Below are 236147 nucleotides of genomic sequence, written 5' to 3' on the forward strand. Positions count from 1 at the left end.
GAAGATTTTATGAAAGTCCCTTCAACATTGACTTTCCAAAGTTCTTCTGTACTTTTGAATACTCTTTTTTTTTAGGCTAATCAGCACTTGTGCCATGTAATCAAACATGTTCATGACTCATACAATGCTGAAACCAAAGACCCCTGGGTTAAAACACAAACATAATGAGCAACTTCTCTGAAATAATAATTTGAGCACCATGGAATTCTCTCATTAATAAAGCTGTAAAGTTCTTGTATTACATTAAATACTTCTTTCTCCTACAGTATTTACAGTATCAAAGAAAATATAATGGCAATAATTACTGAGATTGGATTCCTGTTTTTGATTATATATGCAATGCCCAGTAATATGAACATATTTGCTAATGTATATACATGTTGCATAACTTAACCAAATGATACATTTTTAGGTGGATCTAAAGATGGCAAGATTATAATGTGGGAGATAGGAATGCCAGATTTTAAAGATTTTTCTATCAAATGGAAGTAAGTTTATGATGTTTTATAGAATTTCAAATTATTATTTTTAGCTCACCTGTGACAGGGTGAGATTTTGTGATCGCTTTTCGTCCTGTGTCCGTCCATTCATCTGTCGTCCGTAAACTTTAATTTTAAATGACATCTCCTCATAAACCACTAAGCCAATTTCACCCAAACTTCACACAGTGTTCCTTTGGTGGTCACCTTTAAAAATTGTTCAAAGAATTTAATTCCATGCAGAACTCTAGTTGCCACAACAACCAAAGGAAAAAACTTTAAATATCTTCTTTTGAAAAACCGAAAGAGCTAGGTCTTAGATATTTGGCATGAAACATCTTCTAGTGAGTGTCTGCCAAGTTTGTTCAAATAAAAGCCCTGGGGTCAAAATTGGCCCCATCCCAGGGGGTCATTGATTTTTCCTATATGCATATAGTAAAAACTTAAAAAAATCTTCTTTTAAAGAATCCAAATAGCTAGAGCTTAGATATTTAGCATGAACCATGTTCTAATGGATGTCTATCAAGTTTGTTCAAATAAGAGCCCTGGAGTCAAAATTTGGCCCTGCCTTGAGGGTCATTGATTTTCTTTATACATGTATGTGTATAGCAAGTACTTAAAACATCTTCTTTTAAAAAAACCCAAATAGATAGAGTTTAGATATTAAGCATGAAACATCTCCTAGTAAGTGCCTACAAAAGTTTGTTCAAATTAAAGCCCTGGGGTCAAAATTGGCCCCGCCCCGGGGGTCATAGATTTTCCTTATATGTGTATAGCAAAAACTTAAAAATCTTCTTTTAAAAAAACCCAAATAGCTAGAGTTTAGATATTAAGCATGAAACATCAAGTGAGTGTCTACAAAGTTTGTTCAAATAACAGACCTGGGGTCAAAATTGACCCTGCCCCAGGGGTGTCATTGTTTTTAACTAAATGTGTAATTATAGTAAAAACCTAAACCGAGTTTGTTTAAAAAAAAACCCTGGGGTGAAAATTGGACCTGGTTGGGGGGGGGGTTCATTGTTTTTCCCCATATGTGTGTAGTAAAAACTTAAAATCTTCTTTTAAAAAAAATCAAAGAGCTAAAGCTTAGATATTTAGCATGAAACATCTTCTACTGGGTGTTTACCCAGTTTGTTGGGGTTTAAATTGGCCCCGCCCCTGAGGGCACTATATACAGGTGAGCGACTTCAGGGCCATCATGGCCCTCTTGTTCATGCAAAGTATTTTCTTTTATGGCATCACCTTGTTGGATTTACTTATAAAGTGATAGCAAAACTTTATACTCACTTGGAAGGACTAACTGATAATGTGTTCTGATTTCCGTTCTGTACTGAACGATAATGCAATAACGCGAAATCTTTGATAAGATGGCTGTAATGACAAAAGGTACTTTGACACCATATATTGTAGCTATAGCAAGAATTTAACTGTAAATTTTAGTTTATGTATAATTTATTTTAGTTTGATTGTGTAGGAGACTAAAAACTTATTGACACATTCTAAAATGTGTTCCTGGAACCAAACAGTACTTAGGAATGAGTGTATTTTCTTGCTCATGGAAACAACAACTTGCCCCTGATGGGATTTGAACCTACATGGATAGTGATCCTTAGAGTACCAGTCCACTATGTTAACTACTCATCCTTGAGGCCACACCACTCTAATGAACCTACATGGATAGTGATCCTTAGAGTACCAGTCCACTATGTTAACTACTCATCCTTGAGGCCACACCACTCTAATTTTGACAAAGAAACATAACTTTCAATGCATAATTTTATGTATATTTATTTTCTGAAATTTGAGGGTTTTAGTTTCAACTGACTGCTATGTGGAAGTAGATAATGTAAATAAACATTGATATTTTCAGACAACGGGCTGTATTGACATTACCTAAGACAGATACAATATGTCTTGTTGTCAACTCAGAGCTGGAAGTCTTGATTGTTGGATGTGAGAATTCTTGTTATGGCTGGAAGCTGGAAAAACTGTACAAAAACGAGAAAAATCTAAATGTGTAAGTTGAACTTGACACAGTGAAAAGGGTTAACTGAAAGTGACAACCTGCATGTATAATTAGATCATTTCAACTTTGGTTGCAACTGAATTATTTCATAGTTCACAATATGACATTGTGGTAATGAATACAATACATATACACATTTTTGACAGTTGTGGATTTTCAATATTAATTAGTGATAAGTAGCAGTACTATTTGTATGGTTGATTGATTCTAACAGAAATATACTATTGTTATAGATCATATAATGTGCATAATGTCATTCTACTTTTTGTTTCCAAGTTAAAAGGGGCTTTTCTGCAGTAAAACACCACAAAAACCTGATTTACTTAGTCTAAACACTACACGAACCTGGCTTAATGTACCAAAAAAAAAAGTCATCAACAAATGAGGTACCCTTCAGACCCCTTGAAAAATGTCATGGCAGACATTTATGTTAAACAGTGCCTTCATGTATCGGACTGAAAACTCAGAATCTAAATAGCAAAAAAACTCAGTTCGTAGCCATGTATTCATACATAATCAGACTGTGGTCTATGGTGATTTGTTGCCACAAAACTAGATTTAAAGTAACATAACACCATAAGCAACTGACTTATTGTAACAAAACACAACAAAAAAAAAACTTAGTTACTCTAAAAGAAACACCACTAAAGCCTAATTTACTTTAACTGAATACAACAAAAAACATAAAAGTTTAATATTTAGAAGAAGCTTTTGTTTTATTGATAATTGTAGAACCTGAGAAGACCTATACTGAATGGGTGCAACTAATTAAACAAAACAAAGTGAAATAAGAAACAATATAAAATAGATTTCAAACGCACATTATGCCTCAAAAATCAATATTACTTTAATATTACTGTATTTCCTGATATTTTGATAATGAATTAACAGCATCTTAGATGTTAAACAAGTCAACTACAAAAAGTCATGTTGAATGTGCAATGATGTGTTATGAAGGTAGAAAAATGTAAACAAAGCAGTATTTTAACTTCCATACATAATACAAGCTCACTTTAATTATACCAATCTCCAAAGAGCAAAAGAAGCAAAGATAGTTCATCTATATGAGCAATGAGTAAATTGTTTTTGGAAAGTGTAATTAGATAACAAAAATAAAATAGTTTTGAAAAAATATAAATGATAGCATTGTGATGGCTTAATGGGCCTTTAAATTATATAAAATAAAATTAGCCGCGTCACTACAAAACAAACGTAATGGGTTTGCGACCAGCATGGATCCAGACCAGCCTGCGCATCTGTGCAGTCTGATCAGGATCTATGCTGTTTGCTATCAGTTTCTCTACTTGTTATAGAGTTTGTAAGTGAACAGCATGGATCCTGATCAGACTGCACAGATGCGCAGGCTGGTCTGGATCCATGCTGGTCGCAAACCCATTACGTTGGTTTTGTCGTGACACGGCTCAAATATATAACACTAGAATAGATAATAAATATGTGCCCAGGAAAATGGTGTCATACAAACATTGAAACAGTACATATTTTAATTGAATTCTTATTGAATATTCCAGGGTTCCAGATTTTGAGTTTGTACATCCCAAGTTGGATGATGATGATGAACCTGTTGTGATAGATGGACTAGCTTTACTCTCAAATAACTGTATAGGTAACTGCTTTTACCATTGATTATTCCTTTACCTAAAGGACTATAAGGTTTGCTCTCTGTAAGTCATGACAGAACAACTTAATTTGGTATAGACGGGGATAAATAAAAAAAGTTGAGAGCCACTGGTCCTGAAGGACAAGTAGCTTCTGAATTCTATGACTAGGTTAGATTTTTCTACTCATTCTGCTACAAATTCTCTCAAGTTCTTCTCATAAATATGAGAGAACATGTGAGATTTAAATCATTTTTGCACGGAAGGGCACCTGAGGTCTTCCTCCACCAGTAAAGCTGGAATGTCGCGATATGACCTATACTGTGTTGTTGTGACGTAAAACCAAAAACAAAACAAATCATTTTAATCCCTGGTCAAGGGGCATTTTAACAGGCAAACAAACAACAGATTCATTCCATTGTAATAGAATAATGAAGATTTAGCTGTTTACTGTGTAAAGCTATATTAATGCTGCAAAAATTATTTGAATTTTTAAAAAAAAGAATGCTTCAAAGTGTATAGCAGAATGATATTTTGTTTAAGAACATTTTTTGTGCATACAATAACCGTGTCTGTTAAATAATAGAGACTAATTTTTCTCTAGAATCAACCAAAAGATCATGGAAACAACATAATTTTACTGTTCAGATATTTTTTGAAAACAAAATTAATCAGATATAGCTTTATTCAGAGACAGAAATAAAGTTTGTATGATACTTCATTAGTGTTTTTCAATTCTTAATAAGATAAGATAAGATAAGATAAGTAAATTTTATTATAGTGACATTGTGTTATGTACATACATAATAACGATACATTTTTATTAGCTCGACTTTTCTATGAAAAGGGGAGCTATCCTACTCGCCCCGGCGTCGGCGTCACACCTTGGTTAAGTTTTTCGTACCACCCCACTTTATTTCAGAAGTATTACAAGTATGGCTTTGAAACTTACCATACTTGTTCACCATCATAACCTCCATCTACAGACAAGAGTACATAACTCTGTCAAGGTTTTTGACAGAATTATGGCCCTTTTTTTGACTTAGAAAGTGTATTGAGCTTGGTTAAGTTTTTTGTACCACCTCACTTTATTTCAAAACCATTGGAGGTATTGCTTTGAAACTGACCATACTTGTTTACCATCACGACCTTCATCAACAGACAAGAGGACATAACTCTGTCAAGGTTTTTGACAGAATTATGCCCCTTTTTGACTTAGAAAATACATTGAATATGGGTAAAATCCACTTATTGCCTTAACCCTTTGAGATATTGCTTTGAAACTTTTAATGCTATTTCACATCATTACCCCATCTGTACGCAAAAGAGAAGGTAACTCTGTCAAGGATTTGTTTTAAAAATTAAGGCCTTTTATCGACTTAGAATCTTGGTTAAGTTTTTAGTACCAGTCCACTTTTTGACTGAACTGTTTGAGATATTAATTTGAAAGTTGGAATACTTGTTTACAATCATGATTCCCAAACATGTCCAGGAGAAGGTAATTCTGTCAAAGATTTTATTTGAATTATGGCCCTTAACTGTCAATGTTTTGTATTATAGGCAAGCACTAAAAAACTTAAAAAATCTTAAAAAAATTCATTCCTATCCACTTGTTTCACTTTACCATAAATTATGTCATATAAACATTGCTGTAATATTCAAGGGTATCAAACAACTAGTTATTTTTCTCTTTTTGTACTTGAAATTATTCTCTCAAAGTGGGTTTAATACTATTAAATTTATTTAAGGCTCAACTCAGTTTTTTTTTCTTTCTTACCAGCCCTCTTTTGACTTAAACATTTCAAACTTTGCTGCAGTGTTCAAGGGTATCACACAATTCAGTAAAATAATTCTTCACTAAATATCTTAATGCTCATGGCCATTGTTCACTTTAAAAATACAGAGATTCTTGTATTGCCTTTTACTGCAAAAACTTTTTTTATTGGCAAGCAATAAAAAAGTCGAGCGCGCTGTCTTACGGACAGCTCTTGTTTTTACAACACCCGGCCACGTTGGGCCTACAAGTCACTTAATTATTTAATCATTTTCAAAAATATACAATTTATAACATAATTTAGATATTAACTAATTATATACATGCACGAACAAATAGTGATTTAAATGTTCTTGGACATAATAACATCTGCATTATAAGAGAAATAGGAAGTATACAAGTTTACTTTTTTCCAATTACTTTCGGTATCAAATCACATATATGATACATATACAGTTGTCATTCATGTACATATCATTAGAGCAAATACATTTACAACATTTTTATACCCCCGCACAACAAAGTTGTAAGGGGGGTATACTGGAATCAGCTTGTCCGTCCGTCCGGCTGTCCGGCTGCACTCACAGGAGAGTAATTATGTGGCTAGAGGGACAATAGGTAACTGTTCTTTCTCTTTGATGTCATTCATTCCGTAATGCTTTTATGTGGCTATTTTCTTTTGTGTGGCTAAAAAGAACAATAGAGTAGCCACATAATTACTCTCCTGTTAGAACTTCCGTCCGGCTGTCCGTCGGTTTTTTCTTGTCCGCCCAATAACTTAAGATTCCTTTGACCAACAGTCTTCATATTTGGCATTGAGGTTAGTCATGATTAGTAGATGACCCCTATTGATTTTGAGGTCACTAGGTCAAAGGTCAAGGTCACAGGGGCCTTGACTTCAAAAAGCTTGTCCGCCCAATAACTTAAGATTCCTTTGACCCACAGTCTTCATATTTGGCATGGAGGTTAGTCATGATTAGTAGATGACCCCTATTGATTTTGAGGTCAAAGGTCAAGGTCACAGGGGCCTTGACTTCAAAAAGCTTGTCCGCCCAATAACTTAAGATTCCTTTGACCCTTAGTCTTCATATTTGGCATGGAGGTTAGTCATGATTAGTAGATGACCCCTATTGATTTTGAGGTCACTAGGTCAAAGGTCAAGGTCACAGGGGCCTTGACTTCAAAAAGCTTGTCCGCCCAATAACTTAAGATTCCTTTGACCTACAGTCTTCATATCTGGCATGGAGGTTAGTCATGAGTAGTAGATGACCCCTATTGATTTTCAGGTCAAAGGTCAAGGTCACAGGGGCCCTGACTTCAAAAAGCTTGTCCGCCCAATAACTTAAGATTCCTTTGACCCATAGTCTTCATATTTGGCATTGAGGTTAGTCATGATTAGTAGATGACCCCTATCGATTTTGAGGTCACCATGTCAAAGGTCAAGGTCACAGGGGCCTTGACTTCAAAAAGCTTGTCCGCCCCAATAACTTAAGATTCTTTTGACCCACAGTCTTCATATTTGGCATGGAGGTTAGTCATGATTAGTAGATGACCCCTATTGATTTTGAGGTCAAAGGTCAAGGTCACAGGGGCCTTGACTTCAAAAAGCTTGTCCGCCCAATAACTTAAGATTCCTTTGACCTACAGTCTTCATATTTGGAATGGAGGTTAGTCATGCTTAGTAGATGACCCCTATTGATTTTGAGGTCACCAGGTCAAAGGTCAAGGTCACAGGGGCCTTGACTTCAAAAAGTTTGTCTGCCCAATAACTTTAGATTCCTTTGACCCACAGTCTTCATATTTGGCATGGATGTTGGTCATGACTATAAGGTAACCCCTATTGATTTTGAGGTCACTGGGTCAAAGGTCAAGGTCACAGGGACCTTGACAAAAAAAAAGCTTTTCTTCTCAATTGCTAGAGTATGTCCTGTCCGCAATGTATTGATTTTGACATTTTCACATTTGAAGCATGTAGAATACATAACTTAGCAATGCACTGGCTTAGTAACCTCAGATTTGGCAGGGAGGTTGTCCTTGAGCTCTAAATGGCCACTGTTGATTCTGACAAAGTGGTATGCGGGGGTATTCACGCCATGATAGTGGCAGTTCTAGTTTAATTAATTTCTGTACAGAGACATCCTTCTTCTGTTCATAGCTTCAACTAAAAATTTAGCCACATGCACATAATGATAATTGACAGCATATACTAACTTATTTACTTCAGACATATGTTCAAAATCAGGATTTCTATCTTTACATTTTGATAAAAGGTTCTGTCGTAAGTCATTATATTTAATGCAGTTTAAAAGAAAATGAGTCTCATCTTCTACAACATTAAACTGGACAAAAATGACAAAATCTTTCGTTTACATTTAAACTGACATATCTTCCTGTTTCTATCTTTAATGGAAGTATACCACATCGGAATTGGGCTAAATGAGACCGTTCAATCTTAGTTAATGACCAAAGCAAATACTTTTCAGTATTATAATGTTGTTTTAATTCAATATATGTTCTAAGTTTGGCAACATTTCTAACATTATTACACCAATCCATTTTATATTTAACAAACAATGCATCTTCAACATCTTTTAGATTTACAGGTAACTTGTTTTTCATAAGTAATGTGATATTTGAATTTGTTTGCAATATAGTCTTTACATCATAGCACCAATGTTTTTCCAAAACAATTGTAGTCATAGGAGAACATTTTTTTTGGAAGCCTATCGTCCGGCATATTTACAAGTCGATTCCAAAATCGTAAAATGTTAACCCAACGTCTATGTTGAGTGGAAATCCAACCCATATCACCATTTATTGCTAATAATGGTGCAAATTTATGCACACCCATAAAATATCTTATTGCTCTGTTTTGCGTCATATCTATTTTGTTTTAATATTTAAAACCCCATATTGAGGAACAGTAATCTGTTACAGGAACAACACATGAATAGGACATTTTAGTAAATGTTTTAAAGCCAACATCTTTATAATTATGTACTTTAGAAAAAATTGCACCAAGTGCTCGGCCACCAGATTTAGACAACAATTCGGCAGTTTGAGTAAAATCTAAGTGCTCATGTAAATTAACACCCAAATATTTATACATATCCGTAAACAATACAAAACAATCGCCTATTCTAAATTGAAAATTACTTCTATTTTTACCCTTATTTCTGAAATGCACAACCTTTGACTTTTCATTATTGATAATAAGTCGCCATTTCCGACACCATTCATGAACATAATCTAACATGTCTTGCATATCTTGTTCATTCTCAGACAACAATAAAATGTCATCAGCATAAAACAAACAACAAAGTATATCATTATTAAACTGTACACCCTTGTTAAGAGTCTTTAAACCTTCAGCTAGATCGTTTATGAAGTAAGCAAAGATTGTTGGCGATCCGCTGTCTCCTTGCTTCACGCCAGACAGAGTCGGGAACCAGTCAGTTAACATACCGTTTAACTTAACACAAGACGATGTATCCGTCAAAATGGCCTTAATCGAGTTATAAAATTTTCCATTTATACTATTAGACAAAAGTTTATACAAAAGAATATCCCTATTGACAAAGTCAAATGCCTTTTTTATATCAATAAAAGTTCCAAATGTATCAAGTTTACTTAAAAGTCTATTTCTAATAATAGTACATGAGGTATAAACATGGTCCTCACACGACCGTTTTGAACGAAATCCGTTCTGCTCATCAACAAGTAACTCTTGATCTTCTAAATGTTTCCATAGTCTATTATTTAACACAGCTGAATATAATTTGCTAACCACCGAGAGTAAACTTATTCCTCTGTAATTCAAGGGTATACGTTTATCTTTAGTAATATCTTTTGATATAGGGGCAATCATTGCTTTTCGCCATATACTTGGTATAATACCAGTATCAAAACACAAGCAAAAATGTGAATGGAGTACATCTATTATGATTGGTAAATTTAACACTTCACATGGAATTTTATCAATAATAAAGGGTCGAGCATCTGATTTTCCATAAAACGTTTTTCTCTGAGAACTTCCTCATAAAACTGGTTATAAAAATGATCACAATTTTCATTTACATTATATAGGTCTTCCCAAGACCATTTTTTAAACACAAATACACTATCGTGAATGATATCTTCGTTATCATCATGCACTTCAAGAGGTGTCGAAGGTTTCCGTTTCGGACCAAGATTTTTAATATGATCCCAGAATGCTCTAGGGTCATTTGTGCAAGTACTCTCAATGTCGATCGAAAGATTTCGTTTGTAGGCTCGTTCAGCGCGTCGTAACTGTTTATCGAACAGACGTCTTGTCTCGGTGAATTCACTTTGCAATAAGCAGGTCTCCTTGTCAAAATTGAGTTAGTTTAACAAATTTATTTTAGTTTGTGTTGGAAGCTATACGCTTATTGAAACACTCTCAAATCTGTTCCTGGAACCAACCAGTACTAAGCAATGAATGTAAAGTTTCTTGCTCAAGGAAACAACGGCTTGCCCCTGACAGGGTTTGAACCCACGCGGTCAGCAATCCTTAGATTACTAGTTCTATGTGTTAACCACTCGGCCACGCCGCCACTTGTTATATTTAAATAGTTTAAGCTATCATTCTATAATTTCAGTAACTAAGTGTGTGGACGAGAATAGATTATACCTTTGGGACCTTGAGCCCCATACAGATGGTGGATTTAAAGGACCTAAACCTTACAGAATTCTAGTCTCACCAATGGCAGAACTACAGTATATAAACACTGCTGTAGATTACCTGTATCTTCACACATGTAAAGGTTTGTATGTTAATATATACAGTAAACTCTGCTTATAAACTTTATATAAACTTAATTTAACCCCTTTTTTGAACTTAGAGAATTTATATACATGTATATTTAAATAAAACAAAAACTTTTGATTGCAAAGAGTTACCTCCCATTATATACTCTTCAAAAAGGATGCATGCGAAAGCGAAAGTAGAAAAAATGATGCTCGACAGTTTTAGATTTCTCAATTTGTTCTGTCCCGGTTACAACGAGACCCGGTTATAACGAGGAATCATGCGAAGTCCCGACGATCTTGTTGTATCCGGAGTGCACTGTATATGCAAAAAAAGCTGTCGGTTAGCTCAATAGGTAGAGTGCTGGGCTGTGAATCGGGCGATCCAAGTTCGATTCCCAAACAGTACAGGTCACTTTCATTGTGATTGATCATGAAATACTTCCTATGTTCATTTGCACTATACTTCTGCACTGGCATGCACAGAAATAATTAGTTCATTACAAAGGTGAAGGCAACTAAAACTGGTAAACTACTTGAGTCTGCCTAGGAACAATGTGGTGGCTGAACTGTTCTCTGATAAATTCAGTGTGGCTTACTGCCATAATCCGGAGTGAAAACTACAATTCTAACACTATCGGAATTTTTTCTATATAAACAGAGAAGGCCCGAAGCGTGCATTATTCTACAACAATGCACTCCCCATTCTTTTTATCTCCCTGTGTATTTTCACATTGAGGGCGCCATTTTGTTTGAAAAATCTGATAAATAAAAACAATTTTTTGTCGAATTTTGTTGTGAAAGAAAATGGTCTAACTAAGAAAATGAATCCAAACACCAATATCTTTAATTCAGTTGTTAACGCTGTACAGACGTTTAAAGTGTTGTTTACGTGACGTCACAATGTAGCGCCAAACATCACAAGCAAAACAATCAAATCAAGTACTCAATTTTAATGAGTTTTAAATTTATTTCACTTTTAATGATTTGTATTTCGCTGTGAAATGAAATAAACAAACAAAGTTTTATCAACGTTTTCAAAATTCGTTATTCAGAAAATGTTTCTACACACAGTAGATTTAACGACAGTTTTGTTTCAACCCACTGGAACAGCCTTTATTTAACCACCCAAAATAAAGTCCAACTTGATAATGATAATTTTATTTTTTCTTGACGTGTTAGAATGGAAATAGATATTAATTATTTGTGCATTATTGTATAATAATGCACGTTTTTCGTTCAAATGCTTTGTAATTAATCACGAAGGCCTATTGGCCTTCGTGATTATATTACTACGCATTTGAACTCAAACCGTGCATTATTCTACAACAATGCACTCAGAATTGATATCTATTTCCTAATCACCAACCAAGATACATGCATAATCATCATGTAGTATATTTGTAATTACTGAGGGTAAGGGTTAAATGCTAAAGATACCAATGAATTGATGAACCTTCCCATAAATACAAGGGGCATGCATTTATTTGTCTTGCATCTTACATTTTATCTAACACTATTGTCATAAGATTTTGTGTGAATTTACAGCTTCTTTTATTAACAGATTTGTCGATCCATAGCATCATTTGAAATACTGTTAAAATTGGTTGTATTTTCAGCCTATAGATTTAAATATCTCTGTTGACCTTTGGCAAAATAGGTTGTTTTCGTTGGCATATCTGTTGCCTCAGATGAAAATGAAAACCTTTTGTAACAATGGCGAAATGGTGTCATTCAAATCATGTGACCCATCTTGCACTCCATGGTTATAAAATGACATTTTCTAGGACTGTGCAAAACAATCATCATTCTGTTTTACAATGTTAGCATATTATTATTTGTTGCCCTGTCAGTGATATCAAAATTATTTATATTATTTCCCTATTTTCAGATATTCTTAGTGTGGGTGATGACAAAGGAAACATCTACATGTATAACTTAAAGTCAGTTGTCAGCAAGAAGAAAAATTGTGATGAGGTGTTACTGCCCTCCCTTGTTAGTAAAGTTTTCAAGTATTTCTACTTTGATCATCTTGATCTACTTATGTTTATGCTCATGTGTGATAAGAGACTTATTTTGTTTGCTTAAGAGTTTAGTCTGCCCATTACGCTCAATAGAGAGATATTGGTTTAGTTATCCAAGGGTTGCTGGTTCAATCTTGAGCAAGGAGAAATTTCTCTGTGACAACTCAGAACTGATATCCAACATTGATCAAGTCTAATGGCCACTTGTCTCTCACTGCTGAATGAGAAATCATGTTGGATTCGGACTGGTAAAGATTAACAAAACTAGGCATAGATTTTAGCAGCTGCATGTGGCATATTAAGTGAAAACCTGGTTTTGGGACAATTTCTTGTCACTTGTTATTATTAGATAAATCATTCAGCTGTAGATTCAAATTTGATCAGTTTGCATGTTACTTATACAAAATTTAATAATGTTCATAATGATTTATGATGCATATTTAAATTTCAGACATTAGAGTACCCAGACTTGAATATTGATACAAACTATGAAGAAAGTATGAAAGATGTTACAGAGAAAAAGGTTAGTCAAGAATAGGTAGAAATTAGTATCTGTATTACTTTTACTAAAAGGGGCCTACTTTGCTGAGTGGTCAAATTGGCTGACTTCAAATCACTTGCCCCTCAATGCTGTGGGCCAGAATCCCGCCATTGACTTTGGATTCTTTCATGAGGGGAAGATATCCAGCTAGCTTTTAGAAGGTTGGTGGTTGTACTCACCTGAATTATCATTCACCAGGAGTATGGCCCTACCTGTGTTTGTGTGACTTATAGCCAAAACAGAAATAAAAAGTAATGAAGAACTACTGGAACCATGACCTTTGTAACAGAAGCCCATTTAGGTGTTCATATAAGGCCACTCTTAAAAAATTATCTGTTTGCTATTGCCGGCCGACCCACCGAAAATGCCCCGACTCAAAAGTTTTTTTCAGCTTAAAAAAATCAGATTTTTTTTTATTTCCGCCAAATCAGCCAGGGCATTCGACCTAAAAAATTCCCTCGAAAACAATAATAAAATCGGAGGAAAATCACACATTTAATATGTCAAGTAACGAGTGATCATTCATGAGGGCATTCTGTGCATTACTATTTAAAGTATTTACATAAATAGCGACCAACCAGGGAAGGATATTTTCCTTACGTCACGCAGTACTGCATGCGCGCGGCAATTAAGTTGAATTAACTAATAATAGAACGTATCAAAACGGGATTAAAAATAATGTTTGTTCAATTAATGAATATTTGTAAAGCATTTATATGGTCACTAGTTTACCATGTGGTAATTTTAATGTGCTTTGGAGTACATGTTCGTTTGTTGATGACTGCTGACACAGATTAAATACTTAGCCCATGCAATGAAACATTTCTGGTAGCAGCGGGGATAATGTCATAAAATTGACCGAAAAAATAAATTTTTGGAAGCTGTGGTCCTTTCATATGCATTGTTGCTTTGATAGCAGACACAAGTATTGCACAATATCTTCAAGATCGTAAAAATGTAAATAAAATATCACAATCAAAATCACAAATATACATACGTCTAATTAAACTCCATGTCAAAATGAACTTCCGATTAATAATATGTCAATAATATTGACACAATAAATATCCAAAATTTTTTTTTTACTTGAGCAATAATTAAACATGTGTAATCATTCCTTGACAAAAAGAAATGACAGTCTTTTTCTGATATATAAAACTGAGGTGGAAGTCAATTGAGTGTCTGCACTTCTTTGATGATTCGGCAACAACTACAGGTGTGTAAACATCAAAGATTCACAGATTCTTCAGAAGAGCCGACCAGTCATTTGTCAGAGGTCATTTCGTGTGTAAATTTTGTATTTATTATTTAACAATGGAAACATTATATTCCTTTTATTTATGGATGCTACTTTTTGCGCGAGTGTTTTTGTGTCTTTTAGCGCTATGGAATTTCAACAATCGGCGATAATTTTCGGTAACTAACAATGAAATATTTTAACATTTTTAAAACAGGGGTGCAAATATCCGCCATTCAGAAATTATAGGAGACAAATCTTGCGTGTGTTATTTTTTACAGACGTGTAATAAATTGAGTAATGATCACCCGATAGAACGATATGTCCTGGTGATCCACTATAATTTTTCCAGTTCGTACGGGAATATTTACGCAGGAGAAGTTTATCACATCGGTAATTTGACCATGCTTGAATTTATGTCCACATAGTCATTTTTTTTATTTCATGTTATGATTACTAGTGAACATGTTTTTTTATTGTTTTTGACAGTCTTTTACATGTAAGTTTTGCCGTCGCCGATGATGATAGTGTACGTAGTCCAAATTTCCACAATCTGCTACAACGTACTAAGCGTATTAACTTACGTTCAGTAAAAATCATATAAAAAAAAAAAAAAAAAAAAAAGCCTACCTACCGACCCACTCCTTATAACTCTGGGTCGGCAATAGCAAACATATATATTATTAAGGATGGCCTAACTTTTAGTTTGTCCCGCATGTCTTATGTCAGACTGAAAATGCGGTATGGTCTGAAGTCTTCCAACTGATACAAGATGTTTTTATTAAATTTATGAGTACATGATTTTGACACTAAAGAAAAGTATGCATATTCAGCTATGTCGAATCTATGTCTTCTTTACATATTGATGAAAGATCTAGATAAGTCAGCTGAATGTTTAAATTTATTCTGAAACAATTTTCGTATGTGTACAGGTATCTTCTATTGCTTAAAAGTTTGATTGCTAAATTGTGTTTCAGGAAGTCAACACGAATCTTGGGAACTAAGATTGTTAAATTTTATTGTATCAATAGTTACAGCTAGAGTTTTTTTTCAGGATGTGGTCATTAATTGTTTAGGACAAAGTTCTGATGGAGAATATATGGTGTGTGGAACGGACAATAACCTTTTGTGTATATGGCAAGCATGCTCCTAATGAGTGTGCATGTGAACATAGAACAGTTCAATAACTTACTGAATTTGCAATATTAGCCTTTGGTTATACAATACAGTGAAGCCTTTGAATTTGCAAAGCAGGCAAGCCAGTTCATTTGTATTATAGTAAGCAATCCTATAGAATTTGTAATGCAGTTCAGCCAAAGAACTTGCCACATGGTTCAACCTATGGATATGCAACACTTTTATTTATTAGGAGAGGGCATATAGATTTTTGCTTGTTTGTCTGTCAAGCTGTTCATCTGTAGACCAATAAAACAGTGGAATGGAGGGCAATCCTCGTCCGATTGATACATTTCTAGTTAACTTTGTATTATATAAGTAACATAATTCAACACTTAGATTTGCAACGCTGTCTAAATATTTTGTATATACAATCCTGTCTAGCCCTGAAATATGCAACATTGTCCAGTAATGCAGTGCTGTGATTGAATGCAATATGTTTAACATATTGAATATGCAATACAGTTTGGTGCTTGATTTTGCAACACAACATAGCCATAAAATTAGCAATGCAATTGTGATTATAGTCCATCCATTGGATATGCAGCACTGTCTGACTGAGGTATGCAAATATTTTCCAGTCATTGAGTAAACATTACAGTTAAACCAATGAATTTGAAACAGTCAATGCCATTTCAATTAAAAATGTGTAATTATCAAATTATTTACATATTCTCTCCGTTGAGTTTGCAAATGTTCAACCTTGTTCTTATCTTTTGACTAATGGTTTTGGCAATTATCAAAATGATGTTGATATTGTTGATGTGACTCAGGTAAACAATTAATAAAAAGAGCTTGTTATTGTCTTATATAATAAATAGATTTATTTTGTAAGAATTTTAGCTCATTTTGAGCATTTCAAAGTTGTGCTTATGCAACAGACATTCCACCATTGATCAATTATCTATATGTGCCGCGTCACGACAAAACCAACATAGTGCGTTTGCGACCAGCATGGATCCAGACCAGCCTGCGCATCCGAGCAGTCTGATCAGGATCCATGCTGTCCGCTTACAAACCATATAACAAGTAGAGAAACTGATAGCCAACAGCATGTATCCTGATCAGACTGCGCGAATGCTTTCTGGATCGATGCTGGTCGCAAATTATTTTAATTTGCTTATTTGTGTGTATTCTTTTAAGCAATTTGTTTTTATAGAAACACTGTTTTTATGTTTTATTTAAAAACCATTATTTGTAATTTACTTATGAGCACCATTTGAGGGTGTTTTTTTTATTACATTTAAGTTAGATTGTTATCATGTTGTATGATTCTATAGTTTTGTTTCTTTTTTTTCCCTCATAATGATTTTTATGTATTGATAATATCATGCTGTTTACATTTTTATTCCTTGATTTGTTGTCATTGAGCAAAAGTATTATAACTGCATAGTAAGTAATGAGACAGTTAAAAAAGTTTAGCTTTAGCACTGAGAGAATCATAGCTATAGGGTTGACCGTAAAACTGTTGTAAGTCCTTCTTTATTTCATGTGAGTTACTGCAGTCTTGTGGTCAACCTCGAGGTATATAACAAATTCCACAAGGTATGCAATGTTTGTTAACATTTGTTAAATAAACCATAATTTTCAATTTTGAATATCTTTGAAGGCTCATTAAAAAAAAGATATTCATAATTGAAAAAATATGTATACATCATTTAATGAAAAGATTTTCAAGCATTGCATAGTTTGATATGCAACAATTTTTATTGTGTTTTAAACTATTTCATGATTTTACCTTGTATAATGAATAAGTTGTTTTTTTTTTAAATGTTTTGTGACAAGATGTAAAATTTAGTCATTGTATATACGATTTTTTTCTCTCATTTTGTTTTAAAAGTATGCATTTTTATGTAGAAATGTTCTTATTTTTTTTAAGTTCAATGTCTGGGGCGGGAAATATGCTTGTTACATTCATATTAAATGGAATTGTTAATGTAGCCTTACCATATCCTTTGACATTGTATTTGATGATTTTTTATATTTCTTAGCTAACCATCATGATTTTTTTTTTATCAAAGGTCAATGTCTAAGCGGTCAAAAAGGTTAAAATTGATAAGTAATACATGTATTTCTTTTGTATCCCATCAATTCCTAGTTGGTTAAAATAATCTAGGCATAAGTATCAACCACCAAAATAAAATGTGTTACATGCATGACCTAGAACCATGATAAAAACATGGAGGTGTCACATAACAATGGTAAAATTGGTTGTATTTTCATTTTTTTCACTTAAAACTCATTTCTGATATTACTTAAATATAATTGTCATTCAGTCATGTTTATTCTTGCATACCAGACAGTGTTATCTGCTGTTTACACTGGTGCTAGAAAAACCTGTCTTACTTCCTGTGTAAGTAACCGCCTCTGTGGTCGAGGTGTTAGAGTCGATGACTTCTAATCCAGTCACCTCTCTGGCGTGGGTTCGATCCCCGGGAGATGCTTTGGTAGTTTAGCGCGGAGGAAGGTTGTCTAGTACTGGTGTAACTCTCCAGGAACGATGGTTAGGAAACTGCCCGCCTATATGACTGAAATTCTGTTGGAAAAAGGCGTAAAATGAAGCAAACAAACAAACAAATACTTCCTGTGTAAGACAGGTTGCGTGCTCTTAATGATTTCATTCATGTGAACCTTTTGAATGAATTGCCATTTAAAGGCATTTTAGGGAGATGTCATTTTGTCATTAAACAGGAAGTTGAAAATTCATATGCTACTATAAGAAAAAAGTTCTACCACATGTTAACATTAGTTTTCGTAATTTCTTTTCGAATTATGATTGATATGTTATAAAAAAAAATCATACATCAGCTGTCATCACAGACTGGAATATCTGACTCATGGAAACTGTTTAGTGGAAACGACAGAGTCTTGTTACCACCATAAACAGTAACCCTCGAGCTAGAAATTCCTCTCTGTACCTGCAGCTGGTGTAATATCCTTAATATTATAACATAATTCATGTAATTGGTATTTTTGTTTTGTTGTAAACATTTGATGTAATGAATAATGTGTCATTTTGTACATGAAATCATGTTTATACTTAAGATAATGAGATGATTTTTGGGGTATTGAAAGATCATAACTGGATAATTTAGTGTACTTATGTGTTCAAAAAATATATAGTGTTCATTTTTAGCTCGATTTTTTTCTCCAAGATAAATTTCGAGCCTTTGCTACTGTCGTGTTGTTGTCGCTGATGTTGTTTGCCTTCCAGTAACTTCAACATTGTCATTATTTTTTTTTATTACTGAATGAATTGTCTTCATTCTTTGACTCAACAACCCTTTTGACAAGACCTTCAAGTAGATCATAATGAAGTTGACCTTGACTCATAAATGACCTAGACCTTCAAGGTCAAATATTCAAAGTTTGCTTAATTTTTGCTAAAATTGGCTAAAAGTTTGTTACTTATGAATGGATTGTCTCCATACTTTGATATTTAAGTAGTATAGTATTCAAACTTTTCAATTTCGGGTACTACGTTAAAGAGAAATACTGGGACAAATTTTGTAAAAACGAATATTCGAACATGAAAAACGAATATTCGAACAGTGAATTCCTTACTTGATTTATTTACAGTTTTGTTTAACAACTTCAGAATGACAAAACTGACATGTTCAATTATTCTGATATGACATAGACTTTTATTTGACGTTAAGGTCAAATAATTGAAATGTTCTTTATTTGTCATAACTTTGTATTTTATTAATGGATTTGATTCATACTTAGACAAAAGAGCACATATGACAAGACGGACATGTTGAATTATTCTGATTTTGCCTTGACCTTTAATTGACCTTGACCATCAAGCAAAAAAATGAGCTATTTTGACAAAACTGACTTGATGTCTTATTCAAATGTTAACTTGACCTTTTAACTACATTGATCATTAAAGCTACATGCCTCCAGATGAGCACAAATGTTTCTATAATATCAAATTTGGGGAAAATATATTTAGAGGTTTGGAAAAGTAAAAAGATTTAAGATTCAGGAAAAAATTACATGTGATGTGTGATTAATGACTGATTGTTCAGTATTTATAATTTATAACTGTATTTCTACTGCGTTAGTAAGGGTTATCTCTGCATATTTTCACCCATTTTGGTAGTAACGTGGGTTGGAAGTGTCATTTATTATGTGTAAATTGCTTTCTTTTGGTTACTTCACAATATTACACTTTTTAATACATTTTCAAAATTGTCATGAAAATTGGCATGAAACTGGAGGCGTGCTGCTGTAAAGTCAAATATGAAAAATGAATTTTATTTTTGACAAGAAAATTGTGTATTCTAGGAGTACTGTTTGCTATAATATTTTTCTCTCTTGGAAATAAGAAAAGTCAAGCTCGGCTTCCGCTAGGCTGTGGCTCTTTTGTATAATTTGGAATGAAATAAAAAATGTGAGTCCATGCCATTTGCTTTAGTTTTAAGTTATTCCTGAAATATCTGTCTGGGGACAAAAGTAATGAAAATCTAATCATCAAATGTCTAAGGTGGTTCAGTCCAAAATTCTAGATGTTTAGTCCTATTTTTACAATACTACAAAAATATATCCAGCCAACATTATTGAGTCGCCTACTACTGAGTAGTGGTGGCATACTGGAATCACTTCTCCGTCGTCTGTCTGTCAGCACTATAGAATAGAGATAGGGGGCAAAGTAAACAGAACAAAAGAGAACAATAGAGTTTATTCCGTAACAATAGAGAAAGGGACCAATGGTCCTCTATTATACAAAATAAAATAACAGTAGAAATGGCCTTTTATCACAATTCAGTCATATGTCTGTCTGCACGTACGTACGTCGCTCATAAAACTCGCCCAGACTACTCAGAAACTACAAGTGCAATTTCATCCAAACCTACAGGAATGGTCAGTGCCAGTTTTAGTAGGGCATATCATCGGCATTTTCCTGTTTAAACATTTTTGTCAGAGTTTTAATTTTAAAGTTAGATTAGTATATATTTATGTCTCCCAAAACTTTTGTGAGATATTGTTTATGCCTTCGCCGTCTGTGTGTCCACATTAAGCTTGTCAGGCATTTACGGGTCGAGAGTACTAGAGTGAAGAGTACCGTCCCTAGTTGTTCACATTTTGCTTTGCTTCACAAAATGGCTAGAGCTAAAAATAGAAAATCTTCTCCGATTTTCACAGGTTAAACTGCTTGTAGGATTTAACCAAACATCACAGGATTGATCAGTACTATCCCTAGTTGTGCATATTGCCGGCATGTTCTGCTTCGCTGCACAAATGGTCACCAGAGATGTAAATAGAAAAATCTTGTCCGGCTTTCACAGATCAAGCTGCTGGTGAAATTTCAATGAAAACTTCACAGGAGTGATCAGTACCATCCCTAGATGTGCATATCATTGGCATGTTCTGCGTCGCTGTACAAAATGGCTGCTAGCAATATCTGACAAGGCAGGAAAGTGAACTAACAAAACTGCTGATGAGCGTGACATGCTTATCAGCAAGTATGTGAATGCTGATGTGTCCACTGGCTAGTTTTCCCCTAATTGCTCACAGCCGCAGACAAATACCGTTTTTGGGTAGATGTAGTGAAAAGGTAACCAGCAATGTTTTTAATACAATAATATAAAGATCATATAATTAGAAGCTTCATACATGTATTGTACGTAGTTGTAATTCTTAAAATGCCGCTTTTAAGCATTTTTTCCCCTTCTTTACACGGCTTAAGTTACAGCCGTGATCTGTAGCGGTACTGATACATGTACAGTCGGTGATCAAGGTCACTCGGTCGGAAAAGTTTTATTTAACAATCATTTAAATAATGAAATTTTGACACGTAGGCCCCTATTTTATGTTTTTTCTTTCATTTATTTTTTGGGCAAATTTTCGACCAATTAATTGCCACATTCTATAGGTAACATAAAGTTTTACAGTTCTATAAAATAGGCCTGCTTGGATTATTATAATTATTATAAAATAAACACTCGTGCCACTGTGAAATTGTTAGGGTAAAGAATTATGGCCACTCATTGGTATATTTAAGACTTCTGGGGCTCTGATCTGCATTTCAACCATTCTGAATCTGTTAAATCTACTATACTATCCTGAAGTACTAAACCTTAGAATGCACTTGATAATATATAAATAACACATGGGTTTGTGGGTAACAGTAAAAATATCATCCCAAGGAAAATACTGTTACCCGAGGGATGATATTTTTACTGTTACTCACAAACCCATGTGTTATTTTGTAACCCCAAACAAATACTGTAATCAATAATATTTATTTTTTAGGTGGAAAGAAAACAAAAAAAAATGTGACCAGATTTTTATACTGTTAAAAAGTACTATTACCATGTAACAGTACAAATGTCTTAGTTACATGGTACAATTGCTTTAACAGTAAGAATAACTCCCAGTGGCCTTTGGAAAATTAACATTACAAGAAAAGTGAAGGTATATACATAATAGCTTTTTATACATGTATGGTGTATCTTACTTGTACGATATGCAAGCCCAGATTATCACAAAGCAACGGTTTATTGTATCATAGTTTGGGGACCTTTCTGTTGAAAATATGTCAGGGTTAAATCGTATACATATACATGCACAGTGCGTTAACTGGAGTGCGGGTATTAGTTATCCGCACTCCAGAGCATGCCCATTGATTGGCTCATTTTTGCTGGGGTTTACATATTGTGATGGCAGAGAAAGGGAAAGCGACAGAAATATCATATTCAGATGTTCGTTCATTGGTTCATTTTTGCCGGGGTTTCATATTGTGACAACAGGGAACATGTTTTTATGTTTGACTATGATACAAAAGAGAAAGAACACCAAAACACTCGGTAATCTGATTAATACTCGGGGGCTACGCCCCCTCGTACAAAAAGATAACCTCGTGTTTCGGTGCTCTTTCTATTACTTATTATATAGCACTAGAACATGGACAATACATGTTAACTCGTCTTTTGTTTTGAGGAAACAAGTTTTTTATTGTTTTAGTAGAATCAATAAAAGGTAACTGTTATTCAGTCAATACACTTATCTTAAATAGATAGATTCTTTATTACCTCAATCATAGGAGAGCAGCATGCATTATACAAGAACATTAAGTACAAATACACATAAACAAAACACAGACAATGTTATGAAATGAATAAACACAAAGACATGATAAAAATCAGAATACAACATTATACAAGATTTTATAAGATAAGTATACTAGAAAAAAACAACTTGTGTTGTACACTACGACGGGTGAGACATATCAGGAAGAAATCACGTGTAAGACCCTTTAACATATTTTCACGTTATCATTTTATGAAATGTTTTAATAAGTGTGTCATATAGTTCCACAATTCACATCCATACAAAGCCTTAGGTAGTACGACTGAGTTATATATCTTAGATATGTTGAGGGATTGAGATCATAATGCCAAAGTCTACACCACTATTTGCTATACTCAAAAGTGTTCCTTGCAATTTACAGCTTGTATTGTAAATATTAATAAGATAAATGAGTACTTGTTTAAAGTTATTCCAAGATGTACATATTCGATACCCTCGCGTATTGTTTTTGTACCTATTGTCCACTTCCTGTGACAAATTGCTTTCTCGTATTCAATCTTTGGCTCATTGTAGACAACCACAGAACATTTAGAGGGATTGTACTCGAAACGCCATAATGATGAGATGCGATAGCAAATACTGATCATTTGATCTAAACCATGTTTTGAAAGAAAAACTAGGACCATGTCGTCTGCAACTGTAGGGCTACTCATTTATGTTTTATTTCTCATTAAACTTATTTTTATTTTTTTGGTTACAGTTTCTAAAAATACTAATTAATTGGCAATTAGTATAATATAATGATAGTGAATCAGTATTTTGCTAAAGGACCTTGAAATTCGGTCAATAACAGCAGTGCTTAAAGTCTGATTTTAAAAAGCAGAACATTCCATTCCTGTATAAAAAATAATATACTGTAGGGATGTCATTTTCTATTCTCATAATATCAAGGTCCTGTGTATGGAAGTCAAAATACTACTCTGTACCTTAATGATACATTACTGCACATTCAGTGCTACTTAATTTTCTTCAGTTGTTAAACATCTTACATGCTCCTTAAGCATTATAAAACATTATATAACACATTTCTAAAGAATAAAAAAAAATGCATAATGTGCCTTTACCTCGTTACTAATCTTGAGTTTTATGCATTTGAAATAATTATTGTACACTTGTCACTTAATATACCCCCGAAACGAAGTTTGGGGGGGGGGGGGGGGGGTATATAGGAGTCACTCGGTGGTCGGTCCAGCGGTCTGTTGCATTTTCTTTGTCCAGAGCATAACTTGAAGACTAATGATTGGAATTCAATACAACTTCATACAATGATCAAGCACATTGAGAGGAAGTGCAGTGCACAGGAACCATAACTCTATCTTGACTTATTACATAGTTATTGCCCTTTGTTACTTTAACTTGTCCGGAGCATAGCTTGAAAACTACTTGTTGGAATTCAAAACAACTTAATACAATTGTCAAGCACATTAAGAGGAAGTGCAGTGCACAAGAACCATAACTCTATCTTGGCTAATTACAGAGTTATTGCCCTTTGTTACTTTACCATAGCTTTCTTTTGTCCGGACCATAACTTAAAGACTAATGGTTGGAATTCAATATAACTTCATACAATGGTCAAGCGCATTGAGAGGAAGTGCAGTACACAAGAAACATAACTCCATCTTGACTAATTACAGAGTTATTTCCCTTTGTTACTTTCCTTGTTCAGAGCATAACTTGAAAACTACTGGTTGGAATTCAAAGCAACTTCATACAATGGTCAAGCACATTAAGAGAAAGTGCAGTGCACAAGAACCATAACCATATCTTGACTAATTACAGAGTTATTGCCCTTTGATACTTTTCCTTGTCTGGAGCATAACTTAAAAAGTACTGGTTGGAATTCAAAACAATTTCATACAATGGTCAAGCACATTAAGAGGAAGTGCAGTGAACAAGAACCATAACTCTGTCCAGAGTAATTATAGAGTTATTGCCAATTGTTACTTTTTCATTGCTTTTTTTCTGGTCCAGAGCATAACTTGAAAACTACTTGTTGGAATTCAATACAATTTCATACAATGCTCAAGTATATTAAGAGAAAGCGCAGTGCAAAGAAACTATAACTATTTCCTGACTCATCTAAGAGATTTTGCCCTTTTTTACTTTTTATTGTCCGGGCATAACTTGACAGTTAATGGTTGGAATTCAACGAAACTTCATACAATGGTCAAGGACAGTAAGATGAAGTGCAGTGCACAAGAACCATAACTCTATTTGGACAAATAACAGTTATTGCCCTTTGTTTCTTTTCCTTGTCATGAGCATGACTTGAAAACTACTAGTTGAAATTCAATACATCTTCATACAATCAGCAAGCATATAAAGAGGAAATGCAGTGGATAAGAACCATAACGCTATCTTGACTTATTACAGAGTTATTGCCCTTTGATACTTTTCCTTGTCCGGAGCATAACTTGAAAAGTACTGGTTGGAATTCAAAACAACTTCATACAATGGTCAAGCACAATAAGAGGAAGTGCAGTGAACAAGAACCCTAACTCTGTCAAGAGTAATTATAGAGTTATTGCCCTTTGTTACTTTTCAATTGCTCTTTTCTTGTCCAGAGCATAACTTGAAAACTACTTGTTGGAATTCAATATAATTTCACACAATGGTTAAGTATATTGAAAGGTAGCGCAGTGCATAGGAACCATAACTCGTTTTTGACTCATTTAAAAGTTTTTGCTCTTTGTTACTTTTTATTGTCCAGTGCATAACTTGAAAATTAATTGTTGGAATTCAATGAAACTCATACAATGGTCAAGGGCAGTGAGATGAAGTGAAATGCAGAAGAACCATAACTCTATTTGGACAAATTATAGTTATTGCCCTTTGTTACTTTTTTGTCCAGTGCATAACCTGATAACTAGTAGCTGGAATTAAATACAACTTCATACAATGGTCAATGGCAGTAAGAGGAAGTGCAGTGTACAATAACCATAACTTTATCTTCATATTTGTAGAGTTTTTGCCCTTTGTTCCTTTTCCTTGTCCGGTGCATATCTTAAAAACTAATGTTTAGAATTCAATGTAACTTCATACAATGGTGAAGCGCAATGAGAGGAAGTGCAGTGCCCAAGAAGCGTATTTTTTCTGGACTTATTACAGAGTAATTCAATAAAACTTCATCAATGGTCAACCACATTAAAAGGAAATGCAACATAAAAGAACCACAACTATCTTAAATTTCCCACAACCATAACTCTATTTCAATTATTTTGCAAGGTATTTTGTAACTAGTATTTTCCTCATTTCCGAAGCAGTCTTTCATGGGGTATTAATCACATTTAGTGACAGTTCTAGTTATTTTTCATGTCTCCCTAATCTTTAAATTTTAATCAGTTTTCCTTATCCTTGGAAATTGGTCTGAAAGTTTGTTTTGATGATTGCTATGTCACGTTCAAATATGGGTCACCTGGGGGCAAAATCTAGGTCACACTGCTAAAATATGGATAATCCTTGTTAACACTTGTGGTCACATTTTTGACTTACCTGTCATATAACTTGGTCTGAGAATGCTTGTCTTGGTAATTGTTCGGATTAGTTCGATGGGTCAGGTGAGCGATCTAGGGCCATCTTGGCCCTCTTGTTTTACACTTAACATACGGCGCAGAAATTTCGTACATGATATGTCTTCTTTCTTTTTTCCTTAACATATTTTGTGTAAGCACAAATACTTTCTTTAAACTTGAAATATCTTCATTGCATTTTGAAAAATGTAATTGCCACTTGACCTAATATTATGATCAAGTCATCATTGTGAACTATATGTTTCTAAACGTCTAGAATTAACGACGACTCATCTTGATGTAATATTTTCACCCAGTATTTAATCATATTAATCTTACGAATAACGGACATAGGTATTCTAGCTAGTTCTCCGTAGAGTGCATTTAAGTTTGTAGATTTTTAGCTCACCTGAGCTAGCTAAGGGAGAGCTTTTAGGATCGTTGAATGTCCGTCGTCTGTCGTCTGTCGTCCGTCGTCCGTCCACACTTGTTCGTTAACACTTTATCGGTCACATTTTTGACTCAATCATCATCAAACTTGGTCAGGATGCTTATCTAGGTAAAAGCTCGGATGAGTTCGAACATGGGGGCCTCCGTGGCCGAGTGGTTAAGGTCGCTGACTTGAGATCACAGATCCCTCACCGCTGTAGGTTCGATCCTTAATCGGGTCTAAATCTTTCATTTAAGGAAGCCATCCAGCTGGCTAACGGAAGGTCGGTGGTTCTACCCAGGTGCCCGCTCGTGCCTGAAATAATGCCCGGAGGGGCACCTGGGGTCTTCCCCCACCAATAAAGTTGGAAAAAAATCGACGAAAAATCTCGGCGGGACGCTCTAGGATGGCCCGACTTGAGTGTACGGTCGCCCATATGGGCTTTCCGGCGGCGACCTTAAATAAAACGCATTAAAAAAAAGGGGTTCGAACATGGGTCATATCGGATGAAAAACTAGGTCAAAGGAGCTAAAAATAGAAAAACCTTGTTAACACTCTAGCGGTCACATTTTTGACTCAATCATCATCAAACTTTGTCAGGATGCTTATCTAGGTAAAAGCAAGGATGAGTCCGAACATATGTCACCTCGGATGAAAAACTAGGTCACAGGAGCTAAAAATAGACAAGAGGGCCATGAAAGCCCTTGATCGCTCGCCTGACCCATCGAACTCATCTGAACAATAACCTAGACAAGCATTCTGACCAAGTTTCATGACAGGTGAGTCAAAAATGTGATTACTAGAGTGTTAACAAGGATTATCCATATTTTAGCAGCGTGACCTAGTTTTTTAACCTGATGACCCATATTCGAACTTGACCTCGAAATCATCAAAACAAACTTTCAGACCAATTTCAAGGATACTTGGATCAAAACAGTAGCCACTAGAGTGTTAACAAGATTTTGCTATTTTTAGCTCCGGTAACCTAGTTTTTCATGCGAGATGACCCATGTTCGAACTTATCCGAGAAATTACCTAGACAAGCATCCTGACCAAGTTTGATGATATTTGAGTCAAAAATGTGACCACTAGAGTGTAAACCAGGTTTTTCCATATTTGGGCGGTGTGATCTAGTTTTTCATCCGAGATGACCCATGTTCAAACTTGACCTAGAAATCATCAAAACAAACATCAGCCCAATTTACAGGATATTTGGATCAAAACAGTAGCCACTAGTGTTAATAAGATTTTTTTCTATTTTTAGCTCAGGTGACCTAGTTTTTCATCCGAGATGACCCATGTTCGAACTCATCCGAGCAGTGACCTAGACAAGCATCCTGACCAAGTTAATGATAATTGAGTCAAAAATGTGACCACTAGAATGTTAACAAGGTTTTTCCATATTTGGGCTGTGTGACCTAGTTTTTGACCCTAGGAGACCCATATTCAATCTTGACCTAGGTCAGGTTCGAATATGTGTCACCTGGGTTCCAGATGATTGCTCGGATGAGTTTGAATATGGGTCATCTTGTATGAAAAACTAGGTCAAAGGAACTAAAATTTCGTACTTGTTTTAAGCCGATGTTCCTATCTTTCAAGTAAAAATGATATAAATATAAATGGACTCCGATAAGGTCGAAGAAAGCTTTGAATATTTGATGATTGCTTCAACAAAAATTTTGGAAAACAGATAAGTGAAAGTGATTTTGCGCAAGGACATCTGGAGTCTTTAAAGTGAAGTGGCACACTCTATTTCTGAGCCTTATTATAAATGTGTGTGTATCTCAAAATCGGCTGCAAAAAGATGAGAAATTGTCATTGATTAAAAAAGGTCCGTCCCAAGGATGGTCGTATTTAGGACAGACAGCTGTTTACAAGCAGGGAAACATTCGTTTACATAAAAGTTATGCTCAAAGAATTTTCGTTATATCTTTGTAGTGCCTCTTATCTTTACCGGAAAAGAGTCATTGGAAGGAACAGAAAAAGTGTTTAAGTTAATGTAAACACTTGTATCATTCTACTTTGTCTTCGAGTACAGTCCTTGTCAAACTGTCTCTCTTAATAGACTGTCAAACGTTTGAATAATAATGTTAAATCAGTATTTAGAGGAGAGCAAGTGGTAATGAGCATGTTATGGGCAAACATGTATTTAAGTATTCTCTTCTTTTTTCATGTTTTTTTCTTCTCTTTTGTTTTAAGAGATTGTGTTTACTGATCTCATGGTCCTATTGTATAACCAAAACTATTAGAAAGCATGAAAGGAAAAAGAAATTTTAATTGCAAAAAAAGCAATCTTTTTATTACTTTATAGCGGTTTCAAAAAGATCGATTGATAATTCAACTTTTAAAAAGTTTATTCCTTAAATTACAATTACAGATCAACAATAAAAGTAAGATAAAGATACATATACAGACAGACAAAATTGTAAACAATCTAGAATTTTACAATTTTGATTCAAGTTATTACCATCCTAATGCATTACCTCCGCTTTGAAGAGTATTCAAATAGGCTAGAACTACTGTTAACTACATTGAAAATGAGGGCCGTGGGTTCAATCTCCAGAAGGGTCAACTTTTTTTTCTTTATTTTTTTCTTTTAACATTATTTATGTATCTCTCATGTCCCATTTGGAAAGAAAAAAGTGTTTAATTTTGATTTTTTAATTTATATAGGTATTTATTGGCTAAATTATGCTAAATCTATTAATAAATATGGTACCTGATATTTTCAAAGTGTAATAAAATCAAAACTAGACGCTAAAAGTACTTTATATTTTACAAGATCAACCAATAGACTTCTTTAAAAATTTAGGAAACTTTGAAAACAGGCACTCATTTAGGTAAATTATAAGGATTTTTTAAATTAGGCTCCCTAAGTAGGAAAAATGGTCAGACACGTGGTAAAAATGGGTGGGGTAGGGTAACATTTTTATACTTCATAAATTTTAAGTAGAAACCATAATTTTGCTTATGTGGATTGTTAGCTGAATGGTACTATTTGTTTCTTGGAAAACATTTTTCATTAGAATGTTATTGCAGATTATCTAAAGGCTCCTCCTTTCTAAAAAGGGCCCTCATAACATCCTATCTTGAGTTCAGAAAAGTGGCCATAACTTGATTTCCGTACGGCAATTTGTTTAAGTTGCATACAGGTGTACTTTAAGGTATATATCTGACCTATGATGTCAATTTTTTAGTTCCTTATAGTGCCCATTAGGGGGGTAATACCTTAAACGGACTGATATTTACAAAATAGTTTACATTCAACATGGCTTTCAGCACGGATTAATTCAATGAATCACATCGTGGTCGTGCAATGAGTTGGAAAGTTACATATGTGTCGGCTCTTGTTTTACTGGGTGCTTTCAGTAAAACACTCACACATAAAGTAAAATGTAGTCATTAACTTACCGACGATAGCAAAATATTACTCGAAGATCATTTTTGCACCATTTCTGGGACGAATGCTCCGCCGCTTCTGCGAAGACTATGACCAGTGTGACAATTTAAGATGTCATATACTCGGAGTCGCCTGTAACCTAAAACTATCATTTACAGTAAACGAATAGTACAGCAATTAATATCCCCCACTCAATTTTATATAAATCAGGTCAAGATTTTCAACACATTCAAGCCTCTATAAGTAACAATTAAGTTAATACGCCCTGAAAGTGTTTCCTGTTGTAAGGTCAATATATCAAGTGTCGTTTGATTAGATGAAAAAAAATTGGAAACTCCTAATGTTCCTTCAAATTCTCTTTCTTATACGTAATATAAGACTGAGCGAGTGTTTTGTCAGGTTTGCAAGGTTACCCCAAAAATTAGTCAACACAGTTTTTACTTAAGGTAAACCATGGGTAATGACTTTTCTTCACATTGAAGGGTAATAAAATAGGTTAGTACATTGAAATTGAGAGGCGTGAGTTCAAACCCCAGAAGAAGCAACTTTTCTTTCTTTCTTTCTTTTTCTTTTTAACATCAATAATGTTTCTCTCAGATCCCTTATGAAAGAAATAAATGTTTGATTTTAATTATATAATTATTGTAGGTATTTATTTGATGTTAAATAATGCAAAGTTCAATAAAAAATTGATAACAGATAATTTCAAAGTTAAGTAAAATAAACATTACACTGTAAAAGTATTTTATACTTTTAAAAAACATTTAGAAAAGCTTTGAAAACAGCCCATAATTGTGTTAAATTTTAGGGATATTTTGAATACGGATTTTTATATAGGGAAATGGTCAAATTAGTGTTTAAAGTGCGTGGGGGTAAGGTAACATATTTATACATATGAAAGACATTTTGGTTAGAAACAATCATTTTGCACGTGTAATTTGTTACCTGAATGTTGTTTCTTAAGAATGAGCAATAGGTAAACATTTTTCATAATGACGATATTTTTTATTATCTAGAGTGTCCTCGTTTAAATTTTGCATACACTCAGGTGACCTTTAAGACATATAACTGTCCTATGTTGTCAATTTTACAGGTTCCTTATAGTGCCCATTACCCATGGTCTACCTTAATTTTTTACGCTATAAAAAGGAGTCATATCTTGAATTCGCTGAGAACCTTCATCATTGCGTTGAAACTTTTTATTTTTTATTATTTTTGTTTAGTGATTGTTTTTGAATAAAAGATGAAATGCACAATATATTTTGAAGGACATTTAAAGAATCATAATTAAATACGTTGGCCACAAAAATTGGCGAAACTATGTCTACAACCATATGAGTTATGTACACTGAGTGTCTCAGCAAATTCAAAACCAAGACTTTCACAACAAATTGACAAATAAAAAATGTTAAATATTGACAAAATAAAATATACACTTAGATAATATATAGTCAAGAAATATATTATCGTTAAAGGTCAAATATGCCATAAAAATGCTTTTATTTCTCAAAGTTTTTTTTAATATTTTTGTGTGTTCTGTTAAAGTTTCTATATAGAGGATATTTGTTTGTTTGTGTGTAAGATGAAATTTTATTTCATCGAGTGGGCTTTTAAAACAGCATTATCACGCAAAAGATAAACTGTCATTGCAGTCATTCAGATGATAATTTGTCAAGCTTGATTGCCCCCATATATTATTAAACATTAAGACCATGTTATCAGGGGGGTTGAACGTATAGCGGTGCGATACTTTTTTAAGCTAAGTGAAATGTTGCGATACGGAATAATGACTGAGGAAAGTGACAAATAATGTGGTTAAGAACCATATTGCTTCAACTATTTGTTGTATGTTAATATTTTTGTTCGAATAACATAGTGCATCCTGAGCGGAAGATATGTAGGTACATGATGGTCAAAATGAAAGAATCTATTTCATTGTTAGGAGAAAGTTAGTAAGGTATTTTCTACTTCAAATGTCACCGGAAATCTGACATACCTATGAAACGAATACAAAAACAGATGTTATGGAACAGATATTTGATTAGTCATAACAACAACATGTTTAATATAAATAGCAAAACAAAAGACGCGAACGGTTTTAACTATCTATTTCGCGTATATCCACAATATTTCCGTATTTCTTACTGTACGCATGATTACTGGTCCGATAAACTGACTGTACGCATATAATTTGGTTCCTTACGATGCGTTTTCGTGATCGACTGATTAATATCTGTTCTCTACGCATTGGTACATGTAATTTGTTACTGGTATAGTGAGAAGCAGTTTCCTTTAGTAAAAAGATTAAATATGTCATAATTAAGTTATGCGCATGGTCATAGCATTCGAAAATGGATTTAAGGAAGAACAGTTTTAATACCATTTACTGAAACAGTAAAATTTAGAAGACTACCTAAATCGACATGTGTTTTAGTTTCAGTAAAATAGTTGTTGTGTGCGTGTGTGTGAAAAGATATCTTAGTTCTAGGCACAACTTCATACTGAAGATTGTGGAATGCGAAAGACATGCCCAATTTAACGAAGGATCCGTTAGACACACATGACAGTGTATATTGGCTTACTGTATGTTTTCCCTGATTATGGAAGATCTTGCCTGTGTATAATCTTAAGCCCATATGTATGTGAAGAATAGTATGATGTTTAGCAGGGAAGGACATTTTCACCGTCAGCTAGACATTGAGATAATAAACAATATACATGATAAAGATCTTAAAACGATTTATAAGAAATATTTTTAGAAACTGAAACACCAACACTAGGTTTTACATTTATTTCAATATTCAACCATCGTAAATAGTGAGTGAATTATCATGCATGTATATAGCACTTAAATAAAGATATATACGAAGAACAATCGGAGTTGCACCATCACGATATTTTACATTCGAAGTGCTAACTATCCTAAATGCATATACATTGTACACATTATCCCTCTTGTATTCATGTTCACTATTGTTTGAGATGTTTGTTTGGTAATTTGTCAAAGCTATTAAGTTCTTTCTTTTGATTAACTGAGTATCATGTCATTGGTTTGTCCTAAAGCTAGCAGAGGTAATATCAGTGTTTCTTCAACCTTGTAACGCATTCTAATATATTGCACCCCCATTTCGTTTCCTTTCTCCCAAGTGCCTCATAATTCCCTTGTTATTTCTTCCCTTTTCCTGGTTGTCGTCCATCAGGTTGATAGATTCTGAAATACTTTATGAAAGTAAAGCAATGTAGTAAAGAAGAATAACAATTCAGTTATGATTAATATATTACCATTCTATACGAAGAAGTTCTAGTGCCAGACATGAAGAATGGAAGTGAAATATAGATTGTCAAATCATATTTCTGTTTTGCACTCCGATAAACTGCATAGAATTCGAAGTAAATTTTCAGTAATAAAAAGGAAATGAAGAGGAATTCTTAAGAGTGATTAAAAATATTTATCACGAAAATCAGAGATCAAAGGGAAGGTAATTTTTGAAATAAAGGGGACGGACTTATTTGAGTACTTCCAAGTGCAAATGCCGACAGTAACCAGTAAGCCCTAAAAATAGAACAATAATGAATGATAAATATATATCCTAGCACAATAGCTTTTGCTATGCAGCTTTATAATGTGTATAAGTTGTAAGTAGAAATAGCAACTAACATTCACGATATTGGTTTTAATGTTATGACTTTGTCACGGACACAAAATCAGTTACTGTCAATTTACCTTCAATAACTTTTTTACTATTGTACCTAAACTTCTATGATTTCGAGGAAATACATATAAGTCAGAGCCCCACATTATGCACACAAAATTTGCATATTTTATAGTCCATGACTGTAACATTTTTTATTAAATATACTCATAGGCTCTTGATGACAAGAAAGGTTTTTTGATCGACCACCCTACGTGCGAGCGCATTTCAATTACCGAGTGGGTAACAGTTCAGTTAATACATTCTGACGTCAGATCCGTTGCTTGAAATTACCTTGTAGTAATTTTATACACAGTAGATAGATATATATATATTTCAAAAAAGACGTTTTGTCGGTAGACTTTTAGACTTTTAATGAATTGATAAGTGTGTGTTATAGATAAAAGTTTATAAATCTCACAGCGGGTAGTCGGTCACAAAAAGTATACGATCAAATAATTGTTTTTTGCAATCAAGACCCTATGAATATACTCACTCTGACTTGTGTTTACAGTAAAAAAAAAAACGCCATTATTCCGTATCGCACCATTTCACCTTGCTTAAAAAGTATCGCATCGCTATACGTTCGACTCCCTCACTTATGATTATAATCATCATGTGAAATGATAGTGAGAAACGTAATTTGTACTAAGTGTTTTATTTTTCTGACCCAGGTTTTTTGCACAAATAGAACTTTGCAAATTATGTGTCAAGTATACACTTTATGTAAACAGGACGTACTTAAAAATCTCTTCAAAACAAATAGTAAACAATTAACGACAGTACACTTATTCTTCCTGTTACAGAATTCGTGGAAGCAATTAACTTCACCGAAATCCTATTTAGCTATTTAGCAGCATACATTCGAAAGGTTGGTTTATGATTTAAACTACGAACGTTTTCTTAAATATCAGCCAAACTTATCGAAAAAAAACATAAGTAATGAATGGTTACATTTGAATTTATTTAACTTGATAATCGCTTGAGGGGTTAAGTAAAAGCAATGATATGGTATGCGCATTCCTTTCAGGCTGCCTGTTTTATTCCTTATAACGGACTGTCAATTTGATACATTTGATTGAACAGATAGGTTATGTGTGCAGAGCTTGTGTTGCAGTTGATACAGTTCAAAGTTAAGATACTTTATAAACTTTACTAAGATGAATTTTTCAGCCTTAATATTTTTCGTGTTTGCTTAATGTCTCATACACTAATACACATGTACAATTTGCAGAACACAAATCGCAAAGTAAGATGTTTAAGTTAGATCTGAATAAAAAAAGAATAAGATTTAAATAAGAATTAAATAAATTTATGAGACTTTAGTTATAAAACCATATAGATAATGTGAAAATCGCATAGATCTTAGTTTGAAGTGAAACGAAGCATCTACTTTCCTTTTAACCTATAAGTAATCTATATTGTTAAAAATGTTTTCTTGAAATTTTGGGGTAAATATATAACTAAATATCTAACTCATAGGGGCAAAAGTCATGCCGATATTATCTTTGAAATAACCTTAAATAACAAACATCTAAGGTTAAGATGATACATTTAAAGGCAGATTGAAAATAAAATGTTTCTGCAAAATCATAATCCTGATAAATAGGTCAGTCTATTCAAACGTTAAAATAGATACAAAAATTAAACTAACACAAAATAATACATTTTACTGCTTTCCAAAGAAACTACAGGGCTTTAACTGACAGACTAAAGGGGCAAGAAAAACAAAATGGTCTATACTGGGGACTAATTGGCTTATACTGGAAAAACAAAATGGCCTTATACTGTACTAACACTATCTTTTTGGACATTACCGTGGCTTTTTTAAAAAACACTTCATAAATATATACTTTCAGGGTACCTGCCTTACTGGGCAGACTACATGGTTTTATGGAAGACTAACTGGCTCTATATTGACGACTTTTCTCAAAATGGCTCTATACTGGGGGATTTCATTCTTTATACTGGGCAGAATATTTGGCTCTAAACTGGAAGGTTTTCATTGTTCAAAACTGACAGGTACACGGCTTTATACTTCAAATACACCTTTTTCTAACTTCAACTACACTGCTTTATGAAGGCAACGGCTTTTTTGGAGACTGCTATTTGCTATATTTGTAAGTTTAACACTGGCTGTAAATACTTTCAGGCTACACTGGCTCTATACCTGGACAGGACAACACTGGCTCTATACTAGACATATTAAGTGGCTCTATTCTGGTTCTATATAGGAGAGAATACAGTACCCTGTACTGAACTTATTATATACCAGTAAACGACATATTAAAGCTCTATACTGGAGAGGCTACACTGGATTTATTCTGGACATACTACAGTGGCTCTATACTGTACATGCTACCACTGCTGTATACTGTGCAGGATACACTGGCTCATAAGCTGACAGACTACACTGGCTCTATCCCTGGACAGACCTACAGCGGCTCTATACTAGACAGACAACACTGGCTCTATACTTGACAGAAATACAGGGCTCTATAATAGATAGACTACAATGACTCTATACTTGACAATACAACAGTAGCTCTGTACTGTACAGACCTACAGTGGGTCAATTCTGAACTGACTACAGTTTGGTTTTAATAACTGATTCCAGACTACTATGGCTTTATACTGGAAGCAGTCTACAATGGCTTCTAATACTGGTCGGATTTTCTACAATGGGCTCAATACTGGACACTATACGGTGGTTTTATATTTTGACAGACTACACTGACTTTTTACTGGACAGACTCTAGTGTATCTGTACAGTAAGGCTGCATTGGCTCTATACTATACAGGCTACAAAGGCTCTATACTGTACAAACTACAATACTACAGCGGCTCTATACTGGACAGAATACAGCGGCTCTATAATAGATATACTTCAATGACTCTATACTTGACAGACAACGGTAAATATGTACTGTACAAACTAAAATGGGTCAATACTGGACAGCCTACAGTAACTGTTATATACTGATCAGACTATTATATCTCTATATTGGACAGACTACAGTGGCTCTTTACTGGACAGACTACGGTTGTTCTATACTTATCAGACTACAATATCTCTATACTGGACACACTACTGTGGCTCTATACTGGAAAAACTATAGTTGTTCTATACTGGACAGAAAACAGGGGCTATATACTGGACAGACTAGCTTATATACTGGACAGAATAGGGGGTTTACTGAAGAACACTGTTTATATTTTCAGACTTCGTTATCTGACAGAACTACATGGCCTTACTTCAGTAACTGGCCTTTTCTGTACAAACTATACTGCCCATATTGGACAAATACGGTGGATTTATACTTTAAGACTACATTTTCCCCTTAATGACAAACACCGACAACTACATGCTTATTTTGACAACTACATTTTGGGTCTATACTGGACAGAATACACTGGCTCTATAGGGAATATATAAAATTGGGTCTATACTGGACAGACTACACTGGCTCTTTACTAGACAGACTACATTGGCTCTATACTGGACATACTACACTGGCTCTATACTGGACAGACTAGAGTTGCTCTTTACTGGACAGACTACACTGGCTCTATACTGGACAGACTACACTGGCTCTATACTGGACAGACTACAGTTGCTCTTTACTGGACATACTACACTGGCTCTATACTGGACAGACTACAGTTGCTCTTTACTGGACAGACTACACTGGCTCTATACCTGACAGACTAAAATGGCTCTATACTGGACAGACTACAGTTGCTCTTTACTGGACAGACTACACTGGCTCTATACTGGACAGACTACAGTGACTCTGTACAGGACAGACTACACTGGCTCTATACTAGACATACTACAGTTACTCTAACCTGGACAGACTACACTGGCTCTATACTTGACAGACTACACTGGCACTATACTTGACAGACTACACTGGTACTATTCTTGACAGACTACACTGGCTCTATACTTGACAGACTACACTGGCTCTATACTAGACATACTACAGGGCTCTATACTGGACAGACTACACTGGCTGTATACTGGACAGATTATACTGGCTGTATATTATACAGACTAGACTGGCTCTATACTGGACATACTACACTGGCTCTATACTGGACAGACTACACTGGCTCTATACTAGACAGTCTACAGGGCTCTATACTGGACAGAGTACACTGGCTCTATACTGGACAGACTACACTGAATCTATACTAGACAGACTACAGGGCTCTATACTGGACTACATTGGCTGTATACTGGACAGACTACACTGGCTCTATACTAGAGAGTCTACAGGGCTCTATACTGGACAGACTACACTGGCTGTATACTGGAAAGACTATACTGACTGTATACTATACAGACTACACTGGCTCTATACTGGACAGACTACACTCGCTCTATACTAGACAGACTACATGGCTCTATACTGGACAGACTACAGTTGTTCTATACTGGACAGACTACACTGGCTCTATACTTGACAGACTACAGTAGCTATATACTGGACAGACTACACTGGCTCTATACTGGGCAGACTACAGTAGCTATATACTGGACAGACTAAATACGTGATTCTGGACAGACTCTATACTGGGGATACAGCTATATTACTGGACACTGGCTCTATACTGGACAGACACTGGACTACAGACTGGCTCTATACTAGACAGACTACACTGGCTGTATACTATACAGACTACACTGGCTCTATACTGGACAGACTATACTGGCTCTATACTGGACAGACATCAACTGGCTCTATACTAGACAGTCTACAGGGCTCTATACTGGACAGACTACACTGGCTGTATACTGGACAGACTATACTGACTGTATACTATAAAGACTACACTGGCTCTATACTGGACAGACTACACTGGCTCTATACTAGACAGACTACACTGGCTCTATACTAGACATACTACAGGGTTCTATACTGGACAGACTACACTGGCTCTATACTGGACAGATTATACTGGCTGTATATTATACAGACTAGACTGGCTCTATACTGGACATACTACACTGGCTCTATACTGGGACAGACTACACTGGCTCTATACTAGACAGTCTACAGGGCTCTATACTGGACAGAGTACACTGGCTCTATACTGGACAGACTACACTGAATCTATACTAGACAGACTACAGGCTCTATACTGGACTACATTGGCTTGTATACTGGACAGACTATACTGGCTGTATACTTAACAGACTACACTGGCTCTATACTGGACAGACTACACTGCCTTATACTGGACAGACTACACTGGCTCTATACTAGACAGTCTACAGGGCTCTATACTGGCCAGACTACACTGGCTGTATACTGGACAGACTATACTGACTGTATACTATACAGACTACACTGGCTCTATACTGGACAGACTACACTTGTTCTATACTAGACAGTCTACACTGGCTCTATACTTGACAGTCTACAGGGCTCTATACTGGACAGACTACAACTGGCTGTATTACTGGAAAGACTATACTGGCTGTATACTATACAGACTACACTGGCTCTATACTGGAACAGACTACACTGGCTCTATACTGGACAGGCTACATTTGGCTCTATACTATACAGACTAAACTGGCTCTATACTGGACAGACTACAGTGTTCTATACTGGACAGACTACACTGGCTCTATACTTGACAGACTACAGTAGCTATATACTGGAACAGACTACACTGGCTATAAACTGGGCAGACTACAGTAGCTATATACTGGACAGACTAAAGTGACTCTATACTTGACAGACTACACTGGCTCTATACTAGACAGACAACACTGGCTCTATACTGGATAGACTACAGTGGATCTATACTGGACAGACTTCAGTTGCTCTATACTAGATAGACGACACTGGCTCTATACTGGACAGACTACAGTAGTCTCTATACTGGACAGACTAAAGTGGCTCTATACTGGACAGACTTCACTGGCTCTATACTAGACAGACAACACTGGCTCTATACTGGACAGACTACACTGGCTCTATACTGACAGACAACACTGGCCTCTATACTGGAACAGACTAACAGACTGGACAGACTTCAGTTGCTCTATAACTAGATAGACGAACACTGGGTCTATCTGGAAAACTACTCTCATACTGGACAGCTAAATGGGTCTAACTGGCAGATTTACTGGCTTATCTGAAGACAAAATGGCTCTATACTGGACAGACTCACTGGGCCCATCGGGCAGTTCAGTGACTTTGGAAGCTTTATGGCTCTTTGAAGAAACATGGCTCTATACTAGTAAGAAAACTGGCCCCTATACTGACAACAACACCTGGCTTTCTGGCAGCTAAGTGGTCTATCTAAGCTTCATTTCTTATATTGAAGCACACTGGCTTATACTAACAGAAAAAGGGGTTTTAAATGGACAAACTACATGCTCTATCTGGGCAGACTAAAATGGTTTAACTGGACAACTTACTGGCTTTTTATGGGCAACTACATGCTCTATAGGACGACTTCACGGCCTATATGGGCAGAAAACATGGGTCTATCCCGGCAGACTAACTGGCTTTTACTGGGAAGGGTTACAGGTTCATACTGGCAACTCACTGGTATACTGGCAGACACATTGCTCCTTATGGGAAACTACATGGTAAAACTGGAAGACTTATGGCTTATACAGATAACTCATGCCCTTACTGGAAGGCTACAATACCTCTATACTCGGCATTTTTTAAATGGCTCTATCCCGGACAGGCATGCCCCTTTCTTTGGAGACTACGTGGCCTATACTTGGGCAACTAACTGCTTTACCAAGAAACTGGCTTAAACTGGCAGATTCACTGGGGATACTGGGCGACTACACTGGCTCTATAGGACAGACTAACTGGCTCTAAATGGGAAAACTACATGGCCAAATGGGAAAATAACTGGGTCTTCTGGAAAGATACATGGCTTATCTGGGGAAAACTAATGGTCTATACTGGGCAGCTTCATGGCCTATCTGACAGAACAAACTGGCTCTATTCTAAATTGACAACACTGGCTCATACTGACAGCAAAATGGCTCTATACTGGCAACTCTGACTATCTGGGAAAAGATTCATTTGCCTAACTGATAGACAAAATGGTTATACTGCAGAAAACACTGGCTCTTTCTGGGAAGCTACATGCTCTATTACAGATAAAGTGGCTCAAACGACAACTTCAATGGTTTTATACTGGGCAGACTTACATTCTCTATATACAGATTTACTGTTTTAAAACAGCAACACTGGCTCTATTGGACAGACAACTGGCCATCTAATACTTTCCTTCTCCGACTCCGTCATACTGGGCGCCACTGCTCTTATGACAACTTTAACAGTATATTACTGGCAGCTTATCCTCTTAGGGAAAACTTTCACTGGGTCTAATTAAAAGGACAGCTTTTTCCTGGCTCTTCTCAACCCATGGTCATTTCTAGCGACAACCTGGCCTTAAAAGTAACAAAAACCCGGTCTATACAGACAGCAACCTGTCTAATTCTCGATTGGTCTAACTTTTGTACGATTTAGGTCTAACGATGAGAATGGCTCTATACAGCGCCCTGGCTCTATTTCTTACGACTCGTACTTATTTTCGGAAGACTTAAATGGCTCTATACACAGCTTCACTGGCTCTTACTGGACGCTACAGTGACTCCCAATACTGGAAGGACTTACTGGCCTATCTGCCAACACTGGTCTACCTCAACTACAACTGGTTTTATACTGGAACACAGTTCCTTTTATGCCAACTAACCCGGCTCATCTGGGAAGATCCTTCTCCACTACAACTCGGGTTTTGGACAGACTTCATGGGTCATACTGAAGACAATGCCTTAACTGGGCTCATACCTCTATTTTCTCGGCAAACAAATGGTTATCCCGGACAGGTTTAAAATGGCTTTACGGACAAATACAGTACCTTTTTTACTGGACAGATACACTGCTCTATAGGAAGCTACACTGGCTCTAAACTGGACCGACTTTTTCCCGGGTTATACTGACGACACAAATGGCTCTATCCGGACGACTACATGGCTCTAAACTGGGCAGGGCTCATGGCTCTAAATTGGCCCGGAAAACCCCTGGCTTTTTACGGACAGACTACAAATTGGGTCCTTACTTGGAAAAGATACCCGTGGATTATTTCTGGGAAGACTTTATGGCTCCCATATTGGGAAAACAAAAAACCTCTTCTGGAAAACCCCCGCCTTTTATTTCTTGCAACAAAAAGGGGTCTATCCCCGGGAAAACTTTGTGGTCTTATGGAAAAAGGGGCTTCGTTTCCCCTTTTACTGGACCGACACTGACTCTATACAAAACACACCAAAAAAGGGTCCCAAATGGACAGGGCTACATGGGGTTTTATACTGGACAGGAAATAAATGGCTCTATACCGGACAGGGGTTCACTGGCTTTTAAAATGACAGACTACCCCTGGCCCCCTTTTAAAATGGGCCCGATTCACTGGCTTTTTATAATGGAAAAGACAAAACTGGCTCTTCTGGGAAAACGGAACCCAAAAGGAAAACTTTATACTGGACAGAAATTACGTGGTTATAAGGGGCAAAAACTTGGCTCTATCCCAGATAGGGCAAAACTGGCCCCATTTCAACAGACAAAAACCGGTCTATTCCCGGGCAGCTAACCCGGTCCCATATGGACAGGCTTCAGTTTTCTCTTTACTGGAGACCCTGGGTCTATTAAATTAAAAGACAAACCTTGGGTCCCCTTTCTGGACAGCTAAAAGTGGTATAATTGGGCAGACTTAAAATGGCTCTATTTCTGAAGATTCACTGGCCTCTATACTGGACAGACTACATTGGCTCTTTACTCGACAGACTACAGTGCCTCTCTACTGGACAGACTACACTGGCTGGCTCTATACTGGAGAGACTACACTGGCTCTATACTGGACGGACTGCACTGGCTCTATACTTGACCGACTACACTGGCTCTATACTTGACAGACTACACTGGCTCTATACTGGACAGACTACATCGGCTCTTTACTCGACAGACTACAGTGGCTCTCTACTGGACAGACTACACTGGCTCTATACCGGACAGACTACATCGGCTCTTTACTCGACAGACTACAGTGGCTCTCTGCTGGACAGACTACAGTGGCTCTCTACTGGACAGACTATGTACAGTGGCACTATACTAGATAGACTTCGCTGGCACTATACTGGACATACAACACTGGCTCTCTATGGCCAGACTCAGTGGCACTATTACTAGATTTAGACTTCGCTTTGGCACCTATTACTGGGACAAACTTCACTGAGGCTCTATTTTACTGGACAGACACACTTTTGGCTCTCCTACATGGAGAGACCTACGCTCTGGATCTTATACTGGACAAACCCTTCACTGGCTCTATTTACTGGCAACAGACTACACGGCTTTTGAATACTGGACAAACTTCACTGGCTCTCTTACTGGACAGATACCACACTGGCTTTATACTGGAAAACTTAAGTTAGACTCAAATTTTTGTACTTGACAGACTACCAATGGCTTTTTCACTTAGACAAGACATTCAGAGTGAAGACACACACTGTTTTCTGCGGGGCGTTTATTCATATGCAGACTACGTATGTCTATTACTAGAAAATATTAAAATTTAATTAAAATTGTTTTGCATGAAGGAAAAGGTGGGAAGAAAATAGAATTAAATTCAAAAATTTACCAGAAATTTTGGGAGCTTTTGGGATAAAATTTTATTAATTTTCCCGAAGTTCCAAAGGGAAAGCCCCCTTGATTTACATTTTCTTTTTTTATTTTGTTTTATTTTTTTGATCAACTTCATTTTTTTGTTTATTTTTTGTTATTTCCCAATTTAAAAAAAACCCCCGACCCCCTTAAAAAAGTTTCTTTGCAAAAAATTAATTTCGTTAAGCCCCCTAAAAAATTAAACCCAATTTAATTGGGCGATAATTATTCATCCTGTTTCTGTATTTTTCTTTTTTCACAAGCTTTTTAAGTTTATGTTAATTTGTCCTTCTTCCTTGGGCAAACCCGCATTTAAAAAGGAAAAAAAGAAAAAAGTTTTTTCTTTTTATTTAAAAAAAAATTTGGCCCAAAATACCCCGTTGTTGGGTGTTTAAATTTTACTTCCTTCTTAATTTTTAATTTTCATTAAAAGGGCTTCATTTTTAAATTTTAAAAAAATTGAAAACCAAATCCAAACACCGTTTTAAAAATAAAATAATTTTCAGTCCCCTTAAAAAAAATAAAAAAAATTTTATTTTTTCAAAACTTTATATTTCTTTTTTATCCCCAAAACCCATTTTAATTTGGGATCTTTTTAATTTTTTCCCAAACGATTAAAACTTTCCCTATTTTTACTCCTTTTTGCATCTTTTTTTTATTTTGTGAGAATCTGACCTTTAAAATTTTAAAAGAAATATTGTGCCTTTTTCCAAATTGTTTTTGAAAAGTTTTTCTTTTGTTTAAAATTTTGATTTTATTGACCTTGTCCCAATTTTAAAAACATTTTTAGGCCCCTCAATTTTAAAAAATTTTGGGTCCAACTTTCCCGGGTTTTGGGCCCCTGTAGTTTACGAGCATTAATGTGAAGTATATAAGTCATGTCTTGAAAGTTACACAGGATTTCGTTTATCCACAATAGCACAGTCGGTTAAGTGAATGCCTGATAATTGAAAGGTATGTGTTCGATCCTTACTGATGATATTGTTTTAGGCCTACTTTCTTTATTTTTGAGATCGACGTGTAGTGTGTTTTACAGGATTGAAATGACATTTATTGATTTTAATCCGAATGAGTTTTAAACATTTATTCTTAAACCACGTTATAAAGGCAATTATTTATTAAATATTTACAGATATTACACACAACAAAAAGGTTTGCAATAGTTTTAAGAGAATGGCCATTTAATTAAAAATTAAAATAAGAAATAAAAAAGAAAATCGCTGAAATAGGATTCAAATTTACCAGTTTACGCTCTACATTCTTCTAGTGAAATAACTTTTACCAAAATAAGAGGGATTTTTAATTTACACCACTTTCACAATTGGATATTTTACATTCATATCGATTTACAATTTGATCGTAACGTTCACGGAATATACCGACAACAGGGTCAAATTCAGAGTGTCAGGTCAATGTTGTTGGACAATATCACTGAACTTATCTGTCGTAAAGGTAGAGAAATAATTGTAAACAAAGTGGTATTTTGCTTATTTACTATTATGATACCAACTGCCAACAGCGCAAGTTAATGTTTATCTAACTGGCAAATGAGTAATTTATTTGCAAACTGTAGCAAGATAAAAAAAGTTTTTGAGAAATAAAAATAAGAACAATTATAAGGTATAAAGTGCATAAAAGCGCAGGCGTGGAATAGAAGTTGTTTTACATTGTTGTGCTATTTTTCATAGACCCATCCACAGCTGAATAACTAATATTAAATGAGGCTAGTCTAGGCTAGGTTTTACTGCTAAGTGCTGGTCCTATGTTATTTTCCCCCGCCGAAAATTTTCGGCGTAGGATATAGAAATAGTCTCCGTCCGTCCGACCTTCCGTCCTTCCGTCCGTCCGTCCTTCCGTCCGACATTTTTGTCCGGAGCATATCTCTAAAAGTATTTGAGTTATCAACTTGAAACTTCTTAGGTGGATAGACCTCATTGAGGAGGAGTGCAGTGCACAAGAATGATAACTCTACCTTGCATGATTTTTGAGTTATTGCCCTTTGTTATTTTTCAAAATTGATTTTTGTCCAGAGCATAACTCCAAAAGCCTATGAGATATTAACATGAAACTTCATAGGTGCATAGATCTCACTCAGGAGGTGTACAGTGCACAAGAATGATAACTCTACCTTTCATGATTTTTGAGTTATTGCCCTTCGTTATTTTTCATACCTAATTTTTCACCTGAGTGGAGCATAACTCAAAAAGTGTTTGAGATATCAACATGAAATGTCATAGATGGATAGATCTTATTGAGGAGGAATGTTGTGCGCAAGAATGATAACTCTATACAATTTTTGAGTTATTGCCCTTTGTTTTTTTTCATGCTATTTTGTCCAGAGCTTATCTCAAAAAGTATTTGAGGTATCAACTTGAAACTTCAAAGGTGGATGGATCTCATTGAGGAGGAGTGCAGTGCTTAAGAATGATAACTCTACCCTGCATTATTTTTTAGTTATTGCCCTTTGTTATTTTTCAAAATTAATTTTTGTCCAGAGCATAAATCAAAAAGTCTTTGAGATATCAAAATGAAACTTCATGGGTGCATAGATCTCACTCAGGAGGTAAGCACTGCACAAGAATGATAACTCTACCTTTTATAATTTTTGAGTTATTGCCCTTTGTTATTTTTCATGTCTTAATTTTTCAATTCAATTTTTTTCTCAAAAGTATTTGAGGTGTCAACTTGAAACTTCATAGGTGGATAGATTTTACTGAGGAGGAATGCAGCACACAAGAATGATAACATACTCTGCATTATTTTTCAGTTATTGCCCTTTGTTATTTTCAGCCATCAGTATTCACATAGGTTTCAAATCTGTAATCACTTCAGCCATCAGTTTTCTTTACCAAAAGACCTCTTAAAATGGAATTATTCTGCTCTACTATATATAAATTCTTCCAATGACCAAACACATTCGGCGGGGGATGGTCATGTTGACATCGTTCTTGTTCTGTTTAAATATACCTTAGACTTTTGTTACAGATTTCGAGGAATATACAATGTCGGTTAGTCGGACTGTAAATGACTATGAATCCTTTCTGAACATCTTAAAGCAACTGCTTTGTAAGTATGTAGAAAATTTTAAAACATCTAAATAGTTCTAGTAATGCCCTGTACAAATTATATCCTAATGTAAATGTTTTAATAGATTTTCGTACTTAAAACTGTATGCTGGAAAGCCTTTTTTTCACAAATGTGCTACCTAGTTTTGAAATGTTTTTGTATTAAGTATTTACATAATTTGCATGTTTTTAGAAAAAAAAATTACTTTGTTAATTGTTGACGTAGCATAAAGGGTCATTTTTTCAAAGGATATATAGTAAAATATTCTTTTAGTGAATTTCAATGCATGTAATTGGCATGTAGCATCATGGTGTATCGTTCCCTGTGTTTCAATAGCTGAAAATGTGCCCGTGTCAAAATGGGCCACCCCGTCATTTCATTTAGTATGTAGACTTTTGATAAAACAAAATTTGAAATATGTTAAAAAAGAACTTTTAAAGTTGCATTTATTTCAGATATGACTTCTTGACTAACTGTTTAGCCTTCATTTTCATTGCACATTTACAGTATGTTAAGAATCGCATTTGTAATTTGATTATCTTTTGACTTAACACCGTGACGTATTTTGCCATTTTATTCGTTTGTCGGATATAATTATTTACTCTTTTATACCATTGTTTTTTTATGTTTTTTTATCTATTCCTTAAGTTTAGATAACTGGTATATATTCTATCAAACTGAAACGTATAAACGTAACCACTTAATGTCAAGTGATGTACTTCAAATTCCCTCGTCCAATCTCACGCTACTTATTACAAATTATTATTTGATTTTTATGCGCATAAAGAACGGCAGTAGAATTGGGACATAATTGTGAAAGCTATATTTATTTTAAAAAAAACGTTTTTATTTCATATGGTTATAGTTGTAAGTAAGTTTTAAAAAGCAGATTACTAAAGGAATATATTAATGACATATGAGCTTTCTACGTGCATTCTAAAAATGATCTTATTGTACATCGTGATTTTGTCGTCTGTTACCATTCCAACAGTTAAAAGTCAAGGGGATGCAGTATGTGACTGTCAGGAAGTTGGAATATTAAAGGTTTTAGTACAAAAAGTGCTGTTTGAACAACAAATGGAGTCTGCTAGAGTTAGTAGATTAGAAGCGAGAATAAAGACATACGAGACAACTGGGCCAATTCCAAATGGTACAATTATGTTTCTAATCACTATAAATATTGTTGACTAAATCGTAAAAAAAACATGATTAATATGCATAAGTACTATTTTTGTCAAATGTATCATTCATAGAAAATTCAACTTAAATTTATCTTAAATTGCATATCTTTATTCGGAATTTTACTAAATTTCAAACAATGTCATATAGTTATAAAAAAACACATTAACATATGCGTTATGTATTTGGTTACTATTTGAACACTTATAATTGTACGATAACTTTTATTTTAGTTTAAAAATCGTGTGTTAGCCAAATCGCTCCTTTTATATTTTAGATCGTCTGGCAATGTTAGAAAAAAACGTAAACGATATCAATATGAAATTTAATAAAACAATAACTGAGACAAAGGAAAAACAGATAGGATTACAGAAGGTGCTGATCTCAGAGAAAAAAGAAAGAAACAAATTAGTTTCAAGCATGAATAAAATAGTAAATGAATACAAGGACACCATTGAAACTTTCAAAGAAGCGATGAACAATACCATCGACAAACGTTTCCAAGACATAACTGCTGAACAAGTGAAATATAAGGACACCATTGAAACATTCAAAGTTGCGATTAACAAAACCATCCACAAACGTTTCCAAGACATAACTGCTGAACAAGTGAAATATAAGGACACCATTGAAACATTCAAAGTTGCGATTAACAAAACCATCGACAAACGTTTCCAAGACATAACTGCTGAACAAGTGGAATATAAGGACACCATTGAAACGTTCAAAGTTGCGATTGACAAAACCATCGACAACCGTTTCCAAGACATAACTGCTGAACAAGTGAAATATAAGGACACCATTGAAACGTTCAAAGTTGCGATTAACAAGACCATCCACAAACGTTTCCAGGACATAACTACTGAACAATTGGTATATAAGGACACGGTTGAAACGTTCAAAGTTGCGATTAACAATACTATAGACGAACGTTTCGAAGATATTACTGCCATGCAAATCAAGTACTGGGAAGAAATTTCATTAGATCTTATCACACTAAACGAGACGAGATATATGGTAGATACACTAGGTAAAATAGTGGAAGGAGGCCAAGGTCATTATATGTTTTTTTCTTTCTCATCTTTCAACCAATCAAAAGAATAATATACACATGTAAAAAGCCTTTTAGTCGAAAGAACTTATACACTTATAATTAACCAGTAATAGAAGTTTCGGCAACATTATTATAAGTGCTGCAATCTGGCAAAAGTAAAGAGTTTCTCATGTCTGACATTTATTGGGATAATTAACTTCTAGCATTAATTCAGAAAGTCATTTTGATTTTATCTTTAGTCACATCTAAAGGGCTGATTATCCCCCCCTTATATACTTTTTTATTCATTGAACATCTTTTTAAAACAAAAGCTTAATATCATCACGCTTGTAAAATAAAATATTGTTAAGGCGTAAGAACGCAAATAAAGGTATTATAACGCAAACCAATTGGATAGTTACATGAAACAAAATAGATATAGTATCACTCATAAAGTCGTAATAACGCAAAATAAAAAGACCTTGAAATGCGGAAAAAAATGTTATTTCAACAAACAAAAAGAGTTATGACGAGAAGCAAAAGAAGTAAATAACGTTAATGAAGTTGAAATTGTTTATTCTTTGAACGCTTTAGCTTCAGAATGTTCGTACAATATTATTGTTATTCTTGTAGTTCGATTAGTTAACGGCTCGAATCAGTATGAAGGGAGACTAGAAGTATGGCGTGATTGGTCTTGGAGAACAGTATGCGATGATGGGTTTGATACGCTATCAGCAAGTGTTGTTTGTAGGATGCTCAATTTTCAACAGTAAGTTAACTTATTTTAGAACATTGTTTAATAAACTAAGCCAACAAATTTTCAAAAACTTTTGTTTGAGGCATAATATAATTGATAGAGGTTTAATATCACAAAGTGATTGATTTACAATATCAATTGATCCCCAGTTTGATTCTGAAAATAATTGTATACATTCTTTTTTACGGCGTAGAAAACACGTTTGAATTAAAACAAACATTGGAAAAATTAATGTATTGCATTAAATAAACAGATAAATATGATATTACGATGTTCTTATATTTAACCTAACATATTTAGTACTAATCCTGTGGTATTCAAGTCTTCTTACTTCGGCGCTGGAGCATTTCCGTTACATTTAGACAAAGTGAAATGTTCGGAAACAGACACAAGAATATCTCAGTGTATGCATTCGGGTTGGGGAAAACATAATTGCAGTCACGACAGCGGTGTTGGCATATCATGTACACCAGGTAATCTTTGGCTGATTTTAAGTGTTTCTGAAATAAATTATTTACTTATAGTATTTTCGAAAGAAAGTGATAATTATTTAAAGGGATACTCTGGCAAATTAATGACTAAAATATTAAAATGATCTTATGTACTCAAATCAAGCTTAAATGCCATTTTTTAAAAATACCCTTTTTTAAAGTCCCAGCATGAATTTCTATTCAAATTCTATATATTTTGGGTTTTAAGCTGTACAAATACCTATATATTTTGAACGAAACTTAGATGTCGAAAGAATCGCCGAGTAGTTTTAAAATCAAGTCATGTGACATTAACAAACCTTGGAAATTACAATAACAGATATTGTGGATATTGTATGATTTAATAAAGTCTAAGTCTTTTATTTGACATGTTCTTTAACGTTTCAAGAGTTCACTGTGACAACTTTTGAGAAATCTTAACGCTCTAACCTGACCCACGTGGGTCAAGTTAGGAATCCACCATTTTAATCTTTCTAAGGCAAACAGTTTTTCCTGTGACTGCCTAGTGTATTTATTTTGAGGACATTTACAAAATAATGGAAGAAAAATTCAAAACGAAGAAAAGAAAATTTTGCCTGTATATCCCTTTTACAAAACAAATGAAAATGAAAAACAATGAAAAACATTTTTAAAATATAAAATAGAAAACAAATATAACATTTTCAAACATTGTATTATGTTGTCTCATTTTATCATGGTGTTACAATCCATACAATTTATTTAAGTAAAAAAGTGCTGAAGAAGGTTGATCAGAGTCGGTTGTCAATACCTTCTTCTACTACTATTTCTACTATAACTTATACTACTAGCATACATCAGGGCTTAAATATTTTTTTTTGCACATTATTACATATGACAGCTTCCTTTTTATTTTGTAAACATTGAACAAAAAATAAAAAAGACACCCCTCCCCCCCCAAAGAAAGACTTTAAAACAACAACAACAACAACAAAAAAAAAGATTATATTGATAGTATCAGCTATATATAAATCATGTTTTATATATCGATTCTTGTAGTTCGATTGGTGAATGGATCAAATCAGTATGAAGGGAGACTGGAAGTATGGCATAATGGGGCTTGGGGAACAGTATGCGATGATGCGTTTAGTGAGAAGTCAGCAACTGTTGTTTGTAAGATGCTGAATTACCCACAGTAAGTAAGATGTACCTTCATATGTTAACATTCATTTTATAAAACGAAGAATGTCTCATTAACATCTGTAGTATTACCTCAAGTGAGAAACAATATTATGAAAATTCTATTTTACACACCTTAGAAATATATCCACACAATTGATTGTCCTACATAATACGGTAAATATTTCCTTTCTTGCGAAAAGGTAAATCCCTAATACGTAATCAATCATACAGATAACAGCCAGAAGTTCTCAACATCTTTCTGAAAAAAAAATGTTTTAATATAACAGGAAGTCACAGTAATGTAACTAACGTGTGCTTTTCCTGATCACGATATTTTGTATGTGCCTTGTGCTTTGGTAGTCTCTTGTGTAGTATGTGCCATCTAAAAGCAAATGAGTAGCTTAGCTTGAATCAGTGTTCACAATTTCCGAAAACAATAGTTCTCTATATCTTGTTTTGAATAAATTTAATATATGAAAACTATATTCATGCAGAAATATTGATGCGAATGTCTCTAAATAAAGCAGTTATGACAAAAATATCTTTACTTCAGCAAAAACCCTTGTAAACTTAGTTGGAAAAGATAGTGTACACTAGATTAATTGTACATACGATGGCTGTCCCGATAAGTCATGGACAAAATACTGAACGGGCTTCTAAACATATTTTATGTATATTTATACGCCATTGCTGAATTGATTTTTTTTTTGGATCTAGTATGTTGTAAATATTTTTTAGTGAAATAAAAAATCGTAAAATCTTATCATTCTTTCGATAAGCTATGCTTGTAATAATCAATCCTGCTGGACTAGTAGCCAATAACTAGCTCAGATATTGCAAATAAATTATCGTTATGCTTTTAACCAACATTGTGAAATGCTTACCCTAGAACACCGAACAAACAAAACACGGCAATAATATCGAAGTCGGAGAAAATTAAGCCAGTGTAACAAAACGAATTTAATTAAAAAGATATCAATAAATACAAATATTTAAAGACTATATATGTACAAATAATTAATTGATAAAATTTTGGTATCTTGATTCGGAATGGGGACATGTGAGGGACAATTAGAATAGTATTTTGCTATCTTTTTTATTATTGTTAAGGTCATACAAGAAGGAACAGAAACATGTCAATTATGTTTTAACCACTATGTTTACGATGCATTGGATAAGTCGTATTTGACTGGTGCGAAGACGAAAAGCGATGATTACAAAACAGCTCTACTCCCCCTTCGGGACTATCAATACTAAATTGCATTTATTTACAGTTATTGTTTTAAATTTTAGCAGTCAGACAAATTGTTTTAAAAATATTGTCTGAGAGAAAAATAGTTTGATCTTTTAACAGAAAATCGGGATAAACTGATAATAGCATTTGATATATTTTGATTCTCAAAAGATGTGTGTTTATTTCCACAACGACACATTTAAGAGATTAAATGGATAAACGGAAGCTAAGCATTATTGAATCGACCATTATAATGTATATGAGATGATTTAATAAAAAATATTTATCATTTTAGCTCTAACCCTATGGTGTTAAGGTCCGCACACTTTGGCCCTGGAGCATCACTAGTACGTTTACACGGTGTTTACTGTAATGGAACTGAAACAAGCATAACGCAATGCCCGCATAGAGAGTGGGGAATAACTGATTGTGATCACCATAAAGATGTTGGCATATCATGTACACCAGGTAATGTTTGTCTAATTAAAATTGTTTCTTGAATATACGTGTGATATATAGCACATTTGAAATAAAGTGAATATTATGCACATGTCGATGAAAATGAAAATAAAAATTATTAATACTGATTCTCATCAAAAATGTCTTTAAGTACTCGCCATTAAACAAAATTACTTATCATATAAGTTATCACCTTAGTCGAAGATACACAAACCTTTTTCAAAAAAGGAAATAAAAGATTTTTTTAACGAATACTGCTAAAACAATCTGATTTGTTGATCTTTTCGTACATATTAAATAAAGTAAGATTAATATTATATACTGAAAAAAGTTAAGAAGACTTATGCACTTGTGTTTTATGTGACACAGTCAATGTTTTGTATTGAGTGGATGCTTGAATAAAGAAAAACAACGCCTGTCGTTCTTATTAAAAAACGGACATTGTTTAGGTCAGCACATATTATAAAAATTGATGGAGTAGACAATGGCATTAGCTTTGAAAATATGACGTGTGGGAAAAAAGGGGCTAATTGTAATGTTCATACCTATATAACTTGTATATAGACACTGAAAGGTGTTAGCTACAAGTAAAACTATTTGTTTATAATGATGTAATCTTAGTATGTACAATTGAAATATATGTTAAAAACACAATGTTTATTAAAAATTCGACTGATGTCTGTTTTACGGCAATAACAAAATATACATGCTTTAAAAATGACAGCTATTGCGAATTTATGTGTGTGAGCATGTCTGAGCGTGCTTTTGTATAGGGGTCAATGTGCTTATGTATATGCAGCTTTCCCTTTATTTGACATTTTTCTTTCCTGATCTCCCGTTCTACCCTTTTTTCTAATTGTATCATTGTTTATTGATATGAAAAAGAACAAATATTCTATAATTATTTTAGTAGGATTGAATATTGCACGTATACCCGACTTGTAACATAGACAAGATATAATGTACATACTAAGATATTTCATATCAACAAGCAAAAAGAAACGTTTCTTATTGTTCTGTATAAAAATTATAGCCCAAACAACTACTCACTTTACACAACATGATTTATGTTACTTTATATGTCAAATGTAATTTCATACGATCTTGAGGTCAAAGAATTAATAAAAAATGAAAACGCTTAACATGCGCTGCATACAACGCAAGAAGGGGTTAAATATACGCGTTGTTTAAATATGGGCAATGTTCGATGTCATGAGCAATGTCTCTTTCAATCAATCAATTACTTAAAAAATGCAGCTGTTCCGGTTGGTTCGGGTAGCTTGAAACCTGTTCAGGCTGAACTGGCTAGCCAGAGATTATATACAATGAAACTTGTACAATAGACATCGGTTTATTTCATATTGTAATTCCATACTAGTAATTATCCCGATCTACGGCTATTCCGGTAAGCCAGAACAACTTGAGCTATGGCTACTACTGACGACGGTAAATCTGACTACACATTTTAGGATTTGTGTAGTGTGAGTGCTGTGTCTGTGTGTCCGATGGTATAAGTGAGTGTGTGTGAGTGAGTGAGTTGGTGAGTTGGTGAGTGAGTGAGTGAGTGCGTTCGTCGTGTGAATACTCTGGTATTTTGCCAACGTTAAGTCCAAAATCGAAATTGTAAACGGTCATTTTAGCTCAAAGCTCGCCATTTATGGCTTGTCCTTGTAAGCCCTATATGGTTGGACGGTTAGGTGGTCTAACCGAGTGTCCGCTGATATAAATGTGTTCGTCTGGAATGAAATAAAAAAACTTAAGAGAAGAGTTTGTTTTTATTGAACTGATTATGTATATTCGTCGAGAATACTAATACTCCTTTGGTACTCAAATTCATTTTCAATACCACTATATTAACCTTTATTTTTGTTTTCTTTGCTAGTTAATAGAACCTTTCATTTAAGACCGTATTCATGTTGTCGCACTGCACTTGGATGACGTCATTGGGGGATACGATGGACGTTGCCGATACGCTTAAGTACATTAGTAGAGGGATATAAAGATCTTAATCCTTACTCTTGTAAGATGGGCAGATTGAAATTTCCAAAATTTTGTGAAATTGAATAAGATATTTGATGAAAGGATGGTCAAATGAATAAATATGTTAACTATAAAAAGATTAACGATTTGTGTCAATACTAGATCATGGCTGGGTAACTGATCATAATTACTATTTTCGTTTGATTCTTAATAATGAAAATTGTCGAACCGAGTTTTATTTTGAGTTTCAAACATGTAGGTATTCTGTAGTTTCAAAACACGGCTGTGTAATAATTTATTGCAAGATACTGGTTGAATAAATATTATTTTGATTAAAGCATTACTGAGACAAAGAAAAACAATAATATAAATATATGCAATTTCAAAAGTGTTAAAACATACAAGTAACAATTCTTTTGAATGTACATGTATATAATATGTGTCTCTCAAAAAATCGTACATCACGCAGGTTGAATGCACATTATATGAAAGCACGTAAAGTGATATTTTCAACATGTTACTTTTATTTAATTCATACTCTGCTTACATACTTTTTTAAATAATCAATAAAAAAACAAGTTGTGAAAAACGTACACATAACTGTTATGAACTAAATTATGATTACGTATTTTTCACTGTGCCAGTTGGTAATCATTCTGGAGTATCAAATCAGTCAGGCATGACCAATAAAGTCCCTAGGACTCGGATCATAGTTATTTTGACAACTAACGAAGTGACATAATCTGATATAATGTTTTAACTCTTATGCACCCTGGTGATTTATGATATTACAGCCAAGTACCGCTTGTAAATACAACATTTGCACCCTGTTAATCAATATGTAACTGCCCAGTGGCGCTTATATATTCAAATCTATTTATTTATAAAATAAGTAACTTGGAAAAAGGTCTTTTATTTTAGTAAAAAACTAGGTCACACTGCTCAAATATGGAAAAACCTTGCTAAAACTCTAGTGGTCACATTTATGACTCAATCATCATCAAACTTGGTCAGGATGCTTGTCTATGTAATTTATCTGAGGAGTGCGAACATCGGTCATCTAGGTTTGAAAACCACGGAATCACGCTGTTCGTTACTCAAACAAACAAGATGGCGGATGCAGCCGAAATGTGTTTTCCTTGCTCTCTAAAATTCGTCATGTTCTAGTGTAAAGGTTCATGTAATAACCTTCTCCACAAGTTTACGGACACACAGGCTTTTATTTTATGATGTTTTGTCCTGTACTTTATTTGAAATGCGCGTCACCAGATTCAAAGCGAGATAATTTTTCACCGGTTTGATCGTGATAACGTACGGCTTCTTTTCTAAAATTCACTGTTTCGTTTTCATATATGTAAATTTTCTGAAACCACTGACTTTAAAAAGTTGCAATTTGTCGTCATCTAAGCATTCATGCCAATTCCGGCTGAAATAACTGCTGTAAATATTAATATCGGGGCATTTCCTAGAAATGATAACTTATGGTGCACAAAATATCAAAAATAACGTACGGCGCATTTTTCTGCTTAATTGATATAACAGTTAGTTTTAAATAGAAAAGTTACGTCTATCGCTCAGGTCTTTGCAGACAGATGTGTAGAAACAAATAAAGAAACTGAAAATTATTTAGTGTTTGCATAAGAATATCTGTCATGTGTTTTCGTATCGGATAGATATATCCAGTTCTACAGAAATTAGAAACATTCTCCTGTCGCTATCGCTCCCGTCGAAGTTTTTTATTTCTGTAGAACAGCTCGGATGAACACTAACATATACAGAGTGTCGTCAAGAGTTAAACTTGATCCCAAATGTCAAATATCTATATAAATAAGTGTCTAACTTTATTTGTCATCCAATGGAAACGCTGTATTTTCTTCAAAATCATGTGTGTCAAATTTCATAGAAGAACAAATGTCGATACTATATAAAATTTCTTTCATGATCGGCTTCTGTTTTTCACAGTACTTCATAGAACCGTGTTTGTAAAAATAGTCATTTGCATAAATTTGCACATGCGCTTTCGTGTGCCGTTTTTGGATATTAATTGAGTAAAAATGACGTCAAAAGGCCATCTTACATTAATTTTGTATTTATGGATGAAGGATATACATGCAGTTCAAATTTAAATCCACGTCTACTGCACGTCTAAAAGTAAAAACCAATAAAAATGTCAATTAATATATTTTCATGACTAATGTAGGAAAAAAGTCTTTATTAATTTGTCGCTATCGATATCGCTCCCGTCGAAGTTTCTAATTTCTGTAGAACAGCACGGATGAACACTTACCTATGCTTGTAAATACTATTTTCATAGTAATGTAGTACTTTTCACACCCGTTCTCTCATAAAGATAATGACGTCATCTGAGCGCATGAGCTGTCTGACATAAAAGGTTTCAGACGGGTTTTCCGGCATGGATAAAAACGTCGAAATCCAAATCCGATTTGAAACTTTATATTTCATACTCCGTAAAATGTTTAACACTAGAAAATAATAAGCGAATTTTATTGTCACTCTTTTATTGCTGATTCCTACAATACTTTTTTAAGAAATTGATTGTTTCTGTTGGGGCGTTTATGGAAAAAAAACGCCAGAATATTATAGCAAATTCATGAATTGCATGTAATTGTTTTGATCAAATGATGACGTTCTTTTCTTTTAAAATAATAAAAAAACTGTATGGCTACCGGGCGTCAAAGTGCACAACTTTACGCTAAATGGAACGTTTCAATATTAACCGCCCGTCAAATAAATAGGAAATTTCTTATTTACTGAATTTATTGAACTTTTTGCATAACATTATTTTTCTAACTCATTCAATAAATTCAATATAGAACCTACACTCATTATTACACTTCATTATTCTTTTTAAGTTTGTTTTCTTCTTTCAATGAGCGACCATATTAAATAAACAAAGGCTCATCTCATCTGTGTGTAAGTAAGTGGCAATCACTTTCGTTTTGTTGATGTTTGACGCGGTTCAAATATTAAGGTTTCATTATCAGAAATTTCTTAGAAATAATTTTAGAATTTTTATTTGAATAAGAAAATATATCAAGCCGTTCGTACCTTTATACATTTTTGCTCCCCTAAATGTATTTCTTACTTCTGATAAGGGGATACGACCATAATAATCGCACAACACTGGCGAAATTTAATGTGAAATCAACAATACACACATGTTTTCTGAAAGTGGAGACTTTTATTTCCATTCTGCATTTTATACAAAAAATATGCTCAAACTATACGTGTGTGTTTTAATTGGTAGATAAAGGTTAGTATATTAACGACAAATATCTATTTTGCCACCAGCTAGAAAGATATGCATTCCCGATGGGACAGCACTGTTCAATTATTTCAATTTATTTTTGAACTGACAAACATAATTTTCATATATCTATCATTTCCTACATACAAATAATTTATTATCAGATGACTGGACAAATGGAAATCGACCAAGTAGAAAAATGCACCGTACGTTATCATTGAAATTTTGTTCGCCATACGTTATCATTCGATATCAATATTAACATCGATAAATCAAGCCAGAATGGGCACGGATACTAAGATGACGGCATACTACAACTTTTTAAAGTCAGTGGTTTCAGTTAATATACAAATATGTAAAGAAACAGTGAGTGTGAGAGAAGAAGCCGTACGTTATCACGATCATACCGGTGGAAAATGATCTCGCTCCGTTTTTAGTGACGCGCTTTTCAGAAGAAGTACGGGACGAAGCATCAAGAAATAAAATCCTGTGTGCCAGGAAAATTGTGGAGAATGTTATTATATGTACCTTAACACAAGAACATCACGCATTTCAGGGAAGAAAAGGAAATACTTACTTTTTAGCTGCATCCGCCATCTTGTTTGTTTGGGTAACGAACGGCGTGATTTTCCCCCTTGAAAACTAGGTCACAGTAGCTAAAATAGAAAAATCTTGTGAACAGTCTAGTGGTTACGGTTTTTATCCAAATATCCACGAAATTGGTTGATAATTTGTCGGTCAAGCTCGAATTTGGGTCACCTGGGTTAAAAAACTAGGTCACACCGCCAAAATATGGAAAAAACTTGTTAACACTATAGTGGTCACATATTTGCTTCAAACGTCATCAAATTTTGTCAGGATGCTTCTCTAGGTTATTGCTCAGATGATTTCGAACATGGGTTATCTCGGATGAAAAACATGGTCACAGAAGCTAAGAATAGAAAAATTTTGTTAACACTCTATTGGCTATTGTTTTATCGAAATATCCTGGACATTGGTCTGAAAGTTTGTTTTAATGATTGCTAGGTCAATTTCGAATATGGGTCACTGGGGTCAAAAACTAGGTCAAACCGCCCAAATATGGAAAAACCTTATTAACACTCTAGTTGTTACTTTTTTGACTCAATTATTATCAAACTTGGTCAGGATGCTTGTCTAGTAAATTCGAACAGGGGTCATCTCGGATGAAAACCTAGGTCACAGGAGCTTAAAAAGAAAATTCTATTTAACACTCTAGTGGTTACTGTTTTGATTCAAATATCCTGGAAATTGCTCTGAAAGTTTGATTTGATGAATTCTAGGTCAAAGTCGAATATGGGTTACCTAGGGATCAAAAACTAGGTTACACCGCCCAAATAAAGTAAAACCTTGTTAACACTCTAGTAGTCATATGTTTGCCTTAATTATCATTAAACTTGGTCAGGATGCTTGTCTAGGTAATTGCTCGGACGAGTTCGAACATGGTTCATATCGTATGAAAAACTAGGTCACAGTTGCTAAAAGTAGAAAATATTGTTAACTCTTAAGTGGCTACTGTTTGGATCCAAATATCCTGGAAATTGGTTTGCAAATTTGTTTTGATGATTTTAGGTCAAGTTCGAATATGGGTCACCTTGGGTCAAAAAATAAACACTGCCCAAATATGAAAAAAATCTTGTAAACACTATTTGTCACATTTTTGACTCAATTATCATCAAACTGACTTGAAATTTGGACCAGAAATGTGATTTCTGATGCCGAATTAAATTTTGATATTAACTGTTCTACTTTCGATATTAATGATTTTGTTTGACCAAGTTTCTTTCTTTCTTGCTTAGGTGTTATTTATGAGGCCTAATTCAATTTTGATATCAGCTGACCTACTTTTGATATTATTACTATGATTTGACTTATTTTCTTGCTTTTCTACCTACATATATTGGAATGTGGACCAAAGGTATAATTTCTGATGCCGAGTTGTATTTTGATATTACCTGACCTACTTTTGATATGTTTGATATCCTTTGACCTACTTTCTTGTTTTTTGACATACAGATTTAAATTTGGTCCTAGGGTGTCAATTTTAATGCTGAATTGAATCTTGATTTCAGCTGACCTACTTCTTATATTTTGTTATCGCTTGACCTACAATGAAATGATGTGTCAGGTGAGAGATCATGGGCCAAGTTTGTCCTCTTGTTAACTGTTTTCCTTAAAAAGTTTGCTTTTCTGTTCCATGCATGCTTCATATACTTTGGTCCCTGTCGAAGTCCAATTTAATTAAGTTTCGTCCATCTTTTCCTCAGTACATGCATTTTTTATGAGGGGACCATACATACAGCATTTCTTGGAATGGCATGAACGTGTCACTTCAAATGTTTAATGATAACCTCCATATGGACACCGAGGAGAAAACTGACAAAAACCTAATAACCGATTTCATACCATCATGACATTACGTTTTGCCAACCAAACACCAATGCCAAGTCATTTAGGTATTAACAAAAAACCTATCATAAATAGCTTAATCTTCTTCAATGTTTTTGGTCTTAAATCAAATACTAATCTATATATTGTAAATATTTTCATTCTTGTCCTAATATAGGAAAAACTAATCAAACAATATCTAAAATTCATAATACATTTGATAAACATTTAAGTAGAATGATACTAATCTTGCCTAGGATTATGTCAGGTTCTCAGTATCTTTTGATAATAACATCTGCTTATTGACGCTTTTCAGGGGAATTCCATTGGTAATATCAAATGCATAACTATTGTTTATATTCATATTTGTTGGTACAGTCTGAAGAAAGATAAAATTTTATGGCTTTTATTTTCCATATGGTCATGGATTAAAGTTAAACGCCAAGGTCACAAGGAACTGTTATAATAAAATATACAGATGGTGTTTTAGGTAAAATAGCTAGGAACTTCTTACTTTGTATGTATATGCATACTTATATGTTCAATTAATCTCGAAGCTTGATAAACATAGGTATTCACTTTAAACTTTTACTTTTAGGTCAGATATACATTAGAAATTTAATAGTCAACAAAGTTACACATTTTGTATACATTTTTTACTTATATTTTCCCCTTTTTGGTTGTTATCTTAAAATGTATCAGCGATATTTACTTTCAACTATGAATATTTAATTTTGTGTAGTATTTGTCCACTATCGAAATTGAACTGATATTTTAAAAGGCAAAAACCCCTAAAAATTATTTTTAATTATCCTATTTTTCCTAATTTGCTCTTGTTAATAGTGACTGACCATATTGAAGGTTTTCATGGTTAGACGGCCTGTTATGATTGTTATGAAAGTATATCTCAACTGTTTATTTTAGTTAAATGGAGTAGAATCAATTATTTTAAGTATATACCAAATTGTTTTTAGTAGAATTATTTATTGTTTACTTAAATAAACATTACGGAATTGTTACGGTCAACATCAGTATTTAGCTTTCTACATAAATTAACTTCTTAGCCAATGAGGTCGTGACTTAAGATCACTTGATGCTTTCGAACCAATCAGGGCTCGTAAGCTTTCATAGCGAATATTTTATGGCGAAGGATTAGTTCTCGCCAATTTTTTCAACGAAATTCTCAAGATTTTACAATAGTATCTTTGTTTCAAGGTGAAACATTATCGCAATATATTAGTTTATTGTTATTAGAAGTTGTTGGACGTTAATTGTTGGGGCGGCGACCCCGTTTTTGTCTCCAATTCCAGTGTAAAAAGGCAGATTTTCACGCGAGCTGTAAACAAAGGAATTTTCCATTGTTATACAACCATCATGGCGCCTAAAATACAGATATTTGGACACTCATTTGTGAAAAGACTAAGGGAATTCATTCGAGGAGATTGTACGCAGCGATATGATTTGAACCTACATGGCAATGCAATGGTTCAATATTCCGGATATTCTGGCGCTACAGTGTCAATACTTCGACAACGCCTAGAGGTTGTTTACGATTAATCCCGACATAGTTGTTTTGGTTATCGGCACAAACGATATATACAGGCCATATATTTCTCCTCGATCAGTTGCAAATAGCATCGTGGACATGGTGGACACCCTTTTGTTTGTGGCACAAGTTCAGAAAATTATAGTGTTACAAGTCATGCACAGACTTTCTCCATCAGTTCATACTAGATATCCAGTAGATGTTGACTGACTGGTTTAATTCTCGTGTAGATGAACTCATTTCTCTATTGATTGAAAAACTGAACCAACAGGAACACAATAGATCGTATTAATGGCGTATGAAGGGATTTTGGTCATCAGCATGTAAACATCAAAATTTCTAATCAGATGGATGTCACTTGTCTAACGCTGGTCAGCTCCGCCTCACTCATAAATAATATTAGAGCAGCTGCGGTCGCCGCCCTGAAACGTTCCATCTGCAATGCGTAAGATATGTATTTTTAACTCATGTCTTTTATCATGCCATAGTTAAAGCTAATATTTTCATTATAGTAGTCACCACATAGGTGGTTGTCAATTAGTTCATTATATGTAATACTTATCACTACTTTTCAAATCAACCCTGTAAGGGTGGACAATTTTCTATTAACTCCGGGCTTACTTGCTTCAAGCATACATATCTAAATCTCTATGGTTACTATTTCAATGACTTATGAGTCATTTTTTCAGGCAACATGTTTGCCAACATTTAGTATATAGTTTTGTTTTGATAAGGGTTACCTTTTCCTATACAAACAATTTGATTTGGTTTGAATTACTTAGATAGTACATATCTATGTGTCATGCCACCCAATTGACAGATATTGATTACACTAATGGAAGGATATTCGTACTGTAATGCAGTATGGGGAAAACTGGTGTTTCCTTCAAACACATTAATAATGTTGCCATGGTGTGGCGCATTGTTGATTTTTAATTTTTATGCTTTCAAACTGATTCCAATGCAATAACACAATTTAAAGTTTATGTCTGTGTGAGTTAGTGTTTAGTTCACACACATAATATTATCATGGTTTAGTCTTAATCCATGTCTGTGTGATTTAGTTTACAGTTCACACATTTCTTATTGCATGGTTTAGTTTATAGTCCATGTCTGTGTGATTTAGTTTACAGTTCACACATAATATATACATGGCTTAGTTTACAGTTCATGTTTGTGTGCTTTAGTTTAAAGTTCACACATATTATACATGTTTATACATTGTTTAGTTTGCGGTCCATGTTGGTGCGCATTAGTTTACGATTGACACGCATTATACAAACATGGTTTAGTTACCAGTCATATTTGTAGGCTTAATTTTATAGCCGTCAGCTTACGTTTACAATTACCTCACACATCAAATTATGAGTCTTATTTTACAATGGATGTTGTTGGGCTTAAGTTTACAGTTCACAAATATATATGAGGTTGTGTTTTCCATTTATTTGATTTCTGACAGTCATATTTCATTCTTTTCAGATGAAACCTTCTAAAAGGAGAAAAGGAGTGAATGCCCCATGTCCATGTACTTGTGGCACAGCAAACACAACCAAGGACTCTTCGCGGAAGAAAACTAAACGCCCGAATGTTGGGGTTTCCACAACTCAGGTCCAACAGAGCTCTTTGGGGATACCATCTCCTACACCAGCTCAAGTAACACAACAGATGGGAAATAACACCACAGATGCTAGTACTGAGAGCCATCAAGGCGAGTGCATACACTTCCTGCTATGAATACTCAATCAATGGCTAGTGCGTGTCAATATGACTTTCCAAATCCGTCCACGTCAGATGCGCCTAATTTTTCTCCCGGCAATCCAATTCCGCATTTATCGTCAGCAATGTCAGACATGCAATCCAGTGATTCAGATTCGGATGAAGATGACGTCCCGTTTGTTCCGTCATTTCAAGATGCCATTTCCCATCATTCAAATGCAATTTTATCAGGTAATGGCATTCAGTTTGCGGAGCCAATAAGCACTCTTATCCTCAATCAAATTAAGAGGGCTACATGTAAAGCTATTTGGAGAAACAAGTATGTCGATATGGCAGACCTATTACCGTCCTCCTTAAACCCGCAACCAACACATTACACTTTACAGGTAGATAATCGCTCCAATTTTACAATAAACCCTACATCCAAATCAAAAAGAATACAAAACATTGAAGTATGGACAACTGTATTTATACGTTTTATGGCAGTATACTTGCAAAGGTTCCCACTAGAAGCCCAGCAATTGGCGGCGGTTCCCTTTTGGCGGTTCTGTAACCTCCCAGTTTTGCCATTTGGAAAATTTTTATAACATGTTTTATATGTAATAGTTTTAATTAATGTCAGTTATGACATTTTCAATAAATGCCCCTTTTTATTCAACACATGTGTTTGTTTATATTTTCCTCATGCCAAACAAGTTCGATCTAGACTGCTATTTCCCTAATCTGGACAATACATGAATAAGATTTTATGAACATATAAAATAATCTATGTCGTTTGCCCCCTTTTTTCTTTTGATTACTAATTTTTCCTATTACGGAATTGTTACGGTCAACATCAGTTTTTAGCTTTATACATAAATTAACTTCTTAGCCAATGAGGTCGTGACTTAAGATCACGTGATGCTTTCGAACCAATCAGGGCTCGTAAGCTTTCATAGCGAATATTTTATGGCGAAGGAGAAGTTCTCGCCATTTTTTTTCAACGAAATTCCACCACCTCCCCTTAGTCCGCCACCTTCTTAACAGTTACCCAGCTCTGGTTAATTTACTTTCTTAATAGATAACATTGGCTTTTGTTAATATATTATTTTCTTCTATTGTTACATATCTTTATGACTGTTAGAATTGTAGCACCTATTTTTTCCTTGTACTAGTATGTTTCTTTACTAAATCATTAATTTTATTGTATCTTTACAATTGTTAGAATAGTAGTACCTTTCTTTCTATTACGTTATTATGTTCTCTTGTATCAAGATATAATGTGGGCGGTTTTGTAACCTCCCAGTTTTACCATTTGGAAAATGTTTATAACATGTTTTATATGTAATAGTTTTAATTAATGTCAGTTATGGCATTTTCAATAAATGCCATTTTTCATTTAACACATGTGTTTGTTTATATTTTCCTCATGCCAAACAAGTTCGATCTAGACTGCTCTTTCCCTGATCTGGACAATACATAAATTTAATCTGGTCAGTAACTGGTCAAGTGAAGTGTTCTTCAAAAAGATCAGCTGTTCGATTTCTTTCAAAATATGGTACTATTTATAGTATATTTTTGTTAATGTAAAGTTGAATATTATATTTTTATATAAACATACTTATTTAAACTTCATTGTGAAAAAGGATAAAAGGTTATTTTAACCACTTTCAATTCTGCTTTTGCAAATTAAGCAGCACTGGTGTCAGAAAACAAGAATGTGACCAAGAATTATTCAAACCCATTATCCTTTATGTCATGTTCACCCCAGCTATTTAGGCCTCTTCACTATTATTGCTAAATACTTTAAAATCATTTGTCTCTTGACATTGTGATTTCACATTAAAGTTCTCAACACTGTTTGATTTTGTTTTCCTTTAAGAATCTTTTCTATTGTAATTTTGCTAAAATGCCATTAAAACTGTTTGTTTCAAATTAAGAACCCCTTTATATTTTTGCTTTGCTCATATGACCTCAATCGCTGTTTCACTTAACACTTTATATTGTAAGTTGTGCTTAAATGACCTCAACACTGTTTAGATTTACTTTATGAACCCAATATATTGTAACTTTGCTTAAATGACCTCACCATTGTTTCACTTAGAACTCTTGATTATGTAACTTTGCTAAATTAAATTCAACATTGTTTGTTTCACTAAGCATCATTTGTATGGACCGGTTCATTGAGAAAACTATTCATTATAACTTTGCTTAAGTAACCTCAACAATGTTTGGTTCATTTAGAACCTATGATTTTGTGACTTTACTAAAATGACCCAACTTTGTTTTACTTTGAATCCGAAATTTTGCATTCATCTATGCTAAAATAACCAAATTTTAACCAAATTTAAACCCACACCAAATTAATTTTAAGATATGATTGGCCAACTTATCGAGTCTTCGTATTCTTTTTTCATGTCTTAACAAAGTCATCATTCAAAATTTAATCTCTCAAGTCTTCTATAATCTCTTGTTCGAATGCTGACTAAATCTGTTATAGTCAAGGGCTATCATTGTAAGAAGGTAGTTCTTTGTCAGTTCGGCTCAGTCATTTAAAACAAATAATTGAATATGTTACATATTTTTTCTCGGAGAAACATTGTCATTTTGTGAAAGTTCAACCATGCATACTTATGGTAATGAATACATGAATTATACAACAGTATTTTTAAATAAAATAAAGATGCAATACTGGCATTGAATTTCAGTAGGTCAGATTCTACTGAAAGTACACTTTTATGAGAATCCAAGTTTGGATTAAATTTAGTACTTTTTAAACCTATATGTGTACAGATTGAAACAGACGAGGGGTCCTTTACAGTTTGGTATTATAAGTCTATACATGAATAGCCTATAGTAATAGATGTTCTATATTTAATGAATAAAACAATGCTGAACATTTGTTTCAATGAAAGAGAAACCATATTCATTTTTAAAATGTACCACAATGAGGCTTGAACAAACATTTTTTACCATTGGCAATTGTGAAGCTTGATAAACTAATTTACAGAAATATTTCTTATCTACCTTTTCTAGCTGTATAGAATAACAAAAACTGTAATGCAATGACACAGAATGAGATAAACCTTTTTCACTACAATTCTAGCTGTCTTCTCAGGCTTATATAATTGCCCTTTCTTCAAAAACAAAACTTCACTTTCTGCTCCATTTTCAAAAGAAATGGATGATAAGTTATTCCAATTTCAGAATTGAAATTCCATAAAAGGTCTATCTCTAGACATTGTGATTGAGAACGTTTCTATTTTAGCTGATATATTTTAGCTGATAAATCATCTAAAATTTGTTATGTTTATGCAATCAGTTATTGCATGTCTTTGAGTGATGTATTGCATGTTATGGTTGTAACTTTTTGTACAAGGCAAATATAATTGGTCATGTCTATGTCCTATTCTGAGAGATGGAGGATTCTATTTTATGGTCGATATTCGAAGGAACACCAATCATATGGAAATTCCACATTTTCGAGCTGTAACTCTTTCCAAATTAAAGAAATTGAAAATGCAAAGAGGACCTGCATTATACTGACTGATTAGTTTGCAAGCAAACATTTAAAAGACCAAAGGCAGGAGTCTGTTCACTGTTTTGAGGCTGACTAGGTGTGTGGCAATATCTTCTCATAAAATTCCGATAGAATTTTCACATTTCGTTTTGTTAATAGCTCTTGTTGGAGCTACAGGAATTATGTTAGTGCTGTCAAATACTAAAATTTAGTAGATTATTCGATTAATATTTTTCAAGGGCTTCCAAATTCTAAGGATATTTTGCTTTCATGGCCACTGGTGCCGTATTATATCAAACAAAATATAAACCTGTATATTACAGCTGTTATCACTTGCTTTTCTTTGAAAATAGAAAAAAATACTGATTAATGAGTAATCATTATTGTGTAACAAAATCAGCTCACATCTGTTACAATAAATATCCATGTCCACCTGTGTGTTGTGTAACTGTAATATCTATCCTTTTAAAAGAAACAGAATTATTGTACTCCAATCTATGAGCCACTTAAAATTGAATGATAGATTCATGATTCAAAGATTCAAATAACTGCATTTGTGTTCTAAGGCCACCGGTCCAAAAACATAGTATACATACAACAATTTTGAACAATAATAATTTATAATACAGCAATAAAGATGTTTTACAATTCCTTTACCCTAATGTTCTTATGGTTTTTTCTCAAAAATACCAAACTTTTTAAAATCTATTCATGAAACTTTATAACTTTCACAACATGTAAGAAAGTTGAAAATCAAGTTGTTTCTAAAAAAGAAACAAACGCCTTATTTAATCAAAGAAAGAAGGCATTACTCAATTTTTAATAATATTCCTGACAACGAAGTTTTTGAAGAATAAAAATTGTAACGTTTTTGGGGTTATTCTGTAACCAGCTGGTAGTCGGTCGGTTGGTCGGTCGGTCGATCGGTCCGTTGCAGATTTCTTGTCCGGGAGATTACACAGAATGGTCTAGTCTTATACTAGACGTTCACAAATTAATTTACCTATTCAGCGCGTAAGAATAGGTAAATTAATTTGTGAACGTCTAGTATTAGAAAAATTGATAAGATAATATAACTATTTCACAGATTGTTTTGGAGTTTGGCTAGTGAGGAAAAATAATTCAAAATATTATTCAAGCATGAATTTGATAAAGAAAAATGCGCACAGTAAGGCATATGCAGTTAAAATGACAAAAAAAATATAAAGGCATATTATGCCTCGGAAATAGATATTGATTGAATTATTTAGAAATATCAAACATGTGTTTAATAATGTTCTATACAGTTGAGGAAAGTAGCGCTGACTGTGAAGTGAAGGTAGCAACATGTATAAACAAATAAGTATTTTAACTTACATACAAAATATCAATTCATTATAATTATGCCATTTGCCAAAAGAGCATAATAAGTAAAGATAGTTCACCTATATGGCAAATGAGGTTTTTTCGGAACTGTACCAAGATACCAAAATAGAAAGTTTTTGACGAATAAAAAAATGATAACGTTTCTGGGGCATAATTGGCCTTAATACAAATATTAGATGATATGCATACAAGTGAGAAGATAATTAGAATATCCCTTTTGTGTGTCCATGATATTGAGCGGCACAGTAACCAAGCCAATTTGACCCCATTTAGTAATTTGTCATAAAATATTTCTGATTATATATAGATATTTAAATATTGATTGCACATTTTATATGTTAGCTTCCTCTGAATCGGTCACATTTAAAACTTCACCAAATCATGCCGCTAGGTTTAAAGTCGGCCCAGTCGTAAAATTTACTTTGATTTAATAGACGTATATAGTAAAGCTGTCTGAACAGTCGTCTCCTCCGAAACTTCAGTGCTCAAAGCTGAACGTATTTGACACGTAATATTTCTTTGTGGTCCTTTACAACGTTATGAAAATAAAAATAATCACCATGGGGTCAACATTGATTCAATAGAATTTTATGGGAAAATAATTAATTATTGAAATATTAGCCTTAAACTGTTTAACATGTTTTTTTACTGGAGCCGATCAGTGTTCATTTAAGGCAAAATGCATGAAAAAGTTTTAAAACAGATTTGAAATGTGTTATTACAATCAATCGTTTGTTTATTTTTTACGGATTTAGCAAAAGTAAGAACATATGTGATATATTGTCAACGTTGTCTGTCATTCGTCTTATTTACATTTTATTTAAACTATCATTAATTTGCTTCCAGACTGCATGTGTTGAACAGAATAGCTGAAAATTTTAGTAATATCAATGAAAAAAAAATTCATTTCCAAAAACGTAAATAAAATTATGTAGAGGATGATTGAAAAAACGTAGACTTTTGCTGTAAATATTATATAGTTCATCCTATCGTTTAAACAAAAAAACATACATGGATAGGATATTAGTACAAAATATTGGAACATTAAGCCATTTAGCACAAATGAAGATTAGGCTGAGCCGAAATACATTTAAAGCTAACAAAACCTGACGGCTCTCTACAAAAGACCGGTAAGTCCATTTCAACATCATAAATTGCCGATTTCATCTTCATGATTCACAATTTTAACTTCGTGAATTCACGTTTTCAAAATACGGAATAATCATATCACAAACATAATATAAAATGAACACGGTTAAAGTAATATGCAATTTGATTTTTTAACACAAGAAACATGACAAACATCTATGCCTTACAATAAAAGAAACTGTGAAGAGACATAATAAACAACTCAGACAATCAGTGATCCGTTACCATTCATTTAGCGTTTTAGACAAGTACACAGGGTATTTCAAACATTCGCCGCACACTGTACAAATAACCTGCAATTTGTACAATGGGTCATCTTTCTGCTTATAGAATTACGGGTATATATAAATCACATTTATCTACAGCTTTCAAGTTGCTGAACCGCTATTTAAAGTTAAATAACTGAAATGTAAGAACTACAGAGATGCAAATAAATTTAAAACTAAATCGCAAGTCGTTTTCGACACAGGAAGGTATACCTCTTGTTGTGCCAGAGATATGTCACAGACAAAGTTCAAAGTGTAAAAACAATCAAATTGTTGCGCGCGACACGTTGTCTCAATATGGTGATCATTTTTGTGAAAAAGTTGTAAAATCCGACTTGAATTAACAAAGTTATGGGCCGAACACGATTTTGCTGCAAGGTCATGCTGTGACCTTGACCTTCAAGTTAGCTACCAAAATGTTACGCGCGACACATCGTCTCTATATGGTGATAATTTCTGTGAAATAGTTTTAAAATCCGACTTCAAATAACGAAGTTATGGGCCGGACACGATTTCGCTGCAATGTCATGCTGTCATGCTGTGACCTTGACCTTCAAGGTAGCGACCCAAATGTTGCGCGAAACATGTCGTCTCAATATGGTGATCATTTCTGTGAAATAATTTTAAAATCCAACTTCAAATAACAAAATTATGGGTCGGACACGATTTTGCTGCAAGGTCATACTGTGACCTTGACCTTTAAGATAGCCACCAAAATGTTGCGCGCGACACGTCGTATTAATATGGTGATCATTTCTGTGAAATTGTTGTAAAATCCGACCTTAAATAACAAAGTTTTGGGCCGGACACAATTTTGCTGCAAGGTCATGCTGTGACCTTGACCTTTAATGTAGCCACCAAAATGTTGCGCGCGAAACGTCGTCTTGATATGGTGATCATATAATAATTTTAAAATCCGACTTCAAATTAAAAAGGTATGGGCCGGACACGAATTTGTGACGTACGTACGGACGGACGGATGTTCTCACAGGACAGTAATTATGTGGCTACTCTATTGTTCTCTCTATTGTACTTTTTAGACACACAAAAGAAAATAGCCACATAAAAGCATTACGGAATGAATGACATCAAAGAGAAAGAACAGTTACCTATTGTCCCTCTAGCCACATAATTACTGTCCTGTGAGTGCGGACTGACGGACGGACGGACGGACTGACGGACTGACGGACGGACGGACAACCCGGCGACTATATGCTCCCCCCAATTTTTCGGGGAGCGTAATAAACAATTCATTGTTGAAAACAATTACATGTACTGTTTGAGGAATTCAGGATAGGTGTCTTGTTGAAGCGCTTAAGAAAATAGTCATTGTTTCCCCAATTATGAGTCAAATGACCTTAGTCGATAACTATGTAGTTAAAATACATACGACGTCTACGTCGATTTTATCTCGTAGATAGAAACTCTTAAGAAAAGAGGAGTAAATTTTGATACTTGAATATATAATGTTGACATAATACCAATAAATTAAAACCACACTGTCCTTTTGACAATATGTGGAATGTTCAAATATGAATGCATGTATAACGTTATATTGTTCAATATTGCGAAAATTACGAGAACATGACGGGTATTGGTTAGGTATACATGTTAGCTTTACATTGATTCCATATTAAATAATACATATCGTTCTGTTTAGCTGCGTTTAAAGCGCACTATACATTGTCTAAATATTTAACCTAAAATACATATTTTGCATTTTGGTAAACTGCATAAAATTTGAAAAAGTGTTCTTTAGTAAATATTGGGACAACAAGTCGTCAGTATATATCAGTATATATCTTTGCACAAAAGTATTTGCTATGCAACTCTATAATGAGTATTTACATAAGTATAAACAACAACTAACATTCACGATATAGGATTTGATCTTATGACATTTTCACCGGCACAAAATCATCACTTTTCAATTACTAGTATTCTCAACATCACTTATTCCGCGTCATCACTTATTTCACGTTAATGGCATATTTTCATGTGACCAGAATTGACGTATTTTATTCAGACACCTATACAACAAAGTTTTTGTGCAAAATAGTTTAAATCTCTAGATTTTTGTGTAAACAGAACAACGTTTTACAAATTTCTGCAAAAAGCAACAACAGTCCGTTTAATTTGTGGGTATGCCTGAAACAATCATCATTTTCTTAATGTTTTTTTTTGTTGAAAAAAATAAATTTTGAGTTATAAAATAAGGATAATTTTAATATTTAAAATCAAGCAAAATAACATGTAGAAAGTTTAACTTAAACAAGAAAAAAACTGAAAAATAACACCATTACCGCGATTTAAATGATAACATTTTGTTTTCAAAATGGCTGACATATAGTCTAGGTTTTGTCCATCAAAATTGACTTTGACTGAATATATTGTTGTTTCCTTGTGTCATGTTATAGCTTATAACAAGTTTTGTACCATAAGTTTCATTACCATTCAGTACCATCAGTTGGTTTCAAAGCGTTAAGTACCGTGAACTTAGAGGAGCACAGTATACTTGTTAACTATTGAACCTTAACTTCTATGATTTTAGCAATTTTGATATAAACATTTTTTATAAAATATGTTCACTCTGGCTTGTGGTCACATGTAATCCAAAATACGTTCGACCGTGAGATAAACACATATATTTGTACTGCTACTTTTTTAGCTGCTACAGATATCTATATAATTTGATTAGTGTGAGAAATAATTATATGTCATCAAGGCATAAATTTGGTTAAGACAATTAATAGTTAATTGGTATATTTAATTGATATGAAAATGTTGAAATAATCATAATACATAATTTAGATTGTATACTTATAACTAAACCATTACACAATCAGGGGAATAAAGCAATGATTATTAAAATACATTCTATTGAAAATATAAATCCTTACTATTTTAAGTTGTTTGTCAATAATGAAAAAGGCACAGTTATCAAGCCAATAAAACACAAACCGAAATTGCAATTTGCATCATTGGCTTTTTCTTCATAAAATATTATTTAATTCATAGTTTTCACCATTCATATAAATATTGACTTTATTCTTGAAGTTCGATTGGTGAATGGCTCACATCCATATGAAGGGAGACTGGAAGTATTGCATGATGGGTCTTGGGGTACAGTATGCGATGATGACTTTACAGCGCAGTCTGCAACAGTTGTTTGCAAGATGTTAAATTATCCACAGTAAGTAAGAAAAACGACACTAACGTATTTCTCGATATGTTAACATACATGTTATATAGAAAGAATGTCTTTAATTTCAAACGAATGGATTAAGTTCAAAGGTAATAAAGTGTTATTTGACTATTCAGAAAATATAAAATTCAGCCAATCCTTTGTCGCTAGTCCGTTAATAATCATGTTTACTAATGGAAAGGAACAAACCATCAGATAATTATTGATCCTGTAACACAATTTTTTCATGCTTTTATGTCATAAATATGATGCTCAAATTAGGAGTTGTCAATATAGTAAGTTCCAATAAGCATCATTTATAAAGATATTACCCAATTTAACATTTAATGTAAATAAAGGGAGGTAATTAGAAATTTATTTTCTATACATTCTAAGTCAAATTTTCCAATAAGAAATGAATGCATGTAATTTATTGATTAAATATAATGTGCACAAACATTTGCAGTACACTTTTTACATATTCTTCGATGTTTGAAAATTGTTTTATTTGCATAATTGTACATATATATAATTTTTTGCAAGTGTGGGTTACATACAGTAACAATATCAATCACAAAACATACATGATCTTTAAAATCAGGCCACAGTTTGTTCATAGAATTTTAACTGTATCCTCGATTTTGTTCAGACACAAATTTAAGCAAACATGTATTGATTTCATAACCTTCATATTCAAATCATGTCGATATTTAGCTCATTTGTACATTAATTTACGTTCATACTATAACGGGAAAGTGCATTAAAAGTGGCCTTAATACCTCACATGTGATACAGTTTAAGGAAGACCAAAATTAAATTAAAATACATTTTGAAGTTATTTATCCTTAACGCTGAAACAAACTTTTCAAACGTGTTTGTTTAATGCTAAATACATAGTAAAGCAGTTATGTTTAATTTGAAAAGAAATGTTTTATTTCCATAGGCAAACATGTTTAGATTCAAGTGAATGACTGATGTCATGAACTAGTATATCATGATAAAAACGACAGTTATATTATTTTTAGAGGAATATATTTTCGAATGATTTTTAATTCAAATTTCACCACTTCATTTAAATGTTGAATACTGATTTAGCCCGTGCTAAAGGGCGCGCACGGTAACTTACAATTTCCAGGCTAATTCAAACCGAGTCTGCAACATTTTTAATTTTGCCGTTTTGTGTGTTCTTAAAGGATTCTGTTTTTCTGTTTTTTTTAGTACTAATCCTTTGGTATTTATGTCCGCATATTTCGGCGCCGGAAAATTGCCAATACACTTTGACGATGTTGAGTGTTCGGGCACTGAGATAAGCTTACTGCAATGTTCACATACAAGTTGGGGATCAAATAATTGCAGTCATAGTGAAGATGTCGGCATATCATGTACACAAGGTAATCTTTCTAAAATATGATTGAAAAGAAATATTATTTAGAATACGATATTTTAGTTATATTGACAATTTAAAGTCGGCAATTTACAGAAGAAAAATATGGGTCACCTTTAACACATTACATAATGATGGTTGAACTATCCTAGAGCAACAGAAACCTGCACTTTGACACTAAATGTGAAAGTTGTCATCTCTTTTATAGTGTAGAAGGTTCTATACTGAACTACAAGGTATTTGTTATCATAAAGCTTACTCTTTAAAACAAAAGTGTTGTCCCAATAATCTGCGACAAGGGTGTTTTGTACGAATTTGATATTTTATAAGCTCATACAATTGAAACATTTTCAAAAAAGTACATAAAAAAATAACAGCAAACAACACGATGAATAATGATGAAATAAACACCATGGCAACTAAGTGAATCACGACGCACGTCAAAAGTCAAAGACGACGTGAGCGCCTTTCTCAAATACTTTCCGTTGTATTCAGTGCATAAACAGTGCCGCTTTTTCCATGAATCGTCAATAACAGACTTAAACCATGTGTTTCTTACTCCTTGTTTAATGTATAATCAAAAACGATAAACGATTGAAGAGATAAAGATATTAATACACATATTATGTAAGTATCTAGTCTAACAGACAACCTGAAAAATATTTAAAATTGTAATGTATATTTGTATTAGGAAAAGAGATTAAAGATATATGGCAAAAAAATGTTGTCCCTGATAAATACAATATCTACATCATCACTCAATATTTAAACTAAAACCTGACTTTCTTCACAACTTTGCATTTATTTGGTCGAATTCAATGTTCATGAACCAGCTTATATTATTCATATCTTCTTTAGAAATAACTTATTACGGGCTTCCAAGTCGCCCCGTACATTTATTCAGGGATGTTATATTTACGATCCTTAAATATCGTTCTTCATGTCATCATTGATGTGCTTGTGGTATTTTAATTCTTTCTTTTCGGCCATTTTCTAGTTGGTTGGTTCCAGTATGCTGTATAATCACCATTAGGATATGTACCCTGCTTTTTAAATTTGTCTTTGACAGCTTATCTGTGATATGCAGGCTTCAAAACCTCTAATCCACTTTCAAAAATCTACTTTATTTAGATCCGACCATTGTTTTCTTGTTTAGGGACCATGCATTCTTTTACTTGAAAACCATACGCCGCTTTTTATGCACTGATGTATCGCATTAAAGGTTCTATGATAACCGCCGTATGAACACATCTGCGGATGTTTATCAATTCAAAATTTCAATATAACCATGATAAAATGTTGAATTCTGCTTAAGCCGGTACTAGAGTGCCTGGACGGTAAATTGCACTTTCGAGTACGGTCCATGAACAGGCTCAATCAAACCGAGCCTGCAACATTTTCAATTTTGTCGTTTTGTGCGTTCTTTGGGATTCTTTATTTCTCTCTATTTCACATTTGCCTTTATTCCCCTGAAAGAGTTTTTTAATATATCAAACGATTCGTAAGTCCATATATACTGTTCTTTATATGGCAAAGTTGATATTTACAACTATCCTAACCATGAATAGCTTGTTAGTCCCCTTTCGGTTTAAACGGAAGGGACTTTAGGTTTACCGTTAGTCCATCCGTATGTCCGTCCACAAAGCTGGATCCCTTGATAATGCAAAAAAGTATTGAAACATAATTTCATGAAACTTGATATATATAGATGGCAGTCGGGAAATAATGCACGTCTTTTTCTTTTCTTCCTATGTTGAAAACTTTGGTTGCTATGGCAAGAAATATACTGAAAACATGGCAAAGAGCTAGGTTCACTAACCATGGATTTTTGCCCAAGATTTTGGCAAAAAATAATTTAATGAAAAGTTCTTGTTTTTAGGTTTTATTTATAAGTTCAATCCTTAAACTGTTAAAAAGTTATGAATTTATAGACATATGTTTACATTTAGTATGATTTATTTTCTATGGAAATACCCCTATTTCCAGCAAAATTAGGAAAATTCACGTATTTTTGGTGTTTTAAACGAAAATTAAAGTATCAGCACAGTCCAGCCCCAACAAAATCATTACACCATTGTGTTGTAATGTATCAAAGGCTTCAACTATATCAATATAAAGTTGGGGCTTGCCTGTGCTCTATTCCAAAATAAGATTTTTATCTAATATCTAAACGTCATTTTCTGGCATTAATTTCAGTAAATGCAAATCATGGAGCATGTATATTGCACTCAACATTATTAATTTTTATTCTAAGTTGTTGAAATATGATTCATAACATATATTTTAATAAATGTTTGCAGGAAAATCATTTCTAGTAAATTAAAGGCACTTTCACTAAAATAAGTACGATTATGTTTTGGTACGAGTTCGACGGTTTCCACTGTAACGGTTGTAAACAAAACTCTGGCAGGTTAAAAGAATTCCCAGCAAACACAGGACGTCATACTGACGTCAGATTTAAGTCAGGTTCTGACGTCGGATGACGGTCGGAAAAACGGTCGGATTTGAAAGTTTTTTTGACGTAATAATCTGACGTCAGATAGATGTCAGGATCTTACCATTATCTAACTATTTCTGACCAATATCTAACCATTTTCCGACCAAAATCTGACCGTTATCTAACCAGTTTCTGACCATTTTCCGACCTCAATCTGACCATTTTCCAACCTAAATCTAACCAGTTTCTGATCAATTTCCGACCTCAATCTGACCATTTTCCGATCTTAATCTTAACCTTTTTCTGCCCTAAACCTGACCATTTTCTGACCTTAATCTGATCATTTCCCTAATCCTCCTTGTTTACAATATTATAAATATTTTCTGGCTAATCCTGATTTGATCAAATGTAATGTAACTCATTCTTTTAAGTAACTTTCACTCCAATGAAATGTATAACAAAAAACATAAAGCAAAAATATGTTTTTATGGGGTTTTTTTTATTTAAGATAAAAGTTGCAATTTAAAGCTGATACATACAGTTTTAGTTAATTCTGCAAGGCTAAATACTTTTCATAAACTAAACTAAATAAAACTTTTACGTAAAATAAGTTAATAATTAAACAAAAAGTATTACAAAAACAATGACATAAATGAAACTAAGAAATCATATACAAATATTAATGATCTAAACAATGTATGTATATTTCTATCAAAGTTTGCCTTATCAAACAAAATAATGAAAATATTATAATTTTAAGAAAAGTTAAACGATTTCGGATAATAATATTTGAAGCAATTAATGACAGATATTCAGTATTTTAACTATATTTTTACAGCATTACTAAAACATTTAGTGGTATTTTTCATATTTTGACCTCCTTTTGTCACTAACGTATAAATTACTTCCTTTTAGTTACTTCACAAAGTTATACACAAATGTACTTTTAAATATCCACGAGAATTAGCACGAATTTGGAGGTGTGATGCCTTTAGATATATGACCTTCTCTCACCACCCCTCGTCTGTCCGGAGGATGTAACATGTTAATGTCCGATGGCGTTTGTGATATCATTTTCACTGAAAAAAAAGAAATTTATGAAAATTAGAAAAATTACAAGCAAAAATTTTTTCATGGTTATCTGCCCTTATGAAATTTTGAAAGTTATCTTAAATTAATGAACAACTTTGCTAGCTTTTCAAAAGTGAGCTTTCACAAAAATTAAAAGTAAACATAAATACTGAATATTAAAAAAAAACGCTTTAAAACTCCAGTTTTGTATGGATTATAGTATGTAATAGAATTTACAAAATCTTACTTTCCAATGATTCATGTTTCTTTCTACATTATCACGTATTTCTGCCCCTCCGACCTTTGAGAGCATGTCAAACGCTTGAACTACCTGAAAAGAAAATTATATTCTAACTTATGTATATTCTACTTTTGAAATAGAACAGTTACGCAAGTCTTAAATTTTTCATAGTTTCAAATTAAAGAGTGTTTAGAAATTGTTGATAATAAATGTATGTTTATGTACTACGTTTTGTTAAAAAGCTTATGTTGTTTTGATTACATTTTTTCCTTCTAATGATTATATGAAGCCTCATTCTATCTTACATAATCAATCAATTCGCTCTTTCATTTATTTCCCGTTCATTTATTAGAATGATATTAAAATCTGGTGTAAAACACAATAAGGTAAGATTTATTCTGATCAAAAATTGGACCGTTTGGGAAAATACCAAAATGTCTGAAACCGAAACGTCTTGGGTTATTTAGGACCGAAACGTCTTGGTCCGAAATGCTCGAAATCGTATCAATTCATTCTCAATTCTCAGATTTTAAGTGACAAAAAAATCATAGTTTAACAAGAATTTGAATACTAAGCATTCTCTTTGGTTATACTGACAGGCACATTATAAACTCTTCACGAGCAGAGTTAAAACATGCCAAATTTGAAATGATTAATTATCAAACATTATCGCGAATTTGTGTGACATTTTGCTTCAACTGTTCAAATAATGATAATTAAATCTAAGAATGCATGCAATTATTTTTCAAATACAAAATAGAAATAAATTTACATAAATTGAACTGACCTTTTTGTTCAAGAAAATATGGAATATTCACTTTATCAATGCATCCCGATTCCTGACATACGAAACGCCTACGAATTTGAATTTCCCATCCACGTGGCTGCAGTGTAGATTCGAATTATAATTATGTTTTCTTTCCTTTTTCCTGTCACTATGATTAAATTTTAAAGAACTATTAAAAACTCGTGATTTTGATACATATTATGTACCACAAATGATGATACTGTAACGTTAAATGATTGGAACTCGTTAACACATCTGTGGCTATAAATAGATTTCATAACAATAACACATGTAATTAACCTATATACAGCGCCACCTATATGTTTTATTAGGTTGCAGCGCCGCGCACGTGGTCTTCGAAAGGCACTTGTATATATATTTACACTTAATTTGTAAGCCAAATAACATTTTAAAAAAAGTTTAAATGATTACAACAGCGAATAAGGATTACCTTTCGTTAATTTTTTACCTACAGTCAAGAAACCGACCAGAACCTGACGTTAGTACGACGTCAAAAAGAAACGTCTAATAGACATCGGATTTTGGACGTCAGATTTACGTCGTATTTTGGTCGCCGACGTCGAGACCAAAATCTGACAGTAATCTGACGTTATTTTAACGTCATGTGTTTGCTGGGTTATATGTAAACGCTTATAAATAAATGCTGAAATTCTACTTATGCCTTAAATATTTCATTCGTAGAATTAGCAAGGTGTTGTTATGTAATTTTATTGATTCATTGAAAGAAGTTATGCTGTTCAAGCTATTTTATTGCTGAATACTCGATCTGGGTCCGGTTCTTTCGCCCTCACAAAAAAAACAACAACAACAACAAACAACTGTGGTTGTTTAAACACAGTGATTAAGAGGTTTTTATGTCTTTTTAAAAGGTAGATAAGAAGAATTCAATTTACTTTGTGAAAATAAAATTATCGCAAGTCTCAAAATAATTCAAAGATACTGTTTATAGAGTATTTAAACTTTATAATTCCACATCGTCTGCATTGATGTATGTTAAATGATGTCATAACATCCCGGAATGTGGCATTAGCTCAGTGGTAGCATGGGAACCTCTCACCCAGGAGAATTGAGTTCAAAACCTTGATCATGAACTATTTCTATTATTTTTTTTTTCGTTTTAATAATTAATAAAATAGATAGTGCTTTTTCAGTAAATAATATGTTATTTCATTAATGTATTTATTCCTTCAGATTTTAAGTCAGTGCTATTTCATAGTTATTAAGGTATTAAAGATTTGTTAGACATTTAATTGCTTAAAAATTCAACAAGAAGTTTCAAATCTTATTAATTTAGTATTATTCTCATTAAAAAATATTCACAAGAAATTGCCAAAGCAGGAAGTATGTTAGGAGTCAACGGACGAAATGTCTTCAGTACACTTTCCCAGGATGAGAAAAAAGCATGTTATTAAGCTCTAGCTGTTTCCAAGAATAAATAGACAGAAAGTCTTGACTTGTCCTTTTTCACAATTCAAAAGGATCCTTTTATTTTGTGCACGAAATTGCAGAGCATACATGTAAGCAGCCATAACTACATGAATTGGATTATCTACACGAATGACAGCATTGATGTGTATTACTGCCTTTCTTATGGCTGGTGCAGACGTAGTTTGAATGTGTTCCGATGTCTCCACCGTTACATGGTATCTCGCATATGGACACCATGAGAAGTTGTGAGACTCCGTCAGGAGTGAGAAAATGGGCTGATAATCTTGCTGATCATGTAGCGGTATTTTGAAATTGATAGCCATTCAATACAGTGTGAAAGAGAATCGTTAAAAGTAACAGTAAAAGAGACAATGCTAAATTAAATTTTTGATTGTAGGCTTCCTTATGTTAAGTGTTTAATTTACACTCATTATGTAGATGTAAAGGCATATTGGAATGATATAAACCAAATCTTTACTTAGAGTTGTTTTATGTCACATAAATTATGAATACATGTAAATAAATGTTTTATGCCCTCGAAGGATGGCATATTAAAATCGAACCGTACGTCTGTCAGTCTGTCATTCCGTCAGTCATTCAGGCTTTATATATATATAGACAGTGGTGGTCATGTCCGCTCTGATTCAGTATGCATGAAAGGATTTTAATTTTTCTTTCATATATGAAATAATCATACATGTATGGTGTGTCGCGAACAAGACTGGTTTCTATGACTTAGGTCCAGGTAATTGCGGGGGTTCAAACTTTGTTAATTTTGATATTAATATACATATAGGCAGATATGGTCGTGTCTGCTCTGAAAATAATATGCATGAAAGGGTTATATTTTTTATTTCACATATCAAATTATCATAAATGTATGATGTGTTGCCCTTAAGACCCGTGTTCCTACGCCTTAGTTTAAGGTCACTGCTGGGGTTTAAACTTTTTCAATATTTATGTTATATACATATAAATGGTGGTTGTTGTGTCCGCTCTGTAACTTCCGTATACATGAAAGTTTCAATTTTCATTTAAAAATATAAAGTCACCATAGATGGACAATGTGTTGTGAACAAGACCTAGGTTTCTTTGTATAACTTATAGTTCACTGCTGGGGTTCAAACTTTGTCAATTTTTACCACCACACTTAACATGTAATAGTTGGTTTAGAACTAGAATCCTTCAGGGGCATTTGTCATGTTCTGTGACAGCTCTTGTTTTTTCTCAGTTCTCATATCGTCATGGATCATTACATTACAATTGTAATAAAAATGTCTGATTTCCATAATTATAAATAACACAAATCGTTTTCTGGATTTGGCTGTATCATAATTCATAAAAGAAAATAGTATCGAATTTGCAGTTCAGTATCAAATATTACGTATAGAAAGAGCATACAGTCAAACATTATTTTTACTTGACAAAAAAATTCTAACGTACTTTTATATCTATAAATTTACTTAATTTAGGCGGACTTTTACACTATACATTGGAATAAGTCAACAACTCCTAGTATTTACATTATACTATTTGCTTACATGTATATAGTTACTCAGTGTTAGTTTAGTTAGGTTAGACAGAAATACCTATCTGTTTTGTGTTATTATGATATAATAATAATAATAATAATTATCATTATCATAATTATTATTATTATTATTATTATTATTATTATTATTATTATTATTATGTTCAACGTCCTTGTCTAAAGACTGACTAAAAAGGCCGTTAAAATTGCGATTGATTCTATACACCCTTATTTTAAGCTTAATGTAAGAAGTAGATTAATATAACAAGCAAATTAGACATTTATTATTAAAAAATGAACAAACTTACATTATTTATAAAAGTAAAAATAAATACATTTAGTTAGGCGAAAAATAATATGCATGCACATTTTTATTTCTAAATATCCGAATTTGGAATATCCGAAACGAGTCCCATTTATCTTTTATATTAGTTTTGTGACACACTAGTCTAATTTTAACTAAACTATAATTTTGTTTACAATATATAAGAAATATATTGCTATCTTTATGAGTTTAATTCAGTCAAACACACAAATTTATTAGTCTTGTATGATTATTGTCGTCAAATTTGTGATTTAATTGAATTAAGCAGGTGCTCTAATTATGACGTCATTATGTCGTCATAGTAACCAGAAATGCCTAATAAATGTCTATTTTGAAAATGTAACACATTGTACTATACACCTTTAGGTTTTTATCAATATCTAAGATGGGGCCATTTTTGGTGCTTAGTGAACCTTGCTCTTTAACACATATTTCTGATCATCAACCACATCAAATGTGACAAGGATCACAATTTTAAAACAAAAATTATCGAATTACAACCCACCCACTTGAATTAAGAGTTTTCATGAAAAAAAAGTTTTTTTATTGCTAACTTCTCTTAATTTACTTCAAACTTCATATCTATGTATTTTATAATATGTATCACTAAAATCATTTGTGAGAAGGTTCCATACTCTAGCTTGACTATTTCCAGAATTATGTCCACCTTAAACTTAGATTTTGTTCAAAAAAATTATTTTTAACTCAAACTTTTTCATTTCTTATAGCATTTTCTTCAAATTTCCACATCATAATAATATGACAAGGGTTATAAATCTAGCGTCCATATCTCCAGAATTATCTCCTCCATAAACTGTCTGTTTTTTTGTTAATTTTCTTAATTTTAAATATACATTCATTACCTTCATCATATGCGATTAGATTAATTAGTCATTAACTTGAACTTGAATTTTTTTTAAAAACTGTTCTTTCCTTTTTTATTTTCTTCTTTAATACTGTAAAATGTATATTTGAAAATTGTTATTTTTCAGTGACTGACAATAACGTTCATGTACTTGATGATATATTAAATATAGAGTCTTTACTAGTCTTTGTCCATAATATTGACTGTGGAAAAGTGACCAAGGCAATTGCCTGGTCATTTATCATAAAACATTATTGTATAAATAACTTTTCTTGTATTCTTGAAGTGCGATTGGTAAATGGGTTTAACCAATATGAAGGGAGACTAGAAGTATGGCATGAGGAGTCTTGGGGAACAGTATGCGATGATGAGTTTGGTACGCTGTCGGCAAGTGTTGTTTGTAAGATGTTGGAATATCAACAGTAAGTATAAAACGATATAAGCTTATTTATGTATTACAGTGTAACTTCTGAAAACCGAACACCTGTGGGACTAGCCAAAAAGTTCGCAATTTGGAAGTTTCCGGAATTCAGAAGTTCGTATTTATCTGGACAAGTAGAAACATTATATTAATATTGAACACCAATTGTTTAAGACATGATGAAAAATATAGAAAGCTTATTAAATTCATAAAATGGCAAAATAGTAGGACTTTTAAAAAGTTATAAATACATTGTATATTAAATTTCATTATCACCTATAACTAAATTTGTTGATATAACAACATAATGTCATGTTGTACCAGCTAATAATAACCTTACTCTTTTGTTTTTTCATCACAATATACTTCTCTTTTTTTAATTTTTACACTTCAATCAAATGTTTGACATGCTTAAAAAGTTGTGATTGTAAGGTGTTGATTGTAAGGTTTTGAGGTGTCAAAATAAATGGTTTCTGCTAATTGGAAGATACTGACATTTTGAAAGTTTTATAATCTCATAATATTTTTTCAAACCTTTTTTTAAATTTCGGATTTCGGAAGCAAATTTGAATTGATTTCACCAGTTTAACCAGAAAATCTTTCGGAATTCAGAATATAGCAGTTCCGGAATTCAGAGGTATTTATTACATTGAAAATTGAAAGAGAAATTTCGGGACCCTGAAAAATGTTCGGATTTCAGAAGTTTCCGGATTTTAGAAGTTCCGGAATTCAGAAGTTACACTGTATGTAGCAATGCATGTTATACAGAGTACATGTCCTTTCAATGTCTGGAATTAAAAGTTACATAAATCATGCCGATGGTAAAAAAACGTCACCCAAGTTCTACCGAAGTTTACATAGATTTGTAATTAAAACATGTCAAAAACTTCAACACCCGTTGCATGTGGCATTACCTTTAATTTTCCAACAAAACTAACTTAAATCATGCCACTAGGTTAAAAATTGGCCCCGCCTTAAGATTTACTTAGTGTTTATAAACGTTTATTGTAAACATATCTGAAAAATATTTTCTTCCGAAATTTCAGTGCTCATAGCAAACTTATTTGACAAGTGTTACATTACTAGGTAATAAAAATAATTCCCCTGGGATTAAAATCCGTTAAAAGAGACTGATATATGAACATAACACCCAGTATAGTCTTTATTTTTTAATTAACAATTGCAATAGGAATTGACATTCAGACTTGGGAAGCAATGCACATTAACAGTTGTATCAATATCAACCCTGTGATACAGTGTTATGTTGGAAGACCAGTTGTTTGTATTTATGTTCTATAACCACACATTGATATTAAAGAGATTTACTGATTTGTATGTTGTGTTAAAAATCGACTATTATTATTTATCATTTTAGTACTAATCCCCTGGTATTTGGGTCCGCAAAATTCGGCGCTGGAATATTACCGATGCATTTGGACGATGTTAAGTGTACGGGAACTGAAATAAGCTTATCTCAATGTCCACATAGAGAATGGGGATCTAATAATTGTGGTCATGGTGAAGATGTCGGCATATCATGTACTCCTGGTAATTCTTTAAAAACTATCATTAAAATGATTTTTTTTCTTTTGAAACTTATCATTTAACCATATCTCTGCACATAATAGATTTTGATTAAACTGGTTTGCTGTTTAACAAAATTTCGACCGCAGCATGAAGTAACATTATTCATATAGAAAAATTAAGTAGAAGAAATTATCGTTTAGCATGAACGGATAAACGTGTATTAAGATTTTAAATATAAACCTAAACCTTTCTTACTTTATGGAATAAATCTTTATTCATTTGCACTTTGAGACATTGCTATATTTATTTAGAAGCTATATAACTATCATTTTCTTTAGAAATTTGTCATTCTATATGTATGAGCGGCTGAATGTATCTTGATACGGGTCACTTCATAGAATATCAAAACTTTTGTCAACTGAACTTCGAAACGTTTAGATAAATTTTTAACATACTGATTTTAGTTTCGTTAAATAAGCCCTGTTTCAGAGACCTTTTTGAAACTTTGCTTTACTGACATTTATAAAACCCATGTTTTACTGTTTATTTTTAGCCTTGAATCAAATAGTAAGACAAACAGTTATGCTTTCTCATTATGTATGTCAATAAAACTGATCGCAGTTAACTTCATGTATGTGGCTCAAATCGACACTTCACTTAATATATTTGTTTTTCCACATGTGTTCGTTGGGGTAGAAGTCCAAAAGTGGTCACTGAAATAGGACCTAAATAATTCTGAAAATGGAATGGTTTGAATGATCTCTCATAATATGTAGTAGAACAAAATGTACACTTCAATACTTCAAAGTATGATGGTAGAACTATCCTTATAGCGGATGAAACTGGTACTTTTAAAGGTACTTTGGTAGTCTAGTAAGTTCTTTATCTAACAACAAGTTATTGGCATTGGCTTATCAAAATGCTAACTACCTTAAACAAATTTAATAATTATGTTGTTAAAAGACGCAAAACAATACATACATTAATAGACATTATTTGTACATTAAAGTTTGAACTTAGTTATTACAAACACTGTTAGTTTAACAGATTTAGCACAAGTGAGTACATACATTGCTGAGAGGTGAGCTGTTATGATGCTGTCCGTCATTCAGCGTTATTCATATCTTAATTAAACAACAAATCCTCCTAAAAATCATGTTGGACTTTACACAGGAACAATCTATAGGTGGTCTTCTACAAATACTAAAATTCGGTCCCAGTCTGCAGCACGTGTTGATCAGAATAGCTAAAAAGACTATTTTTAGTTTAAGAAATAAACGCAAAAGTGTATGATTTATTTACACAAATGTAAAATTTAATGAAATTTTGAAGAGTGATGATCTAAAATAAAGAATATTTTTGCTGTTAATATTATATATTTCATCTTTTCGCATAAAAAATAACACCATCATGAATGGAAATATGTACGGTGGCATGTGTGTGTTTTTATTTATCTCGTGGCCACGAGATACTATGTCGTGGCCACGAGTTACTAAGTCGTGGCCAAGAGAGAGCTAAGTCGTGGCCACGAAATACTTTGTCGTGGCCACGATATAGCTATGTCGTGGCCACGAGATACTATGTCGTGGCCACGAGATGCTAAGTTGTGGCCACGAGATAGCTAACTCGTGGCCACGAGTTACTAAGTCGTGGCCATGAGATAGCTAAGTCGTGGCCACCAGATACTATGTCGTGGTCACGAGATAGCTAAGTCGTGGCCACGAGATAAATAACCAATCAGATAACACCATTTATATGAATTTCCCTAATTAACTAGACATGTGGTATAGTACAAGGATGTCCCTACTTCACCAGCCTGTAAAAGTGCCATTTACACAACTTATTGACTAGTCAATAATTGTGCATTTAGCGTCACTGTGACCCTAACTTTTGACCAAATGACCTCGAAATTATTAGATGTCATCTACTGATCATGTGCAATGATCTTTTTTGGTTATATAAACCATGGCTTATCCCTTCTTACTTATTCATCAGACAAGGATTTTACCTTATAGGCTATCTACTGTTCATGGACAATGTCCCTTCCAAATAGAATAAACCAGGACTTATTCCGTCTCATGTTATCGTATAAACAAGGTTAACAGGCCGTAGTACGTACAATTACGTTAGTACTGACCAATTCGATCACAAAATTGTCCCAACAAAGAGCTATAGTCACAATTAATGACTGATGGGCCTTGGAAGGTGACTTTCTAATATGATCCTAAAGACAAGTTCAAAGTGAATATCTTCAGTATTTTCAAAGATTTATGTTGCATGTAAAAGTAAATTGTTAAGTTTAAAAAATTCATATGTAAAGTGTATTCTTAGTAAATCGTAGCCACGACATAGTATCTCGTGGCCACGACTTAGTAACTCGTAGCCACGACATAGTATCTCGTGGCGACGACTTAGTAACTCGTGGCCAAGACATAGTATCTTGTGGCCACTCCTTAGTAAACTCGTGGCCACGACTAAGCTATCTCGTGGCCACGACTTAGTTACTCGAGGGCACCACAAAGTACCTAGTGGCCACGACTTAGTAACTCGTGGCCACCACATAGTAACTCGTGGCCACGACTAAGCTATCTCGTGGCCACGACTAAGTAACTCGTGGCCACGACTTAGCTATCTCGTGACCACGACTTATTATTTCGTGGCCACGACATATTATCTCGTGGCCACGACTTAGCTATCTCGTGGCCATGACTTAGTAACTCGTGACCACGACTAAGCTATTTCGTGGCCACGACTTAGTTACTCGTGGCCACGACATAATATCTCATAGCGACGACTTAGTAATTCGGTGCCAAGACATAGTATCTCGTGGCCACGACTTAGCTATCTTGTGGCCACGACTTAGTAAACTCGTGGCCACGACATAGTATCTCGTGGCCAAGACTGAGCTATCTCGTGGCCACGACTTAGTAACTCGTGGCTATGTCATAGTATCTCGTAGCCACGAGATAAATAGAAATACACACATGTCACCTTTGTGCCACCGTAAATATGTATTGCATATTCATACTTAATAATACAAACAAATAGTAATTGAAAACAGACATACAAAACAAAATGGTAACTATGGCCTCGATGCTCATTTCATAACGTCGTTTACATCATACTTTCTATTTTTAGATGCCATTTCCTTTAAATAAATAGGCGACTATCTGTTCATATTGTTTAATCAAATTGATTTCAGTATTTCTCGATGGCAATTAATATGTATTGGAAAATGACTGTAATCAAGTGTTGGTTATACAATTCGACACTTTTACTTTTAGCTGCATGTAGATCCTGAGGGTATCAGAACCGCATTTTTGTGTCGCCTCTACGGAGTAGTGGCGACATATAGGGATCACTTCTCCGTCGTCTGTCTGTCCGTCTGTCCGTCCGCCACAAAACTTGTCCGGACTACTCCTCATAAACTACTGGTGCAATTTCATCGAAACTTTACAGGAATGATCAGTACCAAGTCTAGTTGTGCATATTGTCAGTATTTTTTGGTTCAATGATTTTTGTCAGAGTTATGGCCCTTTAATAATTTTTATTTTTAAAGTTTGTCCGGACTACTTCTCTTATACCACTAATGCAATTTCAATGAAACTTTACAGGATTGACCGGTAGCTCAAGTCCTTGCGCATATTGCACGGGTTTTCCGGTTGAATGATTATGGCCCTTTGATAAAAAGGTGTTTTTTCTGTGTGTTGCCAGATACACAAAAGCTTGTCCGGACTACCCTTCATAAAGTACTGGTGCAATTTTTTCCAAACTTTACAGGAATGATCAGTACCAAGTCTAGTTGTGCACTGTCCGTCTGTCTGTCCGTTTGTCACAAAACTTTCCGACATGAAATTGGCCATCATGAGGCGACACATGTGATCACTGATCACTCTTGTCTTAACTGTTTCTCTATGGATTAATATAAACCAAAATAAACCGAAGCCACGATAGGAGGATACGAATTGGTTGATATGATTGTGTTGTATACATGAGCCTAGTTGTTCAAAACTATGGTGAATTTTAACGACAAATTAACGTAACTATTGATAAATTTTAACATTTTCGTTGGCTAACGAAATATCAAAATTTGAGTTGTTCAGATCTATGTTAAAATTTTCGTTTTTAACGATGCGTTAAAGTGCTTAACGTTTACTTAACAAACTAACACAAAAATCCCATAATGCAGTGTTTTACTTTCCTTAAAAAACGAAAAGGCCGATTACTCTTCAATCTAATAAGAAATACTAAAACAATCACTGATGTACATTGTTTGCAAAAAACAACCGAGTCATAGTCTAATTGAAATTGAAAACTCATGTGATAATTCTTTTTTGACTGTTTGGTCAATAACATAGTGCAACCAGTACCCAGGACCTATATGAAATTTAATAACTTGACTGTCATTAGGAGTGATTTATTTCATAGTGTGCAGCTTTTACACGGGCAAACTTATTTTATGTTCTTTTAATGTTTATTTACCTGCATATTCTTTGAATAATGCCTGTATATTATGCTAGTTACTTTGTGATCACGTGCATTTTATATGAAGACTTCTCAAGGATTAATCCTTATTTGATTTTAATTCCATGGTCATCTGAAGCAGGTGATTGTAGTGTTGGTAGTTTTCACTCCAGATCACGAGCCAAATTGAATTTTATCAGAGCACAGTTCAGCCACAGCATCGTTCCTTGGCAGGCTGTCAAGCAGTTTACTAGTACAAATTGCCCTTACTTTTGAAAGGAACTGATTTTTTCTATACACACTAAAAACATAGGTACATTGCGAATGATCGTAAAAAGGATTTTATGATCTATCACAACGAAAGTGGCATGCACCGTCAGAGAATCGAACCCTACTATTAAGCTAACCGGACGGTTTTCTGAAACATTTGGCAACGCATCATTCATTAAATATGCATTCTGGTCTGATTAAAATTAACCAGCCAAACAAAATGTGCTTGCAATTCATCTTTAAAAATTGTTCCAGTGTTTACCCTACAACCTTTACCAACATGTATATTTCATTGTGTTTGCATCTTTATCAGTGTTTATTCCATAATGTTTAATAAATACATGTGTAGAATCTTAAAACTATGTGTTAGAAAACATGTTAGCAAAGTCCTAATTTCATTTTTAAACACTTTAAAACACTTATAATAGCTGTTAACAGTACACAATTTTCACATTGTGATAATTGATTTGTCAGTTAAAGATCCTGTATGTTGTTATTGAGGTTGTGTACCACAGTTAAATGAAATTATATATTTATATATATATAATTATGCTTATTAAACAATTTTCAAACATCGAAGAATATGTGAAATATGTACTGCAAATATTTGTACATATTATATGTGATCACTAAAATATATGCATTGATTTCTTATTGAAAAATTTGACTTAGCCTTTATAAAAAATATTTTTTGATGATATATTTATTTATATGAAATGTTAAATTCGGAAATATCTTTATAAATAATGCTTTTTGGAACTTACAGAATTAATAAATCTTAATTTGAGCATCATATTTATAATATAAAACCATACAAATTGTGTTACAGGATCTTTAAGGGTCTGACTACCCTATTGAGTTTCCTACGTATATGTTTATGTTATCAGAAATGGCCACTATGAATCGTTTAATTTAGAATACTACAATTACTGTAAATTTTAGCTTTTCATGATTGTGTGTAAAATCATAACTGGAAGTCGCTGTCAAAGAGTAGGCTTATTAACTCCGTCAACCATTTAGATTGAATAATGACCCTTCGTGAAACAAAAACATAGCATTAGGGTAAAAATACACACATTTACTCAGCAACATTTCACTCTAAATTCCAGCAATATGTATACCAGTTTATAATGTTTTAATTTAATTATCTATATAATACATTTTTCAATTTTACCACACAAAAGTCATTATTGAGATTGTAACTGTTTATTTTCTACAAGTGTTCTGATTAATTGACAGGTTTGGTAATACCTTATTTTAAAATGAAATACTTTTTTAGAAGAAACGTTTAAAAATTTCATTTTACATAATTGAACATAGTAGAGAATTTGATCGAAACAAGCACTATAGTTAAACCATTTTATAAATGTCATTACTGACTTGCAAAATTAATATAAGTCTTTCCTCTTCCATACCATTCAAACCATGTGGTTCTGTCTCTTTCCAAAATTATTATTCTCAAAAATGTGGTATGTACAATAATGATCTCAAAATTTTCAAATACTCCATTGTTTACACATAACGTATGAAGACCTGTTACAATCAACATTTATATCATTTACAAGTTAAGTCCCTTGATGTCTTTAAAATTAAAATAAAGCTTGCTTTTAATGCACTCATATACTAAAAAAGAATATAAGAAGAAGTTACATACCTAACTTCTTCAAACCCTATTTAAGTTGTGCTGGGAAGGAGAGACATTTTTTTATTTTGACCTTATTTAAAATAATAAAATGCTGAATCAAGGAGCTTTATTTTACTTTGTAATAAAACTCCCTGTTTGAATCCAGGGTTTACATAACATTTATTTAGATGACTTATTCTACTCTCAATTTGGGTAAAAGATGGAAAAAAAACCAAAATGTTCAAATTTGATGAGACAGACTATATGAAATATAAAATGATATGAAGTTAAACCCTTATACATATTACTGATCAGTTGTTGATCATAAGAATTTGGAAAAGGCATTTGGTGTTCAGAGGAAACAACAACAGATCTATATAAATCAGAGCTATGGTAATCATAGGATATATTTACTAAGATATACTTGAACATTACAGACTTCATTTTTACTTTCTAAATGTATTAATCATTATACTGTAGTGTGATTCAACCAAGGTATCTTGATAATCTATTGTGATACATCTCCGGCAGTTATACCCAACTCTGATAATATTATGTTTCGTGGCATAATTTATAATTGTATGGTGGTTGTTTTGCGCCATATCAGATTTTCGCTCTGCGGGGCGCCGGACGGAAATACGACAAAGTCAACATTTTGTGTACGAAAAAATGTTCACTTTTTTTCTCGAGACGAAAATGCAGAAAATACGACAAAGTCAACATTTTGCTTCACGGTGCCTAAAGGCGAAAACATTCAAAATATTCAACAGTCACTACGTTGTTGTACTTTTTCTCCGTGATGCGCAAGGGGAAAATATGTCATGGCATAAATTAGCCACCATTTAAATAGACCTTTTTACGACGCGGTCCGTTGCTATGAAAAATCGACGGAATTAGAATTTCTCGCGCATGCGCAATCTGCGTAGGGCAAAAAACTGCATCACCCTACAAAGAAAAATAGTAGAAGTTCATAGACAATTCCGAGTTAGTTCAAGGTAAACGGTAGAAAATTATATAAAATAGTGTTTAACAAATATAGAAAAGGTGACTGCGAAGAATGCCATAAAAAGGCATGGAAAAGATACTTGTTTAAGAATTAACGATCACGGACCTGACACTGAGATCTTTTTTTAAAGAAGATGTGGAAATATATCTATTAGCAAATGAAAAGTCAACTTATTTGCTGTTGAAATATTTCATATAAAAACAAAAGAAATTTTATAACATGAAATCGAGATTAATAATCATTCTGAAAAAATATCTGAACAGGTGATAATGCATTTTTAGTATTCAATATACCTGATAATATCCTTTATCCGATTTGCCTGTGATGCAAACAGAAAAATTCAAGTCACATAAATAGATTTTAAATAATTTATTTTTTTTCCAAAATCTTGAGAAGTTAAGATGGGTTGTTTGGAAGAGATATAACACACATTTTATCCACTTCTTCGTAATACATGTTATTTTTAATAATGCACGTCACACAATTTTTCTCTTCTCAAAATCCATAAACATTAATCGGTGTATTTAAAAGTTACATAATTTACCATTTTAATAAGGGTAACTGATTAACTATATCAAGGTATTTATATGTCCCGGTTGAATGAACAACCGTTCGCGTGCCAATCTGTTTGACACTTGCCGCCTGACCAATCCGGTTATTTAAAGGAAGTGTACAATACAAATTGTGTAATATTATGTAATACAAGGGTAATAAAATTACATCTTACAATCACGGTCTGATAACGACATTTGCAAGCTAGAAACTTTACAAATATTTACACACAAATACAAATCCTTGTGTAATAAAACTGTGCAATTAAGTGTTTGCCCACCATATGTTTTTGCAAATTTTAATTTAAGGTTTGTATGAGGTAAAGTTTATGAAATTGCTTGATATGAATTATCTCATAAGTTTACATTTTACTTTATTAATAAATAAGATTTTCAATTGTTTTAATTAAAACATTAAGTTACTCTATGTTTGTAGAAAAAAGAAAAAAACTAATCATTATGCTCTATTGAATGATATTTTGAAGCTCTATTTAATGATAATTTGAAATATTAATTATTTTCCTAGTTCGGTTGGTTAACGGGTCAAGTCAATATGAAGGGAGACTTGAAGTTTGGCATGATGGGTCTTGGGGAACTGTATGCGATAATGAGTTTGATACACTGTCCGCAAGTGTTGTTTGTAAGATGTTGAATTATCCACCGTAAGTCAAATCTATAAAATACCAACAAACTTTTCAAATGTTTTTGTTTGAAGCGACTCATTTTTTGTGAGGTTTAAGACATGAAATGAACAATAGTAATTGATCGGCTTATTATATTCAATGGAAATAATTCATGTTCTTGTTTACGTCAAGCCAGTTTAAGACGTTTAATAAATTATTGCATTACGTTAAACAATACTTATATTTGACATACATTATATACATTGTATCTGAGTTTGTTTGATAAAAAACACACTTTTCTTTCCAGAAATAATGCTCTGGTAGTCGGGTCTGCACACTTTGGCGCTGGCACATTGTCAATTCATTTAGACGATGTCAAATGTACAGGAAATGAAAACACCTTATCTCAATGTACGCATAGGGGTTGGGGAACACATAGTTGTAGTCACAACGACGTTGTTGGCATATCATGTCCACCAGGTAACTTTTTAAAACCTACCACCGCTTTATTTAATCCTAAGAAGAATTTGTGGAAACAATTTCAATTAAATGTTGTAACAATGGTATGAAATTTCAGACTGTTTTTGTAGTTTATCGTTAGAGTGCATTTTTTCAAATTGACTTTTAAGTATTCCTCCTTCCGTACGTCTTTGTATATACATTGCATATTTGTCATGTTACTTTTATGGTATTTCATTATAATCTATACACTTTTGATGAACGCTACATGTCGATTCTTGTTGTATAATCTTTTTATTTTCGACCATATTTTGTAAGGTTTTCGCCTTGCATTTCTTGATTACTTTAATTTTCCACACTATATTGTCACACATGTAAGCAAAAAAGATAATGAAATAACCATGAACGTTGTTCTCATAAAACGATACTAAAGGATATCTCAAAGCAAACCATCGAATAACTCTCCCTGTATCTGCGGCTCTTTCCTAAACATATCGTGTGAAATAAAGTTTAAGTGAAATCTTTAATATAAAGATAATGTGTATTTTTTTAGTTATGACTTTATCAAAAATAAGGTATAGTTTGGTTTGGTTTGTAAAACCAAGGGCATAAAAGTTGCCATGTTTTGCATCTTAGCGACTGAACCAATTCAAATAAGGAAGTCAAAATAAAAAATAATTTTTATTGTCGCCAATCCTATCTCCCTTCTATTATTCTGTAAACTATTTTAATGAAATAAAGATATTGCCTTACTCCACAATATTTAATTGTAAATAAGGAAATGCGTAAGGAAAGTGGTAGGTATACATCAAAGTTACCTGACTTTAAAGCTCGATATACCTTTATTTACAAATGCTTTCGTTATAAAGTAGAATAGTAAAAATAGTGTGCAAATTGTACACTTCTTAGAACATGTACATTATTAAGTCAGCAAACAAATATTGTCTTATTGAATCTGAATTGAGTTTTGTCAACGTTATATATATCCCGTCCTTGATGATTAAAGGTAAAAAAAAAATAACCTCGGATACTTGCACCTTCAAAGTTGATACTTGTTGTTTATAATTGTAATTGTACATTAACGGTACCTGACTTACATGATGTGCGTACTTATAATCCGTGCTTTTTGTTTGTTTTTTGTTTTTGTTTTTTTTATGTCCCACTGACCGCTTATTAACATATTCGATCCCAAGAACACAAAGTTTGGATGGGCTCTACTTGAACAAATTTGCTACGTCGGTAAGTAAGTCAAGCGGTAAGACTGTCAGGACAAACGGGAAGACGTTTAGTACCGAACATTATAGTAGATAAAAGTAAATTCTTTTAATTCCGTTTTTATGCTATGACTTAATTGGAAACATTTAAACATAATAAGTTTCCTTAAAATGCTTATTTGTAGTAATCCACTTTGTCCACTATAGATCCTTAATCCCTATTTTCTTCATACTTTGCTCAAGAATAAACCATAATAATGTTACGTGCAGAACCAATGCTGCTGATGTTCCGACTTAATATCAAATGCTAGACACTTCCACGATTGCTTTAAAATGCTATTTCTCTTTTATGGAATTGTTTCCGAACTTCACTGAAATAGTTTTATTCTTAACAAGAAGATATACAGAACTTATGCTCATGAAAAAAGAAAATATTATGATCATCCTAATTGATATGCAAAAATATCAAATATATTTTATGCTATTCTAGATGTCCGATTGGTGAACGGGTCAAATCAATTTGAAGGGAGACTAGAAGTTTGGCATAATAAGCGATGGGGAACAGTCTGCCATGATCATTTTGATGAGCGCGATGCAACTGTTGTTTGTAGGATCCTGAATTATCCACAGTAAGTAACAATTATTATCAACCTTTTTCCGAAAATGCAAATATGCATGTTATAATAAGAAATATTCAATTAACGTCTTTCATATGGATTTAAGATAAAACAATGATGAACCTAAGCATATGATCAATTTGTTTCATAATGTTGATAAAAACTCAATCAAGTACAACGTCCAGCATGAAAACAGAGACGGTATTCTTAAAACTTAGCATTATTCAGTTGCCGCTTGTTCGAAGCAGATATTTTAAAATATGTCAATGTAGAATTGTTCTAAGCACATTGGCAAAGCTGGCATTCAATAATGGGCAAACCATATGACTCGCACTATATCATGACGAATATATCCAAAAACCCAAATTCAGACAAACAATAATGCTTTCAAATTAAAGTTAATGAATCTCATTTAAGACTTTAAATCAACAGAAGCAATCTACAAAAATTGTTAAGTGCATACTCCGCTTAAAAATGACTTTTTTTAAACAACAAGTTAGAAGTAAAAATCGGAAAATACTATTCACGTTACAGTGGTGCAATTCACTTTATTTACTTTAAAATGTATACCTTAATTGTTGTTTGTTTACTGAGTAGCGTCTTACGTTTTCACGTTTTGAAACATAAACACAACAGCTACAATATCACCAAAATCTAATATATGACAAAGTGAAGCGTGTAGCGAAATTTGCTATGCCTTTCACTTTGAAACATCTCATCGATTATCCGGCGACCGATATGTTGCTATTCTCCGAATACGGGCAAATAAAACGATTCTTAATTTCCCGTCCTTTGAACAATTAAATAATATTTTCCACTGCTGCAAAGAGACAATCGCATGCTTTTAAGAGGCCTCAGAAATGCAATCATTTTTTAATTTCAAAAACTATTATATTTTTGGTATCTTGTGACAGTTTCCAAAACATATTCTTTGCCATATACATCACCTATCTTTTGCTGATTTTGTTTTTTTGAAAGTCTTTTTTGGCATATATTAATTTGCTTACATTGAATCGGACTGAAATGTCATACCTTATATATCATGTATGCAGTGAGAACTTTAGAATGCCTTTGAAACTGAGATATATGTTTAACGATTCAATCTGTATAAAAGAGCATAAAAGAATTTAAAAAATCTATTTCCCAGAAACAGATCATCCATATTCGTTTCTTTGATGTTATTAAGAAATAAAAAATGTTAAACTCCATTGCTTATGGGCAAAAACATATCAGCAGATAACAAACCTTATGCCGATATGTGCTCATAGATATTTCAACATATGTTTGAAGATCATTGCAAGAGCGGAATCATCAGGATATTGCACAGCAATCCGTATGGAAGGAATATCTGCCGGTTTTGTTATCCCTCGCCGATGGAATCGAGAGGAGGTATTGTTTTTGCGTTGTCCGTCCGTCCTTCCGTCCGTCTATCCGTCCGTTCTAATTTTGTTTCCGGGCTAGTTTGCTGCAACTGCTAGATGGAATTCAACGAAACTTTATTGGAATCATCAATACCAACAGAAAATGCGCATATCGTCGCCTTGTTCCGGTCCGACCCTTCAACACAGAGTTATGGCCCCTGAAAATGCAAATAGAGCAATAATCGTTTCCGTGCTATCTCTTTGCAACCACTGGCTGGAATTCAACGAAACTGTATAGGATCGTTCAATACCAAGAGGAGATGCGCATATTATTGCCTGACTATGGTCACATTCTTAATCACAGAGTTATGACCCTTGATTATTTATTCAGTATGCATATAGAGCAATAATCGTTTCCCTGCTATTTCTCTGCAACTACTAGCGGAAATTCAATGAAACTTCAAGGGAACCATCAATACAAAGAGTTGATGCCCCTATCTCATCCATTCCAGCAAAAAAGTGTTCTTAGTTTTAAACCAAGTCTTAAGTTACTCAGGTTAAACACGCATAGATAGCACCAAACCCTTTTTATGTCCTTTTTATTTTCTTGTTTTTTTTTTTTTTTTTTGCTCTTCCGGTCTTTTTTATACCCCTCAAAATTGTATCAACCATACTATATAATTTGGTAGATTGTTTTGCATAACTCAAACTGGAATGAAATCTATCTGTGTAGTAATAATATATTACAGTGTAACTTCTGAATTCCGGAACTTCTAAAATCCGGAAACTTCTGAAATCCGAACATTTTTCAGGGTCCCGAAATTTCTCTTTCAATTTTCAATGTAATAAATACCTCTGAATTCCGGAACTGCTATATTCTGAATTCCGAAAGATTTTCTGGTTAAACTGGTGAAATCAATTCAAATTTGCTTCCGAAATCCGAAATTTAAAAAAAGGTTTGAAAAAATATTATGAGATTATAAAACTTTCAAAATGTCAGTATCTTCCAATTAGCAGAAACCATTTATTTTGACACCTCAAAACCTTACAATCAACACCTTACAATCACAACTTTTTAAGCATGTCAAACATTTGATTGAAGTGTAAAAATTAAAAAAAGAGAAGTATATTGTGATGAAAAAACAAAAGAGTAAGGTTATTATTAGCTGGTACAACATGACATTATGTTGTTATATCAACAAATTTAGTTATAGGTGATAATGAAATTTAATATACAATGTATTTATAACTTTTTAAAAGTCCTACTATTTTGCCATTTTATGAATTTAATAAGCTTTCTATATTTTTCATCATGTCTTAAACAATTGGTGTTCAATATTAATATAATGTTTCTACTTGTCCAGATAAATACGAACTTCTGAATTCCGGAAACTTCCAAATTGCGAACTTTTTGGCTAGTCCCACAGGTGTTCGGTTTTCAGAAGTTACACTGTATTTCCTTTTTTATTCTTTGAAATTTCACATGTTCACAAATTTTGGTTCCTGACTATGCCAATTTTAAAACTTTATTAACAGATAAGACATGCACGTACTTTTAATTGGATGAAGTGAAATTGAATGTTCTGTTGTACAAATTGGGATAAATATGTTCATGTTTATGAGGTTGTATATAAATGGAAAGATAATTCATTTTTATCTATTAAGTGGGCAACAATTAGCTGTTAGAAAACTTCTTTTCATTATTTTGTAAAAAGTAATTGGGAGTTTAAAAGTTAGATAAGAAATTTATATTGGTAAAATCCTTACAATGAATGCTACATTCCTCCAAATATCATAATTTTTGATTTTTGATAAATATCCACAAGTGAGGTAACATTGTAGAATGACTTTTACAACTAAGGAACTATTAAAAGCAAGTTTTTCGATCTCATTATTTTTATAGGAGCCTTTTACTCATTTTTATAATTGCAAATTACAAGATTCTCTCTGAACTCAAGCTATTTATATAATTAATAATTCTTTGAATATACAGATACATATTAAAATTTCCATTCTTTTTAAAGGCTTGAAACTTTGTAGTATTAAAAATAATAATGATCTGTACGATTTTTTTAGTGTTTATGAACTATTAATATATTGCTCTACACAAATGTTTTAAACTAATAAAACTTATATCTTTGCATACCATATACTAATACTGTAATTGTAAGGTACACTGGGGATGCTCCCGACCCCTTTGTACCTATGACGGGGTCAATAAAATTACAAATTAAAAAAGAAGAGTTGATGCACATATTGTTGCCTTGCTTAGCACATACCCTTCATCACTGAGTAATGGCCCTTAGTTAAATATGCGGTATGTATATAGAGTAATAAACGTATCTCTTAGTAACCACTGGCAGGAATCTGTGTAAACAATCAATGCAAATATGGAAACCACCAATATTAAATGGAAATGCGCATATCCTTGCCTTGTTTCAGTCTTATTTTTTAACACTGAGTTATGGCCCTTGGTTAGTTATGCAGTATTCATTTAGAGCAATAATCATTTCTGTGCTATTTCTCTGGAACTACTGACTTGAATTCAGGATAACGTTACGGAAACAATCATTGCCAATATGAGATAAGCATATAATCATCTAGTCACTGGCAGACCATTCAACACAGAGTAATGGCCCTTTATTAATTATGCAGTATGCATATAGAGCAATTATCGTTTCCTTGCTATTTATCTTTAACTACTTGCACGAATTCAATGAAACTTTATGGGAACCATCAATACCAAGAGGAGATGCTTATATTGTTGCCTTGCTCCGGTCAGACCCTTAATCACAGAGTTATGTCCCTTATTTAGTTATGCAGTATGCGTATAGAGTAATAATAGCTTCCGTGCTATCTCTCTGCAACCACTCAAAGAAATTCAAGAAAACTTTGTTGAAACAATCAATACCAATAGGAGATGAGCATATACTCATCTTGTCCCGGTCAGACCCTTCAAATGAGAGTTATGGTCCTTGATTAGTAATACAGTATGCATAAAGTGCAATAATTGTTTACGCACTATTTTGTCTCTACAACATCTTGCTTGAATACAATGAAACTTTATGAGAACTATTAATACAAGATGAGATGCGCATTTCATTGCCATGTTCAGATCAGGGGTGCGTTTCATAAAGAAAAATTTTGGACCGGTGCAAAACCGTGATAAAACTGCGTTTCAAGAAAGGCTTTAAGAACAATTTTAAGACTAAACTTAGGACTATTCCTATGGGTGCCTCAGGGTACTCCTAACTTTTTTCTGCAGTCATAAATACAAAAACAAGTGCTTTAAAACATTTCAGCTCTTGTTTTACTGTATGATATAAATATATACGTAACAATGGAGAGCATAGTATAGAAAAATTAATTAATACATGTAATATTAAAAAAAAAATTGTCAATGTTATTATTACAAAGATTTAATATGAATTATGAAAAGTTTTGGCTATGTGTATCTGACTTAATTAAATAATTTTAAGGTAAATAAAATATTTGTTAAAATAAACATGATCATTTTTGCTAACCAGTGTAGCAGAGTTTCTTTTAATATTTAAATATTTACCATGATTTAAGAGGAAATAAATTTTCCTGGCTACCCCCCGTTGAATTTTAACCCGGTTTTAACAAAGAACGCATTTTAGTTTTTTGATCATGCTTTTTTTATAAAACAGAATTTAAATTAAAATATTTAAAAAACTTATATAAAAACAATTTCCAAAGTTGCTTAAGGGCCCAAAAAAAGTATAGTTTTAAGTTTGTAGTCCAAACATTTTTAATTCCCTTTCTCTGCCCTTCCCAATTTAACTCCTTGTTTTTTTACTGGTATAAAGACGGGAAAATGAAGTGTTTTAAAATGGCCCCGAACCTGTTAAGCAACAATTTTATGCACCCTTGTTTTTGAGGAAAACCCCTAGACACCAACATATTTTTTTAAACACCCCGGTGCACCTTATTGGGCCCCCGTTTAATTACATTATACGAATTTAAAATATAAATTTAAATAAACTTTAAACAAGCAACCCAAAATTGAAATAACGAAAAAATTTTTTTATTGGGACATTTAAAAGTTTTTAAACCTTTTAAAGAAACATTTTAAAAAAACATATTTCACTATATTTAAAAAACACATTTTTTATAAATTTAAGGAATATTGGAAAAACAAATTTTAATTTAACCCCAATATTACTTTAGACATAAAATTTAAAACAAAATGGTTTTCCGGGGAAACATTTTAAAAAAAATCTTTTTTTTAACCCATTCCAAAAAGTTGGGGGAAAAAAGAACCCCTTTTGTATCCAAAGGGAAAAAGTTGAAAATAGTCGATAATAGAAAAGGTTCTGGAAATTGGACCCTTGAAGACCCGGAAAAACCCGAGGGGAAATGGGGCGAACATTTAAAAAATTACGGTTTTCTTTTTTAAAAAAGATTTAAAAAACCAAAATTTTGAAAAATTCCCCTTCAAAAAAAAAGATAACAAAAATTTTTCCCCAAAATATCTCAATTTATTAAAGGGGGAAAAAAAAAAATCCCCCGAATATTTTGATTTTTTAAAATTTTTTTAAAAACAATTTAATTGTTTGGAAAATGGAAAATAGAACAAAGAAACATTTTAATTTAATTTTTAAACACCATGCAAATTTTCCCCCTTTAAACCGTAAAGAAAAAAAAATGAAAAATCCCCGTAATAGTTTTTTTTCTTAAGGGAAAACCCCAACCCCTAAGGAAAAGGGAAATTAGCTAGGCTTTTGAAAAAGGGAATTTAAACCCAAACAAATACGCTTAATAATAAAAATGCCCTCCAGGGGACCGAAAAAAAGGGCACGTTCCCCCATGCACAAAAAATTTAAAAGCGTTACCAAAACCCCCGGGCCCGGCCCCCCGGGGGAAAACATTTTCAAAATTTAAAAATTGCCGGACTTTACGACATTCCCCGGCCCAAATAATTTTCAGAAAAAATTATATACAACGTTTTTTAAAAAAAATCATACTCAATAAAGTTTTTTTTTAAAAAATTTAGTAAACCCCCAAAAATTAAAAACATTTTTTTATTATGGTTTTTTTCGCTTTTCTTCAAATTTTTTTTTGGTTTTTTATTTTTTCCTTAAAAAAGGAAAACCAAGGGCCCCGATTTTTTGGAAAACCGGTGAATTTAATATTTTTTCCCGAATAAACCAAAGATCCGAAAAGTGCCCCAAAAACTCCTTTTTTGTTTTTTAATTTTTTAGTTTTTTTTCAAGTTTTAAGGGTTAAACGGGGTTTTCCCAAATTTTGTCAAACCGAATTTTTGCACCAAAAATGATAAAACAACATCCCCTTTGGTTTTGAAGAATTTTTAGCATCATAACATTTTATTTTAAATTGTTTATCTCATATTTTTCTTTTAAATTTAAAGTTATTGTTTTTCCCTCGAAGTAAATTTACAGGACACCAAATTTTTTTTAAACCCAAAAAATTTATTTTACTGTTTTATTTAAGGGAAAAATACCGCACGCAGCAATTTTAAAAGCAAACATAAAACAGCCATTTTCATCACATAAAATTGATTTTTCACATCATAAATCGGGACATTAAAAATCATAAGGGCATTTCCAAACAAAAATCGGCAATTTAACATCAAAATTTTTTAATTTTCAAACACAAAAATCCCGGGGACATTCCAGTACATCATTTCGCACTTTTTCATCACAAAGCGTATATTTTCAAAACCCTAAACGGCACTTTCCCGTAACAACCGCACACCCCTCAAAATTTAAAAAACACAAAAGTGGCCCCCCCGTTAAAAGTATCATCAATTTTGCAAATAAAACGTCGAAAATACGTCCGGGTAAAACACTTATTTTTGATAAAATTTATACTTTTTTTGAAATTATCCATATAAATTTTCTCAATAAACACTGAAATTCTTCAAAATAACGGCGTATAAGTTGGTTGTTTTTGTGAAAAATGTCACTGGTTTTTTAAACTTTTTTTTTACTTTTTAAATCTTTTTTTGATTTTGAAACTGCGTAACTTTAAAATCTGTGCTTCGGGTCAAAGATATTTTTTTGGGGTGTTCCAAAAAAAGTAAACCAAAAAAACTTCCCTTTTTCCCGAATTTAATTTTATCCCGTAATTATACATCCAAAAATTCTTTTTCAAATGCTATGAATTTTACGTTAAATTTTTTTTAAGATTTTTGTAAAACCCTTAACAAGTTCAATTTATCATATTCCCCCTTTTTAATTTACAGATAATTAATAGTTAAAATTTACCAAAATTTTTTATATACTTTTCGGGACTTTGGGCCCAAATTTCAAGGGAAAAATTTTGGTTAATTTTCACCCGGCCCCCGGACTTTTCGTGGGAAAATTTAACGCTTTAAAAAATGTTTGATTTTTTAAATACTGATTTTTTCGGAAGAAACCCTTTTCAAAGAGCTTTTCGTGTTTTTTTTAGTATAAATATTTTTTAAGTGTATTGGAATGAAATTTTTTAAAAAAAATGAAAAGTTTAAAGGGTTTTGGGTTTTTGTGTTAACCCGTTGATATGTCCCTATATAAAATATAATTTTTAATATGAAGAAAATTTACGAACTAGCATCTTTTTTACCCAACTTTTTAAAACCTATACTTTTATCTTTGATTTCCCTTTGGCAGGGTTTAACCCCCCTTTATCATTTTGTAAATTCCCTTTTTTTTTGCAATTTGAGATTTTTTCTGAAATTTTAAAAGGGTATAAGAGATAAGGGTTTCCGAATTTTTTGCCATTTTAAGTAAAACACTTTGCTGATCGATATCAAATCTCTGGGTTTTTTAAATAATTGGGGTTTTTTTTTCCAAATTTCCCAAATTTCCCCTTTATGGTCATCTTTTTTAAACACCCAAAAATTTCCGAATTTGGGTCTTGTTCAAACTTGTTCTTTGACTTCATCTTTGATTTCGTGGTTTTCGTAAATTAAAATAAATAAAATTTATTTTCCATACCTTTTTCCCAAAAAGTGTCCAAAAAAGATTTTTGGCCCTTTTTTCCATAATTTTTCAAATTTTAAATGCTGTGCTTTCCCAAAGGTTTAAATTTAAATAAACTCTTCAAATTTCCCTTCTGGATTTTCCCCCTTTTTTGGGTTATTTGGGGAGAAAAAAGGGGAGGTGTTTAAGGTAGGGGTTTTAGTTGATATCATTTCCCTTTCACACAGAGGCCTTTAGTTTAAAAAATGCTTTTATTTTTTTTTCAAGGGTTTTCAATTAACAATGTTAAGTAGCTGTCTACCAATAGTTTTCTTTATAGATCTTTTCACTAATGCGATAAGCCTTTCGTAGAACCCTCCCATCCAAGGAGAAAGTTCAACATTAAACACCCATGTAATTCCAGCATTAGACACGTAAGTCATGACGTCATCACTTTTTTGAAGTTTATTCCAAACAGTATCCAAAATGTTATTTGCTACTTTAAATTGTGAAGCATTATCACTTATAATAAGATATGGTGTTCCACGTTGAGCAATGAATCTTCTAAAGCACAGTAGAAATTCTATAGTGCTCATATTATGCACAAGTTCTAGGTGAATAGCGCGTGTTACAATACATGTAAACAAGCAAATCCAAACCTTATTGTCATCGTTGGATGTTTTTATATAAAGTGGACCCATATAATCGAGTCCTACTCTAGAAAAAGGTATATCTTCAGTTACTCTTGATTTTGGATAAGAGCACAAAAAAGGAAATTTTTTCGGGCCCCCCTTTAAAGCGACGACATAAAGACAACCTTGAGACAGTTTTAATGCAGTCTTCCCTTTTGGAACCATAACGAGTTGAAAGGTGGGTAATTTTGGGAAAAACCTATGGGAAAAAGTTTTTAGTACTTTAAAATTTTTTTTAAACCCTGTTACCCAAACATTTTTTTGGTAAAAATATTTGGGCACTTTCGGTTTTTTAGTAAGCTTTCATTTTTGAGACGGGCCCTTTAAAATCGAGAATGTTTTTAAGTCTATAAAATTTCCTTAAATTTAGTTTAAATTTTTTTTCTTTTCCCCCATTTAAAGGGGTCCAAAAAAATTCTTGAAAATTTGAAAAATTTTTAAAATGGAAAGTAGATAATAAATTTTGATTTTTTGCATTTCAAAAATGTACCTTTTTTAGGAAAAAAATTTTTTTTAATTTTTACAAAACGAAGAAAATAAAAACGGGGGTTTTTCTTAGAAGCTTGGTTACTGATGAATACGAGGGGTGTCCCAGAATTACGTGGACTTTTGCTATAACTTTTTTATTTTTTAATGCGTTTTTTAACAAATTTGTACACAATACCTTTAACATATCCTTAATGAATATGTCCATTATTTTTAAATTTCTAACATTGCTTCTCTATATTTTACGTCGCTATAGTAACGCAGTATGCGCAGGGCGGGGCAGTCCAATATTTTGTATTAATAAGTTGTCTTTACTTTCGTATATCTTGCGTATTTATACGTAAAAAATGGCGCAACGTCGTAAGCATATGCAGTGACGTCATATGAACGTTCGTTTAAAATTTTGACGTCATAGCTGTTTCCGTTATTGTTTACCAGCGGACAACTGACAACCGTTGCTCTTGGATATTTAACAAAAAATGACGTCCACGGATTACGCGGAACATCGGACTATCATCAAAGTTTTTGTGTTAATCTTGGGAAGACGCCAACACAGACGCAGGAAATGTTAGAGACTGCAAAAGTGAGACCTCCTGTTTGTCGATCACTCGTTTTCAAGTGGCATAAGCGTTTTCGAGACGGCCGAGAGGACATTGAAGACGACAAGGGTCGTGGGAGAAAGTCAACGTTGACTGCGGCGTCAATTAAGGAAGTCAAGGACGTCATAGATCGGGACAGGCGTTACACCAAGGTCAATGCTGAGTACTATTCAAGGGTAAGCAATAATTTTGTGTTTAAAAAAATGATTTTTAAAAATTAAGCTAATCACAATTTATTATTTTAAACGCAATTTATCCGCTTCAGCTTTTAAGAAAGTGAACTCAAACTGCTATAGTAAGCAGTGCGCATGATAGGTTATTTCCCTTGTTAACGCACATTGTCTTTGCGTACAAAATAAACTCCACAATAATAATAATAATAATAATAATAATAATAAAAATAATAATAGTAATAAATAATAATAATAATAATACGGCGTCAGCATTATCACCGTCGTCTTTAACACTATTATCGTAACAAAAGTTAATAGTATGCTTTATTATTATTATACAGGGCGGTGTACGACCAGTGGATATATCGACACCATAGGTGTTATGAGTTAGGCGGCGACTATGTTGAGAAAAACTGACATTCAACGCCACGCATTTATTAACAACTAGCGACGCCACCGGAATGACGTCGTAACGTCGGAATGGACTGCCCCGCACCCGCTACCCCTTGTCTCATTACTCTGCCCACAGACACTGATCCAGTTGCCGGACAACTTTGAAATTTTTGTACTAATGCAATAAAGTTGCATTTTGTTCATGTTAATTTTGTTTGTTTTTATTTTCAGTAGTTTTTGAGTTACAGCATAAGTCCACGTAATTCTGGGACACCCCTCGTATTTTGTACTGTCAATGCCTGAAGGACCAAAGTTCACGTATGGTTGATTGACCTCTTTGATATTAATTTTTTGTACTTGTAATAAATTTATTTCACTGTCATTCGAATCCGAATTTGTTTGGTTTTCTTTCTTTGCTTTGGGTTTAATTTCCTCTGACTCACAATCTTTGTTCATTTTATCATTTGCAGTTATGTCGAATTTGGGCCAATTTTCAGGATGATTTTGTAACCAATTTGGCCCGTGCCACCATAACTTATTTCTCATAAGTCCGTTAACACTTGTACCACGAGAAGCAATATCTGCTGGGTTTTCAGTAGTTGAAACGTACGACAGAGTAATATCCTTTGATTCTTTTATTTCTTCTACTCGATTTTTTACAAAGACAGAGAGTTTCCTTTTCGATTGGAGCCAATGAAGTACACATTGAGAGTCAGTCCATGCATGCAATTTGATGACTGGAATACTGATTTGATCTTTAATGAATTTTAGACACCGTAAACCAATCACAACAGCTAATAATTCCAATCGTGGTATAGATAATCGTTTTACTGGAGTCAATCGTGTTTTTGTGAACACTAGATGACTTTTGATTTCGTTTTCTGACTTTTGATATAGGTATATCGTAGAAGCGTAAGCCTTTTGTGATGCATCACAGAAACAAAGAAGACGATATTCTACATCTTTTGAACTTTGATTTGAAATACATCTTGGGACATTACATTCTTTGATAGTTTCTAGTTGACTTTCAAGCTCCTTCCATTTTTTATTATCTGCTTCACTAATAGGATCGTCCCAGTCAACGTTTTTACTCCATAAGTCTTGTAAAAACACTTTCACACCGAGTATGATAGGGCTTATTAGACCTAAGGGATCGAATATAGATGCAACACGTTTTAACACTACACGTTTTGTAGTACACTGATTTCCAATGTATTTGGAAGTACATCTAAAAGAAAGGGTATCTCTTCGTACATCCCATTCATGACCTAAAACTTTCGTTGACTCAACATCAGATTTGTCTTCATCAGTAAACATTGAATTTATTTCTTCATTGTTTGAAATCCATTCTCTAAGATTCATCGAACTAGAATTAAAGATGTTTTTTGTTTCTTGGTAGAGAGTTTTTGCTTCAAAGACGTTGGCTGTTCCAGTAATCAAGTTATCTACGTAAATGTTATCTTTGACTTGTTTTGTGATTGCATTATTGTATCTATCGAGATGATATTCTATAGTTGCACCAAGTAAAAAAGGACTGGAAATTACTCCAAAGGGCACTCTACAAAATCTGTATTCTTGAATGTTATCTGATTTGGTTGTTGTATTTTTAATATCCCTTAACCACATAAACCTTGTGACGTCACGTTGATCTTTCTGCAGGCCTATTTGTAAGAATGCCTTTTCAATATCGGCAACGATTGCAATTTTATGTAATCGGAATCGTAGGAGTATTCCACATAAATTTTGTATCATCACAGGACCTCGATACAGACAGTCATTTAGACTGTTATTTCCCGTTTTAGTCTTTGCTGATGCGTCATACACTACTCTTAATTTGGTTGTCGTCTTTTGAGGTGTAATAACGCAATGATGTGGAAGATAGTGTACAACTCCATCGTTTTCATTTGTGATTACCTTTTCTATAATTCCCTTATTGAACTGCTCCTGTATCACATTGTCATATTTTTGCAATGTTTCAGGTTTGCCTTTCATGCGGTTAACAACTGAACGTAACCTACCTAATGCCAATTCTCTATTTGTTGGAAGATCGGGACAATCACTTTTCCAAGGCCATGTCACTGAATACCTGTTTTTATTATATATTAATGTCTCTTTAAAATGTTCCATAGCGATATCATCATCTGATGTTGAATGTTTATCTACAATTCCTATAGACTCTATGTTCCAGAAATCTTCTAATTCTGTTTTGGATGGCACTGAAGAGTCAATAGTTGTGAAAACGTTTGTCTTGTTTATACAACTGCTTTGTGTAAGTATGAGCATGCTAGTTTCAGGATAACTTTCATTATATCTATCTTTTGTTCTTCCACTCAGTATCCACCCGAACTTGGATGCAAGCAAATATAATCCTTCTTGCACTTCTATCTTTTCTCCGTTTACGAAATCGAGATAGTAATCGTTCCCAATTAATAATTCAATGGGTGAAATTTCGCTTTCTCTCGGAAGGTCGTCTGCCAATTGAACACTTGATAATATTTCATTCACTTTGTCACATGAAAGTTCATCAATGGGCCTTCTCTGCATTTCACCGCTTATTAAAGGAACTATATTCACTGATATTTGCATAAATTTACCATTCATCAACTTCACTTGTAGCGTTGTATATTTTGTTTTTATCGTCTTGGCCTTTTGGTTACCGAATGTTACAACGTGAATATCATGTTCACCTTCTTCCTGCAAACACAAGCGATGTGCTAACTTTTCTGATATATAACTTCTTTGTGAACCTGAGTCAAACAGTAAACGGACCTGTTGTGATAAATTTCTTGCAGGATTTTTGATTTCGGTAAGAGCCGTCTGCATAAGTACCATTTCATTCATTGTCAAAAGTCCATTTTCCTGTCTTTGAGAGCCAGATTCATTTATTTCTGTGGATAAGCTTGTAACTGTTGATTTAAAACCAAACTTTTTTGGACACAAACTTCGATGATGTACGTTCAATTCACCACAGTAGACGCATACCTTATTTGTTTTGCAATCTTTAAATAAGTGTCCCTCCTTCAAACATTTAAAACAACTACCTTTAATGTGATTTTTTCTTTCACTAATTGTCTTGTATTTGCAACACTCGTCGCTCCAATGGTCTTTCTCACAGTAACGACACCTTTTCTTGTGAGAATCAGCAGTTTTCTTCGATAGATGTAGTTTACTAGGCATTGAAATCAATGATTGTGTTGAAGACTTCTGTATTTCTTTCCCGAAGCTATTGTGTTTTCCATGATTAAACGATTTATTGTTCATAGCACCTAATGACGATCTTGTTTTATCATTTTGAATATATGTACCTTTTGAAGCTCGTTCACGAGCAATTACATATTCTTGCAAACGCTTGCATATAGAATGCACTGTCCATTTCTCGTCAACCCCATTCTGTATTTCAAGTTGGATCAAGACTGATTCCGGTAACTTCGATCTGATAATTGAAACAATTATGTCTTGATTAACTCTTTGTTCTAACACTTCTAAACTTCTGATATGTTTTTCTATTTGATCTAACAAATATCGCAAGTTTCTTATGTTATTATCAGCTGATGGAATATTTATCAACTGATTATAATGGACGTCAATAATTTCTTGTGCTTTTCCAAATCTTTTTTCTAAAATTTCTATTGCCACAAGATAATTTTCGTTTGTAAAGGCTAATCCTGCAATTGCATCTTTGGCTTCTCCAATCAATTTACTTCGTAGATAGTTGAATTTATCAACCTTTGTTAACATTTTGTTACTATGTACTGCACTATTAAAAGAATCCCAAAATTCTAACCACTTTGTCTTATCTCCATTGAATGATGCCATATCTATCTTTGGTAGTTTCACTGACAAGGTTCTTTCAGATTCTTTTCTATAACTAAGTTCTTGCTGTTTTAATTGAGCAGATAAAATCTTTTGCATATCTTTTTGTATTTGTATTAACGTATTGGTGTCTGATTCTTCTGCAGCAATTGGTTTAATTACCATCTTCTCTTTTGCACAGAGTAATTTTTCTCTGTAATGTTGAAGATCTAAGAACATATCCATTGCATGTGTGCATAAATCACAATCTTCTTCTAGAACATTTTGTATCAAGTCAGTATCATCTTCTTTCAGTAATGATGCAAATTTCTCGCTTTGAGTTTCAACTTTTTCCCTGTATGCCTTTAACTTTTCAACGCATTTAGAGACATGTGCAATTCTCTCTTCCAATTCATACTCTTCGTAATCACTCTCTAGTAAATCTGTTGCTTTCTTTATTTCAGATTCCAGAGTGTTTCTGAATCTGGTTCTCACACCTTTTATGTATGAAATATTCGACATATTTCTTTTGTGCTTCAAGAAATAATATTTATTTATGCTTACAACTTACACTTTATATCACTTTATATTACGTCTTCTCAATGTACTATCTATCACATAATCACATCTTAGCGATCGCCTTCATTTTAAATAGCACAGTGTTTCAACACAAGGCACACACACCAATGTTTAGTTTAGTTTAGTTTATTAATATCCTTATCATTTGCATCACTGTATCCGGTTCGCGGGACCAATTTGTAGCAGAGTTTCTTTTAATATTTAAATATTTACCATGATTTAAGAGGAAATAATTTTCTGCTACAAACGTTTGATACTTTTAACGTGATATTATAACACAGAACACATTTCACTGTTTTATGATCATGTTTCTTTATTTCATAAATCATGAATTGAAATTAACTATTGCAAACAAACTTTATATTATAATAACATATTATCCAAAGTATTGCTTAAGTCCGAAATAAGTATATTTTAATGTTCTGTATGTCCAAACTATTTCTAATCCAAATTTACTCTGCCTTCTCAATCAATCTTCCTTGTTTATATACTGCTGTATAAAGAGCGGGAAAAAGTCACGTGTATAAAATGCCACCGATACACGTGTTAAGCAACATTTTGTATGCACCGTCTGTTGTTGAGAACCGTCTAGACACCATTCATATTTATTCAACCACGGTGCACCTTATTGGGCACCGTTCTAATTTACATATATACGAATTTAAGTGATAAATTAACTTAACACTTAAACAACGTCAACACTTTATAATAGCTTTGAATACAATCACGAAAAACTTTCTTTACTTGCACATTTTAACGTCTTTAAACACTTTAATGATATTACATTTGAAAACATCATATTTCACTTATTATAATACACATTTATTTATAACTTTAAGGACATATTGAATATAACACTTTAATCAACACAATACTTTACTTTTAGACATACATTTGATATATATAACACTTTGACATTATATGTAACATTATGCTCGTGATCTTCACGACAACCAGTGTAATGATAGGTTTTATTAGTGAAAGAAAATCCGTACCACTCATAGTTTATGACTGACATTGTGACTGATATGGCTTTGCCGGACTTGATTTGGTGTATGTTTTATTTTCAAGATTCAGTATTTTTTTAAATTTACATAAAATTCAAACACGCTTCACATTATTTCCCTATAAACAAATAAGGCAGTCAAGTGCATTATCAGATCTACATGATTATATGCATGGCATAAAAATGGAAATATAACACATCATATGTAGTCAGATATGACGTCAAAAAACCAAATGATGTCATAACAATAACTTCTACGCATAATAGAATTCAAATGTTTTTATTGATTATTTTGATAGAAATAGATATTATTTTCTTATGTTACAGTAAAATAAAGCATGGTTAATCATTCAAATGTTTTGTAATAAATTACTTAAGGCCTACCAACCTTAGTCATTACATTCCTGCGCATTTGAACTCAGAAAGAGCATTATCCTACAACAATTTACTCAAATTAGATTTATTTCCTAAATATTAAGGTTTTTTTTTTTCGTTTGAGTAAAATATGAAACATTTTTTCGAGAATCATGTCTGCCAAGTGCGCTTTAAGAATGATTTTAAAAGAAACTAAAAAAATTCCCCTTAGATCAACATTATACCATTAATGATATGAAGTAAGATAATACATAAGAAATATGAAATTGTACACCATTAATATGTTTTAGCAGTGTCTGCTTAATCATCTGCAATATGCCTTATGTCTCCAGTTGTTGTGTTAGTAAAACCAGGTGCCCGCCTTATCAACTGTCGTACAACCGTTTTTATCGTACAATTGTAGTGGTGTCTTATCAAACGTCGCAGATTTACTTAATCGTACGATTATCGCAAGATAGTGCGTTTTTCTATACAAAACAAAATGGCCGCCATGCTTCCTGTAAATGCTACAAGGCCGTAGAAAAAGCCGGCCTTTTTGCATCGAGTGCAACTAATGAATTGCCCAAGTGGTCATTTAGTTGTGACCGACTATCAGCTTGGTTAAGGCGATAATTTAGACTTTTAGAATTATTTGTCGACAATAACTTTCTTTTTTAAAGGTCGGTTGTATGCTGTGAGCAGTATGAAAAAACTATTTACTTTATTTTTTTACTTAAACCATAGCAACGACGCGCATGCGAATAGAACGTTGTAACAGAAAATCATTCCGGATAAAAGGGACTAAATTAATTTGACGTAATACATCTAAATTTTAAGTCATTGAAATTTATTACACTCTTAACTTTATTTATGTAGATCTTACTTGAATATTTTTTTAGATGAGATAAATTCCGTTGTGTAATGCAGATGTGTAGCTGTTGAAGCATGATCATGATTTTTGTGTGTAAGCCATTGCTAGTTTACATCAGCTGAAAAATGTAAATTATACATGTCAGAGGTTCTAAATTGATACGAAACAAATAAGAACAAGAAAAGCATTGATGCAAAGCATCAAAGGGCGTCCAAGCAAGAAATGCAGCAAGTGAAGATGAACTAGTACACATATGATGACAAGATATTCTTATAAACTACCAGAAATGTATACCACTTATGAATGAGCGGACGAAAGACATTGTTCATTATGAACTTTGATTGGCATGCTAGAGATTAGAATATTACTTGTTATTTCTTTATGATCGTGGTTATTAATAGCAACGGATATACATGTATGCAATCATTTATAATCCATATGTGTAACGCATGATCAACCACACATTTGTCCCTTATTATGTACATGTTATCGCTATTAGCGAAGACCCCCTTAAGGTATCTGTTCACACTTTAAGTTAGTAAAAATATGACACTGGTTATATTACCATGTTGATCATGTTGAGCATAATTGTTTATTATACAATAATTGTAATATCTATTAATTTTAATTTAAAAAAAAATACAGATTTTATGAATATTGTTTTCTTTTATTCTTTTTTGTGTTTTATGTGCTATTTTAATACTGAGTTTTTACTACTCTTTTTTATTAAAATTGTAAAATAAATTTTAAGAATTCAATTGTCATATTGACCGACGATTATAAGTCAAAGCTTAACTGGAAAAAGTCAGTAAATTATGGTTTATCTTTCAATATATATAATATTGTTTATTCTTAAACCACGTACATGTACATTGTATTTTTTCTTTATCATTTTTTAAATTATCGATCAATTGAATAATTCATAAAATCTAATTTGTAACTTTGAAATAATTCCTCGGCATCTTTACTAAACACGGATAACAAATTGAATAATTAAATAAAATGTTTCAAAGTTGATAATGTCATTTTAATACCATAAAAAATGTACCTTTTTCTCAATTATTGTACATATCACGGATTTATATTACATATAAATCCGTGTACATATTTATTGTTTTTATCTCATATAGATAAAATGAAACATGCTATTGTTGTTTTTTTCTAATTGTAACGATATCAAACATCTACTCCAAAATCGGGAGAGACCGGACAATAAACGTGTGGTACTATTCGCCGGTCACTAGTAAATCCTGGTCAAAATAGACCGGGAGAGACCGGCATTTACCGATAGGAGTGATAAAAAGATATATCTATAAATAGGTTTTTGGAATATTTAGGTCATCAACTGATCATTCTAGGATACATGTACAACAATAACATACCATGACATGATAACCGACTGTGTACTACAAAATGATAAATAAAAAACCCAGAAGAGCGCGATTTATTGACGGAAAAGGTTATTTCATTTCTAAATGTTTGCATTGCGAAAATTCATTGTAACATATCGCGACATTTCATTCTTATTTAATAATCAAGCACCCTCATTCCGATCGGAATTTTCGGCTTTTACTTTGACCGACTAAAAGGCTCGAGAAGTTGCTGTCGCCCTTTCACAAAATCTGACCTCATTCCATAAGAGCGCCGCGCTTCGGCGCGGACGCCAATAATATGTTTTTCTATCTCATTCCATCAGGCATAATTTGGGGGGGGGGACACTTTACTTAACGTCTGGGAATTGATAAATATTCAAACAATGTATAATGTTCAACCAATTCGTCATTTTTTTCAAACGTATTTATAATAAATTGTTAACAGTTTGTTGTTATGTGATTATAGTATTTTTTTTTCTCATTAGAGACATATCAACCCAACATGAGGAATCCTTTATAACAGACTATGTAGTACAGACATCATAATGATAAAAATCCTTGTAATGCCAGTCATGTTTTAGTTAAAAGATGTTGAAGCAACATCATAATTGTCAATGTTTTGTATATCAAACTAATTCTTTATCTTATTTTCAATATCGTATTGTGTGTCAAAGGGGCTATTACACGAAAGTAAATTTGCAGTTATGTACAAATAAATCAAAGTAATGATTTTATGTTTCTGTCTTAAATTTTGCAAACATTTCATTCAGTGGATTAAATATCTAGTTAAACAAATAGTTAATGCATGTTTTCATTGCAGATACATTCATAAAACAAGTGGTGTTCTATTTTTACCTCTGAAATGTCCAGGCATATTGTTATGTTGTGTATGTGCTTACATACTCTTTGTTAAAGTAGAGGTTTGGCAGAGCGTGACAAGAAGATAACTTATCAGTACAAATTGAAGATGACAGAATTAAAAGCACAAGTCAGGATTGATTATTTAAACTTATGTATTCTGAATTTTTGGATTTAAATATACATACTCATCAACAAAATATAATTACTGGTTCAAAGGACATGCATACATTTTACTCAATGGAAACAATGTTATCTCATTTTAACATATCACAACAAAGAAGTTTGTTAAACTAGTATTTCACTTCAACCAATATTAGCACAGAAAATGTTTTGAAATCAGAAATACTTTTTTTAAGATTTGATTATAATTTAAACTTTTCATCAGTGATTTTAAAATAATAACAAAAGTGATAAAAAAAACAAATTATGTTCCCCAATAAAGTCAAGTAAATTAAGAAAATCAATGAACAATGACTGTATAAAAACAATCATTATAATGTTCATGATAAATCATGTTTTTGTATCTTTTAATATAAAGAAACACCGCTGTAAGTCTACCAATCTATATATTAGTATCTTATGTATGTCTAAATAAATCAACAAACTGCAGATACTTAAACATGTATACAAAACTAATGTCAATATTTTTCTATACAGGGAGATAATTGAAAAATAAATGAAGCTATGTTATATGGATTATAATATTTCATTATTAATGGTTATATTAAAATTCCTCTCTTGTCTACATCAGTGCACGATTTCTTATAAGATTACAGTTTAGGAGATAAGTGCTGGTAAGTATAATGAAATGGGAAATAATTCTTTTCTACTCACTGTCTTAATCAATGAGAAAAAATTATTCATAGACTTAAGTTATTTGTTAACTGCATGTTGTATTATATTATATTAAAGAAATTTGAAGCTGACATGTAAAGAAAGTAAAGAAAATTAAAACAAAAAAGATGTATAATAAAGTACCATCAAATGTACTAACACAGCACATACACATGTAGAAAGCATTGTAACCCAAAAGTGTGTATCATATACCAAAAACATCCTTTGCTAATGTATTTAATGTCAAAACTACTTCAATCATAGTATGTATCATACATACTGATCTTCACTGCTTTAAACAAAGACAACTTATATACAATGTACTAGGTTTAAACTTGATATACTTTTAGCTCTACAAAAGCAAACAATAACAAACTTGTATCCTAAAACACTGAATGCAAATAAAATGTACCAATGCAAGTCAAAACAACTTTTTAATTAAAGTGACCTTAAAAAGACACTCATGTAAGATCCTTTGTGTAAAAGTTTTATAATTAATAGAAATTGTGTCGATTTGTCAATACTGTCCAGACAGTAGATTTACTGGTATCCCTCAACACATCTGTTTGTTCTTTAACTAGTAAATAAACTTCAATGTCTGTTTTGTCTGACATATGAATTACAAATTATCTCATGCTAAGAGATTACAGCTTGAAAACAGTTAATTACATATTTCATTCTAGATTACTTCCAAACTGAATTATAGTGAAAAAAAATCAAATTGTCTTTTTTTATTCAATATATATGTACTTCCATTCAATGCTGTGATATAGTGCTTATCACAGTTCTCTAAAAACTTAAGGAAAACCTGACAACAGATAAATGACTGTGATTCATTCACAAGTATCAAGGAAATCAAAGAGTTATAGATAACAGAATGGGAATTATCCTTTACAAGTTAGACTTACTGTCACAGCTTGTCTCTTGCCACTGGATCATTGTCACACATTGAAACACCTTAAATACAATGCTCATTCTTGATATCGTACCTGCATTTTACAATTTGACATAATCATTATAATAATAATAATAATATTACATTCAAAGTCAAAAACTTACAATTTGTTCATGACAAGCATTAGTAATTAGAGTACATGATCTGGATAGCAACAATCTTTGAAAGACAATTTGGTTGTTGCTGAGATGTGTTGTTAATTAATGTTTACAATTAATATTTACTCTAAATTTGGTAGGGAAAAATTAAAACTGTTGTAATGGGGTAGTCTAATTGCTCTACAAAGGACTTTTCTGAGGAGGTTGCATAGTGTCTATACATTAAAACAAAGATATTGGAATAGAAGGAATTATATCCACCATTTATTTCCATCTAAACTTTTAGTATCATTAAAGTAACAAAAGACTGGAGATAAATTAATTTATAATATGTAAACTAGAAATATCTGATTAATTGTGAAATAGTATAAAGAAGCAATGTCATGAAATTAAAGTTTTTCCATCTTCATTTAATAGTGCCTTACATACTCACCATTACAATATTGTCTCTTTCTGAGGATTAGATTCACTGGCTGGTCTTCATACCTAAGAAATATAATCACAGTCAAAAAAAATAAAAATATTATTTATAAACATGTAAATCAACTTTTTTTGAAGAGTTACAAATTCATTAAAATTAGAAAAAGAAGAAAAATATACAATCATGTAGATGAGCTTAAAGTCTATATTTTTAATTATTTATTTCTGGTTTAAATTTATCATGATACAATCAGGTTACATAAATGCTTACTTGACAATTTGTGTAACTTTGCCTAATGTATAACATATTGTATGTGAAAGTAGTCTAGTTATATATTTTAAGCTGTCAGTAACAATTAAAAGGTACACAATTTTGTCAAAATGCAATGAGTGAATATATTAGGTCTGAAGATATTTAGGTCTGTAAGTTGTGACCATCTTAGAAACAGTTTCAAGTTAGTACCTTACTTGTTTTAGAGAGATTACATAAAGAAAATAGAAATTTAAAAAAGGCATAGCATTGCGTTAAGGTAAATAAAAATGTATTTAAAATGATGTCGACTAATTCGATCATGGTAGGTTTAAACTATACTAATTATTCATCTATACATACATTATTTCCCATTACTTTTGATCTAAGACGGTAGTCAAACTAACTTCCCGCTTACGAATTCCTCCCCTGACATTTCCTCCTGATATTGATAACTATTATCAATCATTTATATAAATATGAAAAAGAGCATGTTATTACAGATTACTACACAATATGAGTAAATATTTATAAACATTCAATATATGATAAATGTTATGTTTTATTTTTCTCAACAGAAATTGTAGTGGACAATTTATTGTATGTCTTTGAATATATATTTGAACAAAAAGTTAATATTTGGTGACATACCAGAACATATATTTTACCATTTTAGTAATGATAATCACAAATACATTTTTACGAATTGTTTTACCACTAAAATTATATATACTGTACATAGTATATGTTCAAAAAGCCTCTACTATGATTGTATCTATTGCTAACCACATTTATTCATGTTAACATGAAATGTCTGTAATAAAGGAAATTTGACTTGACTTAACTAACTATACAGTAAACAATTACGATTTTCATAGACGTACGATTGATATGCCTGCGCAATAACACGTACTCTTCGAAATGGAGATAAGGCGCAAATAAATGTCAAACTGAACGAAGACTTCTGTTGTAGTTTTAACGTATCTTACAACCACAAAAAGTGCTATCGTCACAAAAGGTAAACCCAAGAAAAAAACGAGCCAATCAGTGGTTTATGCTATTGAGTGCGGGTAACTAATACCTGCCCTCCAATAAACGCACTTTGCATGTATATATGTATACGATTCAACTCTGACACATTTTCAACAGAAAGGTCCTCAGTCTATGATACAAGGATAATTAAGTTATTGTTACTTTTGGTTTCATTTAGATTTAGTAAAAAAATTATCATCACAGTATTTACCTTCGCCTCGGGTTAACAGTTTGTTCTTACGGTTGATATTTAACTATAAACCACAAATCAATGTGTGATTTACATACTCAATAGATTATTAGTAAATTTCTATTTTTGATTTCGAAACAGAAAGGAATTGGAATTTATATACATGTATATATAAATTTAGTCTTACAATAGAAAACATTTGCTGTATTCTCACAAGGCAAGTAAAACAATCTAATTCGTTGAAATTTATATCCCCACATAGTACACCTATTGTGACGATAGAGAGAAATATCATATCCAGATGCCCAATCATTGGTTACTTTTTTCTGGGGTTTCATATTGTGACAACAGGGAACATGTCGTTTTTTGCCTATAATACAAAAGAGAGAGAACATCAAAACTTTCGACAATATGATTTATAATCGGGGAGCTTCGCCCCCTCGTACAAATCAGATAATAAGCTTTATTTCATCAAAGTCAAAACCAAAATCCATTATGGTTGTGATCTTTGCACTCTGATCATATCAAGAATTTTCTTCATCACCTTCTTATAATCTCTAATTCGGCCATAATTTTGTCTGTTTGTTTCATTTTGACTCATAATCCGATGCAATAACTTAAGATGAAAACAGATGTTAACTTTATGACTATTCAACCAAAAGATATCATTTATGACAACTAAAATATATGTATGTTACACTCACTTTTTTAAAACCCTTCGTAGAGAATTTTGAAAAATAAGAGGCAACATAGAGAAAAATGGCGGTCATTTATTATTTTAGAAGTAAATCTACGTGACAAGAATTTTAATGTTCAAAGTACTGTTATCAATGTACAAATTTCTTAGTCACATGGTATACTTGTATAAACAGGTATAAACGGTTAGAATAACTTCCATTAACATCACAAAAATGTGGGAAGTAATACAGAAAGTTATCCATATAAAAAGGACGATAATACTAATATTATCAATGTAAGGCACAATTACCGTTTTCATAATAATTATCGCAATATCGTAATGAAGATAAAATCAAGATAAAATAAAAATTCATTTAGATTAAACTAGTGCAATTTGCAAGACCCGAACCTGTCATAGATCTATTATTCTTATTCTCTTTGTTCTTATACTCCTCATTCTTCGTATCGGGCTGTTCTCATCCGGAATCTGCTGTAGATAAAGTGAAAAAGGAAAGGAAAAAAAAAGAAGAAATAAAAAAAAATGAAAGAAAGGTTTCACCCAAAGTACCTTTAAGATCCTGTGACAAGTCATATACGTTTAATAAAAGAAAAAAGTAATTGTTTTGTATGTGCTCAAGATGGATTTGAATGGAATAATACAACATTTTCGACGGTCAGAATTTGATTAGTTGCATAGTTCTTGTCGAAAAAATCCAAAGGTATCACTAAGTGTAAAATGTAACATCCTTATATGTAAATTAACAGAAGTTTCCTGGCACTCGCTCACACAGCTTGTAAACAAATATGCCTAGGAGGAAGAAACCAGTCTCCCGGGTTTGTCGCCAGTTCAGGTCAATCTTTAAAACAAAAAATTAAATTTATGATAAAAGAATAACCGACTGTGCTTGATAAGCTGCTGTGATCGGCATCAATGATTGTTTTGTTCTACATAAAAGATGGGTCATGTGACCGATCATGTTTTACTGATGACGTACACCATTGTGTTATATTAAGAAAGACCAAGTCAGCGTCAAAGATTTTTCATCATTTTATTTTCTGTATTTTTCCTTAATTCTGATTTTTTCTGTAAAATTATCGCATTTAAAAGTAAATTAATAACATAACATTCAGCATCTTTAATATGTCATATATCATAATATTAATTTAACTGTGAGGCTGGAATGTATATTGTTTGCAACGCGGCAAGGTGAGTATAAATGTATAGTTTGCATGCTTTATTGCGTCATAACGCTGCTTATGAATGGTCAAGATTCGTCTTATTTTAACTATATCAACTAGAATTGATAAAGATAAAATTCAAAAAACCTGCGTCGTTAGTGTCTGCGAGATGTTACATTGTTTTATATAAAAAGAAAACTTGTAGGAACTGAAAATATCAATACATTGATTCTATACGGTGCCTTTATTCATCTTATTTATCGGAGTAATACATTTCATGACAGATTATCAAGTATAAACATATCCTACTTCAAACAAATTTACAAACAACAATAGATAACACAATACAATGCTGAAAAATTGTCAGATCCGAAAACTTAAATGCTTATAAGGGCTTTTTCTTGCCAGTTGATTTAATACTATGAATTAGACGGTTTATTGAAAATGTTTGAAATGTTGAATAAGTAGAAAAGATAATTATACTGAAGAAAACACTTACGAACCGAAAAGTGACATTGAGTAGAAGTTTATTAATGCAAACTAAATTGCTATATATCAAAACATTTTCGAGCAATTATAAGAAATACGCGGGACTTGCGTTGCTGAGTAGGTAAGGTCGTTAACAATTTAAACAAAACAATTCAAACAGTTCGAATGCCGACAGAGACTTTGGATTTTTTCATGTGAAGAAACTTTCTAGCTTTTTTTATGAACGGCGGTGGCTCTACTCATGTGCCCGTTCATGTCTGAAATAATGCGCGGAAGTGCACCTGAGGTATTCCTCCACCAGTAAAGCTGAAAAGTCGCCACCAAAAAAAACCAAAGTAAAACGAAGTTTCATTTTCTCATATTTTGGGAATATAATTCATTGTATGAATTTTTATCTGTGTTTTCATAACCTTTTATTATTATGTTTTGGAGAAGGGGAAAAGTTTGGGCGAAGGACGGGATGTTAGTGTTTACAGACGCACTAAAAACAGCAGAGCAGAATAGCCATTCCCGTTCCAAAAGCAGTCTTTTTTCCGTTTTTTTAAGCTACAAAGACTTATGTTGTTGTTATGTTGTGAACAAAAGGGCAACGCATTTAATTTAAATATAAAACATTATGAAAGAATGAATTATGTTTTAACAAAAGGTTTGAAAAAGAAACGCATCGATTTATAGTTGCATGATTGTGTTTACATGTACAACAATATGAAAACGCCAAATAACATAATATAACCCATTTTAAATTGTAAAAAAGTCAAAGTAAATTGAACATTCTCAAATCATGAATAAGAAATGAAACAAAGACCATGATTAACAAAAAAATGAAAAAAGATTGTTTTTATTGTATACGTGAACGTCCTCGATCAGAAATTCACTTGCTAATGTGAGGAAAAATGTCTCAAAATTGAAATTCGTAGAATAATACAAACTTTATTTTGCTTGACATACGATATTTGTGCCATTTATGCTAAGCGGTCTCTTAGGTTAGCATTCAACTCCTTTTGGTGATACGCATTACCGGAAATTATTTGGGACTATAAGATATTTATTAGCCATTTATTATTAGTTCATTTTGTCAATGTATTCAGAACAGTAATGACTATAACCAGCCGACATTTTGCAGAAGTATAATAAGACGCCATAATGTTTTTTTTTAACCCAAAAGTCTTCTATAAAATCTGGATACAGAACAATCTTTAAAAAGGCTCTATGAACGAGTATCAGTAATATACTTGATATTCAAACTTGATAGCAAGTATTTAGTGTAGTCCCACGATTTGAAAACTAGGAATATTTACATAGTACAGGCGTTCTTTCAATATGGATGTCATGCATTCCTATATATAATCAAAACATAATATAGACAGCAGGAAGGTATCGAAAACTGTGTTCGATAATGGAAGCGACTTATATTTACATATTCTATCAAATCATAGGCTATCGGATTCTGGAACGATACAGTAACTGTGGATTTACGTAAAAAAAGAATATCCGCCAGTTTATCCACAATTGTGTTGTTATATATGTTTATACATGTAGTTAGTTATTGTACTATCGTGATATTTTAAAGGCTAATTAGCAAGACACTTTTCTTTCATGAAAAACATAGTATGACAACTTTTTAATAAGAACAATTATAGTTTTTCTCAATTTGTATTATCAGTAGAATTAAATAGTACTCTTGGTCATTTATATCTCTCTACAGTGTTGATAGTAAATGAGACTCGATTGGTTAAGTCCGAGTTCTTAATGTTAAAAATGCATCATAGGCGCCAAATACAAATTGAAAAAAGAAATAGTTATGAATAATAAGCTACCGTACTTCTTAATTATTTTAATTATAAGTTTAATTAGCACAATAATAGTTGATCTCATTTTGTATTGTATTAAATAGTAATATTTGTAATTTATGTCTCACTACAGTATCAACAACAAATAAGATTCAATTGGTTTAGTCAGAGTTCTTTTTTAATAATGCACCATAGACGCTAATTACTAATTCAAAAATGAAATAGTAAAATATAATAACTACCTAAATTCTTGAAAGTGTTATTTAATTATAATTTAATTCAATTGAACTTTCGAGTTCTGTTAATAAGATAAATTTTCATTTCAGGACTAAACCCCAGGCATTCCGGTCCGCACACTTCGGCGCTGGATCATTGCCGATACATTTAGATGATGTTCAATGTAAGGGAACTGAAACAAGCTTAATTCAATGTCTGCATAGAACTTGGGGAGAACATAATTGTGTTCATGGTGACGATGTTGGCATATCATGTACACCAGGTAACATTTGCCTGTTAAAAATGTTTTTGAAAAAAATAGCATATATTAAACTTATTTAGATAAGGAGTTCTGTAAAAATGAGAATATTTAAACAGATTGGAACTTTTTAAAAACTTATATCTCTTGTGGCAAATAACAACCATGTCATTTTTTAAAAAAGTTTTCATGAATAATTTCATACTTTCGAAAGGATGTATATTGATTTGGATAGTTTGTCCGTATAGTCTTCGACTTGTCCGTTTGTGCATGCAAAGTAGACATCGGGTGGTTGATAACAACTTAACATAATAAAAATCCGGATAAAGTATCATCCCTTGGAATATTAATCACAACAAAATTACATGGAAATTGCAGTCTAGATTTGATTGAGTCTGTACATGAGTAATAATGAAAAAGTGCAACGTCCATCACGCCTCCTAGCACCGGATTAAGTGGTACTCAATTTTCAAAGAGTTGGAATCAGTGATCCCGAAAAACTATAAAAATATGACAACACTGAAGTGAAGTACGGTGCAACTTTTTACAGATGCAATTCGAATTCCGTTCATACTGATATTTTTTTACAAATATTAATTTGTTCTGTTTGTAATTACGGTGTACGTACGTTTGTTCATGCATAAGTTTAACATTTTACCTTCTAACGCATAGATCCTTGATCCTGTTCTGCGAAATTTTCGTTGTTTTTACTTACGGACCATATAATGATAAGTATGTGTCGTTTTGAAGGGTCCATAATAACAGCTGTATGAATATATCTGCGGTTGAGTAATAATTCATAATTGTACAATTTTCATGTTTGTATCTTCAAAAATGGTGAAGTCAAAGCTAGGGGACTTGGACGGTAGCTAGAATTGTTTTTATCCGTTCATGTACAAGCTCCATCAAACCAAGCAGGGGCTGCATCATGTTTAATTTTGACGCTTTGGGCGTTCTTTAGGGCAGCCATTTTTCACTGTTGTTCTACAGGTAACATGGTATATATAACGATATGCTTTTTTATCTTTTTGAGTTCTATATCTTCATGTGTCATGCTCTAGAAACAATTATAATTATACCAATAAATGAATAATTGTAATTAAATTACAAGAATTGTTAAAAGGCAAAACAAAATAAAATTAAGTTTAAAGCTTTTTGGTCTACACATTACTTCATAAATGTTGCCGTTCGAATAAGATAGTATTTATGAAAACTTACTTTATATGAACTATCTCTAACATGTTTACATCTGGATTGAATAAAGATGTTTAAATGAACAATTTAGCTTCCTTATTTTGACGCTATAATAATTTTAACGGTACTTTTATGCGCCGTTTTTATACGCGCTTAATCTTATTAAGCTTAAATGTAAGCGCTTATCATTGATATGTGCTTAAAGAATATCTTGGGTGCGTCAATTATCTTGTAAACACAAATAAAATGAAAATTCATGTTCAAGAAAATTTATATTAAATAAAGACACGCACGTAAAAATTTCTGTGTGTACTGTGTTTCGGCCACACGATGAGACGGTGCGTTGTCGTAATGAAATATCGTGTCGGCGATTTTCGTGGCCAGCTTCTTTCTCATCGCCCTCATAAAATCGCGTCTCAGAATCTGAAAGCATAAAGAAATACAATCATAAGTAAATTGTCGTTTTAATTTTTTTTCATAATTACTTACACAAATATAAATTATTATTAGGTAATGTATAGACATAATAATGAATATCTTATTTTAGATTAAATAAATTTATTCACCTTAGAATAATACTTCGCCGTCACAGTCTGACACAGGGGTACCGCGTGGCTCAGTATCACACCGTGGACGTCAAAGAAGACGATGAACATCTGTTTCCTTGCAGATGGGCCGACTTTAAACTTCTTAGGTGAAGGCGATCCTGGTGTTTTCCACATAGAAGACTGTGATTTCGTTTCAGGTTCGTATAGGCTGATCCATGTCTCATCAACAGTCACTATCCGTCGCAAGAATAGTTCACCTTCCCTATGAAAGCGTCTGAGAAATTGATTACAACACCGCACCCTTTCCACTTTTTGTTCGTCCGTCAACATTTTAGGTATCCACCTGGTACACAGGCGTCTCATATTGAGTTCATCGTGAATAATGCGATGCACTGTGCCAATGCTACAATCAGATCTTTCGTGTATTTCGCAAATTGTTATCCGACGATCATTGTCAAGCAGCTCCTTTATCACAACGACGTGATTTGACGTTAGGTGGGAACGTCCACTGCGTTTGTCGTCAGAGATGCTTTATTGGCCGCCTAGAAATCGGGCATACCACTTGTACATTGCTGTTTTCTTAACATTGTTTCTTTCTTTGAAAACCCGTTCAAAACACAAAATTTTATTGAAGATCGTTGTTCCGATGCCATTTTAACGCATACTCACTAAACAATATGGCCGCCTAACGCCTAAATGGCGTCACACACTAACATGACGTCATGTGCGTAACGCCAACATATTGCGCGTCAATTATGCAAAGTTTGGTGAAAATCGCACGGTAAACGTTAAAATGCGACGTCATTATTAATCAGTGACTTTTTTGTAAAAATTAACAAAAATGGGCCGGTAATCGCTACATGTGGTTACCATTACGACCGTTTGTTAACATATGATTCATGCCAGAACGGCAATATTTGCTGTATATTTTTAAAATATGTTTGTCTCTATTACTGTATAAGTTTTATTCAGCTAACTTGGACAATAAGGAAATAGCGACACTTTTCCGCGTATTTATTGAACAGCCCTCGTATATTCAATACATTCTTAAGAAATGGAATGTTTTGTGTTGTTCTGTTTTTCATACATAAAATTTCTACAGTTAACTACTTTCGTTATAAAATATATATTAAGGTATAATAAATGTGAAGAATTCAGATGATGATGTATTGAAAATAAGCTCCACAGTGCCACTGTGTGAGAGAAGAAAAAAAAATCGGTCATTATTCTTCTCTGTCAGATGCACTAATCTATCTCTGTTTTGCTCTTTTATGATGAATTGCAGTGACAACGTAAATAAGATTTTGTGGTATCCAAATATTTATTTTTAATTAAGTATAGGTTAGAATTGCAGAATATAATGCTTGACAGTTCAGTTGTTTTTAGCTCGACATTAAAAAAAAAGATACTGTTCGTTGCCTTTGCCGTTTTTGTCCGCAAAGTTGTACCTTTATCATAACTTTAAAAGTTCTTGGTGTATTGCCTTCATACGTGGTCACAACAATCTTTTGGACAAGACCTTCAAGTAGACACTAGACTAACTAAGACCTTCTTTCCTTAATGAACTATACCTTTAAGGTCACATGTCTAAATTTTACTTGTTTTTTTTTTTGCTGATTGTTGCTATAAGTGTCTATAACTGTGTAGTTTCTGAATAGATTGTCTTCAAACTTAATCTAAATAATCTTTTATGATAGACCTTTCAGTTAATTTTACAGACGACTTTAACCCACACTCATAAATTACATTAACATTGAAGGTCCAATTATTGCATTTTTCGTGTTTTTCTTGTAACTTGCTATACTTATTACCTTGGTATAAATGAATGAATTGACATTATATTATAACAAAACATAATTAAAGAAAAGACATTCATGAATATTAGACTCAAAATAAGTCCTTGAGTTTTAGTAAGCGGTTAATTTAACTCGGTCATCCAATTTGTGAGCGTTCAAAGCAAATTATAATGGCTTCAAACATCAATAGAAAAAAAATAAATATAAAAATCATGCAATAAAACTTAAATAAAAGATGTCGGAACGCTTCGGATTCGCGAGGGTAAAGAACTAAACAATGCATCATGTATAATATGCTCTGCCGGCGTGTCATGTTCGAAGACGGGATGTACATGTAACTTAATGCAACCATGATTTCAGACACATTCCATGGTACAACACATGAAAAGATAAAATAATACTGATGTTGATGCGTTTAAAAAGCCTAGATTTAGTTTTAGAAAAATTCAAATTTGAAAAATCACTAGTCACATTATTTTGATAGCGAGCTCGACGAGCTGGTCCGAAGGGCCTGCTCGCAAAAGAGCTTTACGGTAACGCGAGAACCTGCTAAGTGATGGTTTTGAAAACTTGCGTCCGAAGTACCGAATTGGACACATCGCAACTTTTCGAATTACAACGATAAAAGCCGATGTACTTTGATTGAAAACGGAAGCGTAGACTGGTGTCCTGTGCACTCATAAAGGAACCATAATAGAAAGGGAGAACCAGAATAAACGGAAGCAGTGTATAAAATACCGAATGACAATTTTAAAACGGAAAATGAAAAATAAAAATAAACGATTAATTTAAACTATCTTACGGTAAAAGAAAATCGAGCTCGCTTTCAGGCTTTGCCTTTTTCATATTAGTTTGTTTGCTTAAAATGCTTTTTAAATAATTTTAAAAATAAACCACTTTTTATTTTCATGAACACTTATAATAATAATTTCATCTACTGCTTCCGTTTTCGCTCGGAACCCCTCGAAGATTACCATAAAGCCGAAAAGTTGCGATAGTTCCGTTATCGGAATACCCCGCCTATTATCATTAAGTTTCATGGAAAATGGCACTAGATAATTATGCCACTGAAAATTTCACTGATATGTATAGAAATCTATGACTTTTTAAATTGTTAATTTGATTTTCTTTTAAATGTACATGTGAAGATTATAACCGGGCAAGCCAAAGACCCGGCCCGCTTCGCGTCTAAAGGAATAAGGAGTTATTGCCCTTTATTACTTTTCAGATGTTTTTTTCTTGTCCAGAGCATAACTTGAAAAGTATTTGTTGGAATTCAAAACAACTTCATACAATGGTCAGACACAATAAGAGAAAGTGCAGTGCATAAGAAGCATAACTGCATCTTGACTAATGACAGAGTTGCCCTGCGTTATTTTTTCTTGTCCAGTACATAACTTGAAAATTAATGGTTGAAATTTAAATGCAACTTCATACATTGGTCAAGCGCAGTAAAATAAAGCACTGTCCTCAGAATTATTTCTCAATTTGGACTAATTACATAGTTATTGCCCTTTGTTACTTTTTTGTCAAATGCATTTCCTGAAAACTAATCGTTTGAATTCAAAACAACATCATTAAATGTTCAAGCGCAGTGAGATGAAGTGCAATGCACAATAACCATAACTCTCTATTTGGACTAATTACATAGTTATTGCCTTTTCTTACTTTTTTCTTGTCCAGTGCATAACTAAATGACTAGTTGTTGGAATTCAAAACAACTGCATACACTGGTCAAGCGTAACAAGAGGAAGTGCAGTGCTCAAGAACCGGAACTCTATCTGGACTTATTACAGAGTAGTTCATCGATTGTCAACCAAAGTGAAAGAAAATGCAACGTACAAGAACCACAACTATTTTCAATTGCCACAACCATAACCCTCTTTCAATGACCTTGAATATAATGGTCAAAGTATTAAATTTTGATTAAGTTGTCATAGTTTTGTTATTTATGTACGGTTTCGATTCATATGTGGATATAACACTTGTGCCAAAACAGACATGTTAAATAATTTAGATATGGACTTGACGTTTAACTGACTTTGACCGTCAAAGGATTATAATTTATTATATTTTCCTAACTTTATCATTTATTTATGGAAAGGATCCATACTTTGACAAAAAAATTAAGTGTGAATAGACAGACTAATCCTGAGATGCCCCCCTTCTTTAAATTAAAATATAAAAATATTTATTTCAATCAGGTGCATGTCATATGAACTACAAATTAACTCTACAATGCATCCGATCTTTGAAATATAGCTTGTTACATCAAACTGCATCCTTTATTATAGAAGTTTCACAATTTTTTCTGATGTGATCATAAATTTTCCAGTCCATGGACCTTTCAATTCATTGTGCAACAGTTAAATTTTCTTCTGAAATAATGATTTTCCTAGACCATAGATATTTGGCATGTAGCATTTTCTAGTAGAACCTTATGGAACTTAACTTTAAATAAATCATGCACCTGGTATCGCATTATGGATCAAGATGCTAATAAAATTTAGTTAAGATATAGTTTACAAAAGCATTAATATGTTTCTAAAAAAAGACTACAACAACCAGGCATTTTATATGTTGCATATGTTGCTGTAACTTTGTCCGTATCTGTTTCGAATCTGACACAAATCATGCCAATAGGGTAAAAATCGGCCCGTCGTAAAGTTTACTATAATTTAAAAGGCGTATATAGTAAAGATGTCTAAAAGGTTGTCTCCTCAAAGCTTAACGTTATGACATGTAACAATACCTTGTGGTCCTTAAAAACGTAATGAAAATAACTTCTATGCGATAAAAATTGATTTAAATAGAATTTTATGGGAAAACATAAATTTAAATATTTCATGCACATACAAAAATACTCAAAGCTGAGTTTTTTTAATGTAGCACTGCTTAATTACCCTCTACAAAATTACAAAAGTCATGCAGTTTGGCTAAAAAATAAAACAACCGTAATTATATTCTTTTAATTAACGATTAAAATGTACATTCAGACTTTGATATCAATGTTCATAAACGGTTGTAACAATGTCACCCCGTGATACAGTATGAAGAATCCAAAAACAGTAATTATTGAAATATAAGCCTTAAATTGTTTACTATTGTTTTTCACTGGAGCGGCCCATTACCTTATCATTTAACCATATATCTGCACAAAATCAAAGTTAATTCGAAAAGCAGTGGATCTGTGTGATTTGATTCTCAAAAGACATGTTTTCATCTTCAAAAACATTGATATTAAAGGGATGGACTGATTTCATGCAATTATGTTGTGTTAAAAATCGTCAAGTATAAATAGAACCTAAACAATGCTGATAAAATAAAATAAGAGTAGGTTTGAATGATCCCTGAAAATAAATTTTATCTAAAAGTATTTAAATATACGTAAACTGAAATGAACTTATCTCAAATCTCAATGTCCACATAGAGAATGGGGATCTCATAATTGTGATCATGGTGAAGATGTCGGCATATCGTGTACTCCCGGTAATTTTTCAAAAGCCTATCATTAAAATGAAATATTTTCGTTTGAAAATCACATTTAACTTATCATTTAACCATATATCTGCACAAAATAAATTTTGATTAAATTGGTTAGCTGTTTAACAAAGTTTCGACCTCAGCATGAAACAAGATTATTCATATAGACATATGAGGAAAAAGAAATCACCGTTTAGCGTAAATGTTAAAACGTTTAATTGGATTTTAAATACAAACCTTAACCTTTCTTGCTCTATGGAATAATGCTGGTCTGCATTTTAAGATATTGCTATATATTTTGAAAAGTTATATAGGATGATCATTTTCTTTAGAACCTAAACATACTGATTTTACTTTCGTACAATATGCCCTGTTTGGGTGACTGCAAAGTTTCAGTGACCTTTTGAAACATTGCTTTGCTGTCATGTTTAAAACGGAATGTTTAGTTATTGTTTAGTTTTAGCTTTCAATTGAATAAAATATATAATATATAAGTCAATGAAACTGATCACAGTAAACTGCATGTAATTGGCTCAAATTAACGCTTCACTTTATAAATTCGTTTTTCCACCTGTATGTGTCGCTTGGTTAGAAGTCCAGTAGTGGTCACTGAAATAGAACATAAATAATTCTGAAAATGAAATTAGGTTTAAATGATCTCTGATAATATGAGTAGAACGAAATGTCTTGTTCAATACTTCAATTTATGATGGTAAAACTATCCTTATAGCGGATGAAAAGTCCTTCTCTCTGGTAGTCTAGTAAGTTATTAAGCTTACTACAAATTATTGGCTTGGGCTAATCTTAATGCTAACTGCCTTAAACAAATTGAATAATATGCTGGTAATAGACGCAATAATTACATACATTAATTGACATTGATTTGTATGATAAGCTTTAAACTATTTTATTAGAAACAGCCTTTAGCACAGGTATAACAAAATTGCTTAGGGGTGAGCTTCTATGTTCAAAAGTATTTATATCTTAATTAAACAACATATCCTCCTAAAAGACCTGCTAGATATCACACTGAAACAATCCTAAGGTAGTCCTCTACAAATTTCAAGTCTGCAGCACGTGTTGATCACAATAGCTAAAAAGACTTTTTTTAATTTTAATGAAAGAAAAACAAAAGTGAATTATTTACACAAATGTAAAATGTAATGACATTATGAAGAGCGATGATCCAAAATAAAGTAGATTTTTGCTGTAAATATTATATATGTCCTCCTTTCGTATACAAAATAACACCATCATAAATGGAAATATGTCAATATAGACAAATAATAATTGAAAACCGACCTTAAAAAAACAAAATGGTTACTATATGGCCTACACGGAGCACGTGCTTTGTCATTTCATAATGTCGTTTTAGGTTTACATCGTACTTTTTAATTATAGACGTCATTTATTGAACTTCAGGCGACATGTATACAAGACGACTTTCTGTTCATATTGTTTAACCAAATTGGTTTCACTAGCTCTCGATGGCAATGAATATTTTATTGGAAAATGACTGTAATCAATTGTTGGTTTTTAAATACGACACTTTTACTTTAAGCTGCATGTAGATCCTGAAGGGAACAGAACCTCATTTCCTTAACTGTTTCTCTATGGATTGATATATACCAAACTTAAACGGAGCCATGATAGAAGAACACGAATTGGTTGATATAAATATGTTGTATACAGGGGCCCAGTTGTTCAAAACTTTTGTTAACTTTAACAACAAAGTAACTGTTGATAAATTTTAACATTTTGTTTGCAAGTTGTTCAGAGCTATATTAAAATTTCGTTGGTTAACGAGGCGTTAAAGTGCTTAACGTTTACTTAACTAACAAAACAAACCATAATGCAATGTGTAACTTTCCTTTACAAGAAACAAAATTGCCGATTTCTCTCCAATTCAATAAGAAATACTCAAAACATTAACTGATGTACATTATTTGCAAAATACAGCTGAGTGATAGACTAATTAAAAATGAAAACTCGTGTTATGAGATAAGTCTTTTTTTTTACTGTTTGGTCATGAATATATATGTAACCAGTGCCCCAGTACCTACATGAAACTGAATATCTTGACTGACTTTGAGAGCGATTTATTTCATAGTGTTCAGCTTTTACACGGTCATACATATTTAATGTTCGTTTAATGTTAATTGATCCTATTTCCATGGGCATCTGAAGCATTTTGGTGTTGGTGGGGGTGGTGTAGGTAGTTTCCAATCCAAACCATGGCACTTCGCTACATTGAATTCACCAGAGCACAGTTCAGCCACTGCATCGTGTCTGGACAGGCTGTCAAACTGTTTACCAGTACTTGTTGCCTTCACTTTCGCAAGGAACTGAAACTTCTGTACATATCAGAGCAGATGTACAGTGCAAATTACCGTAGAAAAGATTTCATGATCAATCAAAAAGAAAGTGACTTGCGCTGTCCGGGAACCGAAAAATTGGTGTTAGAAAACATGCTAGCAAAGTCTGATTGATGAATCCATTTTTAAACACTTTAAAACACTTATTATGGCTGTTGACAATACACTATTTACACATTGTGGGAATTGATAAGTCAGTTAAGGGACTAACTACCCGATTGAGTTTTCTTCCATATGCTCATGTTATAAGAAATGGGCCCTATATATCATTTTATTTAGAATTTTAGCTTGGCATGTTTACGAAATAATTAGAAGTCACTGTAAAGACTAGGTTGATAACTTATAACTCCATCGTCAATTTTGACTGACAAATGGCCCTTAGTGAAACAATAGCATAGCATTAAATTTAAAATACACACATTTGCTCAGCAACTTTTCTCTCTAAATTTCAGCAATATGTATGCAAGTTGATACAGTTTTAATTTCATTATCTATGCATTGTTCAACTTTACCCGTCATAATTAGGATTTTAACTTTTAAGTTCCTACAGATGTATTTGAAAATTTCAAAGACATTTAGGGACTTATATTGTAAATTATGTAAATGGTGACTGTAACAGATACTCATATACTATATATAAACAATGGAGTATTTGATAATTTTGAGATCATATTTGTACATATTAACATATTTTTGAGAATAATAATTTGGGAACGAGACTAAATCACTTCGTATGGTTGGTAGAAAACAGGAACCACTCATATTTGTATTGTTTGCAAGTCAGTAATGATATTTATAAAATAGTAAAATTATAGTGCTTGTTTGGATCAACATCTCTTTTATGTAAATAAATGAAGTACAACTGATTTTTTTTAATTTTCATCTATATAAAATAAGCTAATGCACAACCTGTCAAACAATTAGAACATCTGATTGCTTTTAATGTAAAGAAAATTAGAAGAAGTTAAGAAATTCTTAAAACCCTATTTTAGATGGACTCGAAACGGGAGACATATTTTTATTTCTAACTTTATTGAAACTAATGTAATGTTGAATCAGGGAACTTTATTTTAATTTATAATAAAAATCTCTGTTTGAATCCAGGGTTTACATTACATTTATTTTGATGACTTATTCTACTCCCACTTTTGGTAAAAGATGAAAACAAATGTTCATTTCACGGCGTCTCAACGCCGTGATATTGTGATGGGTAGTTTTCGGTAGCATGGGCAAAAGTCACGTGACAAAATGCCTTTCGATTTCTACAGCCGACATTTTATTGTTTTCACGCAATCATTGTACAGCCCATTTCCGTGAAAAGTTACATAGAAACAGGTTTTTTTTTCAAAACCATATAGAATCTAAACAGTATTTTTATCAACACACGAAATATCAGCGTTTTATATTAACACATTTCCGGACATCCTTTCGACATGCTTGAGAAATTCGCCTTGAATGGATTATGTATGGTGGTTGATTTACGCCATCCGTATATATTCGCGTCTTCGCCTCAAAATGCGAAAATGCGAAAACACTATATGCATTTCACAATAAACATTCACCATACCAGGTTGTAAAATAAATTAATTTGGTCCTTAAATCAGTTTTTACCACAACATCAAACTTCATTCAGAATTCATGTCTCGTTATTGTGAGCAAAATTCTGAGTTTCCTTTAGTTATGAGCAAGAAAATGTTTTATTACCCCCGCCGAAAAGACGGTGGGGGATATAGAAATAGTCTCTATCCGTCCGTCTGTCCTTCCGTCCGTCCGTCTACATTTTTGTCCGGAGCATATGAATTTGAAACTTCATTGGTGGATAAATCATATTTAGGAAAAGTGCGGTGCACAAGAATGATAACTCTACCCTGCATATTTTTTCATTATTGCCCTTTGTTATTCTTCAAACTCAATTTTTGTCCAGAGCATAACTCAAAAAGCCTTTGAGATATCAACATGAAACTTCATAGGTGGATAGATCTCACTCAGGAGGTGTGCAATGCATAAGAGTAATAACTCTACCATTCCTAAATTTTGAGTTACTGCCCTTTGTTATTTTTCATACTTAATTTTTCACCGGAGTGGAGCATAAATTAACTAAAAAAACAACAAACTTTAAGATGTCAATGTAATCTTCATAGGTAGATAGGTCTTTTTGAGGATGAATGTTGTGCGAAAGAATGATAACTTTACCCTTTATAATTTTTGAGTTGTTGTCATTTGTTATTTTCATACTTTTTGTCCGGAGAATATCAAAAAAGTGTTAGAGGTAACAACTTGAAACTTCATAGGTGGATAGCTCTTTTTAATGAAAGTGCAGCACACTAGAATGATAACTAACCGTGCATTATTTTTCAGTTATTGCCCTTTGTTATTTTTCATACTTAATTTTGTCCGGGGTATAACTACAAAAGCCATTTAGATATCTACATGAACCTTCAAAGGTGGATAGATCTCACTCAGGAAGTATGCAGTGCAAAAGAGTGATAACTCTACCCTTCATAATTTTTGAGTTATTGCCCTTTTTTATTTTCTATACTAAATTTTTCACCTGAGTGGAGCATATCTCTGAAAAAGTCTTTGAAATGTCAACATGAAACTTCATAGGTGGATAGATCTTATTTGGGAGGAATGTTGTGCGCAAGAATGATACCCTTTATATTTTGTTAGTTATTGCCATTTGTTATTTTTCATACTTTTTGTCCGGAGCTTATCTCAAAAAGGTGTTAGAGGTATCAACTTGAAACTTCATAGGTGGATAGATCTCATTGAGGAGGAGTGCAGCACACAAGACATTTAACCTACCGTGCATTATTTTTCAGTTATTGCCCTTTGTTATTTTTCATACTTAATTTTGTCCAGAGCATAACTACAAAAGCCTTTGATATATCAACATGAACCTTTATAGGTGTATAAATCTCACTCAAGAGGTATGCAGTACACAAGAATGATAATTATTCTGCTCTACTACATAAACATGGCTCATGTAACAAGTTACATTATGATATTTAAAAACCTTCTGAACAAGTTAACATGTTAATTCAACACAATGCTATTTGGAGATACCTTATCAATATCTTTAACTGCTTTTTTGTTGTTGTTTTTTTGTGTGTGTGTTTGTGGGGGGGGGGGGGTTGATTTTCGCCGTGACAATCATATTGCTGCATTTCCCAGCAATTTTTTACTTGTACATATTACTGATCAGTTGTTGATCTTCAGAATTTGGAAAGGACATTTGGTATTCAGTACTGTTGGTGTGCCTGTTAGACTATAAATAAGTACAGGAAAAAACAACAGATCTGTATTAAACAGAACTATGGTAATCAAAGTATATATTTACTAAAACATACTTTAACATTACAAACTGCATTTTTATTTTCTAATTTTAATAATCATTAAACTGTCTTGTGATTAAACTAAGGTATCATTATAATCTATTGTGATACATCTCCAGCAGTTATACACATCTCTACTAATATTATATACTGTGTTTCATGGCATTATTTATTATTGTATGGTGGCTGTTTTGTGCCACATCAGATTTTCGCTCTGCGGGGCGCCGGACGGAAATACGACAAAGTCAACATTTTGTGTACAAAAAAATGTTGACTTTTTTCACGAGACGTAAATACAAAAATTCGACACAGTCAACATTTTGCTTCACAGGGCCCAAAGGCGAAACACTTTGTTGAACTTTTTCTCAATGATGCGCAAGGGGTAAATATGACATGGCACAAATAAGCCACCATTTAATCCACTGTTTAGAACTGGTCACTTATAAGGGATGAGGATATATAAACAGGCGATAGCACAGTCGGTAGGGTAGAGCAATTAAATTGTATTCTTAGGGTAACACCATCTGAAAAGTCTTAGACAGGCTGAACATTTTTTCAGACTTGGTCTAGTAGTAAATTAAGGTAATAAATTGATTTATTTTGGAACTTCAGAAAATTAGTAAACAATGTCAAAACTTTGTTCAATAAAATGGTTTATTACATTGTTACTATGTATGATAAATATGGTATTATCATATTGATGAATATTAAACATTAAAGATTAAGAAGAGTAAGGTAATTGTAATATTTGTTAAAGTGTATACTTCCAGAATGTCAATCACAGACAGGACTACAACAATGTTATGGTTGTTTTAATGTTGAGACATGGGGTTGAAAAGATTATCTTAGTACTAATTAAAACCTGTTTATCATTATGCTTTTACTTCATTGAGTCTTGATAGTATATGGGACTTTCTTAAATAATTGTGTTATTTGTTAATTAAAACGTTGCCCCATTTGACTGTGTTAAAGTGATAAAAGTAAATGGTTGTGAGTTGACAGGGGCATAGCAAGGGGGCAAGCAATTTTCTGTTTCACTAACGATATAATTAATTCACCTGTGGAGGTGAATTAATTTTGTTGTTAAGTTTTTGTTAAAGTTGATGTTTTAACAAAAATATAACGTAATTTTTTCTGAACCACAAATTTTTTTACAAAGATATTTAACAAAGAATTAACACTTTGCTGATTTAACACTATTTTAACATTAACAATGGTTGAAAAATCAGGATTGCTTAACAACAAAATTTAAGACGGAATCTTGTTGATTTTGCAATATGTTTTTTTTTAAATATTTAATATTTAACAAAAGTTTTTAACAACTGGGCCATGGTATTTAGTTTATAGATATTTTGTAGGTATGTTATCTAAACCATTTTATAAAACGAGTCTTCAAATATCATTTAAACATTTGTTAGCAATATTCAAAATACACAGTACATGAAGATTTGCTAAATAAATAGCAGTACATTGTATATCTTCCAAAGCAGATATCAAAATTAATATGACATTCAATTAGATATGTCAGAATTACTTGTGGCATTTTTAATTCAAATTGTTTGCATGAAAGGATGTAAGTTGCGTTAAAGCTAAACTTGTTTTCAGGTCGTGAGTCCGTTTTGCAGGGCATCACAAATTTATGTCACTTTTGTCACGTCATAATTTGACTTTCTATTATGAACTACATGCCAATTGTGTTGTCTTAAAGCGGATATATCTTTTTAAAACAGATACCGTTTCACTGCACATTCATTTGTGGTTAAATCAACCATATTAAGCTTTTTATTAAATATTTTATGAGATAATTGAAAAGCTAAATGACTACGGTCTGATAACGACATTTTCAAGGTAGAAACTTTACAAATACCTACACACAAATACAAGTCCTTGTGCTTTTTAAGTAATCTAACTTTGAGATTAAGTGTTTGCCTACCATATGTTTTATATATTTTTTGTGAAATTTAAGGGTCGTATGAGGTATAGTTTATGAAATTGATTGATAGGAATTCTCCCATAAGTTTTTATTTTACTTTTTTAATAAATAAGATTTTCAATTGTTTTAATTAAATAATTTTCTCTATGTTTGTATAAAAAAGAAGAAAACTAATCATTATGCTCTATTTAATGATATTTTGAAATATTAATTATTTTCTTAGTTCGGTTGGTTAACGGATCAAGTCAATATGAAGGGAGACTTGAAGTTTGGCATGATGGGTCTTGGGGAACTGTTTGCGATAATGGGTTTGATACACTGTCAGCAAGTGTTGTTTGTAAGATGCTGGATTATCCACCGTAAGTCAATTATATGAAATACCAACAAACTTCTCAAACGTTTTCGTTTGAGGTGAATTATTTTTTGTAAAGGTTTAAGACATGAAATGAACAATAGTAATTGATCGGCTTATGATTTTTCAAAGTAATGAAATCATGTTCTTGTTTACGTCAAGCAAGTGTAAGACGTTTAATAAATTATTGCATTACGTTAAACAAATGACTTATATTTAGATATACATTATATACATTGTATCTGAGTTTGTTTGATAAAAAACACGTTTTTCTTTTCAGAAATAATGCTCTGGTATTCGGGTCTGCATACTTTGGCGCTGGCACATTGTCAATTCATTTAGAGTATGTCAAATGTACAGGAAATGAAAACACCTTATCTCAATGTACGCATAGCGGAAGGGGAATACATAATTGTAGTCAAAACGACGTTGTTGGTATATCATGTCCACCAGGTAACATTTTAAAACCTACTACCGCTTTGTTTAATCCTAAAAACCATTTGTGGAAACAATTTCAATTAAATGTTATAACAATGGTATGAAATTTCAGACTGTTTTTGTAGTTAATCGTTAGAGTGCATTTTTTCAAATTGACTTTTAACTTTTCCTCCGTACGTCTTTGTATATACATTGCATGTTTATCATGTTACCTTTATGGTATTTGATTATAGTCTATACATTTTTGACGTACGCTTCATGTCGATTCATGTTGTATAATTTTTTATCTTTCATATTTTTATCTTCGAGTTTGTAAGGTTTTCGCCTTGTATTTCTTGATTACTTTAATTTTCAATACTATATTGTCACACATGAAAGCAAAAAGATAATGAAATAACCATTAACGGTGTTCTCATAAAACGATCCTAAAGGATATCTCAAAGCAAACTATCGAATAACTCTCCCTGTATCTACGGCTCTTTCCTAAACATATCATGTGTAATAAAGTTTAAGTGAACCCTTTTAATATAAATTTAGCGTGTATTTTCAGTTACGACATTATCAAAATCAAGATATAGTTTGGTTTGAATAACCATGGGCATAATAGTTGCCATGTTTTCAATCATTGCGACTGAACCAAATTAGGAAGTAAAAATAGAAAATAATTTTTATTGTCGCCAATCATATCTCCCTTTTAGGAATAATATAAGTGTTTTTTCTATTATTCTGTAAACTATTTTAATAAAATAAAGATATTGCCTTACTTCACAATATTTAATTGTTAATAAGGAAATGCGTAAGGAAAGTGGAAGATATACATCAAAGTTACCTGACTTTAAAGCTCGATATACATATATTTACAAATGCTTTCGTCATTAAGTTAAATAGTTAAAATAGTGTGCAAAGTGTACACTTCTTAGAACATCTATATTTTTAAGACAGCAAACAAATATTGTCTTATTGAATCTGAATAGAGTTTTGTCAACGTATATATATCACTAACTAGTTCTTGATGCCAGTCGGTTTAATTAAAGGTAAAAAAGAATAAGATCGGCTACTTGCACTTTCAAAGTTGATACTTGTTGTTTATACTTGTAAGCATACATTAACGGTACCTGACTTACATGATGTGCATACTGAAAACCGTGTTTTTATGCCACCGCAGCATTTACGATGCGGTGGCATATAGCGATTCACCTGTGCGTGTGTGTTTGTGTGTGTGTTCTATAGATTATATGGTAAACTTAAAAATCTTCTTGTGAAAAACCACTAGTCCAATTTCGACTTAACTTGGTAGAATTGATCCTTGTGTGAAGGGCTTCCAAAGTTGTTCTATTCCATGCAGAAATCTGGTTGCCACGGCAACCAAAATGAATTATAGGAATAAATTAAAAAACTTCTTGTAAAGACCCAAAAGGCCTAGAGCTTAGATATTTTGCATAATGCATTGTCAAAATCGGCCCGCCCCGGGGGTCAGTGATTATCTCTATATGTACATATAGTAAAAACTTAAAATGCCTTCTTCTAAAGACCCAAAAGGCCTAGAGCTTAGATATTTTGCATTAGGCATTGTCAAAATCGGCCCGCCCCGGGGGTCATTGATTTTCTCTATATGTACATATAGTAAAAACTTAAAATGCCTTCTTGTAAAGACCCAAAAGGCCTAGAGCTTAGATATTTTGCATAATGCATTGTCAAAATCGGCCCGCCCCGGGGGTTATTGATTTTCTATATATGTACATATAGTAAAAACTTAAAATACCTTCTTGTAAAGACCCAAAAGGCCTAAAGCTTAGATTTTTTGCATTAGGCATTGTCAAAATCGGCCCGCCCCGGGGGTTATTGATTATCTCTATATGTACATATAGTAAAAACTTAAAATACCTTCTTGTAAAGGCCCAAAAGGCCTAAAGCTTAGATATTTTGCATTAGGCATTGTCTGGTAGACCCGTACCAGGATTGTTCAAATTATAGCCCTGGGGTCAAAATCGGCCCTGCTTCGGGGGTCATTGATTTTCACTATATGTACATATAGTAAAAACTTAAAATACCTTCTTGTTAAGACCCAAAAGGCCTAGAGCTTAGATATTTTGCATAATGCATTGTCTGGAAGACCTCTACACAGATTGTTCAAATAATAGCCCTGGGGTCAAAATCGGCTCCGCCCCGGGGGTCATTGGTTTTCCTTATATGTATATAGTAAAAACTTAAAGTAAAAACTTTAAAAAAAATCTTCTAGCAATTGACAAATGCTAGAGGTAAGATATTTTGTATTAAACATTGTGAAGTAAACCTCAAGCAAGATTGTTCAAATTAAAGCCCTGGGGTCAAAATTGCCCCCGCCCAGGGGTCATTGATTTACAATATATACATATAGTAAATATTAAAAAAAAAATATTGTCTGAAGGTACAAGGTTTATAGCTTAAATATTTGTTAAATGATATTATCTTTAAGTACTCTACCAAAGTTGTTCAAAATTTGCCTCTAGTGTCAAAATTAGCCCCGCCCCTGGGGCCATAGATTTTCATTATATTTATATAGTAAAAACTTAAAATTCTCTAAATTTACAAAGGCTAGAGTTAAGATATTTTGCATGAAACATTGTGTAGTGAACCTCTAGCAAGATTGTACAAATTGTAGCCCTGGGGTCAAAATTGGCCCCATCCCAGAGTCATTGATTTTCACTATATACATATAGTAAAAAAATTAAAAATCTTCTTGTCTGAAGGTACAAGCCTTAAAGCTTTGATATTTTGTATATAATATCATCTATGGGTCCTCTACTAAAGTTGTTTTAATTATGCCCCTATTGTTAAAATCGCCCTGCCCCAGAGGCGATAGTTTTCCTTATAATTATGTATAAAGTAAAAACTTGAAAAATCTTCTTCTCTGAATTGACAAAGGCTAGAGGTTAAATATAGGGCATGAGAATTTGCGAATTGAACCTGTACAAAGATTGTTCAAATTATAGCCCTTGGGTCAAAATTGGTTCCGCCCCGGGGTCATTGATTTTCATTATGTACATATAGTAAAAAAATAAAAAATGTTTTTGTCTGAAGGTTCAAGTCATAGAGCTGTGATGTTTGTTTTATAATATCATCTATAGGTCCTTTACCAACGTTGTTCAAATTTTTCCCCTGGTGTCAAAATTGGCCCTGCCCGGGGGCAGTGATTCTCATTATGTACACGTAGTAAAAACAGAAAATAAAACAAATGTTTTCTTTTCTAAACAGTTTTACAGCTTAGATATTTGACTTGAAATGTTGTTTGGTGGACCTGTATCAAGATTGTTTTGAATTAAACCCTTGGGTCAAAATTGTGCCTTGCCCAAGGGTACAGTCACCTACTTTCTTGTCCTTTGATGAACAGCAATGAAATTTTGACCATGTGTACAGTTTTAGTAGTAAAGTTGAACTTTGATATCAGGTGACCTTGATTTTGATGACGTGACCTACTTTCTTGTCCTTTGATGTATAGCTATGAAATTTGAACCATGTGCACAGATTAAGATGTAAAGTGAACTTTGATATCAGCTGACCTAGATTTTGACAAAGTGTCTTACTGTGTTGTCCTTTTATGTTGTCATCAAATTTAGGCTGTGTGAAATATGACCTTCACCACCAAATTCACTAGACTCAAGTGCATTGATATATTCCTACTCTGATCTTTTATTGGATTAACAATATATTTAACCACTGATATGATAATAAGAATTAGATAGGTCAGGGATCTATGCATTATGACAAACTTCACTTGTATAGAAACAAAAAAAACTGTTCTTACACTACTATTTAGTGTTGTATTAATGGGGTTGCATAGCATTTTTCTCAAATGCAATCTTGTTTGTTTTTGTGTTTTGTTTTTATGTCCCACTGACCGCTTATTAACATATTCGATCCCCAGATCACATAGTTTGGATGGGCTCTACTTGAACAAATTTGCTGCGTCGGTAAGTTTGTCGACCCGCAAGACTGTCTGGACAAACAAGAAGACATTTGGTACCGAACATAATAGTAGATAGAGTAAATTCTATTATTATTTTCATGCCATGGCTTAATTGGAAACATTTAAAAATAATGAGTTTCCCTACAATGCTCATTTGTAGTAATCCACCTTGTCCACTATAGATCCTTAATCCCTATTTTCTTCATACTTTGCTCAAGAATAAACCACAATAATGTTACGTGCAGAACCAATGCCGCTGATGTTCCGACTTAAGATCAAATGTTAGACACTTCCGCGATTGCTTTAAAATTACATATTCCATTGATGGAATTGTTTTCGAACTTCACTGAAATAGTGTTGTTATTAACAAGAAGATATACAGACCTTGCCTTGTCCTGTTTTTGTTTTGGGTCCTCCTGGGCTCATTGCCACTGCCTCTTGTTGTTTGATCGTGTGAGGTTGCGTTCATTGAACGCCGCATTTCCTTGTTGATCTTGTTTACCATAGTTTATGCTTATGAAAAATGTAGAAATTATGATCATCCTAATTGATATGCAAAAATATCAAATATAATTTATGCTATTCTAGATGTTCGATTGGTGAACGGGTCAAATCAATTTGAAGGGAGACTAGAAGTTTGGCATAATAAGCGGTGGGGAACAGTCTGCCATGATGATTTTGATGAGCGTGATGCAACTGTTGTTTGTAGGATCCTGAATTATCCACAGTAAGTAACAATTATTATCAACTTTTTCCGAATATGCAAATATGCATATTATAATATGAAATATCCAATTAACGTCTTCCACTTACCTCATATGGATTTTAGATAAAACAATTATGAACCTGAGCATATGATAAATTTGTATCATAATTTTGTTAAAACTCATACAAGTACAACGTCCAGCATGAAAACAGAGAAACGGTAATTCTTAAAACTTAGCATTATTCAGTTGCCGCTGGTTCGAAGCAGATATTTTAAAATATGTCAATGTAGAATTGTTAAAGGCACATTGGCAAAGCTGGCATTCAATAATGGGCAAACCAAGTGACTCGCACTATATCATGAAGAATATATTCAAAAACCCAAATTCAGACAAACACTAAGGCTTTCAGAAAATATGTCATTTTTTAGTTTTTACTTCGCCATCTCTTTTGTCTCATAAACCGTGTATGTTCTAATGGATAATCATCAGCCAGTGTGAGGATGATTTCTGGCGGCATCCATTTGTGCGTATCAAAATAAAGTTAATGAATTTCATTTAAAGCCTTAAATCATCAGAAGCAATCTACGAAAAATGCAATGTGTATACTCCGCTTAAAGAACGATTTCTTAAACAACAAGTTAACATCGAGCTAGAAAGAAAAATCGGAAAATATTATTCACGTCATATTAAACACTAAAACACAGTAGTTCTTTCCATTTTATATACTTTAAAATGTTAATTGTTTACTGAGTAGCGCCTTACTATTTCACGTTTTGAAACATAAACACAATAGCTACAATATCACCAAAAACTAATATATGACCAAGTGAACCGTGTACCAAAATTTACTATTCCTTTAACTTTGAAACACCTCAACGATTGTCCGGCGACCGATATGTTGCTATTGTTCGCATAAGGACAAATAAAACGATTCTTACTTTCACGTCCTTTGAACAATTAAACAATATCTTCCACAGCTGCAAAAAGACAATCGCATGCTTTTTAAAGGCCTCACAAATGCTATCATTTTTTATTTTTCAAAAACTATTATATTTTTGGTATCTTGTGACAGTTCCCAAAAAATATTATTTTGCCATATACATCACATATCTTTTGCTGATTTTGTTTCTTTGAAAGTCTGTTTTTTGGCAGCTATGAATATATTTATTTTCTTACATTGAATCGGACTGAGATGTCACTCCTTTTATATCATTTATCCAGTTTAAACATTAGAATGCCTTTGAAACTGAGATAAATGTTTGACGATTCCATCTGTTTAAAAGAGCATCAAAGAAATTTAATAAATGGATTTACCAGGAACAGAACATCTACATCTTTCGTTGACGTTATTAAGAAATGAAAATGTTATAATCCATTGCTTATGAGCAAAAACATATCATCAGATAACAAACCTTATGCCGATATGTGCTCATAAATATCTCAACATATGTTTGAAGATTATTGCAAAAGCGGAACGATCAAGATATAGCAATCCGTATGGAAGGAAAATCTGCCAGTTTTGTTATCCCACGCCGATGGAATCGAGAGGAGGTATTGTTTGGCATTGTCCTTCCGTCCGTCCATCCGTCCGTTCCAATTTTGTTTCCGCGCTAGTTTTCTGCAACTGCTGGCTGGAATTCAACGAAACTTTATGGGAATCATCAATACCAACAGAAAATGCGCATATCGTCGCCTTGTTCCGGTCCGACCCTTCAACACAGAGTTATGGCCCCTGATTATGCATAAAGAGCAATACTCGTTTCCGTGCTATGTCTTTGCAACCACTGGCTAGAATTCAACAAAACTTTATGGGATCTTTCAATACCAAGAGGAGATGCGCATATTATTGCCTGACTTAATCACATAATTATGGCTCTTGATTAGTTATTCAGTATGCATATAGAGCAATAATCATTTCCCTACTATTTCTCTGCAACTACTAGCGAAAATTCAATGGAACTTTATGGGAACTATCAATACAAAGAGTTGATGCGCATATTGTTGCCTTGCTTAGGTCAGACTCTTCATCACAGAGTAATGGTCTTTAGTTAATTATGCGGTATGCATATAGAGTAATAATCGTATCTCTTAGCAACCACTGGCAGGAATCTGTGTAAACAATCAATTGCAAATTGGAAAACCACCAATATTAAATGGAAAATGCGCATATCCTTGCCTTGTTTCAGTCTTATTTTTTAACACTGAGTTATGGCCCTTGGTTACGTTATGCAGTTATTCGTGTAGGAGCATTAATCATTTTTCTGTGCTATTTCTCTGGAACTACTGTCTGAATTGCAGAAACAATCAAATTGCCAATAGGAGATGAGCAATATAGGCCATCTAGTTTCTGGCAGACCCTTCAACACAGCGATTTAATGGCCCTTTATTAATTATGCAGTATGCATATAGAACAATTATCGTTTCCATGCTATTTATCTTTAACTAACTTTGCACGAAATTCAAATGAAACTTTATTTGCGGAACCAAATCAATACCAAGAGGAGAAGATGCTTTATATTGTTGCCTTGCTCTGGTCAGACTCTTAAATCACAGAGTTATGTCCCTTATTTAGTTATGCAGTATGCGTATAGAGTAATAATAGCTTCCGTGCTATCTCTCTGCAACCACTCAAAGAAATTCAAGAAAACTTTCTTGAAACAATCAATACCAATAGGAGATGAGCATATACTCATCTTGTCCCAGTCAGACCCTTCAAATGAGAGTTATGGCCCTTAATAAGTAATACAGTATGCATATGGTGCAATAATTGTTTACGCACTATTTTGTCTCTGCAACATCTGGCTGGAATACAATGAAACTTTATGAGAACTATTAATACCAAGATGAGATGCGCATATCATTGCCATGTTCAGGTCAGGGTTGCGTTTCATAAAGAAAAATTTTGGACCGGTGTCGCGTAATTATCACACGCGTGGTAATATTACCACGCGTGTGATTATTACGCAGGGTCGTAATTATCACACGGTTTTGGGGTAGTGCCGTGATAATCACACGGACGGTATTATATTTACACTTAATATTCTTGAATTATATATCATTTTTTTCCTAAATAATTTCCGCGTCTAATGGTGTAAATTTTATTAAAAAGCTATGATTTTCCACCGCATAGGGGTATCTTAAAGTGTAAACTTAAGACAGAAAACGCTCTTTCTTAAATATCAGCGTGCAATCGTTCGATACAGACATTAATATAAATAATGCCTGATATAATTGAAAAATATTTTTCAGTTTAGGTTTCTCTGTTTTAAAATAGTTAAAAAAAGTCTGTTTCATGGATTTCCCTCCGTTTTTTTTATTTATATTTGTCCCCCGTTTTAGCTGAAATATGTTAAGTCTTATTTGTTGCGCTTTGTGTGTTTGCATGCAATTCAATATAATAGTTAGATCCAAAATTAAATAATTAAATAAATAAATAAATAAATAAATAAATAAATAAATAAATAAATAAATAAATAGATAAATAAATAAATAAATATAGTCCGATAAAAGAAGCGTATGGGATAGAACTAATTGCAACAGAAATTCTTTTTGTGTCATGCGAAAGCAATGATATTGTTATGTTTATCATAAAAAGTCCCAAAAAAAATTCTATGCAGAAAACTTTTAAATCGACATTTATTTTGAAATTAAATTGCAATTTTGGTTGTGTTCTTTACTGTACACCATACGAAAAATATTTGTTTGTACACGCGGGTTTTAGTGACGTCACACAACAAGTAACATGGCGGCCTTTTGTTTAAAATCCTAAAGAATTTTTGTGTTTTACATGGATTGGATTTATTTTGACGGTAATTATGTTATTTTATCATTTATTTTAACAACTATTATAGTTTGCAGTATAAATATTAACGTAACTATTTTTTTAAGACTTTATATTCGTCTGTTACGCCGAATCAAATCAAGCATATAACGGAAGATTCATTTCAGTCAAATACTAATAGTATCTTAAATGCGAAGTAAATCGGCATCTTAGATAAAATATAATACTTATAGTGCTTATAAAGAATAATGGTGTGTAGATGCTTTATTTATATCGTAAAATATTTCAAGAAATGCAATGATAATATAGGGTCTGTTCCATTTTTTTTTTCTACGGAAGCGCAGATAGGTCATAAATTAGCTCGTGCAATATCTACAAAAAAAAAATATTGACTATATTAAATGTTTTGTTTATTTCAGGTGGAAAATTTGCATTGTATGTGAATAAATATTAAAATGAAAAACTTTAGAAGAGATAACTTAATTAAACTGGAAAATGTAAGTCTAGTTATCTAAAGTTATTCAAGTCAAGTACTTTATTTATTTTCAAGTAACTTAAGTTCCACGTTGTTCAATGAAAATTTTCTTCATATTAGACAAGTCGCATTTTTATGAAACACCTAAATAGCAACTTTATTTCACAAGTCAAATTTGCTGCATACTAAATTTTTAACTTCAATGTTTAATATTATGGTATTAGTTAAGTTACCAGTTAATATAAAGTTCTCATCTGCAAAGAATCAGCTATTATTTCAATAAGCTTTTGTATAAACATAGGATAAAATCATTCTGAAAAGGAATAATTTTATGTATGTTGTTTTTATATTAAAGGTGATAATTTGCATCAGGTGTGTGCAGTCAGATTGAAATAGAAAAAATAGTAGTGATGTCTTCCAATCCAAGTAATTGAATGTAAATATTGCTTTACTTTTGTCTTATGCATTTGTGCATCAAAACGTCTGCTTTTATTTCATGAAATGAATTATTATACGAGGTCTGATGATGTAATGTGAGATTTTTTATTAAGTAGACTAATTTAAACATGTAAGAATCACACATTTCATGATAAAATTAAGATTTCATTTTAATTTCAGGTATTGCAGTTTAGCCTTTATATCTTTCTGAATCTTTGATGGACAAGAAGTAAAAAACGTAAGGATACATTTAGCCTAATTTTTACAACCATTATAGCTCATAATGAAACAAAGAACAGCTGTATGTAATAAATACGATGTAAACTTAATGAAATCAGCCTTTAAACATGAGGATACAAGTATATAATATTTATTATATTATAAACTATCTGTTAAAAGGTTTTTTACAAAACATTTTCTATTTTTTGATTGACCAGATTAAAGCAAAACAAAACATAATATGTTAGCACACACAGTTTTGCTACATATATTATACGTTGAGAAATTATTCTAATTATATCAATTCCTGTTCGGTTGTAGATGGAGAAATGTCCCATTTGTCAAGAGGATGTTAATGATGGTAAACCAGTTGTTCGACTTGGACTGAAAGGGTGTAGTGGCATACAAAATATTAATGACAGTACTTTCAGTGTAGTCGATGTAAAGCCAGGAGACAAGGTGCATGTCCAGTGTAGAAAAGATTACACACGTCGCAAAAATAAAGAAGTTATAACTAAAGCTTTGAATGTAGATCCACTTAGAAATTTAAGATCTGACAACAACACATTTGATTTTAAAACCAGATGTATATTTTTATGCTTCGTCTGCAACATTTTCTTCTTCAAGGAAAAGATCACATGATGTTTTTCCTGTTCGAAGTTTAGATTTTCAAAATAAAATCTTGGAAAACTGTCTTGAGAGAAATGATGAATGGGCAAATGAAGTGCAATTAAGATTGCGCCATGTTATAGATTTACCAGCAGCTGACGCGATATACCATCAGGCATGTAGTGTAAATTTCAGGACTTACAAAAGTATCCCTAGGGCATTTAATCTTGTAGAAAAGTCTCTGTTAGCAAAGGAGATTAAATCTCCTGGAAGGCCAGTAAATGATGAGCAGTTAGATGCTTTTAACAAAGTATTAGATATGATTGAAAGTTGTGAAAATGAAAGCTTAACCGTCACAGACTTAGTGAACAAAATGACAGATATATGTGGAGAGAAGTCTTATTCAATCAAACATATGAAGAAGAAAATAATGGATCACTTTGGAGAAGCGGTTATTGTCAGTAACATTGGAGGAAGGAATGATATTGTGACACTAAGACACAGTGTTTCTTCTATTGTTCAAAACTTTTATGAGAAATCAAGAGAATTATCTGATGATGAAAAGAAACAACAAATCATTAATGCTGCTGCAAAATTAATTAAAACTGATATCAATAACTTAGTTAATCAAAAAGAAAGTTATCCTTTATTCAGTGACATTTCATCACAAGAAAAAAACCTTGAATACTTACCAGATAGTTTAAAACATTTCCTTGAAAAATTGCTATCTGATAAAAATGGTGTAAAAATTGCATCAATTGGACAAAGTATAATACAATCTTGTCGACCAAAATATTTATCTGCTCCATTACAAGTTGGACTTGGTGTTCAGTTGCACCACCATTTTGGGTCCAGGTTCTTTGGTAGATACATTGAATAGCCTTGGGTTTTGTTGCTCATACTATGAAGTCCAGAAGTATGAAGCAAATGCTGCCGCTGTATTATCAACAAAAATACCATGCCAAGATACAGGCTCGCCTTTTTTGCAGTTTATTGCTGACAATGTAGACCACAATTTAAGAACTCTGGATGGACATAATACATTCCATGGAATGGGAATCATAGCCACTTCCACTCCGGGCTCTGCAATGACTGTACGTGTCCCTAGAAAAGACGTGTCAATAAATGATATATCAACACTTGGAAGAGTTGACATTAAGTATTTCGTGCAATCTGAGTCACAGGAAGAGGCCTACCGGTTTTGTGTGCACTACCTGATATTCAAATGAAAAATAATGGTGAGCCATTGGACATGCTTTGCAAGCTTGTTTGGCCGTTGAAACAAACAAGACCAAACTGGTCAGGGTTTATGCAGACATTTGAAAAGCCTGGTGCATCATTTCCAAAGAAGTCAACAATAACTTTTATGCCTATGATAGATCTAAGTCCAAGCGATGCTACATGTATATATTCAACACTTCATTTCGTCTGTGAACAATCTCAAAAATACAGAAAAACACCAGTGTTAACATTTGATCAGCCACTTTATCAAAAAGCAGTTGATATCATCTACTGTCAAGGAACCTCAAGCCCGTTAAAGAAAATAGTTTTGCGCTTAGGGGCGTTCCATACAGAAATGAGTTTTCTGGGCTGTATAGGGTATATTATGACCGGATCTGGCCTACAGGACGTGATCGAGTCAATATATGCACCAAATGCTGTTACGCACATACTGTCTGGTAAAGCTGTACACCGTGCCATCAGAGGTCACATGCTAGTAGATAATGCATTAACAGTTTTGCTGCTAGAAAAAGGTATTGAATCTAACTTGAAAGCAGACACTTCTGAAACTAGTCATAGTAGAGCTGAAACATTTGAACATTCAAATAACTTTGAAAGTGAAGATATGTCACCGTGGAATAAAGAGATGTTGAACTATAAAGAAATGCAAGACCTCGCTGGAGTATATGAGACGTTAAACGAAGATAAAGAATTGTGTGAAACGTTGAATGAATGTGAAAGCTTGAATCATCTTCAAACTGTAATGGAAACAGAAAAAACAAGAGTTATGCGAAAGTCGTACTGCTAGGCTGTGGTTTTTGTACATGACTATGGTATCGATTTTTACAACAGTTCATTAGAGCCGAAAGAACAGGCAATTGGGATATGCATTTGGTGACCCTTCGTAAGATGCTCCCTTTTTTTGCCGCATCCGGTCATAATTTATATTTGAAGAGTGCATACATTTATTTACAATCAATGCTTCGTTTGAGGGATACCAGTCCGGATGTATATGAAGCATTTATGTCTGGATTGCATATCATTCGAAGATCCGATCGCTATTGGGCAGGGTTATCGACAGATTTTGGTGATCGAACAAGTATTAATGAGGTCACTTAAATCAACCGGTGGACTAACCAGAGGACGGGAATGACAGAAAATCAAAGGTCAATGTGGTTATTTTCAATGCCGATTTGTGTACAAATGAACAATGCCATGCAGGAATTTACTGGAACATCTTTTCAAACAAGTGATCAGCACAAAGAAACAGGCAATTCGAGATCGGTTCGAGATTCTAAAGATATGAATACATTGTTGACTTTTCTGAGAGAAAGAATACCATTCAATAAAGCAGACAGAAATTTAAGAAATATTGAAACAGGTGTAGAAGCAGATCCATCTGTAAATGTTGACAATGCTGAGGAACTTGGCGAATCGATAGTGAAAAATATGAATGGGCAAACTGCAGCAAGATTTAGTTTCAAGAGGTCAATGCAAGTTGTTACACTGAGTGAGAAAAATGACATAAAGATACAGGGTGAGGCAGTTCATATTGACACACAATTACTATTCCAACGTCTCACTGCTGTTGCGGACAGATACATTGAAAATGTTCCTGAAGTTTTTCAGTATGAACTAGCAAGTGTACCGTCATCACTCTTTGACACAACAGGTTTGCCAAGAGAGCCTAACAAAGCTACATTGGCCGATGCGCTTTGGAGACTTGGTGACTGTTCTTGCTTATCTACAAAAAAGAAGCATGGTAAATGTACACATTTTGTTATTGATGGTGGATCACTTTTACAACGCATAACTTGGAATAAAGGGAAAACTTACGGTGAAATTTGCAAATGCTATTCTGATTACTTGTGCAGGAATTTTATTTCTGAAGATGATGCAGCAGCATCAAATGTCACTATAGTATTTGATGGCTACTCAAAGACCAAGCACGAAAGATGTGACGCACTACAGAAGATTAAAAGGCCGTGCATGCGCACAAGTGAGGTTTTCGATTGAAACACCATGCAGAATGAAAAAAGACTTATTTTTGAGCAATGAAATAAATAAACAGAACTTTATATATATGCTTGCTGAGTGTTTAATGAGAGATGGGCTTTTCTGTTTGCCATGCTATTGAATGATGCTGATGTTTTGAATCGTCCAAAAAGCCATCAAACTAGCAGAAACACATTAACGTCAATGTGATTGGAGAAGATTACTGATCTGTTTTGGTATTACTTTGCCACTACTTCAGAAATGATTTAAATGAAGTAGTTATTCCGATCCGCTTCCAAAAAAAATTTCCGAGAATTTTGGGAAAGTATGGGACATTCAAAAGGCCAAGTTTAGTGTTTTTGATTCTGATATCTGTGTTTTTTCTTCCTCTGCTACATGCAATTCAGGCTGCGATACTACCGTCTCGTATTTTCGGAAATAGGAAAGTCAGCATTATTTAAAAAACTTTTCAACAAAAGCCAGTGTTTAGAAAGAATTGCAATGATTTCCTTAGGAACAGATAATCTGATTGACATATCGCGTGTTGGTGAACAGTTGATGATCGCTTTGTATGATGAAAAATTTGTCGGAAATCTTAATGTATTAAGATACCAGAAATTTTCAAATAAGGTCGCTTCAAGTTCTACATTTGTTCAGGTACACACACTTCCACCAACCACAGCATCTGCACATTATCATTCCCTTAGAGTTTATTATCAGACTAAAGTATGGATGGGCGATACATCACTGGATCCTCTGGATCATGGATGGTGCATTTGTCAAAAAAGAATGGTACCCGTTTAAACGTCTCTCCCCCCTGCACCTGAACAACTACTTAAAATCATTCGTTGTAACTGCAAACTCAATTGTGACTCGAAAAAATGTACCTGTCGGAAACATGGACTAGAATGTTCCAGTGGTTGTGGAAATTGCAAAGGTCTTTCATGTTCCAACTCTCAAACGTTGGCAGATTTGCATGAATTGATAGATGAACAATAACAGAAGATAACATGTACATTAGGACAAACTCACTTTCAGTGAATTATTTAAGACTCATGAGGAGTGTGATACTTAAATAATCTTGTCTTTTCATCTATCAATGTAGTAAATATGTGTCTGAAACAATTTTAGATTATCTCAAAGTGTTTGTTATCTAAAAACTTTTTTAAAGATATATCATTGTTAAAACAAAGTGGGTGGGGTAATGTTTTATATGTTATTTTTTGTATAAAAGTTTAGAAATAAGATACTTTATTAACCAATTTAGAGAATAAAAATACTAAAGATTGTCACTTTAACACAGTTTTATGTTTAAAGTAAATTATATGTTTAATTTCTCAAGAATAATATGTATTGTAATGGTACATGCAGTCCAGGTCTTTGCAAATTTATTCTTACACTACGCTTGATCAAAACTAGTTTTTAACCAAAACGGCAGGTGCAACATGCTGGGACTTTTTATTAGAGATAGTACACTTATTGTGCCTTCATATGAACACAAAATAAAAACTGTTGCAATTAGTTCTATGTTAAGCATATTTTTTGGCTAAACTGACTGGCCTAATAAAAGGAAGACTCGAAATGGCAAAGATCTAGTTATAGTAATGGTGTGAAAAAGGGTTAAGTAAACGGAAAGCAGAGGTCCATGAAGGTGTGAATTCTTTTTTAATTGGCATGACATTTCCATAATATTAAACTTATATGAACACCTCGTTCCTTTTTGATACACCAAAGAATGTATATGCTGTCAATTGACTCATGAACCTGAAAAAAGTGTTGATCTGTATAACTTCAATGTTATATTTGTTGATTATGAACTTTCCCGCTATAGTTTATATATTGTGTGATATTTATATATGGTTCTTAGCCTCGTTTATTATGTTCATTGCAAATGTATTATTACCTCATGTTGTCGTGTTTGCATGATCTGAGTGGAATAAAGAATAGAATAGCAATGCAACTCGCTCTAGTGGTGTTTGGTAATACCGTGATGATCACACGTACGGTCTTATACTTAATCAGACATACTGGTATTACACTTTTTTTTCCAAAAGGTTTTCCGCAATATAATTTCTTTTTTAATAATACGGCATTTTAAGGATTTCTTTTTTATGACAACAAGACGTCCAATCGTAATGAATAATCATAGTTTTGTTTTTAGAGTTTTTTTTTAATTACAAAGAAAATATCTTTCAATGAGGATAGTACTGGTACAGACCACATTGAATGGCAATGATGATATTAGTTGTCGCCATGCAGCTCCACATAGTTATGATGACCCTCTTAGTAATTATAATAATCATTGTGTTAGTGATTATGAGAAATATTTCCACCAGTGTGATTATTACGCTACAGCTTTAATATTACCACGCGTGTGATTATTACGCGGCGGCGTAATAATCACACGATTAGGGGTAGTGCCGTTAGAATCACACGTACGGTCTTAGATTTACTCCAAAATAGTTAAATCATACACCATTTTATTTTAAAATGAATTCCGCATCTAATAGTATAATTTTTGTTGGAATTAATTAATTTTCTAACACACGGGAGTGTTTTAAAAAGCATGTATTGCAGCGATTTTTAAATAATTATGACAACCTTCGTTATGAATAATTATAATTATGTTCTGATAAATATTTTTTTTTAAGTTTTAGTTCTACTTTTTGAATGTGTTATATCTATCGTGTTTTCATTTAGTGTTCAAGACAGTTGTGATTTTAAATATTGATAATATAATGTGTGTTTGTTATATTTTGCCAGGGATGTAAATAGACAATCATTGATGTGTCATTTTTCTTAATTAGAATAACATTATCTTAACAAATCGAAGCGTTTGAACGTAAGTTATTACATTAAATAATGGTTATCAATAAAATTGCAATCAGATAGAGCTACTTATATTGCCGAAATGTATAATTTGTATTAGAAATTAGAATAGTGCACGTGTTCGATTATATCGCGCCGAAGTAACAACGGTCATGCGTACGAAATTATATTTAATTTAATCAAACATTTTTGAATTATGTAAAGTATAATACTATTTTCTCCGAAATCAATTTTGTGTCTACATGTGTCTTCAGCTGAAGGTTTATGCAAACTTTTATAATGTTTTGATGTTAAACAAACTTGATCTCTGAAAAAAATGTATAAACCGCCTGCGACAGTAAAGCCGTGATAAGCCGTGATAATCGCTTTAACATACTAGAATTAATAATATTGTTTACTAAAATGAATTGTGTCAAATAATTGTCCTTCTTTTTTATATATATGTTTGTTATCCAACACACAGGAGCATCTTGAAAAAGGTAATTGCAGGGAATTGGAAAAAAGCGTCTATTCATAATTTTTGTTTTATATTTTCTTACATAAATTATACTTGTTCATGTCGAAAAATATTATGATAAAGAAATATTTTTTACCTAGAGTCATATCCGGTTGGTTATATGCATAATACGTATTGATGCATGGAGGTGTCAATTCTCTTAAAATCGCTAGGCGTGAAAGTTAACATTATGCACTAAAACACGAAACATATAACTGTTTGAAATGTTCGCCATTCCTTATATCAGTTTATTGACAAATATGGGTATTGATTATTCTTGTAAACAAGCACATTATTTATCGCCTAAATCTTTTATCACCTGATAAATCTCTTATTAATTAGCATACATGTAATAGCGTCGCGCTCTGTGGGTATATATAGTTACTGGAAAAGGTAAACTTTTTGTTTTTAGTTTTTTTTTAACAATCCGTGAATTCCATTTGAGAACATTGTATACACACATTCGCATCCAACAGTTTAAGTATAAGAACAGAACAGAACAGAACTTTTATTAAGACTTGTACAAAGTACATCATCTACAATACATTATATTTACATATATTTTAGTTGCATGAAAATTTACAAACAAAATCTGGATATCACATTTTATGTATTCAATAGTTTCATAATAATATATAAGTAGATAAACTAATAAACAAACAAACAACATGCATAAAGCTATGGGAAAAGATGTGCATTTACTGTATACTTTTATAAATAAAGATTAATTATGAATATTAATGGAATAGAAACAAATCATTTTTGAGAATGAACATTGATTCAATTCAGACATTATTAGTTAAAAGTGTATACCTAATGGAAAGAGCTTCTTTAACAAATGTTGATAAACGTACAAGCTCATTTTTATTTTTTTAGTTTAACAGTTGAGTAAATTTGTATACTGATGGATTTCTGTAATTATAGTAAGTTTTTAAGTGTTGTTTCCTTATAACGTCATAGCATTTACATATACAAATAAAATGGTATTCATCTTTCATATCTAAATTATTGCAACACAAACAATATCTTTCTTCGCGAGGAATCCTATTTCTACTAAATCTACAAGTTTGAAATTCTAAGCGGAAGACCATTCATTATTAATCTACAAAAATAAAATCTAAAACGCCTAGGTAGTGTATTTAGATAACATTCATATTCAAAACAAGATTTAACATTTCTACGATATATATACATAAAACAGGACTTTTTTCAAGATTACTGAACCATTCTTGCTTGAAGGAATCAATAAGGCGACATTTAAATTCAGATAAAAATATAACCTTGTCTATATTGTTACAATTATCAAAAATGTATGAAAATCCATATAGTTATTTAAAATATTTCTAACATTAGAAACCCAATTTGTCTGCCCTTTATTGCTATCTTCAAGTGCTTGAGTATAAACTGTTTTTAATATTATATTGTCTATTTTTACAAGTTTTAACCAGAACTTAATAATTCTTACATATCTATGAATATGTAATGGATATCTTCCAAGTTCACCATATACACTAGTATTACATGTATTTAATCTAACTTTTAACAACCTATAAGACAAAACACAGTTGTGATTAGGATAATAAATGGGCAACGGTAAAAATATATGTACAAATGAGCCAAAATTGTTTAATTTCAGAGGTTCAAACAGAATATAATTGATTATTGACAAAGTTACGTCCCCTTTATAAAACTACCTCATTTAATTACTGCTCACGAGTGTATTTTTTTATTTAGACTGTATATACATAATTATATAAAGTTATATTTATATATTTAGTGCTTGGAACATATTAATACATACGTAAAAGGGAAGGGAGTTCAATGAGAAGGTTATTAATAGATATTTAAGGTCACGAGGTTCTACTGACTATTCAAGCAACGTTGACACAAATTTTACAATTTGAATTTAATTTCAACTGTGTTCAATAGTTTTAACAATTTATAAAGTGGCTCGGTTCTGTGACCAGCGTGTGATTATTGTGCGGCGGCGTAATAAGGGCATGGTTATGGGTAGTGCCGTGAAAATGTTGCAGGCTCGGTTTGATTGAGCCTGTTCATGGTTGGGAGTAGTGCCGTGATAATCACACGTACGGTCTTATAATTATTTTATATATAAACTCCAAATAACACGAAATAATTTTAAATATATATACCATTTTATTCCAAAATAAATTCCGCATCTAATGGTATAACTTTTGTGCGAATGCTATAATATTTGCCCAAAACGCTGGAATGTATTAAAAAAGCTCATTTTACTGGAATTTTCATGATTCGTCATTTTCATATGAATACATATAATTGTGTTTTATTTTATCTTGTTTATAGTTTATAAATAAAAAAAGCCACCAGACGTTAAAAGATATTTGATTTAGTGCAGTCTGATAAAGTGATCAAGATTATGTTCTAAATCAAAGCACTGCAAGCACTGAGGTATACATTTGCTTGACATTACGGCATTCAGTCTTGCATAAGGATTTTTCAGAAAATCATCATGAATTAATGTTCAGGAACAATAGATATTTTATTAAATAACAAGAACTTATAACAGAAGTACCAACGCCCACCCCCCGCCTCGGGGAAGTTTTATATGAAGCATAAAATTGTGCTGTTTCAAAAGATTGAGGTATGGATCTTAGGGTTTTCAGTCCAAAATTGTGATCAATGCTAGATCTGCAAATGCAACAATAAATTTATTAAAGAAATACCAGAAAAATGAAACACGGAATTTAAAAATAACAGACTATGTAAATCTTTGACCTCTACATGTGACATTGACCTTGGAGGTAGGGACACTTGTGTTATGCATGACATGTCATATCTTATCATTGTGACTATTTGTGCCAAGTATTTTCAAAATCCCTTGATCTATGAAGAAGTTATGGACAGGACACAAAATATACCATATAACAGACTGTTAACTTTTGACCTCTAAGTGTGCCCTTGACCTTGGAGGTAGGGGTGCAGGTGTTGTACTTGACATATCGTCTTATTATTGTGACTATTTTTGCCAAGTTATTTCAAAATCCCTTGAACTATGAAGAAGTTCTAGATCAGACACAATATCTACCCTTTAACAGACTATGTTAACTTTTGACCTCGAAATGTGACTTTGACCTTGGAGGTAGGGATGCAGGTGTTGCGCATGACACATTGTCTTATTATAGTGAATATTTGTGCCAACTATTTTCAAAATCCTTTGATATATGAAAAAGTGGACCGGAAACAAAATATACCCTTTAACAGACTATGTTAATCTTTGACCTCCAAGTTTGACCTTGACCTTGAAGGTAGGTGACCAATTGTTGCACATGATACATTGTCTCATCATTGTGAACAATTATGGCAAGTATTTACAAAATCCCTCCAAAGATAGGAAAGTTAATCTTTGACCTCCAAGTTTGACCTTGACCTTGAAGGTAGGTGACCAATTGTTGCACATGATACATTGTCTCATCATTGTGAACAATTATGGCAAGTATTTACAAAATCCCTCCAAAGATAGGAAAGTTATAGCCCGGACACGACATATACCCTCATAAAGACAATGTTGCCCTTGAATGAGCAAGTGCAATCTGACCCTGGAGGTAGGGGTCTGGTTGTTGTGCCTGACACATCGTCTTATTATAACACACATTTGTGCCAAGTTATTTTAAATTCCTTTGATAAATGACAAAGTTATGAACCGGACACTAAATATACCCTGTAACAGACTATGTTAATATTTGACCTCCAAGTGTGACCTTGACCTTGGAGGTAGGTGACCTGTTGTTACGCATGACACATCTTCTCATTATTGTGAGCAATTGTGGCAAGTATTTACAAAATCCCTTCAAAGATAAAAAAGTTATGGACCGGACACGACATATACCCTCAAATAGACAATGTTGACCTTGAATGAGCAAGTGCGACCTTGACCCTGGAGGTAGGGGTCTGGTTGTTGCACAAGACACATCGTCTTATGATAACAGACATTTGTGCCAAGTTATTTCAGATTCATTTAATAAATGACAAAGTTATGGACCGGACACAAAAGTGTGACAGACGGATGGAGCCTATTTCTATATCCCCCTTTTTTCTACGAAAAAAGGTGGGGGAAAAAATTATGTATCAATGTAATCATTTTCGCGGGATAACAATCCACCAGGGTTTTTCAGTGCTCTGCCTGGATCGACCGGGGCTCTGCCTGGGTTTGTTGGGAATTACCGTAGTGCTGCCATGGTTAGTGTGACCGCAACAATAATTTCACCCCGGATTTCATCCCAATAACTTATTGCGGTGGTCCTGGGATCTGCTGGGAGTAAGGGAGACCGCAGCTTAAAACTCACTGGTGTGGAGTTAATTAAGGGCTTCTCCCCCTCATACAAAAAAGGGTCAAATTAAGAAGTTGTACTGTTACAATGTCAAAAATAAAGTTACATAGACAATAATTAAATATTTAACAATATTGACTTAAAACATTATAAATCATTAATATATGCAGAAAATATTTATTAATATCAAAACTAGGGTGAGAAAAAAATGCAGCCTGACTAAGCCTCAATCCAGAGACCCTCAGAATACATGTACCATACCTCAGCATTACCAAAAAACCCAGAACCCTTGGAATACCATACTGCAGGTCTAGTCAGCTTAAACATTTTATCTCATCTTTACATTGACATAACCCCCATTATATTGAAATTTGTCTTTTTTCATTGGAACACTTAAGTGACTAAGTGAATTGACCACCATAAGCTTCATATTGGACCCTTAAGGTAACAGGCAGACAAAAAGTGCAACCTGACTGGAGCTCAAACCTGTCCTGCATTGAATACCATTCCACAGCTCTACCAACTGTGATATAAGGTTTCTTAATAACATATCTTCTCCCCTTATTATTGAACAGCTTAATATGCTGTGACATCTCTACTATATTGAAATTTTTGCACAATTCTTTTCTTGAATAACAGAGTAATTACTTCTTATAAGCTATATATCACATTTTGCACCAAATATCACAGGGTAAGAAAAATGTGCAGTTTGACCGGGATCCTGAAACGGCAAAAGTTCATGGCAATTTCTTTTGGGTTTCAGGTTTTTCTTCTTTTTAAGGGATGTAACTCATGTAAACTAATTATTTGTTTGTTCTTATCTGTCTATCTTAGTCATTATGTATATTTAATAACAAAAATATATCTTTATATTTATAAATTGAATAGAATAAGATGGAACATTTACCAGTTTAAGAAGTTCATCAAATAGATGGAGGTCCAGGAATGATGAATATGCATAGAAATATTTTTTTTAGACTGGCTTTATAAAACTTATAAACTTGGTTTTTCTATTTGTTGCAGCTAGCAATTTTATATTTATTCATTTAAACCTGGGTTATCAGTTAAGATTTCATCATAAAGATCTTCAGGACTCAATAAAAAAATTTTTGTGGTTTCATGGGAAAATAAAATACTATTTATGACAAATCAAAGCCATGATGCTGCCCATGGCTAAATGATTCAAAAATATAAACTGATTTAACCATTCATGGGACTTTAAATCAGAAAAAAAACTCAAAGATGAATGAGTAAATGTATTTATTTAAATTTATTATTTTAAATTTTAACATTACTTGGTAAATTTCAAAACATCAAAAAAAATATGTTAAGAGAGAACTGTTTAAAATGATATTTTAATTCCAGTGTAATTATTAATTTTAATGACTTTGATTTGTTAAAAAATCTGAGTTTTGTAACTTAAATATATTTCATTACAGTCACATTACTTTCTGGAAAAATATTTTGGTATATGATAATAGAGTAAAACACATTATTTGGCACTTTTATCATTATTCTAAGAGAAAAGATCTAGATAAAGTGTAAGAGTGAGATATAGCATGAATCCAGGGAACTTTGATATACAGTAGTTGCCTAGTTTGCCTAGTTTCAGATGCAACCCTGGTCCTAGCAGTGTGGTCCCATCTGTAAGATTGTTGACAAATTTTATCATGTTGAAGATGGGATCTTAGCTATCTCATGATCCTTGGATCACAAGAACAAGATGTTACAACTCAACAACAGATCACCTCCCTTAAATGGATAAGACTTCCATTTACTTAATTTATTCATAATGATAACAAAACTTTTCTTGAAGGTTTTAAATACATAGTATTTGTATTTAATTGGTAGGATTATGTCATGTGGTTCATAACTGTTCACTATTTAGGGGAGAAAATGTGTAAGTGGCCATATAGCTTAGTCAGTCAAGTTATGGTATGGTACTTTGAGGGTCCCGGGTACAAATCCCGGTCAGGCTGCAAATTTTTTCTCACCCGCTTACAATTGGCGCCCAACTTGTTGCCTTGACTGCACATAGCTAAGAGTTAATTCTCATAGCTCTGTATTACTGACAAACTTCAATATAGCGGTGAAGTAATTATAATGGTTCAGAACTGTTCACTCTTTAGAGGAGTTGATTTGTAAGCAGCTAAATAGCTCAGACGGTAGAGCTGTAGTAAGGTATTCTGAGTGTCCCGGGTTTGAGTCCTGTTCAGGCTGCACACATTTCTCACTGTGTTACAAAATTACCACTTGGTAGGACTTTAATTAAGAATCTTGTGATAATCTTAAATATTATATATTTAATCAAACTGGACCAAAATTATTAAGTTTTTATATGCATTAAACATTTTTAATTTTGTTGCATGTAATTATACAAATTGATTAACTTGTATGAGTGATATTGGTGGAGTGACAATGAAATAACCATTTGTTCATGTATTATAGAATACATTTACTGTTGAATTATAGAAATTTAAAGGTAAATTTATTTACAGAATAATGTGGTTCCTGCAGGATTTTCACCAGAGGTCCTGTTTGTAAATTTCAACAAAGGGTAAAAAACATATTTCAGGGGGCGTCCGTGGCCGAGTGGTTAAGGTCGTTGACTTCAAACCACTTGCCCCTCACCTCTGTGGGTTCGAATCCCGACAGGGACTTTGGATTCTTTCATGTGAGGAAGCTATCCAGCTAGCTTACGGAACGTCGGTGGATCTACTCAGGTACCCGTTCGTGCCTGAAATAATGCACGGAAGGGCACCTGAGGTCTTCCTCCACCAGTAAAGCTGGAACGTCGCGATATGACCTATACTGTGTCGATGTGACGTAAAATCCAAAACAAAAAAAAAACAAAAAAAGGTGAGAACAGTCAGGGCAGCAACTGGTTAGGGGGAAAATAGTCTGTCATTCATCCAAGACAAGTGTGTATCATTTTTTCTGTGAGACGTGCAGTTTGTTACAGTAAATACATGTATACAATAGAAATTAGAAAGTGGTAAATGATTGTTAAATTTATATTGCTTTAACCTAGCTCCAATATAAAACACATTTAGATATAACGTAAGACTGTTTGTAATTTTCTTAAGTACTAGATCTAAACAAGAAATGATGTAAACAATCAAATATAACTAAATGTATAAGTTGGCTTGTCTTAATAATGTATAACAGCATCCTCACAATTATTAATGCACGCATCAGACTTTTGTGGTTGTAAAATGCTTTAGAATTACAACAGTCTTATCAACGACCGTACGATTTTGGAATTCTAATTTACAATTTAAAATTTTGATATACGATTGTCGTACGCTCAATCGTAAGACTGTCTTATCAACGCGGTCGTGCGTTCAACCTAAAATCTTACGATTTTCATAGACGTACGATTGTTATCCCTGCGCAACAACACGTACTCTTCAAAATGGAGATAAGGCGCAAATAAATGTCAAACTGAACGAAGACGTCTGTTGTAGTTTTAACGTATCTTACAACCACAAAAAGTGCTATCGTCACAAGCAGTAAACCCAAGAAAAAACGAGCCAATCAATGGTTTATGCTCTTGAGTGCGGGTAACTAATACCTGTCCTCCAAAAACTCACTTTGCATGTATATATGTATACGAGTAAACTCTGACACATTTTCAACAGAAAGGTCCTCAATCTATGATACAAGGATAATTAGGTTATTGTTACTCTTGGTTTCATTTAGATTTAGCGAAAACATTATCATCACAGTATTTACATTCGCCTCGGGTTAACAGTATGTTCTTACGATTAATATTTAACTATAACCAACAAATCAATGTGTGATTTACATACTCAATAGATTATTAGTAAATTATATTTTTGATTTCGAAACAGTCAGAAAAGAATTTATATACATGTATATATAAATATAGTCTTACAATAGAAAACATTTGTTGTAGTCACACAAGGCAAGTAAAACAAGCAAATTCGTTGAAATTTATATCCCCACAGAGTACACCTATTGTGACGATAGAGAAAGGGAAAGCGATAGTGATATATCATATTCAGATGCCCAATCATTGGTTTCTTTTTTTCTGGGGTTTCATATTGTGACAACAGGGAACATGTCGTTATTTTTGCCTATGATACAAAAGAGTGAGAACATCAAAACTTTCGACAATATGATTTATAATCGGGGGCAAATCGTACAAATCAAATAATAAGCTTTATTTCATCTAAAGTCAAAACCATAATCCATTACGGTTGTGATCTTTGCACTCTGATCATATCAAGAATTTTCATCATCACCTTCTTATAATCTCTAATTCGGCCATGATTTTGCCTGTTTGTTTCATTTTGACACATAATCCGATGCAATAACTTCAGATGAAAACAGATCTTAACTTTATGACTATTCAACCAAAATATATCATTTAAGACAACTAAATTACACTCACTTTTTTGAAAACCCTTCGTAGAGAATTTTGAAAAATGAGAGGCTGCATAGAGCAAAATGGTGTCATTTTATAATTTAGAAGTAAAACTACGTGACAAGAATTTTAATGTTCAAAGTAATGTTACCAGTGTACAAATTTCTTAGTCACATGGTAAACTTGTATAAACAGATATAAAGAGTGAGAATAACACCCATTAAAATTACAAAAGAGTGAGAAGTAATACAGAAAGTTATCCACTCGCTCACACAGCTTGTAAACAATCATGCCGGGGAGGAAGAAACCAGTCTCTCGGGTTTGTCGCCAGTTCAGATTAATCTTTATAACAAAAAAAAAACAGTAAAATTTATAAAAAAAATAACCTACTGTGTTGAATGAGCTGCTGTCTTCGGCATCAATGTTTGTTTTGCTCTACTTAAAAGATTGGTCATATGACCGATTATGTTTTACTGATGACGTTCACCAATGTGTTATATTTAGAAAGACCGAGTCAGCGTCGAAGATTTTTTTCATCATTTTATTTTCTGTATTTTTCCTAAATTCTGATTTTTCCTATAAAATTATCGCATTTATTAGTAAATTAATTACATAACATTCAGCATCTTTGATATGTCATACATCGTAATTTTAATTTACCTTTAAGGCTGGAATCTATATTGTTTGCAACGCTGCTAGGTGAGTATAAATGTATGATTTGCATACTTAATTGCGTCATTACGCTGCTTTTGAATGGTCAAGATTCGTCTTATTTAAACCATATCAACTAAAATTGATAAAGATAAAATTCAAAACCTGCGTCGTTAGTGTCTGCGAGATATATATTGTTTTATATAAAAAGAAAACTTGTAGGAACTGAAAATATCAATACATTGATTCTATACGATGTCTCTATTTATCTAATTTATCGGAAACAAGAGCATTGAAACAAGAACAGCCATGACAGTTTAACAAGTTTCAACATATCCTACTTCAAACATTTTGCACAAACAAATTTACATACAAAAATAGATAACACAATACAATGCTGAAAAATTGTCAGATCCAAAAACATAAAATGCTTATAAAGGCCTTTTCTTGCCATATGATATAATACTATGAATTAGACGGTTAATTAAAAATGTTTGAAATATGGAATAAGAAGTAAAGAAAAATTATACTGAAGAAAGCACTTAAGAACCGAAAAGCAGTTTATTAATGCAAACCAAATTGCGATTTGTCAAAACATTTTCAATCGATTTTCGAACAATAATAAAAAAAAAACGCGGGGCTTGCGTTTCTGAGTAGTTAAGATCGTTGACTTAAAAAAATTCACCCCAACTTACAGTTGTGGGTTCGAATGCCGACAGGACTTTGGATTTTTACATGTGAGAATTTACGAACGACTTGGGCTCTACTCATGTGCCTGAAATAATGCGCGGAAGGGCACCTAAGGCGTGTCTCCACCAGTAAAGCTTAAAAGTCGCCCCCCACAAAAACTCAAACAAAGTAAAACGAATTTTCATTTTCTCTTATTTTGGAAAATTAATTTATTGTTTGAATTTTTATCTGCGTTTCATAACCTTTTATTTGCTTTTTGGAGATTGGGGAAAAGTGGGGGCGAAGGACGGGGTGTTAATGTTTACAGACACACTAAAACAGCAGAGCATAATTGCAATTCCCGTTCCAAAAGCAGTCTTTTTTCTTTTTTTTTTAAAGCTACAAGACTTACGTTGTTGTAATGTTGTGATCAAACGGGCAACGCATTGATTTTAAATATAAAACATTATGAAAGGATGAATTATGTTTTAACAAAAGATTTGAAATAGAAACGCATCTATATACAGTTGCATGATAATGTTTACATGTACAACAATATGAAAACACCAAATTACGTAATATAAACCATTTTAATTGTAAAAAAAATCACAGTAAATTGAACATTCTCAAATCATGCATATGAAATGAAACAAAGATCATAATTAACAAAAATTGACATAAGATTGTTTTATTGTGTACGTGAACATCCTCTATCAGAAAACAACTTGGTAATTTGAGGAAAAATGTCTCAAAATTGAAATTCGTAGAATAATACAAACTGTATTTTGCTTGACATACGATATTCACACCATTCATGCTGAGCTATGTCTTAGGTTAGCATTCCACTCTTTTTGGTGATACGCATTACGGGAAATTACATGTGATTTGGGAAAATATTCATTAGCCACTCATTTTGTCAATGTATTAAGAATAGTATTGACTATAACTAGCCGACATTTGCAGAAGTATAATAAGACGTCATAACACTTTTTTTAACCAAAAATCTTCTATAAAACCTGGATACAGAACAATGCTTAGAAAGGCTTTATGAACGAGTATCAGTAATTTACTAAATATTCAAACATGTAGCAGGTATTTTAACACTGTAGTCCCACGATTTGAAGACATGGAGTATTTACATTGTACAGGCGTTCTTTCTGTATGGATGTCATGCATTCTCATATATAATCAAAACATAATATAGACAGCAGGAAGGTATCGGAAACTGTGTACGATTATGGAAGCGACTTATATCTACACATACTATCAAAGCATAGGCTATCTAGATTTATGCATTAAAATATCCACCAGTTTATCCTCACTTGTGCTGTTATATAATTATGCTAATAATTAGTTACTGTTCTATCACGATAGTTTAAACGCTTATTAGTAAGACACATTCCTTTCTTGAATAAACATGATATGACAACTAATTTTTAATTAGAACAATAATAGTTTTTAACCAGGTTTTCCGAAGGAAAAAACTGGTTATTAGATTGAGGTATGTCGGCGGGCGGGCGGACGGGCGGGCGGGCGGGCGGGCGTAAACAATTTCTTCTGTGCGCAACTCCTCCTACATTTCTCAACGGATTTTGACCAAACTTTCACAGAAGCTTTGTCATCAAGTGCCCTGGCGCATATTGTCGTGGTTTTGCGATTAGATAATATTTGACCTAATTATGGCCCTTTGTTTTTTTTCCTTATATAAAATATATAGTGAACAATTTCTTCTGTGCGCAACTCCTCCTACATTTCTCAACGGATTTTGACCAAACTTTCTCAGAAGCTTTGTCATCAAGTGCCCTGACACATATTGCCAGGGTTTTGCGATTGGTATATATTTGACCTAATTATGGCCCTTTGTTTTTTTTTCCTTATATAGAATATATAGTGAACAATTTCTTCTGTGCGCAACTCCTCCTACATTTCTCAACGGATTTTGACCAAACTTTCACAGAAGCTTTGTCATCAAGTGCCCTGGCGCATATTGCCAGGGTTTTGCGATTAGATAATATTTGACCTAATTATGGCCCTTTGTTTATTTTCCTTATATAAAATATATAGTGAACAATTTCTTCTGTGCGCAACTCCTCCTACATTTCTCAACGGATTTTGACCAAACTTTCTCAGAAGCTTTGTCATCAAGTGCCCTGACACATATTGCCAGGGTTTTGCGATTGGTATATATTTGACCTAATTATGGCCCTTTGTTTTTTTTCCTTATATAGAATATATAGTGAACAATTTCTTCTGTGCGCAACTCCTCATACATTTCTCAACGAATTTTGACCAAACTTTCTTAGAAGCTTTGTTATCAAGTGCCTGGCACATATTGTCGGGGTTTTGTGATTGGATAATATTTGACCTAATTATGGCCCTTTGTATATTTTTTCCTTATACAGAATATATAGAGAACAATTTCTTCTGTGCTCAACTCCTCCTACATTTCTCAACGGATTTTGACCAAACTTTCTTAGAAGCTTTGTTTTCAAGTACCTGGCACATATTGTCGGGGTTTTGTGATTGGATAATATTTGACCGAATTATGGCCCTTTGTATATTTTTTCCTTATACAGAATATATAGTGAACAATTTCTACAGTGCTCAACTTCTCCTACATTTCTCAATGGATTTTGACCAAACTTTCACAGAAGCTTTGTCATCAAGTGCCCTGGCGCTCACTAAATTCCCATGTTTCTTCCAAGACATCATTCAAGTATTTTTTTAAAATTGTGAACATACTTTTCTTGATATCGCACAAAACACCACACGCCAATATTGTTGACAAAAGAAAATGACAAGAGACGCAAAAATGCAAAAATTAAGCAAAAATAAAGTACTGTTTACCTTTCTAAAACATTTGGGAAAAAAAGGCGAATAGACAACATAAAATTTCTCAATCATTTTTGTTTGAGGAATATTAAAAAAGCCATAATTCCTCCTAAAAGTTCAATTAAAAACAAATGCCCCTTCATGACAAAGCTTCTGTGAAATATTTTGCTGAAAACCTGGTTGCATCGCATTGCGATGTTCCTTGTGTTTTTAACCAGGTTTTCAATTTTGAAAATCCTGGTTATTAGATTGGGGTATGGCGGGCGGATGGGCGGATGGGCGGATGGGCGGATGGGCGGGCGGGCGTCAAACGAAATTGTGTCCGCTCTGTAACTCTTCAACCCTTTGAAGAATTTTGATGAAACTTCAGACAAATGTTTACCACATCAAGATGACGTGCAGAACGCATGTTCCGCATGGCTGGCTCCAAGGTCAAGGTCACAGTGACATTAACATTGAAAATCCTGTCCGCTCTGTAACTCTTCAACCCTTTGAAGAATTTTGATGAAACTTCAGACAAATGTTTACCACATCAAGATGACGTGCAGAACGCATGTTCCGCATGGCTGGCTCCAAGGTCAAGGTCACAGTGACATTAACATTGAAAATCCTGTTTACATGATTTTAACTTCGGGCGTCAAACGAAATTGTGTCCGCTCTGTAACTCTTCAACCCTTTGAAGAATTTTGATGAAACTTCAGACAAATGTTTACCACATCAAGATGACGTGCAGAACGCATGTTCCGCATGGCTGGCTCCAAGGTCAAGGTCACAGTGACATTAACATTGAAAATCCTGTCCGCTCTGTAACTCTTCAACCCTTTGAAGAATTTTGATGAAACTTCAGACAAATGTTTACCACATCAAGATGACGTGCAGAACGCATGTTCCGCATGGCTGGCTCCAAGGTCAAGGTCACAGTGACATTAACATTGAAAATCCTGTTTACATGATTTTAACTTCGGGCGTCAAACGAAATTGTGTCCGCTCTGTAACTCTTCAACCCTTTGAAGAATTTTGATGAAACTTCAGACAAATGTTTACCACATCAAGATGACGTGCAGAACGCATGTTCCGCATGGCTGGCTCCAAGGTCAAGGTCACAGTGACATAAACATTGAAAAATCCTGTCCGCTCTGTAACTCTTCAACCCTTTGAAGAATTTTGATGAAACTTCAGACAAATGTTTACCACATCAAGATGACGTGCAGAACGCATGTTCCGCATGGCTGGCTCCAAGGTCAAGGTCACAGTGACATTAACATTGAAAATCCTGTTTACATGATTTTAACTTGATTTGGCAGTCAAAGGTCATATCATCTTTGGAGGTAATTTAAAAAAGATATGATATATTATTTCATGTCTACTTTGTAACTTGTTTTTCATTATACAGAATTATCAATATAATTATAGTGAACAAATTCTTCTGTGCTGAACTCGTCCTACATTTCTCAAGGGATTTTGTTCAAACTTTCACAGAAGCTTTGTCATCAAGCACCCTGGCACATATTGTCGGGGTTTTGTGATTGGATAGTTTTTGACCTAATTATGGCCCTTTGTTTTTTTCCTTATACATAATATTATAGTGAACACTTCTTCAGTGGCAATTCCTCCTACATTATTCATGTTTTACATTGCGCATAGTTACATTGTTTGTTGCTTGTATTTGTATTTCAAATACAACATATTTATCTACAATGGTGATAATTGAAAACCTGGTTTCATGGCATTGCCATGTTTCTTGTTCTCAATTTGTATTATCAGTGAATTAAATAGTACTATTGGTCACATACTTCTCACTACAGTGTTGACAATAATTAAGATTCAATTGGTTTAGTCCATGTTTTTAATCTTAAAAATGCATCATAGATTAATTGAAAAAAATGAAATAGTAATAAATAATAAGCTCCCTTACTTCTTGAAATATTAATTATACTATTATAATTAAATTTAATTTAATTATATATGAGTTTGGTTAATAAGATAAATTTTCATTTCAGGACTAATCCTCTGGTATTCCCGTCCGCAAACTTCGGTACGGGAACATTACCGATACATTTAGATGATGTTGGTTGTAAGGGGACTGAAACAAGCTTAATTCAATGTCCCCATAGAATTTGGGGAGAACATAATTGTGCTCATAGTGACGATGTTGGAATATTATGTCAACCAGGTAACCTTTGCTTGTTAATTTTTTTTTTGAAATATGCCATTTATATATCAGCATAATATATTATAACTTATCATAAAAAAAAATTGATAAACTTCCCTCGGAAGCATTAAAATGTATAAATCTATATTTAGTAAAATATTTGGAAAAAAAATCAACAGTAAAATTGTATTGGTTGCATTATCATTGGTTGATTCCCGAAAAAAATGTAACATAGAATGTCCCTGTTATTTAAAGATCCTGTTTGTTGAAATTAAGGTTGTTACCACACTTAAGTGAAAGTTTATACATGTATATACTTTTGCTTTTAAAACATTTTTCAAACATCGAAGAATATGTAAAATATTAATCCAAACATTTCTCCAAATTATATGTAATCATTAAAATATATGCATGCATTTCTTATTGAAAAATTTGACTAAGACTTTATAGAAAATAAATTCCTAATTACCCCCCTTTATTAACATGAAATGTAAATTCGGTAATATCTTTACGAAAAAAATGCTTTTTGGATCTGACAATATTGATAAATCTTCATTTGAGCAGTATATTTATGATAAAAAAAACTTAGTTACAGTTAAAAAAAATGAGTTACAGGATCTTTAATGATATTAAATACACTTTAATAATGTACGAAAACAGAATAAGATGTTTCGGGTCAAAACATTATTTTGCTATTTTAAGAAGGGTTTTATCCGTGTAGCAATGATTTTGTGCATACGCCATTCGCTTTTAAGGCAATAAATTACCATAATTTTTTATAGTTCAAACAATAGTTTTTTCATCAGATATAAAGCTTTATACACTTTAATCACAACAAAATTACATGAAAAATGCAGATTCGTTTTGATTGAGTCTGTACAAGAGGGATACTGAAAAAGTGCAACTTCCTAGCACCGGCTTAAGCGCTACTCAATTTGGACTTGGAATAACAAAGACTTGGCCGTAAAGATGTTTCAACACTGAGGTGAAGTACGATGCAACCAATTTGAATTCCTTTAATACTGATAGTATTGATATTATAAATGTGTAAGGTTCTAAATTACGTGTACGTACGTTTGTTTATGTATAAGTTTAACATTATACCTTCTTACACATAGATCCTTGTTCCTTTTCAGTAATCTTACTTTGAAATTTTCGTTGTTTTTACTTCCGGAACAAACGCCGCTTGTATGCCGCTTTAAAGGGTGCATAATGACAGCTGTATAAATAAATATGTGGATGCGTAATCATTCAATATTGCACAATTTTCATGTTTGTATCCTCAAAAATGGTAAAGTCGGTGCTAGGGGACGTGGGCGGTAGATAGAATTTATTTCTACCGTTCATTTACAAGCTTATTCAAACCAAGCAGTGTTTTATTTTGAGGCTCTGGTCGTTCTTTAGGGCAGCCATTTTTTCATTTGTTTTATAGGCCACATGATATATAAAGACACGTTGGTTCTATATCTTCATGTGTCACGCTCTAGAAATATCTAGAAATAATCATAATTATAATAATAAAAACAATAAATGAATAAATTGAATTATAATACATGACTTGCTAAAAAGGCAAAACAAAATAGTTAATATCAGAGTATTTAGCAAATTGGTCAATACATACTTTTTGAAAGTTGTAGTTCGAATGAGATAGCATTTATGAAAACTTACTTTATTTACTTACATTGCGGATTGAATACAGATGTTTCATATGAACACTTTAGCTTCCTTATTTTGACGGGAGATAAATTCAACGGTACTTTTATCTGCCGTTTTTAGACGCGTTTAAACGTTATAGGCTAAAATGTAAGCGTTTATTATTGATATGTGCTGAAAGAAATCTTTGAGTGCGTGTCTATTTTCAATATTTTTTTATGAATGAATTTTTTTTCCAAATATCAAACAATGTACCAGTAAACAACTTCCTTTAACCATATATAATGAATAAATAATGTGAAGAATAAAGATGATAATGTATTGAAAGTAAGCTCCACTAGCACTTTGTAAGAGAAGAAATAATATCGCCCTTTAATCTTGCTGTCAGATGCACTGTCTATCTCTGTTTTGCTCTTATATGATGAATTGCAGTGACAGCGTGAATAAGATGTTGTTATATCAAAATATCTATTTTCATTTAAAAGCCTAGGTGTGAATTTTCGGAGTTGCATTGCAGAATATGATGCTTAACCTGACACTTCAGTTGTTTTAAGCTTGAAATTTAAAAAAAAAGGTATTGTAACAGTCATGTCAGCGTTACCTAGCGTTTCCGTACGTAAACTTGTGATTACTACATCATATTTTTAAGTTCTTGGTGAATTTCCTTCATACTTGGTCAGAACAACCCTTTGGACAAGACCTTCAAGTAGCCCAGACTAACTGTTACCTCCTTTTCTTAATGACTTAAACATTTAAGGTCAAATGTCTAAATTTTACTTGTATTTTTCCTGATTTTTGCTTTAAGTGGTATAAGAATTGTTTTTTTTTACTAATTGGATTGTCTTCAAACTTGAACAAAATAGTTTTAAGATATACTTATGAGTTAATTTGACAGACTTTGACCTTCAATCATAAATCACATTAACAATGATGATCCAATTATTCAATTTTCGTGCCATTGCTGGAACTTGCTATAACTTGATATAATTGAATGGATTCACATAATACTATAACAGAACATTTTTTAGGATAAGACCGTTATGAATATTTAACTTTAAATAAGTTGTAGATGTGAAACGATTGATCCGATGCATCAAAAATCGGTTAAGTGGGCGCCGATTCGATTCCGATATCATATATAAGAATTTCGATTCGATTCACAACCAAACATAAACACGGAACAAATGCGAGTTAAAGTCCTTGTCTATCTAGTACACCGCTTTATTAGGCGAAATACGATTCACGGTAAATTTAACTCGTTCATCCAATCAGTGAGCGCGTGTTGTATTTTTTCAAGGCCAGGCTCCCGTAGACTTACATTATTTAGAATGACAATTGAAACATATCCTAATATTGAGTATGCATGCTCAAGTTAAATCCGTACACATTTGAATGTTATCATTTTTGAAGTCGCTTGAGAACAAACTCCAAAAAACTTAAAAATATGTTTAATCTTTGAAGAAGATTGAGAAACTATAATTCGCAAAGAATCCGTACAAGAATTTCTTTAATTTCAACTTTTAAGTTTGTTTGTGGTCACATTATTTGAGAGGAACCTTTTAATTTATTTAACATAAAGACAAAACATAGATCGTTGAACTGTTGACTTTAGAAATAAACTGTCAAAGTATTTGCTAGTTGTAACCTTAAATAAACACATTGTTAAATGAAAGCAAATGATTATAATTAAGGGGAGTTAAGCTTTATTCCGAATGATAAAAATTCTACCGTATAATATTCAATTTTAGGTATATTTTATAATAATTGTTTTCAATTGTCTACTTTAATAAATTCTAACAAAACGGTTTGAAATGTATTTTTAAACAAATAAGGGATCTAGTCAGATGTATTAAACCTTTTATGTGTTGTCCGAGCAGCAGCTAGTTCTAGCTTTCTCAGGTCTGAACAATATGACAAAAGCAAAGTAGGATCGGGTGGGCTCAATTATGAAAAATTAAAACTGATTGTAGATTACCTTCAAACATGTAAAAAGTTGCAGAAAATATTTTTAAACTGGGTTTTTTACAGCATTACATTTTCACAGGTTATCTTAAATTTAAAGTATTTTTTACACTTTTTTGGAAGTTGTCAAGATACCTGACATAGTTTTTTATTTTAAATAAATTGTTCGTTTTTAAGTATAGTTGTAAATTAATTATAATAAATTGTTAAAATGACAAAAATTAAAATCAGGGTGAGAAATATACTTCCCTTTTGTAAAAAACCGTAAGCAATTTTAGAAAAGAGGAAGATATACTTATGTAACATATACCGAGCTTAAATATATGTATTTGTATTCAATATATTATATTAATAATTTTCCTCTAAGTTTCCTTACCTAAATGATTGAAGACCAATGATTTCAAAATAATTGGAATATAAATTAATCAACTTGAATTAAACACATATTAGATAAACAATACACAATATTGATATATTTGTTTACAATCCCTAATCTTTCCTAGTCTCTGTGCCTTCTAACATATAACCCGTCTCGATGCCTACCTATTATACTATGCTCGTATTTCCTATGCTTCTATTTTATTATCTACAAACAATTATCCAACAAATATCCTGCAGCCCGGTTTACTTTCTACTACATAAAAACCTGCAATCCTCTCCGGTAGCGTTGCCCCCTAGAGAACACGGATTACAGACAATTTATATAGCAGGTATAGTCCAAGTAATTAGACTTGTCAAAGAGACACCGAGAAAATTTTGGACGGGCGCTGTCTTTTTCCAAGTCCAACCACGAACTGCATTTTTATGCACGGACGCTTCCCAATTAGAAGTTGTTGGGAGCGAAAACTAGAAAAGTTTCAAAGAAACGGTCTACATTACCTGAAAGAGAATCGTTTTTTATGCAAGGTTCCAAATTATCTTACTTCAAAGTCGAACAGAAGTCTAAATATTCCACTTTGATTTTTTAAATCGTTGAAAATTATTGAAAGCGGCCATATTTGAAATATTGAAGGAATGACGCAAGCGGTGTCATGGTTAAATTGTAAAATTCCCATGGTGTAACACAGGTATCGGCGGCAATCGATTGTATTTGCCAAGCTTTATTATAAAATTTGTTTATGTTATTTATATGAATTATTGCAGGAATAACTCTTTTATTCACACACAAATATTTCAGCATTAAAAATAAAATGTGAAAAGGAAATTCTGATAACCTTACTTAGAAATTAAATAGTTTATGATGTCCGATGTCAGATCATACTGCATTTAAGTCCGTTTAAATTGTCAAATTAAATATAATTAAGTTGGATTTTTTAACATCTGTGATCATTAGGTGAAATTTCTGAACTGCCTTTTCATTTTATAACCCTGCCATGATTTCGTACAATGTAATTGTAGGTACATCTTAATGAATTATACTATACATGATGAAGCAAAGAAGAATTTCAATTTATATTACACTCCATATCAATTTCTAGTTTATTATCTTTCAAAAAAAATCAGGACAGTTGTATAGGGGAAGAAGTTCAAAACAACCAAAAATAACTTCAAAATTCTGAAAAACAATCTTAAAATTTCAAACTATAAAATGGAATTTCAGACAGTCCTCAGTAAAATGCAATTGTCGCACAGATATGATGGGGTTTATGATTAAAACGCAGCAAGCGGAAATTTAGTGACCGTTATTTAGACGTAGAATAGCATAACAATGTAAGACAGATGGGAGAAATGTTAGAACGACTGTCGCAAAAGGACACCAAAACCTCTGATACCCATTTAAAATTCCATGTTATCTAGTTCCCGCTTTTCATTGAACGGCACCTCGAATGTGTCACATTGAAAGTTCCATGATTACCGCCGTATTATGTACACATCTGTGGATGTTGATTAAAAATTTCAACATTATTATGTTTAAGTGATAAATTCTGTTTAAACCGGCGAAAGGGAGCAACCTGCCAGAGCCGTTTTTGGCACTCATGTGTATTTATGTTTCGATTTTGCAGTTTCAGGCGTTTTTGGTGGTTTTTTTTGGAGGGTGGATATGTGGATAAGTTTTTTCTGTTTTCTTTACATTTCTTTTTTGCTTGCTTGCCGAACCTTGTATTGATAATCATTATCTGTTTGTTACGGTTCGGTATACATGTATACAATATGATAAACAAGATGAACAAGGAAAGGCGGCGTTCAATGAACGCAACCCCCACACGACCCAGGAACAAGAACCATTGGTAATGACCCCAGGAGGATCCTAAACAAAAACGGGACAGGGCGCAAGGGAGAGCACGGTCAGGCTAATCATTAAAATGTAACTGAGAAGGAAATCAAAGAAAATAAATAAATGAATGATTAATAGGACCACTAAGTTAACGGGTACAGGGGAAGGGGATAGGAAATTCGGGGAAGGGGGAGGGGGCGAAATAAAGAAATAAAACTAGGGGCAAAGGGAAGATACTTACCAAAGACGAGAAAACAACAAGGAACACAAACAAAAGTGTCACCAAAACAGTAAGAAACAGGACCACTAAGTTAACGGGCACAGGGGAAGGGGATAGGTAATTCGGGGAAGGGGGAGGGGGCGAAATAAAGAAATAAAACTAGGGGCAAAGGGAAGATACTTACCATAGACGAGAAAACAACAAGGGACACAAACAAAAGTGTCACCAAAACAGTAATGAATAACAAGACATACACCTTATTCATTTATAAGTCTCTTAATCTGTTCATTTGAAAATTCTGATCTTCTCAATGACTTTTTTTTAATATCCTCTACTTAAAATTTATTTCAATTAAAATATGTGACCCTTCCCTTATAGTTACACAGCATATGGCTGGATCACAATAAAGTTCCTTTTTAGTAAATTAATAAAGTATGTCAAGAAGACATTTAACTTTATCAATAGGTTTAATATGGTATTATATATCGGTAATCGGTGAAAAAGAACTCTTGAAATATTATTTGTACAAATACTGAATAATTTGAAGTGTATTTCAAATAGTTTCCTTCAATATTTCTTTTACGTTCTTAATTGTCATATAAATATGCATGTATAAATGAAGTCAGTATTTTATCCGAGAGTGACATTTGTCAGTCATTAGCAGTAAACAAGAAGGCAAACTACCAATTGATAAATGTTGAGTACATGTATTAAAATATTTAAAAAATATTAAACAACAGTAGTTGTATGGAGCCTATTTGCTACCATTGCATTTTATGTTAAATACAATGATACTTTTCAATAGTATTTAATAATGCACACATTTATTAAAAAATAATGAATAGATTTATTTTCCCCGATATCTTTTTTAATTTAATCTTCATGCGTAACCCACACTTACCTGCTAGACACACTGGTAGCTACTACCAGCTTTCACGGAATCGATTTTTTACGATGACGTCATAACATGTCCGCCGAAGATAGAGTAGACAGTACAAATTTGAAATAAATCGCATGTATGCGTTAAGACAGGTACAATCTAATATTTTTTCTAGGAGAAGTTAGTACTAAAATTTATATTCTATTGATCTTGAGAGGTAATTGACGTTACTTTCAGGTTTGAGCAGTAAAAACTAGTCCAAACTATCGATAGTATTACCGGTAGATTTTCCGTGCGTAAAAATGACAGTTAAAATTAGGCGTAACGGTTTGACAGTATGAAAAAAAAGTCTGTAAAATGGGTCAAACCGTTCACGCCAAATTAATTAGGCTAATAGCAGGTATAACTTCAAAGCTCCAAGATTAGAACTTGACAATCTGACTTCCACCAACACAAACCCAAACTCATTTTTTTTTTATTTTAATGTGTTTATTTAAGGTCGCCGCCAGAAAGTCCATATGGGCGACCGTACACTCAAGTCGGGCCCATCCTAGAGCGTCCCGCCGAGATTTTTCGTCGATTTTTTTCCAGCTTTATTGGTGGAGGAAGACCACAGGTGCCCCTCTGGGCATTATTTCAGGCACGAGCGGGCACCTGGGTAGAACCACCGACCTTCCGTAAGCCAGCTGGATGGCTTCCTCACATGAAAGATTTCGACCCGAGCGAGGATCGAACCTACAGCGGTGAGGGACCTGTGATCTCAAGTCAGCGACCTAAACCACTCGGCCACGGAGGCCCCCTCCCAAACTCACCTTGAATACCTCTGCTTATATATGCTTTGCACAAAAACGCCCTCTTACGGCTATTTATGATTGGCTAAACAACTTACAATTCAAGTATACAGAAACGAGCACCTGCTAATAATGTAATATAGATGATATAGTCTGCATTACAAATAATGCAAATTTAAACATTGTAGTAGAAACTATTTATACATTTCATTAAAAATACCTAAAAGAAATACTCGCATTATTATTTACAATAGAATAATAGCAAACTAACCTTAAAAATATAAGTTACGTATTGTTTACATATGTTTACGTAATGGCGTTCCTGTATTAAAGGGCTGTAACTCGTCATGATTGTTACATTTGTATTAAGTGTGACTAACTGTAAAATCTTAATGTAATGTTGACAGTAAACGACTTTATTACAACAATACTGTCTTTTTGGGAATATCACATTTATGAATACTTTAAAGCTGTTTTTTTTCCAACCCTCTTGTATATTATTTTGTCTTATCTTGTGTATCAAGCAAGACACTTTTCGTTATCTTCAATATTTTGTTGCTCTATATTAACCTACAGTGCCTTGATATCGGACATTACATGTGGAAAAATGACGGAACATGAGTATAAAAACATTTTTAAACAAATGGCTTTTTTTCCCAAGATTCTTATTTTTTTCCGTACGTATTGTTAAAATCTAAAAACATAATAATAGAAAACGTAAAAATAGTAAATCTACAAATGTTCTGCGTTCAAAAAATGATATTAAACGCTTGAAAACAAAATAACAATCGCTAATTCACCGATTTATACAATTCAGTAGGCGCGGCCATGTTTGCGTATTGGCCGTATAAAAAAAGGTGCGCGTGTTGTCATACACCCACCTATTTAGATTCACGATAAATAATATGTATAATGAGAATCTCACGTAAACGATCATTATATTGAACTCGTTGACTGACATATGACATAACGTTCTCGACCCTTTACCTGCTGACCATTGCTGGGTGAAAGTATAACTGACGCTCTTCCTGCAGGGCGTCATATTGAGTAAACAAGGTTTGGTCACTCTACCTGTAGACCGCCTGCCCTGAGCTAATTAAAATAGACAATTTAATAAAACATGATTACAAAATGGACTACAAAAGACCTAAAAAATATGTACGCATATGGGTACGTCATCCGCCATGTGTTTTGTTAGGCTACTGTTTTAAAGCTGAAGCTCGAAACAAGTGTGTAGCCTTTCGAGGAGTAAATAGTATTTCAAAAAACAAGAACATTATCCCTATTATTAAAACAATCTTTTTCACGAACAAAACTTCCGAGTACCCGAATGAACGGTGATTCCATATATTTTGGAAATATTTATGCTTGTAACTTTTGTAAATTTAACACGATTAAACGCCTAGTTATCCGACAACTAATAAATACGATAAGAAAACGTTTCTTATAATTATAAAGCAGACGATGGTTTTGATGCAGACGATAGCTTTTTTCCATTACCATGTTTAAATTTTGAATTCTGCTTAAGCCGGACTGTAACTTGCACTTACCTGTACCGTCCATGAACAGACTCAATTCAAACCGAGCCTGCAACATTTTCAATTTTGTTGTTTTTAGATTCTTTAGGAGTTCTATTCTTTTTTCATATTTTGTTAGCAGTGAAAGTGATATCAAGCATATGTAGTCACAATGTTAATTTTTTTATTAAGATATACAGAATTTAAACAGCCCTGTTATGTTTTTTTTTATTTATTCTTTTTTTTTTTTTTTGAAAAAAATGTATGTTTGATGTCGTAGAGCTATACACTGTTACATTTGGGAACAACAATAGATCTTTTTCTCCTGTTTAGAGTACAAAGTAAATTAGCTTAATTCTAACGTAGTTTTAAAACGTTTAAATTAAAGCTGTAAAAATATTTATCATTGGAGTGAGTATCAAAAAATTACTTTATCTCTGTTCTTAACTATTCCTCATAATCAATACAAAAGATATCATTTAGTAATTTTTAAGTTTAAATTCTGTGTTTCGTAATGATCTCACATATATTTAACAAAGGAAAAAAAATATCATTGACACTTCCTGGGAATTTTTGGTTTCTTCGCCTTGCATAACATAGATATTTCTATACATAGCTGTTACAAGAAATAAAAATAAAATTAAGATAAAACAATGAAAATAGCATTTAACTTTTAATTGCAGTAAATTTAATTCAGGTTATACAGTTTGATCATTTTACATGGAATTCCTGTTAGAATTGTAAATTTCTTTATATTTTATTTATTTATCTTTTATTATGTTTTGGCTTGTTTGCTTCCATATCTTTTCATTATTATTTCGTGAATTTAAAATTTTACCGCATCAAAAATCAAGTTAATTCGTTTTGAGGCAATGAATGGTGTGAGTTTTGACATCCGATAATAATTATTTGCCCATATTGTAGTTTATTACTATAGACATAATTGCTGCACATTGTCATCCGCAACTCTTGCATTTGTAAAACAACGTAATTAAAATCCGGAATTTTTATTTTATCAATTGTGTAAGGTAATCTGTTTATTTGTCTACATTACGAGAATAAACCAGAATGAAAGTTTTTTGCAGGATCTTTTTAATCAGCTTGTATAATTAGTTAGCAGAACAAAATATCTAATATTGCCATCATTTTGTCAGTACATCAATATGTGTTTACAGAAATACATTATAATGTTGTTACACCATACTGTCTAGTCATATACTGGAATGAAAACTATATTGAATTTTAAATCTCCGTATATAATTCCGAATGTTAAATTCCAGGAAATATTTGTTTGTTACTACTATGCTACTTTTATATCGTTTCCATGTTCAACTTTTTTGTTTTCTTGCTCATGTCTGGCCAGGGCAATCAAAACAAAAAAAAGATGTATTACATATACTATCAAAGTTAACCTTATTTGTTAAAAATAAAATAGCTTTTTTAACATCACGTTAAGAGTGTCTCTGGATTGTTGATATTTAAATGGTATGAAAAAGCGGATTGAAGAATTTCCTCTTCTAAACGAAAACAGCCTGATATATAATGTTAGCAAGTTACCAGGTTTTCAGTAGACATGCAAAAAACTATATAATTATGCTAAATGGAATGGTATATGTTAATTCAGCTACGGTACATTCAAGCGGTATCGATATTTTATAAAGAAGTTTCATTGAGCTCAGCATGGTCAACACATTTGTTGATAAGAATGGAAACTACTTTATTTTAGATATGGTCATGTGCGATGAAAACCTCAAACATTCTGATTGACCGCAATTTTATGAAGAATTTTTTAATTAAATACTGATCATAAATTATAAATAGTGTATAATATGCTGTGATTATAACTTATAAGTTATTGATCAGCAATTTCACTATTGTCTTTATAAAAGGATAAAGAAATAAAATTTTGATAGTTTTAGACAAGTATTTCTCAGCAAAAGGTGATTAATATAACTACAAACACAGCAAATTCAACGGGCAAGATAAGAATATTTTTAATATCTGGAACGTTGCAATATTTTATAGACCAACAGAGTACTGAAGCAAGTTTTCAATTAGATAGAATGACACAGACATTAGAATTTGATGGCTTTAAATGTCTTTGGAAACATAATAATTCTCTTTAGAAGGATTTAAAATATCTGGAAGCAATATATGAGGTGATAGATATGATTAAGATGTAATGTGCTTTACTGGTTTATAACACTGATAATATAAAGAATATTCCTAATAATGAATAACACTTTTACAATGAATGGCCAGCTATTCCTAGAAACATTACTTCTCAAAATTGGAGGAAAGACGGTATCGTATTACTTATAAATAAATACCACAGAAATAACACAGACTGTCAAAAATTTTAAAAAATATATATATTGAAGGAAATTTATCAGACTTTAATGTTGATAGACTGCTTATACTTAGAGATGAATTATCTCAGATAAATAACGATTTCAATGATACTCTATAACACCAAGGTCCATATGATCTCATAAAGATGAGGAAAAAACTTTTGCACTTAAATAACAATGTTTAAATACATTCAATAAACCATTATATAAAACAAATGAAAATGGATCTATTATTAATAATCTGGAAGACATTTTAAAGGAAACAGAGAGATATAATTAAACTCTGTTTAGAAGGGGGATTCTAATTAAACAGTCGGTTTTAATGATTTTACATATAATATAGATAATACTAAAACTAACAGATGTAGAAAGCCAAAACTTGGAGGGTAATAAACATATATGGAAGCATCATTTATTTTAAGAAACGTGATACACATTAAAAGTGTCCTAAATTAAGCATATGATTCAAGTCAGGAGCTTATTACTAAAACAAAAGAAAACAAATAACATTTTGCTTTATTGGGATTTGTACAAAATACTTATTTCAACTTATGTACATCAATTAAACAGTGGTTCGAGATATTTTATAAAAACCTACATCAGCTGTTTGCCAATGTGTACTCTTATCTATATGTTTTAATGTACAGCGAAAATGTCGTCAAGGCAACCCGTTTTCATGCTATATATTTATAGAATGTGCGCGACTTCTATTCTATAAGTTTAATACCATAGAACTTATCAAAGGAATTCATATTCAATATACCATATGTTTACTTTTACAGTTTGCTTAGGCACCATTACAATGTTAATGAAAAAGCAGAATTTTTAAAAGCAACTTATTGTGTTTTATCAGTATTTGCTTCGATCTCAGGGCTCAGTGTGAACGTTAAAAAGACAATTGTTAGTTGGATAGGCATTAAAAAGTACAGCAGTGATAAAATAAAACAAAATGGAACTGAATTTAAATGAAACTAGTTTCAAAATGATTGAAAAACAAATCAATTAGGATCATAAAATAAAATGAACATAAATAAAAATAAACTATCCTCATTTAGGGTACAGTATTTATCGCAGAAATGATTGAAATCCATGAACTTCTTACTGAATAAGTTTAATTCGTGCATGTAAATAAAATTTCGTGGGTTTCTAGATGAAATACTTGTTAAAGTGTTGTTGTTTCCCCGTTAATTAGCCAACAGAGCTGACCAAAAAGTAGTTAAACATACTTCAATTTTATATCGAAGATAAAAAAAAACTATAAGAAAATGCGGAGAAAATAATAGAACCAACATATATAGTGCTGGCATAATACTAATTCATCAAAACCACCCTGTCCTTTTGACATCATAAGGAGTTTTCAAGTTCAATATTGCAAAAAGCCGGGATATGACGGTTATCGGGTATATATACATGTTAGCTTTATATTTATGCCACATTCATTCAAATGAGTTAACTTTAGTTGTGTTTATAGCGCGCTCTAGATTGTCTAATAATATACAGAAATACTGGTAGAAGATCGAAGTATGCCTTTGAAATACGTTCTAATAATAAGTATTGTTGTTGACCATCTATTATGGTATATATTATTCAAATTATAATGTATATGAAAAACTTTTATAACAGTCAAGCATGTAAGTTATAAAGAATAACATTTCAGTTCATATGATAAATATTGTACCTATTCAACATGAACATAGACAACGAGCGGAATAAAGATTGTCAAATGAAATATCTGTTCTGCATTTTGTTGAAATGCATAGAATTTAATTAATAATCTTCAGCCAAAAAAAAAAAAGAAAGAAAAGAGAAAAATCTACAAAGCGAATTTAATATTTTCACAAATTTCTAAGATCAAAATTACGATTATTCTTGAAATGAAAGTGACATAATTATGTGAGTATATACAAGTACATGTATATGAAAAGGCAATGCCGTCAGCTACATAGAAGTAACGAAGTCAATAAAAGAAGAGTATTTATTGTATACAGTTTTGTAGTTATTAGCACTATCAAAACTTTCTGACCTTTTGGTGTGTACAGTTGTCTAATCGTATCAAAACTTATCGTACACATACATTTTTGGACAAGCGGGCAATATAAATCTTTGAATAAAGGTTTTTGCTATGCAACTCAATAATGTGTTTCTACATAAGTATATTGTAAGTAGAAATAACAACTATTATTTTGATTATATGACTCTTTTACCATCAAAAAATCAGTTTTCGATTGCAAATTACACATTGAATCTTAACATCTATGATTTTTTGCAATTTTTAATGTAATTGACTCAAACTATTTTATAAACTCTGATGTGTGTTTATATTTTCTCCGAATCGTTATATTAGGCCTCCCTTTAAAAAGTATCGTACCTCTATATGTTCGTCCATGAGATACACATATATGACAGTTGGGCTATTTAGTAGATCTTTCTATAATTTTGTTAGTGTAAAAATAATTATATAGGTTATTTAGGCATAACTTTTGTATTTACAGTAAATATCTGTTAAATATGAAAAAGTTTACATTATCATAATATATAACTTAGATTATATATACTAACAACTTAGCTATTATAGCCTAAAAACAACAATATGTTGAATATTACAATAATTACAGACGACACTGTTGCTGTACTTAATGAAACATAGAATATCCTTACTTTTTTCATTTGTTTGCCAATAATATAACCTGCACATTTATCAAGACAATTAAACCCAAACCAGAAAATTCGATTGGGGCATTTTGTGCATAAAAAAATTCAAAACTATCATCATTCATATTAATTTCGACTTTATTCTTGAAGTTCGATTGGTGAATGGCTCAAATCCATCTGAAGGAAGACTGGAAGTATGGCATGATGGATATTGGGGAACAGTGTGCGATGATGACTTTACAACGCTGTCTGCAACTGTTGTTTGCAAGATGTTAAATTATCTACAGTAAGTAATAAAAACGACATAACGTATTTATCGATATGTTAACATATATGTAATATAGAAGAAAATGTCTTTTATTTCCCAGAGGTGAGCTATTGTAATGACAGTATGTTCATCTTTCCTTTCGTTGTTTCTTAACTAAAGTTGTTTTTTAACAAAAAGTCTTAAATCGTGAAAGTGATTTCGATCAAAGTTCACATAAATGACTGTTTCAACCTGATGTAACGGTCAGAAAATATGGAAATAAGATTCTTCAATGTCCAAGATCGATATTAAGCATGCACCATCATATTTCATGCCTCTATGAAAGTTTTAATAATTCCCCTTACGTCATAAATGGTCTTGTACTGGTAAAATTTAGTTTATAGGGACATTAATTAATCAACTACCCTAGAGCTTCGTCATGTAGCACTGCCAAGTATACTTTTACGAAAATTATATTATTCTGCCCTTTGGATCGATCAAAAGTGGTCCTACAAATAATTTAAATCATGCCATTATGGACATAACAATTTATCCCGCCTTAGGGACTTGTATGGCAAACATTCCGAAACATCAATGCTCAGAAATACATATTCAAGTTATAAAACTCATCCTCTAGCAAAGTTAATATGACATAAATTTAAATCATGTTTAGATACTACATGCAGCTTGGATAAAAAAGTACACCCAATGTGATCACATCACTTCTTTAATTAACAAGAAAAATATTAATTTACGTTCAGACTGCGACGGCAGTGTGCATTTAAAGGGACCTTAAAATCTTAGATCTGATACAGTTGAATGAAGACAAAACAACACTATTTTTTAAAACATCTTGAATATGTTATTTTTTCACATTGATTAATTCTATGAAGCAAATAAACTTTTCAAACTTGTTTGTTTCATTCAAAATACACAGACGTTTGTTTAAAACTTAAAATCAAAGTTAAGCAGTGTTGTTTAATTTCAAAAGAAATGTTTTCATTTTACAATGGCAAACATGTTGAGATTCAAGCTATTGACTGATGTTAATATGTTATGATAAAAACAACATTTAAATCCCTTTAGATGAACATATTTGCTGATATTTCTTAATTCAAATTTCACCATTACATTTAATGTTGAATACTGCTTAGGTCCATGCTAAAGAGCGTGGACGGTAACTTGCAATTTCCAGGATAAATCAAACCGAGTCTGCAACATTGTCAGTTTTGCTGTTTTGAGTGTTCCTTGGGGATTCTGTTTTCTCTATTTTAGTACAGATCCTTTGGTTATAATGTCCGCATACTTCGGCGCCGGAAAACTGCCAATACACGATGTTAATTGTACAGGAACTGAGATGAGCTTACCGCAATGTCCACCTAGAAGTTCGGGATCAAATATTTGTAGTCATAGAGAAGATGTCGGCATATCATGTACAAAAGGTAATCCTTCTAATCTTTGAAAAGAAATATATTTTAAAATAGCAAAATTTAGTTATATTGACAATTTTAAGTCGGCATTTTATAGTAAAAGATGGGACTCCCTTAATATCACATAATAATGGTTACCTATCGAAGACAGAAACAGAAACTTGCACTTTGACAGTATATCTGAAAGTGTTTATCTATTTTAAAGTGTTGAACTACAATGTTTTGGTATTGGTTATCATAAGGCTTACTGATTTGAACAAAGTTTGCTTTTATCACATGTTGAAATTGTAAAAAGGGAGATAATAATTTAGAAACATCGCTATCATTCAGTATATCTTATAAAGCTTATAAAATAAAATGAAAATTATCTATCTATAATCTATTCAAGTTATGGCATTATGCTCAATGATTCATATGATTCTTTTTTCATATAACATAAATTACTAAATGATAGCGATTTTTCTAAATTATTATCTCCCTCTTTACAATTTCAACATGTCATTATAGCAAGTTGTTTTCGAAATTCTAAACTTTCACATAAAATTGTTATTTTCATACTTGTTGTAATTATTTACTAGCCTAGTTTCTCTACGAAAATATATGTATCTTGTGATCCAGTTATTTTATGTAATTCTTTTTGAAAATTATATATGCAATGTAAAATAATTACGTTGATACAAACATATGCACATGTTTTATTTATCTTATTTAAATATTATAACGTTTTTTACGCGCCAAATGCGGCGCCTTTTAACGTAGATGTCTGTTTTGTACGTTTACGTCATTTCCTTTATGTATTGATACATGTATTGATATCTAAATTTGTATTGGGTTTGATCGATTTGTCCTTTGATTTGAACAAACAAATTCATAACACGTTGGTTGTCCCAATTATCTGTCACAAGAGTGTTTTAAAATTAAAATTATAGGTAAAATAAGATATTTTTATCTGTTAGAAACAAATTCAATTGAAACATTTTCAAAAATTTACATAGAAACATCTCGGCAAACAACAAAATAATTACAAAAATTCCACGGCAAGTATGTGAATCTCGACGCACGTTAAATTGCAAAGACGAAGCAAAAACCTATATTATGGGTGTTATTCAAAATACTTTCAGTGGTATTTAACGCAAAAACAGTGCCGCTTTACCATGAATCGCCAATAATAGACTCAGACCATGAGATTGTTGGTCCCTGTTGAATTTACTTAACAAAATGATAAACGATTGCAGAGATAAAGATATTGAATAAACATATTATGTTAGTTTCCAGCCTTAAAGACATCCTGAAATATGTTTAAAATTGTAATGTATATTTGTTTAAGGAAAAATGATTAAGAATTATAGCAAAAAATAATTAACCATCCCTAATCAATACAATCACTACATCATCACTCAATATTTAGACTAGAACATGACTTGCTTCACAATTATGCATTTATTAGGTCAAATTCAAGGTTCATGTTCCCGTGTATCTAACACTGGTATATATTTTCTTTAGAAATATCAAATAACGGTCTTCCAAACTCGCTTTTTATTCCTCTGAAATAGTTTTTATTAAACTAAACTACCTGTAAATCAATATTTACTGTTCTTTATATGGCGAAGATGATATTAAGTACTATCTCTACCATAAATTGTTTATTTTTTATTCAAAATGTGATTCGCAATATATTGCTCCTCATCTATGATTAAACATGTGTAAGCTATCGGGTAGATCCGTCGATAGAGTTTTCAACTGGTTTACGAGTTATTGAGATTTTTCTTAAGTAAAACTTTGCTATAAGAAGGGCTCTTTTTCAGAAAGAGAAACACTCAATATTCTATTTTATAATCATAATGAAAAAAATATTTTCCTTTTGAACATTTTGTTTCTAAGAAACAAAATATAGCATTCAGATAACAAATGACCAAGCAAAATTATTGTTTCTACTCTAAATGTTTGAAATATGTATATAAATGTTGCCATACACCACCCATTTTAAGTAGTTGTTAGATAATTTTTCTAGTTCGAGGGCCTTATTCAAAATATTCCTAAAATTTACTTTAAACAGGGGCTGTTTTCAAAGTTTGCATAAATTTTCCTGAAAGTAAATTGGTTGCACTTGTCAAATATAAAATACTTTTACCGTCTAGGTTTTATTTTATTAGACTTTGAAAATATCCGGAAGCATATTTGATAATAAATTTGGCACAATTTAGCCAATAAACACCAATTATAATTTCATTTGAGAGATACAAATAATGTTCAAAAAAAAAGAAAGAAAAAAAGTTGTCTCTTCACGGATATTCATTTGCAAATGTAAAGTTGTCCGCTTCTGGTCAAGCTGAAAGTTTTTCTCATCCTGTGACTGCATATAACCCTGAGTTTAATTAACTATGCTCTGTAAACATCAGAAATTTAAGGACACAAATCGATATAGTGGGAAATATGTTGTGGTTTATAACTGTTTAATTCATAATTAAAGAGAAAATGTGTAGCCTGCCTGATAGCTCAGTTGGTCCTCTGACAGTCATGGGTTCGAGTTATGGTAAGGCAGTTTCAGTCAGTGTTTAGAAGTGGTTTTTCAACTGACACATGTTTGATTCATGTTACAGATTGTATTAAATTTGAAATGGACAAAGGCAGTATTGCATGATACTTTTAGATCTACATGTAGATACAGTTGATTACACTATACTGCATATGAAGAAGTTCTTCTTCTCCTTTTTCATGAAACTTGAAGCATCTGCCATAGGTTATGACATTCTTACATGGTTAAAGTTTTATCTCTAATAGACAGCAGCTGATGGATATGGCTGGTACTCATTTTACTACTACTCCGAGTACCTATGGTGCCCCCCTGAGGTTCATTTTTTGTCCTCTTTTATGTCTAATATATGTCAATGACATGTTTGCAGCCCTAAGCAATAAGCTTTTATTATATGCTGATGACTCAAGTATTCTTGTATCTGGTAAAATAAATCTGAAGAAATTCTCTCTTATGGCATGAGTCTTATAAGATTGGTTAATTGACTATAAATTGTCTTTGCATCTTGGCAAGACAGAGTCTATTCTTTTGGGTTCAACTTTCAACTTAAACAGGGTCCTAGCCTCCAGGTCACATGTAATGGTACTGCTATAAAGTACACATCTTTTGTTAAGTATTAAGGTGCAAAACTTGATCAATTTTTTTTGGCGTCGCCTTTGATGCTTTGCATCAATGCTTTTCTTGTTAACATGTCAATTGCATACTGATTATATGGTCAGTGACAAGAACATAAAACATCGACAAATCCTCGATAGTGTCAGTAGCAAGTATGGACAGAAAACGACAATAAATATTGAACTTTCTTACTATTTGTATAAAAATAGAGAAAACAGAATACCTTAAGAACCCCAACACGGCAACATTGAAAATGTTGCAGGCTTTGTTTGGTTAAGCGTGTTCATGGACGTTAGTGGTATTTGCAAGCTACCCTCCACACTCTCTAGCACCGACTTAAGCAAAATTCAATATTTAACATGCACTGGTAAAATTTTGAATTTTGAAACATCCGCCGATGTGTTCATATGGCGGTTATCATGGAATATTCAATGTGACACATTATTTGCATTCAATGAAAAGAGACTTATGGTCTCCAAGTAAAAAAAAAGCGTGTGCCCTAAATGAGAAAAACAATGGACAAAAGTAAATAAAATGGAATTTTGAAGGGGGATCGGGGAATATAAATCCTGCATATAACATATAAACTGTCAAAATAGTAAATCAAAAAGCAGGCTACATACCGTTAGGTTATTAAACTATTAAGGCGAGAACAACCCGACTAGAAAAAAATCAAATTGAAAAGAACTAAAAATACAAAAACATGCTATTAAAACAATAATGTCGTGCTGAAGATTTACAACGCAACACTGTTTAAAAATACTGTTTAAAATATATGTTCCTATAAATTTGGCTGTACAGCGAATAGTGAATAATTGCGATGGCTGATCTGATTGTAATGTTTGGTGAACAGTTTTTATGGTGAATCCTGTTAATTTCAATTAAAGTTATTTTTATCATTATGATATTCTAAAATGATAAGCAAAACGAGAGAAAATGTATGAAAGATATTTATCAAATTGTGGAAAAGAATGTGCTAACTCTGTGATCCAACGCCCGCTGAGCTAACGTTTCAAATATGACTATTGCTTCACGCTAACATAATTGACTAAATTTTATTAATATGAAACGTATATTTCAATTTGTCAATATTTCGAACTGGTCTTTGCCATATACTCTACCAAGTTACTGCAAAAGTAATGCTTACAAGGGAAATTCTTGGTTTTAATAGCTGAAATAAAATCCATAACACTCACAATATATCACTAAAAGTGTGGGTAATATAATTTTGCAGAACTTGTAGTCTGAGTATTAATATATGATTCCGGAAATTTTCAATCTACATAACAAATGTATTGTTGCTCTTTGTTCTTGATAGCATAGTTCCGAATCAATTTCATAAACGTTACTGCACTAAAATATTAAAAAGTTACACACCAATGATAACTCTAACCTGTATTTATTTTGATTGCATAGGGTACGCATAGGCGTTGAAGTCTGACTCTGACGGCATTTTCTTTACATGCGTCTGTTTCCCATGTCTCATGAAATTTTTAATCATGATTAAAAACAAGAAGAAAGTTTGTTTGTTTTCGAAAATATTTTTTCAGCAACCATAGACGTCATGAAAGGTCATTGTTATAAAATTGTATTTCGACCAAACACATGATAGTTTACTAAACAATTGTTGTAACAGTTCTTGCAAGTTTCATTCACTGCAGATATTTAATTTTTGCTCTAGTAACATGTTTTATGTTACATTGTATTGTACGTGTAAATAGAATTTACTAGCATGGGTTCCAGTTCGGCAAATCGACTACATATCAATCTAAATAAGAAAAAAATATCAACGCCTGAATCCCAGACTAGGATTTTAAATATAAATCTGTTTTCTTCATCTACAGGTCAAATTATAAACTCAAGCGCTTTGCCATGGAACGGAAGTTCATTGTTGTTGTTGACTGTTATATTCCAGGATAAATTTATCACTAGAATTATGCTCCTGATAAGCTTAACATTATTGCCACACTTTCAAGTCTTTAACGTATCTGCAGACACCGAATTTCATTACAAAAATAGCGCAAGGGTTGGGGGAAAGAAAATCACATGTGCCGAAAGATTTGAGTCGGTGATCCCCTATTTTTTAGGCATCTAGACATAAGAGTAATTTTTATATTAAAGCACGTTTAAAGAAAAAATCTAAACTTTATTTCGGAAATTTTGGTAATAAGCCGCTTTTAAGTCCGATAATTTAGCTAAACTAAACGTTAAATTTTACACAAATGGACTATTTTCTTTTATTTTTCACACATTTTTCGACGTAAAACGATTCCTTACGAAAAAATGATTTCTGTTGCATACTGTAGTATTTAGGATATCTGAAGTGGGCACGTTATGCTCAGGTACAAATGTTAGGTTGATAAAACTAAGTATGTTGACAAATGAAGTTTGTGGACGAGAGAAATGTGAATGCTATGATTATAAAAATAGTCATAACAATGAAATTGATACATGACTGAGATATAATGATGACACCAACCGCTTACATTTGATCGCTTCATGTAAAAATATATCAAGAAATGCACAAATATTATACTTTTTAGTTATTTGTCGACTCTTTAAGATCTTAAAGATGAACAATTTAACGACCAACAAACGCAAAATTATAAAAGTATCATAAGTATTGTTGTTTCAAATATTTATTCTTTTTTGAAGTTCGACTGGTTAACGGATCAAGTCAATATGAAGGGAGACTGGAAGTATGGCATGATGGGTCGTGGGGAACAGTGTGCGATCATGAGTTTACAGCACTGTCAGCTCGTGTTGTTTGTAAGATGCTGAATTATGAAGTGTAAGTAGGAAACAGTATTTACTATTTCCGTTTATGATAACGTACTCTTCAAACGAGGATGAAAATTTTATGTTTTTATCTATTTCTAAAATATCTTCTGGAAACTTAGAAATCACAGTAACTCCGTTTCGCTAGTTGCTTTTTTATGGAAGCGTGTCCGTCGTTCATTGTTATCCACAATTTCTTTGAACTTTAAAATTTCGTCAAAACTTCACAGGGGGTCTTTTACAAAACTTTTATAAATGGTTCCAGTCTGATGCTATTGAAACATTATACTGTCAATATTATCAAAATTTATTCTTCTGTTGATACAATGCCAAAAAACACGACAAACAAGACCAACAAGGAAAGGCGGCGTTCAATGAACGCAACCCCCACATGACCCAGCAACAAGAACCAGCGGCAAGGAGCCCAGGCGGACCCCTAACAAAATCAGGACAGGGCAAAGACAGAGCACGGCCAGGTTAATCATTAAATGATAAATAAATTGTAACTGATTAGAAATTCAAAGAAAAGAATAATAGGCCCACAAAGGGGAAGGGGACAGGAGACCGGGGAAAGGGGGGGGGGTGTTAATCAAAGAAATAAAAACTAGAGGTAATGGGGAAGATACTTACCGTAGACGAGAAAACAACAAGGGACACAAGCAAAAGTGTCATCAAAACAGTATGAAACAAACATAGACATACATCTGGGAACACAGAGGGGCGCCGCCTTGGAACGGTCAGCAGCATAATAATGACTGCTGGGAGTTTAAAACTGGTTAATGGTGCACCAAACCTCGCTCTTAGCCCCACCATGTTCCTATAAACGAGACAGTGTAAATAAAATGAATCCCCGCCAAGTGAAATTCTAACAGTTGTCATGGTTTCAAAAGGTTAAATAAGTAAAACACTAAAATGATCATGTAGAAACATATAAAAGTAAACCCAATGACCATAACAAAAGTACTCAAAACTGTACACTTACAAATTATTTAAAAACTGTATAGGATTTGAAAAATATTTATCATGTGTAAAAAAATGATTCTCATCGCATAGCTCTCACTAGACTTAGATGTTTATCACATAGACTAGCAATAGATGGAGGTAGATTTAGAAACATACCAAAAGAAAATAGAAGATGTATTTTTTGCAATATGAATGTTGTTGAAGATGAATACCACTTTGTTCTTGTATGCCAACATTACCGTGAAATAAGAAATAAATGTCTTCTAAAATATTATTGTCATTAGCCAACACTACAAAAGTTTCGTATGTTACTGTCAACACAACAATCAAATGTATTAAATAAACTTGCTAAATATATATTCTCAGCAACAAAACTACGTTTTCCAGAAATTAGTTAAAAATAAAAATTTAAAATGTAAATATTATTTAAATATATGATGTCATGAAACCATAATATTCAGGTCCTACCTGATTTATCTGAACTCCTAATATAAACAAAACAATGACCGCCCCAGAAAGTAATATTATTTACTTTGTATGCACCAGTGATCAGATGGGCCAAGTTGTACTGGTACGGAATAGTGTTCTTTTACAAATGTTTGTATTTTTTCTTTATTTGTGTTTCAACTTTGTATAAATCATTTGTTTTGATATGATTAATTTTATTCTATACTTTCTATTTCAATATTAATGATGTCACTGGTTATATATATTCATGTGAATATTGTTTTTTAGTTATTTTTATAGTTCATTGTAATATCATACTCATGCTCTTCTCATTGTAATAAATGTCACCGCCTTGCATGTTATATACGTGGGTAAAGAACATTTAAATTATATGTTATTTTGTTTTTGGAGTGATATATGTGGATATATTACCTGGCAAGATTTTTATATCACCCGAGCCGTTTTTATTCCTCCCCCATGCCGAGTAAGATTTTAATATAATCATTGCTGTTTCAAATTCTGAAACGTTCGAATAGATTCCTTTAGGGGTACCCCTTCAACAACATAGACGTCACATAAATCACATGAGTATTTGCTTTCGCACCTAACGAATGTAAACATGAGAAAAGGGGTAGTCTGTCGAAGACTTTTTTGTAATTAATATCAAGGCATTGATGCACCATCGGGTGCCTACCGGGCTGACCCAGGGGAATTTACATCTTAAAAATGTTTGAAAAAAAAAGTTCTAAAATCCCCACCCTAGAGACAACCAATTTTGTTCTAAATCCCCATCTTGAGCCTGCTTGGTGCATAATCCGGGGATAGGGGAGAGGGTAAATAATCTAGAGATTAATCAATAAATAAAACTGTTATCCGAAAAACAATGAAAAATATAAGTACAAAGGCTTATCATTAGGAAAATAATGAATCCAGATTAATGGGCATCTGAAGTAAGGTAGGTATAATCACTCCCAATGAGTATATATGTATCAATTTTAGTTTAATAACTTTGGTAGTATTCAAATAATTAGACTTAGAAGAAACTTATAAAATGGGTATTTTCAAGTAATAAAGGGGCATAATTCTGAAAATAATGCATCCAGGTTATAGGCCTTCTTAGTATGGTAGTGGTAGTCCCACTAAATACCGTACCTAGTTTCAATTGAATATCTTTCATAGAATAGAATGTATGACTTAAATAACTTAAGCCAATGCGGACACGGACACACGCTCGATCGTATAAGCTCTTTAATATTTTACATGTGTAGTTTAGCTACAAAATAAACCTACTAACCTAGTTTCTGACGTCACATGACCCAGTTTCTGTAGGGATGGTAAGCATGCTGACCAAGCTTAATTATAATTGAACCATATCTGTGGCCTCTTAGAGTGTTAAAACACTAAAAGTTGAGGACACAAGATTTGCGAAGACAGACATTCACCGATCATGATCACAATATCTTCTCGCTCACAGCTCAAATGAGCTAAAAACTTACAACACTTTAACTTCTTATTTTATTTTAACATTTAACACAAAAAGTCATTAAAAAGGACATTCTTCCTCCTCCTGCGGCCAAACCTGGACACTTCCACATTTTTACCTGAAATAGAGGGCATTTTATAATCTTTAAGGTTTCAAATTTAATAAGTTTCATTTAAATCTGACCAAAAATGTTCTAAGATTTGACCTAGTGACTTAATTTTGACCCCTTATGACCTAATTTTGAACATGTTCTAGATTTCATAGAGATGATCATTTACACTAAGTTTCATGAAGAATGGGCCAAAAATGTGGCCTCTAATGTGTTCGCATTCTTTTTCTAAGATTTGACCTAGTGACATAGCTTTTGACCCCACATGACCCAGCCTTGAACTTTGCCGAGATTTCAGCCAAACATTATGACCAAGTTTCATGGAGAAACGACAATTATAGCTCACCATGAACACAAAGCTACAAAAAGAACTGACATAATTTTCTTAAGCTGGGTTGCATGGTGTACTCACAATCTGGTGCACTCTCCTCAAGAGCCTGGATAGGAGCAGGAGCCTGGATGGGAGCTTGAGTCGGGATATATAGGAGCTTGAACCTTGATAGGAGCTTGAGCCTGGATAGGAGCTTGAGCCTGGATTGTTTGAAAATTAATAATTTAGTAGCACAACTTAACAAAGATTTCCAACATATATTTTTGATAGATAAAACAATAGGTTGTTTTTAATTCTATTGGAACAAAAATGGTACTGAATTTTGTTTTTAGTTTTTGTTGAAAACACACTATTTTCTAAAAATTCTGCTAGTACTAAGTCTATCAAACTAATCTTGCAATTATGGTGGGGAATCACGTGATATTGAGACCACATGACATGGTATTGCAGCAATTGATAATTTTTCAGATTCAGGTGTCCAACTGAGAATTTTGTCAATATCTTTGTTTAACAGAAAATAGTTTGGAGTATGCGTAACTGACATGACTTGCAGTAGCCCCTAGTGACATTATAAACAATATTGTGCTTTTTCAGGAGAATCCACCAATTTTAAGTTTAAAGGAACATAATGCTTTTGTGAGTAAAATTTCAATTACTGAATAAACAGATCATACTCATCCTCTTATTGAAGAACATGGCTCATTTCCGCATTACTATTCTTCAGAAATTATTTTTTAATCCAAACATACTTCCAATTATTACATTTGCGCTACATGAGCGCAATATATTAATAGCGTATTTCGAAGATTTTCTTTCATGTCTTTAAGAAATCAAATGCAAATTTTTACATCAGAATTCTACTTGTTGTCATTGGCGTGAATACTCTTTTATTTCAAATAAAGTTTACAAATGCATAATGGGACTTTAAGATACAATGTTACGTCACAGGTCACCATATCAATGATTCCCCCACCATGTCAATGATAAAATACACATATTTAGACCACAGAAAAGCAATACCTCTTATGTTTTGTATGGCTTTCAGAAAAAAAGAGTTTTTTGGCCTCAGACTCATTTATTTAATGTTGAGGCAATCATTTATGAAATTCAACTCATAATGTCATTGTGTCTGAATACCTTTTTTCGAAGACCGTGTCTCGGACGCCTTTGCCTTGCCCCTTTTTCTGTTGGCAGCAACACTCGTCAAATAGTCCAATCAAATGTTCACCTGTTTAAATATAAATCAACATTTTAATGCATTCACATTTATCAGATTAGAACAAAGCCTTAACATAGTTTCTGCAGATTCAATTTACTTTTTATTAGAGAAAGTCACGACAAGACCAATGAAGTTGAAACCGATAGCCAAGATTCAAAGCCTCGTTATGACAAGCAGTTGAAACAGTAAATGATAAAAACCAATGATGGTAATACATCTGAAAAAAAGATATTATTTTATCTAGATCCGTTTTGACATATTTAAAATGCATTTTCTTACTTTATTAAAAATCATATTCTAACAAGGCTCACATGAACTACTGACTTGGAGTCCCGTGACTTCAGCCTTTGGATTGGGACTCCCTTGCACGGATGTGCAGGTTGATCTGGATCTGCACTGGTCGCATAGGTGTTAAAATAATTAAAAAATGAATAATTAATAACATAATTCTGTGTGTATGTATTCAACATCCGTTTTGTGTCACTTGATCAGTTCATTCATACTGCAGTTAAAGGGATTATCTCAATCGATACGAAATTTTCTGCTGTAATCGTTTATATTCTACAGGCAAAGTGAACGTTCTTTTGTGGATTTAGTATTATTAATACGAGATATGTGTCCGTTTCATGTGATGTCCAACGCCTTTCAGGCTCGCCAAATTAATGGGTCTATTCGCGAAAACAGATGACAAACATGAATACAGCTAGGCTCCACATAGTGTCTGGGTATAGGTGAAAATAAATGAAGAATACAATCCCTGTATACCTTTGCATATAAATCCCAATTCTGGGGCAACCTTCTCGCCTTATCCCACTATTTTCTCTACCGTAGAAAAAATCGAAAAGTTTCATGTCTGCAACTTCAAAAACACGAATAAAAATATCGCCGTCGTCTTTAGACCTTTCGCGGTTACTCCCCTTTTTTATTTTGTGGCGTCGAAATTCCCGAGTCCCGGGATGTAAAAACCGGCCAAAGTCTATTACTCGTGACCCGGATTCCATAAGTTTGTCAAATTCCCGCCTGTCAGGAATGGCTTTCTGTCTAAAGCCCCTTGTATGCCCGCCGCCCAACCCCCGGTAGGGCAAAATATTGACAGGTGCATTGGCAAGGCCATTTTTGTTTTCAATACCGATGAGAATATTCATCATTACTTTCTTTTGGTAAATATTTTTCATTTTACATTTAAAAGTGCTTGTATATCGGAATTTACACCGCGTAAAATCGAACCGTACGCGCATCGCCACAACGCATGTTGTTTACAACGTGGGGTACCAAACGGGTATATTTAGTATGTATATTACCCGTCTGGCTCGGTAATATCAATTTCTTTCGACGGATCAATATCCAATCAAAAAGGTGGAAAAAATCTGGAAGGGTAATAAATGGTCATATGCTCAATAAAATATTGAATTGAATTAAATTGATGCATAAGATCACAAGAGCGAGCTAAGAATAGATACTACAATGCCTGAGATCTGAATATCTATTATATAACATCACTTTTAAGGTCTGTACAAACATTTATTAACCATACCTCCAAGGCAATAAATGGTCTCACACCAGGAACACTTAGTTTCTAGAGACGTATAATATATTTTGAAACATGGTAAAATCATTTTGTGTAATTTACAAAGCATGTATCATTGCCTTGTTATACCGAAGTTGTATTAATAACTCACTTTATGTCGAAAATGTTTTACCCAAGAAATCACTAAGTTCTTAAAGAATGTCTCACATATTTTCTCTCCAAAACAACAATGCCCACATAAAATAGAGAGAAATAAGAATCCCAACACGGCACAATTGAAAATGTTGCAGGCTCGGTTTGATTGAGCCTGTTCATGGATGGTACTGTCAAGTGCAAACTACCGTCCACGCCCCCTAGCACCGGCATACGCAGAATTCAACATTTAACATAACCTGGTAAAATTTAGAATTTTGAAACATCCGCAGATGTGTTCATATGGCGGTTATCATTGAACCTTCAATGTGACACGTTAGTGCCATTCCATGAAAAGCGGCATATGTTCCCCAAGTAAAAAATGAGTGTGCCCTAAACGAGAAAACAATGAGCGGAACTAAATAAAATGGAATTTTGAAAGGGGATCAGAGGCTATGAAGCCTGCATATCACAGATACGATGTCAAAAAGACAAATTTAAAAAGCAGGCCACATATCCTAAGGGTGATTCAACAGTATTTAAGTGAGGAATACTGGAACCACCCAACAAGAAAGATGCCAAATAGAAAGAACGAAAGAACCACAAGCACGTCAATAATGTTGTTTTGAACGATCTTTAAGGATCGGAAATATAACATCCCTGATTGGATGTACGGGGCGACTTTTTACAGCCTCCACACGGCACAAACAACGCTGATGTGGCGATAAAATAGAGATAAATAAGAATCCCTAAAGTAAGCCCAACACGGCACAATTGAAAATGTTGCAGGTTCAGTTTGATTGAGCCTGTTCATAAGACGCATTACCTAATTTTTTTCTACAAAAGTTATTTAATCATGCCGTTGAGGTCAAAATTTGTACTGGTTCAATGTTCATTTTGTTTAAATAGACTTATTCAGTTAACATGTCTTAAAGGGTTTCTCTTCCGAAACTACAATGCTCAAAGCGTATAAAATTGTAATGACATATAACATTATAATCTTTCCTTTTTGGATCAAAATTATTTGGCCAATGTTTATAGGAAAACTTTGATTTAAATCTTCTTGTTTAAATACTACAATTCCTAGAGCTTTCACTGTAAGATTGTCTAAACTTCTAAAAAAATACATAAATTATACTGCTTGAACCAAGTATTAAACACAAAATGTGATCTTATTACTTTTTTTAAAAAATGTAAACGAGAGAAATATAGATTAACGTTCAGACATTAACGTCATATAAATTCTGCATTAATAAGACAAAAAATAAAAGACATTGAAACATCGGTCTAGACTTGTTTTTATTTAATTAATATTATCACAGAAGTCTACCATCTTTTCAAACGTGTTTGTATTGGGCAAAGTAATTATAGATGTTTAAATCTTTAAATCAAATTTAATTCATATGGGGGTTTGATTTTACAATATAAAATTGGCCAGGATTGATACCGGCCGAAAAATAGCTTATTGCGTAATCAGTCTTTAAAGGTAAAAAGAGACACCTTCAACGAACAGCATGAAATAGGGGAAAGTGTAATATAACCACAACGCATTTCGCAATGCAAAATCACTATAACTAGTGGAATCAACAATTTTCTATAATGTGTTTACAATGTTTAGAAGAACCAGTAAACGTATAATGTCTATGGAAATGAAATGATTTACTTTACGGTTGTAACAACAGTGTAATCTGCCAATTTCAGACAAAGAAATAGCATACATAATTTGTCGGTAAAGGGTGGTGACCTTATTAAGCGTTTGGTGCAAATAAATGTAAATCAAAACATATAATGCTGAATTTATTAGAGGAAATGTACAATACGGTTTGATGCTCTCAATATACACAATGAGATGATGTTGACGGACAGCATTCATTGCACCGAAATGCACATAACGTGTATCGAGGGTCACACAATAATTAATGAAATAAAATTCGCCAATCAGAAATTACCTTTTATAATATCGTTATCACAATCACAATTTAAGTAGTAGATATAAGCCGAAAACTGTCCAATATGTAAAATATTGAATTTCATGAGGCGCGTAGCGCCGAAGGGAATTCAATATTTTACTTATTGGTCAGTTTGAGGCTTATATCTTACTTAAATTACTACTTTTACTATCAAATATCATGTTATCAATCGAAAATTTAGAAATAATGTATTTTTGTGCTAGAAATGTACAATATTAATGTTTTAGCAATTATCTTTTTCTTACTTGCAAAACCCTATAGGTAGCCTCTTGAATAACAAAATGTCCGTAGCATGAAATTTTCGTGTTTTGAAATATGACCAATTATGTACATGAACACAATGATATACACAAAATATACCAGTTACACAAAATGTTGAACTTAACACACATACAGTATACATCAATTTACATTGGGGATTTTTACAAGAAATAATAAAAATGAAATGTTTTCAAATTTGTGTTGAATCTCGGATATTTTGAATGATTGAAGAAGAATTTATACTGACCATTTAGTGTTAAAATGATATTTTTCTTACTTTACTACAACTATCAAGGATGTAAAATGTTGTGTAAGAATGCCATGAGTGTGAAATTTGGATACTAACGCAACGAAATGATATTTTCTTATTTTTGAATTGGTATATGTCATACCACAGGAGTCTGGAATAGTTTCTATATTTACGCACTTAAATATAGCCGCTTTTGTTTTAAATAGATGTTATTATTTTCTCTATTGTATTTATTTGAAAAGCTGACCATTACACTTACTTGAAAGGTTGACCTAACTGAAACATAACGTACATACAATTAAGCAAATCAAGTATGATTGTCATGTAAACGTATATTTAAAAAAAGAAAAAAAACACAAAATAACGGACAATAGACAAGAAATTAAACAATCCCATAAAAATCTTTCACTTGGAAAGCGTAAACAGTGATAAGATGTTAAGAACTTGAAAATCGAAAATCAGTAGGCTTGGAATAGTTCTTTTCGTAAAATTATACAAAATGCGTAAAGGGCGAAAAAAAGACGTTGCATCATACCTCGTGTTAATAAGATAAGAGGTTATATTTTACTTAATCGTTTTGTTTTTTTGTTTTTGATTTATTTCTTTTTCTTTTTTTATTGGGGGGGGGGGGGGGGGGGTACACAAAATCCTGTGGTTCTTTCAAGACACGGCACGCTGTCTAATATTAATGTGTTACACGATTAATATTGGACTTACACATTAATATTGGACACCTACTTGTACTGTATTCTTGTAATGAACAGTCTAGTTACATTCTGTATCAGTATAACAGTAACGGCTTTCATATGCCGATAAAATTATATGCGATTGTATGGACATATAATGAAAGTTAGAAGTTGTTATTTTGGCTAAGTATAAGAATTATGACAAAATTTAGAGTTCCGAAAAAATCGGTATATTTTACAGAAAAACTTCTTTCATTACCTCCTTTGTTATATGAAAGGCCCATAACGGCTCAGACTGCTATCTTTTTTTATTTTTCAAAAACGGGGGGGGGGGGGTTGAGGGGGAGGGGGTTGTTACAGTTTCCAAACATTTGACAAAATTATAGAAATTAATTAGCATGAATCTGGAGCATGTCACTTTAATATGATCAATTAAAATTGAAGCAGAATATATGTGAGAGAACCGTCCAATTTATAGAAAAGTCCTACATTCGATTCTTTATTTATAGCTTGTAAAGTAACTTTTATCATATCTAATCTTTAATGCAATTATAGATGTGAAATATGAGTAGAAAGAAAGCAGCAAATGATGACCGATCATGTGTAAATAGCCTAATTACCTGTATTAAATTTAGCTGATAACCTTAAAGCATCCCATTCCGCTATCCGCTCCTCATCATAAGAGACAACACGTGTACGTCCTTTGATAATAGATGGGCGTAGGCTCACGTGCCGATAACCTGCCAATCGTTTTGGTTAAGCTTCATAGGAATACAAAAAAAAACAGTTAAACACATGTTTACATATCAATTCTGTACGATCAGTCATATGATAGTATCCTGAAACTTATATCAATTATTTAATTTATAACAAGAAAGAATGAATAAGCCAATAAACAAAACGAAAAGTAAATTCGAATCCAAAGCAATAGATTATAACATTTTATAAGCAATAAATTATTACAAATGTATTACTAATCACGGAATTTAAGTTATATTAGAACAAGGCAGGTGTCTATCATTATATGGTTGATCATACTTCATGTTGCGATAAAACGACACAAAAATCTTCGGGATTACCAAATACAACTTTATATACCATCTCTTACATACGAAGCCCCTTAGGTGACATTTTCCACACTTTTTTCACAGAAATAAATTCGTTTTTTATGAAAGATTAATTATTTATTACGAAATGTATGTTCGTGTTTACGAAATATTTTTTCGTAAAAACGAAATATTAATTCGTAAAAACGAATAATTATTTCGTGAAAATTAATTCTTAACTTATATTTCGTTTTTACGAAATAAATCCTGTGATTCTGTGATTGAACAGAATCACAATAGACATGGCACAATAGCCTCTTTCTTGTCTGCTCATTAACTTGATACCTATCACATTTACTGTCTTTATATTAAGAGAGAAAAGAGGCCATTGAGAGCCTTGCCAGTAGATAACCACAATTGATTCGTGGGTCATTTGTCAAAGGTCAAAGTCGCAATGACCTTGATCCTAAAAATAATGCAGGGCCGTACAGGCGATAAAACAATCGGGGTCAAGGGGTTGAAATCCACACTCGGACATTTTTTCTCTTTCGTTTTATCTATTTTATTGGGTTTTTGAAATAAAATATCATGTTTCTATGATCGCACGGTGCCCATGCATAGGTTTTAAGGATTTTTTAGTGAAAATCTGGAGTCCAGCCCTTTTAAGTTATACTAATGTGTATAATAAAAAGACAGTAATAATATATAAATAACACATGGGTTTGTGGGTAACAGTAAAAATATCATCCCGAGGAAAATACTGTTACCCGAGGCGTAGCCGAGGGTAACAGTATTTATACGAGGGATGATATTTTTACTGTTACCCACAGACCCATGTGTTATTTATTTTATTACCCCGAACAAATACTGTGATGATCTGAATTTGTCAACTAAATCTAACTGTAACAAAAATAAACCAAGAGAAGCAATGGCTAAACTGTCCTTACCTTGAAGCTTTAAGTGTACTGTACGCTTACTTGAGAAGCTGTTTTCTTTTATAATTTAGGGAAGTGATGATATCTACCAGTCATAAACATAAAATAAGCTGTGTTTTATTTAATAAAACGAAACACTAACCCATTTATAAGGTTATGATCTGTGAAATCTGATCCTTCTGTATCCAGAATATTATATGCATGGTTTTTGACAAAGTGCATTTAGAAAAAAACGATGATAGCCTACAGATGTCTGTTCACCAACTCTATCTGTAACGTTTCGCTGGTTAAAATTGTTAAACAATCCTTTGTTGCATGCTTTAATCGGCTGCATGTTCCAGTTTGACACAAAATTAATCACATTACAATTACTTCCGTTGAAAACGGATGTTTTCTTTTGACTATTCAACAAAAAGATATTTTATACGCGAAAGGAACTCTACGGTGCAGCGAACTAAATTTTATGAGAGTAATAGTTACTTCGGCGATGCCCTATCGTCGAAAATAAGATTGAATCGAGAAAAAAATGGCGGCCATTTTATTTCATTTCATTTAGAAAATAAACCACGTGACCAGATGTTATACTTTTAAAAAATACTGTTACCTATTTAACAGTACAAAATTATGAGTGACGTGGTACACTTGCAATAACAGTAAGAATAACACCCAGAGGCCTATGGGAAATTAACATTACGAAAAAAGTGAGGGGTAATAATATAGCCTGTTTCTTTTTTAAAGAAACATATCAGAAAAGATTAATTGTTGTCAAAAATCTAAATATTTTGATTTTTTGCCAGCTGTTGGAAATATGTAATTGAAGAAGGGGAAAAAGAGGATATCTTGGATTGAGAATGACTTCTAACTCAAATACCCTTTTCACTTAAATACATGACATGACTGTATAACAATAATTAGGCTTATAATCGTTAAATTTTGTGGAAAGTTTGATACAGGCTTGTTAACGACCCCTTTTGATCGTGGGTTAATAGGTTTCTTTGTCAAGTTCACAATGCCCTTCAATATTTCGTTATTACGAATTAATATTTCTTAAAAAAACGAATTATATATAAATCGTAAAAACGAATTAATACTTCGTAATTACGAATCAATATTTCGTAAAAATGAATTATTATTTTTATAAAAATGAATTATTATTTTTATAAAAACGAATTATTATTTCGTAAAAACGGATTAATAGTTTGTAATAATATTACGAATTGATATTTCGAAGCAAAAAAAACACAAATTATTTTTTCGTGAAAAACATAATATTTCGTAAAAAAAAACGAATTAATATTTCGTTAAAACGAGGAAAAAAATCCTTGGGAAAAATGAGAATTATGTCACCTTAGGGGTTCCATTTTTACAATCACGTATTTACGCAAATAAAAGACTTATCTTAATATCAGATGTCGGAAGTCGGCATATTTAAACCATATCAGCTGCCAAATAAAAACATCGTCTGTAGATTTTAGTGAACGTTGTTACCTCGTTAGAATTTAAACTTGAAGTTATTTATTAAACTTGCAAGATATTATGTACGGAATTCACGTGGCAGGATTAAAGGTGTAAATTTTCAAACCAGTTTTATTCAATTTTAGACAAGTGTTGAGACCGCCATGCATTGATAGCCCGCAAAATTAAAACATTTTATTTCTTAAAAGAGAATAAATCCACTTAATTAGCAAAGCAATTGATCTACGTTTTGATTCTCAAAAGAAATGTATTCATGTTCTGTGACAAACATGTTGTGATTCAAGTGATTGACTTATTGTATATATGTGGTTATAAATATCGACAATTATATAATATATTATTTTAGTTCTGTTCCTGTGGTATATGGGTCCGCACACTTTGGCGCCGGAACACTACTAATACATTTGGACGATGTAAATTGTACAGGCTCTGAATTAAGCATATTTGATTGTCCGCATAGTGATTGGGGATCAAATAATTGTGGTCATGGTGAAGATGTCGGCATATATTGTGCTCCAGGTAATCTTTCAAATAATTATAGTTTATATGAAATATGATTTAAGAATAACACATTTGATTATATGAATAGCCATGTCTGTAAAAGAAAAAAACATATAAACCGATTTTTCTGAAGATATTCACTTAACAACACTGGAAATTTAAATATAAAAGAAGAACAAATAAGACTGTTAAGCATAATAGGATAAATTTGTAATCAAAATTAAAACAGGAAAAATCCTGGCCCTCTAATGCTTTTCATTATAAAATTTCACAAGTTCGCTTGTCCGCTCTTAGAGGCATGGCTAAATTTTTGACCAGTTATATAATTATCATTTTTTTGTAAAATTCCCCTTCATTAACTGTGTGAATATGTGAAAAGGTTGTAAATCGCGCAACACATTATTGTATATGAATTATATCAATTTAAAAGCTAAATTTAGAAAGTGTTGATGATTTGCACAAATGGTTTAATTTATCTGTGCAAAGTTTCATAACAATATGCTTCTTTTCGTGAAAATGAAATATTACAAACACTTTCGCGAAGTCGATTCATGTTTGTTTAGTGGCGGGGAACAAATTACATATCAACTTTCGGTTTTGGTTCAATCGGTTTAAACACTGTGATACTGCATTTTTCATATTATAGTAGCAGTCTATTTAAAAGTTCACCACTGTTATGTCTTCAAATTCGGCAAAACGCAGAATAGCTCGCTTTCATATATAACCTTTAGGAAAAGACTATGATTTTATAAATACCAATATCACATAAATACGGTGGCACAAAGGTGACATGTGTGTGATTTTATTTATTTCGCGCGCACGAGATACTATGTTGTGGCAACGAGTTACTTAGAAGTGGCCACGAAATAGTTTAGTCATGCGCACGAGATAAATAACATCAGATTACACTATTAATATGAATTTTCCTAACTAATTAGACATGTGCTATAGTAAAAGGATGCCCCTACTTCACCTTTCTGTAAAAGTGCCATTTATACGAGTTACTGTTTGGTCAACGATTTTACATTTAGCGTCATTGTGACCCTGATTATTCACCCAATGGCAGGTGTCATCTACTGATTAGGTGCAATGATCTTTCTAGGTTATAAAAACATGGCTTATTCCTTCTTAATAATTTATCAGACAAGGATTTTACATGAAATGTCATGTTTGCCTTGACCCTTGAACTCAAACATCCTTATAGGCTATCTTCTGTCCATGGGCAATGTCCCAACCAAATAAAATCAAGTAGGACAAATTCCTTCTCAAGTTATTGTATAAACAAGGTTAACAGGCTGTTGTACGAATAAACTGACTTATATTATAGAATTGTCCCAACAAAGGGCTATAACATAGTCAAATTTAATGTCTGATTTATGGGCCTTAGAAGGTGACTTTCTTATATGATCCTAAAGACATGTATCAAGTTTAATTAAAGTGAACGCTTCAGTATTTTAATAGATTAATGTTGCATTAACCATAACATAATTTCTTAAGTTTAAAAGATTCATGGTGTAATCTGATTGGTTTATTATTTTGTATGCACGACTTAGTTATCTCGTGACCACGACTTAGTAACTCGTGGCCACGACATAGTATCTCGTTCGCACGACTTAACCTTATCGTGCTTACGACTTAGTGACTCGTTGCCAAGACATAGTACCTCGTTCCAACGACTGAACTATCTCGTGCCCACGACTTAGTAACTCGTGGTCACGACAAAGTGTCTCGTGGCCACGACATAGTATCTTGTTTACACGACTTTACTATCTCGTTTACACGACTTAACTATCTCGTTGTCACGACTTAGTAACTCGTGGTCATGACATAGTATCTCGTTCCTACGACTTAACTATCTCGTGCCCACGACTAAGAAACTCGTGGCCACGACATAGTATCTCGTTCCATCGACTGAACTTTCTCGTGGCCTCAACTAAGTAACTCGTGGCTACGACATTGTATCTCGTGGCCACGACTTAATTTCCTCGTGGCCACGACTTAGTAACTCGTGGCTACGACATAGTATCTCGTTCCCACGACTTAAATATTTCGTGCCCACGACTTTGTAACTCGTGGCCACGACTTAGTAACTCGTGGGCACGACACGACATAGTATCTCGTGCGCACGAGATAAATAAAAACACAAACACATGTCACCTTTGTGCCACCGTATATAAAGCACTGAATGTTAAACTTAACTAGAAGTAAACTGAAGTTTTGTTTATGTATATTTGGATTCAATCCGTTTCAACTCTAAGGCACCGTATTTTTTGTTAATAACCACTGTTTTGTCTACAAAGTCGACAAAATTAAAATACAGAATACCTCACTTTTTATACATATTTCTCAGAGAAAGAGCAATGTCCCTTAAAGCACTGAAATAACAAAATATTGTTAAAGCTTAATATTTTTTCTATTTCTTGCAAATCCTTGTATGCAATACAATAATTGTCTACTTTAATCAATCCCCTACCGGTTTAAGCGGAGGGGACTTTAGGTTCACCCTCCGTCCTCAGTCCGTCAGTCCGTCCACAAAACTGAATTCCGTTATAACGCAAAAAGTACTGAAAATAATTATTTGAAACATGATATATGGATAGATGGAAATCTGGAGATTATGCACATTTTTTTCCTTTCATTTCTATGTTCAAAACTTTGGTTGCTACGGCAAAAATATATACTGAAAAAATGGCAAATAAAACATATGAACTGGATCCAGTGATAACGCAAAAAGAACTGAAAGGATAAGCATTTTTATGGAACATGAAATATGGGTAGCTGGCAGTCTGGAGATTGTGCACGTTCTTTTTCTTCTCTTCCAATGATGACAAATGTGGTTGCTATGGCAACAAATAGGCTTTAAATATAGCAAAAATAACCAAAACTTGTGATTTTTAAAAAGTGTACTAAAATATTTTTATGAAACTTATTAGGATATTATGGATATTATACACATCATTTTATTCTTGACTATAAGGAGTATATTGAGAGCTCTCCTACCCACCAAGCGTCGGTGACCTTGTCAAGATTTCTGATTCAATTTTTTTACGCTTATTCACTTTTAGTCCTTTATTCTTCAAATTTCAAATATGTTCTACTGATAATCAACAACTCTAGCACTAAAAAAATATCAGAATTACCCCCTCCCCCCACCCCATGAAGAATTGTATTGAAAAAAAAAAGTTGTTTATTTTTATAACTTATATTTTCCTTAAAGTGTCTTATTCAAACTTCAAACTTCATATATATGTTTCTTGTTATCACTCAAATCATTTGTGAGAAGGTTCAATAATATCGTTAGGTTATTTCCAGAATTATGTCCCACATTGGACTCCCATTCAAACTCCCACATCATAATAATTTGACAATTGTTATAAATCTAGCGTCCATATTTCAATAATTATCTCTTCCTTAAACTTCGATTTTTTATTCATCCTTGATTTTTCTTATTTCTACATTGATTTATTTCAAATTTCAAATATACATTCATTATCAACACCTGCATCATATGTGATTAGATTTATAAGTCATGGGTTACCATGATTATTTTCATCTTGAACTTGATTTTTTAATGTTCTTCTGTATTACTGTAAATGGTATATTTGAAAATTGTTATTTTTTCACTATTCTTCCTTGTGACTATAAATGGTATATTCTTAAAACTTAAGAGACCATTGCTCATTGTTACACTCACACTATGTATGACAATGTTCATAAGTCTAGCATCTTTATTTCAAGAGTTATCTCCTCTTTAGTTTGCTTTTTAAAATATTTTATTCTTGTAACAACAAGGTTGTTTAAAGATTAATTCAAAAATTTTGCCATTAAGTCCGATAGTCCGAATAGTATCCAGCTTTGCCGAAATATAATGATACATTGATTCTTATTGATACATCTATGCATCTAAGATTAGTTTTAAGTATTTATTACATTTACCCAAAACTTATTCTTATTGAAATTATTTAAATCTTAGACTATGGATTCATTTGCTTTTCTAATTAAGGACCTTTAAAGATATACTATGCTCTTTGATATCAGAAAATATTGATAATTGCTACACAGTCTCTTTGTAAATATGAAATAAACATGTTTTGACTTCACACAAAGTTGATATGTCATGTTTAAACTCTACACACTATAGGTCGTCACAATATGAATATATAGTGTCGTTAAAAAAACTGGCAGTTTTTTTAAGAAAAGACCAACTTTACTTGTCCTATAATAGAGAACGTGACTTCCAATGCATAGTTTATTCATTTTTTATTCAAATTAGACATATTCAGTAAGAATTTCATAGGTTTTAATAAATTTCTTCGATTAAAATATTTTACTTAAAGATGAGTATATCTTTAAGCAACGATAAACGAAAACTAAAACATTTTATTTATTTCCTAACATCTTATTTGTTTTTTTAACATCTGATTTTATCACTCATACTTTATTCAATTAAATGATATAAAGAAATGTAACATGCTTATGCCTCAACTTTAAGATGCGTATGATTTTACTCCCTCTTCCCCGCACACAAACAATCAAATCAAACAACAACAATAGCCATTAGGTTTGAGTTGTTATCACACTAACGGTGAAAGACATCCGGGATTTTGCGACAAAAGGAAACCTTATGGTATTACAACAGCATCATTAACCAAATGGGTAATAAAACATCGATCTATATAGCGAACAGCGGCGAATACGTTGAAAACATTTCAGTATGTTTTTGACGTCAACGCTTATAAAGTTGTGACCGCACGTGCATTACTATGCTTGCTTTAATATGCATGTGGTGAGCATAACATTTTTAATTGTTATGTTTCTGTTTTCCTTGTAAAGGGGATATATTACGCAATAAAATAATGTTATATATGAACATTTTATATATATTTTTTTATGTATTGCTTAATTTCGGGGTATTTCTGGATCATCCCTCGTATGCACTTCATTTTGATTTTATCATTTTTCGTTCATTCAAAGAAACCTGGTCCTTCTGTCTGTGCCTCTGGCATATCGTCTGTACAACAGACCTGGATCCTGTCCATGTTCAGATGTATACTTGCTAGGGTGGAGAAGAGCAATTTCTGTGACAAGCTCTTGTTTTAAATGCATCAAATTCCTAAATGAGAAACTGTTTTTATTTTTATTTTATAATTTAAATAATTTTATGACATACTTACTGTGGCACAGAGTTGACATTTGTGCATTTTTATTTATTTCGAGCGCACGAAATACTATGTTGTGGCCACGAGTTACTAAGTCATGGCCACAATATAATAAAGTTGTGTGCACGAGATACTATGTCGTGGCCACGAGTTACTAAGTCGTGCGCACGAGATAATTAAGTGGTGCGCAAGAGATACTAAGTCGTGGCCACGACTTACTAAGTCGTGCGCACCACTCAATTATCTCGTGCGCACGACATTGATACTTGTGGCCACGACATAGTATCTCGTGCGTACGAGATGAATAAAAACACCAACATGTCATCTTTGTGCCACCGTACTTACTGGCTACAGGAAATTCAATAAGTATATGCAATACTACTCAGGCGCAAAGTATCAAATATATATTAAGCATTAATGTTTTAAAATGTTTATTTTGTTCTTTAAAGTTCGATTGGTTGACGGGTTAAGTCAATACGAAGGTAGACTGGAAGTATGGCATGAAAACACTTGGGGGACAGTTTGTGATGATAATTTTGGAACGCAATCAGCAAAGGTGGTTTGTAAGATGCTAAATTATCCATAGTAAGTAAAAACTATTTTCTGGAAACAACATTATCTCTCATTACTTTTTCTCAAGTTTGAATGTGTTGTTATCGCGTCGACCGTGAATCGTCGGCATATCGAAGTAAATACGTTAGCAGAACTTCATGTATTGGAGCCAGGGTTGATATTTTATGTTATTACCCCTCACTTTTTTCGTAATGTTAATTTCCCATAGGCCTCTGGGAGTAATTTTTACTGTTGATGCAATTGTACCACGTGACTAAGAATGTTGTACTGTTACATAGGTAACAGTATTTTTAACAGTATAAAATCTGGTCACGTGGTCTATTTTGTAAATAAAATGGCCGCCATTTTTTTCTCGATTCATTCTCGGACATCAAATCTTCTCTGGAATAACTATGACACCCATAAAATTTAGTTGTTTGCACCCTGGTGTGCTTTTCGTGTATAAAATATCTTTTTGTTGAAAAGTCAAAAAGTAAACATCCGTTTTCAACGGAAGTAATTGCAATGTAAATAATTATGTGTCAAACTGGAACATGCAGACGATTTAAGCATGCATCAAAGGATTATTTAACAATTTTTATCAGTCAATCGTTACAGATATGGTGGACATACATAGGATATCATCGTTCTTTTGTCAAAAACCATGCGAAGAATATTCTGGAAACAGAAGGATCAGATTTCACAGATCATAACCGTATAAATGGATTAGTGTTTTGTTTTCAAAATAAAACACAGCTTATTGTATGTTTATGACTATTAGATATCATCACTTGCTTAAAGACTAAAAGGAAAAAGAAAACTTCTCAAGTAGGCCTAAAGTACACTTAAAACTTTAAAGGTAAGGACAGTTTAGTTATTGTTACTCTTGGTTTATTTTTGTCACAGTTAAATTTAGTTGACAATTTTATATCATCACAGTATTTTGTTCGGGATAATAAAATAAATAACACATGGGTTTGTGAGTAACAGTAAAAATACCATCCCTCGTAAAATACAACTCGGGTTACAGTATTTTCCTCGGGATGATATTTTTACTGTTACCCACAAACCCATGTGTTATTTATATATTTTTTGTCAGTGTTGATCTTTTATCGAGACAGTCGCAAGAATTACTTACAGTCGAGCGTCCGGAAAAAGACAGATAACTGTAGTAATTCAGCGGGCATGACTTTAATTCCGGCTTTAAAGTCGTGCTTCCATAAATTAACAGATTTTACGAAACTTTATTTTGAAAACGATATTTGCCGCCGAAGCGATTAAAGTTCACAATATCGTTTTCCGGTCCAATTTATTTGAATAAATAAAATCAAAAACATATACATTTGTGTTCTTAAAATACACCATAGGGAACGTGTTACAGTATCGCGTTTACCGGTTACAGTATAGAATTTTCCAGATGTAGGATTATTCATGGGAAGAAAGGTAGGTGATTTTTATTCAGGTCCATACTACAAAGTAGTTTAGTTTCTAAAAGATGTTTTTGTGCTTTGCTTGTAAGCAACAGGATCCGGTATTTACTCATATATTTCTTCAGACCCTGCACCGCAGATTTATCTCTATATTATCTCATAAATCTGCAGATTATACAGTTGGAAAATTTTAATCGAGAGACCAACGCATTTTTCTCCCATTCCAACATTATCTAAGCATGCCTAGAAAAAGTAAATCTACAAAACGTTAGTCCTTTGTGTTAAGAAACGTTTATTTAAGTAAACGACCAGTTTAACCTATTTTCCTGTTCGTCAAATGCGTTTGAAAAAATAAACAATGTTACAGTATACAGCGAGGTAAGTTTTGCTAAGTTACAGTATAGACCGAGCGGCTTTGGTCCAGTTTTGTTACAGTATATACCAATATTTCGGTTACAGTTTAGATACTTGCCAAATTTCAAACAAAGTTCGTGTATCCATTATCATTATGAAATAAACCATTCTGTTCCAATTAATATATTCTTAAAAGGTTGTATCACATTTTTTTCTATAGCAGAAAAGTTATAGTTTGCTATTTACCTTACTTTAAGTACTTATATTCAAATTGAGACTTTTTGCAGAATTAGTTATGTCCTAAGAACAACAACAGTAACGTTTATCAAATTGTATGGAGGGTAGAAAGGTTATTGCATCATTCCATCACACATTATAGTAATGCCTATAAGTAATAAAATAGAGAAAAAACAGAATCCTCAACAGGAGTCCAACACGGAAAACATGAAAATGTTACAGGCTCAATTTGATTGAGCCAGTTCATGGCTGCAAGCTATCGTCCACGACTCCCAGCACCGGCTTAAGCAGAATTCACATTAACATGAATTGGTAAACTTTAGGCTTTTTAACATATGTGGATGTGTTCGTATGACGGTTATCATGGAACCTTCAATGTGACACGTTGTTGCAATTCCATGAAAAGCGGCATATTACACCCAGGCTAAAATTGCGTGTGCCCTAAACGAGAATACAATGGGTGAAACTAAATAAAATGGAGTTTGAAAGGGGATCGGAGGTTATAAAGTATGCATACCACAGATAAGCTGTCAAAAGACACAATTAAAAAAACAGGCGACTAACGGTGATTAAAAAGTATTCAAGTGAGAAATACTGCAACCTTAAAACTTATTTTAAGTTGGAATTTCCATCTACAATATTGTATTTTGTAAGTATTTAAAAAGGGTTTGTTATTTTTGGTTTTCTTGAATTTAAAGTTTCGCAGACACTGAGGTCATGTGAAAATATTCCGTCTTCAGTGTAAAAGAAAGACCCCAGACACGATCGGGCACATGACTAGAACTACCGATCTTCCGTAAACTAGTTTGAGAGATTCATCGCACACCAGGATATTGTAATTGTCTGACCTTAATTTTTTACTCTATATCTTTCAATATTTTAATAGTCTTCACTTCAACAAAGAAGCATTCGAAATGACGCAAGGGGCGTGATTTGATTTGAATGCTTTTTGGTTTGAGTCGAGAAGGATTTTTAAACATTGCCCTTTTAAAATCTATATTTTGGGTTTTTGTATCCCAGATTGCAACCGAAACCATTTGAACAACGTTTGTAGAAATTCATGTAAATTTCATCAAATTTAGTCAAGAAGTTACTGAGCGGATGAGATTGGACAAACATGTGTACGACAGACGGACGAATAGCCATCAGACCAATAAGCTCACCAGTTGAGTTTCTAAAGATTTAAAAGTCTATGTATCATTCATACATTTTACCTAGTATATATATAGAAAATATCGACATCTAAGCTGTAACCGAAATCTGGGTATATACTGTAACAAAATCGGATAAAAGTCGCTAGGTCTATGCTGTAACCCTGCAAAATTCACCTAGCTCTAAACTGTAACATTGTTTATTTTTCAAATGCATTTAACGAACAGGAAAATAGGTTCAACTGGTCATATACTTTTATAAACGTTTCTAAATACATAGGACTAACGTTTCAAATTTTCGAACTGTCTAATCTCCATATTTATGAGCCAATATAGAGATAAATCTGCGTGGCAGGGTCTGAGGAAACATATGACTAGATATCGGATCCTGTTCCGAATGAGCGAAGCACAAAACTTTTTTTAGAAACTAAACTACTTGTAGTATGGACCGGAATAAAAATCACCTACCTGTCTTCCCCACAAACAATCCTCCATCTTGAAAATTCTATACTGTAATTTGAAAGCGCCATACTGTAACACGTTCCCTACGGTGAAATAATCTGCAGCATAAGAGAAATTTGTATTCATTTTACAGCACATGAAAAAGTGTTATTTCCCAACACGGCTTCGTTTACATCAAAAACTTCCAAAACACGCTATAATACAATTCATAGAACTGACGCTTCGATGTTCTCATCTATTTGCGGAAATGGTGAGAAGTACATGACTGATAGGGATAACACTACTTAATAACTCGAAAGAGTGGCGCAGACCCTTTTCCAGCAGATTTTCTGCAGTATACATTTCAAGTTAGTCAGGTTTAAAAAAAGAATCAATCGGTTATTAACTGTAAGTTGCTGGAGTGTTGGCGGTGTAAAAACACACAAAAAACGTTGACAGGTGCAGAGTTTAAAGTGTGGGGCATAAAAAACCCATAAAACTTTCTGATCAATTTTCACTTGAATTGATTCAATATTGAATAAGCTTCGCAGATACGTATTTCTTTTTTTTTTTCAAAAAAATATTTAGCTTAATAAAAATTTGAAGCCTCAAAGTCAGCGAGGAGTAATGGCAATACAATTCAAATGGGAGTGATTTTTTTTTAAAATAAATATAGTTTCCGTGACATTCTTCGAGAGAAGACACCTTTCTGTCCGTATAGCAAGAATATTGATCACAAACCAGTATTTTTATCTATCGAAATAATGCTATATGTAAATGATATGTTTATGTGGCATAACTTGCAGTTGTTATTATCATTCAATGATAAATGACATAAAGTATTTATTCTGGCATGATGAACAGTCCTAGAATATTGTGATAAGGATCAAAATGGTATTGTGATCTTATATTAAACTGTCGTCATACCTTGGATGATGAACATATTGGTATTTCATTTAATATTGACAGTTTAGGTCTCCCAAATTTGCATGATTAACATTTCGAATGTATTTATGAAAAAAAATGAAATGTTGACAAACTGATAAGTCCACCATACAGTTACGATAAATAGGGCAGTTGACGGATTTTCTAATTATGGTATTTAAAATTGCAGCATATTTAAAGCAAAAAGAAAAGAAACAATGAGTCTGAATCATTCAGTCTATAGTTCTTACCATTACCTCCCTATCAGTACATTCAGTGCTTTGATAAATGAAAGGGGTCAAAGACTACCTTTTAGGAATGTACTTATCCGCAGGTTGGGTAGTGTGTATGTACAAAAATCAATCGTTAACAATTCCATACAAATAGCCTCAAATGATGATTTTATTTGTTATAAAAATTGCATAAAAATAGTTATACATATAAACATGAACCCTCAAATGTCACAGTATTATTAACTTATTCAAACTCTCACTCAGGTTTGGCCAATTGTAAACAAGTGGAACTTTGAGAGTAATTTAATTCAGTCAATACAAAAACAATTATGGGATAGTCTGCTTAAAGATAATTTAAAGCGGAAATATTGAGGTATACTAATTACTAAGTAACTAAAGTTTGTGTGCCTTTACGTCAATGTGTGACTAAACCATCTCTTGTACAGAGACGAGCGCCTGAACGAAAAAAAAAAATATTTTGTAATAAAAACTGTCCGGAGTATTCCATCAATATGTAATAATCGTAAAACAGATTTTTTCTTATTCTTCTACTCTAGGCAACAATGTTCTAACAAGTTTATTCATTTTAATTATTAATCTGTTTTACTTTTTCGCCAAATATGTGCATGCAAGTACCTTATGTGTGGAAATGAATTTACATAGGTCGCATTTGACTTATTACTCTTGTGTCTGTCGAGAGTAAATCTATTATTCTCTAATCTACTATAGCAAGAAACAACAACAAATACATAGGAATAACGTTTAATACTTAATAGTACATATTACAAATCCACAAAATCAATCGGTATTTATCTGTATATGTTATGTTCTTGTATAAGGGATTCATCAGATCTATAGCATTGTTGCTGTATCGGAAACTCTGAAACAAAACTAAAACAGATCTGAACACGTGGTTACAAACAGAATAATATTGTGAAATCTGGCAAATATTTAATAACAAGTTATGCTCGTTAAAACAAAGAAAATTCATTAAATTATGAAACTTTTAAAAGTTATATTTCAAGAAATGAGTCTTGTTTGTCATGTGGAGGATAAGGTAAAAAGCATTTTCCACTCCACGAGATCCATCAGTGTATTTGTATATGCTTATTTTATATATTTATGTTGAAATAAATATTGTTTAAGCTAAATTATAGATTACGATTCTCATATACTTTGTACATGTTGATATCAGAACTGGTTTATATTCAAAATTTATTACATAGACGTAAAAAACATAAAAGTGTGTTTTTTTCTAAGCGGATAACTTTCCTTCTTAAAAGTGTCTTGAATGCTTCTAAAATTCAAATACCATGTAAATGTCTGATATATCGTATTTGGATTCCATCTCAAAGGTTGTTCTGAGGCAATTACATTGTAGTATATTTTAAACATTAATAAGTTTGCACTTTCATTACTCTATCTATTTGACTATATACTCTAACTGACATTGCGCCCGTACACTCCGACAACCATTGCGCCCGTATACTCCGACTGACATTTCACCCGTACTCCGACTGACATTGCGCCCGTATACTCCGACTACCATTGTGCCAGTATTCTCTGAATATCATTGTGCCCGTATACTGCCGACTATCATTGCGCCAGTATACTGTGACTGACATTGTGCCCGTATACTAGTATTTCTCCGACTATCATTGCGGCTGTATACTCTGACCAACATTGCGCCCGTATACTCCGACTGACATTGCGCCAGTTATCTGCCAGCTGAATTGTGCCCGTACACTAGTACTCCGAATATTATTGCGCCCGTATACTCTGACTGAAATTGCGCTAGTATACTGCGACTGACATTGTGCCCGTTTATTCCGACTATCATTGCGCCCGTATACTCTGACTGACATTGCGCCCGTATACTCTGACATTGCGACCGTATACTCCGACTGACATTGTGACCATATACTCAGACTGACATTGCGCTCGGATAGACTGACTGACATTGTGCCCGATATACTCCGACTGACATTGCGCCTGTTTACTCCGACTGACAATGCGTCTGTTTACAAGTACGAGCGTATATTAAAACAACATTCATACCACCCGATGTTTTGCTAAAAAATGGAATATACTTTATTGCTTTATATAAATTTAAAGCACTCAAATTGTGCGTTAGGCGACTAAACGACTTGTAAATCAAAAATGAATTGAAGATCATGTTGATAGTACATCAGTTACTTTAGACCTTTTAATTCAATCAAATTATTCAATGTACTAAATTAACATATTCGTTTTCTGATATTTTACTTATCAATAATATGTTATATTATTCAATGAAATAAAAACATGAGAAAATAAGTCTCGAGTTTTCTGAACGTTTTCATTACGAAAAACAAAACAAAAATATCTTTAAATTAATTGTTGTTGCTCATTAAATGGAGATATCTTCTTCGACAGATTGGGTATCTTTTAAGATTTTCTTAACAATTTCGAAGGCCTAATGGTTTGGTTTCCTTTGGGTTGTATAAACTATATCTCTATAAGTTGGTTTTAAAAAATACTTTTCAAGCGGGATTTTTACAATTTGATGATACTGAAGAGACATCTTTTTTCGACGTAGATAAATGAAGGGTTCTTCTGCTTCAGCATAAATACTTACTACTGTAAATGAAGGTCTTGATGATGTGTAGTATCGAACATTTTTAATAACGATTTCCTAGCCGTACCGTAAACTATCGAACAATAATCTAACTTTGATATTTTGATATGATTAGACTTCAGGATCATTATGATGTTTCCGTGATTTAAAACCATTTTTTGTTGCCCATTTCTCATTGTATTTATAAATTGTTAAAGCTGACGTGCGATCGCCGCATACCTTTTGACCGATGTAATTTGATAAAATCGTCTACGAATAAAGAACAAGCTACCCTCAAGAATTAAGAACTTTGGTTCTTGTTGTAGGCTCTCATATAAAATTGAACCAAGTCATATTTTAAAGTTTCTATCGGCAAGAAAAACCGAAAATTACGATGGGAAGTCTTTCATTTGATTCTGCATCCTTTAGATCTTTAAGAATACAATATTTCCATTTTTATAGTAGGCATCTTTATGATCGAAAACAATTGAAACCAATTGTTGTTAATTTACAAAAAATTCTCTAAGCTGACGAGATGGATAATGATTTGTCATACGCTGTTTAAAGAAACCTGACTGAAAGCTAGTATTTCATTATATTCTAAATACCAAACGAGGCGATTAATATAATTTAATCAGATTAATTTTTTGTATAGGAGATTTTGTTTCGTGATGATTTTCATAGTTGATGCTTTGTTTGTGAAGATACGTGTATATATTGGTTGTTTTGGTTTAAAGCTGTTTTGCGATGTTGATTAGATGCTTTGAAATTAATATGTGTGATTAAATGTTTATGGTTTGTAAAATAATTGGTTTCGTGTGCTTCATTTTGTATTGTGCTAGTAATCCAAATTTAGAATATTATAATAATTAAATCAGTGATGATGGTCTGTCTCCATATCTCGAGAAGTAGTTACCAAACCCTTCCTAATAAATAACATTAAAGCAAGTCAATATCCTTACAACAATAAACGACACTTGTCAATTGTATAAACACACCAATGAAAATATAGGCTAAACAATAGTATTTCTGTCACGTGGGTTCATTCCTCAAAAATTACCTCATTGTGGGGTTTTCAACAATATGTCAACAACTTTTAAGAAAAACTTCACTGAAAGTTTTTTTTTCTTTGTACCGCACATATTTTTCTGATTTTAATGTACCATTTCATGAAGACTTGCAAAATTAGCTTGTTTACAAATTTCTCATCATTCTCTCATCCGTTTTTGAGAATTAACCTTTTTATTTGCAAAAGATCCCTGAATGGAAAAACTCTGCAACTTTTTTCTCTCAAATTTGGCTAATATTCGCATTAAAAATTATTAACAATTTAATTATGAGCATATTTCTGGTATTATCCTTTGCAGATTTTTCAATTTTAAGTGTTTCATTTGATATTTGTAAGAATGTTTTTAGGCTTTTTGACATCAATGTAGCTCCTTTATAAAATGTTTTGTAGGAATATATAGCGAAACCAAGTTTTTAATGTTGTTGATATTTTTTGTAACCAGTCGACAATCTATAAGGGTCTAATACCTGTTATCCCGTTCCTTTGACCTGATTACATAAAATTCGCTATGCAAAACATAGCTAAGATTTATACGCCGCGTATAATGTTATGCACATGATCGTCTCTCTGTCTGTTAGTAGTTTTCGTGATCTGTCTGTATGTTTTGAACAAGTGGAAGGAAATTTTAACAAGAATAAGAATGTGTGCAGAGCGCAGGGTTGACCTTTTCTCAGGTAAAAGGTCACACTTAGACATTTTGTATCTATTTCAAAAGTTCGTGTCCTTTCTGTATTTTTAGAATCGATAGAAAACAAAAGAAACTTGTTGGCAGAAATATTACTTATAATGACACGGTGTACATAACACAGCTTATGACTTCCTTGGATCAATATTGGTCTTACCCTGTTGATTAATATGGACTTATATCGGAGCTTCGTATCTGGTCTGTATCTTTTGAACCGGTGTAAGAAAATTCAAACTATTTGGCAGAATTATTTAGCATTATGAAAACGCAGATTTGACATTCCTCAGACCAAGGTCACACTAAGACGTTTTGTATCAATTTCAAAATGTGTGCTTTGAACCGATAGAAAAAAAATAAAAATTCAAAATATTTCTAGAAGATGATACTATGAATTTATGTATGACTTTTAGCATTGTCTTGAATACCACTTTAAAGGTTTTATAAATGATTCATTAAGGGTAAATATGCCTCCACCTTGGAGTTCATATGGTGTCATAAGGATACTTAAAGGCACATTAAGGCCCCCGAAATGCTATCGACGTTATTTCTAGTTATTTCTAAAAAAACTTTTTTTTAATTTTTGGTATATTGTTACAGTTCCAAAACGTTATTCATAGTCCATATAGATGAATCATTGTTTCTCCTTTTGCTTTTAAATAATTGGTTTGTTTATGGTGATTTAGTATTTTGTATGAAAGTCAAAATACTACTTTGTTACATTTTGCAACCTTTATGACACATTTTTACACGTACGTTCAGCGTTACTATCTTTTGTTGTTAACCATCTTCCCTGTTCTAAATCCATTATTAAAACATTATTGAACACATGTTTGCTTTTTCTAAAGAATTAAATTCCTAATCACCTGTGACTTCTTAGGCATACTGTGTCTTTAAGATAAAACATTTTTCAGACAAATTTCTAGATTTGATCTCTTACCTAATTTAAGGATTATTTTTGATTATTTAAACAAATTTATATTCGGGCGTTATTTCCCCGCCTTTGCGGTTCTCGTGTTTATCATGGTTAGAAAAATGTCACGAAATAATATAAATATATCAAAATTTTAATTTACAATATTGATGATTCATAAGTAAGAAAGCAGCCTGTATGTAGATCTGTTTTGTTATATTGAGGCCAACTTCAGATTTTTAAGTGTAAGAAAATAAGTTTCATATTCCAAAGGTGCATACTTTTATAGGATTAAGAACGAACAGTAAAATACTCTGAAAAAAAATGTGGTTCTATATCATTTATATGTAACTTAAATTTTACTTCTACATTTCATACTGTAGTGCTATACAGTCGTGTTGATAAAACTGTCATGACAAGTGACCCATTTGGTACGAAATAATTGTTCGCATTCTAGTTCTAGGGACGTTGCAACATGCTTTTATAAAAACTTAATTATAAGATAATATAAGTTGATGATTACGGAAATAATGTAATACAATACTTATCTTTTTTGGGAAATAAGGTTTACGTTAGTATTGTACCATTATATGGACCAAACTCTGACAATCAATTATTTTAGTTTGAGAACATTTTCAAGATTACTGAGAATAGAAAAAGACTCATTGTTATTGACGCGATTAATTTTTTTTTGGTACTGACGCGATTATAATTTTGTGCAAAAATCCTGATTAAAATTGTTAAAACCACAAAATATAGATGATAGTTATGCAAGATTAACTATTTTGAAACATATGGTAGAAAAAAATGTTTAACTGTACTTCAACCTGATATAGAGCGATATACTAGTACATTGCGGCTCGACATTTTTCTTTAAACTCTTTTTAATGTTATCATACTGTGAAAATGTTTTTATAAAACCTAGTTTTCAGTGTGACAATTTAACTGTTAATATATATATTATAATACACTTACAATTTAGCAATTTGAAACATGAATAAGAATTCTGAAAGGATTCTGAAAACACAACATTTTTTGCGTAAAGATTTTCAATATGATTATGAAATAATTAAAAAAATACGGAAGCGTATCAGGGCCTACAGTTGGTGAGATGTTTTGCGCTAAGTCGACTTATTTTTATTCGCATTGATAAGATGTTTTTGCATTTCGCAATAAAATTTACAGACAAAGATGAGAAGCTTTTAGGCATTGCAACTGAATTTTTCTCGATATGTTTGAAGCTTTTGTCTCTTCGACAAAAATCCTGTCGAAACTTCTTGATTTCACGACTCTGCTGAAATATTTAGTAAGACGCAAAGACGTTACTCGCATTGACAAATAGCTCACGTAATTCAACAAAGTTTTTTTGCAATGATTAAAAACTTCTAAGAATTACGGAAGTCTTCATGGAATGTTTTTGGTCAAAACGAGAAGAAACAAGTTAACATGACGTGAAACTTTTAGATAAGTGGAGGCCCTGATAAGCTTCCGTAAAAAAGGTAAAAGACGTTCAAAGCAATATGCTCTACCCGTATATAATTTTGTTACATATGAAAGTGTTCTGAATGAAGGTGTACAATTTACCATAAACGATTGATTATTTTTAGAAAATTTATTTAAATAAGAGGTTAATCCATATCTTAAAGTTTTTTATAATAAAAAAATCAAGTACACATACCACAGTGACTCCTACACTATACTTTCTTTCCCTCTAATCTGAAATATTTTTTCGTCAATTTGTCTTACCTTTCGCATGTCTAAATCTAAATTTGACAAAGGCATTATATCTTACATATTGGACATGCTTAGCTCCTCTTTATGATTGTTTACATGTTATTACTTATCTCCTTGTTAATAAATGTAAGGAATTTTAATGCATGTACAATGAACTGTAATTACAGAATCTGAATTATATTTTGTTACTAAAATGAGTTGTTGAAATATTTTACAGAAGAATCCTGATTTTAATTTATGTATTAGAATAGTGTTTTGAAAATATTGACGAAGAAATCACGGCACTTTTTAGAATGGACATATTCTAACAAATATGCTGCCTTTATTCATAGGGATAAATTATTCAAAAGTTCTGATATATAAATCTTGATATTGATAATAAAATAACTATGAAATGTTTCATTATTGTTTTAATTACATATCTTGGTTCATGTTATTTTTTTTTTTAGTGAAACGATTGAATTTTAAAAAGATAATTGTCAAAAGACCTTTTTGACGACGCGGTCCGTTGCTTTGAAAATTCGACCGGGAATGGTACTTTTCTTGCGCATGCGCAATCTGCGTGGGGAAAATAGCATCACCCTACAAAGAAATGTACCAGAAGTTCATAGAAATTCCGAGTTAAAAGTAGAAAATCATATAAAAACGCTTTTAACAAAGACAAAAAAGATGCCTATATAGCTTTGTGGCCAAGATTGCCATAAAAAGGCAGGGAAAAGACGATTGTTTAAGAATTCCCCCTTAGGATCACGGACCTTACATTGAGATAATTGTTGTAAAAATGTGAAAATTTATATATTTGCAAATAAAGAAGTCAACTCAATACATATTTGAAATAACGTGTTTTAAAGCCTTTAAGTATGATAAAATGTAGTCTTGCGTTATTGCGTTTTTACCCTATGCAGAATGCGCATGGTCGAAATGAAACATCCGTTACTATGAAATTAATCGTATTGTAAAAAGGTCTATATTTACTCGTTCAAAATCAACATACTAACTACATCAAGAGGGGCGTCTTTGGCCGAATGGTTAAGGTCGTTGACTTCAATCATTTGCCTCTTACCGCTGTAGGTTCGAGCAACTTAAGAGTCTAAAGATTCTGTCATGCGAGAAAGCTATCCGAAGGTGGTTCAACTCATGTGCGCGTATGTGCCTCTGTTTTCTGTGTTGGTGCGACGTAAAACCCAACAAAATAAAACACATATACTCAATGCTCCGACAAATAATGTCGTATTTGATCAATATCTCACGTGTATAGAGTGGTACCAAAATATGTTCTTATATACTCTTCAATAGCAGAAGTCAGACAAGTTTTCCATGTATTTTTCTATCAGAAAATCAAGAATTACTGGCATATGATTTTCTGTTTGATCTTCATATTATTATTATTATTATTATTATTATTATTATTATTATTATTATTATTACATGTATCATTATTATTATTATTATTACCGGTATTATTATCTGCGTTAAGCAGTTAAAGTTAAGCTTCTTTACAAATGGCATGATAAAATCTAAAATAATAATATTTTGATGTAATCATTTTAGTACTAGCCCTGTGGTACACTACGAAGCACACTTTGGCAGGGGAACAGGACCAATATTTTTAGATGAGGTTCAGTGTATAGGAAGTGAAACAAGCTTATTTCAATGTTCGCATGATGGTTGGAGAATACATGATTGTGACCACGGTGAAGATGTTGGCATATCGTGTAAATAAGGTAACATTTTTAAATACAAAACTCATATATATAACTTTGAACATATGACAATTTACTCAAAAAGAAACATCTCTATTGTAAAGTGTTTTACATTAAATACTGTTGATAAACACGATCGGCCCAGTATAAATGACAGTAAGCTTTACTAAACGAGATTTATACATGTATAACATGTCATAGAAAATAATATGGTATTTATTAGGTAGCAAAAGTCCTTTATTTCCATGTAGATATATTATTATAGACGAACACCATGATTAACCAATAAAAATGACTTTCCACAGTGTAATGAGTACATTATTCGCGTATTTAATAAGTTAATACTGGTAACTTTGTATTTTCTTTACAGCTAAATATGAAATATGACACCAATGAATTTAAGTGTTGACTGCAAAAATTTTGAAAAAATATTTATCATTATAAAACATTTTTTATATTCATATTTATTCTTTGACAGGGTTATGGAGTTATATTTTTCCGGGCGAGACTGAAAGATATTAAGCGGGTATAATTTCATACTCCACGTTTTATCTTCAATTTATACTTTGCTTTATTATACAAACATGTATAGCCAATATTAGTTCGCCCCATAATTTTCACAGGTGTATAACTGTATGTCATCAAACATTCAAACAATATGTATGCATTTATATCATTTTTTGTTTTTGAAGCACTTGATGAAAACTTTTACTTTCATCCAATAGGTCCTACAATGTAATGTGCCCTTAATATCATACGATAAATGTATGCAACGTAAAATGTTTAATAGACATAAAACAGTCAAATGATTTGTGTTTCGTGACATGATTGTTGTTAACTACCAAATGAATACATACAAATAGATGTTACTAAATTGTTTAAGACACATATAACAAGCATTGAGTCGAATCAAATTTTCATTCCGATATTTAATATAGAATAATATTTACATAAATAATTTATTGCAAGAATAATGCTTATTGTTCACAAAAAAATAACGCATGAAAAAATAAAATTGTGAAGTTTTGAGATTTCTTCTTGTCAACATGCTCATAAGTAAGCTAAAGAAGTCGAGAACCATCATATTTAGTCATATCTTGTCAATAATTTCCTGTTAATCATGTTACTTACATTTTAGCTCACCTGTCACAAAATGACATGGTTAGCATTTGTGATTACTTTTCGTCCGGCGTCCGTCCGTAAACTTTAACTGTAAACGACATCCTCTCATAAACCACTAAGTCAATGTCATCCAAACTTTACAGAAAAGTTCCTTGGGTGGTCATCTTTGAAAATTGTTTAAACAAATGGAATTCCATGCAGAACTCTGGTTGCCATGGCAACGGAAAGAAAAACACTTAAAATCTTCTTTAAAAGCTCCAAAGTGCTAGAGCTTAGATATTAGCATGCAACATCTGCAAATAGGTCTCTACCAAGTTTGTTCAAATAAAAGCCCTGGGGTCAAAATTGGCCCTGCCCCAGGGGGGTAATTTATTTATGTTATATGTATATAGAAAAATAATCTTCGTTTCTACTATATAGACTTTAACTTAGATATTTGGTATGAAACATTGTCTCGTGGACATCTTAAAAAATTGTTCAAATTATAGTCCTCGGGTAAAAATTGCACCGCCCCGTGGAACATTGATTTACATTATATGTATATAGTAAAAAAAATAAACATAAATATCTTAATCTACAAGAGCTGAAGCTTAGTTTCCATAGCAACTTTAGTCCATAGTGACTTTTTAGCAGCCATTGACGTTTCATAGCAAACTATAAATATTCATAGCAACCAGCAAACATTAACTTTCCATACAACACGTGAATCTACCATTGAATTTCATCGCAGGGAAACCATTTATTTTGCGTAGCAAACAGTGACATCTTATGGAACTGTTGTTTTCACTTAGCAATAGCAACCAGTAACGTTAAACTCTGTAATATCAATTTAAGATTTAGATTTTATATCTGCTTTTATTTATAGTTTACAATATTACTTGTTCCTTGTCGTGGAGAGCATACATATTCAGGTGAGCGATATTAGGGCTATCATGGCCCTCTTGTTTCTTTTATTTTATATAATTTGTGTATATTAGTTAAATTAACATTAGGAAACTTCAATTTTCATTATTGCTAAGCTCGGTCCCTTGTTTACAAAGAAATTCTAAGGGTCAGGAAAAAAATATTACTGATTTTATAAGTTCCCTACCGCTTTAACCACAGGAGACTCTTCTTTACTCTGTTTCTCCGTACGGACACGCGTGATATTATGGAATGAATATCCGTGTTCATGCCGTACAAGCCTGTCTGGGGGGAAAGGGTTGCTTATGGGTTGAAATACGTTAATATGGGTTTTTTTTAGATCAAAGAATATCAAAGAAATAAGCTCGTAACGTCATCTCAGGGAGAACGTCCCCCGTCCGTCTGTCCGGCCTTCTAGGATAATATTTCTGTCACTACGGTAAACTGTACTTTCTCTTTAGTGTCTTTCATTCCGTTAGCTTTTATGATGCTTTTTTTCCTTTATGTGGCTAAAAACAAAGAGGAGATCAATGGTGTAGCCACGTATGTACAGTCTCTTAAGGACGTCCATTCGAAGATTCTGAATCCATTCATAACTAAAAAAAATCACAACAGCTGTGTTGATGACACTTGGAAGGTCTATGCGGATATACGGCCATGTTGAGATTATCCTTATCTATCCGTCTGTATGCATGTTCTTCTTCTATCCAAAGAAAATCTAGATCATGTTATAGCTAAAACGATACAAAAGCTTAATAAATAATGATATGTGGATATTTGGTCATATGGAGTATATGTACATATTTTTTTCTGTATGTTCGTCCGTCTGTCTGTCATTCTGACCATTCAAAGAAATCTAGACGCTACATTAACTTAAAAAGTTTAAAATCTGGGTTGATGATAAGATACTTAGTATGAGAATAGAGGACTATATGGATATTATGAATGTCAATTTAACTTTTTCACCCGTCAGTCCTGCAATGTGTCTGTCTGTCATTCTGCTTATCAAAATAATTCAAAAAGAACAAGGACTATTTTGCTGATACTAGTATTTGGAATTTAGATAATGGGCGATATGGAAATTATATGGATCTTAATTCAACCGTCCGTCATTGTGGTCATTCAAAGAAATGACAATTCTGCAATAACTTAAAAAGTACAAAATTTGTACAAATTAATTCGATTTCCAAAATAGTGCATAAGCATACTTTCTTCCATGTTATATTTTGATAATTAAAGTCTGAGAAAATTCTGCAAAGTCAATTTGTATGGTTTGTGGTATGGAAACAGAAAAAATACTCCAGTAGAGTTCTGCTGCATTGTCAATGACAAGCTCTTAATTTGATATTTGAAACTTTTTGAAAATTTAAGATGGATCCTATTCTTAATCCTGATCCTGATCCTTGAATCTTTGTGAACTCAAAGCCTGTGAAAAAGTAAATAATTATGTGTTTTCATTGTGATGAAGAATTAATCAAAATTGCAAATCTTCTCTATATAATATGTTTAAAATGTTTTACTGTGATTTCAATAGTTTGTCTGTAAATCAATTAGTAGCTTACATTATTCCATTTATTTCCGATAATAGTTGTATAATAGTTATATAAGCAATAGAATATTTCAATACTTATAAATTTCCTTTTGCTTAGCTATATGAAATATTTTTATGAAAATGTCAATGTGTTCAGTGTGTTAACTTAACCTATGCTTTATATATTTTCTATAAGTTACTTGTATGATATGATTTGTGCTTTCTGTAATTCTAATGTAATGAGATGTGAACTTTTAAAATTTAAATTTAAACATCAGTATACGTATCGTTATCTGCATACGTATATTTTTTAGCAATTTACATTATTTAATCATTCCGCAGTCAGAATTTAATAAGTATCATCGCAAGGGTAAATTGTTAAAAATAAACTGTGTCCATTTTCAAGTAACCAGTCAGTTTTAATAAGTTTTGTATGAATTTGTTTCTTTTGCTTTTAGATACTTTGAACATCAGTAAAATTGATTTCGTTTCCAAATTTTGAAAACATTTTGTTAAATAACGAAAACAAAATTGTTTGCTGTCATTCTTTTTTTATATCAATCAAATAGCTTATATTAGTGCATTTTCTTTTCATATTTTTGTATTATACATATTGTTAGATGCGCATAATAATATTTCGTTATTTCATTTTTGTGAAAAATTAATTAATTGTATAAGGTCAGTGTGTTTGATTTACTTGCGATATTTGAGCCTATTCATGCACATAGTAATTGAACTGTCCGTCCGTTTATCTATCTGTTCGTTCGTCCATTTGTCCTTACGAGGTTGACGTCAAACGGCAAGTTCTATATGTACCAATGGCTTCATAATTTACATATTTACTAATCAATACAAAGTACATTATCTTGGCAAGTACAATAACTATGGCTTCAATTTTTTTAGTTATTTCCCATTTCAGAACAAGTCGGCAAGTTTGATATATTTTAAGTTCTAAGTATACTCATGACTTTATATTTCCATACTTACGCATCGATACAAAGTACATGAAATTGCAAAATTATATAGCTGGCATTTATCATGTTATTGCCCTTTTTATCGATTTGAAAATAGAGCCTTGTTTAATTAACCTATTTCGGTAAGTTGAATTAATCTTGAATTTCGCCTAATTTCTTCAATTATTTAATGATATATTTCATATTTGGAAGGTGGTCATTGATGTAAAAAATAAACGTTTGGTCTCATATAGCCTTTATTTTTAAGTTGATGTCTTTTGTGGTTAATACGGGCGTGCCTAGAGAGGTCCTCTTCCTAGAGAGCTTACAGTTAGAGGTCAAGGTCAATGTCACCAATGTCAAACACAGGTTTTGACACTTGTACAGGTGTAAAGTTAATATAATGACTGATGTCTTACATTTGGTAGTAAAGTTAAGAAATCTCTTTCTTCGGATAGAGTTAGGAGTCAGTTTGGATGGGTCACCAGTGCTAAAAAAGATTCATACACTTTTACCTAATCAGCTTTTCATTATGGACAGATTTCTATATATTTGGCAGACAGATAATTTGCATGATTTTCTTTATTTTGATTGTGTCAGATGTCAGTGAGCGAGGCCAATAGTAATAGATGTCTACACATTTGCTTATACAGCTTTTATTTTTATCTGATTATTTCATATTTGAAAGGCTGATTACTTGCATGGTATTCTTCATTAAGATTGAGTTAGGTGTGAGTGGGATCAATGTCACCTGTGCTAAAAATAGATTTCTTTTTACATTTTTTGCCTATGCAGCCTTTATTTATGGACAAATATCTTTCATATTTGGTAGAAGGTATTCTGCCTTTGGATTGAGTAAGGGGTCAGTGGTTCAAGATCAGGGGTGCCAAAATAGATTTCTACACATTTACTTCTACAGCCTTTATTTATAGACTGGTGTTTTCATATTTGATTGGAACATACGTTCAATGGTCCAGTATTGGGAGTCACAAGGTCACTTGTGCTAGCAATAGATATATGACACCTTTTCATACAACCTTAGTAAAACAAATGCCAATTTCTCATATTTACAATATAAGGAACATACTTAAGGTGGTCCTGTAAGTTTGTACACTTGGCTCAAGGTCAATGTCTTTTATTTCTATATATTTGATAAAGTGTTATGGGTCAGTTGAATATTTTTCGACTTCTCCACAAGTCAAAGCAATGACTTGCCAACTCACATTTTCACAATAACAAAATGCCATGACTGTCAAGTTATATAATTGTGTTGACAAATATAGTAGTAATTTTTCTGTCCATATCTGAGTAAATGTGTAAACCTTTTTTTAAAAAAATGTTACCGACAAGAATCTGAGCCGGTGGCATTTGTGTTAAACAAACACGTTATTGTTTAAATCATACATTCTGTGCTTTTTTGTTCTCGAACTTGATAAGGGATGTAATATTATTTGCAATTTTAAGTTTCAGTTAATTTGCCAGTTATTATCTTGCTATAATGTTGTCTTACCAAACAGTAGTGTATGTTGTAAATTGTATTTTTAGCTTACCTTAGCACAAAGTTCTCACAGGTGAGTTTTTGTGATGGCAGTTTTTCCGTCGTTGATGGGCTGTTGCTTGTCGTTTCTCTACAGTCTCTTGAAACAACATCTCCTAAATTATTCAGTGGTTTTGACCAAATTCCACAGGAAATATCATCAGTTGGCTGTCTCAAAAGTTAAATAAATGGTTATAATCTATTTAAGTAGGTCATAACCACAATGCCATGAGTTCAAATATTTGGTTCTCTAAAAAGGTTATATAAATCATGTACCTGAGGTTCGAGATTGACCCCGCCCCTGTGGTCACTTTATGTATTAAGACTTATGTAGAAAATACATGTGTAACATCAATGTCGAAAGCATAGACATGTTGCATGAAGCATTACCTAGTGAACGCTTCAAAAGTAATGTAAGCCATTCTCTTTTTGTGAAAAAGGTCCCGCCCTGGGGGTTATTTAATTAAAATAAAATTTTCTTTAAACAAATCTATTGCCTAGAATTATTTTGTCCAAAGCTTAGATATTTGACATAAACAATAGTTAAATAAATCGTGCCCTGTGGTCAAAATTGGTCCTGTCTTGGAATTTACTTAATTTATAAAGACATATATAGGAAAATACATTTAAGACAATCAGGCAGAAATAATACTGTTTGATATTATTTCTTTAAACTTAGCATGTTGTTAGAATAAAATGACAGAAATATTTTGAATGTAATAAATTGTCGTCACCGATCTCACTTTTGTGTTATGTATAATTATCTGGCCTTAAATCAGAATTTTTTACTTATTTGAGGTAATTTCAAGGGCATTCAGAATAATGTTTTCGATTTGCTGTTGATCACATACATAATTATTACATATATATTTTTTCTGCTACAATTTCAGTTTGAATAAAGGGACTTAAAAGCACATTACGCCTCAGAATGAATAATTTTTTCATCCTTTAGAAAAGTCAAACATTAGATTTATAATGTTAAATTAACGGGTTTAGAACATTTTAAATGCTTATCTCTTGAAGAAAGTAGCGCTTGGTCATAGAAGTATCCGAATGTGAAAATTTAGGTTTTTGACTTCCATTCAAAACTAAATCACTATACATGTATGCTTTACTAATTGTCAAAATGCAACAGATGCAAAAGACTGTTCAGGTATTTGGCCGATGAGTAAGTTTTTTGAAAATACAGGACACACAAAATAAAAAGCTTCTGAGAAATGAAAAATAAAGCCTTTTCGGGGAAAATGGGCTTATAAAATTGGATTAAGAGGGGTAAAAACCAATCCGCTCTTTATTAGTACGAGTACGTAATTGAAATTTCGCACATTGGCTCAATCTGAAGTAATCTACATGAAAGAAACAAAAAAAGACAGGTATTGTTTACCTATATTGTGAATTATCTGTCCTTGCACTCAGCATAAAAAGTCCACTTTCAAGGACAGATAACTCAAAAGCGAGAACGGTGACCCGATTTTTTAATGTTTCAGTTATCATATTCTAAAATTGAAAGATATTCTATTGAACAGTTTAAGTTATGTCTCCCGAAAACGTCATTAAGTCTTTCGCGCTGAAACTACAATACCCGGAGCTGGATTTTTTCTTAGCATTGCCAAGTAGACGTCTACAAAAATAACGGTCCTGATGTTCAGAAATGGTCCGGCCCTGGAGCTCCTTAGCTTACCTAGACTTGTATTTTAAAGATATCTTGCTAAACTTATTGTTGAATACTCAAATGTCCAGATCCTAGATATGTGGCACGTAGCTTTACTTTGTGGCCCACTTCACCACTTCAAAATCATGACAAGTGTGCAAAATTTTCTCTGTCACTTGGCTCATTTTTATATAAACTTTTACAGGAAAAATTATATAAATCTTTCTTGTGGATAACTACTTATAAAGTCCAACTAATAGTTGTATTGCATAAACATTTTAGTGACCCTGAACAAAAGTTAGCTCCATCATGCCACATAAACGCATCTTTTTCTCCGATATATTTGGAAAGTAGTATCACTTTGATGTTCCCTATAATCATATAAGTCAGTTTCTCTGGAAGGTCAAAATTGGTTCCGTTCCGGGAGGTCCAGACAGCTGTTGTAACAAATAATTTAAACATTAATACAACTTGAGTAAATAACAACCTAAAGTGAACTAATTACTGACTTTTCAAGAGTGACTTTGCTACTTTTTAGTATCAATGTATCTCGGATGAGCGAATCAGGGTAATCAATCTCTTTTGTTGAATTTCTAAGTATGTCTATTAGATTATACGCTAGTTATATGCCTAAAGCGTTCAATTCTTTATCGCTTGTTCCACTATTCATGTATATATAATAAAATATATTATTCATATTCAAAACGCTGTTATTGATTGATTATCACCCAAACTCTGAATTTGTTTACCTTTATAGAAAATCCCATTCGAACAGGCTTTTTTAACTACAAAAGGTTTAGTTTGATACGACAATATAGCCAGAATTTCCAGAGATGACATTATTCTTCTACATGGAATATAACTTTATAATATATTGTTGACATGAATCATGAGTAGAACTTTTACCTTCTTTCATCAATCTCCTGATTGAAAATGTGAAAACCAAACGTCGTTGATGAAAGCTCTTACTACTTTGTCATGTTGAATTTAGTGACCATTCCTACAATTCTATTCAAAAATATATCTAACTGACAAAACCTTTAAGTCGACCATGTACTGTCCGATTTAAACAATTAAACTTACAGAGAATTCATTAAAATATCATATGTGAATATTACAAATAACGTAGGCTACATTGACTTAACAACAATATTCCATAAAATTTCCAAAGACAGGCATTAGTGTCGTAAAAAGAACTTATTGCCATTATTCCCTTTCCGTTACCTAGACGTGACATTGTGCATCTGACTATAATTTACATCCTTAAACGTACAATGAATTGTGTCTAATGAAATAAAGCTCAGTATAGGAAATTTTACTGACAGATAATAAAAATATTATATAACTGCTTTTTAGGTCTGCTAAATTATTTTGTTCACGTAGTACATTTGAAAACTCTATGTGCATTTCATTATTTTAATATGTGATACCGATGTAGTGTGCGGTTATAATTATAATAAACACTAAGGCAGTAATCAACTTTGTAACGTCGAAATTGCACCATGATAAATTCACGGAACAGAAAATGACCTATGATTTTAACAATTCATTTATCAAGCATGTTACGATTTGCACCAAGTAAATGAAACAATAATATCACTTACCTGATATAATATCAACTACAGTTGACGGTCTTCTACTCGAAAGAGGGTGTGTGTACACGTCGGAGTCCAAGAGAGAAGAGAGAGTCCAGCATACAGAAAAGGCATGAGAAAAGCATGCAAAATAAAACGGTGTCTCATAAGAAAGTACTGACCGTGAGAATCACCTTTAGAATTAGGCTGAACGCCACTGTAACACTCGTCCCCTTCTTTGAAAAAAGGACTGAGCATACTCTCATTTAACAATTAACCAGACAATTAACAAATAGAAATGTTTAGCATTGTCATTATAACATTAACCTTATAAAAAAAAACAATGAAAAAGTTTAATAGAAATAACAAGTACAAAGAAGAACTGGAAATTGAATGTTCAAAAATGTACTAAAAAGAAGCCATAGAAAACTTCTTGACATTGCAAATTTACAAAAAAGTAACAAGGCAAACCATTATGCTTATGCCATTAACAAAAAACCTCAATGATGACAAAAATTCTTCAACAATTTAAACATTATTCTTCAAACTAAGTTACTTACAACTACATATGTCCCTATAGATTAATTATTCATTTAACGTAAAATGTAAAAAGGAATACTAACAATACTTGTTTTAAACAAGAGTAAGTATGAAACTTTTACAGGATTATCGAAATAAAAAGAACAATAAACTTTATTCTTTACAGATCTTCAAAATGAAAGAATACTGTATGAATTTTATCTTAACCATACAAAAAATAACTAAGTGAAAGTTTTCACAATAATAAGTAAACATTTAGCAAACCTTACAAGCTTTGACTGTCTGTTTTGTTTTAAACAAAAATAAATATAGTTCAATAAAGAACTTAAATAAGAAAATAACAGAAAATGATCTATGAAGAACAAGAATTTCTGACTTCCAAGTAATTCGACTTTGAAATAGACAGCTTTGTAAACAAATGTAGCTTCAATGAGAAAAAAAAGTATATAACACTCGTCCAATCATTCTCTGGCCAAATATACAAGACAATAACAAGAGAACACTAGACAAAGAGGGACAGTTAACTGACCAATCACAGATAAACATGACCAGATGAATTGACATGAAGCAATGTGACCATACGTGAATTTGAATGCATGTATACCTGACTGAACAAGTACGAGGGTTGACTATACTGATTACTTTTATTTTGCTTACTATAGCTTTATTTTGGGTCCACTTCTTTTTTTAGTTTATATAAATGATATTGTTGTAGATCTAAGGTCTTGTGTAAATCTTTTCGTTGACGATACCAGCCTTTATTTAATCGTCGATCATCCAATACATGCAGCTGAGACTCTTCAAAGTGATATAAACAAAATTTCTTTATGGGCTGATAAATGGCTGGTCCAGTTCAATCCTTCTAAATCT

At 32.7% G+C, this 236147-nt stretch overlaps 2 protein-coding genes across 6 annotated transcripts; both read left to right on the forward strand.

Moving 5' to 3' along the window:
- The first annotated feature begins 406 nt into the window (after positions 1-406).
- LOC132743108 (leucine-rich repeat and WD repeat-containing protein 1-like) lies at positions 407-20053 on the forward strand. Its single transcript, XM_060731620.1, has 7 exons — positions 407-488; positions 2350-2496; positions 4035-4129; positions 10515-10679; positions 12554-12657; positions 13138-13209; positions 15519-20053. The coding sequence occupies exons 1-7, from the start codon at positions 439-441 to the stop codon at positions 15615-15617; spliced, it is 732 nt and encodes a 243-aa protein (XP_060587603.1). The 5' UTR covers positions 407-438; the 3' UTR covers positions 15618-20053.
- Positions 20054-47280: 27227 nt separating this feature from the next.
- On the forward strand, positions 47281-227670 carry LOC132743110 (deleted in malignant brain tumors 1 protein-like). Of its 5 annotated transcripts, XM_060731622.1 has the most exons (25): positions 47287-47689; positions 47996-48772; positions 49385-49520; positions 49809-49981; positions 51017-51152; positions 52669-52841; positions 73085-73220; positions 74430-74602; positions 83588-83723; positions 85098-85270; positions 93691-93826; positions 94095-94267; positions 95951-96089; positions 123785-123957; positions 138821-138956; positions 139230-139402; positions 143922-144060; positions 170956-171128; positions 185499-185634; positions 186871-187037; positions 192829-192964; positions 206134-206306; positions 211897-212032; positions 225315-225487; positions 225945-227670. In XM_060731622.1, exons 1-24 carry the CDS (start codon positions 47449-47451, stop codon positions 225484-225486), a joined length of 4416 nt encoding a protein of 1471 aa, XP_060587605.1. In that variant the 5' UTR covers positions 47287-47448; the 3' UTR covers position 225487; positions 225945-227670. The 5 variants fall into 5 exon arrangements, with proteins under 5 accessions (XP_060587609.1, XP_060587607.1, XP_060587606.1 ...); XM_060731621.1 differs by lacking the exon at positions 225945-227670 and having other exon boundaries at positions 225315-225922; XM_060731626.1 differs by lacking the exons at positions 95951-96089; positions 123785-123957; positions 138821-138956; positions 139230-139402; positions 225945-227670 and having other exon boundaries at positions 47281-47689; positions 225315-225928.
- The last annotated feature ends 8477 nt before the right edge of the window (positions 227671-236147 follow it).

The sequence above is a fragment of the Ruditapes philippinarum genome, unplaced genomic scaffold (assembly GCF_026571515.1).
Source record: "Ruditapes philippinarum isolate M1 unplaced genomic scaffold, ASM2657151v2 ctg981_1_1_1_1, whole genome shotgun sequence".
In the NCBI taxonomy this organism is placed as follows: domain Eukaryota; kingdom Metazoa; phylum Mollusca; class Bivalvia; order Venerida; family Veneridae; genus Ruditapes; species Ruditapes philippinarum.

Bases quoted from the DNA above. Each gene is read 5' to 3' on its own strand.
- LOC132743110 (XM_060731622.1), top strand. From the start codon at position 47,449: ATGACATATGAGCTTTCTACGTGCATTCTAAAAATGATCTTATTGTAC. The intron at 139,403-143,921 runs GTAACATTTTAA...ATGCTATTCTAG, and splicing joins TGGTATATCATGTCCACCAG to ATGTTCGATTGGTGAACGGG. The intron at 171,129-185,498 runs GTAACCTTTGCT...TTATTCTTGAAG, and splicing joins TGGAATATTATGTCAACCAG to TTCGATTGGTGAATGGCTCA.
- LOC132743108 (XM_060731620.1), top strand. From the start codon at position 439: ATGTGGGAGATAGGAATGCCAGATTTTAAAGATTTTTCTATCAAATGG. The intron at 10,680-12,553 runs GTTTGTATGTTA...CCCTATTTTCAG, and splicing joins GTATCTTCACACATGTAAAG to ATATTCTTAGTGTGGGTGAT. The intron at 12,658-13,137 runs GTTAGTAAAGTT...TTTAAATTTCAG, and splicing joins AGGTGTTACTGCCCTCCCTT to ACATTAGAGTACCCAGACTT.